General features: G+C 42.2%; 1 protein-coding gene and 1 pseudogene across 4 annotated transcripts; one reads left to right on the top strand and one right to left on the bottom strand.

Annotated features, from left to right (window-relative positions):
• Nucleotides 1-53,529: 53,529 nt before the first annotated feature.
• NLGN4X (neuroligin 4 X-linked) lies at nucleotides 53,530-217,950 on the bottom strand. 4 transcript variants are annotated; one of them, XM_060273479.2, is made up of 8 exons: nucleotides 217,176-217,665; nucleotides 194,880-194,964; nucleotides 179,969-180,844; nucleotides 142,177-142,236; nucleotides 138,212-138,364; nucleotides 73,369-73,554; nucleotides 69,956-70,745; nucleotides 54,466-56,988 (listed from the first exon to the last, which is right to left on the bottom strand). In XM_060273479.2, exons 3-8 carry the CDS (start codon nucleotides 180,438-180,440, stop codon nucleotides 56,142-56,144), a joined length of 2,508 nt encoding a protein of 835 aa, XP_060129462.1. In that variant the 5' UTR covers nucleotides 180,441-180,844; nucleotides 194,880-194,964; nucleotides 217,176-217,665; the 3' UTR covers nucleotides 54,466-56,141. The 4 variants fall into 4 exon arrangements, with proteins under 4 accessions (XP_088523828.1, XP_060129462.1, XP_088523826.1 ...); XM_088667702.1 differs by lacking the exon at nucleotides 142,177-142,236 and having other exon boundaries at nucleotides 53,530-56,988; nucleotides 217,176-217,950; XM_088667700.1 differs by lacking the exon at nucleotides 194,880-194,964 and having other exon boundaries at nucleotides 217,176-217,647.
• LOC148685896 (transmembrane protein 129 pseudogene) lies at nucleotides 189,813-190,545 on the top strand (annotated as a pseudogene).
• Nucleotides 217,951-288,358: the final 70,408 nt, after the last annotated feature.

Consider the following 288,358-nt stretch of genomic DNA (forward strand, 5'->3'; position numbering starts at 1 on the left):
TATTTAAGGCAATGGATATTGCTGTGTCACTATCAAAGGACTGCTTTTGCCTCTTCTCCTTAATATGGTTGCCCACCATCCCAGTCTCCAAGTTGTGTGAAATTACAGGAGTTCCAGTCACTCACCTAGGGTCCGTGTTTCCTTTTGAAAATGAGGAACAATGGAGACTATGGTGTCTTTATGCTATATGGTTTAAAGGTAAAGGTACCCCTGACAAGGGCGTACCCACCAAGGGGCAAGTTAGGGCAGCTGCCCTACTCTAGAAGCAGGGCTGGTGGGCAGAGGCGGAGCACAGCCCGGCGGAGCGCGAGTTCGCCATTCCCGCCGCGCCGCGCCGCACCCTCCCTCCAGCTCCCCGGCGCGCCCTCAGGCAAGGCTAAGCGCGGCGGGGAACCAGAGAGCGCGGCGCGGCGGGCGGGAACGCTGAACTCGCGCTCCGCTGGGCTGGGCTCCGCCTCCGCCCACCAGCCCTGCTTCTAGGGAGGGGCACAGCCCGGCGGAGCGCGAGTTCGCCGTTCCCGCCCACTTTGTGGCCCCTCCCCTTCCGTGCCTTGGCCCCTCCCCTTGCCCCCCCTAGTTTTGATCCTGGGTACGCCCATGACCCCTGACCATTAAGTCCAGTTGCAGACAACTCTGGGGTTGCAGCGCTCATCTCGCTTTACTGGCTGAGGGAGCCGGTGTACAGCTTCCACGTCATGTGGCCAGCATGACTAAGCCGCTTCTGGCCAACCAGAGCAATGCACGGAAATGCCATTTACCTTCCCTCCAGAACAGTACCTATTTATCTACTTGTACTTTGACGTGCTTTCAAACTGCTAGGTTGGCAGGAGCAGGGACCAAGCAATGGGAGCTCACCCCGTCACGGGGATTTGAACCGCCGACCTTCTGATCGGCAAGCCCTAGGCTCTGTGGTTTAGACCACAACACCACTTGATATACATATATACAACCTGAGCCTGTGTTGGAGGGTTCACCACATTAATGCCTCCAAAGGGTCCTGCTTCTTGCATAGAAGCAGCCTTTGATTCAAAACAGACATCAACCATGGCCTTTACTCTACCTTTCCAGCCTGCAGGTTCTTCCTCTTAGTGACATCACAGCCAACTCTAACCTCAATACTCCTTTTGTCTTACTAGTAATCTAAGAGAGAGAAGAGGGGGCCCACCTATTTGCCCTATGGCACAGAGCCTCTTCTCCATTGCTTTCTTAATGGCTCCTTGCCTTCCCTTTGTTCTCTTAATGGCCCATTATCCAGGCAATTACCTCAAGAGGAAGCTAGCCTGCCTTATATTTTAACCTTTGCTGAAATTCAGGAGGTTTGATTAAGTTTTAACACTTACTAGGTCTAGGAATTTAGGGGGGTCTGGCACCCTCAAACTGGTAACAATATTAAGTTTTGCATGATCTATGGATCATGATCTATGGATCTATGAATCATACAGATTCAGCTGGTAGAGCATAAGACACCTTAATGTCAGACGTAGGTCCAAGATCCATGTTGGATGAAAGATTCCTACCTTCTAGGACCTTTCCTGCAAGATGAACCTTGTGGACCTTTCCAACTCTGCAATTCTATGATTCTACAGACCATCTTAGATGGGAGTCCTGGAAGAAATGCTTCCTGAAACAGGGTGTTCTGATGCTAGAAGAGGATGGGACTGAGCTGGACCAAAATCTACAGGAACCTGAGCCAGTCTGTTAACTATCAGGTCCGGAGCTGATTCTGCCTGAAATGGCCTTTGGTGGCAAGCAAGCAATAGGAAGAATACAATATTCTGTCCTACAGAATCCAGAAACTCCAACATTCTTAGAAGATGAAATATGTGTGTTATAAGCTGCTATTCCTGCAGTTCAAACTGTGCACCTGATTCTTTACTGACTTTGAATTCAGGTGAGCGTATCTCTGAATAACATAATGGATTATATGGGGAACATTTGAAGGCTGCTAGGAATGCTTTATCTGGAAAAGCCTTTAAACTATTGTTGAAGAACATGGATCTACACAAGCACTTTTTCTTCACTATATTTAACCTCTCTAAAGCCAGCACATAATGGAAATCACAAAGCATTTATCTCTGTTTTTAGGCACTTTTAGACTGTGGGCTAGAAGACTGTAGGGCTTGTTCTGACATGCCAATGGATTTCTCTTAACTGCAAACTATCTTGCAGATTTTTCGCTGTTGGAATTTCTCTGTAATTCAGAAGGGCCAAATTGCCAGCCTCAGCATTTAACTTGTCCACCAAAAGATAATGCTAATCAGGTCCTAGCCTCTGGCAGGAGATGCTGCAAGGAAAGTGCTGCTCACAAAATGGAGTAATTTGTGTCTGTATATCTCGGCTAGTTCAAATGCACCATTCTACAGTATCCCAGCACTCAGCACAGAAGGTCACATTGAACTAACAGGCTTGTCTCTCTTCTTTTCATCCAATATAGCTTCAAGAACTAAATAAAGTATTTGTACTCTTCACCCCATTTTTATATATATAGCCACTGTCTCATGGTAAGGCTAATATGACTGTGATTGCTGTTGTTATTTAGGATGGGGAAGAGGTAAATTTGGGAGATGGCTCTAGAAATAGCCAAATGAAATAATTTGCATAAGTTACAAATACACTACTGAATCTTAACAATAATTTAATTACTTCTATCATAATTTTTTCAGTGCTTTCAATAAGGTGTGTGTAATCCTTCTGTGGTAGCTGAGGGTTTTTTTTTATCAAATTCAGCAAAAGTCCCCACTTAAAAGTCTGGGAATCTTGAGGATATTTCATGGGAAGGACTGCATGCCATTTACAATGTACCAGAATGTGAAGGATTAATATTAAAAGGGCATCACAGAATGAGCCAAGCAGACCTAAACCCTAATATATCCACAGATAACCTAAACTATAACTATTCCTATTTTGTTGCCAAAAATAACATCATTCAAAAACCAAAATATTTCACTTATCCATATAAAACGAGAAATGTAAGCATCATGTCATAAACTCCAATACATATAGTCAATTAAGGTCTAGATACATTGTGATATGTACTTATTAGGTATTGCTGGTTATTTTATTTATAAGACGTTTGTGTAAGCAAGAGAGAAAATATAAGCTTGAACTTTGTTAACTATTGGAATTTAAAATCTCAAACAGGCTCATTTTTAATAGAATTTGGTGCACAGCCTTCAAAATCTCTTTTATAATAAGTGAGTTTTGTTGACGTATATCCCACACTATTTTATACCATTGCAAAATGTTAACTGATTGGTCTGATTTCCAAATCATTGTTATAGTGAATCAGGCTGCAATGATCATAGCTGTTGCAGGTTCTAAATCATGGATAGGCAAACTAAGGCCTGAGGGCCGGATCCGGCCCAATCGCCTTCTCAATCCGGCCCATGGACGGTCTGAGAATCAGCATGATTTTACATGAGTAGAATGTGCCCTTTTATTTAAAATGCATCTCTGGGTTATTTGTGGGGCATAGGAATTGGTTCATTATTATTATTTTTCAAAATATAGTCCGGCCCCCCACAAGGGCTGAGGAACAGTGGACCGGCACCCTGCTGAAAAAGTTTGCTGACCCCTGTTAAATTCTCATTTACTCTGCCTGTACCTGGTTTCTAACTGATGCCACAGTTTCAGTGATGCAAAAGCTGAAGAGCCTGCAACATTGGCTTGGCCCGCTGACTCACTTCCATGCAAGGGACTGCTTAAATCCTCTTTCCCAGTGCAAACAGCGACAGAAGCTTTGGCAGAGCCCTTGAATTTATGCACCTCAGCTCTTCCCTACCCTGTGTGTTTCTTTGCTTGTGCATGAGTGCCGCTGAGGTGCAAAATACGACAAGAGCTCTGCTGAAACAACTCTTGCTGCTCAGACTGAAGGGAAAGGATGTTTTAAGAGCAGTTGGACTGTGTCACAGAGCTTTGGAATAAGTGGCTAAGATGCATGATAGTTGAACCAAGTGGTAGCCACCTCGGCTCTTGACAGGCATCTGTCAATGGTGTTACATCGATGACAACAAAATGTCACTCTGTGTTAGCATTTGTACTGCATTTGCTAGAAAATGCATTTTGCAAAGAATAAATTGTACTGGTGAAAAAGAAAACGTATGCAGCAGCTGCGAAGCAGGTGACTCCAATCAAGGTCACATAAATGCTGAATCCTTGCCTTGTTAATTTGTGTTTTTTTTTAAGTGTGTGTCTCTCTTAGAGAGTGGGGGGGGCGGAGTTGGAGATTGGCTGGTTGTTTTGCCATTGTTCTGTTGACAGAGAATATGGGAGGATGAAGACTTCAAGTAGACGCTGTTCGGATGAGTTTGTGAGGGCAAGCAAGCTATTCAACTTATGCACTGCTATGAAGAAGTTTTGAAAGAAAAAAGGACTAAACCCTCTCTTGGGCTCAAGGGAGAGAAATACATTGCATTGGACTTAATACCGCATTGGCCCAAATTGAAGCCACACTTTCCCCCCAAATTCTGACCATGAAAAGTTAAAGTGTGGCTTATATTCGCGACCTTATGGTATGCAGCCAGGAGCGCGGGACAAGGAGCACGGCAAAGCGGCACCTGCCCTGGACGTAGTTCCCTGGGAGAGAGGAGAGAGGAAGGGGAAAGGCCGCCAGCAACACAGTGCACCTCCCCCCCCCAGTATACAGCCAAGAGCAGCAATGAAGGAAGTGGCTTATATTAAGGTTTTTATTCCTCCTCCCCCCTCCAATTTTAAAGGTGCAGCTTATATTCAGGTGTGGCTTATATTCAGGCTAACACGGTATATATGAAGAATACAAATTGCTCAATTGTTGCCATCCTGACAAGTAAAGATTCATCTTCAAGTCTCATGTGTGGCGCCTGCTACATCACTGAAGTTTAGTGTGAAACCACTGCCATCATTCTAAATAACTCAAAAATAGCTAACACTCTGGACATAAAGGTAAAGGTAAAGGGACCCCTGACCGTTAGCTCCAGTCACAGATGACTCTGGGGTTGCGGTGCTAATCTCAGTTTATTGGCCAAGGGAGCTGGCGTAAAGCTTCCAGGTCATGTGGCCAGCATGAATAAGCCGCTTCTAGCAAACCAGCACAGCGCATGGAAATGCCATTTACCTTCCCACCAGAGCGGTACCTATTTATCTACTTGCACTTTGACGTGCTTTCGAACTGCTAGGTTGGCAGGAGACGGGACCGAGCAATGGGAGCTCACCCCGTCATGGGGATTCGAACCGCCAACCTTCTGATCAGCAAGCCCTAGGCTCTGTGGTTTAGACCACAGCACCACCCATATCCCACTCTGGACAGAGGTTGCTATTTACCAATAATCAGTAAATAATCAGACCATTAGTATTGTATAGTCTGACTGGCAGCAGCTCTCTAGGATTTCAGGCAGAAGCTTCTTCCTACCTGTGAGGGACAGGGGATATCGCGAAGTCCCTCCCCTCCTGAGTTCAAGCCCGTCCCCGAGCAAAGGGGAAAGCAGGGAGAGTTCCGATTCCAGTGGGGAAGCAGGAAGTCGTGTCCGAGGCTCAGGCAAGGTAGAGGAGCCAGGGTCCCAGGTGGGACAGGAAGGGGCAAGCAAGGGGGGAAGACCCATCCCCCCAACTCCAGAATTACGCAGGAAGAGGAGGGGCAAGAGGATGGGTCTGCCAAAGCTTTTGTGTTGGAGAAAGACGCGCCAAAAGCCATTAGGAGGTTCTGAAACCGACTGACCACATCACTCCGTGTAAATAGCAATGACTTGAGCACTGTAAATACGCAGCACCAATAAAAGAATAAAATGCAGAGCTGCGTAGCGTCGTTACTCTGAAGTAGTCCACTCCGGCCACCGTGACAGCAACCTCCTAATCATTTTTGGGCTACTTTGGAGTTGCCGGGATGAGCGTGTCAGAGGCGGAGAAGTGGCGGCAGATCGCTGAGCAAGCCCAGCTAGAACTGCAGCAGCTGTCGCTGCAGGCGCAGGGAGAATTGAAGGCAGCTAAAGAGGAGACTAAGAAGGTCCAGGACGACCGGCTACAACTTGCGGAACAGGTGAGAGAGCTTCAGGAAAAAGAGCAGCAATTAAGGGCGGTGGCGGTAGACCTCCAAAACAAGCTGGATGCAGAGAAAAACAAGGCGGGAGGGGCACCCCAAGTCCAAGTGCTGCCAGGAAGGAGAGCTGGGACCCTAGTTAGCAAGTTCAATGGAGACCCGAAGGAATTTCAGGGCTTTGAGACTGAGATTGTGTATGCTCTTGAGCTGCACCACGATGAGTTCCCTGATGATGAGCACAGAGTAGCGTTTATTGTGGAGCACCTTACCGGGGCAGCCAGGGAGTGGCTAAGACCGTTAATTGCAACAACGAATCCTTGCATGAAGAATGTCAAACTATTTCTAGAAGGTTTGAAAACGATGTATTCGTCCGATAGTCATATGGACCAGACTAAGGAGGAACTTCATAATTTACGCCAAGGAAATATGACAGTTCGCGCGTATTGGGCGAAATTCACCATGCTGGTGCACAGATTGGGGTGGGAACTGGGGTCCCCCCCTATGCAAGCGGCGTTCTACTTGGGGTTGCATGAGGAGGTGAAGGATGAGCTCTCGAGAGGTCCAAAGCCCAGTAATATGGATCAGCTGAGCAAAGCGGCTCTGGCGGTGGGGGTGAGACAGGAATCCCGGTGGAGCGACAAGCAAGCAACGCGCGCAAAGCGGGCTTGGTTCCCACGGTCGCAGGAGAAGCCACTCCCCCAACAACCCTTTCAAGCCACGCCTGGGGCCAGTCAGGACCAGGAACCAATGCAGATTGATAGCGCGCGCGCGCGGGCTTTTCAAACCCCAGCGGCGCCAAGACGCAAGGAGGGAAGGGGTGGGAATTGCTTTCTCTGCAACTCCCCCCAGCATCTCGTCAGAGACTGCCCACATCGCAGGGAGTGGCAAGGAAAGGCGGGAACGGTTGTGCCCTCCCCCACTGACGCAGCACCACAGCAGGGAAACGGGAAAGCCTGGCTGCAGGAGACAAGGGGCAGCAGCCAGGCACAGTCAGCAGACAACAGCCCCAGCCCACCCACCCGCACAGAGAGGAGCAGAGCCAGCCCACCCCTCCCAGAGCAGGAGTGGTTCTAGAAGTGACGCTCACGCTTCCAAATGGCTATCCCCTTACAGTCCTCGCCCTAATTGACAGTGGGGCGTCAGCGAACTTCTTCTCGAGAAACTTTGCAGAAGAGCACCAGATCCAGCTTCTGCAGCTGGATTTTCCTCTGCACGTGGCAACCATTGACGGCAGAGAGCTGCTGGGAGGGGCCATCACTCATCAAACCCCCCCCATGAGAATGACGGTTGGAAGGCACTCGGAGACACTGGCATTCAACGTCACCACCATCTCAGACCCCCCCATAGTTTTGGGCATGAGCTGGCTGGCGCGCCACGACCCCTCCATAAGTTGGCATCAGAGATGCATCACATTTGGATCGGACTTTTGCCTAGAACATTGCATGCAGCACCAACCAGGGGAGGGGCCTCCGATAGCCACGGTGGCCACCATGCACGTCAAAGGGGGTGAAGCGATACCCAAACCGTACTGGGACCTGCAGGAGGTCTTCAGCGAAGCGGAGTCCGACCACCTGCCCCCACACAGGCCTTTTGACTGCCAGATCAACCTGGTGCCAGGGGCAACTATACCCCCAGCCAAGCTGTACGCCATGTCAGACCAGGAACTGGAGGATCTGCGCGCTTTCATCGACAAGAACCTCAAGCGGGGGTTCATCAGAGAAAGCAAGGCAGCAGGGGGCAGCCCGGTCTTCTGGGTGGACAAGAAAGACACGCAACAGCGCCGCCTGGTGGTGGATTTTAGACGGCTGAATTCGGTGACAGAACCAGTGGCTTTCCCCATGCCCAGAGTGGATGATCTCCTGACAGCGGCACGCAGGGGCAAGATTTTCACCAAGCTAGACCTGAGGGGGGCGTACAACTTGATCAGAATCCGGGAGGGCGATGAGTGGAAGACCACGATGTTCACGCCGCTGGGCTCTTTTGAATATCTGGTGATGCCCTTCGGGTTGCAAGGGGGCTCAGCATGCTTCCAGGCCTTCATGCACCACGTCCTGGGGTCCCTCCTCTTCAGGAAATGCTTGGTCTTTCTGGATGACATCCTTATTTACTCCAACGACCCAGTGCAGCACGTGAAGGACGTCAGGGAGGTGTTACAGCGCCTGAAGGAGAACCACCTGTATGTGAAGCTGGAGAAGTGCAAGTTTCACACCAAGGAGGTGGACTTCCTGGGCTACAAGCTGTCAGACAAGGGGCTAGCGATGGACAAGGACAAGGTGCAGGCCATCCTGGACTGGCACAGCCCCAGGACGCGCAAAGATGCCCAACGCCTACTAGGCTTCGCCAACTTCTACAGGAAGTTCATCAAGAACTTCTCTCGAGTTACGGCTCCCATCACTGACTGCCTGAGAGGCAAGCAGAAGTTCCGGTGGACACCAGAGGCGCAAGCAGCGTTCGAAAGCCTCAAGAGGGTGTTCGCCTCAGACCAGAACCTGTTCCACGTGGTTCAGGACGCGCCCCTACGCATTGAGACAGATGCCTCTGACAAAGCTGTGGGCGCCATTTTGTTGCAACTGGACACCAACAGAGAGTGGAGACCCTGTGCCTTCTTCTCCAGGAAGTTGACCCAGCCAGAGCGGAACTACACAGTTTTTGATCGGGAACTTCTGGCGATCCACGCGGCGTTCCAGCACTGGAGACACTTCCTGGTGGGCGCCAAGCACCCCATCCAGGTGTGCACAGACCACAAGAACCTGGAGTTCTGGAGAACTGCCAGGGTGCTCAACCAGCGGCAGATACGGTGGGCAGAGTTCTTCTCGAACTTCAACTTCTCCATACACTACATCCCGGGAGAGCAGAACGTCAGGGCGGATGCCCTCTCCCGCAAGCCAGAGTACATGGAGGAGGAGGCGCCACCAGCCCCAAGGCACATTTTCCCCCCGTCGGCATGGTCCTGCGGAGCAGCAGTGGTGAGCGAGGCAGAACTCACAGCACTGACGGCAGCGGATGAATTTGCCAACCGCATCTTCAGAGAACTGAGAGGGGGGAGGGAGCAGGCAAAAGACTTTGCAGACCGCAGAGGGCTGCTTTTCTACAAGGGTGCACTGTACCTGCCCACCACCCAGCTCAGACGTACGGTCCTCAAACAGATGCACGACAACCCAACGGCGGGGCATTTTGGAAGGGACAAGACCACTCACCTAGTCATGAGACACTTCTGGTGGCCAGGGGTGAGGGAAGATGTTCGAGACTATGTACGGGGCTGTGACACCTGCCAGCGGGCAAAGGTGGTCAGAGCAGCGCCACCAGGGTTGCTGGAGCCCTTAGCCACGCCACACAGGCCGTGGGAAGTAGTGTCCATGGACTTCATCACAGACCTGCCGTCGTCCAGGGGCAAGACCGCAGTGTTGGTGGTGGTGGACCTCATGTCCAAAATGTGCCACTTTATACCGTGTGCCAGGGCAGTCTCTGCAGAAGAGACAGCCAAACTGTTTGTTGATCACGTTTTCAGACTGCATGGATTACCTTTAAGGGTTATTTCGGATCGTGGCCGCCAATTTGTTTCCAGGTTCTGGCGGCGGCTCATGAACCTCCTGCAGGTGGAGGTCAGCTTGTCGACGGCTAGACACCCGCAGACCAACGGACAAGCGGAGAGGGTCAACGCCATTCTGCAGCAGTACCTGAGATGCTACGTCAGCCAGAGGCAAACGGACTGGGTGGATCGCCTGCCACTAGCAGAATTTGCCTACAACAATGCAGTGCACGTCTCCACAGGGGTGTCGCCCTTTAAGGCCAATTACGGGCGCGACCTCAGATCTTTCCCAGAGAGGGAGGGGGAGGAGGAGGAGGAGGGCCCACAGGCTGAGGATTGGGCAGAGGAACTGGAGACGGTGCACCAGCAGCTCAGAGAACACTTGGAGAGGGCCAAGGAAGCGTACAAAAAGGGGGCAGATCGCCACAGGCGACAAGGGGAGGTCATCAGGGTGGGGGACAAGGTGTGGTTGTCCTCGGAGGGCCTTCCCACCAGAGGGAGGTGCAAAAAGCTGGCACCCAAAAGGCTGGGCCCCTTCACGGTCACGCAACAGGTCAACCCGGTGGCATACAGGCTGGCACTGCCAGAGGACATGAGGGTGCATCCAGTGTTTCATAGATCGCTGCTGTCGCCATACAGGGAAAGCAGCAGGCTCCGAGACAGCGAACAAACCCCCGAGGGAGGGGGGGAGAGGGAAGGCAGGGAGCAACTCAATGAGGCCACGGCCATCCTGGATTCAAGGTGGGGGGTGGGGGGACTGGAGTACCTCATGGCATGGGAGGATGCTCCACCGTCCCAAAATGAATGGGTCCCAGCCACTCAGATACAGGAGGAATTCTTGGTGGAAGAATTTCACGCCCTCTTTCCCCACAGACCCAAGCCCTGGCACATGGAAAGGGAGGGGGAGGAGGAGGAGGCACGGGAGAGCAGCTCACCATGGCGCTGGGAAGCGGAGTTTGAGGAACCAGAGGATGAGGTATGGGTGTCACCGAGATCCACCCAGTCAGAGGAAGGAGCAGATTGGCAGAACGTTTTTACCCCCACCAGCTCTGAAGCCACGGACTTTTTGGGATTCCCGTCCTCCCAGGCGGAAGGGGGGGGCTCGCAGGACTGGGGGGAGGTGTTCACACCAACGGGCTCGGAGAGCACTGAGTTCTTAGGCTTCCAGTCGTCACCGACACATGGGGGGGGCCTGGGGAGGGGTGAAGGAGAGCTTGGGAGGGGGGTGGATGTGAGGGACAGGGGATATCGCGAAGTCCCTCCCCTCCTGAGTTCAAGCCCGTCCCCGAGCAAAGGGGAAAGCAGGGAGAGTTCCGATTCCAGTGGGGAAGCAGGAAGTCGTGTCCGAGGCTCAGGCAAGGTAGAGGAGCCAGGGTCCCAGGTGGGACAGGAAGGGGCAAGCAAGGGGGGAAGACCCATCCCCCCAACTCCAGAATTACGCAGGAAGAGGAGGGGCAAGAGGATGGGTCTGCCAAAGCTTTTGTGTTGGAGAAAGACGCGCCAAAAGCCATTAGGAGGTTCTGAAACCGACTGACCACATCACTCCGTGTAAATAGCAATGACTTGAGCACTGTAAATACGCAGCACCAATAAAAGAATAAAATGCAGAGCTGCGTAGCGTCGTTACTCTGAAGTAGTCCACTCCGGCCACCGTGACACTACCCTACCTAGAGAAGCCAGGAATTGAACTTGAGACCTTTTGCATACTTTACTACTGAGCCATAGCCCTCTGCAGCTTGTGAGGTTGAAGGTGGCAGCTGCTGGCAGGTGGCAACCAAGAGAAGCCTATAAAAAGTCATCCAGCTTCTAATAACAGCAGACTAATGCTATTCGTTTATTTTAATACACACCTCTATAATCAAGCAGCCATTTATCCAGAACAGAAATAACAACCAGGATCCCCCACTCCCCACTTCTGCCTCTGGGTGGCCCTCCCTACAGCTATTAACTCTTTGCATTCTCCCTACTTTTGCTGGGGTTGCAGCGCTCATCTCGCTCTATAGGCCGAGGGAGCCGGCGTTTGTCCGCAGACAGCTTCCGGGTCATGTGGCCAGCAGTTCACCACAAAGAACTGCTAGTACCAAGAACATTGCTGCTGCCAGTATCTGTTGCACTACAAGAAGAACATTATATAAAAAGGGGGGGGGAATCAACACTGTCCATAATTGGGGGGGGGGCAGGAGCACAATTTTTTGGGAACAAATGTTGCTCACCTCCCACAATCATTGAAATGCCCCTCCCCAAATATACAACATGTATCAGGTCTGGGAGAGCCACATTTGCTCAGCTCTAAATGTGTGCATGAATGTGGCATCCATGGGATACAGAGTTATAAAAGGGAAAGACAGAAATATTTGGGGTGCTGTGTTTGGCTCTCAGATCCCCAGTCCCTTGTCCTTAATATACAGTCAATATTGCTTGTGGAGCAGTACATTAAAATGGCTTTTCTACTTATTTCATCTTGATTCCAAGAGCAGTATTTTGTTCTTGTGCATCTGCTGTGAATTCCAGAAGCAACGTAGCTGCTGGCTGCCTTCAGTGCTCTAACGTCACATTACATAATGTGCTTTATTTAGCTGACAGTTGGCTGAGCTGATAAAAATATCTGCACTGATTTGGAAGCATTTGCCTAACAGAAATCAGAAAGAATTGTATTGGCACTTCTGCATAGCAAGCACCATAGAAAAGCCTCATTTTATAGTACCAGAGAAGGGGATTCACCACCATTCTCACCTTGACTTAATGGATTCATGATAACTATCCTACTCAACCATTATTGTCTTATCTGCACATCTCACAATGATTTGTAAGGTCCTCCTGCTTCTTCCAAAGCATGACTACATGGAGGAAGAAAGAGGACAGCCATAGGCTGAGGATAGGCTACATGGCAAGTAGTCAATGTGGTGTTGTCTAAATGTTGATGGACTCCTTCTCGCATCTGCCCCCCAAAACATGGCAAACATGGATGTCCAACAACATCTGATGGGGACTATACTCTTTGCTTCTGGATTACACATTATAAGAGCCATGGATTTCCACCAGAAACAGCAATCTGAATCATGTCCTTCACTTTCCTCCACTAACAACTAATGAAGTAGAATCTGTGATGTGATGCCTTTATGCCCCAAGATCCTTTGCACTTACTCCGGGCAATGAAATAGAGCATGAACGGGAAAAACTAAAGTTTGCTGGTACTTCAAATGTATAGTGTTTATGCAGCAAATGTTTACCATTCACCCAAAGCTTTATCTTTTTGTTTAAAATATCAGCTTATAGAGCTCTCTCCACATACATTTCTTAGAAACACACAGCAAACACAAGTATTTGTATATGCATATGCAAATATGTGCATATGTGACTGCTGTTGTTGTTTTTTTTAAAAAATAAATAGTCCTCAACTGCCTTGAAAAAAACTAGCTTTTGGCTCATCTGTAGTGCTGTCCTAGGATGCCCTTGAAAAAAGATTAAGGGATTTTCTGTACAAGATATGAATATAAACACACACATACACACACACAGAGGGAAGCGTTTCTGAAAAGCAAGTGGGAATTTGTTCTGAATGAAATATGGATAGAACGTCTCTATATGGATCTTTAAAAGTAACATAAATAGCTCAGGAAGAGATGAAAAGCTTAACCTTTATTGTGATGTGATAAGGATCAGAAGGGAAAATCAGCCTGAATAGTGTTCATAACATTTGTGTCTTGCCCCTTGCTTTGCTTTGTTTCATTGAAGGGGGGGGGGAGTAGATTTCTGCCTTGGGAAAATGCTTTTCTTGTCTGTGCATGAAGTCAAGGTATCAAATTTAAAAGCAGAAACAACAAAAGCTCTGTTCATTCAGATAACTGAGATTTTCTTCTTCTGAGGCTTTAGAACGAAGCAGTAGCAGACATTATTGCCAGGGACTGAATTTTATCTGATGTACATACTCTGAAAGAAATGAAACTTTCCCCAGTCGAAGCTTCACCAAGAGGACAGCCCAGAGGGGGTGGAAGACAGAAAGGGAAACTGCTCTGTGTTTTTAACACTCATTTTTGCCTCTGAGGCAGTTCTCGATATGATTAACAAACAGGAGCCACAGGCATCTGGACTTGATATTATCAGGGAATGAAAAGAAAGCAGAAAAGCCACTGCAGGAGTGAAATAAGGCCTTTTGGAATCAGGGTTTTTTTCTCTACCTGCCGTAATGTTTGTGATCTCTGTAGACACTTTGTGATCTAATATGTGGCATGTCCAATTGTTTCCTTCCTGCATATGTTTATCCCTTTTATTATCTTAAAATTTTACATGCGACGTAACAATTTATTGCTAGCAGGATTAATTAAAAAAAAGGAAATCAGAAGCCTGCTTCAGTCTGCTTGAACTGGGGATGGACAAATTTGTCAATTCTGCTTTCCCTCAGTTTCCATTCCCGCCTGCCCCCCCCATCTTAAATTCATCTCACCACATTTCTACATCATAGCATATGGCTATGCTGGTTGCAAGAGAGTCCAACATCTGAAAGGCCATCACATCCCTGATCCTGCAGTATTCCTACTTAATACTAGGACTTGTTTACTGGTCCCCATTACTTGTGAGTCTCTGCTGCTCTCTGACTCACATTACAGTCCTTTCCACTTGAGAATCCTAATACAGATTACCCTTCCCCACTTCCATAACTTCCCTTAATAGTCCCCCATCCATGATTCCGCAACATAACTCTGCCTGGTCCTTTGCATAGCTCTCTGGCACACAGGGGAGCCTCCTGAATCCCAAACCTAGGGATGGTCAACCTCTTTGCCAACTTTGACTGTTGGCCAAAGAAAGAAAATGCAGGAAGACCAACAAGACCAGAAAGGCAGGCTATAACAACAACAACAACAACAACAACAACAACAACAACAACAACAACAACAACAACCAAAGAATCAGGTGATACTCCCTCCCTGGCCCCTATGTAGACTATTAGTTTAGGTTTCCATGCTAGATTGAACACCTTCAGGCATCCTCTACTGATAGTTATTGAAACACCTTTTGTGCTTTTCCTTTTTTGTTTGTTCATGTCTGAGGAAACAAGCACAGAAGTGGAATGTTTTAATGCAGCATTAACACAGATAAGAGGATCAGAGTAAAATATATTATGCTAATTTGCATTAGGTACAGATAATGGGTTCCTGGAGAAAGGGGCATTTTAGTGAAGACGTGTAAAGGTTTTCATGCTGAGAGAATCCATCTATGTTCTGTCTTGAAAGAGGGACATATTATCAGAAGTAAGCCTATTAGTGTCCCCAGAAACTCTTGGCACCTATTCATATGCATGTTTAGTGCTGTGATGTTTGGTTTGAGGTTATCCTGGAAACAAATTTCAATGTGCTTTATGAGGTACACTTCCAAGAAAGACTGCACAGTTTGCACCTGGAATATAACGGAAACCAGCTCTGGGTTGGAAGATCTAGGAACAGCACTTCCCTTCCCTGCTCTTCACAGTGAAAATGCCAGGCTTGTGTCTCACTGAAGCAAGACCTAAGCAGTGCACAGACTTTCTGTTGACCCACTGAAGAAGGCTGAACATTACTGTTTTAGGGTTGCAGTCAAAGCCAAAGCCCTTGAGGATCAAGCCAAGTGCAGGAAAGCAGAAGGGTTAGCTGTTGTCAGACAACCTTGGGAATAGTTCCAAACTATTTCCAGCCTTCTCCCTTGACCTATATTTCTCTGCTCATGCTGCCTCTTTGAAAGAAACTGAGTCATTTTAAAATTTCCTTCAGGGAAATTCTTGCCCTTATCAGATTCAAAGACAAATCTTGACTATGTGGCATAGTAAATACCCTTGGCATAATGACTCTCCGGTTAAACTGTATGCTTTGAAATACACCGAGTATTTTTAAAAAATTAAAATTAATTTATTATTTATACCCCACCCATCTGGCTGGATTTCCCCAGCCACTCTGGGCGGCTTCCAACAAAATATTAAAATACAACAATTAATCAAATTTTTAAAGCTACCCTAAACAGGGCCGCCTTCAGATGTCTTCTAAAAGTCAGATAGTTATTTATTTCTTTGACATCTTATGGGAGGGTATTCCACAGGGCAGGCGCCACTACTGAGTAAAGAGAGATATTTCCCAAACATATTAAAGCAAACGAACCATACCTTCTTCCCTTTGCCAGTTGATCTACCAGGCATCTGACAATATCTGTCCATCACTCCTTGCCCCAGTGCTACACCATTTGACTATAGGTCAAGCCAAGAAAGCTGGAGTGATGATTAGAGTTACATATTTTAAACTGTGGGACTCTTGAATGGTCTATGGAGCCTTCTTCCTCTGGGAGATCTGGTTAATATTTTCCTTAATTATGTTTAGGTGCCAAGTAAAAACAGTTTTATTCCATCATCCTTAAGCTATAATAATACAGTGGTACCTCAGGTTACAGACACTTCATGTTACAGACAGTTCATGTTACAGACTCCGCTAACCCAAAAATAGTACCTCGGGTTAAGAACTTTGCTTCAGGATGAGAACAGAAATCATGCTCCGGCGGCGTGGCAGCAGCGGGAGGCCCCATTAGCTAAAGTGGTACATCAGGTTAAGAACAGTTTCAGGTTAAGAAGGGACCTCCACAATGAATTAAGTTCTTAACCTGAGGTACCACTGTATATTATTATTAACAATAATTATAATCCTACTTGCCTTTTGTAAATCCATCTTACTTGCTTTAGCACTGCTGTCCCCCCCCCAAAAAAATATGGATTATTGTTTTACATTGTAGAATGTATGCAGCACTAGTCTTATTCAGTTCATTAATCTCAATGGATCTACTCTGAGTAAGATTAACACCAGCTACAACTTTTACCTTTTATCTTCCAAAAGCCAGAGTATGATAAAGAAAACTATGTTTTATAGATTTTATCTTATGTAACAAATATTGATTCAAGATAAATTATCTCAAGGACCGCCGCTCCCCATGCTATCTCATTTCACTTGTTTTCTTGTTTTGGATTCCCTGCAATGTCTGAGAAACACATGATTGAAAGAGTTCCAGATATAATCTAGTCTGATATCCTTTCCAAAGGCAAGATCTTGCATGCATTGACTGAACTACGTCCATGTTTTATATCAATCCCCTACAAAGTAATCTAGCTCATCCGTATTGTAATGTGCCAAGGAGAGATCAGGAATGAGCAAGCTGCCCCATGCCAGTGATGCCTGTTTGATTTGCTACCACCAATTCAGAATATCAGATGATGCTTTCCCGTGTCTGAAATGCATCCAGCGGAGGGCTACTGCCAAGCCAATTTCATTAACCGCTTAGCTAACATGTGCCAAAAGAGCAGTCAGGCTATGGTAAGATACAGGCTAGGTTTCCAGATTGTTGCTTATCTGGAACCCATTTTGTCAAGGGAAAGTATGAGGAATTTACCCAAAGGTCTTTTTATGTGGAATACTAGGGAATATTGGTGGGATAGATACATGGCATTTCCTGTTCATTATCTGCATCTCACAATAATTAATGGAGCAAAGCTGCCCAGCAAGAAAATGCAGAAGTAGTTCTGAATGCAGCAATACAAATACCTAGTGGAAGATTTCGCTCACATTTGGTGTTTTGCAAGTTACTTGAACTGCATATAAGAAAGACCTGTGGTGTTTGAAAGCTCAGCATTCCTGCTCCACAGTTCTGGTAAATAATAATAATAATAATAATAATAATAATAATAATAATAATAATAATTTATTATTTATACCCCACCCATCTGGCCGGGTTCCCCCAGCCACTCTGGGCGGCTTCCAAAAAAACAGAAATTCTAAAATACAGAAGTGTTTGGATTCCACCCAGTTCTAGATTTTATTGAATTGAGCATATATGAAGCTGCTTTATAATAAACCAGTTCATTGGTCCATCAATGCACTTCAGTGGTGCAGACAGGCAATTTTAGACTCTGTGCTTAAAGGTATTATGGGGAGAGAGAGGCCCTTTATATAGTAAAGGTAAAGGGACCTTTGACTATTAGGTCCAGTCGTGAACAACTCTGGGGTTGTGGCGCTCATCTCGTGTTATTGGCCGAGGGAGCCAGCATACAGCTTCCAGGTCATGTGGCCAGCATGACAAAGCCGCTTCTGGCGAACCAGAACAGCACACGGAAACGCCGTTTACCTTCCTGCTGTAGCAGTACCTATTTATCTACTTGCACTTTGACATGCTTTCGAACTGCTAGGATGGCAGGAGCTGGGACCGGGCAACGGGAGCTCACCCCATTGCAGGGATTCGAACCGCCAACCTTCTGATTGGCAAGCCCTTGGCTCTGTGGTTTAACCCACAGCACCACCCGCTATATACTACTTTATATAGTAATGTGTGGTAAATCCTGCTGTATCTGAAGGCCCTCCTGTTTTGCTGAATGGGCATGGGCCCTGTCTTAAAGGCTAGCCCATACCTATCACTGACCAGGTTATTGCCTACTTAGACTTGTCACAGCTCTCTGTGGGACCAGGCATCTTTCTCAGACCACCAACCCAAGGGGCTTTAATGAAAGACGCCAATAATCAAAGTTGAATCTTTCTGCAGGTAAATCACGCCATCTACTACTGATCTACAGCTTCACCCCATTTGCTGCCTCATCTCCACCACTTTCACCTTACATCAGGTCGTGAAACATGCCCAGCATTACTGAAATGTTGGCATGTGAAATATCTATTTATCTCCTGCTCAGTATTTTTTCTGCATTAGGTACACACATGGTTTGTATCCAACAACATAATAAAGAAGCCGAGGCTCACTGCAATAGAAATTGTTCTGGAACAGATCTCAATGGATGGTTAAACTGCTGTGATGGTATATATAAAAAACCCCTGATGTGCTATAACCTTAAAAAGTTATTTCATAGTTCACTTGATCCAGTGCAAACACAGCTACAAACTCCACTGTAAATTAACTTGATACAATTGGTTCCAGTAGCATAAATATTACCTTTTTAATTAAAGAACATGAATACACATTGGTTGCATTAAAGGTGCTCCTGTATGTTTTAACAATATCAGGACAAAAGTATCAGTGACAGATAGGGATGGCGGAAGAAATCAAATTCACTTCACATTGAACGTTGGAACTACCTTTCTTGCACTTTCCAAAACAATACACAAACCAGTGATGTGTGGTGAGTGGACCAGGGGGACTAAGCTAGTCCCCTAAATGTTCCCCTGGTCTCTCCTTCCCAAAACCCAGGAAGCTTCGGGGGGGGGACCAAAGGTTTTCCCCACCTGTCCTAATGCCTTCCATTTCTGGGAGTCTTAAACTCGATGCTTAAACTCAAGATGAAATAAAAACTAAAAAGCTTCTGAGTGCTTCAAGTTTATGAATGGATATTGTGCCATCATTCACATATCTAATGACAGATCTGCTAACAGTCTTCCTCTTTTGTGATGATTGGATTTTCTTCCCTGTGATTTTTACAGTGCTGCATGAACTATAGTTGAACTCAACTAAAGTACTATTGTGTGGGCATCAAGTAAGCAGACATAATGAAAATGTAGCCCCTGCTGCCTTACTATATGTCTGTAATGTCGTATTTCACCACCAAATCAAATAATGTTTCCTTTGAGCTCATGCCATCCCCCTTTAGGAAATCCCCCCATGAAGCTAGTGATTTGTAGTATTTTTTTGCTGAATTTACTTTGCTACATAGTTGCTAGATTTCCCAGATTACTAATCTTGGTTCTGTTTCACCAGCCTTCTACACTGTGATGCTCTGTTTTCCTACAAGTGTTTGATATGCTACTTTTTATGCTCACACCCAAATACATTTTACTAAACTGCTAATAAACTTAACCATACCTCATATTTACCATGATGTTTCCCTGGGGATGGGGTCATAGCTGACTGATTGAGCATCTCCATTGCATGCAAAAGTATCCCCAGGTATGGCTGGGAGATAACTTGGTCTGAAATCCTGCCAAGCCACTGCCAGTTAGCATAGAGAACACTGAACTAGATGGACCAGTATACAAGGACTTGGTATAAGGCAGATTTCAATAGCTGAGGTTCAGTTAAGTTTTACTCAGAGTAGATTCACTGAAATAAATAAACCTAAGTTGGGTCCATCAATTTAAGTGGGTCTACTCTCAATTATGGTGGGTTGAATTATGGTGCTGGAGGAGACTCTTGAGAGTCCCATGGACTGCAAGAGGATCAAACCTATCCATTCTTAAGGAAATCAGCCCTGAGTGCTCCCTGGAAGGACAGATCGTGAAGCTGAGGCTCCAATACTTTGGCCACCTCATGAGAAGAGAAGAATCCTTGGAAAAGACCCTGATGTTGGGAAAGATTGAGGGCACTAGGAGAAGGGGGCGACAGAGGATGAGATGGTTGGACAGTGTTCTCGAAGCTACGAACATGAGTCTGACCAAACTGCGGGGGGCAGTGGAAGACAGGAGTGCCTGGCGTGCTATGGTCCATGGGGTCACGAAAAGTCGGACACGACTAAACGACTAAACAACAACAACAACTCTCAATACAATTTAGAATGGTAAAGTAGTATTCAACTATGCCACAAGGAGGGCAAAGTCAAACCATTTTGATAGAACATTATCCTGTTCTTTAAATAGACAAAAATGATACCGTAGATAGGCTTTAAAAAAAAAACCAAACAAAACGCCCTAATACACCTATCCATTTCAATCTTCATTTTAACTGCAGCAAAATTACTTAATTTGCTTTTTGCTATGCATGAAAAGAAAATGTTAGCATTAGGAGGGCTAGGAAGATGCATGTTTTGTTATATGAGATCAATTATTATTAATGCAAAAAGGTTCCATTTATCGATCAATGCTTGCTTGCTTTGATTAAAATAATAAATCTACCCAATAATGCAACATTCAAATGTCAGAGCTCAGAAAACATGAAAGGGGTTGCTGGTAGAAACAGCTTTTTAAATACACAAAGATCGTCCCTTAAATACATTTGACTATACGAAGTTTTGACGTCTTGGGCATGCATAGTTTTTCCTTAAATTGGTCAATAATGCTAATATGAAATCTGCATCTGTAGGAATGATTGCACATATTATTTCTTTTCCAAACTCTGAATTGTCTTTTTTGTTAGCCCTGTTCAAGTCATTTGGTGCCTATTCATCACTAATGACTGACTCCAATTTTGTGTGTAATATTCAAGCCTTTGAATGGAAGAACTAATGTAATGTCCTTCAATAATCAAAGCATTGACTGTGGTCATTTGCATCAAATAGTGCTGTCTAATATTTCTTCTTCATTTTCCCCTCTTGCCATTACCCATCAGTTAACACAAAAAGAAATCGCATGAATTTCTGAGAAGAGACAATGTCTGTGAAGTTCTTATGAGTGGGTGTAAAGGGGATTTTTGTGTGGGGGTCTGCTTACCTTCTTTAAGAGGTGGCTAAAAGTCTGCAAGTACATCTTCTTTTTACAAATCACCCTTCATTTTACAGCCTTCCCTTGTTTCCTTCTGAACTTCTCTTCAAGCTTGGGAAGCACAGGCTCATTTGCTACATTCCTAGCAGCTGTAAATTGGCATTCAAAAATAGTGAAGTCTTCTTTTACTTTTAAAGAAGTAAATGCAGAAAAATATACTTTTCCTAGAAGTTAAAAGGGAGAAATTTCCTTAAAAGCAAAACCAGTGGGCACACAGATCTCAGGCACTTGGTAACCAGCTTCTTTAAATTAAGAGAAGATATCAGTAGGCGAGTCCTCTCGTGGGGCTTTTTATTAGATCAGGAAGTGCAACCACCTGAGGAGACTGCAGCATGTTGTAAAAATGCTGAAACAAAAGAAAAGTGTTGTAAAAATGCTTCATAACACTCTGCCACACTACAATGCTAAGGTTAGCTTAACCCTGCACACATCAAAATCATAAAGAAGTTCTAAAGGGCCCTGGAAGTGATGCAGAACAACAAAATCCTGTCTTGTAGGGAGCAATTTAAAAAAAAATGTAGAAAAGATTTCAGCAGAAGCATCATATGCTGCTATAAGGTCCAGCAGAGTCACAACAAGCAAATCTTTCTTCTTTCTATTCATTTTTTTTTAAAAAAATATATATTTAGGTCACCTTAGACTATTTAGGTCCAGGACATAGTCCTCTCAACACAGCTTACAACAAATATGAAACACAACATAACAATTTCAATAATGAACCATGACTTAAAATCATTTTTCAAAATGCCAAACAACTGACTGTACCTACAGCAATTTTTTTTAAAGAAAACAGTTCAAGCCAAGAGAATTAGAAGTCTAAAAGGCAATAATCCAGTATCCTAATGGTTAAGACATGGGTCAGCAAACTAAGGCCTGTGGGCCGGATCAAGCCCAATTGCCCTCTAGATCCAGCATGCAGATAGTTCTAGAATTGCCGCTTGAATCGGCGTGATCGTCCGGGCTGCGCCTTTTTTTCCTGCAATTTTTTTGGGGCACCATTCCCCCCACACACACACCACGGCAGCATCTCCTCCCTCCTCCTGGTGTTAGCCAGTCCAAAGCCTCATGGCCCAGACTCGCCACCTGCCCGCCAGCCTCTCCATCCATGGCCGTGCTGTGGGCATCGTGATGGGCGCATTGCAGGGCTTCGGCTGGAGCTTGGCGCATCTGCTGGCCCTGTGCCTGGCACCCAGGAAGCTGGCCTGGAAAGGAGAGGCGCCGCCACTGCCGCTGGCTCCCAACCGCAGGCAAAGAGGTGGAGGAGGTAGGAAAGCAGGGGAAGGAGAGGGCCTGGAGGAAAGAGGGAGAAGCCCCCCTCTGCCGTGTGTGTGTGTGCAGTCCGGCCCACCACAAGGTCTGAGGGGCAGTGAACCAGCCCTCTCCTAAAAAAGTTTGCTGACCTGTGGCTTAAGGTGATTCAGTTGAATGATATTCAAAAGAGATTTGTCTTGAACACTCTTTTGAAGTCCAAAATGGATGGGATCAACTGTGCACCCCTTGGAAGGGATTTCCACAGATTAGGAGCAAGCAGTGAGAAGACCCTGTCTGTAGTGTCTCCTGGTCTTGGAGAACTTCATTGCCAAATGAGTGAGAAAGGTCCTTGATGCTGATCTCAGGGCTTGGGAAAATTCATATGGGTGTAGTCAAGGAGAAGGTAAACCTTTTCAGTTAAGAGCCGCATTGCCTTGGAACTAATCTCTAAGGGGCTACATGTTGCTGGTGGGTGGAGCCAAAAGTGACAAGAGCCACCCCTTCTGTCTCTCGCTCTGTCTTTCTGCCACCCCTTTTCCTTTCCCCTTCTGGAATGCTGGTAAAAGGACAGATTTCTCTTGTCAGAGGTCTTATCATTAGCGAAGTGTCAGGCATTACTGTGCCAGCTTCCATTAGCCATGCTTAGCAATAAGCCAAACTACATTCAACCCCCCCCCCCGAAAGAATCACTTATTTTCAAGCCCATCCAAGTTCATCCCCTTGAGCCCACACTGCCTCCTACCCACTTAACAAGTACACTTCCCTTACATCTCACTTACTGGGCTAAGTGGTAAGCAAGCAAGCTAGCCAAAGGGAGAACAAAGGAAGGAATGTTTTTTCCTAATGTATGACATGCTGCAGTTTTCCTAAGGCCTTCAGAGAAGGGGACGGGGCGACTTATATTTGTCTGCTCAGTTGCTCCAATTGATTATGTAATAATATATTATTTATTTGAAGCGATCCTTGAGCCTGTCTTCTGTTTTGTAAATCGTTTTGCATAGATTGAAATGGTTCACTTTTAGGTTTTATGATTTTCTTCAACATTGATTCCCCCCTAAAATAAATAAATAACCCTTTTAGATTCGTACCACTGAATGTGTGTGGTCTTGATTAGGCCACTAGTTACAATACTATAGGTGGTACCTCTTAAGGAAGCAGAATATGAATGTGTACCTTTGTCAACAGCATCACTGAATTTATCCAGTTAATGCAGTCCTAAACTGGAACCACTTCAGTTAACTGAGAATGCACAGAATGTTGTCAATGCTGTATTAAAACCCAATTGATGCTTATGTAAAATTAAACTGATATTATGGTGCTTTGTTGTATAGGGACTGTATTGGCTCAATGAATATAAAAAGGAGGTGAATCATATCTAGCTCTCAGCACAGATCATCTATAAAAGAAAACGGCTTTTAGACTATTGAATTATGCAAATATAAATCATTTTCCACACAGCTGATTTTCAAGCTTATCACCAGAAGAGCAATTTATTTATCAGCATTAGTATCCAGGATGGGACAAAAGTGACACCTTCCTATCTATAACTCACCATTAGCACCTTCTGAAACAGCTTCCTGTTTTGCAGTGAAACTACTGATTCGAGCAACATGGCACAATGGCCCACTCACTTAAAGCAAAGAGCACTTCTAATTTCAGAAGTGATGATCATGAGTAGCAGAGTGCCATTATCTTATCTAAATCTGAAGAGTTTGAGACAAGGCGTGAAGTTTGAATTATTCATATATTTCATGGGCTGCTGCAAATTTCAAGACATTGATTATTCAAATTATTTGGGGATGCTTTGCACTTCACTAATTATGATTATTCTAATCATTTGCTATAAAAGAAAGGATTGTAGAAAGGTTAATAAATTATATCTTTTGGAGTCGTATTTGTACAGTCCTTGGGGTGGGAGAGGGAAATGCATTGATGCAAACTGTAGCATTTTAAAGTCTATTGACTAGAATGAGTATGGTCAGTGCAGTACTCTCCAGATCTTGCTGGACTCCAACTCCCATCAGCCCCAGACAGGAAAGCCATTGGTCTGTGGTGATGGGAACTGTATTACAGCAATAACTGGTGGAAACAAAGTAAAGAAAACAGGTAGGACAACTGTTGGCACCAGTCAAAACCTACACGATCTATGGCAAAATTAACATATCCTTGATTAGAAACCCTGAACAGAGAGGATCAGATTTTAGGAAGGGGAGAGGAAAGGTAACAATGAATGAAGACTTCTCTCTGTATTAGCTGAACGGCACTGATCAGAGACTCTCACTGCGGCTGCATGAGAAACGCCTTGGCTGGTAGATTCCATTACGGAGTAGTACAGCTACTATCACCCCCCAGCTGGATTGGAATAAATGTGTCAATTATGATGAATAGTCTTTAGAATATGAAAGATTAAAGCACAGAATGTAAATGTCAACTCTAAGAAATCGTCCAAAATATAGCTAAACAGGTGCGCTGAAAAATGGCTGTAAATCTCTGTAATTTTCAGGTGTTGGCAATGTAGAAAGGAACAGTAGGAGGAGGTCGTTCTCGAGAGGTTATCCTTGCTTTATAGAAGATCTAGTACAATAGTTATAAAAGCTTCCCTTTCTAGGCAATTCTTTCACAGTTTTACCTGGGATAAAGTCAGGGAAGTTCTATAGACTGTGAACAGGAATTGCTTACATAATTTAACAGAGAAGGATACCTATTCTATAGAAAGAAGCTTAGAGCCATCCTGAGGACTTTAACAATGAAGAGATTACACAGAACGTTCACCATTACATTTGGTAAGAATTTCCTGAAAGTTTCCCCAGAAGAAATACTATCTTCCATACAAGCCAGCGTTGCATAAAGGGTTGTCAATACTCTTCTTTTAAAAAAAACAACAACCCACAAATCAGTCCCCTGCCCATAAATCAAAAAATGACAGAAAATGAATACATAGAGCACACTTACAGCACTATCCATGCATACTAATAAGTAAATCCCAGTAGGGTTTATTCCCTAGTATGTAGGAATAATATTGCAGATTCATAAACACACTTATCAGAGAATTAAACCCTATTTAAATCAGTATGACTAGGACTTCTAAGTGGACATGGATTGCACTGTTGATGTCCCTGTTTCTGGACCACAGATTCTTATTTTTAAAAAAAAACAAACAAACAAACCTAGGATTAATTTGTCACAATTTCAGTACAAATCCATAATCTGAAGTATTAAGGATTACAGTGGTACCTCAGTTTTTGAACGTAATCTGTTCCGGAAGACCGTTCGAGTTTCGAAACATTCGAAAACTGAGGCACAAAGGGTGGTATGCAAATTTAATAGAGAAAATTGAGGGAAATAATCTAGACGCTCAGCAGAAGCCGATCGACTTTTAAGGCATATTTGAAAATGGAAGCATTTACTTCCGGGTTTACGGCTTTCGATGGAGATGTTTGAAAACCAAGGTACCACTGTATTTAACCCTGTTCCCTGCATTCATTGCCTGCCCTATGAGAAAGGACATAAATTTGTGATCAGATCTTCTACCTCTTCACAGAGGTAGATCAGATCTTATACCTCTTCACATTTTAAGAAGTAACTGCCACGGGGGACCCCTGATTCAGGTCAGGATAATGGCATTTCCCCCAATAAAAATCGTGCCCCTCCTGAAAGCTGGTATTTGCCTCATTACGGGAAAATTGCACAGGAGGCATGCAATTATCTAACTTTTCATTTGCAGAGAAAATAGAAGGGCAAGCCAGTCCTCAGTGGGAAAAAATTGTGATGGGGAAAGGGGGTCAACCCTTTCACTCCTAGCGATCTGAATCTGTCCGCCTTAGAACTGAACCAAAACAGCCTCCCCATTTTGTTTTCCAAGATTAGGCAAAGCTCTGGAGGAAGAAGGGATGTCCTATCATTAGAGCTAGGTAGACACATCAGGGAGTAAACACTGGGGGAGGTGAGAATAGTTGCACCAGCCCCTCCTTCTACAACACCACACTGACCCACAGCCATTCTTATTACCCTAAGTCACTGCACATCTGTAGTGCTGCTTCTTGATGACCTGTGCTGGTGAGTTGGGTGGCCAGCTCTCTTATCTAGCTGCCTGCTCTCCCAATGCGGCATCATAGCATCACTGGGAAAGGACCTTCGCCAAGCAAAGCATTCCAGCAGACATAATCACAGTAGGCATAGGCTGGATCTATACAGATTTTAAAAACGCTATAGCAGGCGTTGTCAACGTGGTCTCTACCACCCACTAGTGGGCATTTCAGGATTCTAGGTGGGCGGTAGGGGTTTCTACGGCATAAGCTGAATCCTCCTTCCATCAAACACTGGTGGGCGGTAAGGAAATTTTACCATCAAGAAAGATGCATTAGTGGGCGGTAGGTATAAAAAGGTTGGCTACCCCTGCACTATAGAAAAAAGATGCTCTTAATGGGAAAAGCCCATTGGCTCTACATGTTTATAACACAGTTATAACAATATAATTGACGAGTGTAGCTGAGGCCATAGTTTATGTATATGCCCCCATCTTTCTACAAATACATTTCTGCACAAAGCTTGGTGTCTGTGTTGCTGTGCTCCCATAACAAAGCAGCTACAGTTTCAGCAGACTTGCTACTTAGTGGTGTGGTGGAGAAGAAGGTCTTCCATCGGCTTCTGTACATAGAAGGGAGTGGAGGCCACCTCATCCTTTGCCTCAGGCAGCAAAATGTCTTGGGCCAGCTTTGGTTGCCGCAATGGGCCCCACTTTATTCTTGCACACAGTTAACACAGCCTGAATTGGGATGAAAATATCCACAAAGAATACTGTAGCATTTAGGTAGACTTTCACAGCCGTATTGGGACAGAGTCATGTGTACAGCACCTCAGAAAATCCAAACATTGACATTTCCCATGTGCCATACTTCCAGGGAAAACAAAATGTGTCAAGTAGTTCTTCAAGCATAGTAAAGACTTTACTTGCTGACAGAGAGACACCCCCCTCTAAACTGGAGTGGGGGGATGTGTGGCCCTCCAGAGGTCGTTAGACTCCTAGTCCCATTAGCCCCAATCAGTATGACAAGCAGTCAAGGATGATGAGAGTTGAAGTCCAAGAAATTACGGAGGGCTACAGGTCCCCACTTCACTGCCCTAAACACTCAGAGATGGTATAATCGTGGCTCATGATATCTACATTTATGAGCGAGAGCTATTCTTACTTTAATTGGCTGGTGGAGGGCAGAGAAGGAATTGCGTAGACCACCCTACCTTTTTGAAAGGCATGTGTCTGCTTTTTTTGGCAGTATATTGTTATCCGGTTCTGCATCAAGAAACTCTACTTCAGTATTTGCCACTAGGTTTCAGACCTCCTTATTTCCACAGCCGTAACACTGTCAAAGCTTGTCTGCGTGGAAATGTTGATTGACACCTGGGATCTGATGCTTTCACATCCAGAACTACCCACTCACCCGTATCCTTTGATATTACACAAGAAGCACCAGCCTGCTATTTTTGAAAGGCTGTTCTTTGCTTATCTCAAGGAAGGCTGTTCTGCTCAGGAATTAATGACAGTCATAGGGAATAATTGCAAGACTCCCCACCACCACCTTCCATAATGACTTTGTTGCATATGCTTTGATGCTTCCAGGTAAATAGGAACACAAATACACACACACACACACACACACACACACACACACACACACACAATCTCTTGACTAAAAATGACCGGCGGGGAGCAGGGAGGCAGGGAAGTATTATTCATCTTTCCAATAATTTGGGTTTTCTTTAATCTTTAAAGCAGATAAAAATACTTTTCGCAATAAACCAGACATTTTTTTTAAAAAAATCTAACCTTTCCCTTTATTAGTTACTGCTATTTAAGGATGTGCTATTGGTTTTGTGTGTTTATTTGGAAAATAAGTCAATCACTATGACTTTAACTCTATGTTACATTGGTACATTATTACACAATAGATGAAGCATGTACGGACAGTTTTTCAAAAATAGACGAGGTGGTGGACTAGGCCCCGGGATTAAAAACCCATGGGGTGGACCAGAGTGAAGCTTGCCAGCTCAGTCTGATCTACCCCGGGGGAGGGGAGCAGTGCCACAGTCCACCTGCCATTGGCCAAATAGGCAGGCAAGCTGTGATCTACTTGCTGGCTATAGGGAAAGTCAAAAAGTGTTAACCCCAGACACTGAGGTCCAGCCTCAAGGGAACCAGGCAGAGGGCCTTCTCGGTAGTGGTGTCTGCCCTGTGGAACTCCCTCCACAAGATGTCAAGGAAATAAACAACTATCTGACTTTTAGAAGACACCTGAAGGCAGCCCTGTTTAAGGCAGAATTGAGACGAATGGCTCCCCGTCAGAGCAGGGGGAGGCGCTTCGGTGTTCCTAGGCTGTTATGTTGGGTGCAAAACAGAAAGCAGCCATTGCGAGATCCTGACTCAGACTGAGGCAGACATGATTTATGGACACTTTGCACTGTAAATAATATGCACCAATAAAAACATCTGAAAGACAAGCAGATGAGGAGGGTCGATACTCAAGAGTAGCCACAACAACCCCTGATACCAGAGATTCCAGCCATGGAATAATTTTTCATGCCTTTGCTGAGACCCCCCAAATTCAGATGTCCACACCTAGCTCAGGGACACAGGAATGGGTGAATCTGTAGAGTTAAGTGATTTAAGGGTCAGGCCCAGTTGCCTTTTCTGTGCATGGAGATCCCTTCACATGGATAGCACATGAAGTGGTCTTTATTATAAGCAAGGACCAGACTGCAAGTGAGGCACAGAAGCACATGTAGTGCTTCTTCCTCTTTTGGCTGAAAAAGCTGCTTGAAATGCTGGATGAGAGGAAACCTCATTGCTTTGGCAGCCATTGCAGACATACACTTGAAACACTGTGAAGTGAAATCTGTTTCAGAGGGGATTTTGATCCCCTCTTGGCTCTTTTTAGCTCTCTTGAATGGTGTACACAATTTAAATAAGACAAGTCCAACATTTCTGGGTGGACCGGTGGGGATATTTAGCAATTCCAAAAACTGATTGCGTGAAACATATCTAGCTGCTTCAAGATGACTTTCAGAGTGTTCAGCACGGCATCTCTCTTTCAAAATCTTGGTCACAGTGATTTTGGATTTACCATATTTAATCAGCATGACTCCACGCTTTCAGACCAATTCCAAGCTCATAGTTTTACATTTCACACTGTGTAAACAAGCAAAGCAACATGATCCACTCTTTCCTCTCTTTTTTTCTATTGATCTCCAAGGATGATCACAACTCCCAACTATAGTTGTTTTTATTATATACGCCCTAAGCATCCCTTTGATCTCCATGTCAAACAAAAGTGGGTCTTCCATAGTTCAGTATTTACAATATGTGTCATTTGTAGTTAACATATTCTTATGAGTTTGGGGTGGGGGTAAGCTGTATGCCAGACCCCTTCCAACTCCTGGATCCAGCAGGTGTTAAGCCAGGCTGACTTCCTAGTGAGGAGATCTCCTGGGTGATGGGCCATTAAAGGGAACAAAGGATGTAGGTCTGTGTGAGATTGCAAATGTGCAGGGCCCCCTCCCCCAACTTGTGGATAGTTACGTAGAAAGGCAAAGCCAGAATTGAGAGCAGGGAGTGTGAAGTGATGTGAGTGACAAGCAAAGCAGGAAACTGGGAACTGAGAGAGACAGAGCAATGATTGATTTCGGTCTGGATCCAAGGCTGTGGCTATGGGGGAAGCAAGGCCCTCTTGGGGAGTTAATGCTGTGAACCCCTCCATCATAGGCTAAGGTTGCATATATATCTGTAAACAAACCATATATCATAAAGATACCACTGTGCCTCATTCTGAAGGAACAAAATGAACCCCAGGCAAGGCTGGAACCCCTGAAATATCACACATAGATTGGCTCATAGATTGGGGTGGCATGCAACAATATCTTATAATCTCAACCTTCTGCCTTGCCCTTGTGGGCTTGCAGCCTGGGAGCCCAGTTCTTTCCTTCATGATGAAGGTAATTTCAGAAGACCTGGAGCACTTCGGAAGAGCCTACACTGTGGCTCATTCCTACACCAGCTTTATCCTGCCTAGAAACTGAAGCAATGTTGGTATGATACACATGCCCCTTGAGCTTCCTACTTTTCAGCATGGGAAGGAACCCTTAGCTTACAAATGATGTGGACAACCTTCAATGTCAGCCTAATTAGAGATACTCCAACAGCGACAATGCCTCCCCTAGATCTAGCAGTTGTGCTGGAAGTGAGAAGTGAGTTAATAATAATAATAATAATAATAATAATAATAATAATAATAATAATAATATATTACTTATACCCCACTCTGGGCAGCTTCCAACAGGATATTAAAAACACAATAAAACATCAAACATTAAGAACTTCCCTAAACAAGTTCTGCAAGTTGATGGATTTGGATTTATTAAACACCATTTATTAAACACAGCGGCTGCTAGAACAAAGGATTAAGATCGGAATTGTGGAACTTGGATTAATTAAGAAAATTGAGAGATGAAATGGGCATGAAAAAGGCAATGAAATAACAGCATAATAAAGTCATTATGAAAATTGTTAACTGGCAATATTGAGATGATATAATATGCAGTACATAGCAGCATCTACAGTAGTTCATTGTGGCAAATGGCCAGTAAATAAATGCAATGGCATGAAAACAGATTAAATTAAATAATTTAGAGAATTAAAGAAATGGAAACAAGCAAAAAAAGTAACTGGGGGTGTATAATTATTAGTGTTATTTTCTTGTACACACAGGGCTCATTATCCAAGCACAATGCGAATGCTGGAAATCATTTGTTATACAAGTGTCCATATAACGAGTCAATGATTTCCATTGACTCCTATGGGGAAATTTCTAATTTGTTCCCAACTACATAATTTTGACACCCCCCCCCCCAAAAAAAATGACCAAAAGCCCTGGGGAAACCCTCTGGGACCTTGCAAAAGGACAAACAAGGAAGGGGAAAAAAAGCTCTCTTATTTTTCCAATCTCTCTTGCCTCCTTCCACCAGTTTCTGATAAAATGGCTGTCGTGGACCAGCAAAAAAGTAAGGCTCTTTACAGGCTGCTTATCTGTTTACAGTACCACATGCAGGTCCATCCAGCTGTTTGAATGTCTTTTACTATTATTATTTATTAAATTTCTATACCACCGAAGGATCACATGGCAGTTTACAATATAAAAACACAAAAATACATACCAATCTAACAAAAAAAAAACACACACAACCAACAATACCCCATTCCAGTTTAAAAGGCCGTATATTGTTAAATTAGCCAAAGTCCTGGGAGAAGAGGAGTGTTTTGCCTAGTGTCCAAAGATATGTATTGAAGGCGCCAGGCAGGCTTCCCTGGGAAGAGCATTTCTCAAGTGAGGAGCCTCCACAGAAAAGGCCTGTGCTTGTGTTGCTGCCCTCCAGACATCTTGAAGTGGAGGCACATTAAGAAGGACCTCAGATGGTGATTGCAGGGTCTATGGAGAGAGGTGTTCCTTTAAGTCTTATGGTCCTGGGCCGTTTATGGCTTTATAGCACTTTGAATTGGGCCTGGAAACTAACTGGTAGCCAGTATAGTCAATATGAATGTAATGTGCATATTGTAATGTTCAGGTACTGATTCTTCATGATTGGATATAAAAAAAGGATGTCATATAGAGGAGGGTGAAAGATTGTTTTCTGCTGCTCCAGAGAAACGGACACGGAGCAATGGATTCAAACTACAAGAAAGAAGATTCCACCTAAACATTAGGAAGAACTTCCTGACAGTAAGAGCTGTTTGACAGTGGAATTTGCTGCCAAGAAGTGTGGTGAAGTCTCCTTCTTTGGAGGTCTTTAAGCAGAGGCATGACAGCCATATGTCAAGAATGCTTTGATGGTGTCTCCTGCTTGGCAGGGGGTTGGACTGGATGGCCCTTGTGGTCTCTTCCAACTCTATGATTATATGATTATATGATTCTATGGATAGTGGGACCTGAGTGTATTGTTATTCATAGTATGAGATGTCAGGGGTGAAACTTGGCTGGAACTTAGCACCTTGGTCCTGGAAGGAGGCCCATATCCCTTATCACAGATAAGTAGAGAGGAGCTGTGGATGCTTTGTCAGAGATAAAAGGCACTCTGCACAATCTCCAAAATACTTCATTATTTCTTGCCATGTTCCAGAAACAAGCAATACATCCCAAGGCCAATCTCCCTTCTGCTCTTCGGCTCAAATTAGTCTCTGGAGCTCCAGCACAATAAACCTTAGGGATGATCTAGCCTATTTCTTTATTCCTTTTAAGCCATGGAAGTTATTAGAAAACATGAGTCATGTTGAAATGGGAAGCAGTCCAAGCAATTCATTCATTGGAAGAGAGAGGGAAAGGGAGAGGGAGGGCGAGAGAAAGACGCTGTGAAATTTTTATGACAACATTTTGAAAAAAGGCAGTTTTGTTGCACTAAGAAGTGGGCCTTGCTTTTGTGTGATGCTGCGGAAAGGTCATAAACGTAATTACTGAAAAAGCCATACACAGGAAGGGGGAAAATATATTTACATTTAGCCAAGTGCTGCTTAATTTTCTAGTCTCCCCCTCCTGAAACCCCTAGGATTACAAAGGCCTGTCCTTTGGAACCCGTCAGCTAATATTTACATAAGCCTCTCTCTTTTTTGCATAGCGTCTGCTCACAGGCTGGTTTGAATGTATGTTTGCATCTTTCCATGTGATCTTGGAAAGTGGGTAAAATTGGAAAAGATTGAGAGATCCAACATTAACATAAAATCAATAAATTCCAGAAGTAAATTAAATGGGAGAATGGCAATAATGAAAGGAAATTATAACTTTGGCCAAAGTACCACCAGATTTGGCTGGAAAAAACCCTCTTTAATATAATTCACCACTTACTGCTATACAACTGAGCCATGCCCTTTGCAATGTGGAGAAACCCTGTGCTGAACTACACAACTACAATGGCCCATACCATAAAAAATAAGAGCACAACCTAGCTAAAATAATAGAGGAAGAAGAAGAAACTAATTGAACCTGATACATCTCGGAAATTCAGCCTTGACTTTTTGGCCTAGTAAAGACCTAAGGTTTCTGTCATTCTAAACACAGTTAGAGTTGATACTGGTACAGATAGGATGTTGTATGATGGTTTCACCAAAAAGAGGAGCAGGAGAGCATTTGCACTTGAGAGGAGAAGGGGGAGAAAGATATAGCCAGAAATAGCCTTATTCTTCCAGAGAAGCTTGTCGGCACCCTCTCTACAATCTTTTCAGCATCAGGCAAATATATTTCTCCAACTTTTTAAATACATTTTAGCAGTTTCAATACTTTTAACAATGGTACCATTGGGTGTTAGAGTCAACATCTTCTTCCTGCGGAGGATTTTTAATGTTGTTTGTTGTGGTTACTATTTCACTTATTTTGGACAGGGAAACTTTTTATATATAGTTTTGTATAATAGAAAGGTGGGTTAGTGGTGTTCCTCTGTGATAGTATTTATTGAATTTCAACTGGATTCTTTTATTTTGGATGTCGGATGTTGACTAGAAATCTTGATATAGGTAACCCACATGAAGAAGAAGAAGGAGGAGGAGGAGGAGGAGGAGGAGGAGGAGGAGGAGGAGGAGGAGGAGGAGGAGGAGGAAATTCCTCCAGATTTGCACACAATAAACTTGGAAAAATCTATATGTAAAGTAACTATTAGATAGAATGAAGCAACCACCTCAGGTGGCAGATTTTGGGTGAGGTGGCAACAGCCCTACGACCATTACCTGCTATTGTACAATGTGCCATGCCACTAGTCTTGTACCCCCTACACTAGCCTGCTGCCTTCAGATGTGCTGGAGTATACCATGAGAACATTAGAAGAACCCTACTGGATCAACCCCAAAGTCCATCCAGCCAAGCATCCCATTTCCACAGTGACCAAACACTGTGTGATAAGACTAGCAGATTCTCATCCAGGAGTCACTCATAGTTCATGAGCTACAACCCGGCCACTCTTCCTGTAAAACTACAAACTCAAAGTGAATCCATCAATCTTATAAAAGAAGAACAACAATAAAAAGGCTAATTGATTCAGTATTTTGAAAAACACAGTATGAAAAGCATACCCTGTTTATCTCAAGAGCACTATAGAGTCTTGTAAAGTTTATTTCATAATAAAGGCCAATTGAAGAAACCTGGTAAATGAATGCCTCTTGGGAAATTGGCATTTTGAAGCAATTTGGGGGGGGGGTCCTGCTGGAACTAATGCATCAGGAGATTTATGTGCTTTCCACATAGCTTCAGTAGTAGACAATATTCTATTTATTTGTGTTTATTGCTCTAGTAAGGAACCAATTCGCCCATTTATGTTGACATCAATCTTGGCATGCATCTTCATGCCATTGGCTGCATTTTACACCATCATATCTATTAATTAAAAGTATATGACATGGCAGAAATTACTTACAAAATAGGAATGAAACACAGGTATAACGTAAAGAACCAAGTCTTGTTGGTTCTCTTAAAGTTTTGACAGATTTATTGTGGAATACATTTTCATGGACTAAAGCCACTTCATAGAATCATGGAATTTTAGAGTTAGCAGGGACCACAAGGATCAACTAGTTCAATTCCTTGCAATTCAGAAATCTTTCACCCAACATGGGGTTTGAACCTGAGATTAAGAGTCTTATTCTGTGGCACCTGAGCAATCCCTCGGGGGTTCCTTGGTCTGATACATGGAGATTTATCCTCATTCGGCAGATAAACACACACACACACACACACACAATATAGGTGAATTCACCTTAGTCATTAGAGCATTGGGCTCTAAAACCTAAACTGCCTCCCTCAAGTCTGCAAAATATTGCTCTTCTTGCAAACCCAATTGTGAGAAGTTGCTATTTGATTAGCAACTGTTAACTGAAACAATATTAGCAAACCAACAATGATTTGAAACTGACTTGTCTCGAGTTTTTGTACATGGGGGTTACATTCCAAGGCACTGCATGTGTCAGTGAAATTGTGTCTAATTGAAACCCATTTAAAAGCCTGCTGTCAGACTCGGGGAATGCTATCCCTCACTCGGTGGCAGTGCGAAGCAGGAAAAAACAAAGAGAGTTCTTATTAATGAGTTTATTCAAACATCATGGTGAGAGACAAAGAAATCCAGTTAGACTCCCATAATTGTGCTGTTCCACCTGAGCTCCTCCCTCCTCCCTTTTTAGCAACAGCCCTCCCCCTTATGGTGGCTGCCAGGGCCTAATTGTCTCTGAGTCCTTTGCTCTTGCACCCTCAATGAACGACGAGTTCTAGGAGAAGGGGTGTCAGAAATACTCTCTCTCTCCCCTCTCTTCTCCCAACTTTTCTGTTCATCTGTCTCTGCGCTTTGAGCTTCCTCAAACCACTGCTGATCTCCACCATTCCTCCTCCCCTTCAACCCAGTCCCTGCCACCTGCAAACACCCCGTTCCGCCCTTTTAGTGACATTAATGTCATTTCTTTATGACATTTCTGGGTCACTTCTGGGTTCTGAGTGATGCATGTATACACATATTGAACATGCATAAACCTGGGGGGGGGGGGAGGTTATTTTGCTCACTGTGATAATTTATTGTGATAACTGGTGCGGTGGTGAGCAGGACTGGGGACTAGGAAAGGAAAGACCAGGGTTAAAATCCCAGCTCAAGCCATCATGGACGTACTCAGCGAGGGACGGGGGGGGCAGCTCCCCCCCCCAAAAAAAGTTACCGGATTTTACGAACCATAACCCACACTTTTTCCGTCCAAAAACTGAAGGGGAAACGTCACTGCAGGTTATGGAAATTGGGCTGTTTCCGCCCCCTCCTCGGCTGCAGCCAGCGACAGGAACGTGGGAGGGGAGGAGGAGGAGCCTGAGCTGGGGGGGGGGGGTTGGACGGGAGCTCCATCCTTCCTTCCTTCCTTCCTTCCTTCCTTCCTTCCTTCCATCCATCCATCCATCCATCCTTCCTTCCCCCCTCTATCTTCTTCCATTTTCTCCCTTCCTCCCTCCCTCCCTCCCTTCTCTCTCTCTCTCTCACCCACCCCTTCCTTCCTTCCTTCCTTCCTTCCTTCCTTCCTTCTCTTCCCTCCCTCCCTCATTCCTTCCCTTTCTCTCCCCCTCTCTTGCCCCCCCCCCCGTTTTGATCCTTGGTACGCCCCTGCAAGCCATGGAGCTCACTGGATAACCTCAGCCCAATCTAGTTAGATTGTTGTCAGGATAAAAGAGAAAAGTTGGTCTGGGGCAGCTTGTCATCCAGCGACAAGAATATTCCTCTTCTATTAAAGGACATTGGAGGTGCCAAAGATTGGGCAGATACAAAGGAAAACAGAGTTTCTTTCCTTTGGTTGCGTAGGAAGTGGGAATTTTTTTAGAAGACTTTTATCCCAATGCCTCTGTGAAGTTATGAAGAGAAAAGGCTTGAAAGAAAGCAAGAAAAACAGAAAGAATGTGCAACCTGTAATTTGTTATACAGATTAGATTAAACATCTGACAAGGTTCTTCCCCCAAGGTACGAAATGGGTGCTGCTATGCTTATGAATAGCCTCCAAAGAGCCATGCAGAGTAGTTCTTCTTTTGTCAAACTAAGATGCTGATAGATAGCTATGATTTCAGAGTGTATTAGATGAAAAGACACTGCCTTTAGGGAGCTGTCGCACATTAGCAGTACACAAAGCTGGAACTAAAGTACATAAATACATGAGTTACCTCTTTCTTTTAATGCATCTCATAACAGCCCAACAAACAATTGGGTATTAAAAGATTTTCAATACTTCTGAGCTCTAATCTTCAGATATCTTCAGATGGAATTTTAAAAGGTTAAAGACCGCTCACTATGTATGAGCTTCTCTGTAATAGCAAATTAACTACTTAAGCAATTAAGCAAGCTGCTCAAAATTTGCACTGTTTTTTTCCTTCTCCTTTTTCCCTCCCCTTTGAAGTGTTCACGGGACTAAATTACTGAAATCCAGGAAAGAAATTAAGAGATGTGCAATGTTAATTAGAAGCAGAATGGAAAAGAAAGTGTGTGTGTGTGTGTGTGTGTGTGTGTGTGTGTGTGTGTTTTGGAGGGGGGGATTTGGGAGATAAACAATAGAAAATAAATATTGCCACTGAGAACAAATTAAAATATATATAATTTGATCTTCCAGGAACAATGTGGTGAAAAGAGTAACTGATTCTCCTTCCTAGAATTTACAAAGATGACTCTGTGGATAAGTCAACACTGCCATTTAGCTGCTGCTCCACCAATCATTGCCCTGATTGGTAGAATTTTAATTTACCGTAATTTCAAAAAGTTTTAGACTCATGAAGTCCTATCCATTGGCTCGGTGGACTACTTTCCAGAAGAGGGCATACAAGGAATCAGAACTCATTGTCCATTCAACAGTTGTGGTAACTGCTGTATGTGCAACATCCAGAGTAGGCATGTCCAAAGTCTGGCCTGGGGGCTAATCCGGTCCGCTGGTGGGCTTAATCTGGCCCCTGTGGCAGTTTACTTCCTGAGGTAAAATCCTAAAAAAAGCTTACCAACTTCAACCCTAAAAAGGTAAACAACTTTGGGGGGAACTCCAAAAAAAGGATCAACAACCTCAATCCTCATTTCATCAAATCTGGCCCTCTTTGAAAAAAGTTTGGACAACCCTGATCAAGAGTGTGATGGCTGACAGTCAGTGCTGAAAACTTTATGAAGGTAAAGTAATGAGAGAGAAGGAGAGAGAGGGAGGGAGGAAGAGACTGAGAGACTTTGAAAGGGAACTGCATTTATATTATTATTATTATTATTATTATTATTATTATTATTTACTGCCGTGTACTCACTGGATGCAGGTGGCACTGTGGTCTAAACCACTGAGCCTCTTAGGCTTGCCAATCAGAAGGTTGGCGGTTCAAATCCCCGCAACGGGGTGAGCTCCCGTTGTTTGGTCCCAGCTCCTGCCAACCTATCAGTTTGAAGGCACGTCAAAGTACAAGTAGATAAATAGGTACCACTCTGGTGGGAAGGTAAATGGCATTTCTGTGCGCTGCTCTGGTTTTGCCAGAAGCAGTTTGGTCATGCTGGCCACATGACCTGGAAGTTGTCTGCGGACAAATGCCGGCTCCCTTGGTCAGTAAAGCGAGATGAGCACCGCAACCCCAGAGTCGTCTGCAACTGGACTTAACAGTCAGGGGTCACTTTACCTTTACCTTTACTCATTGGTAGGTTTACAAACTACATTCTACTTCTCCTATAATATGAAATGAGGCTCTATATAGAGAAGTGAAGTCTGATTTTCTGGAAGTCAGCATTCAAGCATTCATAAATTCTGCACCTGAAGGTGATGGTCAGGGGAGCATGACTCCCTCACCATAACCTTCCTACTTCAAACATGATTACTATCTTATCATGAGCAGGAACCCGGAGCATGGGGAAGACTGTGGTTTCAGCCAAACACACAGTTTCCCTTCAGACCTTCTCAGGGTTAAAAGGACAGAACCACAAACAGATCAGTCTGTCCCAGTATTCCCCTTTGGTACAAGCACGTTGCACTGACTTTGAGGACCCATCACATAAGTCCCAGAGTCTTTTCTGCTCCACTGAAGTAAAAGAAAGCAGGAGTGGTCTGGGACTCCTTTCAGTCAAAGTGGAGGTTACAATTGGGTTAGAACTGCTGTTCCTACATAAGGCTCAGTCTAAACCTGAGTGTTTATGGAGAAATGCCAGATCTCTGCTGTCTTATTGTCAGTAGTGGCTGTCAGGGCTATGTCATTGAGCTGGCTTCCCAGTGCTATATGTGACTGCTGGTTGCTGAGAGGGGAAGACGTGGCAATGAGGAGCTCGACACGGTACAGGTGCAGGAGCGCCAGCATTTGACTGACTCTGCCACTGCTCATGCATCATGCTCAGCTCCCTGATGCCTCTCATAACCAGCAGTGTTGCATGGTGGTCTGAAGTCAGCCCCACCTGCAGTGGCCTGCCAATCACTACTGATTATAGCACAGCCAGAGCCTTTCATATGGTATGGCCAGTGCTTTCACCCCGGGGGGGGATGAAGGGGTACGCACACCCCAAAACATTTTGTGAATCTTTGTACTTTGGTCCATTTATTGTATTTATTTTTCCCAATTTGAACTATAAAAACTGTGATTTTCTTGAGTCAAAAGGAGACTAACCCTAAGCATTACTTTAAGGGGAAAAAAACACTGAGTATGGTCTAGCCTTCTACCTAAGCCCCACACAAGGCCTGGCATTGCGTCATAACAGGCACACCACCTGGGATCATAGACATATGGATGCTGAGATATACATGACTATGTCCAATACTTTTTGGTTTCCACCCTCAAATGGCAGTATCCACAAGCGCCACTCCAAATGGTTCTCACAAACCACAGCTTTTGACCCTGAGCCTGGAAATAAACCTCTTTCTACAGAGGTCACCAACCATTATTTGCAACATTTACACACCAAAGAAACTTTTGCGGGTACCACACACAACACAACACAACACAACACAACACAAGTAACCACAGATTGTAAACTATGGTGCTGGCTACAATAGACTGCTTCTTTCAGGCTTAATTTCAGGAGGAGGAGAGCAGCTAGTAGTTACATGTGTCTGCAGGAAAACACACATTGTCACCTCTTGAATTATTATACAAACTGAGGCTGCAGCTATAAATTCACACTTATCGGGGAGCAGGCCCCATTGAACACAGCTGGACTTACTCCTGAGCAAACATCACGATGAGGACTGATGAAAATATTGACATTCCTCCTATTTCTTATTTATTTATTTTTTATTTGAGTTCTTAACAGCGCATTCCACAGGGCAAGAAAGACAGGGCTATTTCAACCAGCGTGTGTGTGTGTGTGTGTGTGTGTGTGTGTGTGTGTGTGTGTATTCAGTGACTGACATTGCACTAATACCTCAAATGACTAGGATAGATCCTTGATGATTTTCAGCATATTATATACAGTAGCTTCATCCATTATTCAAAGGTGTTTTTTTAAAAAAAGAAAAAAAGAAAAGATTAGCCAATTACAAAAGAAACCTTGCTGTATTTTTTTAAAATCATACACTGTCTATAATATTGTGTGTGTGTGTGTTCATTATCCAAGCTGCCAGAATAAACAGCCTTCTTTGGAATGATAGTACTTAATACCAAGTAAAATTCATAAGGTATTTTACATAAACGGACAATATAGGTAAAAAGAGAAATGAGGTCCTACTGAGCCTCTCCAATGATCATTAATTCAGGGAAGCTTCTCTCTCCCTCCCTTTCTCCAATGCACTTTAATTCTAATTCTGCATGGCCAGTTACAGACGGTTATAGGATCTTGTCATGCCGTATATCTCTCTTTAGCTGGAGATGCATAAGTATGAGATAAATCTTCCTATATTTCACTTTTCAAATCACAGTTTCTTTTTTTAGCCAGCTGTCACTGGAGCAATCAATCTCCTGCTTAGGGCTCAATTTAGATGTATAGCACTTGTCTGTAGATCAGTAATATCATTGCACTCTTCACAGTGGCTCCCAGTATAGCCTCTTACAATTCTGCTTTGACCTTTCAGCGGTACTGGAAATATGATTTCTCTCCCTCCCTCCCTCCCCCCCTCTCTCTCTCCAGGACTGATCAGCTACTTTGTTCTTAGAAATAAAATGAAATTATCATAACAATGAGACGTGTGAACGCCTAATGAAATAAAATATTGCTGATGGCTTTGCTGGCTAAAAAAGAAGAGAAGTGAAAATCCATTAAACATTTATTTACACCCACCCACTCATTCCCTAGCTCCATGAGAATGCCAAGTGTGCTTTCCTCTGCAGATCTGTAGCCTTTCACAGTTTGAGTCTTCCTTCAGCTCTGAGAACATCAGCCATTTCGCCTCATCACCTACTTGGCATTATTCCTGAACCAAAGCGCTCTCAGGCCTTGCCTCCCAAACAACAGCAAATTAATAATATACCATGGGCTCAACCCCATGCTTAGAAAGACTTCAGAACAGCACTGACAAAATCATCATCATCATCATCATCATCATCATCATCATCATCATCATCTAACAACTCTTTATCACAGGGGTGTTGACTCAAAGGTTTGGAATCCAAACACAATTCTCCAGACCTCACCATTTGGCCTTCAGGACTCTGCTTGGCTACTCTTTCTCTCCAGACCACACACTCCTGCAAGTCTATGGGAAATAACATAAAGTTTCAGGAAACTTTCCATGTTCAGCATTAAATTACGCATTTATCACACATTTGCCCTCAGATTGGAAACTTGATATGTGGGTAGAGAGACTGTAGTCTGGAAGCTTCACAGCTTCTCTTTCAATTAGAAATTAGCTCAGTAATCTCAAAAGGTATCAAAGTGATCTTTCTACATGGTTCATGGCAACTTAATAAAATGGTATGGAATATCAGAATTACTGTGGGCTCTATTCAAACTATGGTAAGTTTTACTCAGACTAAGTCCACTGAAATTGAGTACGCCATAGCTAAATACCACCCTGTGTTTTTATGTTGTGATGAATAATGGGTTGAGTTAGGAATATAAGACAATGATTCTTTTCACCAAGGAAATTATGAAGACTTTACCACCAGAATTGTTTTCGCTTCCCTTCATCTGAATAATAATTTCAAAATCCACTTGGATTTTCACATTAAGTGAAATTAGCTTCATTCTATGGATAAGAGGACCACCACTCTTGAGTAATATCACTATCTTTTAAAGCTCCCACCACAATTCCTAATTTTGTGTGTGAGAGAGACAGAAACCTACAAGCCTGCTTTGCATTTTGCTGTAGATGGAAATGGCAACTGTTCATCTTTTCGAAGTCTCAAAACTATTTTTCCCCCTATTATGCAATTTGCTTGCATAAACTGGCCTATATATTACTTTGAACCTGTGATAAACCAATGTTTCAAGGCTAAACAAAATTTCTCTTGGCAAATCCTAAACATTTGACAGCAACAGAAACTTCCAAATGCAGCATGGTAGGATACAAATTTCTACCTTCCAGATTTGTATGTGTACAAATGCATTTTAGCAAACAGATATTTTGTTGAGTGTTTATCTTCCTGCCCTCCTCCTCTACCATGGAGGGCTGAATCCAGAATCTAGAATAAAAGCATGACCAGGGATCTGCTTGTGCCACAGGTTCCAACTCCCTGGGGCCCTGGGTGCCTGAGACCCCACAAAATTCTCCACGAATGGGTCAGGCGCCCACAATTTTGGGTGCCAGGGCCATGCATGCTGCATGGCGCACACAGCCCTGGGCACCCACAGTCACAGAGCTAAGTTGGCATTCCTGGCTTGTACAACAAGCTTTCTTGCTTCCCACTGAAAAGTCACTCCTGAGGCTTGGGGAGCAGGTGTGTGTGTGTGTGTGTGTGTGTGTCCGTGTCCGTGTCCGTGTCCTCCAGACTAGTATAGGATGTTGCACAAGGGGAAGAGAATCAGTGGAAACTGGAAAGGAAAACTTTGTGCAAGTGGAATCTCCTTCTCCTCATACAACAAGGGAACCTTCTGGATTCCAGCCACAATCCTAGGAGACCACCTACATTGGTGGTTTTGTTTGTTTTTTAAGGAAAATTTGGGAATGGCATAACCAACATATAGCTGATGGAGGCTCTGTCCTCCTACTAAAGATTCACCCTTTATAGAATTTCAAAACCCACCAGTCTCCTTGTTCTGACTGGCTGCCCTTTAAATGAAAGTTCTCTTGATGCAGAGGCACTAAAGATTTCATGCTATACATTTCCTCAGAGAGGACACCATAATTTGAACTTTACAGCTCTTTCTATGGCTAGAGCTTAGAGGAGGTGAAACAAAAATGCCAGCTCCTTTGCCTAATTACTAACAAAAGAAGGAAAAGAAGGGGGATGGAGAAGAAGCAGGGAATAGGTTTTCTAGGTCACTGAGGGGGGAATCAATCTGTGTTAGAACCTGTGTGCCATTTCTTGCCTTTGAACAACTCTCTCTATGTCACTGTGCTGGAGGTCTGACATTTAAGTCGGCACACTTTAATACATCTGATCAAAGAGTGTAACTACTGGTATTTCCAAGGAAGACCAAGATAGCACTACTTTCTTATGCTATCCTGATTTGTGGTACTTCTGGCTGTACTATACAGTACTACAACTGTGTGACTGATGTCGACTATCCACTATGTACAGTACACACCTTACCTTTTCAAATTGAATACGAGTTTGGAAGCAACTCACCTGTTTTAGTGGGGGGGGGGCGGAGAGAAGAAAGCCAATGTATCTTGTCAGGTTTTGTACCATGTCCTGGTAGTTCTCTTTGGGGAAAGTTTGTTCTGTCTATTTTTCTTCTTTGGCAAAGGGAAGAGAAGTTGTATACAAAGGGGCTTGCTTGGACTTACTAAGGTTCTCCCTCTTCTCTCTGAAGAACATCAGTTCACCTAAACTCTTCCTTGCTATGGAAAACAGGAAGAGAACTCTCCTAATGGTTAGGGAAGGTTTCCTCCTGTGGGGAAGGGAATGTAATAACTTCAAATAGCTGATAATATTGTTGCCCATCACCCCAATCTCCATGCGGTATGAGATTCCAGAGGTTTGAGATGTTTACCCAGGGTTTGGTTTCCTTGGAATGAAGGACAGTAGAGACTATGGTGGCTTTCTAATATATGGTTTATCTACACATATATACAACCTGAGCCTATGATGTGGGAGCTCTCAGCATTAACACCCCAGAAGGCCTTGCTATTCCCAGAGTCATAGCCTTGAATTCAAGCAGAAATCTATCCTGACTATCACTCTCAGGCTTCTGCTTGCTTCTAAGCCCAGCTCTCTAACACACTATTGTCCTTCTTACTACCAGCCAAGTGAGGGAGGGGGTCCAACCATTTCCCTTCTGGTACACAGCAACTTCCTTTCTTATACAACAACCCATACTTGGTCCATTATGGTCCATTATGGCCCTGGCCCAGCTACTTCAACAAAGAGATTTCCATTAGATTCCAACACACACACACACCTATCCAATCCAACTAACAACGATATAATTTGTCCCCCTCCAGAAGACAGAACATAATAAAATAAAAAAAGTCTGCTGGGTCAGGCCAATGGCCCAGAATCCTCTTCCCACAATAGACAAACAGATATCTATGGCAAGCATGACCTGAGCACAAAACCAGTATCACTTCACCTGTTGCTCCAGAGTAAAGAGCTGAAAGCATTCAAGTCTTCCCTTTGCCATCTTGTGTCTTTCTTCTCACCTAAACACTGCCTTATATTGAGTCAGGTGATCCACCTGGCCCAGTACTGCTGCCTACTCCAATCAGCTGTAACATTGCAATTGGAGCTGCATTTTTTGAGAGCCATTTTAATATACCAAGCATCAAACCAAGTGCTTTGGCATTTAACCATGTTCCCTCCCCGCAGCAATAAATGCAGACTGAAGGCCAGGAAGGTGATGAGTCTACTCCATTGCTCTTGGAAGTCAAACCCTCAATAGTGCAAGCAAAAACATCCATCTCAAATGCAACTGAGGTTCGAATGATGGATTTAAAAATCAAACGGTCAAAAATTTCCATTGGCCACATTCTATAATTTCACATACACCAGATATGCCTCTGCACAGTCCTCAAACTTCTGATTTAATTGGGATGGAGGAAAATACAAGTGCATCTTCACGTTTGATTGAGGTACATTTCATTTTTTCCTGTCCTTGCTGGATCACATCCATGATATGGAAATGAATTTTCTCTCTCTATAGAAATCACTTTGATTTACTACAATATCATTGTCTCCGCCCCCACCCCTCACCCCCACCCTGGTCAGGATTATCCAGCTTCAGGAGATACTTCAGCATCTATATTCTGTCTGGTTTATGTAACAATTAGCTGTTAAAACAGCAAACGTTTAAACCGTTTGCATCACTTGTTTCTAAAAGTAACTCAAGGTGGCTCGTGCTATGTATATGAAAGCAAAACCACCAAAACAACAGCAGAAAATATAAGAAAAGAACACAGTAGCAGAGTGAATCAACAACAACAGCACAATGTAGGTTCTTCCCTCCACCTATTGAAAAACCAGATGATTCCACATTTAACAGGACTGGTGCACAATACCTACATAAATACAAGTAAATATATTTCTATAAATTTCCCCACACATGGTTTATAATTTAGACTCAACGTCTCACCACCAAAATGGGATCATAACTTGGTCTCCCTCCCACCTCAGATATCCAGATATATGTCTTTTCTACTGTTTGGGCCCTGCTTTTTTATATCGATAGGATTATCTCCCCTTTTAAAAGGTAAGAGGGATTTTGTTTTGAAAGTGGAGAAACTCACAAGCAGGGGTGCCAACTTGAGTAAAATATGGGGGGGTCAAGTCCCACACTGCATAATCAATCACATGGCATGGCACACACACACCATTTGAATGACAGTGCCCATCAACTTTGGGGGGCCCAGCACCAGGGCCGTCTTAAGCATAACTGGCGCCCTGGCACAGTGGTGCAAAGATCCCTCCGGCGCCCCCCCCACCCTGTTTCACAGCACAGCTGTCTGGTGGGCGCTGCATGCAGTGTGGCAGCCCCATAGCAGCCCAGTGGCCTGGCACATTGCGCCACCCAGCCGTGCCTTAGGGCTGACCCTTCCCAGCACTCACAAATATTTTAGGTGGGGCGAAGGGACCTCGACCCCCAGGAGACGGCTCCTATGCTCACAGGTTGTGAGAAAGGTCCTGCAAAATATGCATATGGGTTTTTAGAAATCTTCTGTCAAACATTTATAATTCTCCTCTCTGAGGTTTTCCAAGTATTCAGCGGGAATGAAAAAGACTGTCAAGGACAAATGAAGGGTTGATCACACAACAACACTCAGTAGTGCATTTTAACTTAAGACAACCTCCGTTCCTAATGACAACAGAAGGTCACAGCTTGAGACACCAGACTGACACAGAAGTTATTCTACAGGATCCTTAACTCTTAAGTGCTTATACAGCAGTTTGCAGTGGTACGCCACACACACGTTTCTTCTGTATGTAGATGTTTTTGATTTATTATTTCTTTGATCTAGAATTGCCATGGACATGTGTCTTGAAGCAAAATTTGTAATGAATGTAGAGATTCCTCTTCAGGTGGAAAGATCATAGAAATATCAAGGAAGCCTATTAACATATTGATAAGGTGTGGACTTTATCAGAAGTCAAGGTGGGAAAGGCATTCTGTACACTCCTACGTTTTCACTTCCATGGATGCAAAGATGGTTGCTCTGCTCAGGCAAATCATGAAGAGAAGTTCAAGGTAGGATGAATGAATTTTGATAAGTCATGCAAAATTATCTCAGGCGTTCCTCATACCTACCTTTTTGGAACCTCCAAATTCTTATCCTTCCACAAGCATTTATATCAGAACTCCCATATAAATCTGTTGAGAGTGTCACTGGTTGTCCCCAAAGTAGGTGAGGCTCATTTGATGTTGACACAAAACCAGGGCCAACCCATTTTGTCACCTGAAATGAACCAAAAAACAATGGCCTTCCCATATTTTTCAAATGCCCACAACATTCAGCAGAGACATTTGAATTTGACCACATGACCACTACATATCACCATAATGAGGGTGGTGGCAATACCACCCAAAAATCAGCCTACACATAGCCTACACCCTAAACACAGACATTTCTGATATAGAAACTTAAGGTTTAGAAGCTGAACAATATTACCTTCTTCAGGAGTTGCACTGGCACTATCATGACTACCGGTATTAAGCAATTGATTTCCACCAATACTATCTAGGACAAATGGGCGTCCAGTTCACCTTGTGTTGATGAGCAGCATCGGTGGTACCAGCTCTTGTTTTATCCAGGACTGAATCCGCTAAATATTGCTGACATTCAGCAAGAAGTAACATAGATCAAATGGTCAAGAGCATAAGATAAGGAGCTAAGGTTCAGTAGGCTTGATACTAGGGAATGTATAGGGGCACCTGGGGTTTAAATACACCTTCACTCATCAAAGACAGCAAACACTGAATGGGGCAGAGATTATAGCTAATAAGTTTTGGTAGTTGGCAGGATAAAAGGGGGAAAGTCAGGTAGATCAATGCCTGTCACTGCTGCCCTTGGGGAGAAAAAGATAAAGGGCAAAAATAGTATATCCACTGTATGGCAGACCGCAGTCACTCAAAACCTGTCATGCTGAGAGACTAGACAGAGCCAAGGAATGCAGCAGAAGTTGAAAAATGTACTCATTGACTAGGAGTGATTACTTTGACTTTCCAGATTCCAGCTCTGGAGAAGAGGAATGCATTTCAGCATCTTCTGTGCCATTAGTCTGGGCCCTAATTTCTGCTCGTCTGGCTGTAGTACCGTAAGAACAGAGAAAAAGAGTAGCAGGAGAGAATAAAGACCAAATAACTCTTGGAACACTCATCTGTGGACACAAAACCTTCTGAACATCTTCCTTAAAAGCATAGTTTCCACCTCTGGGAGATGGTAGCATTACTATGACTACCCAGGCATCTGCACAGTTTGTCTGAGGCCAGCGTTGGGAGTCTTGTTATGATAAAGTTCTTGTCATGACCATTTAAGTCCAACAGGCCCCTGGCAGGGCACCCCAGCCAACTGGGCCCGCTGAAGCCTGGGGCAAGTGTGTCTGGCTGTCCTCCGCTCTGCATGGGGCTATACCCTTTGCATTAAACCCTTCCATCTTGTGTCCCTCCCCTCTCCCTCCCTTATTCAAATTTCTGATACTCTCTGCTTGAGGTCACTGTGACTGAATTAGGCCAAATTCTTCTACCACACACTATAAATCAGTAGAGTCTTGTGGATGTGCCATGATCATTGTCGGTGGTAGGTGACAAGCAATAATCCCAGATCAAGTGAGAAAAGCAAAATGTAGAACCTTTGCAGGGCTAAATGTGGCAAACAGGATTCCATTAGAGATACCAGAGAACTCCAGCTAATAAAATAATGTGAGTCAACTAACCTAGTTACATCCCACACAGCAATCAGAATGTCTTTGCACATGGACAGTAAACATCATGGAGTATGACATGCTCAAGATAATTGGTGAAAAGTAGCAAGGTATGATGCATTTACTTTTTATATGGGAAACAACTTTGAAAGGTGTAATTTTAGTTCTTTTTAAAGAAAGCTCTCTCCTTCTTCAAAGAGGATTGATTAGATCCTGAGCATGAGAATTAATTCACAGAGCTGTCGCCAATAACATTTTACCTTCATGCTACCAATCATACCAACCTTGAATAAGTCTCTCTCTCTCTCTCTCTCTCTCTCTCTCTCTCTCTCTCTCTCTCTCTCTCTCTCTCTCTCTCTCTCTCTCTCTCTCTCTCTCTAATTGAAGCAAGCACTTCTTGATCTAAATGTACCCAAACTGAAGCTTCCAGAATTGTAAGATGTCCTCTATAATGTTATCCAGTTCATACACACTCTTTCTGTAAATGTTTTTGATTATGAGTTACATATACTTTGTCAAAAATAATTTGCTATGTACAATACTCGATGGCATAAAACAAAAAAAAAACACAAGTGGCACTTAGCACTTTAGGTACATTTTGTTAAAACACTGTTAGCAGCAAAAGTTTGAACTCAGTCTGATAATTTCTGAAAAGAACAGAATGCTTAAAAATGTTTGTAGCATGGGGGCCCTGTGTGCTTTATTCTAACAGACCAAAAATAGCTACCTATTTAGAGCCACAATGGTCAGTTAAAAATATAAAAGGGAGATGACACATATCTCTATTCTACAGAGCAGCATAATTCAGACCTTGTAACATTACTTGAAGCTTGCATAAGGAGTTAAAAACATTTTGTTTGTGGTTGGCTTTTTAGAAAGGAACCCATGCCTGGCAGGTGGACTTCTGGGTGATATTCAAAATACCGTTGCTGCAGTGTTCCCATGTACTTGCCTCTACTGTCTTATTTAATCTGCATGAACAGCGAGATATTCACTTTGTATACAGAAAAATATATATGGATGACTACACATTAACTAGCTGACTACAAATATAATTAGCTGCAATTCCCTTGATGTTACAAGCTAAGCAAAATGCTGTCACACAATTAGACACACTGTGGCTGACTGTATCCACGATGTACCAGTTAACAGTAGTCTTTCACACATTAGTGCATAATTAGAGAAGTATAAGGTGACTGGGGAAATCTTAATATAGAACTAGGCCCCAGAACTTTACCATCTCTACTCCCATAACTGGTTTCTGCTAAAACCCCTGCCGATTGAGCTGTGTTCCTCAAAGCTACAATATGAACTCTGCCACCTGACTGACTATTCAGTCGGCTGATTCCAAAGATGTAAGTTCCCCTCACAGACCAGATACTTCAGTTTGGATGTGGACATTTTCTGAAGTTGTGTGAGAGACTTGACTCAAACTGAATCTGAGAACTATATGCAAGATTTTGATTGGAGTAGGAGGGATGGACACATATTATTAGAGTGGAAGTAGCGATATCTCTGTTTCATGACCAGTTTGCATGCACTTAATGATACTGTAGGTCGTTTCTCTTCTATACTCTTCTGTAGATTTTTTAAAAACGTGAAAAATTCACATTTCAACTATACACTTTTTCCTCTAATGCATACTTGATACACATTATTCCTTTAAAATGCAAATTTTGTATAGTTTTCAATGCATACCCCAAATGCATTTCCCTCATGAAATACACATTCTTGTGTGCTCCCCCCCCTAATTGAAACAGGTATACTGTATCATGGATTGTGTGGCAGGGAGGAAGTTGGGAGAGCAAGGAGTCAGCAAAAGCAATTGTGTCCTCATTCACCAATGGAAGCTTTCTGTTGAATCAAAAGCCTTCTGTGGATAGAAGCCATCTTACCACATTCTACCTCCACTCTCAGAGGGAACATACCTCTGAATGTAAGTTGCTGGGAATCACAATTGGGGGGAACAGCATTGTTGCGCTAAGGTCCTGCTTGTGGGTTTCATGTAAGCATCTGGTTGGCCACTGTGAGAACAAGATGCTGGAGTAGGGGGGCCCATTGGCCTGATCCAGCTGGGCTTTCCCTACATTCTTTCATTCGCAAAAGTTGAAGTAAGGATCGAAATCCAGTATGTAAATTGCACTGAAACCAAATTTGATGAAGGGCGGTACAAAGGTATTTTAAGTAAATGCATAAATGTTCAAAATAATTTCAAATATTAAGTGGTTTAAATAAAAAAAGCCATATTTGTAAAATGAAAATCACACACATCTTGAGCCTTGAGGGAGAAGGGCACAATACATTAAAATAAATCAACTGGAACTTACTTACCCAGAGAGACAAGCTTCTCCCGTTTTATCTTTTCTCTCAGCCTGAACCACTATCTTTCGAGCGTTTGTTGTAGTGAATAGATTCCCAGGTTTTGCATTTGGCTTGCATGATTGCTTCCCTGCACTTGAAATCTATACTTGACGGTTCTAACTGTAGGCCAAAAAACGGTGATCTAAGTATTTGTTCTCAACATGTTTGTTGGGACTGGACACACTTCCTGGTCACACCAAGAAGGCTGCAATTCTTAGGGCTGTATTCAAGGTTTCCATATGCTGTAAAAAGGTAAAGGGACCCCTGACAGTTAAATCCAGTCGCAAATGACTCTGGGGTTACGGCTCTCCTCTTGCTTTACTGGGTGAGGGAGCAAGCGTACAGCTTCTGGTTCATAAGGCCTGCATGACTAAGCTGCTTCTAGCAAAACCAGAGCAGCACATGGAAACGCCGTTTACCTTCCTGCCGGAGTGGTACTTATTTATCTACTTGCACTTTGATGTGCTTTCAAACTGCTAGGTTGGCAGGAGCAGGGACCGAGCAACGGGAGCTCACCCCATTGTTGGGATTCGAACTGCCAACCTTCTGGTTGGCAAGCCTTGGGCTCTGTGGTTTAGACCACAGTGCCACCCGCATCCCATTCCATATGCTGTAGTTATCAATAATAGCTGTTTCAATATTTTTAGAGAAATACTGAGCTTTAATTGAAAGTCTAGCCTTTTAGCCTAGTAGTACAGGCGACAGCCAGCTAATTCCTGATCTGCAAGAAGGCATGGTCTAATATAACATTTTCTCTTTATCTCTGTTTCTCATCTTTCCTGTATTAAATTCAGTTATCCATATTTTCATAGCAGTTTGTGATCCCCTTTGGATTAAAGTCTTCATGAAAATGTCTCCTAATGCATACATTTTTTGTATGCATTTTTTGCCTAATATGCACATATCCCCTAATATAATGCAGTTTGTAAGCTATTTTCACTGATACATGTCATTAGATGCACTTTGTGCTAGAACATGACTTTAAAAACAAACACACGGAGCTTGCTTAGAAAGCTGCAAAATTCAGAGAAATGTGAATTTTGAAGGGAGGCTGTGTTTCAGTTTCTGTATGGTTTTGAAAAGATCTAATTAGCTAAGATTGCCTTAACACCTGAACTGAATTGAATTTATCCCACATCCCTATCCGCAGGACACCCAGTTTGAGTCTCACCAAAGCCCATGAAGATGTTCCCAGGTTCCATTTGTGGCATTTCCATATAGGGCCGGGGCAGTGGCAGTCTGTATGGTGGCATAGGTGGGGCACCACTGCACTCCTAGCTTCTGAACACAGCATTTCACTGGTGCTTACCAGTAGGAGATGGGGCAGGGCAAGGTGCAGGGACTTCAGTGCTGTGTGGGACAGTGGAGCCAATGTGAAGCTCTTGACATTATGAACCTGCACAGCACCCAACTCCCCACCTCTTGCCACCCCCCTCAGGTAAGGACAAATGGTGTGGTCTGTTTGGAACGTCCCAGTGGCACTGTCATATGGGCTGCTAATGGGCTAGGAAAGATTCCAGCCAGAAACTTTGGAGATGCTATTGAGATGTAGTTTAAATGATATTGAGCTAGATAGGTAAAGGTAAAGGTAAAGGGACCCCTGACCATTAGGTCCAGTCATGACCGACTCTGGGGTTGCACGCTCATCTCGCATTATTGGCCGAGGGAGCCACATTCCAGGTCATGTGGCCAGCATGACAAAGACACTTCTGGTGAACCAGAGCAGTACACGGAAACACCGTTTACCTTCCCGCTGTAGCGGTTCCTATTTATCTACTCGCATTTTGACGTGCTTTCAAACTGCTAGGTTGGCAGGAGCTGAGACCGAGCAATGGGAGCTCACCCCGTCACAGGGATTCGAACCGCTGACCTTCTGATCAGCAAGCCCTAGGCTCAGTGGTTTAACCCACAGTGCCACAGTCTAATACAATATAAGGTAGCTTCATATGTTCTATAATAATAATAATAATAATAATAATAATAATAATAATAATAATAATAATAATAATAATAACAATAATTTATTTATACCCCGCCCATCTGGCTGAGGTTCCCCAGCCACTCTGGGCGGCTCCCAATCGAGTGTTAAAAACAATACAGCATTAAATATTAAAAACTTCCCTAAACAAGGCTGACTTCAGATGTCTTTTAAAAATAGGATAGCTGCTTATTTCCTTGACATCTGATGGGAGGGCATTCCACAGGGCGGGTGCCACTACCGAGGAGGCTCTCTGTCTGGTTCCCTGTAACCTCACTTCTCGCAATGAGGAAACCGCCAGAAGGCCCTCGGTGCTGGATCTCAGTGTCCAGGCTGAATGATGGGGGTGGAGACGCTCCTTCAGGTATACAGGACCGAGGCCATTTAGGGCTTTAAAATTCAGCACCAACACTTTGAATTGTGCTTGGAATTTGAGTTGCAGACTGTACGGGTCAACTTCAGAAGCAAAACTAGACAGACATCACTCCGACCTCATTGGACTGGATTGCAAATTATGAAAATTTGGGCACATGTTGTTGTTCAAGCATTTCATTTTCATTTGGCACAAACAACAGCTTCAGAAAAGTGATGGGATTCATATGCAATAACTAATGGTACTTGCTGTTTGGTAGTTCAGCATCAGGCATGGATTTCCCTTGGCAATAGGCTTAGAGCAATGCTAATTATAATATGAACCCAAATCCAACCTGCCAGTTGAACCCACTGCCATACATGACAAGCCTCTATGGAGACCCGAGAGCTTAATGACAGGTGTCAGGTTTTCAAAATGATTGTTTTCTTTACAAAAAGGATAAACACATAATTCTTTGCACAAAGCATTAGAAAATACTGTGATATTTTATTATTAAAAATGCTGCTGAAAAGTTTATACATATGTGTCCAGCCATATATATCTTCTATCCTTACTTAAGGCAGAACCAAAAGAGAAAAGAAAAATGCAGAAACAATAATAAAAAGAAACCCTGCGTGCCTCTTAAGGTCAAGAAGAAAAGCCTGGGAAAGTTCTTTTTTCTTTCCTTTTATAGTTTTTTTCCTCAAAGTATACTTTGTTGTTATTATTATAGAATCCTATGAAGAGCCTAAAAATTTCCATTTATAAATCATACATCTGTCCAGACGTATTGGATTATTAAAGTGACGTCATTGTCATTGTTTTTAAAAGCTAAAATCATTCACTTACAGAAACGGTTTTACCCAAATGTCACAAGCCTGACACAGTACTGTACATGTTGCTAGCAGAAGACAACTGGAAATACTAAACAAATACCATAATTCACATAACAAACATACCCAACTAAGATGCCATCACATCCCTTTTTCTTTAATCCCACAAGTCGTGAAGAACTGTTGTGTCTTTATGGAGGCAATGCGTCGATTGTGAGAATGGCATAGAATAGGCCCGGCTTTAATTAAGATTACAGTAAAGATCGTGGAAGGCAATTGCTTTTTTCCTTCTTCCCCGTTTAATATTGGGTGACAAACCGAGCTCTAAGCTCATGTAAACCCTCACCAAGAAGCAGAAGGAAAGCATATACAAGTTTTCAATTTCCAACAAGACTTCAGTATGGGCCACATTAGTCAATTTGCTGGGTCGCCAACCCACTTTTTACCATTCTCAATGTCAGGACCTGCTTTCTTTGCCAGAAACAGTATGGAGCTGCGCCTATAACACAGCCAGATGAGAAGATGTCAACGTAGCTGTAAGTTAGAATGTTGCAAGCTGTCTAGTCTAAAGGCAGAAGGCATCTTGTGTCAGATATGATTATCTGGGGATGATAATACAGCGTTGTGCCCTTTTTAACACAGGGAAATAAAAAATACAATATACATCCTGGGAAAGATATGATCATGTGCAGAGCAACTCTGTTCAAATATCTTTGGTTACCAACTTTAACTTCAGTTTTCTAAAGACAAAATATAAACCATTCTTCACTTATTAATAACTCAATTCTACCTTTATAACAGTTGATATTTTTTAATAAACTTTATACAGAGGTGCCAAGTATCTTGTTGGGACAGCTGCCTTTCATACCAAACTCCCCTGTTAACGGGAATAGAGTGAGGAATTAAGAAAAAGGTTTGATGCTTTTGCGCAGTAAAATGATCCAGCTTCTTCAAGGCAACTCACCTATTGTACATTTGATATGGTTTTCTTCTAGCTCTCCAGGGCATCCATCCTTTCTGTGGTGCAACAAAAGACTGTGGGCTTGATTACAAATTGCTACTGGGGCAAAAGCTCTTTATAGACTGTTCCGTCTAGATCTTTATTAAATGAACAGTAAATAGAAGCTATTTCTTCCCCATCTTCCACTTCATGTGTTTCCCTTGTTCAAAAGAGCAGAGCAGTTGCTTCTCAGATCAACCTCTTCTGCAGACTGCTGGTGCAGGCAGAACTAATCTTCCTCAGAAAAAAGACTGGCCAAAGAGGCAGACCTTCTTAATACACATCAGGACACTCACAATTTGGAAAGCAACGTTTCATGGCATAGCGGATACCCAAAACAAATTAAAACAAAAAAGAAATGGACTCATAGCTCAATTTTAACAAGCTTTTTGTAATTCTTCAAATCTGTTTCTCTGTGTTGCAGTATATGGAAGCTAACACAAAAATAGGAAAGGAAAAGAAAAAGGATTTATATATTCATATATTTATATATTTTAGGAAAACAAACCCAACTGTTTCCTATCTATGAACGCCTTAACATGCATGTGTGTAACCTGTAAAAGAACATCTGGCAGGCCACACAGTCGTCTGTATCCTCGGCATGACATCATGTTCTCCTAGAAATGAAACATTAGGGAGAAAAAAAGAAACCCTCATGTGTTGGTTTACCACTAGTAATTAAGAAGAAAATCCTCCTTTTGGTCTGGGAGGAAACAGAGGTGGTATGATTAATGTTTATACACATAGATCACAACTGAAAGCACAATCTTTCTAAAAGCTCTTTTCAAACTGAAAACACCAATAAAAGCTTCTTCTTTTTAAAACTCACAGCTATGTACATTTTTTTTTACAAAGTTTCTTAAATATAGTTCAGGCTGGCAAGTCATCTCTTTGCACAGAACTATACGTATTTACTGCATAGTCAGTCCTATTTTTTTAATAATAAAATCTTATTTCCCCATTCTGGATTACAGCTTCTTATGATGGGTAAAAGCCCATGGCGATGTCTTTTGTATAACAAGGGCCATTCATGGTATGGCACATATAGAACATTTTTTTAAAATTTTATTTATTAAAAAACTGTACAGTCACTGGCTCTGTGTTTCCAGAAGTTTCTGCTTCTGTTTGTTACACTCAATACATATCCTTTCTAAGTGATTCTCTTCAGGCCTCAACTCTTAACTTTCAATCAGAGTGGTTGAGATATTAAAGCAGTATCCTAATAGCAATGTACACATTTCACATTTCACAGGGTTTGAGAAGGTGATGGTTTGTTTGTTTTTTAATAGAATATCAGAGTTCCTATGAAAAGGATCTGTAAGAAAAAATGTGTCTGCCTTTCTCTCTTTCTCTATCTCTTTTTTGTTTTGTTTTGACAAGTTGCTTGATGGAGAGTATGATTTATTTTCTTTGCTTCCCCCCCCCTTTTTTTCTTATTTTTAATCTTCCGGGTGGCATGGTGTGGGGCGAATAACAGAGCTATACCCTAGTGGTGGAATGTCCATGGGGCAAATTAGTACTGTTTTGTCCTCCGCTGAAAGTGTTGAAAGTATGCAAAGGCTGCATTCCTGTTAATGTGTTTGGAATCATGGTTATGGTGTTGGGCGTCATGAGTGGAATGTCATCCGGAGATCTTCTAAGAGTGAGGGTATAATCAGGGGGACAGGTGAGTCTCAGGGTGTCGTGTGCCTGTAGTGACTCGCACTCGTGGTCGTGCTCCAGCTGCTTCATCTGCAATGACATTATCTCTTCGTTCTGTATGTGGGCGATATCGTTGGTGGTGTTCCGCTGTGGACTGGGGCGTCTGTGCGTCTCATGGCGTCGCTTGTCTTTTTTGTAGTACAACGCGGCAAATGCTAATATGTTGAGGAATAATAAAGATGCCCCTACGGCAATGGTAACACTCAGCTCTGTGGAATAATCTCTCTTGTTTTCTATCAGAACGCTCGCATCGTCTGGAGATGTTTTCTGTGTGTCTTTCGAATGCTTCGGGTTGTTGCTCGGTGTCATCAATGGGCGCTTGGTGGTGAACTTCCCGCCAGGAGAACGCCTGGTGACGTAAGGGAATGATGTCATATCAGGAGGCGGCACCTTCGTTGTTGTGGAGACGTACTGGAATATTTCGTTCAGGTTGTGCAAATGTGGAACAAGTTCTAGCCAGAAAGCAACTTTCGTCGCTCGGTAGTGATCCCGGACTCTGGGTTTCAAGCCAATGTGTAAATAAAGTTGGTCTTTTGGATTATATTTAGACCAGGCTACTTCTTCAAAACGATTGGGTTTCGTATGGATAAACTTTGTATCCTGGGGAACGGGCTGGTTTGGATCCCTGTAAATATGCAAACAAAACAATATTACAAAGCAGCCCCAAACCTGGAAAATAATTACACACTCAGATATACTACTACAAGCTTAAACAAGGATATTGATGCCATGTTTGGGTTCTTCAAGTTCATATATATAACCAGAGCTAGTTTTCTATACAGTGGAACCTCGGTTTATGAACACCTCGGTTTATGAATTTTCGGTTTATGAACGCCGCGGACCCATCTGGAACAGATTAATTCATTTTCCATTACTTTCAATGGGAAAGTTCGCTTCAGTTTATGAACGCTTCAGTTTATGAACAGACTTCCGGAACCAATTACACCCATGCTTCAGTTTATGAACGCTTCAGTTTAAGTACTCTGCGGACCCATCTGGAACGGATTAATCCACTTTCCTTTACTTTCAATGGGAAAGTTCGCTTCAGTTTATGAACGCTTCAGTTTAAGTACTCCACGAACTGTCTGGAACAGATTAATCCGCTTTCCATTACTTTCAATGGGAAAGTTCGCTTCAGTTTATGAACGCTTCAGTTTATGAACAGACTTCTGGAACCAATTGTGTTCATAAACCGAGGTACCACTGTATTATGTTTAGACCAGACTGTTTCTTCAAAAGGCGTGATTTGGACAAACACTATAAACTGGCAAATTGGCTTATATGGGTGCTCTTTTGATTTCACTTCCCACAAACGGGATAGCAAAATTGTGATCTAATTTGTTTTACTCCTAAGCCTTTGTACTGAATCCCCTTCCCAATGCACGTCTAACTAGAGCTATGCAGAAAGTACTGCCCCCGCCAACCTGAACAGGTTCCTCCTTTTCAAATCAGATCGAACCCCATGCTTCTGTTGCTCCCTTATCCTCCAAAAGCACTACCACCTCCCACAAGTAATAGGTGTTACCATGGGAAAATGTGCAGAGGGTGAAGCATCAGAGATCACTCCCTTCAAATGCATTGTCAGCTGAAAATGAATCATGAAACTTGACTAAGAATTTCAGAAGGAAAACTACCTTCTGTGAGGCATGTGCAACCAAGGAGAGACCCCATGAAGATTTTTCTTTCCACAATATAAGAAGCTGCCTTATTGTAAGCCAGACCATGTGGCTCATATTGCAAATACTGGCTACCGCTGGCTCCCTGGGATTTTCAGCAGGAGTTTTTCTCATCCCTACCTGGAGATATCAGGGATTAAACCTAGGGCCTGAGCTACACCATTTCCTCCAAAGGAGACCTCTGCCATTTTTAACTCCCTACATAACTACCTAGTAAGAGGAGAAGGTGGCATGGAGGGCAAGCGAGTGGCAGGAAATTGTGGTTTTGGGGTGTTCAAGTTAAAAAGTCCCTACAGCTTTGTTGTTGTTGTTGTTAAATATTCAGTGTGGACACTACAAAAGTCTGAATAATGTTCCGGATGAGTTGGAAGGGACTCATCCATAGCCATGAGCAAACAGCATTAAATAAATGTGGGTAATTGAAATCATACAGAAAATCTAAGGGCACATTTATTTATTTATTTATTTATTTATTTACTTACTTACTTACTGCATTCATATTGCACTTTTTTCTCTCTAAGAAGCTCAAGGCAGTATACATTTAATTCCCACAACATCCCTGTGAGGTAGGTTACACTGAGACGCTGTAGCCGGCACAAGGTCACCCATTGAGCTTCATGACAGAGTGGGGATTTGAACCCTGGTCTGCCAGGTCTTAGCCTCTTGGGTTCTTGCAAGTTCTACTAACAGCCTAATCAGTGGCAAAGGCAGCTGGGAGAACGCAGCAGGTTCCCAGTGTTTTGCTGCTGCACATGCCCAGTGCATTTCAAGGAAGGCATGACGCAGGAAGGCATGAGGCAGTGAGCAAGCTCTGTTTCACCCAGCTAGCCATTGCTGTCAGCTTTGATCACCAGTTGCACCAGGAGGAAGGGAAAGCACTGCCTGCTCACCCATGGGCAATCAAGTAGCCTTTTTATGCCAGTAGCATTTTTATGCATGCAGAAGGAAAGGTCCATGGGTGGAAACCTGTTTCCACACCAAGAGATCGTCTTGTTGCATCAGAGTGATTATTATCATTACTTTGATTATTAGGCATCCTTATTGGGCACTGCAACAAACGACTCACATTGCTTTCAAAACAGAAATGGTGGGGGATAAGATTTATGAGATACGGAGCCTGGCTACATGCTTCAACAGCAGTTATGTATTCTTTCCCCGAAATAAGACAAATATGTGAATATCTTTGTTGCACTGCAATGGCTGAGCTCAGCATTCTGTCTTTTGTTACAAGCTACGTTTTTTTCCTCAGGTTCTTTCTGTTTGACGAATTAGTGCTTTTTCAATATTGCTCCAGAGTGTAGAATGCATTACACCAAGGTTTCTCATTTTTATTTCCAAACATGTTACATTCATTTATTTTAGAAACTAGCATTACAGTATTGCTTTTCGCAGAATGCTACAACTTTTCAAAATATATTCAAAATATCCATAAGCACAATTAAATGCTCCAGAGGTTCCTTCATTGTTCAAACAGAGCTGCTGGTTATTACAGCAGGCAAAAGTATTATTTAAGCTTAATAATATCCTTCTGTTCCTTTGACAGAATTAGCCTTTCATTATTACTATTTTTAACGAAAGGGAAATTCTCTTGGCATTCAATGCAGCATTAAAACTTCTGAATAGCCCAATGTGGGGAGAACATTAGCTTATATAATTTATGAATTTTGCATATTGTGTGTTTAGTTCTAAGGAAATAATTTGATACTGCATTATTATTTTTAATATTATTAGCAAATATTATGTCGCAATATCCATGTTTAAAACACTATTGTTGCCATTCTGCAGGACTTCAACATCTTTGGCAAAACCTATTAATTTTGTTTGTAAAGAATGCCACAGTATTAGGTGTTTTAGAAATAGGTAAGGTAAGATCTGGTAAATCCTGAAGAGTTAGCAGTGGGATAATATGTTCCCAATTCAGCTAAGGTAGACTTCACTTCACTTCAAAGTAGACTTGCTAGAACAGGAGCTGCACAGAACCAGGTGTACACCTAAATAACTATGATTTCGACAATATGGTACTTGACAAGGAACTCAGAATGTCAAAACATGAGATGCCAATATCCACTAGAGTCCAAAAATGATGCCGGCAACACATTTTGCATCTTGAAAGGTATGCTGGTTGCTTAAACCATTAATCTATGTACTACAATACCAATCCCACCTCTCAAATGATAATACTGTCAAAACCTGTTTTAATTCATTTTATGCTCATATTTCCATTTCTGCAGAAGCTAAGACCTAAGAAGCTGGAGTTTGCTGAATCTTTTTCCACCTGAAATTTGAAATGAAATGGAGAGATAAAATGTGCTCCTAAAGTACAGGATGGGGCGAAGTGCCATCCTCAAGTACCATCCTCAATTGCCATCCTCAATTTTTACTTTTTCTGACAGGTATATCCCCACATGAGGGATGCCATCTTAAGAAATGCATCAAATTAAATATCTTGCAGTGTATTTCTGGTGGTTTTAGTTCAGTATCATCCATGTGGGGAAATATTCAAGCAATCTTGGGAGAGTAACAGGAAAATGTAGCCTTCTGGTAAGGAGGAGGGGAAAACATGTTTCTAAAATATATAGAAACATTACAAAAGTTTGATATAACTTAGCTCAGAAAGTGAGCTTTTGCAGCTAGTAATCCTTGGCAGCATTAGAAGTCAAATGCTATTTCCCCCCAAAGTTCTTCTCTGGTTCAGAATGTCAGCAAGATTCGGTACATGTACAAAATTTCTTTAAAATTAACTGCCTTGCTCCCATTACAGCTTTTGTTGATTGCCATGGAACTGTGCATTAGTATGCAAAGGCTTCCTGTAATGTTTAATCCCTGTTTTTGCAGAATGCTGTGAAGTTTATACTACATGACCTGCTGCACACTGGAAGCTGCCCTTTACTACCAGGCTAAGTTTGTTAATCTAGCACAGTACTGTCCACACTAAACTTGAAGCAGCTCTCCAGCACCATGGACAGGGGCTTTTCCAACTCTAACCATGTACAAAGCCACCTGAGATTTAGTGATGAGGGTAGCGCAGCAAAGCGTATGCCGCAAACATTTATTTATACAGTGCCTTCTCTGCTCACTTAATGGCATTTTAAACAGTGCTGTTTGGAGGGGGATTGCACACAAGCATTTCAGTCTCATTTCTGTGAGCACACTGAAGAATAAAGCTGGCGAAACTGGAAATACCACATCAGTAAATAGCTGCTTTTTGATTCCTAATGTTCTCCTGCTTTCATCAGCTACTGCCCTTTGTCACATTTCATATGCTAGCTCCAGTTACAGGCTGGAACACAAAAGGCCTTTTGCTGTCGTGTCTTTTGATACTTAGTGGTTTTGCAACATTGCCCTCAGAATCTAGTTCTTGTAGTGGGCCCATCAAATGGTGTGCAGTTTGTAAGCATAGGAGGTCGGTGCCAATTAGAAGAATAGTGCAGAACCTCCATATGATACACTGAGTATTAATTGTACAGTAAGATTCTGGACGTTGCTTATTTAAGAATTGAAAACATGTCAGACTGTGTGTGCGTGTGTGGCATGAGGGGCTAGGTATTCCTGATCTTAGGTTTTACTGGGAGGCTAGTCAGCTACATCAGTTATTTCTTACACACACAAACAGTACACACATATATATATATTGGGTCCCCATGGAATACCTGCTTAAACATTCCAGGTTGCAAGCTCATTAAGTTTTCTAGACTCTGCTTGAGAGAAAGTGGCCATATTTCAGTCTCATGGCAGACAATGTCCGCTATGTTAGAGACAGCAAACCAGAGAAAGCTAATTATACTTTAGGGGGGGGGCAACAGGGACTATGACGAGGAAGGAATCCTTTCATTACCAGTAGCACAACTTCCAGTACAGCTAAAGAGACACATATACAGGAACAGACTTCTGCACACATATTCTGCATATGGAAATATGCACTCGATTCAACCAGTATGCTGTTCTTATCTGACACCCCTGCAAGGGCTGTACCAGCAGTAGCGATGGTCAATGTCTCACTTTTTTCTCCCCCACAAAAGTTGATTGGTGCTATCACTCATTATCTGACCCTCAGAAATGCAAGCACAGGTCCCTCCACTTGGTGTGCAGTCAGATCAATGCTTGCTATGAACTTCCTCCTTCAGGGAGAGTGTGACCTCATCCTGGGCACACAACATACTGACTTCTGAGATCCAGGAAGCACTCACCCACAGACCCGCTACGATTCAGACAGTTGATTAGCCCTCATCTAGCCCATTACTGCATTCAGACACTGATCCAGACCCATTCACAATTCAGATGTTACAGAGAAATTGAGTTGGGTATCATCAGCTGGCAGGACTTGCTGGTGTGTGTGGCTGAGGCCATGGGGCTGGAGGCTGATCCAGGGGAAAGGAAGAGTGATATATGGAGTTTTGTGCCTCCTGTGAAGCTGGAGCCAGGGCTGTAGGAAGGAGAAGAGTCTGTGCAGTTGGATATGAGGGAGGAGGTGCAGGATGTGGGGCAAGAGCTGGGACCAGAGGAAGGGCAGAATGAACTAAGAGCAGAGGAAGAAGCAGAGGAAGAGACAGTGTCTGAGAGCAGGGCAGTAAAATCTGCTCAATTACCTTCCTCGTTGTACTCCAGAACCAGGATGGGCTTGGAGAAACAGGCACAGTGACACAAGAAATTGCAGGTTGTTTGTGCGCCCGCATCAAATGAGGGTGGAAGCATGGCCATGCTATTGCTCCAGTAGTCCAGCCGAGAGCACAAGCCTGGGGAAGGGATGCCATCTACTTAGTCATGTTCATGTTCTGAGCTACCATAAAGTGTGGGGTTTCTCAATAAAGAATCTAAACTATCAACCATTTGTCCCCTTTGGGTTGGGTGTGCTCAGGTCATCAGCAAACTTATGACATCTGGCTCCAAAACTCCTAATAATGATTCCCAACAACATAATCTAGATGTTAAATTAGGTGTGAAAACAATATAGTGCCCTGCAGCAACCAATAGCTGAAGTGTTTCAGGGGGTCAAGAAGCACTTATCCAATGCTACCTTCTGGAACCATTCCTGGAGAGAAGACCGGAACCACTGCAGAATAGTGCCCCAAATACTTATCTCCTGTAGAGGGGTCTAAGAGTATGGTATTAAAAGCTGGTGATGAGTTATAGTAAGGCCAACAGTTTTGCATTCACACACCCCCTCTCTTGATAGAGGTGACTATGGCAGTTTCAGTCCCCAATTATGAACCCAGACTGGAACGGGTCTAGATCTGTGTTTCCCGAACTTGGGTCTCCAGCTGCTTTTTGGACTACAATGCCCATCATCCCTGACCCCTAGCTAGGGATGATGGGAGTTTTAGTCCAAAACAGCTGGAGACCCCAGTTTGGTCTCCACTCCACTAAACACTGGTCTAGATATTCAGTCTCCTCTAGGAGTGCCTGCAGTGGTGTTGCCACTTGTATCTGCCTCTCATGTACCTTGTCCCCAAAGAGAGTATTTGTGACAAGGCAGTAGTTGTTAATTACCATGGGGTATAGGTTGGGCTTTTTCAGAAGTGGCACACTATCCCCTCCTTCAATTCTACATTTGGTGTTATCTGTGCAGGGTGCTGCATTACTCTTTATAAAACTCCAGTTTAACCTCTATTGCTTTGCCAAAGATGTTGAAACATGGCAAGCATTCACCAAAGCTCTTGCATTCCTCACAGTCTGAAAAATCTGAAGGCCAAGAGGTTGGGAAAATCTCTTTTAAGGAACTGGACTGCAGTGTTTTCAGCACAAGTTTAACTGGACTTTTGCCTATCTTCATCTTTGCTTGTGAACGGTGTAGAACTGTGACCATCATTTTTGTAAGAAAATGTATTTTTTTAAATACAGATAGTTTGGTTTTTAGTCAAAAAGAAGAACACAAAATATACAGTGCAATTACAGAACACCATCTTTAGATTCTATTCATTCTCTCTTATTGATTCCATATTTTGTGATTTTCTCCAATGAACTCTGCTATTATTATGAGTATTAAAAGGTTAGCAAAACTGAAAATACTTCACTTTTCAACAGAACAGGTGGGGTTTCAAGGTCACACAGTTCCAAATGCTTATTGTTAATTTAGAGCAAATCCAAATAGGGAATATTTGTTATAGTCAGTCTCATTTCGACCTGGTAATCATATTAACAGTTGGGTGCATGGTAAAATGATTAATGGCCCTTCCTAAAGATTTTTGCTGTCTTTAGGAAGTATGGTATAAATTCAGACCCAGGAGAGTGTACAATTTCATGTACACCCTGCTGAAATTAGCTCTTGAGCAGGCCGCCTGTGCAAAACTGCTTGAAATTATGAGTAATACTGACAGATGGGATCATGAGGGAGCTTTTGTAATCCTTAGATAAATGCTGAAGCCTAACTTGTTAACACTCTGCAGGGATAATAATAACAGTAATATAAATAATAAGCAGATGCAGAAGGTTGTGACATCCTGGGAATTGTTCTCCATATATTTTAAACACCTACATGTTTGATTCTACAAGCACTGTTTATTAACAATAATACATCATTACCGTTGGGAAGAGAGGAACCCAGTTTAAGCAATATCTGTTAAAAAACTAAATATGAGAGGTGATTGGGCAGCCTCTAAAGAGCTGCTAACAGAAGTGGAAGATCAATTAAAATTGAAAAAGTTTGAAGACATCAGAGAGCTATTAACAGACTGGTTACAGTATAATAAATTAAATGATGTCTTCAAATCGGATAAACAGAAGGGTTTTGGTAAAGAGATATCAAGGTTTGAAAAAGATCTGTTGTAAAATAATGTGAAATTACTTTCAAAAATGTATCAATTAGTTTTAGAATGGTTTACTAAAGATGAAGAAGTTAAATCTGTAATGATACACTGGGCAAGAAATTTTGGTTATAACACACAGTTTTCATCATGGGAAAAGCTATGGAAAGAGGATTTGAAATTTAGAGCTTGCTGTTCACTGAAAGAAAATTATATGAAAATGATGTGCTGTTGGTATTTGACACCTAGTAAAATAGTGAAAATGTATAGAAGCAGTTCAAATGTGTGCTGGAAATGTAAAAGGAAAGAAGGTACCCTTTATTATATGTGGTGGGCATGTGGGATGTTAACAATATTCTGGAAAATGATATATAATGAATTGAAAAAAAAAATGTTTAAAATAATCTTTGTTTTAAAAAACCCAAAAAAACCAGAGGCTTTTATGTTAGGAATTATAGGTGCGGAACTACCAAAAGAAAAGACTGTTTATGTATGCAATGACAGCAGCAAAGATGCTCTTAGCCCAGAGATGGAAAGAAGAAAAAGTATCGACCAGAGACGAGTGGTAGCCCAAGCTGATGAAATATGACAAAATGGCAAGATCAGAAAGCAGGAAGACCAAATATTAGCGTAAGACTGGAATAACTTTTTCACTTATCTGAAAGACCACTGTAAACAGTTGAAATCATTGGCAGGAATACAATGGCAATGTAAAATAACATAAACTTTGGATACTATGGATATAGGTAAAGGTAAAGGGACCCCTGACCATTAGGTCCAGTCGTGGCCGACTCTGGGGTTGCGCGCTCATCTCGCATTATTGGCCGAGGGATCCGGCGTATAGCTTCCAGGTCATGCGGCCAGCATGACAAAGCCACTTCTGGCGAACCAGAGCAGCACACGGAAACGCCGTTTACCTTCCCGCTGGAGTGGTACCTATTTATCTACTTGCATTTTGACATGCTTTAGAACTGCTAGGTTGGCAGGAGCTGGGACCAAGCAACGGGAGCTCACCCCATCACAGGGATTCGAACCGCTGACCTTCTGATCAGCAAGCCCTAGGCTCAGTGGTTTAACTCACAGTGCCACCTGGGTCTATAATAGATAGATTACAGCAAAAGTTGCAGGAATAAAATTTAGAAACGGAACCTATGGAAGGAGGGAAGGAGGTCAGAAGGTTTGAGAGAACCCTTATATATATATAAAATAAATAAATTGTTATGTTTGTTGTGTACAATCTCTATTTAAAATTAATTAAGAAAAAAACCCAAAAAAAACAAGAACACTCAAGTCTCTTGTCTCCTGACCTGTTTAGCCTTTCCGGCGCAGAGACATTTCCCACTTTCAAAGAAACCTTTAAGTTTAATTCCTCCAAGCAATTCCGTGGGGATGGCCCCATTGGAGTGAACAGATATGTGCAAAACTTGGGTGAGATCCAATTGTGGCATGAACAGGCATTGGCTCACACAACAAGGCTTCCCCCGCTCCCCTCTGAAGCAGGTGTGTGTGTGTGTGTGCGTGTGTGTATGGAGTGAGAAGAGGAGAAACCAAAAGTCCTGATGCACAAATGTTCATCATTGGATGAACAGTTCACTCATTCCCAACTTGATCTCACTGCCATAATGTACATGAGTGACATACAACAATGCTTATCTGCAGTCAAAGTTATGAGCAGTGATTTCATTACACTCTAATCTTCAGAGAGGATGATGTCATCGCACCAAGTGTCGACCATGGCAAATATCAATTGGAAAGGAAATATGAAAAAGTGCTGTTTGCCCCATTCAGACTTTGACACCACACTCCCTTTATGCAGGTGTGTGTGGCTTGTTGCAAATCCCATTCAAAAGCCTTCATTGAGAAGACCTCTTCTGGGTTGGACAGGTTTGGTCTCTCCCTGTGTGGCCTCCAGAGGGGGTGTTCTTATCAGGGCTTTAAAGAGGTGACAATTTTGTTTAGGATTTGGGGCTCACCTATGCAATTCCAGAGAAAGCAGTGGTAGTCCACTCACAATTCAGAGAAGCATGTGTTTACTTCCAGTTTCTTTGATTTATACAATTAATTGCTTAGGGGGTTGGGGGTTGGGGAGTGACTGCAGAAAATACATCACACAATGTGATCCTGGCTTCCTTAAAAGATCTGCTTACTCCTGAAATGTGTCAGGAGGATGCGACACATTTCTTTGAATTCTCCAATATTGCTGCATACTCTTCTCTGCACTGCAGTGGAGTTGCAGTTCTAAAAGCCCAGTTCTGCCATTAAACGTTCATTGGAAAGATTTATGGGCCTTTGGCGTGCCACAAGGACATTTATTTTAATTCAATACTGAGGCAAGAAAAAAGAGGGGGGGAAGCAAATTTCAAAAGCAAAAATCAGAATAACAAACTCCACTTGCTTTTTGGAGGGGAAAACGTTGCAACATTCCTTAAGAAATGGTACTTCCTCAGCTTTATTAATGAGCATCTTATGTCCACTTTCACTGTTATGTTTCCTTATTTGCCTTTGCAAAACATATACAAGAAGTTTATTTGTCTTAAGGGGCTACACATTAATACAATTCATTGGATGAGGAAAGGAAACACTGTTCTTTCGAGAGATCTCTTTCCCCCATGTTCCCTTGATATCTTTTGAAAGGCAACTAGGTAATTCTGTGGAGGAGGCACAATGGTCTTGTTTGATCTATACCATACTTTCCTTTTCCTTCAGTGTATTTTATAACCTTAACCTGAGGACTATGGCTTTCAAGAACATTCATGCCTTAATAACTGCACTGTTTTTATGTGAAACTGCAATGCATCATTTTTCACACCAGGTAGTGTGAGAACGCAATGGAGAGAAAGAAATGTTTCCAATAGAAAAAAAAGGGGGGGTTTAGGAAACTAAACAATCATTACTTATGAAGCAAAGGTGGATTATCTAGGAGGCTTTGCACAGTACAGAGTTTGTACTGGGGGCACTGGTGGAGTGCCTGAGGGAAGCAATGTGCCCAGCGTTCCTATGGTGCCTGTGAAATGTCTCAGCAAGTATCCTGCAAAAAGTCACAATGCATAAGAGCTTGTTTGCCCTTTCTGCTCTGTTCATGGCTTAGAATCATAGAATCATAGAGTTGGAAGAGACCACAAGGGCCATCCAGTCCAACCCCCTGCCAAGCAGGGAGGCTTGGCCTCTCCTATACTGAACACATCCTTTTAAACATGCCCACATTTCATTTCATTTCATTTCATTTCATTTCATTTCATTTCATTGCATTGCATTGCATTGCATTGCATTGCATTGCATTGCATTGCATTGCATTGCATTGCATGCCAGGATTGGACACCCATCCTCCTTTCTGAATAGAGAAGAGGTGCAAAGAGTGAGAGATGTGGTATTGGATAATGTGGGTGACCTTTCTCTCTTGCTTGAGGGGAAAGGCATGCCCACACCATTTTGGGTTCCTGTCTTTTTCTGTTCTTTTAGATGTAACAGCTACTTTGTGGTATGACACACATCCCCACAAAAAAGCTGTTTTGTGCTATGCCATGCTCCACAGCGGTTATTTTGTGTTATGCCACATCCCCACAACACTTTCTGAAAATTCCAAATATGCCCATTGGCTCAAAAGAGAAGCACATATCTACACTACACACACACACACACACACACACACACACACTTGTGCTTTGTTTACTCACAACAGAATTACTGAGAATCCACTTTAAAACTTTACCATTTCCCTGCCAAAGAGCTATAGTTTTCCGACAGCTTCCTTAAAATGAATGATGATTAAAGCTGTTTATAGCCTTTTATATCAGCAAGTGTCTCTGTATGGTGTATGACTCTGTCTTTCTGAATCTCATTTATAATTCTGCACAGTAAATAAAGAAGACTTCTTTTCTCACAAGACAGGGAGATAGTGGCAGGCCTGGAGTTGGTACATGTCATGGCCAGGAATTTGCCAGGGCATTGAAAGGCCAGCCATGACATTCCTTTATTTTATTTTTTTAAAAAACTAGAACCTGACACTAAGAAGAAAAGTGCTGAGTCAAGTGACTAAAAACACTGTCATCCTCATTACCTAATTGCCCTTGGGACTAGTTTACAGAGTGTACCAAACTGGATCACAGAGTTATTTGGGGGAATTGATTGTGGTGGCTGCACTTGCCTGGCCTGGCACTTCTCTCTCAGCACTTGACAGAAGGACTACCAGGCTACCAGAGCTGGGCTACTGATCATTTCCATGCTGCAGCTGATCCATGATAAGGTTTCTTTGGGGTGCATAGCTTGCTCAGGGTCCCTTCCAACCTGGCACTGGGCAAGTTCTTACTACTGGCAAAAACCATCTGCTCAGTGCAATAAAAAATGTACAAGAATGGAGAGTTTTCAGGATCAGAGAAGAATGTCTGTATGGCTAGGGTGGCTGTGTGTCCTACTTTGCAGAAGACTGTCCTCTATTTGCAGGTGTCCCTTATGTGAAGGGCTGTCCAATCCAAATCCACTTTGATTATAATGGGAGAGTAGGGGCCTTGAAGTTGCCCATCAACAGATAGCACCCGGACAGTATAGAATGAACAAACACACAGGTCAGCCACACTTTGGTGAGATGTACTGTCATAAAATCATAGAATCATAGAGTTGGAAGAGACCACAAGGGCCATCCAGTCCAACCCCCTACCAAGCAGGAAACACCATCAAAGCATTCTTGGCATATGCCTGTCAAGCCTCTGCTTAAAGACCTCCAAAGAAGGAGACTCCACCACTGTATTTCTATTTAAATTATAGTAATTAGTTGTTGTTGTTGTTGTTGTTATTTATTAAATTTATATGCCACCATCATTTGAAGTTCACAGGACATTTTACAGTATAATAGTTCTAAATTCGCATTTTCCCATATAAAATCAGAATACCCTAATTATATGCAAATGTTTGTTTCTTGAACTCTTCTTTTCTGCACTGCCTAAAAGACCACCCCACTTTCTCCCTGTGCTTTTGTGATTGCACAGGCAACACCTCCAAAGCCCTTTAATTTAGCCTTGCCTGCCAGCATTCTGAAAACATTGCCTTAATTCTCTTGCAAAGAAGCACTCTGTGAAAGAGCGGCTTCCAAAAGCTGCAGCACTTAATTAGACCTCAAACTCATTGCTAGAATTTGGGAAAGACAGCAGAGGGGAAAAGCCAGGAAGTGGCAAAAACCTACCCAGTTTTGGCGAAGTTTGTCCAGTACGTCATCACTACCGCACTGAGCATGACATCATTCTTTGAAAAGTTGCAGTTGAACAGTTCTGTAGGGCCAATCATCGGAATGCCAAAGACATAAGGGACTTCATCGCCGTGTGCTGAGTCAGCCCAGCTGGGTTTCATTTCACTCTGGCAGTGGTGATAAAATGCATAGAAGTACGTTGGGGAGCCATATTGGGCATGCAGGTCAGCTGTGGCGACAGCTGGAGCAACCCACTGGTGGTCGGTAAACAAAGCCACTAGGGTCTTTCTTCGCGTTTCGGGATTCTCCTTATCTGCCCAGTCTGTGTACATGAACTTAATGGTCTCTCGTAGCGTGTCTTTCCCTTCCGGATAGCCGTACAGATTGTCCACAAAATTGGATACAGAGAAATCAAAATCATTTGGAGAGACGCCCTCTTCGTTATCTACAATTCCATCTACAAATTTCAAGCCTTCCCCTTGGTTTACGCCTAGCATTATGTCATAGTTGAGAAATTCTCCCTGCTCCATCAGGATCTGAGGATCATCTGGAATTACATCCCCATCAATCACAGGCCCAAAGGCAATGTGGTACGTAGCTGGTGTGATCGTTTGCTGAATGAGTTCTTTGTAGTTCTTATTCCGAAAGCATTCAACTAAGTCTGTAGTGTCCAGCGTGTTGCAGCCTACTTTTTCTGCCAAAATTGCAGTGTACTTGGCAGGCTGGTAGTTCACTGCCCAGCTGGACAGGGCTGTTCCACTTTGTATGATTGCCTTTTGGAACAGACCTGCAGGTGCAGAAGTTAAAAATTAAAATACATGAACAAGCAGCATTGACCACCAAGCAAAAGAACCTTTTGTGCATCACTTACAGGAAGTACATTCTAGTGAAGAGCAATTTTCATTCCATTTCCATTCCATGAAGGGGGAAAAAAACCCACAAGGAATTATTGCTCTTAATTTAGCTCTTCCCCTTCCGTCACTAATCTACGGCTAGCTAAATTATTCCTAGTACTTAATATTCATACATATGAGTACAATGAATCCAGTGCGAATGTCTAGGGATGAAATGCTTCACAAATATTCATAAATATTCAGTACATTGTAGTAAACATACACATATTTTCATATGGATGAGAGGCACAATATGGAGAATAGCCTGCATCATATCCATGTATCCAAATGTTGGGTCCTTACAGTTTGCCCCTTTCACTGTACATGTCTCTCAGTGCATACAGAAGTACAAAGAACATACCAAAAAGCAAATTAAAATGTAAACTAGTTTGGTGGCTGTGTGTGATTTTTTTAAAAAAGTCTCTCTTACAGGAATGGGGAAAAATAGTTCTGTGATGATGAGGAGGAGAAGAACAGCATCAGCTTGGGGCATTTCTAGTATAGTGACATGCTACTATAATATCAAATGTAGAAAGCCTAAACTAATAATTTAAAATAGTGGGGAATGAATACTAATTATTCTGTGTATTGTCTAAAATTATATCAATAGATATGACATCAAAGTTGTCATTAAGGTTCCTAGCTGATTGCCATTGCCAATTTCAACTTGTTCCTAAGTGACTGGGTCATAGCCTCAATATGTTGCATATTTTCCAGCAAAAGCCTTGGATGGGGGGGGGGGGCAAGAAATCCACTGGCCATGCTCAGTTCGGCTATCTTCAATGATGCTGAATTTCCAATCCTACTTGAAGACCAGTTGTTCCAGCTTCGCCTTTCCCAGTCCTACTCTTGTATTTTACATTCTCCCAACTCTGACTGTCAAATGACTTCTTTGGGGCTGCTAAGAAAATCTCTTCCGGACCTGCAAAGCATCTGAGGTAAAGCCTGCTAGAACTGCTAGGGTGTGGTTGTCTACCCTCTGCAGAGTGTCCTTAGGGCAAGGTGTTCTTCTGCAGGGGCAAGATTCCACCCCACCCCTAATTGCAGGTACAGTCTGTTTGCAATCCTGATTAAATTTAACAGTTACATATCCATCCATTGGATGACACAGAGGCATAAGGAGCCGCATCCATGAAAACCTCTGTTGCAGTTGAATCCTCCCCACAGACAACCTTCTTCTCCCAAGAATCTGGGAGACTGAAGCCCATGAGCACAGTTCCAGTAAGGTGCCACCAAACTTGCCTTCACAGAGGCGATGTACCGATGCAGGCAGCATTCTTGCTACATATTGCTGGAGAGGTGATAGACTGCTGGGTTCCAGGCAAGAGGCCTGATCTTTTTAAGGCATTTCACTTGTCAATGAGGAAGCAGGGTTGTGGATGTGAATACATGCAAGATTTCATCCTGGTGCCAGTAGTTGTTAACTATGATGTCTAATTCCTACTCTGTCCTGTTGGCTCCTTCTTTTGAGTCAGGTCATTTTGTTAGGTTTGTGTAGATTGGAGAGGGCCCAGTGCCTATGTGAGGCATCTCATTCTGTATGTGGCACATGGTGCCTAAAGGGATAAGCCAGGAGTCCTGCTGCTGCCTCTCTTTGAGAGCTCATATCTGTCTGGGCCTGAACCTGTGCCTATGAGAGCTTCGCTGGAATCTCTATGTAGCAGTTACTTCCCTGAACTGAATGGTGCCCAAGGACTTTTCGGGAATGACAGCAGCCAGCAATCATTTCCATTTTCTGTGAATGACTTGCACAAATAACTGCTTCACCAGCAGAAAGGTCAGAGGAAAATCATACGTTTTCTTCTGTCTCACAGAAGCTATACATCATGTAATTTGAAGAAGAAGAAGAAGAAATGTGAGGCTAAAATCAATGTAATAGGTATGAACTCCAAGAGTTTAATTCTGAAAACATAATCCTCATTTTTTGAATGGACATCTCTTCATTTAAACATTGGCCAGATCAATAAATTAAAATGTATCTGCACCTCCCCCCCTCAAAAAAAAAGATTGGGAATTTAAGGTCAGATTCAATGGCCCAGTGTGACTTTTTTTTTTTTTTGCTATGCTCCAGTGATGTGAAGCAACTTGAAGCTGGCCTAAAGCTGCTCTGCTTCGCTTGAACATAGCCTAGCAGCTGGATATAAAAAGTCTATCCCAGGTGAATTTCAGGTGAGAAAACTATATGCTCTATAAAAAACAAAACAAAAAACAATACAGGCACAATGCCTTGTTTTGAGAATGCTCCAGAAATAATTGCTCCAGAAAAAATATCAGAATGTGATCAATCTGTTTTTAAAACAACAACGACCCATCAAATTGTAGCATAATTAGCAATTAATTCTGTTTGACTGTGACCCACAAATTATGTATTGACTTCTCAAATAAGGGGGAAAGCTAGCTAGTTTCATAGCAAAGTAGATCTTACTGGGATATTATATGAGGCTCCAAATGACCTTTGCAACTCACATTAAATCATCCCTTTTAAAATTTCTGGTATTTAGCTTGGTGAATTGTTACCTTCTGAATAGTGAGACAATGTCAACAGACTGACGCAGGAGGCTCCTGCCCCAGATCCAAAAATAGTAACTCTTTTTGGGTCTCCTCCAAACGATCCAATATTTTCTTCAATCCATCGTAAAGCTTGGATTTGGTCAAGCAATCCATAATTGCCTTTTGCAGCTTGGTCTCCAGTGCTTAGAAAACCTATAAGGCAAAAAAAGAGGGGGGGGTGTAATTTTAGCTCACCAGTCACAGAATTTGCTATAGGCCATGCACATATTCACAACACATATTTCCTTCTTTCTTCCAGTTTTTGAAAGGCCACAGATGTAGTTAAATATATTTAACACAAGCTTTGAGAACACAGTGATCCCCTCCCAGTTGCAGAGGATTGCATAGATATGGGAATAATCATCTCTTCTTTTTCATAACCTCCAATAGTAATAATAAAAAGTAATACAGATTTTTTCCCCTTTTAGTCTTAGAAATCTGCTAAATCTGATTAAAGGTCAGTAACATTTTAAAATGCCCCATAGAAGCCTGGAAGTCAAGATAATAATGGGATTTCTTGCTGCCCCTGGATTGTACAGGGTGGGGGATGAGGTAATCAAAATTACTTTTATGTCAATATAAAAAATGTATTTCTGCTAGTTTGTGCATTGCATTTTATTAGGTGTACTCATGGTTTTCAGTGCATACTTAACATGTAGTGTGTGAAGGAGGTGAGGCTACCAAATGTTTGTGAATAGTGAGTGTATCATAAAGGTAAAGGGACCACTGACCATTAGGTCCAGTCGTGACCGACTCTGGGGTTGCGGCGCTCATCTCGCTTTATTGGCCGAGGGAGCCGGCGTACAGCTTCCAGGTCATGTGGCCAGCATGACAAAGCCGCTTCCAGAGCAGCACACAGAAATGCCATTTACCTTCCCGCTGGAGCGGTACCTATTTTTCTACTTGCACTTTGATGTGCTTTCGAACTGCTAGGATGGCAGGAGCTGGGACGGAGCAACAGGAGCTCACCCCGTTGCAGGAATTTGAACCGCCGGCCTTCTGATCGGCAAGCCCTAGGCTCTGTGGTTTAACCCACAGCGCCACCCGCATCCTGAGTGTATCACACTTGTGTGTTAATCTATATGCCATGACTGGCCGCAGGTCACTGTAGAGTATTACCGTAAGTAAATGTGGCTGCAAATCCAAATTTGTTGCCACATATGTGCAGAAAGACACTTATAATGAGAACAAATAAATTGTCAATTGACAAAGCAAGCATAATGGCAGTAATGCATGACAACAATAAGAATTCATATACATAATTATGAAATAATGCGCAAAATGCAATATAGTACAACAGGTTTTATGAGAAAAGTGAATATTAGCTATTTTGCTGTTGGCATCAAGATAAGTACAAAATGCTATACTGCTTCCTCCCTCTCCTCTCCTCCATGGCCTCTTTTATCTGGTTATCAGATTTTAGAAATGAAATGTGCTATGTTTGCAGGTGGTCTTGCAACTCAGAATGCCATCAATTACCTGAGTGTGTACGATTTGCTTTGTTCCGCTGAAATCAGCACACCTGAAACATTACATTAGTTCACATTGACTGGAGCAATTTGGATTCTACACAGCTCACTATGTCCAAATTTGCCATTTTGAGTCTCCCATCTTCAAGCTTGATTTTAACTGCACAGCAAATTATTTAAGAATGTTGCACTTGTACGAAAATCCATAATATATCAAACTCCCACTTGAAAGATTTATAAGCATAGAATAGTTCTACAGTACATTGAAAGGGGGTTTGCCTTTAGCATTTGCAAATGGTCAGCAAGGCAAGTGCAGAACACATTGTCTGCCAAAAGCTGCGTACAGTACATAGCTGCCAAGTTATCCCCTTTTTTAAGGGAAATTCCCTTATGTTGAATAGGCTTCCTCGCGAGAAAGGGGAAAACTTGGCAGCTATGGTACAGTATAGGGATTTGGGGGCTAGTGAGGAAATATTCCTGTTTCTCGGGATACTGGAAAGCAAAGCTGCTTGCATTTGGAATCATGATCAAGGACCCCAAAACCATGGGATTTACTTAAAATCCTAATTTATTTGTTTTGTAAGAATCTATGTATGCCAATTATTTTGAAGATTATCTCTTAGTAATCTCATTCTAGTCATTAACAGCAATATTAATAAAAGAGGCAGGCCTCTGTAATGAGATTCAAAGCTTTAATATATATATTTTTAATAAAACGTAGCAGAGAAATACAATCTCCAGATTCCTACAAGCAGTGTCATTAATCTAATGTCATATGGTATTAACCTAGCAACAATTGTCACCCCTGCTAATTCTGCTGACATTTTGTTTGAGCTGGTCTGTTACAAAGAGTGCCTCCTCTTTACATCGAGCCACCGGAAGCAGGGTGCTTCAATCTGAAGAAAGGCAGGGCCAGACTTGTCTGCTGTCATTATTCTATAACGCACCATCTACAGTACCTACTGCCTCCAATGTGTCATTTGCCCATAGGATGGCCAATTGCACAGTGCCAAAAAAGAGAGAAAAGCATCGCAAAACAAGAGGACAAAAGAGGACGCAGATTTGCAAAAATAAAAATAAAAATCTGCAAATGGTTATATATAGATGTAAACTAGGGGAGGGCATCTCACTACAGTGGCAAAGAGTATGGTCAGGCGAGCTGTGTGCCTGCTTATTCTGCTGTGGATGGGTAAATTGAGGGTCCCTGCTTTTCCTTCTTATGACGCATTATCTTTAAACTGAATTTGGACCAGGCAGCCTTTCAAATAGAGGGCAGCTTCAAACAGAAGATCGTCCTCTGTAAGACTACCCTACTTGCCCAACATTCCCACTGCTCAAGCCCAACCAGAAAAAAGAGAAGAAAAGAGCTCTCCCCATTCTTTCAGCATTAAATATATTAAAACTGAGGTATACTAGCTCTAAAATAACAAACAACAAACAACATCATCATCAACAGCAACAACAGCAACAAAGTATCAAGACTTTATCAGTTGCTTTTCTTAAGTAACACATTCAATACTTTCACATACTGAAGCACAAAGAAATAGCTGAATTATGGACATTGTCCTGGTAATTAATACAGACTTAATAAGATTGATCCACAAGCACAATTTAAATGATGAAAGTGTAAAATATCTAATGAGAACCTTCTGCACATGTATAGTGAGGTTGTCAGGTAGCTTACAACTTTTGTAGGTGAGTTATAAAGCAGGCAAGTGAGCATTAAACGGTAAAAGGTAAAGGGACCCCTGACCATTAGGTCCAGTCGTGACCGACTCTGGGGTTGCGCGCTCATCTTGCATTATTGGCTGAGGGAGCCAGCGTATAGCTTCCAGGTCATGTGGCCAGCATGACAAAGCCGCTTCTGGCAAACCAGAGCAGCACATGGAAACGCCGTTTACCTTCCCGCTGTAGCGGATCCTATTTATCTACTTGCATTTTGACATGCTTTCGAACTGCTAGGTTGGCAGGAGCTGGGACCAAGCAACGGGAGCTCACCCCGTCACAGGGATTCGAACCGCTGACCTTCTGATCAGCAAGCCCTAGGCTCAGTGGTTTAACCACAGTGCCACCTGAGTGAGAATTATTTCCCCTCTAAAGCAACCATTTCTCCTTCTCCCCCCACAATAAATATGTCAAAATGAGCTGTACCAACTAAAAGCTGTTTTTCCTAACTTTCTTGGTAATAACCTTAAGTGACTGCACTCAGTACTCAAATGTTTTAATAAACAGAAACACAAAACCTCGATAAGTTGAAATACCATTAAAATATGGTAGCGAGAAAACTGGCACTGGCCACAAACATAAATGCACTTAAGTCTATTTTTTTATTTGCTGGACTTTGACCACGATCTTTTTCTTTTGGGGGGGGGGGAGAGAATATATATCTAAACACATGCAAAGGCCTTGAGATTTCCAGTATGTGTGCTATGATGGATAGTCTTTTCTCATCAGAGAATGGATTCACTCTGTTCCATTTCATATAAGATAAGATAAGACAAGATAAGATATCTTTATTGTCATTGTCCCCTTGCGGGAACAACGAAATTACTCGGTTGCTACATCCACTCAGATAAAGCATTCCGCATAATCCAAAAATACAAAACCTAATTAAAAACAGTAAATATAATACAAAATAACAAGTAAAATAAGATGACTTGAAATGAGCACTTCCCCCTCCCATTGTTGCATACTGCCTTCACATCCTGCAGGTGTGTGCATGCAGAGAAAACGGACAGGAAACAACTGCAAGGATGATATTGAAACCAGGGCTTTGTGCATTTTATTTTTAAATTTATTTATACAACCCAAACCTATTATTAACAGATCAGATGAATCCAACCTTTATTAATTCAAAAAAAGAAAGGTTATTTGTATAAAGGAGCTTTTCTTTGTTACATGAATCCATTTCCAGTAAAGGAGGAGGTGATACAATCTGGCTGCCGAATCTGTTACAACAATGTATTCTGAGAACCCAGAAACCATGTGAGAGATGGGAACAATGTCTGCACTGGGAGAGATTGACCCAAGATAACTTTAGCATAGTGTTATAATTAGCAGTGGGAGCAGGGACACGTTTCCATCCCTGAATTTTTAATCTTGTGATTTTCAGTTCCTATCAAATACACTGAAAGGTGACAGAGATCGCCATCAATGACTATCTCATGTTTAAGAAATTAAGGTTTCTCTTTTTCGTCTTCCATAGTTCTCTGCTGATCCTCATTAACTGCAAGAGCAAGTTTTCTTAATTTAAAAACTAATCATCAAGGCAAAAGCAGTCAGTCTCATCTGACACCAAATGAATGAACAAATATTTCTCCTCTTGATGAGAATATGTATCCTTTCATACTTTGAATGTTAGATGATAATATTGGCCAAAAGCCATTTTAGAGTCACAACAAGGATGATCTTTTCAAACTTAAACATACAGAATGGGAAGGCTTCCTATTTATATTAAGAATTGTGAAGATTGTTAAATACTTAGATCTGCAACATATTCTGGATGATTTTTCTTTTTTAAAAAGAAAACTGTTCTGTTGGACAATGTTTTATTTGCTATTTCATCATATCTTTTAAGCATTCATTAAGAAATAAGTGGGACCTACAGCCAAATATTGCAGTGCATGCTCACTTCCTAACAGAAATGCTTTTGTTCAGCGTTCATGTCAAACCCTGAATACAGCCCCTTCTTTTCTAACAGACACTCAACTTTCTGTAGCCACAGAATGTGTTTCATCTTCATTGGTCTGATTTGAGCGTGCCTTTCCCCTTTATGTTTCTGTTTTAAAACATTTGTATTTAAATAATAATAATTTCTGCAACCCCAGGGTTTCCCCCAGCACTCACCATCTCAGTTTTCTTTTAGAGGGGTTGGGTTGTACGTCTGCAAACTAAGCTATCAAGTTAATATTTACTGTGGTCTCGAAATAGCACAGGTTTCGAAATAACTGTATTGCGGGGCTCACCAACTTAGGGTGTGCCAGTCCGCATCTGCCTCTAAAAGCTTTCCCTGGCACTCACAGTGTCCCCTTCCCCTACTGAATGAGAAATTCAGTTGAAGCTACAGTAGTATGATAGGTTGTGGTGTGCATTTCTCGGGGTCACAAATGACCCCATGGGCCCCAAAGGGTTAAGTACTCCTACCTACCGTACAGGGCCATTAGGTTTGATGAGTCCCTAAGCTACTGAAGGTAATGGGCCCTTTGTATGTCCAGCTGTCCTTTGTCAACAACAAATTGTTGCTGTTTTTTGTGTTGAATATATGCTATATGGTAATTTATGGACCTAAAGCCATTTGCACATGCAGAATGTAGGCACCCTATATATAGAAATGAGCAAATCAGTGATATTTTAGGGAGCAGGCTAGCGGGGGGGGGGTATTGCTTACATCATAGGAGCCTACACAACACAAAACACTGTATGTAGGTTTTATTTTATATGTTTTTTATCTTATACTAGTGGTACCCAGCCACGCATTGCTGTGGATCATTCCTGTGAGTCCCCCCACCCTGTCCTGATCCATGACCCACCCTGACCCCATCCTCCTCCCCCCCAGGCTGACGAGCCCCCACCTCCATTCAGGTTAGTCTGCAGTTTCGCTCTTGTCTAGCAGGGGTTTCCTGCAAACCCGAGCTGAGCTGCTTTGGAGAGGGAAGCTTTGGTAGATGTAGTACCAGTGGAGTCACCGCTAGAGGGCGAAGTTTTGCAACCTTTCCTGTTCCTGTTTTTCTGGTTTTTCCACAAAAGTATGTTTTTACCTGTGATAGGTGTGGCATTTGTATAATCTAAGTTTATAACAACACTCCCATAGTGGACCACAACATTGTGTCAAAATTTCAAGTCAAGCGGTCAAGCGGTTTTGGAGCAAGCTGAGCACACACAACCTGGCATTTTACATTTTTATTTATATAGATCAGGAGTCAGCAAACTTTTTCAGCAGGGGGCCGGTCCACTGTCCCTCAGACCTTGTGGGGGGCCGGACTATATTTTGAAAAAAATATATGAATGAATTTCTATGCCCCAGAGATGCATTTTAAATAAAAGGACACATTCTACTCATGTAAAAACACCAGACAGGCCCCACAAATAACCCAGAGATGCATTTTAAATAGAAGATCACATTCTACTCATGTAAAAACATGCTGATTCCCGGACTGTCTGCGGGCCAGATTTAGAAGGCAATTGGGCCGCATCCGGCACCCGGGCCTTAGTTTGGGGCCCCTGATATAGATTTTGGAAATGTACATCCAGTTTTTTTCTTTAATTTTTTTTTGGGTGCCCCAAGAGAGTGGGGCCCTAAGCTATAGCTTGTTTAGCTTATACATAAATTCAGCACTGCTACCGTACCATAGAAGACCATATAACATCCCCCTGCCACAGTCTGACTTGATACAGGTGACCTCAAGTTCAAAGGCATTACATGCAACAGTAAATACTAGGTCCCCTTGAACTTCTGGGATACCGCTCCCTCTTTGCTCTAAAATACATAAATGGCCCTCCCCAATTTTACTTTGTGCTAACAGAACAGTGAATTCGAGGCTCGGGCCATTTTTGTTCAGCCCTGCTTTCAACTATGTGTTCTGCATTGGGCAGGAAGAAGAGCTATGGATGAGGGAATTTGATGTAATTCTCTTGCTATGGATAGTTCATTACCTGTTTAAAGCTGGACTCAGAATTCTGTAGAGACCTATTAAATTGGTATATGCAATCTGATGGCTCCAGATTGCTTTCTAATGAGCTTTCTTTACTGAGACTAGTGGTTCTGATGGTGTTTGCAGTCAGGTGATGAATCCAAACACAAGTTTGCAGCTGTTCTTTCTTTATTAGTGCAGCCCAGTTGGCACCGCAGTTTACCGCTGAACTATTTGTGATGAAATGGCTAGGGTGATTGTCAGTGCAGAAAATCTCAAACATGGGCTAGAGCCCATCTTAGAACGTATTCTGAGGCACTGTTAATGGCAAATAAGTCTTATGCCTTGTCACCATCAAATCTCTGCAGTGTCATCCAGATAAGCCTTTCCAAAAGGTGAGGGGACTTGTATAGTTTAGCCCTCGAGGGGAGTTAGAAGAAGGCCAGTGTGATCAGTCTGCAAAAGGTTTTGTGGATAAAATCAATTATATTTATTCTGATTTGAACTACTTGTATACAGAGTCAGTGCTGGATGTATCTACAACTCCCTCTTAGCAGGTTTCCATGGATACCTTTCAGTTTGTGAAGCCTGAGGATATGGAGAGAAATCTTGGAAATGTGAGACCTATCATTTGCATATTCAACCTTTGCTCCTTCTGGCTCATTTGAACAGTCAGATGGAGGCTAGTCTGTTGGGCAGTCAAAGTAATTAATGCTTCACCGAGGGAGGATATTTTTATAACTGTATTGAAGTAGGCTAGAGTTTGTCTCTTAGTAAAGCAATTTTTGTTTGAACCCTCCAATTTAAACAACTCTCGGCCCATTTTGAATATTCTATTCATGGGTAAGGAGTTTGAGCATGCAATAAAACCTCAGGCCCAGCATTTCTTGATTAAATTAGTTCAATTTCTGTCTCATGTCCAATCTGGTGTTAAAACTGAAACCACTTTTGCTTGCTCAAGTCACTGGATGACGTGCTTCAAGAGATATATGGCTGTATACAACAATCTTGGTTCTCCTGGACATTTCCTGACATTTAGCTTTCAGAAGGTGGTTGGGGCTTAAAGAGTGCTTCAGGGTTCCATCTGCTTTAAACGCTTTTTAACATATACATGAAGCCACCAAATCAAGTCATTCAAATGTTTGAATGGTAACATCAGTATGCTGGTGGCACCCAGCTTTAGCTCTCTTATTCTTTATATCCTATGAAGGCAGTGGAAATTCTAGATCAGTGTCTGGAGTCAGCAATGGATTGAATTGGATGGAAATACAACCTTGTGATCCATTCAGCCTGGGCTGGGGTTGAAATACCTTTTAACAATCAGACTGAGTATATATCCTAGGCCCAATGATACTCTCTAGCACCCATCTAAATAATCATGTGGCAACTGTGCCAGCTTCTTCTTATATAATAATTTATAATAATAATTTATTATTTATACCCCGCCCATCTGACCGGGCTTCCCCTGCCACTCTGGGTGGCTTCCAACAAACATTAAAATAGATCAAATATCACAGATTAAAAACTTCCCTAAACAGGGCTGCCTTTAGGTATTTTCTAAATGTCAGGTATTTGTTTATTTCTCTGACCTCTGATGGGATGGTGTTCCACAGGGCGGGTGCCACTACTGAGAAGGCCCTCTTCCTGGTTCCCTATAGCTTTGCTTCTCGCAGTGAGGGAACCGCCAGAAGGCCCTCGGCGCTGGACCTCAGTATCCGGGCAGAACGATGGGGGTGGAGACGCTCCTTCAGGTATACTGGACCGAGGCCGTTTAGGGCTTTAAAGGTCAGCACCAACACTTTGAATTGTGCTCAGAAACGTACTGGGAGCCAATGTAGGTCTTTCAAGACCGGTGTTATGTGGTCTTGGCGGCCGCTCCCAGTCACCAGTCTAGCTGCCGCATTCTGGATTAATTGCAGTTTCCGGGTCACCTTCAAAGGTAGCCCCAGGTAGAGCGCATTGCAGTAATCCAAATGAGAGATAACCAGAGCATGCACCACTCTAGTGAGACAGTCCGGTGGCAGATAGGGTCTCAGCCTGCGTACCAGATGGAGCTGATAGACAGCTGCCCTGGACACAGAATTGACCTGCGCCTCCATGGACAGCTGTGAGTCCAAAATGACTCCCAAGCTGCGCACCTGGTCTTTCAGGGGCACAGTTACCCTGTTTAGGATCAGGGAGTCCTCCACACCTGCCCGCCTCCTGTCCCCCACAAACAGATTCAGTCTCAATCTGTTAGCCACCATCCATCCTCCAACCGCCTCCAGGCACTCACACAGGACCTTCACCAACTTCACTGGTTCTGATTTGAAAGAGAGGTAGAGCTGGGTATCATCCGCATACTGATGAACACCCAGCCCAAACCCCCTGATGATCTCTCCCAGCGGCCGCATATAGGTGTTAAAAAGCATGGGGGAGAGGACAGAACCCTGAGGCACCCCACAAGTGAGAGCCCAGGGGTCTGAACACTCATCCCCCACCCTCCTCCTCCTCCTCCTCCTCCTCCTCCTCCTCCTCCTTCTTCTTCTTCCTGTATCCAATTCCTGGATAGGGCAGATCTTACCATTGTACTTTGTAACAGCCAGATTAAACTACTCTGCACTTTACCAACTTGGGACTCCCTTTGAAGAGCATTGAGAAACTTCCATTAGCCCCAAATACGGCTGCCAGAACTTTGACTTGAGTCAGATGGAGCAAACATATAGCTCTATATTTGCACTGGCTGCCAATTAATTGTAATGATCATTCAGGCATTGTAGACAATCACAATAGGGAATGCAGAACTGCCTTGCGGTTATCTGCAGAGCAGCAGAGAGGGAGGCCAGCAGTGGTGTTAGTAACTGTGAACCCTCAACAGCTGCCTGTCAATAGGCCTGCTGTCTCACTGTGCAAGCAATAAATTATCAAATCTATAGTTTTATTTTATCTCACTTAGTAATGCAAACTCCAGTTCATGGTATAATCTGTGAAAATTCCTGGAAAAAGGTAACTAAAGGCTGTTGACAGGGTAGCCTTTGTCTAAGAAGAAAACATATCTTTTGAAAGTTGAAACCTATAATTCTGGAACATTTTTTGCATGTATTTTAATCCTCATTCTTTTAAAATGATTTATTTCAGGAACAAAGAACCGTAACAATCCCCACTATCTTTTTTTCCAAAACAAAATAATCTAGAATTACATCACGGCGGAAGAACCTATTGTTTTTCTTCACACTATAGCTCAAGTGCTGACTCCGTATCAAATCCATTTTCGGTCTGGCAGAAATTCAGTTGCAGATATCACTCTTATGCTTCTGCTTTTTGAGTACGAATTGTGTGTGTGTTTTCTCTTTCATTTCCGCCAAACAAATTATGTACCCCAAACTACATAGTAGCTGAAGGCTACTTGGTGTCCCAAGTTCACTCTTTTTTATTACTAATACCAAATAGTTCAAATGTCAGCAGTGCCTTCTGAAAATGTACCGTAACACCACAAGAATTGGAACAGCGATAAATGTATTAAACAGAAGTTTCTGAAAAATCGTAAACTAGTGTTGCTGTTTAGATTTCAGAACCATTACAAAGAAAACAGTGTACTCTTAAGGCATCACAGTCACCCCACGTGCACACAAGCACATGAATAGCATGATGTAGGGAACAGCTAGGATGAGTGAGTTAAGCTCTCCTCCATCACTTGGAGCTTCTGAAGGTGGGAACTTTGTGTACTGGAGTTCTATGTCACACAGGAACTTTCCTAAGTACAGGTGACTCCCCATTTTGGATGGGATGGAGCTTAGCAAATTCACCCTTGCAATTTCCCATGTTCTAAGGATTCCCCAACTCCCTGCCCTTGCCCACTTGAAAATTGCTGAGGGTCTTGCAGAGCACTTAATGGTGTTGTTCCCCCCCCCCACCCCTGCCTGCTGTAGCAATGGTAACATGCTATGCTAGGTGCTGTATGGTATTTAATTATATTTTGATTGCTTCTTTTATTTCTCACATTGTATTTTATTAGATTTGCATTTGGAATACCACAGAATTCTGTAAAATTCAAATTGCATGTGCTCTATTTGTGGAACAACCATACGATGCTCACCAACCATTGGAGGTCCATGGACCACAGTTTGGGAAGCCTTGATCTAGGGCTAAATGTGCTACAAGGATGAGAGGACAGGGCAGCTCCCAGCAATCAGTGCCCAGCTGATGCTGGTGTGACTATCTCCTGACAAAGGGTGCTTTGCCCTTGGAGTGGGATGGAATCACCACTGAGACTGTGGATGCAGCTATTTACCTACGCTTTTCTCTCATCCAAGGGCAGGAATGTGTCCTTTATCAGTCATCCTCTCTCTGTGATAAATGGCTCAGTTCACTTTCTTGGGCTATCTGTCGCAATCTTCTCTACAGCACAGAACACCTTGTTTGGTCTAGTTCTCTACTTGTAATTACTACAATGTGTTTTGAATGGTGTGCGTGAGAGTCAGGAAACTGATCCTTCTGTGGAGCACAGGTCTAAGCATAATGACTTCTGATTTCTCCCAAGCCTGTGAGATGGCTCCTGAAAAGATTCTATGCTCCAATTCAACAGAAAAAAACACCTCTGATCCACCAACATGAATGCTGAGTAAGTGAAGAGAACAAAAGTGATAGGTTCTAATAAGATAGTCTCAGATGGCTCAAGGAAACAAGCTGAAATGCCGACTAAAGTCAAATAAGGAAAATAAAATCATTCGGTCCAAATGATGGGGGGGGGGACTTCTTGGCCTCAATTTCGTTCTTTCTTTTAATGTTAACTATATTAACTTTTATTAAACATGCATGTCAAGAACATGAGTAATGCAAGGGAAAACAAACAAACCAATTGACTGAAAGCAAACGACAACTCAGGGAGATAACCCAGGGTATAGGCATGCATCCACAAGAAAAATAGTGGTGAACATCACTAGAGAAATGTCTCCTCAATTCCTTCCTCATTCTGCTATTACATTACTTAATTTTGTGGTGAAATGGCCATTGAAATTATGGAAGTGTTCCAATAAATGATCGGTATAGCTTCAAACATACTTTCTAGATAAGAAGTAGCTAAATATATTGTTGGACTGCAACTCCCATCACCCCGATTATTGGCCAAGCCATCTGGGAGTGGTGGGAGCCAAAGTCCAACAACGTATTAGAGATAGCGGTACCTTTGGCTAGAACTTGGGGGAATGTTGTCCATTTTGTTCCCATGTTACAACCTATTGAGAGGCCTGTAATAAAATCCTATGTTCTCAATGCAATATGTTTGCTATCACAAGCAATAAGGGCAAGGTATACATTCTGATACCTTCACTTCAGTTTCTGAGGCAAAATAAAAATCAAAAGCAAAAAGTTAACATTGAAAAGTAGGGCATGGCAGGAAGTGGGGAAGAACAAGCATCTTTGTATGCAGTTGTGCCTAGCAATTTTCCATATTTACAATTCCCCCCTAATATTATGCATTTTTATGTTATCTTCTCCAATATATGTGTTTTTATGCACACTCTTTCCTAATATATCCATTTTGTACACATCATTTGTTTGGAGACCTGCATCTGAAAATTCAGAGAAGTATGAATTTAGAGGAAGAGATGCGTTTCAGTTTGGAATTGCAAATCAGGTAGCTTCTAAAGTGTTAATCAAACCTAATATCTCTCCCTCCCTCCTCCACCCCTACTTGGTTGTTGTTCTGTTGTTCTGGATTCACTTCAGCTCCCCTGACAACATGGCCAATGTTCAGGGATGATGGAAGTTTTACATCCCCAAGACAACAGGTTGGGAAAGACTGCCCTAAAAATTATATCTTGCCAGAAAGAGGACTACAGTATTACTTTACCCTCTTTAAAGTAGCCCTAAGGAATTAGACCTTGAAATAAATATAGCATCAAATAAGAACCATACTGTCAAAAAATGGTGAGGTTGCTGATCTAATCAAAAGTAAACAGATCAACCATACTTAGAGGTATTTCTTTAAATACTGAAAACAAAACAAAAAGCCCTGCCTTATGGTTTTCTAATAATACAAGTATTTTATGAGGGTGACGTCAGGGACGTGCATCTTACAAAAGGGTGATACTCAATAGTGCACATCAAAGACATAAGGCATCCTGGTGTGAAATCTATCAGCAGCAAACACCAGGAGGAAGGAAAGAGGTTAATGTTCTTTAGTCTATATCCGCCTTCCTTTTATTTCACTGCTATATTTGTTTCAGTTTTGTATTAGTTCTATGTCTCTTCACACCTGCTGCCCGGACCTGCCTAAATCTGTTGCAATCTGTTAAACATTTCTTCCTCCTCACTGAACAAAAGTCTCACAAAAAGAGACTTAGTATATTTAAGACCTGAGGAGAAAAATGACAGAGAAACATGAAGAAAGTGAGGATTCTAATGCACCTGAGGCCTGAATCAACTCTTTTTATACCCTAAATTACAAGGCAAATAAGGGTCATTTGAGGAAGGTTCTCATGAGTTGGTCTGTGCTGCTAGGAAGGCATCCTGAGGTAGATAAGGGAGTCCCTAAGCTACTGAGATGCTCTGTGGTCTTAACTGTCCAAACAATGCACAACTGTTTCTCCCCCTCGATAAACAAAACCAAGCTGACTGGGAAAACACCAAGTGCTTGAGAGAAGCAATACATTTAGGGGAGAGCAGGGGGAAGTCGAAACTCAACCCACCAATGATCCTTTCCCTCATCAGTGTCCCACAAAGGATCCTTGTTGGGCGGGTGACATTTTCCCAACTCCAGTCTTTCCTGGGGATCATGCTCTTTCCCCCCACTATTACCACTTGCCCTCTTACAAGTCCTATTGCGCACACCCAAAATGATAAATTCTGACCTTGTGGGAGCTACTAAATCAGCTATCAGCACACATCCACACATACATTTCCTTGTGAGTTGGAATGGGGAAACAATTCAATTTACACTTTCTGGAGCAATATACAAACCAAAACACAGCTATCCTTTGAATTTTATACTTGTTCAAATTTAGCGATGTTGGTCTCCATTCAAAAAGTGCAAATAAAAAAAAACACGATACATTAATAGAAAGTGTGTACCAAAAATCCTTATAGTGAAATTAATGTACAAAATGTGGTATCTTGGATAAAATTGAACGCAAAATGTGCATATTAGGTGCATACAAATTTTTGATGTTAACTATTTTGAAAATTGTGAAAACAGGGAGAACTGAACACAATAATGAGGGGGGAAATGGAAGGAACCCCCAAAAATGACTGTTTTGTCTATCCATACATTGGGATTTATTTTTATTTTTTGTAAATAACTTTCAAAGTCCCCTTTCAGAAGATACTTAGTTGATTCCACTATTGTACTTAGCAAATATCATACCCTACAAAAAGTGACTGGGAGGGGTATGTGTTTGCAGGAGATCATAAAAAATGGGAATGGGTCTATAAAAGTTCTACAAAATGCCGTGGTAGCTCAGAGTCCCCACCTCAAATCGTCTGACTGCATCTGGCTTACAAGGAAAATGACATTTATTTTTCACAATTCCTTGCATTCACAGCTTGCAGTCAGATACCAGTTTTAGTTCTCAGTGGAGAAGTTAGCAAAAATTGTTGGTATTGAAAAGCAGACAAATTAGACATAGCAGGTGTTGGTTTTTAACTTTCCTACAGAGCCAGACCCACACTGTGACAAACTGACAAAATATTTCGCCTTCCAGTGCTGAAAGACAACCAGAGTTGTCTTCTTACTTGCGTTATGCTTATTAAAATAGTCATAGAAAAGGAAAAGTGTAGAAAAGGAAAATTATATTGCTGTACTTATCAAAACGTCTTATGTAAAGTGGACAGAGTATGCCAAAACACAGGCTTGGGTACCTCTTGATCTTTTATTTACATTATTTATAGGCTGTCCTCTTATGAAAAGAAGTTTGCAGGGTGGCTCAGTTATTGAACTGGTGTAGTTGAAAAGGGTTTCAACAAAGCCTAATGGTGTTTTAATACTTTATGCTACAAATACCACTTATATAGCTAATGCCATCTTTCCACTTGGCACCACTCATTTAAAAAATCTCGTCCTGTATGTCCATTTCCTGTCTTTGCTTCTCTGCCTTCAATTCTCATCTTCACCCCTTCTTTCTATTTTCTCCACCCATGCCCTTGCCCTCTTCCATCGTATCTTTCTGACACACAGGTTGCATTTGCTTTCCTACAGGAATGGGAACTTTTTTCAGCCAGAAGTCCATTTTCCCTTCTGGGTATATTCATGCCAGTGGTGAGTGAGCTCAGAAGCAAGTCACCTTTAAACCTTCCCAGCGACAGGGGGACAGAGTGGGGAGTTAATGCAGCAACGGAGAAACTGTAGCTCTCCAGAGCTTGTTGGACTTCAATTCCCATAAGACCCAGTCATCATGGCCAATAGATTGACTTTTCATGCCTGGAGAGCAGATCTGTTTTTGAATGAAGATTATTATCTTGGGGACTACTGGATTTGCATTGGAATGCTTTTTCCAAATACCAGTCTGCACCATTTTGAATTTTCCCATTTTTATTCTTTGGATAATGGCCACCCAGTTTCATTAGCTTCAGTCTCATTCACTCTAGCAGGAAGAAAAGGGAATTAAAAGGTGTCCCTGGAAGGAGCATCTTAGGTGATTAATTAGATTTCTCAAGTGTATTATAATGAACTGTTTGTAAATACTCAATTCACTTTTTAAAAAAATCAAAATGAATGTTCAGGAAGATAGCGTATTAGCCACAAGGAGCAAGGCCTGCAAATGCTAGGAGAGACTGGATATTTTAACTTTTATTATGATAGTGTTGCCAAACTTCAAAAAGTAAAAACCAGGACACCCCGAAAGCCTTTTTTAAACAAACCCCAAAGTTGTTGAAAATATGGCATAGGGGTAACGCTCTCTCTCCCTCCCTCCCTCCCTCCCTCCCTCCCTCCCTCCCTCCCTCCCTCTCCCTCTCTCTCTCTCCCTCCCTCTCTCTCTCTCTCTCTCTCTCTCTCTCTCTCTCTCTCTCTCTCTCTCTCTCATGAGTTAGCATGCCCAGGTAAGAAAAGGGATACTTATGCATAGCTGTCAACCCTCCCCCCTTTTTTGCGGGAAATTTCCTTATTCCAGCGCCGTTTCCCACTGCTATCCTGGATTGTTAGATATACTGTAGACTGTCCCTGGGACAGGTGAGGCTGCTGATCCCTTATTTTCAAATCCAAAAGTTGACAGCTATGTTATGTATTCTTTGCACAATCCCCAGAACCACCTTAACACATCCAAGCCTTGATCTGGGTCCCTTCTGTGCAAAAACCTTTGCCCGTGGACTAGGAACACCTTCCCTGCCACCTTCTCAAAGTCTGTCTGATTTTGAGAAGGTGCCGTAAGGGCTTTTGCATGTTTCCGCAGCCTTGACATGGCGTTCCCAAAGCGAGACTTGCCTGACACCAGCAGGTTACTGGTTATTGGTACCAGACGAATGTATTTATTTGACAAAGCCTTTAAGATCTAGTTTCATGTGCAATTCAATTCATCCATATGTTTTTACTTCTGCATCTTGTTAAATGTTAGTTTTATTGGGGTTGTTCAGATTTAAATTTGTTTGTTTAGACTTTGGTAGCTGTTTTGGGAAGTAATCATCTAAAGAAGCGGCGTAAATCCTTTGAATAAAGAAAGGACTGTATCCCCTGCTAACAAAACAGCAACAAAAACAACAGGATGGTGTTCTGCTCTGATTTCTTACCTCTGTAGTGAGGAATTTTCTGGGATATCCTCGGCACTGAATACTGAGCTAGCAGGGGGAAATCAGAGAAGCTGCCTGAAGGGCTTGCTCTGTGTTTCTGGGGAAAGTGAGGCAGGTCCCTTCTCTGTTCCTGGTGAGGTGAGGTGAGGTGCAGCCCCTGCCCCTCGCCACCCTTCCCTCACTCACCCATGCTGGGCAGGAAAGGTGCAAACTGCCAGCCAAGGGGCTTTAGTCGGGTGGAGGAGGAGTAGCAATTCTCCTCAGCTGAAATGATTGGGGGTCAGCACGTCAATCTTGCAAGAAGAAGAGTTTGGATTTGATATCCCGCTTTATCACTACCCAAAGGAGTCTCAAAGCGGCTAGTACAGTATTCTCCTTTCCCTTCCTCCCCCACAACAAACACTCTGTGAGGTGAGTGGGGCTGAGAGACTTCAGAGAAGTGTGACCAGCCCAAGGTCACCCAGCAGCTGCATGTGGAGGAGCGGGGGGACGCGAACCTGGTTCCCCAGATTACGAGTCCACCGCTCTTAACCACTACACCACACTGGCAGTGATGGAGCTTTGAGTCCTCCTTCCATGCCCTTCCTAACTACACTACTGCAGGGAAGACCCCCCACCCCCACCCCCTCTGCAGCAGCCCTCACAGCATTGGCAGCGGAAGAGATCCAGCCTGCACTTCCCTCACCGTGAAGCAGGCGTCAGGGTTCAAGGAGCTTCCTGGCACAGGGGAGCTTGCCATTATGCACCTGGAGAGGCAGTGCGGGGCAAGGGACCAAGGGGACTGGGGCGGGCACACACCCTACCTCTCTCTAAGTGCTCCACTGCATGCGCACACACACACACACCATGACCCCACCCCCTGCCATCTCTCACCCTGCATGTGATTGGCTAGCAACGGCCTCACTCTCCAGCAGGAAAGGAAGCAACACTTCCGCTTCCAGAGTACAGCTTTTTGTGATCCCAGAATAGCAGTTGTCATGTGCACATGCTCTCTTCACCCCAAACAAAAAACCTCCGGACATTTTGCCGTTTTTGTTTTTTGTTTTAAAAAAACATGGACACCATTTTTGTCCTTTGAATCCCATACATGTCCAGGAAAATCCAGATTATGGAAACCCTACTTATGAGATGGGATATTTTGAATTAACGAATTATGTAAATTTAATCATATTACCAAATCACAGGTTTCATTTTGAGAAAAGCACCTTAGGCAACGCTATCACTTATAACTGCCAACTGACAGCACTGATTTCTTAAAATGAACAATAAAGCGGGGGATATCAGGACCTTCTATCAGCTATTTTTATTGCAGTGACGTTATCAGAAATCAACTTCTATTATTCAGTTCCACTTTTAAAAACAACCAACCAACCAACACCCTCTAAATAATGTTTTTACATCTAAAGGTAACATCAATCTCTAGCTATTGAATAATAGTCCTGAATTGTTATCAATAAAAAAATCTCTTTCTGCAAAGCTGCAAGAAGAGACTTCGTTCACTGGCAGAGAACATATTCTTTTTAGTTTAAAGGCCCTGGGCTCAATCACTGGTATCCCTAACTTGAGGGATGTGGGTGGTGCTGTGGTCTAAACCTCTGAGCCTCTTGGGCTTGCCAATCAGAAGGTCAATGGTTTGAATCCCCGCGACAGGGTGAGCTCCCATTGCTGTGTCCCAGCTCCTGCCAACCTAACAGTTTGAAAGCACATCAAAGTGCAAGTAGATATAGGTACCACTACAGCGGGAAGGTAAATGGCATTTCCGTGCACTCTGGTTTCTGTCACAGTGTCCTGTTGCGCCAGAAGTGGTTTAGTCCTGCTGGCCACATGACCCGGAAAGCTGTCTGTGGAAAAACACCAGCTCCCTCGGCTTGAAAGCGAGATGAGCACTGGAACCCCATACTCACCTTTGACTGGACTTAACCATCCAGGGGTCCTTTACCTTTTACCCCAACTTGGGAAAGACTCTGTCTGAAACCCTGGACAACTGCTATGGCAGAGCTAGACTGACTAATGATGTGACTAGGAATGAACCAGCTTTCTATGTTCCTAAGAATTATGGTTCTTGTTCCTCTGAAATTCAAGACCTACAAATCTTTGAGATTCTGCTCAGGGAGCCCAAGAATAAAACAGACATATCAATTTTTGAAATTCTGATTTTTCATACTTTGTTTCCATGAATAAACACAGTCCTGCTTTTGCTGAAAGTCCAATGACAGTTTGAAAGAATTTGAAGGAACTCTGTTTGCTGCTACAAAGAAGAAATTCCAATAAAGTGATGCTGAGTGCTCTTTTGCTGTACTCCCATGGGTTCTACCCAGTAACTAACAGTTACAACAGCGCAAATATAACATCCTCTCTGTAGATGGTACATAACTTCCAGTTATTGTTTATTATTTATTTGATTTTTGTATACTGCTATCCATAAAATTTCATAGAGGTATACAAGATAAAACAATAAAAAAAAACAACGCCCAATAAAACAGACAGATGAACTCAATAAACTGTCTCGACAAAGCAGCAGAACTTGCACAATAAAAAAAAAAACAAGGTAAGGCTATCTAAAAAAGAATAGTTTCCTGCTATCCCTGAAAAGATAACAGGGAGAAGGTTAAAGGAACATGAGGAAAGAGTTCTGAGGCAATGAGGCTACCACAGAGAAGGCCCTCTTTTTTAGTATACCGGTAGTATAATCTAGAAAGATTTAAAACTAGAGCGTTTCCTTAGAAGATCTTAATGTTGCTTCTAAATGGGAAGTAAAATGAAATATCTGATTGGGGGGGGGGAGAGAATAATATTGCCTGCATCAACTTATTGTAGGTTTGAGACCAAGTTTATATCTGTAGTACTTAGGCATACGAATGTAGCTCAAGGCTGTGCATAAAACATACATTTAAAGCAAGCACACCTTCAGAAACTGTTAAGGGTGCTGGAAATTGTAGGTTCTGTGAGGAGTAAGCTACAGTTCCCAGAATTATTTGGGGGAGGTGTGCTTTGAATGTTTAGTGTGTATTCAGTGATATTCAGTGTGATTTAGTGTCAGGTTTAAAGGAGCAGTCCATACTAATACATTTGTATTTTTCATTGCATTGTACATTCGAAAGTTTTGTGTTCCACACTGGCTATAATTGATAAGTTCTCAATATTCTATTATGGCCTCCCAAGAGGAAAAGTATGGTGTGAAGATTACTACTTCCAGTGCTCACACACTTATTATTTCTCCTAAAGGAAAGGAGTCAAACAAATAGAGAACAATCTCACAAGGAACATGAAAAAGAAAACAATCTCACAAGCTTATTTCCCCCTGTAAACTGGCTGTTTTGTTTATCCCTGTGGTTTATCTGCAAGGCTGCTATGGACGTTCTTCCAGTCGGCAAAAAAGATAACAAAGCAGTATATGGAGGGATATGGCTGCTCACATCACTTCAGCAAGACGTTCCTTTGCAACTATGTCTGAAGCCCCACAGCCACAACCCTGACTTTGCTGCAGTAGCAGAATAGTGAACAACTGGGCTGTAAACTTGTAACCACATAAAATTGAGCATCTAATTTGACACTACTGCTTACAAAATCATATAGAACATGGGCTAACCAATGCTGGAGTTCCCTGAGATGCACTATTTCTCTTGAAGTATTAACAGCACAAATATTTTAATTACAAAATATGTGAGAAAACAATATCTTACCTAGTTCTACAGCTTGAACAAATCTCTAGTGCCTATTGCGCCTGTTCCCTCATTGCTACCACCATAACCACAGAATAAGATATAAGGTGGATTATTAACTGTGTTCAGTCAAACAATCCTGAGATTTCTGCCTCTTGACTTTAGGCATTAAACTAGCTGCCTTATTGCCTTCAGCTCCTCTGCATACCAAGGTGCTGAAGTGGCTTTGTGGTTAGTCTGAGGTTGTTTGGGAGGAATTGTATCTATGACCTGAGTAATGCTCTCATTCAAAGTGAACCAGGCCCTTGAAGGAAGGGCCTCAGGAAGACACTCCAGAGACTTCAAAAATCCATCTGGATTCATCTGTTCCCTGTGGTATATGGCCAAAACAATCAGTTCACTATCACTGCAGAGACTTTGAAACTCCACACAAATATCACAGCAGAGATAAAATACATATAAATTAGTTAAATTTGTTGTTGCTTAGTCGTTTAGTCGTGCCCGACTCTTTGTGACGCCAGGCACTCTTGTCTTCCACTGCCTCCCGCAGTTTGGTCAGACTCATGTTAGTAGTTAAATATTAAAACTTTAAGAATATGAAACTCTATTTTTATCAGAGTTCCAGATTTCATCTATGGAAATGTGTGTGACAGTACATCAAAGTTCAGCCTTTTCTGTCTGTCTCTTGGCATTATGGTCATTTCCATGAGCTGTACATTAAGTTTATCAGGTCTATTGTGAGTACCTGACTGAATTGCTTAATTCAAAAGGTACTATCCTAAACATTTGCCTCCTTGACAAGGAGCTATCTGAGCCTAGTCATCAGCACCATCTTAGCCTGACATTGACTGATCGCTAGCTTTAACAATGACTTTGATGAAAATCCCAGCAGCCAAAAATAAACCTTAAAAGAGACCCTGTTACTAGCGCTCTCTTCCCCCCCCCATTGCATACTCCGGGGACTTCTTGTGATGATGATTAATAGGAATTGCATGCAAGCCCCTCTGAGAAGTTACTACATAAATGGCTTCCAATTAAAGTAAATGGTTCACAGACTTGCTCTTTAACACCTCCCCTTCTTTTCTAATTCTGGGTGCTCTGTTAAAAATATTTTTGACAGATGTAGCATATAAAATATATAACCATTTAAGATCCTTCCTCAGCTTTTATGAACGTGGCACTTCATTAAAGAATACCTTAAAAGTATACCATTCTTTATGCGAGCATGAAGACAAGGTAAATGATTCATAGCCCACAGGTTTATATGTTATATATTGAAATAGTCCATGTTTAACACTGCATATATTTAAAGCACCATTGTAGCATGATCAGTCCTTACTTTTACGCCCCGTCCTTTGCTGTCAGAAACAGAAGATGGCCACCTTGTAGGAACATAGGAAATTCCTCTGTGTTTAATAATAGCATTGGTCGATCCAGCATTGGTCAGTGAGAGCACTGGTCATTCTAGTTATTATCAACTTTATTACTCATAAATTTACTACCCAAAAACTACAGGGAAGGCCTGTACCTCAGTGAATGTTACGACAATCTAATACTCAACATTTAGAATGGTTTAAACCAATTCAAGTCACAGGAATAGTTGCCCTATACCAAGCATAGGCAACCTTGGCTCTCCAGATGTTTTGGAACTACAACTCCCATGATCCCTAGCTAACAGGGTGAGGGGTCAGGGATCATGGGAGTTGTAGTTCCAAAACATCTGGAGAGCCAAGGTTGCCTATGCCAGCCCTATACCTAACAAGAGCATTGGTCACTAGTGATTGCTATCCAGGCTTTCAGACAACAATTTCTTGCTACCCTACCTGCAGGTGACAGGTATCATATCAAAATCTATTTACAGTGATGTACATTACCCTGACTGAAAGGGGAATCATTTTGAGCTTAATGCTTTCTGTGGAAAAGCCAAATAATATCTTGCCTTTAAATCTCCGCCCAATCTTATGTTGCTCTGTGTGAGCTGTTTTATACTTTTGAAACCTGTGTTACAAGCTACAGAAGGATTTGAATTATTCTAAATATTGCTCAATAGAGGAGTGAGGAACTGGTTTGAAAACTGGCGAGTACTTGAAAATAAAATTAAATAAGCAAAATGCAGTTTTTCCAGGGTTCTTAATCATACAGGGAGCACCCAAACATACAAAAGAACATGCATTCATGCTTTATGCAGCCATGTTAAGACAGTTGTAAGAATCCAGTCTCTTTGGGGAATTCACAGAATCATAGAATTGTAGTTCAAACGGACCCATGTTCATCTAGTCTAACTCCCTGCAATGCAGGAATCACACACACACACACACACAAAAATCCCTGACAGATGGCCATCAAACCTGTTTACGAACTAACAAAATTTTTCACCACAGTCCAAGGTAGTCTGTTCCATCAACTCTCACCATAAGAAAGTTCTTCCTAATGTTTAGACAGATTCTTCTTTCTTGCCTTACCTCCTCAAGCAGCAGAAGACAAACTTGCCCCATCATCCATCTGACTGCCCTTCAGACATTTCAAGATAGTTATCACCCATTCTTTTTCAAATGATCATAATAATGTAGAAGAAGTAAACAGGGCAATGCCTGCTGCCCCCCCCCACACACATGGAGAAGTCTGAAGAGAGACAGCTGCTCTACACACTTAGATTCCCCCTGGACTACAAGCTGCAGAAGCAGCGGATGGGTTTTTGTTTAAAAGGGGGTACTCAAGGGTACGCAGTACCGGCACCTTTTTGTTGTTGTTAAAAAGTGTGGCAGTTACTTTACTGCAACAACTTCATGGTGTTTTTCGAGGGGGGAAAGCACTTGCAGAGGTATTTAAATTATTCTGAATATTGCTCAATAAAGAAATGAGGAGAATCGATGATGATCGGGGCTGTATTGTAAATCATGGGGTGGAGTGGGGAGTAGGCTATCCTCGTCAGACCTTGCCCCCGAATGCAGGAATGCTGAAAGGGGGGGGGGGAAATGGGCATTGCCCCACTCTTTTCATCTACCTGATTATAACACCTGAAGGGGGCTTTTGCCTATGTGTATTCCTATCTGATTTCTACACATATCAGAATCCTACTTAATCCGGGTTACAGATCATGAAAAGATCTATACATGGATAACTGCGCATTAGGCAGTAGTAACCGATAACTCCATTGCAGTTTTATGTAACCTGGCAAGGTGGTGAATTCACCCAAAAAGATGCCTTGACATTCTGAGGAGGATGCTTGTTGTTGTTGTTGTTGTTGTTGTGCGTGAGTGAGTGACATTCTGATGAAGAGTGGAAGATTTGAGGAAGGAAAAAGGCTGCAGAGACCACAGGGCGAGTGAATAAAAAGCACCGTCCAGGGAAGACAGTGGAGTCTTTTGTCCTCACTCAGTATTCACCCAGAGGCAGCTCCGCAAAGTCACAGAGTCTGAGATGCCTAAAGCTGCCTCACAGCCTAGGACCACAGTCAGCTCAGCAACAATTTAATTGCTCACTGTTGGAAAATTGTTTAATTGGATTCCACTCCCTCTTGTTTTTAGTTTTTATCTGATTAGAGATTTAATTACATTGAATACAGTGGTTATCTGAATTATTCCTATTGCTTCTTCCCTCTTTCTCCCTCCTTATTTAATAAAACCTTGTCAACATTTCTCCCACCCAAACCCTAACATCATTTAATCACATAGGCAAGGGCTTAAGTGATTTGGGGCACACAACTATTCTAGAATTCATGGATTTAATTCAAGAATTTATATCCCACCTTTCATTATGATCCCAGGTTGGGTTCAAAAATTAAAACATCACATACATCCAAAAAATGGTTTAAAAATACAATTCAATAAAATTGAACCGTCAGCCCACATAAAATGACACCTTAAAACATCAAGCAGGCTCAGAAAGCCTGCAGGAAGATAAATTTTATTTTATTTTATGAAGCTAATGATGAATGCTAGATAATGACTGTGCCAGTCAAGCCTCTGTCGAGAGAGTATTCCACAAATGGGACTCCCACCAGTTTAAAAGGGTATGCTTGAAATTCAAGATTAGCTTGGGAAATGTAGGGCACCGGAATAACCGAAACCTCTGAGTTATGTTCCAGATTGCTGCAATAGCTTTTTGAAAGCAATGTACTCTAACCTTCCAAATAACCTAGGATGCATGCCTGTCTCTGTGCTTGTGTGAAAAAGCCTAGCATAGCCTGTGGAGTTTTGGGACTGTGTTGGCTCTTGTCTTTCAAACTATTTCCACGCCAAATATTAAAACCCACTAAAATCAGCAGGTGTCTAGTCTAGAAATTAAGCTACTCCAACTGCAACCTGAAAATTCAGCTCAAGTTCCACGTGGAGTAGAATTCAATATCATTCACAGCTGCAACAATTAGACTTGCAGATTTTTATGTGCTTTTAAAAGTAGCTATTTTTCTCTCTTTTACCTTTTAATGGGGAGAAACCTTTCATTGCACTATTTTTTTTGGGGGGGGGGAACCCCTATCATTTTGCATTCCTTGCTGCACATTGCCTGTAGAAGATATTAGGACGGGTTTCCTGACATTTGGTTTGTACATCACAAATCCCCTATGAATAATAATAGGGTCATAGCTGTCAAGTTCTCCCTTTTTTTAAAGGGAAATTCCCTTATGCTGAATAGGCTTCCTCAAGAGAAAAGGGAAAACTTGACAGCTATGAATAGAGTATAAATATTGTGCTTCAGTTTTCATTTCTGCAAGACTCTCCACTTAATCCGTTTGTCTTCCTGGAATATTTTGAATGACTATTTCTAATTATTTTTTAAAGGACTGTCAAATTACCTTCGCCAACCACTATCATTTGTTCTAAAAGTATAATAAACTTCATACTAATAAGTATTGGGGATAAGTTCAGATCATAATTACACGAGGCAGTACTGTAGCATCCGGTTAGATTGAAGACTACTAACTGATTTGTCTGATCAATTGCTATTGAAATGAGTGAGTTGTGCAGATAATTTTTGTGTTGAAGCCACTTGAGATCAGATGTTTAGATTTGGATTGCAGATTTGAACTGGAATACTCAAGCAGCTTACAGTAAAATAAAGAGTTCCATTGAAAAGAACATACACCTTAAAAAAATAATTTCAAAAGCCTGATCACGGGGAGAACATTTAGTTCTTTTGAAAATGTAGGACAGAATTGGAAAGGGCCTCCATGATCATTCCCTGAACACAGAGGTGTAGTTTAGGGTTGTGTTGAGAGACACATTTCCTGAGCAAGAATGGTTAAAAAAAAAAAGTCTAAAGGTATGGAGTCCTGTTTGGCTTCATAATTCCTTGTAAAGCAGGATTATCTGATCTATGTAGGTAATGGTACATTTTGTTTCTTTCCAATAAAAAGAGAGATTTCATGTGCTCATTGGAGAGCTTCCTGTACTTTCCCACAGAAAGCAGTTCTGATGCAGAACATTTCTGTTGTAAGAGTATAATGTATTTATGTTAAGTACATCCAGATGGTGAAACTCTTTATCTGATTATTCCAGTACACAAAGTTTGTGAGTTAGAATGGGTACTAATCACTAGGTATTAATTGCCTTAATTATGGTTTTCCCTGAGAGTTTTAAGAATTCTCATCAAGTAATCACTGCACATTTTCCAACACTATTTTCAGCATAGTGAATACAGTCCTCAGTATATTGTAATTAATAAACTTAATCAGTGGCAATCCAAGGTGCTTGTAAAGCCACTTCTCGACACTGGCTTTCTGCAGCAGCTACAGTGTATCTGCTGGTAGCTGGCATGAGGAAATATTGGCATGCTAAACACCTGCAAGCTAGGTAGCAAGTTTGAATCTGATGAATATAAATCAAAATGGGTTCAGATTCACACAAAAAAGGGTTTGAAATACCCACCCTAGGATATTATGATAAAGTCGAATCAATTTCTTATGTCCTGTTGTTGACTATATCCCATGATTCCTGCTATTTTTTACCTATGTTATTTTAAACTGTATTAAGGATGTATTCTTAGTTTTAGATTTTGATTTATGTCGAAATTGTTTTCTATTCGGTTGTGTATTTTTTGATGTGGTTTATGTATTGTTTGTGACTTTTGTAATTGTGCTATTGCTGTATTGTTTTGAAATTCGATTGGAAGCCGCCCAGAGTGGCTGGGGAGACTCAACCAGATGGGCGGGGTACAAATAAAATATTATTATTATTATTATTATTATTATTATTATTATTATTATTATTTGTTAATACACTGCAGTTTTTACTTATGGAAAAAACTAGGTATTAAAGAAATATCCCCCATTTGTTCCATTGTTCCAAATATGAGCAAAGTTGAGATTCCCTCCTTCAGTCTTAAGAGTTCACTGGCAGGTTTTTGTTTTTAAACATATGTGAGAACATACATCATTTTATTTGTATGCCACCTTTCCATAGTTAAATTCATGCTCAAGGATTGGCTTACAATAGCAAACAAAAAAACAAAACAAAAATAGTCATTAAAAAAAATAAAACACCAAAAAGTACACAAACAAGCTGAACAATTTCCACATAAATCACAAAATAATGATAAGACATTATACCAATGACAGCAACAACCCCCCCCCAAACAACTGCCCCCTAAAGAACAAGGCCAAGAGTCTGTTCAGCAGCCTCAGCTTTTGTAGCTGGAGTCAGTCAGTACCCCACCCTCCCAGATCAGGTGGGAAAAGGCCAGCAGGAGCAGGTTTTCCAGAAACCACAACCAAGATGGTCTCTGGCCTCTTCAGCAGCCTCAGCTTTTGTAGCTGGAGTCAGATTTCTATGCTCAATATATGAGCATGTGGGTGCGGTGAGGATTGTGATATCTGAAAGTAAAGCAGATGCTTTACACTGAGCAAAGGCCCAATCTATTATACAGTGGTACCTCGCAAGACGAATGCCCTGCAAGACAAATTTTTTGCAAGGCGAATTCGTCTTGCGATCTGATGGTGACTCGCAAGACGAATTTGTTTTGCGAAAAATCCGTCTTGCGAATCGCGGTTTCCCATAGGAATGCATTGAAATTTAATTAATGCGTTCCTATGGGCAAAAAAAGAAATTCCAATGCATTCCTATGGGGAACCGCGATTTGCAAGACAAATTTTTCGCAAAAATGAATCGACTCGCGGAACGAATTAAATCCGTCTTGTCAAGATACACCACTGTATCTTGAAACCAAGTAGCAGGTATATGTTCAGGCATCAGAAGCCGGGAAACCGTCATAAGGATTTTGGGATAATTATTACTACATTTCCTGATTCAAACAATAAAAATTTTCATTTGCTACTAGACTACCTCTCCTATAAAGGAAACTATGGTACATTTCTCTCCTTCCACCCACAACTTGAGTTTAGTTACTCAAGCAAGACATGTCTGTTTAAGCAATTCTTTATAGTTGAAAATGTCTTTGCAAAATTTGCTTCTTCCAGTAGAGATCAAACTGCATCACAATAACAAAGCAGGCATTTTTTTGAGATTTTCCCTGCCTCTGGGCTTCTCAAATCATTGAAAGTTTTTGTTGGTGTTTTTTAAAGATAACATTAGGAAAATGAGCCCGAGGATTTGGATTTGCAGAGCTAGCTATGCTAGTAAAATCATGCAGGTTCCACTTTCTGCCATTTAGCAATTATGTAGTTTTTGCAAAAACAACATATATGAGCAAAATAAAGCAGTCTCCAACAGATGCTGGTGTGTTTTTTATCAGCTATGTTTCAGGGTGAAACAGCATATTGTACTGAAACTGAAAAGAACAGTGGCTTCGGCTGACAGTGTTGATTATGTTCTGAAGTCATTATGGGATCTCAGAGATCTATGATGTTTCAGAAAGGCCATTAGCAGGAAGTTCAGAACTCTTGACAAAAATAAAATTATTACTACTATAGAATTCACCAACATACTCCATCACATCGGGAGATAAGAAATAGTCTGGACTCATTAAGGCTGACATTTGTTGTAATGTTACCAGAGGCTGCATTTTTGTAGAGGCATAGGTAGAATTAGAAAACAACAACACACATTCAATCTCATAATATGTATTTAAAGGAACTAAAAATATGAAGTGGCAACTGTCTGGATAGCTTAAAAAAATCATCTGCTATACATAATTTTAGAAAATTTGTGAAGATAAGGTAGATTGAACATGTTCCTTCCATCTCCGTCCCTGCATACATTGAAATCTGGGAGCTTTGATTCTTCACAATGGAGAGGCTTTTAAATGGTGCTCAGGTGAAAGAGAGGAGACCGCATCTGCTGCTATAGATAGCATGAGAAATGTACTGGAGAGAGCCATGTTTCAGCCCTGCTCGGGTAAATTCCACTGGGTGACCTCTAGCCAGTTTAACCTACTTTCCAAAGTTGTCATGAACACATTACATGGTTCCACTAATCCCTGGCAATTACTGATTGGATCAAACCTGGAAATGGATCAACCACATCCTGTTGGGGACTCTCAGACTGGGAAAATGTTTCAAGGAACTGGGAAAAAGAAAGCCCCCTGCCCCCACTTTTTACTTTCCCACCCCTCTGGAAGCTGACTGTTTATTTTTAGAGAGCAAGAGAGGGACAATAGGCTTCTAGAGAGTTGGCAAATGAAAAAAAATGTCCTTTTTCATTTCATCCCCCATGAATTCCATATAGCACGGGGATGGGAGGCTGTTAACCTAATGATGCAACCAATCCAACCTTAATCCTCTCCTCCAAGGATACTACTCAAGCAGCCTAATTTCTTTCCCCTTCCCTTTATTTCCAACTGACACCCTCAACTTTCAGTGTTTTAATGGCTGTCAGTATCCAATAGCTCCTGGAAGCTCACAGACCACAAGTCCCTATCAGTCTATGTTATTTCAAAGAATCATAGAGTTGTAGAGTTGGAAAGTACCCTGAGAATGATCTAGTCCAGGCATGGCCAAACTTGGCCCTCCAGATGTTCTGGGACTACAACTCCCATCATTCCTAGCTAACAGGACCAGTGGTCAGGGGTGATGGGAATTGTAGTCTCAAAACATCTGGAGGACCAAGTTTGGCTATGCCTGATCTATTCCAATCCATATGCAGTTGTCCCATACAGGGATTGAACCTGCAACCTTAGCATTATCAGCTCCATGCTCTAACCAACGGAACTATCCAGGATAACAGAGCTACCCAAGATTTTTATTTATATTTTTACAAAAGTCTTGCAAACCTATCTATTTCTGTATGCGGAAACTACTACCTTTTTTGAGGGGGGGAGCCTCCTAAAAGCGAAGCTTTTAATGTTTGACAAACTATTGTATTTTAATATTTTGTTGGAAGCCACCCAGAGTGGCTGGGGAAGCCGAACCAGATGGGTGGGGTATTATTATTATTATTATTATTATTATTATTATTATTATTATTATTCTAATTAATTCATTGCCAAACATCCCATTTTTGTATTAGAGGGAATCATGACAGCCCTGTGTATGATGTTCTTAGCTCATTGTGGAGAGAGCAGGATGGAATTGTAATAAATAATATGCTGCATTTTATCAGAATGAAGGCGTGTCCTGCACTAGCTTATGTTTCTGAGTGTTTAAGATTAACTCTAAATAAAAGGTATTACAAAAAATGTAGCCCATCAGTTACACAATGTGAATAACTACAATGAGAAATGCAAGAATAAAAAAATCCATCTTCAGCAACTGCCTATTTTTTCTTTGAGATAAGCACGTTTCTTATTTTTATTTCCTTTGTAAAACAGTAAAAAAATGCAGAAGCAATATGAAACCAACATTAAGAGATAATGCACCTTACAATGTCAATAGTCTAGATAATTTATGAAAATAATAATTTAGTTAATTAGTTTGCCCGAAAATATGTGTGCCACATACAGAGACATGTCATCTGTACACATACTACTATCACATCATAGATATGAATCACAACAAGTTACTTTTTGTCCATGACAATTACTCTTTTTGTACCAATATGCATATTGAGAAATTCTGGGGTCTCAACAGATGCAGGATTTTATGGGCTTTCCTTTACTCTCATGCCATTTCAGGACTAGTTACCAAATATTTTTGTAATTGGGTTATTGAGTCCATTCAATGATTATTTTTATTTTTGCAAGCGGAGTTGAGTAAAGAGATCCTTTTGCCATTTTGATTAAATTTACCCAATTTGGTTTGGATCAAATGTTGAAAGCTCCTTGAACCTAGGAGTTGGCTCCAGAGTTCAAGGTGCCCAAAGCATGTTTGGGGTGTCCTTCCTTTCATTCTTCAAATAACCCTTCTCATAATCTGTACCTTTCTTGAGTGTCAGCATTTCCTTAAAAACTCATGACATTCTCATCTGGGCTTTTTGGAATTGCAGTTGTCTTTTTTTATTTTTAACATAATAGGAACTCAGGTCTGACAGGGTCTTCACTAGATGTTGGCCTGCTGTGTCACTGGTCACAAGCTGTGGAACATTCTTTTAGAAGAGATTTGACAGGCATCCTCCCTTTTGACTACGGGCATCTCTTGAAGATCTTTTTTATGTAGACAGGCCTTTACAGATGTTTAATTGATTAACCGGTCACTTTAATGGCTATCTGTATTGATTCTAATGGTGTTTTGTGTTTTTTTTACAGATGCACACCATCCTGATATTTTATGATAGGGTGGTGCAGAAACACTTTTATAAAAGAAGATACAAAGTAATTAGTGCATTAAAAAAAAGCTAAAGTGGGGCTGGTTTTGAAAACGAAATAGTATATCATAATCTCAAGTGTTTGGTTGGCTGCCCCTCCCCTGGTTTCCTATGCTTCAGTTAAAAGCTATCATGATGAAGCAACTTCTCACATGGGTCTTTTCCAGATCAGAAAGCGCAGGCAGTTGGGAGGACTGCAGAACACTAGAAGATTTGACATAGAAATATTTTTTTAAAAAACCCAGTGATAAAGTAAGCTCAACCCCAATGACATTCCAAAGTGCCCTGAGAAATAGCATATATTTTGGAAGAGGAATCAAAGGACAGAAATAGCATATGTTTTGGACGAGGAATCAAAGGACAGGTTTGGGTACAGCACTCATTTTTAGTTATTCCTGGTGACAGACTTGAGCAGCCCAATCTACCTTCCACTTTTCCCTGCAACCCCTTCCCCTTTCCTCAAAAATCTCTTTCTTATAGGGAGGAGGAAACCGAAGGCAGCAGAAAGGTTCCCATTGTTTTCTGCTGAGGTTTCACTTGATGACGCCCCACAAGTCCTGGTTGCAAATGTTGCTTCATGGGATCTCCATGACTTCGTGGCGTGTCATTTCCATTTTAGTCCAGATATCAAAACGCTTCTTTCCCTTGTGGCAGGCAGTAAGCAAAAGTAAATACCGTGTTTCCCCTTTTTTAAGACACCGTCTTATAACTTTTTTTCCTCAAAAAAACACAAGGTGTCTTATTTTCAGGGGATGTCTTAATTTTTTATTACCATTTTTATTATGGACCCACCCTGGGGAGCAACTTCCTTTAAAAAGAGACAAGGAAAAAAGAGCAAAGGCAGCGGTGAGGGAGACACTTTGTGCATGCTCAGAGACCACCCCATCCCCAGCTATAAACCCACCCCGGTTTTCCAAGACGCCTTTTCCCCGGCACTGGACTGGCGGGGGGATGTGAAGGGGGTGGCTCTCTGTGCATGCTCAGAGGCAGCCTCGTCCCGGGCGCCGCTATGGGAGTGGAGGGCACTCACCTAACCATGACCCAGATCCCGGCCACGACGAGGCGCCGTGTGCCGGCAGCGGACTGAGCCGGAGCCCCTGGTGCAGGCCAGCGTTGAGCTCACTACCGGCCCCGCCGAGCACAGCCACGGGCCCATCGCCCAGCCCGCCCGCCTGCCTGCCTCCCGCTTCCCTGCCCACAAAATTCCGGCGGCGGGCCATGCAGCCCATGCCGCTCCAGCAGAGCGGAAGGGGCCAGCAGCGCTTCCGCCGCCGTCCGCACCCCGGCGCCACAGAAGGACCCGCGAGCCTCCCGCCACCGCTCTGCCTTGGGCCATGCGGCCCACAACATTCCGGCGGCGCGGATGGGGCCAGCAGGGCTCCCGCCGCCGCCCGTCACCCTGGCAGGGCCGGCGGGGCTCCTGCCGCCGCTCTGCCTTGGGCCATGCGGCCCACAACGTTCCGGCGGCGCGGATGGGGCCAGCAGGGCTCCCGCCGCCGCCCGTCACCCTGGCAGGGCCAGCGGGGCTCCTGCCGCCGCTCTGCCTTGGGCCATGCGGCCCACAACGTTCTGGCGGCGCGGATGGGGCCAGCAGGGCTCCCGCCGCCGCCCGTCACTCTGGCAGGGCTAGCGGGGCTCCCGCCGCCGCTCTGCCTCGGGCCATGCGGCCCACAACGTTCCGGTGGTGCAGAAGGTCCAACGGGCCTCCGGCCGCCGCTCTGCCTCGCCGCTCTGGCTGGGCACTCCGCCCGGTGCTGCTGGACGTTCCGAGCGCTCGGCGCTGCGGAGCGCTCCACTCTGCAGCCGCCTGTTCCGGCGGCGGGGCGGCAGGCCTCCTCGGCCGGGCCAGGAAGAGGCCAGGCCGCTGGCTGGGCGCTCCACCCGGCGCTGCTGGGCGCTCTGAGCGCTCGGCGCTGCAGAGCGCTCCACTCTGCAGCCGCCTGTTTCGGCAGGTGGCTCGCCGCTGCAGCAGCTGGTTCCAGGCCCCGCTGGCTGGCTGGGGCGCTTGGCGGTCTCGCTGTATATGGTATGAGAGGTATGTCTTATTTTCGGGGGGTGTCTTAGATATAGCAACTCCTAAAAAATGCTGCCATGGCTTACTTTATGGCTACGTATTAAAAAAGGGGAAACACGGTACATGAAACACAAATAGCACAAATTTGGATCTTTGGATTGCACAGCGTCCATCTGGAGCAAAAGCTCCACAGTCCCTGGCTTCAAATCTTCCTGACAAGCCCCCATTCAACCGCATCCTTGCTCCATCTGGGCACTTAGTGCAATACAAACATCTGGATATGTCTACCTTCATGTCATTTGTGTCTCATGTATTTACTTTAGCATACCAAACTCATCACAAGGGAAATAAGCATATTTAAAATAATGAACCATTAGCCTCTGCAATATTATTGATAAATTACTGACCACCAGAACCGAATTCTCCAATTCTGTACAAACCTACCAGTACTTGTGAGTTGAACTCAATAAAATTAATAGAACTCACACTTGTAAAGAACTGAGGACAGCAATCTTGTTATGCTGCAAAAGCCCATGCCCGTTCAAATTATGAATGAAATCTTGAATAAGAACAAACATTCCAAACCTGAACCTCAATGAGAATTTGAAGCTAAGCCAACAACAGAAGAAGCATAGAAGAAGTATAAAACAGGCCTGCTAACCAATGATCACAAAATACATTTGCCTTTTCAAGCATCATTTACAGGAGGAACAGCAACAAAAAAGGTGCAAGGTAGGACCAGACTACATGCTACATTAATGGTGCTTTAAAAAAGAAAGAAAGAAAATGAAAATGTGCTCAATGCAGCTAATTTCATTTAGAAGGAATAGCTGCCAGGAGACCTTGAGCTGATGTGGCTCTACACTTCCAATATAGATCAGGGCCCAATGACTGTTTCCCACTGACAAAACTCATCCTTCCCCAGCTGCTATTTGCCTCAGAAGGTGCTTTTTACTACAACCTTGTAGGGAAAATACCAGCCATATTTTCAGCACATGTCCCTAATATGGACCAGGATCAGAGTGCTGGATCTTTCAAAATGAATGTGGCTTGTAGTTTTACCCATACTTTAAGGGCAAAGGCATCCAATCCTTTCAGAGCCTACCATGAATAATCTCAGTACTTATGTCCCCTGCCCTTCTCCACTGCAGACAGAGGTAAATTGGGTCGTCCCTTAAAGAGGGCACGTGTTGTGGTGAGACCTGGCAACCAAACCCTGCATTGTGGGTGGTCCCTCGATGCAGGGTTTAATCAGGCCAATGGGACACAAGCTAAATGGATCGAGGGACCTATATATACCTATGCATGTGACCCAGAGCTTCCTCTTTCGGTACGTGCATCAGAACACCCACCCACCTCTCCCTACTTTTAGGGCTTTTGCACTTGAGCTTGTTATGTCATTGTGTGTCATCTGTCCTTGGGAAAGGGGCATGGCAGGAATTCCCCCCACTTGGCTGATTGGCTGGTGCCATTTGGGTTTTGCCTGCCACATAGCAAATTGTCACAACTTGTAAGGTTGCAGATAGGCTCTGGTTCAGGTGATAAGGATGGGGGACTCAATGGTTTGGTCAACCCTGTGAGGGGGTTGTGCCCATACCTGACTCCAGGGGGACATCTGGGTGGTAGACATAGCCTGTTCCCGACTTTTTGCCTATCCAGGTGTTCACCCTAAGCTGACCTATGCTGGTGCCCTTGGTCAGCGCTACCTGCAAGGGTGCAGGGAGCTAGTCGAACCAGAGCCTATGCAACCACTCACTTGCTGTAATAAATAAAGCTGTGGCCTAAATTCTGCCAAAAACCAAACCAAAATTTGAGTCTTGTCTGAATTTCAATTCAGTAACCTTTATTAGGCATAAAAGACCCAACAATTTCAGAACAGACATTATAAATAAAATATATACATTATAAACTCAATGAGGTAAAATGCATGTTAATTAAAACAATATATCAATTCCACATTACTTTTAATTAAGACCCCCTAAGCCTCTTTATAGTGGCTTAGTCTTTCTGCATGGACTGAGCATAAAAACTCAGCCACTATTAAAGTGATTTTGTCGTTACTGTCTGATAATAATATTTGAATAGTTGGTAATGTAGAGGTTGATGTATCCATTTGTAAAGCATTTAACAATCGCCTTCTAGCATTAGTGCCGTGATTACAGAAAAGAAGATATGGTCCAATGTATCCAGCAGGCCCGTCCTAGCCATAGAGGCTAGTGGCCCGGAGAACCACGGCGCCGGGTGCTGGAGGGCGCTGGAAGGGCGCCAAGTGAGCGCTGGGTTCCGCCGATCTGGCCAGGACTGTGCTCCACGAGCTGAGAGGCTGCGCTGCGTCTCTCTCCTTCTCTGAGGACTCCGCGCTGCGCCTCCTTCTCGTTTCCCCAGCGCTGGGTTCCGCTCAGTTGAGCTTCGCCACCAGCACGCGCACAGCGCCCAAGCAACTCTTGCTGGTCCCGCAGTGCGCACGCTGGTGGCGAAGCTTGACTGAGTGGAACCCAGCGCTGGGGAAACGAGAAGGAGGCGCAGCACGGAGTCCTCGGAGGTGGCCTCCCGCTGCTGCCACGGTCCGCTTGCCACTCCCGGGTCCTTGGAGGGGCTCTGGAGGGGGGCGCTGGAGGGACCTTAGCGCCAGGGCGCTGGATGGGCTTAAGACGGCCCTGGTCAAGTTCATTCTTACTACATTTACAGAAACGTTCAGATTTTGGAAGAGCTAAATTCCTTCCTTTTACCATCATAGAGGGAAACATATTAAATCTCGCTAACATAAACAATCGACAGGATTCATGATTCTTAAGATTTGTAATATATCCTTTCTGAAAATCTCTGCATAAAGGGAGGTTTTAAAAAGGGGGAGAGCAAATACTGTGCTTAGCAACTTCAAGGATGGAGAGAACACTGTTTTCTTAAAACTTCTTCCGAATAACTGCCCAAATATATTTAGGGCTAGAATTTTTTGTCTGGATTTATTTAAGGGTGAAGTTAAAAGGTCTGAACACGCAATTGTGAAGCCAGCAAGTGATACTTCGTTCCTCTCCCTAGCACTTAAAGTTGTTTTGAAACTATACAACCTCTATGTAAATGTATCCTATTATTATCTTCCTCTCTCACAGAAGAACATAGATTTACTGACATACCTGCTCAGATAGTAAGTATTATAATAAACAGATATTTATTTGCCCATATGTACTATGTGCAGAAAGTCTGCATACTTAATTGAGAGTCAGCCCTGCTAAATCTAATAGTGATTACTCAGAAATTAAGATTCATAAGATTACAGACTTAAATGGACAACAAAAAGAGAAAACATATTTCAAAAAGTTCAATGTTCCATCCATCTCTGAACCTAAATCTGACCAGTATCCAATGAAAGACTGAGTGGGAATCCCAAACTTTGCCCCCCCCCAAAAAAAAACCATTGCAATTTTGGCAAAACTCATGTAGCTTCAACTAGCTATTTTTATGTGCTAAATTAGGTTTCGGTGTTCTGTGGAGATGGTATGTTTTTTTAAAAAAGTAAAAGTGTGTTTTTCCTTTTTTAAGAGTTAAAGTGCTGTGGATTTGAGGAGGGCAGCAGCCTTGTGCAGTTAACCTTTAGCCACTATTATCTATTCTTTTTTAAACCTTAAATGATGCCCAAGAGTGCTTCTGCACTCACAATTTGTAGGGGTATAGTTGCTTTTTTCCTTATTGTTTGTCATACTGTCACATTATGTCATCGGTATTTAGCTAGTGTTTTGGAGTATTATACTTTTTTTCTTCTACTGCAAATAATTTTAAAAAATCCAACTGTTGTGAAAGATCCAGAATGGATCCTCAATATTTTCATTTGTCTAGCATGTGTACAAGCATCATTTCGGCTTCTGTGTGGAGGGGTGGGGCATGTTGGGAGCAGTGTGGGGGACATTGTCTTGAGCCATTTCTCTCTGTCCAGTGCAAGCTGTCTGTAAGCAAGCTCGCTTCAGAGGATAGGTATGGCAGATGAGAATTGTGGTACTGAGTCAAAGTACTGTCAATGACATTAGCTGCTGAAAATTTTTCACCACAATAAGTAGGTTTGGCATAGCTCAGGCAGACACATTTTCCCTCTTATATGCTCCTGTATTCCCACAATACATGAATCTCATTTGGGGGGAGGTATCCCTATGCTCAAGTTTCCAGCGTTTACTGGCTAGAGGAACATGACATCTGTGACTGCAGATAAAGAACTTTTCTCAGTTTGGGCACAACTTGAATTTTGTGGGGAAAGGAAAACACTACACTCAGTCTCTGTTGTTGTTTAGTCATTCAGTTGTCCGACTCTTCGTGACCCCATGGACCATAGCACGCCAGGCACTCCTGTCTTCCACTGCCTCCTGCAGTTTGGCCAGACTCATGTTGGTAGCTTTGAGAACACTGTCCAACCATCCCGTCCTCTGTTGTCCCCTTCTCCTTGTGCCCTCCATCTTTCCCAACATCAGGGTCTTTTCCAGGGAGTCTGCTCTTCTCATGAGGTGGCCAAAGTATTGGAGCCTCAGCTTCATGATCTGTCCTTCCAGTGAGCACTCAGGGCTGATTTCCTTGAGAATGGATAGGTTGGATCTTCTTGCAGTCCATGGGACTCTCAAGAGTCTCCTCCAGCACCATAATTCAAAAGCATCAATTCTTCAGCGATCAGCCTTCTTTATGGTCCAGCTCTCACTTCCATACATCACTACTGGAAAAACCATAGCTTTAACTCAGTCTCTACATGTGACCAAACCTGCAGACAATGAGCTACACATTCACTCTTAAAAACACTGGCTAAAACAGCAACTGTACCACTACGGATGTGTGGAAAGTGTTGGATTTAAGCTTTAGTTTCTATTTCAAAATAATTTAGCTTGGCCAAACATCACCATTGTTTTTGTGTGCTAGGCATAGTTTTATGTAATGATATACTAAGAACACAATTTGGTTCTATTGATAAAACTAAGAAAAAAATATAGCATCAAGAATGGTTGAGTCATAAGCAAAAGTAGGGGACATAAAATCATTTATAGGAACATGGATTAAAGGCAAGATCTTACTGCATGAAAATTAATGCCTTTGGGAGAAAATCTGATATTATGCAGTAACAATGTGTTACAGAATGGATACTAGCATGCAGTCTCAAGATAAACTGACAGTGAGATCATTTTAATCGCTTCTCCTCTCTTACAGTCACACATTGCCCTTGTTTCTCCTGTCTGGCTTTCTATATTACTTTATATATTTTTAACCAAATACAGTTGGAAAATGTCCTTTAATTTTTAGCAGGGTAGATCCCCCCCCCAATCCCGCATAGAGTATAGGCTCATTGGAGAAAATTGTAACTCAGTGTAATTGTATGAATTACCTCCTATGAAAGTAAACTGAATTAAACTGAGACAAACCATTATTAAACTGTATAAAATGAAATTTAAGATCTGGAATTAAATTTAGCCGATCCCCAGTGCAGCTTTTCTCCATTCTCACGGAATGTGCTGAAACTAGCTTTCTGCTACTTGCCCCATTGCCTGTCTTATTCAATCACATTGTGACTTAGAGTTAAGAATGTAGCAGTGTTATTCCTAAATTCTCCTGTGAATGCCTCTTGAGAGTTCATGCTTGCAATTTGCTAACATAAATCAGTACATGGACTCCCAGCTGTCCATGGAAGCGCAGGTCAGTTATGTGTCCAAGGCAGCTGTCTACCAGCTCCATCTGGTACACAGGATGAGACCCTTCCTGCCTGCAGACTGTCTCACCAGAGTGCTGCATGCTCTAGGTATCTCCGGCTTGGATTACTGCAATGCGCTCTATGTGGGGCTACCTTTGAAGGTGACCCAGAAACTAAAACTAATCTAGAATGCGGCTGCCAGACTGGTGACTGGGAGTGGCCACCGAGACCATATAACACCTGTCCTGAATGACCTACATTGGCTCCCAGTACGTTTCTGAGCACAATTCAAAGTGTTGGTGCTGACCTAAAGCCCTAAAAAGCCTTGGCCCAGTATACCTGACGGAGCGTCTCCACACCCATCATTCAGCTCGGACACTGAGGTCCAGTGCCAAGGGCCTTCTGGTGGTTCCCTCCCTGCAAGGTTACAGGGAACCAGGCAGAGGGCCCTGCAAGGTTACAGGGAACCAGGCAGAGGGCCTTCTCAGTAGTGGCTCCCACCCTGTGAAATGCCCTCCCATCAGATTTCAAGGAAATAAACAACTATCTGACTTTTAGAAGACATCTGAAGGCAGCCCTTCAGTTTTTAATGTTTGAAGTCAAAAGAAAGGAAGTAAAAATATTGCATGCCTACAGAGGAGCTGTAGAGCTTTTAGAGGCCTACAACTGCAGTCAGGTCTCTCCCTACATATTTTTGCAGCAATGTGCTGTTATCTGCTCCCTATCCTGATAAAGTGGTAGTAAAACCACTCTAAGGCACTGAGAACTACAGTGCACGACAGTAGTGCTGCTAATACTTTGGACATGATATAGTTCATATATCAAAAAGGTTGCTCACCAGAACAATTGGTGGCAATTAATTTTGTGTTGGGCATGTGGGGAGAAACCAATCAAGATTAATCTCTCCCTTGCCGCCTTGCAGCGTACTTTTGGAGGTAATGACTCTTTCTTCCCATCCTTGCATACAATGGCACTTGGAAACTGAGTAACAATACAAGTGAGCTTCATGCTCCAAGACAAGAGATGCAACAGTCTAACCCAAATCCTTCTGCAAAAGCCACAGGGGGGGGGGGCATCAGATAAGAAACCCAATTAAAGTACTTAGAGATATGTGTAGGTGCTATTATGTATTGTAAGGAGAAAAGTAGGTCAATTCAAATTAATTTGATGGTGTCGATAAAAGAAACTACAGTATTAACAAAAGCCTATGTTTTTTTTAAATAAATAAAGGGATATATTGCAAGTTAAATGCAGGGGGCTGTTTAAAAGTATGTCAGGAGAGCCAGGCACATAGCAAAGTTTTTACTTATGACATTGCTGGCATCATTTGCTTCCTCTAACTTCAATAATTCATTAAACAAAAGCTGGGTGTGATGCTGCTGCCGTAGTCAATCGTTTAAAACATTTTAAAGATGGAGTATAGGAGATAAGCAGACGTAACTGGATTAGCCACACTAATTACAAAACAGATTGCAGGATGCACTCAGCGCTTCCAGGACAAATATATTCCTACACCCTTTTAAATCTAGTAATTATTACTTGGGACTGTCTCCAACCCTGATTGTCCCCTGGGCAACTCAGAACAGATGTAAAGAGAAACATAGTAATCTACATATTAGCAAAACTGGAGTTTAATTTTAGATAAAACAAATGAAATAGGTTTCTTGCTCCAGAAATGTTATTTGTCCATCTTCAAATTCAGCCAGTAGATTAATAGACTTGGGCTGCAGCTCTAGTTCAGAAGATGTTATTATGTTTAAAACTGTGAAATTTCATGTCTAGGCAAGAGGTTCTGCAAGATGATATTTGAGTATTTGCTAGACTATTAAATGATATCACCATCATTAATTTAAATACATCCATGTGGTTAATGTAATCCAACAAATATAAATTTCTTGTAATCTGATCTTGCAGTCCAATGCACCATTAATTGGCATATAAGCAGAATTGGATATAGGGAGAATAGCTTCAAAGAAAATATGTATAGGATCAAATTGTAAAATATACAAAAATAAAATAAAATAAAGTTCAATGAAAGCACATCTCACAAAAGGTAGAGTTGGACTCAAAAACTGTATTGGGCAGGCAATATTGAGTCAATCTGAATTTATAAATATATACCGTGTTTCCCCCTTTTTAAGGCGTAGCCATAAAGTAAGCCATGGCAGGATTTTTAAACATTTGCTAAACATAAGACATACCCCGAAAATAAGACATACCTCCATGCCATGTGGAGAGAGACCGCCGAGCGCCCCAACCAGCCAGCGGGACTCAGAACGCTGGCTGCAGCAGCAGCAGGAGGAAGCCTGCCGGCTCGGTGCCTGGAGCCAGCTGCTGCAGCGACGAGTGCGCAGAGCACCCGAGCCAGCGGTCTTGCCTCCGCCTGGCCCGACCGAGGAGACCTGCCTCCCCGCCTCCCAGAACCAGTGGCTGCAGCATGGAGCGCGTCGAGCGCTCCGCAGGACCAAACGCTTGCAGTGCTCTGTCGGGCCGGGCGGAGCGCCTGAGCCAGCGGCCTCCGCCTGGCCCGGCCAAGGAGACCTGCCTCCCCACCATCCAGATCCGGCGGCTGCAGCGTGGAGCGCATCGAGCGCTCTGCAAGACCGAGCGCTTGGAGCGCTCTGTCGGGCCGGGCGGAGCGCCTGAGCCAGCGCCTCCGCCTGGCCCGGCCAAGGAGACCTGCCTCCCCACCGCCCAGATCCGGTGGCTGCAGCGTGGAGCGCATTGAGCGCTCTGCAAGACCGAGCACTTGGAGCGCTCTGTCGGGCCGGGCGGAGCGCCTGAGCCAGTGGCCTCCGCCTGGCCGGCCGAGGAGACCTCCCTCCCCACCGCCCAGATCCGGCGGCTGCAGCGTCGGGCGCTCCGCAGGACCGAGCGCTTGGAGCGCTCTGTCGCGCCGGGCGGAGCGCCTGAGCCAGCGGCCTCCGCCTGGCCCGGCCGTGGAGACCTGACTCCCTGCCGCCCAGATACGGCGGCTGCAGCGTGGAGTGCATTGAGCGCTCTGCAAGACCGAGCGCTTGGAGCGCTCTGTCGGGCCGGGCGGAGCGCCTGAGCCAGTGGCCTCCGTCTGGCCGGCCGAGGAGACCTCCCTCCCCACCGCCCAGATCCGGCGGCTGCAGCGTCGGGCGCTCCGCAGGACCGAGCGCTTGGAGCGCTCTGTCGCGTCGGGCGGAGCGCCTGAGCCAGCGGCCTCCGCCTGGCCCAGCCGTGGAGACCTGACTCCCTGCCGCCCAGATACGGCGGCTGCAGCGTGGAGCGCGTCGAGCGCTCCGCAAGACCAAGCGCTTGGAGCGCTCTGTCGGCCGGTCGGAGTGCCCGAGCCAGCGGTCTCCGCCTGACCCAGCCGAGGAGACCTGCCTCCCCGCCGCCCAGAACCGGCGCAGCGCCAAGCGCTTGGAGCGCCCTGCCGGGCCGGGCGGACCACCTAAGCCAGTTTTTCTTCTTTTTTTCTTCCCTTTTTGTAATGTACAGAAATGCATAGTTTATCATCATCATTAATTAATGTACAGAAATGTAATGTACAGAAATGCAAACTATATCTTATCATCATCAGGTAATTAAAAAAAAAGACACCCCACCGAAAATAAGACACCCTGTGTTTTTTTGAGAAAAAAAAGTTGTAAGACGGTGTCTTAAAAAAGGGGAAACACGGTATTACAGTGCCTATGTACAAAACAGTTGGGATGAAGGAATGGAAACACACAGTATAGGAAAGCAAATTCAGAACCAGATCACAAGCTGAATGATTTCCACTTAAATCATTTTCCTATATGAGGTATAATTTCTGAGTTGAAATTTGGAAAATGTTAAACCCCGATGAAACATTTTTGAAACCATATGCAAGTGCCTAAAAAAAAAAAAGCTTTGATAGAATGTAGAGTGTGATCTGTCAGTGGGTGAAAAAAGCTGCAGTTGACAGAATGAGGCCATTTCATTATAGAAAGAAGAGATGGGATACCAATGATATGGGATAAATTCCATGCAACTTATTTGTCTCATTTACATTTCTTGTTACTACTATCTGACCCAACAAATCAGCATGCTATGGCATTATAAAGGATAAAGGGAAGGATAAAAACTTGACTTCCTATGATGAGAGATTTTGGAAAATCCCGTCTTTTATCAAGTTTCATTATGCAAAACAAACCGAAACCGCTTTTGAAAAACAATTTTGCTGTGCAGTTGTAAACCACTATAAAACGACTGTAAAGCTATTACAATACATGAAATAAATGACAGGAAATTAACTGATAAATGTGGAATGTAAGGAAGATTTTTTTCCCCTTAAAAACATTTTAAATTTGGAATTAATGTTTTAAAAAGAAAACACCCTTAAAGCTTTCAAGTGAAATGGTGTAGAAAAGTCACATGTTGCATTCCCCCTCCAATTGGGGGGGGGGTTGGATTCCAAGGTAGACAGGGGAAAGAAATGTCAAAGCACCAAAAAAACTGGAAATTGTAGGATATTGAGTGACAATGATTTCCCCCATTCAAATATATAGGTCGGAATCTAATCAAGTCATACACAGAGTGGCCACTTACCCCTCTTCTGGGTGAGTGGCAGCTGCAGTCCCTTACATTCAGCTGCCCTCTCTGGCAGCCAGGGCCCACAAGTCTGGCTGGGCATTGATAATTCCCCCGGCCAGCCGGGCCACAGACTAGACTTGCCCGCCAAAAGTTAAAATCATTAAAATCAAATGACAACCCCCCCCCCGGTGGTCAGCAAAGCAGAGAGAAACAAAATCTGCCTGGACTTAACTCCTGCGGTTGGTAGAAGAGCAATCCCTTGCTTATCATCAACTTCTTCTTTTTTTACATTCTATATCAATTCCTTATTGTGTATTTTAAATGTAATTTGCTTTCTAGGCTGCTGGCTTAACTGTGCTTTATTCCATAGGTTTTCTTCTGTTCAACCATGTTTTGATTCCTTGCATTTCCCAACCTTGCTATGGTTACCAGTGGTTACTATATTCAGAGCCGGGAAGGAATTTGCCTGTACAGTTGTACCTTGGTTCTCCTGAACGCCTTGGTACTCGTACGTTTTGGCTCCCGAATGCCGAAAACCCGGAAGTAAGTGTTCCGGTTTTCAAAACTTTTTCAGAAGCCGGATGTCCAATGTGGCTTCCACTTGAGTGCAGGAAGCTCCTACAGCCAATTGGAAGCTGTGCCTTGGTTTTTGAATGGTTTCGGGAGTCGAATGGACTTCCGGAATGGATTACGTTCGAGAACCAAGCTACAAATGTATACAAATTGGCCTGTCTGGAGCTTTTGCCTTCACCATAGCAAAATGCCACAACTTTGGATGGTTAAGGAATTGAGTACAATGGTGACCATTAAACCTTTCGGTGAAGTTGTGCATCACCCTGTCTAGAACCAGTGGCATATTCAGGTACTCGGTTAGTGGTGGAAGTATCTGTCCAGAAGCAAAGCATGGGGCAGATGGGCCATAGAACTTCCAGCAGTGGCCTTATGACAACACCCAAGTTGATCAGTGTCTTGTGAAGGCCATAATCCTTGGCACGACCCGGAAAAAGCTTCAGCCCCAGCAGCAGGCTAGAATGGATATGCACCCAATGCCTGAGCCAAAATTCCACCATCTGTAATCAATAAAGTTGTGACTATTTTTAATCCAGATTGTTGTCTGCTTGGATTTATTTTATCACACCTTACTTTAGCCACTGCCTAGGAAAGGATGGATGTGTGACCGGGACCACAATAGACCCACTGGGTGATATCCAGTTGTGACATCCTACTTGTGCTTTAGATGTCCACTTGTATGAATGGTATTTACCTTTGCTCTCCTCTCCCTCCACCCCCCCATCTGCTGTGGAGGGTTCGATGGGATTCTGTGGAACAGACGGTGTTGGGGGGGGGGGCTGTAGGGTATTCCCCACTAGTATGATGCTGGAGCTCATCCATTGATACTCATGTATTTAGGTTAGTCATGACTAAGTCCACTGGTTTTAATGGATCTACTTCAAGTATAACTTACTCAGGTATAGCCTATTTAAATTTATTCATTTCTCTTTTCCTAATAACAATGAGAAGTTTCATCTATTTATTTTTCTTTAAAGCCACAGAAAATACCCCTTTGGGAAGTGGGATTGAGCAAACACAGTGTCATATTGTGAAAGTCACCAGAGGAAGAAAATGGACTAAATAAAGAGTTCCCAAAAAAACTTCCTACCGATTGCGCAATTTGGAGGTGGAGGTTCATGGAATGATGTATATTTCATATCTCTGTGGTAGAATATGTCTGATTGCTTGAAAGCCACAAATCTATCATGTTTCCTGTGCTGAAACAGCAAGCCTAATTCCAAATGCTCTTATCACTGATGGCTGGTTTCAAGATAGTTCGGCTATAGCTTCCATACATTTCTTACACTCCCTCTACCCAGCCCCATCCTCTTGAGAATATGAACAATTAAATAGTAGAAATTCATTTAGCAAGAATGATTTCCTGTGGAAGTGCAACTTATTCCCTTATCTCTAAACATTTACAAGCAATATGATATTTCTTATTCAGCAGTTGAGAAATATCTCTTAGTATAGTTACCTTTCTCCATTAGTTTTGGAGGAGGGTACCACTTACTCTTTTAGCAAAGGCTACTCATGCACTTGGGTTTGTTATAGTAGGTTTAGTGTCTTTCATAATCACAGAGATTGATCTTTGTTAAAGGTCAAAAGCCTGTCACTGAGGCAGTATCTTCCACTCTCAAGCCGATTAGTGTTGTCAGGTCTCCTCCTTGTGCTTGAGTTTGAAGTACAGCTCCTGTAATGGGCTGTATAAATTGTTCCCTCTGGGTTTGATGTCAACTTTTTCCTTGTCTTGCAAAGCTTGCACTGTAACACATGCTCTCTGGTATGCATATAAACCAACTCTAAAGTTGTGTTGGGGCGTTTCACCTTCAATGCTTTGTTGTTTAGTCGTTTAGTTGTGTCCGACTCTTCGTGACCCCATGGACCATAGCATGGACCTTTAATGCTATTGTGCATAAATTTGACCTATAGAACTATTGAGTTCTAGAAGAATATGCAAGTAGCAAGTGAAATTATACCAGATTTACACATTGATGATCAAAATACTTTTATGGCTTGAGGAAACTTTTCATATCATTTGTAACCAGGTCTGAAGGAGATTAGTCAATTCTACACTGATGGAGAAAAATAAGTTTCTAGCTCTCCTATTAAGAAAGTTAAGAAGCAAAATGTGCAGGTAACCTTCTAAGCAATTAGTAAGCCTGGTTGCTGCCACCTGTAAGTGGTTTTTTTAGGGAAGTGAGAGTTGTAGTTGATAAATGAGTTGTTTGGACATCAAGCAATAGGAATCCTTTGGATACTAAAGGCATGCTGTTTCCTCTCCCCTTCAGTGCACTTTTTCTGATTCTGTCTCATTTTCTAGTAGTCCTTGAAGTTTCCATTGTTTGCCCCCCCCCCACCCAGTAACCAGGATGCATATTTCCTGTGGTGGGTTTGTTTACTCCCAATAAGTTATTTTCTACAAATATGCGGATGGAAAATCCTGCATATAGTAAAGTAGTGGGACCAACTTATTCTGCACCAACTGTAATTAGAATCATAGAATCATAGAGTTGGAAGAGACCACAAGGGCCATCCAGTCCAACCCCCTGCCAAGCAAAGAATTAGAATTTCATTTGTTGGCCTTTATTATCCAAAACTTAATTTACAAAATTATTTTGGTTTAACCACCCAGATTTTTCCAGAAGGTTTGAAATGGTTATTTGCTTCATTTTGCAACCATTTTGTTATTACTCTTTTCTCTGTCTTCAAGATAATAGTGATGTCTAATTATTTAAAAACCTCTTAAAAGGTTTAATTAAAAAAACTTTATCATTAGCAATCAGGTAGAAATGGATTAATTTACTAGAAAACAAAGACTTGGGTTACTGGTGAGAAACTACAATGGCAAGTGTTTCTGTTTAGCAATGAGAGGCACCAAGTCCCTTCTATCCTCTCTTTTGTTCACCTGCTCCTACCAGTAGCTGGCTGAAAGTGAAAGCACGTACCATACCCCGTACTGTATACTATTCTGGACATATTGCCAGCAAACTTTCCTCCTTCTTGCAGCCAATTATGGAGATATTCCCCAGAGTTAAAGGGATTGTTCATCTGCTCTAAGGTAACAGACAAATGATAGGTCAATTTGTAGCCCATGAAACTCCAGTTTCTAACAATACATTTTACATGAAAGAACAACATGATATGCGGTCCTCTCCTGGTGTGTGTGTGTGTGTGTGTGTGTGTGTGTGTGTGTGTGTGTTGGGTGCACACTGCCCCACTGGTAGTTATTTGCAGAAGGCTACTGTGATTGGTAATAAGATTTGGTATTGAATTTTACAAAATTATTCTTACTGAGTGTGGGCGATTGTAAAATGCACATTATACAAAGATTTAATGAGACAATTCTCTGCGTCAATTAACTATTTATTGAATGAAAAAAGCACGTTTCGGGTTCAGTACATTCAAATACAATTATTTTTCATTTGACCAAAACAAGATTAAAAATCAAATGCTTCTAACTCTCAAAGTCTGCTAAAGAACTGATTGCCAAACTTCAACCAAAGAGCAGACAGTTAAGATGCAGGAAGGAGAGCTAAATATTCCAGCTGTTTTAGGATTTAGGTATGAAATTTACAGATATGCAATTTCTGCCCTCAATTATTTGGTGTGGCAATCCTTAAGGTAGTGGATTGTTCTAAAACAGCAATACCAGGCTCTTCTGTTTGGTGGGCCACTTTGTCCATCACAACTCTAGCTTATTTTTAACTCCAGTTAAGTGGTCTTTTCTGTGCCACCTCAGTGTCAGGCCACATTTATTCACAAATGATCAACTCTTAAAATTGTAGTATTTAGCTACCCACAGGGCAGGTGAAATAAAAGGCAGACAGAAACAAAGCAGGCATGCTGTACTTAGCTACAGTGCTTACTCAAGCATTACTAAATTGAAACAAGGTGCTGCTGCATGAAACATTGTGTTAACTTTAAATTAATGTGTCAGTAATTAAATAAGTAAATAGTTCTATAGTTCTTGTGAAATAAAGCACTGTGGGCAGTAGTTAAAGTTTGTCATGCTCAACAGTAGATCCATTGAAATCAGTTTATTTAAGTTTCTTAAGTCCATTGATTTCAATGGGTCTACTTGGATAATAAATAATAATAAATTTTTTTTATTTGTACCCCGCCCTCCCCGGCCGGAGCCGGTCTCAGAGCTGCTAACATCATATAAATAATACAACACACATAAAAACAAGCAAAGAATCAATTAAAATGCAGCCCCAAATTAATTAAAATTAAAATTAAAACTGGACAAATGACAATCCTCAGGTTAAAATTGAAAGCACTTAATACTCGCCAGGACCAACTGTTTCCACTGATATTATAAGGATGTGTGAGAGGGCTGGGAAACCTCCTTCATGCTTGTTCTTATACAAAGAGAACATGAGTCAGACTGAACCCTGACCAAAGGCCTGGCGGAAGGATGTCAAATTTCGCAGGGCCCTAGTATCTTGTGAGAGAATCTTCCACCAGGCTGGGGCCATGACCAAAAAGGCCCTGGCTCTGGTCGAGGCCGGTGGCGGACGGAGACTTTCCGCATCCTGGGGTGGCTCCGAGGGCATGCACCCAGGGGCGGGGCGTCGCCCCATGAAGCACGCATGCGCGGCGTTGCCGCACACGACACGTGCACTGTGTGCAGCGGCTCCACACATGCGTGCTATGCAGCGGAGCTGCTAGCAAACCTCAGCGCTGTATGGGGATGCTGCTGCCCGGGACCCTCTGTTTGCTGCTGCAGCGGCTTCATCCCTGCATGGCACTGGGTGGGGATGTTTGCCGGCAGCTCCAGGGCCTCTCCACAATGGTGGTCATGCTGCAGTAGCGGCGGCTGTTGTCAGTGGAGGTGGGGAGGGGGCGCTGCCCCCCCAAAGTGGAGCCCAGGGTGCCCCACCCCTATCGTTTCCCTCTTGCTATGCCCCTGGTCAAGGCCAGTCTGATCTCCCTGGGGCCCGGAATCTTCAGAGTGTTGTTATTTGCAGACCATAAGGTCCTCCGTGGGACATACCAGGAGAGGCGGTCCCGTAGGTACAAGGGTCCTAGGCCATAGAGGGCTTTAAAGGTTAAAACCAGCACCTTAAACCTGATCCTGTACTCCACCGGGAGCCAGTGCAGCTGGTATAGCACTGGGTGAATGTGATCCCACGGCAAAGACCCCGTAAGGAGTCTCGCCGCAGCATTTTGTACCCGCTGGAGTTTCTGGGTCAGTTTCAAGGGCAGCCCCACGTAGAGTGAGTTACAATAATCAAGACTGGAAGTGACCGTCTCATGGATCACAGTGGTGAGGTCAGGGCGAGAGAGGTAAGGGACCAAATGCTTAGCTTGGCGGAGTTGAAAAAATGCCGCCTTTGTGGTAGCTATAACCTGCGCCTCCATAGAAAGGGAAGAGTTGAAGATTACACTCAAACTCCTGACAGAAGGCGCTGGCACTAGTTGCACCCCTGCAAGGGATGGAAGTTGGCCCCCCAACCCCATATAGTTTCAACCAAGCCAAAGGACCCAGCCAAAGGATACCACCCTAAATGGAAATTCAAACAAAATCAAGCCATGATTTATTATCATCAGGAGACTACTAAAACCCTGGGTTTTGTTTTTCTGCCTGTCCTTCCTTTCACCTGTTCTTTGGATATTTTTTCCAGCAGCAAAAGTCACATTTGCTTCCTTTTCTATGCTCACTCCCCTGCTGTCATAAGCAATTACACTGGTATAATTTTATTGGGGTATCATGCATATCCAGCCATGTCAGAGTGGTGCTCAAGGAATGGCTGGTGCCTGTGCATACAATGTTCATTACTAAATGCCCCAACATACAGTGATGCAAATTCAATAAAGTATTATGGCTGGGAGAAGTCCCGGGGCTTGGAGAATATACTTTCAGACAGCCCTGAGATAACCACAACTGCCATATCGCATCACACACCAAATGCTGGACAATCGTTTGTTTCTTCATTCACTTTTGAGCCCCTCAAAATTTGTGCCCTGCCCCACCCTGCCCCTGGAAAACCCAGAAAAATCTGAAACCGAGGAGAGGCTATCCTAAAATAAAGCAAAACTGAAGCAGCTGTCATGGACTGGTTGAAGAAAGAGGAATGGTAGGAGGAACCAGCTGGGGAACCAGCAAGGGAAGAAGGCTCAGAGCCAGGGGATTGGTGGTGGGGTGACATTGTGTGGTCAGAGGGAGAAGACTGGGGAAATGTGTCAGAATCTGAAGACGTGAGAAGGCTTAGTGAGTGGGAGGAGTCTGTGGCAGAGAGCAGCCCAGAACCAGAGCGAGAAGCTGCAGCAGGAGAGTAGGATGAAGGAGGCCAAGAAGCAGAGATGAACCAAGATGGTGAAGAGGCATGGGTGTCTCCCTCTCCTGCTGTGACAAGCTCCCTTCCCCCCCAGTCTCCCATAACCGGGAAAAGCACAAAAAGGATGGAGCAATGACAGGCATTCAGGCACATTCTCAGATTGTTTGAGGAAAACCCTGGAGAGGAGGGGACTTAGGCAGCTGTGAGAAGACAGGGACCTTCAGTCTCCACAACTGCTTCATAGGGCCAAGACCTACTGAAGAAGAGTTGCTTTAATGCTATGCTCATTAGGCATGGCACTCCTGTGCCCCCCCTCCTCTAATAAAGAGATAACTTCACGTACTTCATGTGATTTACTGCTGGCTTGTTCCTGACAGCAGCCAATTAAAGAAAACAAATACTTCACAAACTGATGTGTCTAAAAATTATTTGACAGTGCTTCTATGTATTGACAAACCCTACTGGGAGAAAATGCATAGCAGATTGATGCTTTGCAAAGATTCAAATCAGGTTTGAATATGTTTTTCTTGGGAGGGGGAATCAGGTTCAATAAATAGCAATGCTAATGTGAAAACTGTTAACATTACAGTTTGTGTTATGCATTTTTAGGGGTGGGAGGGACTGCCACTCTGCTAGTGTCCTAAAATTACCTTCATTGAAGTATTATTATTTGGTTGATGCTGTCCAGTAATAGAATATTCAGTCGTACCTTGATTAGTGAAGAATATCAGATCATCAAACACGTGCATTTCACTCCCATCTGGAGGCTCCTGTTCACACACTGATATCTAACGCATACAAGGAGCTGTCCATGATGAGGGGCTTCACTGCCTTCTTTAACACCAGGTTAGTGTTCCAAATATGAAGCAAAGAAAACAACCCACACTGACGAGACAGAAGGCACGGAAAGCTAAATGCATAGTTACACCATGTAAATTTCTGTAAATTTACTTGAAAGAGAATCACCTTATCTATTCCATAAATAGCATTCGGATGGTGCTCTCCACAAAAAAACAATAATGGCCCAATGTAATTTACGGTAGTGCTAATGCAGTAACAAGGCTTTTTCAGAATGTATTTATTCCCTGATTTTAAACCCACATGCATCCAGAACTACAATTCTCATTCTGCAGTAAAAAAAAAACCCACTCATGACCTTCTCCACCTATGTGGTTACAAAATTCACATACATGTTCCTATTCACAGTTCCTATTCACGGTGCTGAAGTGGCTGTCACGATCTTGGGCATCCATAGGAAGTAAGCTGCCTATCCAGTTATCTCCTTTTTCACATGGATTATGCAATGGACATGAACTTGGATCCAGAGATTTTTTGCATGTTCATCCAAGGCAGCCTCATAGTTTTCCTATCCTGGATCACCTATCATCTCCCAGTGCCCTATCACATAATGTTCTAGAGAATCCCCCATCCCTTAAGAGCAGTTTTGTGGAGGCACAGGTGATGTAGTGGGGTGGTATAGGAATATAGGAAGCTGCCCTATGCTGAGCCTGACTGTTGGTCCATCAACTTCATTGCTGTTTTCACTGAGTGACAGCAGCTCTCCAGGGTTAGAGGAAAGGTACGCTGAGAACTGAACCTGGAGCTTCCTGCATACACAGCAGATGGAAGGACCCAGAGCACAAGTGCTAATCTGCCTCTGGATCCAAATCAGGATTTATTTAACAAAATGGTAGGGGGCAGTATCACAGCAAGAGAATTGCAGCAACTAGCACCTTGAATAGGTCCACTCCACGCCCATTTAAGGTGCTACACATTTAAAGCAGTAGTGTACCACTTCAAACAGTCATAGCTTCCCCTCAAGAAACTTGGAAACCTTTGAATACTCCTTATTCCCCTTACAAGCTAAAACTCCCAGAGTTCCATGGGAGAAGAAAATTATTGTTAAACCACACTGGGAATTGTAGCTCGTAGCCTTGGTTGAACTGACTTAACAACATACCACAGGTTCATGCTCCTCACACACAGATATTAGTCATGGGGTTCCAGCCTATGCAACCATATTTGAAACATTTATGGGATTACATGGTTTAAAAAATAAAATAAAAATAAAACCTGGCAATATCAACATGTGCTAGCTAAGCAAGGGCACTTAAGTAATTTCCTTTTACCAGCAACATTTGCAAATGCGAGAAGATGAGAAGTGCTTTCACGCAGTCTCACCTTTCATTTGTTTTGAACAGTTGTGGTAAATTGTCCTGATCTAATGTCGTCTAACATCTAACATTTCAATTGTCTCATTTGGCTTGTTTGGAAATATTGATTCCGTTAATCCTGTTTGTCACATCTTTACTTTCAGGGGAACAAAGAAGCTATATACCGGTAATTGTCTCTTGGGAGAATATATTGAGGGGACATTATAGGTGGTAGGGATCAATAGCAGTTGGTTTTGAGAATCAGCAAGAGATAGTTAATCAGGTGTTTGGCTTGGACGTAAAAGAAACAAAATGCCCATTTTTACATTCTGCTATGTTTTAAATAACTATGGATTATCAATAACAATGATTACCATATCTTGCATTTTCTATTGTGGTCTTCTAAGCATCCAGCTTATACTTGAAAGAAAGTGTATCAAGCAAGAGGGATAGATGCAGACTCAGTCTAAGGTGAATTGGAATGCTTAGTCAATGTAAGATAGAGAAGACCCATTAAAACTAAAGGATATAACTAATTTAGGCATATTAATTTCAATGAGTCTACAGTGAGTAGAATTTACTTGATTGTAGATAAGTGTAGCAATTCTTAACAATTTGGAACTCCATATAACATTAGCTGATCTCATACGAAAACTTTTGGGAGAATGCTTTTACAAAATAGAGTGTAGAAACACCAAGACTACCATGTATCTTTGTCCACGTGTTTGAAATATGCCCAGGAGAAACAATTTATAGACTTGTACCATACATGTCTTAAAAAGAACATATACAAAGTCTTTACTGAAGATATGTTGAAATAAATTTGCTTTATTTACTCCAGGTTCTATGGGTGATATCCAATTAAGTCAAAAATTAACTCAAATTAACTCAATTAACTCAAAAAGGCCCACATTGAAAAAAAACTAGACTTATATAAATGGATTTCACTGGATCCATTCTGAATATTCAATAAACTATAATTTGACTAAATATATATTTTGTAAAATTATGAAGAGCTATTTTGGTATTAAATAGCTTTCTGTATGATGCAAATCATTTTTAAAGTAATTTTATGGCGCAGAAGGAAAAAGCAGAAGAATAGAAAATCCTGTAGTAGTAGATTAAATAGCGCAAAAGATTGTGAATGACTCATGATGACCAGTTGTGCCAGAATGTGAATCAAAATACATATTATATTGAAAGCAATGCAATAAAGACAGACAGCAGTCATATACATATGTGAATTCAAATGCACTTTCAACACCGGTCTTGAAAGATCTACATTGGCTCCCAGTACGTTTCCGAGCACAATTCAAAGTGTTGGTGCTGCCCTTTAAAGCCCTAAATGGCCTCGGTCCAGTATACCTGAAGGAGCGTCTCCACCTCCATCATTCTGCCCGGACACTGAGGTCCAGCACCGAGGGCCTTCTGGCGGTTCCCTCGTTGCGAGAAGCCAAGTTGCAGGGAACTAGGCAGAGGGCCTTCTCGGTGGTGGCGCCTGCCCTGTGGAAGGCCCTCCCAACAGATGTCAAAGAGGAAAACAACTACCAGACTTTTAGAAGACATCTGAAGGCAGCCCTGTTCAGGGAGGCTTTTAATGTTTAATAGATTACTGTGTTTTATTTTTCTGTTGGAAGCCGCCCAGAGTGGCTGGGGAAACCCAGCCAGATGGGCGGGGTATAAATAAATTATTATTATTATTATTATTATTATTATTATTATTATTATTACTACTACTACTACTACTACTACTTTGGAACGTATATTCAATTTGCAGCTGTGGTTGCTGACCCATCAAGTGATAAACACAAGAGAGAGAAAACTTCTGATTGTGGATTTCCTTAGCCTTAGCAGATCTGGAAAAATATAATTTACAAGGATGCCCCCCCCCCCTCATTTTAATAGCAGAAAGGTCATCACTATATGTTCACTGAATCAAGGGGAAATTGCTTAATATACAGAATATCATACATTCGTCAGGGCATCATTGCTTGAATATCTCTGTAGCAGAAGCTGACCTTGCAATTTCGTCTGGAGAGAAAACTCACTTGAGAAAACTACAACTTGCCAACCAGAAGGCTGATTAGATCTTAAATTTGGCGATTATACCCAGGAGCATAGTAACTTCCTGCTGAGCCTGCCTGTTTGAATTACACTGTTTTATCAATGGCACATGCCACTAATAAATAGAATTAATCAAGCCTTCTCTCAGTAGAGTCGTTCTCCTTATGCCTTAATGTCTGTTGATGTTAGAACCACAGAACAGCTTTCACTTTACCCCCTACAAGAGCATGATCAAGGGCAGAGGGGGAAACAAAACAAGTAGGTCTAAACTGTTTTAACTTTATCAGGTAAGATTTTAGAGGTGATTGCTTTGACGCATACAACTTCCATAAACTATGCTAGATCTTTAGCCCTCTGTCACATTTGACTCACATACCAACACCATTTAACATTGAGTTTCATTTAAATGTTGTATGCACACTGATTGGTTCCCGATTATATGATCCACACGACCTGAATGGCCAAACTACACACTTCATTAATCACATTTTCTAAAAGTGTGCTTAATGCTGCCACTTTTATTTTGAAGGGAAAGCAGCCAGCAGGGCTCCAATCAAGCCCTTTTTTATTGCAAGTTTCAGGTCCAGGGGACTGATAACAACTGGAGGGATGGGTGGATGATGGGTGGAAACTGGTGCAAGTCAGGATTGGATCATGGCACCGGAATGGAGTCCCACCAGCTGCTTTTCCCTCAAAAGGAAAATGGTAGCATTAAGCACAGCTTTTGAAAACATGAAATATGGAGTTTGTGTTGTTGTTGTTGCTGTTGTTGTTGTTGTTGTTGTTTGTTGTTATAATTAAAACTTGAATTCTCCCCTCCATCCGTAGATCTCTGGGCAGTTCACAGCATAAAAATACCAGATTAAAAAACACAAAATACAAGCTTTGCTCCAGAACAGAACAATCTGATCCACGCTTTGGGTTCCCATTCTTTGACCTTGTCACTGATAAGAGCATTTGCAGCTGACATCTGGCACAAACATACTGTTATACAAACTCGTAGCCTTCAAGGAGGATTGATTAATTGATTGATTGGTTATGGCATTTATACCCTGTTTTCCTTCCAGTTAATGCCCCCCCTTCCATTTTTAACCCTATCACACCCCTGTAGACCGACACATAATTGGTCCAGAGTCACTCAGTGAGCTTCATGGCTGATTGTAGATTTGAACCCTGGTTTCTTCAGCATTAGGCCAGCACTCTAACCATTACACTGGCTCTGACTGTCAGAACATGTTAGGCAAATTCACTATATATAACTGGCCAACAAATCAGTAGAGCGTGTACCATGCCATGCACGCAGTGGGATTCAGGAATCACCCCTGAACAAATCTCATACTGGTAAAGATGCAGGCAAAAATGCTAAAATGGCAGCATCCTCAAACCATATGCAAACCTTATGGAGGTTGCCATACTATGAAGCCAGGAAAATCACTGAGGAAGCTTGGCTCCAGACTTTTGAGCATTTAGGCTTTTCTTCAGCTACTCATACACAAAAATGATTTTAGAAATCATACAACAAAACAGTGACAATGTATAAAAGCAGCACATGGAAATTCAGAAGTATTTGGGGGGGGGATGGTGGTGTGGAGGAAGGCCTTTTGCTCAGTACCAAGGTAACATCAGATTAGGTGACAGGGGAGTCTCCTTGGAGAAAGCAGGACACCGCTACAAAGATGGTTGCAGTGATTTCAATAAAAATTGCACAGAAAATTTAGCTGGTTTTCATATTTCTCTGCCAGGCTTTTGTCATGGAAATGATTTTTTTTCTTTAAACCTTTCCACGTCCTTTGACAGTTGAATGAAATCAAGTGTGAATCCAACAGTTTCAATCAAATCTTATTATGCAAGCATTCAGGCTGTATTATGCTTTTGATGGTGTCACTGGGAGCATGATAGGGCTCAAACTTCATAATCGGCACAGAAATAATACCATTTATTTTCTGAGTGTGAATTTTTTTTTTGGGGGGGCGGGTTCCAGGAGTGAGGGATAAATCATTTTAAATGAGCCTATTCCAAACTGAGAATTGGGAAGGCTTTGCCCATTGACAGCTATAAGCCCCAGTTTATGAGCAGAATATGCGTAATACATTGTGGTGAACTGGGCTTTTATGCCACAATGCGGCTAAGTGAAAATTCCCACCATCCCCCCAGCAACATCTGATTAAAATAAAAACTTTAATAAGAAACTGACAGCTGCCACATAGGCTTTAAAAACTGTAGCTGGAAATATGCTTACATGAAATTTTCTATGAGCTACTTGTCACTTCCAACAAGCAATCTACTTTATATGCCTCGTGGCATGCACCATATTTTTGTACTCTGTCTTGCCTTCCAAATCCTGCTAGAACAACCCGCCCCCCTGAATTATAAATGTATACTTTAATCAGGTATTACATCTTCTACCAAAAAGAAAAGGACAGTAACATAAAGCAAGAAGAAAAGACATATACAGAGAGCAATATGGTCAATAAGTTCTAAGTGCCTGCCACACAGCTACCTTCTGGTCATCTCAAGCTTAGATAACTGTGAAAGGAAAACTGACAACTGGATAATTTATAAAGTCGTTCTTTTCTGCAAGATTACATTTTTGAAAGATACTGAAAAGCAGACCAGAATATTCTTGGAAGCAGGAGCAAGTCCACTTTCACTTCCAAGCCAGAAATGTCCTCTTGCGCTTATAAAAACTGCATGCATTGCTCTAATTTTAAATCCATCTCCCAGAAGGAATCATAGAGTTGGAAGAGACCATAAGGGCCATCCAGTCCAACCCCCTGCCAAGCAGGAAACACCATCAAAGCATTCTTGACATATGCCTGTCAAGCCTCTGCTTAAAGACCTCCAAAGAAGGAGACTCCACCACACTCCTTGGTAGCAAATTCCACTGCCGAACAGCTCTCACTGTCAGGAAGTTCTTCCTAATGTTTAGGTTGAATCTTCTTTCTTGTAGTTTGAATCCATTGCTCAGTGTCTGCTTCTCTGGAGCAGCAGAAAACAATCTTTCTCCCTCCTCCATATGACATCCTTTTATATATTTGAACATGGCTATCATATCACCCCTTAACCTTCTCTTCTCCAGGCTAAAAATACCCAGCTCCCTAAGCTGTTCCTCACAAGGCATCGTTTCCAGGCCTTTGACCATTTTGGTTGCCCTCTTCTGGACACGTTCCAGCTTGTCAGTATCCTTCTTAAACTGTGGTGCCCAGAACTGGACACAGTACTCCAGGTGAGGTCTGACCAGAGCAGAATACAGTGGTACTATTACTTCCCTAGATCTAGATGCTATGCTCCTATTGATGCAGCCCAGAATTGCATTGGCTTTTTGAGCTGCTGCATCACACTGCTGACTCATGTCAAGTTTGTGTTCTACCAAGACTCCTAGATCCTTTTCACATGTACTGCTCTCAAGCCAGGTGTCACCCATCCTGTATTTGTGCCTTTCATTTTTTTTTTTTTTTTTTTTTTGCCCAAGTGTAGTGCCTTACATTTCTCCTTGTTAAAATTCATCTTTTTTTGCTTTGGCCCAGTTGTCTAATCTGGGGAGATATGAAATGCACATTTCCCCTGTTTTTTAAGGTTAGATACCCTACAGTTGAATACCGTATACTCTTGTTTGCTTTGTTGTTACTATTTTATTATCATCACCTTGGGGGAGAGTGTGTAGCAGCCAGCGAAGAGATCCCAACAAAGAGTTCTGGGTGTTGCAGCATAATTGCTGGCAGAGGTGAGGCCTTGTCAGCACATAACACCTCTGCACCAGTTGCCAATCTGTTTCCGCACCAAGTTCAAGGTGTTACCATTGTTAGTGGAATTACAAAATAAGATCCTGGCGTACTGAGCATGCCCAAAGAATTTGGTAAAGGTGACCAATCGCATGACACTCCTTTTGTGTGGTATTGGCCAATCACACGATGCTCACTCTTCAAGATGATAGTACACATGCTCACACTGTTTGTAATTTGGACCAATCATGGAAATGGCTTGAGGGAAACTCAGTATTTGGATTGGATAGGAATTGGAATAGGAAATTGTAACTTATGGAATGTGTGGAATTTGTGCCAAATGTATAAAACCCTTTGGAATGCTTTGTCCAGTGGCCAGTTGATTTGGGACAAAGAAAGCCCTGCTGGTCCTTTCCACACAGAAAAGAAATAAATACTCTGGACTGCTTTTTCATTTGCTGTCTTGTGGGCTGTCCGTGAGACAGAGCAAGTTCTTGCTTACAACGCTATTAGGATATAAAACCCTAACAGCTCGAGACCAGTTTACTTACAAGAGCATCTTACTCCACATGTGCCCAACCAGCTACAATGATCAGTGGATTTGGCACTACTACAGGTGCTACATAATACATGCTCTGCATTTGTAAGAACTCAGTTGTTTAATGTGGCAGCGCCTTCACTTTGGAACTCCCTGTCCATTGAGATCAAGCAGGTGCATTCCCTGTACTCTTTTCAGCTCCTGCTTAAAACGTTCCTGTTTAGACAAGCCTATCCAGATGCACAGAAAGTTGAGGCGACACTATAATCTAACACTTACAATCAGATTAAAATATACAGTATGTTAGCTGTACATGTCTGGTTAAGTTTACCAAAGTAGACACTGATTTTCATCAGACACTGAAAAGAATACATTGAAGACACCTGCCTAATGTCAATGGGTGAAGCATTCCAGGCGCAGCCAAGCTACAAGAGCAATGCCTTAGAGGTGCAGAACGAACACTTGAAGGAGCACTGCCAATGTGCCAGTTCCACAGATTGAAGTGGTACAAAGGAACACTCAGCTCGAGGTAGCCAGATTGCAACCAGTTAGACCAGCCTGACTTCTCTCAGCCTTGTCTGCATTGAGCCCATATCCAACAGACTGATCTGTACCTTGCCAAGAAAGAGGAACCAATTTGTGCCAAGAAAGTCTATGCACATCACTCAGAAACATGGATGCATGAAGTTCAGAAGGTGTGAGCCAGATTTTTTTCTCCAAGTGCCCACCTTTGGAGACTTTGATTATCTGCACATATCCACACATGGCTATGGTCCCCACTCCAGTCACCACTTGAGCTGTCCATAATTAGCTTCTGGAATAGAATCCAAGCTGTTTGGGTGTACTTCTGGTTGCTTTTCAGGTCTAAATATATATATAAGTTTTTCAACATTTAATCCATTGCCTTTTGGGAGGTGATAAGTACAGCTGCTTTGAGCAGCATTTCATACTAAATTGCTGATATTCTTTATCAGGCTTATTGGCACTTTAAAGAAGGTTTATCTGAGAAGACTTTAATAATCAGTTGTATATATAATCCTTTCACTTGCAGCTGCAATTTGGGGGCAGGGGAGGAGGAGGAAGAACCAATCTCTCCCAACCTTTCAAAGAAACCATTTGTATCAAAATACCTTTTTATCTGAGCTTTCTCTGCTAGTCCCTAGTTAATCCATTCCTCTGCCCATGAAAGTGCCGCATTTTTTCCTAAGGAGAAAATTTAACTAGCAAATTTTATTATCAAAATCCAAGAGAGTAATAAATTAAATGGGACTGTGTAGTGCATGCCACAATAGGTAGTATAACTTGAATTGGGTATTAGCAGCTTGTGCCTAAGGTACATCCTGAAAATATGCTTATATTTCTCTTAAATTTTGCATGTGACTCTGCCTAATACACATGTTTTTTGCAAGCAGTTCCCTCTAATATAATGATTCTTTGTATGTTGCATGCATATGCACTTTTTTATCCCCAACACATGCATTTTTAGTTGGAGATACACCACAAAAAGTGTGCATTTCTCAAGATAGCTGTGCTTCAAGTTTAAGTGTTGTTTCAGGAAGTGCAAATTAGGCAGGTTTGCATTAAAATGTGAATCAAACCTCATTTTTCTTCCATCCCTCATTTCAAGTCCACCTCTACAACTACACACAGCCTCATTCTGGTGCATGCTTTGTTATTTGTGAAAGTACAGAAACTGGCTAGTGGTGATTGTTTTATTCGTAGAATAGAAGAAAAGAAAGGCCCTCAATTCAGTCTTTGCCTTCTTCAGTACTTCTCTATATCTGAACAAAGCATTACAAACAGTCTGGGTATCAGTTATAGATGCATGTCACTCTAGTGTAGTTCATTGTATGACTCAGCCGATATACTCAACAGATCCTTATACAGTACAGCCCTCTTGGGGTGCATTTAAGGCTCCATAGTTATATCAGAATTTCAGATCTACAGAAAGGCTCAGTGTGCAAGTGAAATGTTGCAAAATCTTGAGACTGGCTTAGTTAGCTTTCTCTGAGAACAAAGGCATATATGAGGCATCCTTTCTCGCTGAGTTTTATTAATCACTTGAAAAGGGATCCAATGAACAGATATAATTAAATAAGCTCTAGACTAAGAGGAGGGTGGAGTCTTGCTGGACAGAGATGGATATGGCATTTTAAACGTCACAGGCAGGTGGGGATAGGGAAAATCATTCCTGAACACAAAAAAACACAAAAAAACCCCTACAAAACAGCCTAATGTGTTGCTTTTAAAAACAATTTTGTTTTCAGTTAGCAGGTTGCTTTTAACAGAAATAACATGTTTTCAGACTTTTAATGTAAATGAATAATAATTGCTGTATTTTAGTGACGTGTTTGCATGTGATTCCCCCCCTCCCCTGTTTTTGCCTGATGGCTTTAGAGCAGGCATCCCCAAACTTTGGCCCTCCAGATGTTTTGGCCTACAACTCCCATGATCCCTAGCTAACAGGACCAGTGGTCAGGGAAGATGGGAATTGTAGTCCAAAACATCTGGAGGGCCGAAGTTTGGTGATGCCTGCTTTAGAGAAAAACTTCAATTGTTATAGTTCACATGCTTCATTATTGATATTAAATGGTATAAGTGAAGAAGAAGAAATCTTAAAATAAGCAACTGTTAAATTTGTAAATATTTGTGTATTGTACAATTAGATACTAAAATGTATTATTGGGACTAGTAATATAATATTAGATTGCACAATTACATTTTGTGTGAGAAGTAAACCCTTTTGAATATGTGCATTTAGGACTGAAGCCATAAAGTAGGGTTGCCATATATCCAGGGAAAATTTGGGAAATCGGCAAAAAGCTCACCAACTTTGAGTTTCTGCCCCATGCTTTAGAATAACTACAGAAATCTAGGAACAGCAGGTATAAACTGGAAGACCATCTGAAGGTACATTCAAATATGGATGCTATGCACTGCTTTTAACAAAATGCACATTTGGAAACAGGTGGTCTCCTTTGCATTCAATAAAAATTTATATATGTATTCTCCACTATTCAATCCCTGGCTAGCTTGGACAGATGTCTGCACATCTATCTCCCCAACAATTCGTCCTGCAAAGAAAATGATAAAATTGAACTGAAGGCAGAGTCTAGGATAATTGTTTGCACTATAATTGTGTAATGACTACCCACGCTAGAAACTGAAACTACAAGTTACTCTGACACCCCTGATTGATGGTATTAAAGGAAACACATTTTTTATTATTTGGTAAGAAATTAGCATATTGCTTCCCACATCTGAAGAAGTGCTCAAGGCAGCTAGCATTAACAGCAACATTGTAAAACAAGAATGTTCCAACCAAAAGGTATTTTGAATGTCCAACATGCACAGGAGGTGCCAGTTTATTAATCAGGAACATGAGCAGGAAACGGGCAAGAAGCCAACATTTTGTCATGCCTCTGAGTGGGGGCGGGGACAGGGACAGACTAGGTAGCAGAAGGATATTTTGCATGGAGGTGGGTCGTGGCATTTAAAATTGCTGTGATGTGTCACCCGTCACTTCCAAGAAGTGGAGGCAGGTAGAGGCAATGATGAGTGGCCTCCCTCAATGATGCACTTAACTGATTCATATGCTTGGATATGTCAGCAGGTGCAGAGGAGGGGAATGGAGGAGGCACATACAGGTGCCAGGCAGCCAGGGAGCCAAAAGGGAGAGATTGACCAAAATGTGTAATTGTGGTACAGCCAGATTGCAGACAAGTACTGATAATCCTGAACTGCCCAGGCATTCTCATCTGGTCAGGCTAAGCTGCAAGTGTCAAGAGAGATCATCATCACTGCCAGTCTAGCCCATCAGACACTGCTCAAGAACTAGCCACATGCTACCAAACAAAGTGCAGAAGTGGGACTTTTGAGCATGGCTCACAGATGCCAGTTTGTTTTTGCTTTGTATAGCCTTCAACATCAATGCATCAGCTGAACCATTTTTTTCTTATTCTTTTTTTATTTTAATCACAATATCATATGAGAGAACCAGCACATCAAGGCCATGATCCTAACCCCTAAGTATTGGATAGGGGGTGAAATATATTTAATGTATTTAATTTTATTTTTGTAAAAAACTTGTATCCCACTCAAAGCTGCTTTTTTAAAAATACAATATTTCATAACATATGCAACACTGCTAAAACCACAACTGCAATCACAATGAACCAACATTAATGTAACAGACTAGAGAAATGATAAAAAATCATTTGTAAAAAGTAAGGATCAAAGTGGGAACGCAATTCAATGAAGTAAACCAAAAGGGCACTTAGCGAAACACTTTAATAAATAGCCACGTTTCAACTAACTTTGTAAAACATTAAGGTGTTGGAGTAATTCCATAATTACTCCAACACCTTAATGTTTTACAAAGTTAGTTGAAATGTGGCTATTTATTATTATTTGAATTATGGTGCTGGAGGAGACTCTTGAGAGTCCCATGGACTGCAAGAAGATCAAACCTATCCATTCTTAAGGAAATCAGCCCTGAGTGCTCCCTGGAAGGACAGATCGTGAAGCTGAGGCTCCAATACTTTGGCCACCTCATGAGAAGAGAAGACTCCCTGGAAAAGACCCTGATGTTGGGAAAGATTGAGGGCACAAGGAGAAGGGGATGACAGAGGATGAGATGGTTGGACAGTGTTCTCGAAGCTACGGACATGAGTTTGACCAAACTGCGGGAGGCAGTGCAAGACAGGAGTGCCTGCCGTGCTATGGTCCATGGGGTCACGAAGAGTCGCACACGACTAAACGACTAAACAACAAAGGTGTTGGAGTATGATGAATCTCAGGTGGATATTCTGCAAAGTGGGTGCCACAACAGAAAAGGCTCTAATACTAGTATCTACCCACCATCCTTGATAGGATCAAGGGTTCTGGAGCAATGGCTCAGATGTGAGGAAAGTACAGTGGTCCTTAAAATAACCAGGTCCCAAGCCATGTAGGGCTTAAAGGTTAAAACCAGCACATTGAACTGAGCCTGAAAACAAACTCTCAAGCAGTGCATGCCAAACAATACAGGCCTAATGCTTTTGAATGCTTAGCTCTTGTCAGCAATTTGGCCACAGCCTCTTGCTCCATTTGCATTCCTGAATGCTTTCATGGCCAGCCCCATGTTGAGTGCCTTATTTATTGATAGACAAAATCACATTGCTTTTAGTAATGGTTCATTTAAGGAAATGAAGATGCACTACAGAAAGCTAAAAAAGCACTCATGCTTGATGGTTTTGTTGTTGTTGTTTTTGCAAAAGCAGGGGAATAAAAATGTATTATTGAGACAAAAATTTGTGTGTTTTTTTTTAAATAAAAAACATATCTATTTTATTAGCTAAGTAATATAAGGCAAACTAATTTTCTGGTCTATGTTTCACCACATTTTAACAACCAGAAGCCTTTAACTTTCATGAGGAAGCTTAAAAGCAGGCATAATTCAGTCAAGTGCCAGTGAGAAAATAATGGCTACCTTCAGGTGACTCATTCTTCACATAGCATGAGATTTTGAAACAAATAGTAGCCACAGTTTGCATTCCCCACCACCCAACAAATCATTACAAAACAAAATCCACATGTGTCTGCTAATATGTTGGCAAATTAAATATTTTATATTCAAATGTAGTTTCATTGTTTGTTGTTACCAGCTCATTATTGGCAAGGAAGGTTGCTATAAGAGCGTGTTTGTAAGAGTTTTCAGCCCAAGGCAAGGAAGTCACAAAGAAAACTTATCTTGGCTGCCTTGAATTCATACCATCATGAGCCAGCCAGTGATTTAGGCAACAGCAGAAGTGGTTTCATTCAAGAAGAAAACATCGCCTACCAATATAATACAGTTTGTCCAATCTAATATACATTATCTGAAAAACCGCACGCAGCAACACAAGCAATAACCAATGTGGCAAGAGTTGACTAAAAGGAAATCGAATTGATTATACAAAGCTTTGCCTCACTGCTCTTTCCCAGAAGATGGAAGAGTCTAATAGGCACAGTTCATTATAAAATGCATCCATCAAATTAGAACCAGAGATTCTGAAAGCACAGCATGGAGGAGAGTATCTTTCCATTACACCCATTGGGATTTTCCAGCATCAACCAATATAGAGAATGTATCAACCATTAAATGGTTTAAGAGAAAGAAATCAGCTGTGGCTCTGAAGATCTGTTATCACTCATTGATTTAAGAAAGAAAAAAGGGGGGAACTTACCTAGAACCCCTAGCCTGTAGTTGATGGTTACAACAATGACATTTCCGTAGCTGGCCAGTATGCTGCCGTCAACAATATTCCCTGTGCCTTCCATATATGATCCACCATGGATGTAGACCATCACTGGCTTCTTGCTGTTCTGATCATGTATGTCTGAAAAGAACACAAGTAAGGAAAACACAAGAAAGTAATACAAGTATTAAAAGAAAACTGTTGCCTATTCCCCCCCCCAAAAAAGTGCTAATAATTTTTGCATATTTTCTCATGCCATCTATTTTTATTATCTACTAGTCTGCTTATCTTTAGTTAGGACCAGAATAAAATAGGGCTTGTAGATAAGCTAGGAAAGGGCCAAAAGTACCAAAGGTGACAGCATCTTTTATCGCACAAGTGGAATGTTGGAGGGGGTGGAGAACTATATCTGCTGAGTCTCACCTGGATCACAACTTGAAACGGAGCTGTGTTGCTTTTGGGATATGTATCACACAATACTAGGGCTCAAGTTAATGTAGGAATCTCACATGCAAAATACATAAGTTGAAGTAAGTAATGTACATAAAGTGTCATTATGAGGTGGTTTATAACATAAACATTATTTTAAAACAGCAAAGTTTTAATAGATTTATTAACATAAATAGCAGCACTGTCCCATGTCTTTCTGTCTTCCTCAATTTCCGAAACTGATAATGTTGCAGTTCTTGAGGCATATTCAACAAACTATCACCACCAAAAATTATCATTCACAGTAAGACGTGAAGTGGGTGGGGAAAATCTTCGGGCAAAATATATTGACAGATATTAGGGAGACGAAAAGAGTTTCATATCTACATTCTGCTTTGTCTAAACTAATTAAATTCAATCAACGGAGGACTGCTATGAATGACATTTGCGATTTGCCATCCCATTGCTTGCTTCAAAAATACTTTAAAAGACCAAAATGTTTCACAGAAAAAGGAGGAGAAAGATGCAAAAATAAGTAACCTTTCCCTCCCATTATTGTATGAAGCCTCCCTGCCACTGAAACAACTTTTAGAGGCATTTGTGGGGCTGAACTGTGATTTCCAAAACGGAAGCAAAATGGCTTTCCCCGATTTGTCAGCTGGAAAAAAACAGGGTAGTATATTGGGAGCAGCCAATTTTGCTCACCCATTAGAAGATTCTCCCATTTAGCAAACCAAAGGTATGTATAAAAGTGGTGGATATAGCTATAAGTGACTTTATTTGGGGTTTGGGCGTAGGCCGATAGTACCTTTCATCCACCCTTCAGAATAGCTCTCCTAAACTAGTTGGTGCGCATGATTGCATATTCTATTTAATAAATTGCCGGGCAATTAATAGTTCTATGTTAATATAACATAACAATCTACCTCTCATTATGAAACCAATATGTGGTGTTTTATACTCCCACATTTTCGTGATTTGAATCCAGAGGTTGATGGGGGAAAATATTGACTCGCCAATGTATCTGTATTGGTTCTAGAAAACATGGTAGGCAGAGGTGGATTTAGGGCAGTGTTTGTGGTGTGGTTGCACCAGGTGTGCAGCCAAGGAGGGCTCTAGGAACCTGTCAGAGCCTCACACCTCTTTCTCAAAGCCCAGCTCAAGCCAGCGCTGTGAGGGCTGTGGGGATGGTATCAAATAGCCTCACACAGGGCAGCATATTACGAAGGTCTGCCCCTATGGTAGGTATTCACTAGCTAACAACCAACAGACTTGCAACTAAGAAAGAAGTATATTTTCACATATCCTTGGCAAGATAAATAATACATATATTTTCTGCTAAGAATCACATTTGTAGTGCTGTTCAAGATACCAATATGGAATATAATACCTTCTTTTACCTAGCATAAATGGAAGATATAGACACTAGGAGGGCAGCAACTGGCAGCCCTCTTTCAGATCTGCCCCCATAAGAGGAACAGAAAATGTTACTTACTATATTAAGTGACAGAAATCAAATAATCAAACTTAGGGAGGGAGGGAGGGTAGACATATTTTACAGAAAAACTACTTTCTGAGCTGAGCCCTTGCATGACAGAATCTATTTGCTGTGTGTGAACTAAATGTCTAATTACTTTATTTGGAAAGGCATTATTACAGCAGCAGAGCAGTGGAAAAGAAGGTGAACAGTCGCAATAACAAGGGAGCAGAGATCTCAGCAGCTGTACTTGAAAATGTCAGAAAAGCCACCATAATTCTAAAGCCTCGAGAAAGGAGGAGATTAAGAGGTGACCACACCATAACTATAAAGATTTCTGAAGGGAACAGAAAGGGCAAATGTTACCATGCTAGTTGAAATAGTGTCAAATTTCAAAACACAGAAAAGAAGTGAAATAAGGTTAAGAAAAGACCAGACACCAAGGATGTGAGGTTGAAATCCAGAATTCATGAAAGTGGCAGACTCAGATAATTCAACAGTTTATGCAAACCTTTGTCAGGATGTCTAACATTAAGAAACAAGCTAAGTGTAATTTTTGTCTGAAAAGGGTTCAAATCCTAGTGGTGTGTTATTACAGCTGTTATTGAATGTGGAACAATAAAGAGGTTTAGGAGTGAATTAAGATTTTCTCTGAAATTTGTGTTTAATCTGAATATAACCAAATGCTGAAAGTGTATTCTTATAGTATAAAGGTAAAGCGACCCCTGACCATTAGGTCCAGTCGTGACCGACTCTGGGGTTGCGGCGCTCATCTCACATTATTGGCCGAGGGAGCCGGTGTACAGCTTCCAGGTCATGTGGCCAGCATGACAAAGTCGCTTCTGGCGAACCAGAGCAGCACACGGAAACGCCGTTTACCTTCCCACTGTAGCGGTACCTATTTATCTACTTGCACTTTGACGTGCTTTCAAACTGCTAGGTTGGCAGGAGCTGGGACCAAGCAACGGGAGCTCACCCCATCGCAGGGATTTGAACCGCCGACCTTCTGATCGGCAAGCTCTAGGCTCTGTGGTTTAACCCACAGCGCCACTGTGTCCCATATTCTTATAGTATATGTGCTTATTATTAAACAAAGAAAGAGAAACATTGTTGTGTCATATTAAGGTACTTGCCTCCATCCTTATGGGGAAAGTTCTAAAAATCTTGCATTGCATAACAAGCACCCAATAATCCACAGGAGTTTAAATGAATCCTGCATTCCCCCCCCCCCCAATAAAAGTCCCCACCACAGTTAGTCTTCCTTTACACCTACCAGAATAATGCGGTTGCTACAACCTAAGTAGTTGTATCCATGACACTTCACAGATTTTATATATTAAAAATATATAAAACATATACCCACATGATTATGCTTCCGTGCATGTTTACAATAACATGGAAGTGATGGGCATCCCAAAAGGATGGGCATCACTAGTGTGCTATATATCATATATAAACACACAAACCATATTCCTGGGAGCAATATGGGAGTAAATGGTAGTGTTAACGTTGCCCCGGATACATGCAAAGGAAGAAAGCTTTAAAGAATAAAATAAATTAAACAGTTTCCTTTGAAATATCAGGGGAGCGGGGACTGAAACAGGAGACAAAGTAATTGCATCCACTATATGGGGAAGAGGAAGAGGGAGATAAGGTGAAGGTGAATTTACAAAATGTACTAAAAAGGATAAAGGAAAAGATACACATGCAAGGTTTCAAGTCCATATTTTTTCCCCTTTTCCTAGGCAAAAATTCAGACTGGGAATAAGGAAGCATTTTTGGTTGTAAATAATATTTATGTTACTCACTTCACACATATTTACAGATAACCTGTACACTTATCTCAAAGGGGAATTGCAGTCATCTAAATGCTAATTTGTGTCTTATTTTTGGAAGAAGAAAAAAAGAGGTGGAAAGGAAAGTTGATTCCAGATAAGAAGAAAATAAAGCAGCACACTGAAATGTGTGTGATTAAATAAAGGAGGGGGGAAGTTAATGTTCATGCATATCACGTTTCAGTTTTTGGGAAAACAAAAACAAAAAATACCTTCGTCTTCCCCACGATCATTACTGGTTATATCATCTGCGCTTTTCTTTGTGTTGGCTCCTGGGATCAGAGTGAGCAGGAGAATAAAGGGAAAAAAGAGAATTCAAAAACAGCAGGTTCCCAAAAATTTAAAGGAAAAAAAAACTATCCAAAAAGTGGAAAAAAGGAAAAAAAGGTAACACAAAAAGTCAAAATTTGAATCTGAAAAAAGGATGCAAATTGCACACTAACATAAATGCTAAAGACAACAAATCAGGAAAAAAACTGGTAGGAAAAAATCAAATGCTGTGATAATGCAATTAATTTTATTTAAAATGATTGCTTATTTTGCATTCAAAATTTATAAGAAAAAAACACATTCTGTATACATGAATTCTTTGTAATTCAGTTGACAGTCCAATTTTCAGTGCACTATCATAGTACAATATTCATCAAATAGACATTTTAATTAGCAAAGATTTTAAAAGATTGGGGATAAGTGGTGAAAAATGAATATGAAATTCTGTTTCAGATGCCTGCCTAAGTTGTGCCATTGTCTCTGTTCCCAAGTCATTATGGTTTGAATCCAAAGAACTACACAACTATTTTGAACACCAAGGAGAGGTATACACTTTTGTGACATGGCAAATTGAAATTTGGGTCTGTTGCTGTTCAGAGTGGAAAAGTCAAAAATCCTACTGGGCATACCCAACATCTTGGACATGCCAAACGTAGCTCTTTGGATCCTGTCTTCTGACAAAAATCACTGTAGTATTTGAAATGAATTTAATGTAATTATTATTAATACAAAAAAATAATTAACACAGATAACACACATGGAAAATATTACGCAATACAGAGAAGTCAGGATATTTGTTTCGCTGAATACACATTTCCACCATCATCAACAATGAACTTAAAACATCTAATTTCAAACTGAGAATCATCTGCGTGTGAAAGATTCAGGTCTATGTGTGGATTACGCATTCAGTTCCAAGCACATTATACCTGTCATAGTTATACACAACATTTTACTTACCATGAGAGCAAAAACAGAAGTAAGAAACAGTAATACTCTTATTTAGAATCAAGAATTCCCCATAGATCTGGCTACACTGAGACATAACATGCAGGAACTCTTGTAGGGCTAAGATCTTTGGGGGGAAACCATTTCCAGTCTTGAGTGACTATGAGGGGAGCCACAGGGGAAGAGAGTAGTAGTTCAGTATGTGCAATCCCTCACACAGATGGTGTTCTGTGCATGTGGGAAAATTGATTCATATAAGCTTGGTGTGACATTTCTCTAAAGTATGAGTGACATTATTCATTCTTTATAAGGCTCCCCCTTCTGTTGCTTATAATTTTGCCATGTTGAGTTTTCTCATTTAGTGGGATACGCAGAGAGAGAGAGAGAGAGAGAGAGAGAGAGAGAGAGAGAGAGAGAGAGAGAGAGAGAGAGAGAGATTTCTAGAAAAAGAAGAGCTGGAGCTCACCATGAACTTCCCCCTTGTTTTCTTAGAATGTCAACCTGAGCTCCAGTGACCTCCTGCTGAAAATCCCTCCCTCCCTCCCTCCTTCCCTCCCCCCTCCTTCCCTCTCTCTCTCTCTCTCTCTCTCTCTGTCATTGTGAGAGTAGAACTCTGTTCAAGCAGCCTTGAAGAAAACAGCCAAAAAAGTTGTCTTGACATGGGTTGAACCAGATGGTGCTGTTAAACCTAATGAGGTAAAAAATCAAGGCCACAAATCCAAAGGATGTTCAGTTTACCATACATTAGGAGCAGGAAATATAGGAAGGGGTCATCCTCCCAACTGGACAATTTTCTAGGAGCCATAAGCCAATGGCATATGGAGGCCAGAAACAAAAAACGGGCGATGAATGCAGTTTTTACCTTTATACACTAAGCTAGTTTCTAGACATGCTCTCATATACCTCTCTACATCCAAGCAACCAAGAGACATTATCAGAGTACAAGGACACATTCCAGCCGAACATAAACACTTGGGGCACAAAGCAGAGCTGGGAAGGCATGTCACCTGGGGAAAGTCCCAAGGGCCACAAAGAGAGTCCTAGAAGGTTGCATTTGACCCTGAGACCTGTCTGCTTTTCTGACTGTGGAAGGATGTTCCCTGGTAAATCACACCAACAAAGGCAATAAATAAATGTTAAATAGATTATTTTATTTCATTTTTCTGTTGGAAGCTGCCCAGAGTGGCTGGGGAAACCCAGCCAGATGGGTGGGGTATAAATAATAAATTATTATTATATTATTATTATAAATGTAGATGAAGAGAGTAGGTGTCACTTCATCTGACTTTTAACACAACATGGTTCTCCCTGTGCAGCTTATATACACACCACAATAAACATTTCCAGTCTCTTTGTTGCATTTCTTTTGCAGTATGATGATATGTATTCATATGAAGACTTTTATCCATATCCAGGGATACTGCTCATGGTTAATGCCAACTTGCAAGTAGGTAGCAATGCCACAACCAGCCCCTGGTGTCCATTCATAGAATGTGAATGGCTAAAATAGGGTGAAGCCTTCACATGTTCAGCCTTGTATGTCATCTGGACACCTGGGATTCCAGGTTGTGTGGAAGGCTGCACATTCCCAAGCTGCTCCCTGCTTTTCAGATGTTTCCATTCTATGCACAGATACCACAGGCAAAGGCTACTTTGTGCAGTTCTACTTCCCATTTGTGGTTTGGTGTTAACTCAGATTACTGAAGGAACCATCTCGACCCCTGTATCCCTGTCTGGCAACTGTGCTGCTCAGATGGGGCTGTTGAGAATACCGCATGCCCTAGAGCAGGGATCCCCAAACTAAGGCCTGGGGGCCGGATCCGGACCAATCTCCTTCTAAATCTGGCCCGCGGACAGTCCGGGAATCAGCGTCCTTTTACATGAGTAGAAAGTGTCCTTTCATGGGTTATTTGTGGGACCTGCCTGGTATTTTTACATGAGTAGAATGTGTCCTTTTATTTAAAATACATCTCTGGGTTATTTGTGGGTTATTTGGAGTTCTAGCAGGGGAGCGCAGCTATCGTATACCCTTGACCAAAGAACGGTACACTCCTTCTATCTGGGATGGTCGTTCTCTTCCACCGAGCGTGCAGCTTCGGGAGGGACTCACATGGAACGGTGAGGGAGGAAGGGAACACCTGCCTAGCCAGCCAGATCAGCCGAATCAAGCCTGGTGATCAATGGGGTGACAGATGTCGCAGCCAGATCGCCCTCACATCCATTTGTGGGGCATAGGAATTTGTTCATTTTTCTTTTCTTTTCAAAATATAGTCCAGCCCCCCACAAGGTCTGAGGGACAGTGGACCAGCCCCCTGCTGAAAAAAGTTTGCTGACCCCTGCCCCTAGAGGTATGCTCAGTTTGTACCAGAAACCAGACTTTTGCTGCTGCAGCTCCAGCCCTTTGGGCTCCATTACCAGCTGAAATTATACAGATGGCTAACATCAATATGGCATAGCAGCCAAGTCTCCCGTTGAAAAATGCGGGCTCAGCAGCAGCGCGGCACCGGAAGTCTCTTCTACGCATGTCTGGACATGTGTAGAAGCAACTTCCGGTGCCGCTCTGCCCGATTTCCGGTGCCCAGGCATGGGCAGAGCGGCACCCGAAATGGAGCCTCCCTGGCAGGTGGGAAATCTGCGGGATTTCCGGGATTTTTTTTTCTATTCGGGATAACAGTGGGAAACGGATTAAAATCTGGGGGTTCCCCGTGAAAAACAGGAGACTTGGCAGCTATGCATTATGGTATGGAACCTACTGAATATATTTTTTGTTTCAAAATGCATTCCTGGCTGGTACATAGTAGTGAGGATTGGGTCCTACTGAAATGGCAGAATGTGTGCAAAATACTGGCCAGCCCTTGAAGCCCATCACAACTGAGCTTTTGTCATTTTTTTTTCCTGGATTCCATACAGTATTGATGGACAAAGTTGCTGTCTTTGTGTTCCCACTTAAGTGTACTTTGATACACCACCCCAAGCTACATACATTTACTTTTCTGTACGCAAAAATCTGCAATATGATCAAAATATAATTTGACTTTCTTCTTCATAAACACCACCCCATTTTTAGTCCCTCAAAATTTGATGTGGCCTCTAATATGAACTGATCTGATGCATACCTTCTGGAAAAATATGCTGAGCAGAATTCTAGCTGTATTCCTAACCCTACTCCCGTGGGTATAAACCCCGCTGATTTTAGCAGGACTTACTTCTAAGTAGACATGGTTCAGATAGCACTGTTGGCTTCCGCAAATCATGAATCTTGATGTAAGTCTCCTCCAGAAAGCTATCAAAATACATTTCAAAATGCATGTTTTGAGCGAAATATATGTTAGGAAATATGATTTGAATGTGAATTTTCATGTGGCTTTATTAAAACTACAGATTAATAGAGAAAGAAGACAGAACAGACTTATGAGTGCACATGTCCGAAAGAGTTCCATTGACCTGGAAAGGCAGACTTGTCTATCCCTAACTAACTGCTAGTTAAATAAAAAAAATTCCTTCAGTAGCACCTTAAAGACCAACTAAGTTTATATTTTGGTATGAGCTTTCGTGTGCATGCACACTTCTTCAGATACACCATCTGTATCTGAAGAAGTGTGCATGCACACGAAAGCTCATACCAAAATATAAACTTAGTTGGTCTTTAAGGTGCTACTGAAGGAATTTTTTTATTTTGCTTCGACTCAGACCAACACGGCTACCTACCTGTAACTGCTAGTTGTCAGCCACTATTCATTTCCCTATCCTATATAATAATGTCCATGTTGTCCCTGCGTCCAGATGTCCCGTGTGTCCCTGGGTCACTGCGCATGTGCCCCAGGGATACAGGGATTGGACAGCAGAGACTGCGCGCGCGCACTCTCCCCCCCCTCTGCCTCCTCCAACCGCCGCTCCCGCCGGACACTGCCTCACTGCAGGGCACGTCAGGGAAGCGAGGGTGGAGGCCGGCGAAGGCCTCCTCACAACCCTCCCTGGCCCGTGAGAGGAGCGGCGGTTGGAGGTGGGGGGGGAGAGAGTGCACGCGTCCTTCCTGTCGGCGGCTGGGGGAGAGGAAGGAAGGAGGAGAAAGCGCTCCTCCGTTCCTGTCCCCCTGCCGCCGACAGCAAGGACAGGTCCCAGGGTTCGGAGAAGCGCTGCGCAAGCGCTTCTCCGAACCCTGGGAGGTCTCCTTGCTGTCGGCGGCTGCGGGAGAGGAACGGAGGAGGAGAAAGCAGCGCTTTCTCCTCCTCCGTTCCTGTCCCCCTGCCGCCGACAGCAAGGACAGGTCCCAGGGTTCGGAGAAGCGCTGCGCAAGCGCTTCTCCGAACCCTGGGAGGTCTCCTTGCTGTCGGCGGCTGCGGGAGAGGAACGGAGGAGGAGAAAGCAGCGCTTTCTCCTCCTCCGTTCCTGTCCCCCTGCCGCCGACAGCAATGACAGGTCCCAGGGTTCGGAGAAGCGCTGCGCAAGCGCTTCTCCGAACCCTGGGAGGTCTCCTTGCTGTCGGCGGCTGCGGGAGAGGAACGGAGGAGGAGAAAGCAGCGCTTTCTCCTCCTCCGTTCCTGTCCCCCTGCCGCCGACAGCAATGACAGGTCCCAGGGTTCGGAGAAGCGCTGCGCAAGCGCTTCTCCGAACCCTGGGAGGTCTCCTTGCTGTCGGCGGCTGCGGGAGAGGAACGGAGGAGGAGAAAGCAGCGCTTTCTCCTCCTCCGTTCCTGTCCCCCTGCCGCCAACAGCAATGACAGGTCCCAGGGTTCGGAGAAGCGCTGCGCAAGCGCTTCTCCGAACCCCAGAATTTTCTAGAGCCCGTTATTGAACGGGCTGAAATACACTAGTTCTCCCATAATTTAATACATATCTCACTCCTTTGGTTTTTTATCTCCTTTTTTCTCACTACACTTCAGCAAAGTTCAGAATGGTTCTTTGTTCTTATGTGATTCGCTTAACTTTCTTCCTGCCTTTGTTTCCAGGTTCTTTTGAGAGTCTTATTTTCATTACCTCAACCTCCTCCTCTTTAATATTTTCACTTACATCACCCCAGGCTTTTCCACCTTGTGTCAGGATCCCCTGTGGTCCACAGTAATCTCCTATTGATGAGTCTAGCAGTAACTACTTTAGCACTTTTTTTCCAATGGCTTTGCTCATGAACATGACTGATGGATTTGGCAGGGTACATTGTATAAAACTGGGGCTGTGCCGACTGGGACTAGTGAGGAGTTGTAGTTTAAAACATTTGGAGGGCACCAAGCTGCTTAAAGACTAGTTCATAATAATATTAATCTGTGCAATCCTTTGTAAAGCAAGGTCTAGAAATGGGAAGTATTAAAAAATTGCACCACAAAATTTCATAGTAATGTGTCTTTTTAGACCACAAAGAAAGAAAATCTTCCATTTACTTATACCCGGGGGTAATTAATTTTCATCAGTTTGAAAATCTTCAGTATTCCCTCTTTGCTCAGGCTCCTAGGTTTACACTTTCACTGTTGTGCTCAGTTCATTATGCTCAACATCCAGTCTACAAGCCAATATTGCAGGTTTCTCCTTTACTATTTAAAACACATTCTTCTGCCCATAATCCTCTTGTCATGATCTGATTAGTTTTTATGTTAACTGCTGCAATTTCTCCCTGTGGATTCCACTTATCTTATTTTGAGTCTCTCTTCCACAAACACAATCTGCAGTGAAAAATCATTCTAGACACAGCATGGAGAATATTTAAACGGGCCATAGCAGGAAGACAGAAAAACTGTATAATGCAGAATAAACAAGAAGGGCAAAAGTAGCGCAGCTAAGAGCTTCCGGGTTCAGCGCCAGCGTCGATCGGCGGGGTTTCGTCTCGTCTCCGAGACGGCCCGTCTCTGCTAGGAGTGGGGAGGGCAGCGAGAGCAACGCTGCGCCCCTTAGAACCTCGGGAAGGGCGTCCCGAGGGCAATTTGCTCGGCACAGACCCAATCCGGACTCCCCAACTCTTCGGTTAGCTCTAATAAGAGCTCCGGAGCGAGGAGGGTAGAAGTCGCGGGGGCCATTTTGAGCGGCAACGTTATTCTAGCAGGGAGAAGCTTCAAGCCGAAGGCGGAGAGCGCTGGATTCTTCCGAAAATAAAACGATTGGAAAAGACTGTAAGTAACCTCACGATTTGGATTATAAAACAATTTGGTCTGGGAGAGAGGGGAGAAAAGAGGAAGCCACCCCCCCCCCACGGCAACAAAGAGACAGTAAATAGAAACCCGAAGCCATAAACAGAAGATTTGTAATTCAAAAGGATCCCTCAAAGGCATCAAAGAGAATATCCCCTTTGATGCAGGGTGAAAAGGGGAGAGAGACTGTGGTTTATGACTGCCCTGCAGCAATGAGGTAAAGCCTAAGAAAAACCTTTCTTTCCCTCGGGAGCTGGCAGCCCAGGCAATCCAGTGAGTTGATCAGGATTTATAAGTCAATTTTTACTTCACTTTGTATTTCTGGACTTTGTGGAATTTCTTTTTTGGCTTAAGTGCTTGTGAAATGTGAGTTCGAACTTTATTGTTAACAAGACTTGAAGAATGCAGCCAGCTTGTTAAAATGGAGTCGAGAAAATAAACTGTGATCATATTCCACCCCACGTGATAAGTTTTGACCTTGGCAGGACTGAAATATGTCAACAAAAAAGTGTTCCCCTGAGTTCCAGCGGTCTGTTTTGACCTTAATGTGGGAAACAAGAATAGAGTTATGTCAAGAGGAGACACGACGACAGGAGTTACAGCAGAAATTTCAGGAGGTGATGGCGGAATATGATTTTCTAGGAGATGAAGCTTTTGACACTGAAAAAGAGCAATGTGAGAATGACAATGATGGGGAAGGAAAAGATGAAGATGAGGACTGTGATGATTCAACACAAAATGAAACACACCATGAAAAAAATGATGACTCTACTCTACAAAAAGTTGGATGGAGTGCCCTGCCTTTGAGGGGGGCACGATTGGTATTATTGGAACTCCAGAACGCCCACAGGGAAGAAGGAAAAAATATGCAGAGAAGAGAAGAAATTCAGGGGTCCTGTATGGTGGCCTGGATGGCAAGAGACTGTAAACAGGGGGTGGGGTGAAGGGAAAGTGATGTTGTGATTATAAGGATGGATTAACAGGTTTATAACTGGTCTGCTGATTTTGGAATTTGCTGGATTGGGGGGGGTGGAGCCGGTAATCGGGGATGTAAGGTTAAATTGAGAATAGTTATAGTTTTAAAAGTGAATGGATTTTGGAAAATGTGAAAATATGGAGGCTTATAGAGGGAGAAAAAAAAATTAGGCACGGGAAGAGAAAATGGGAGTTTGAATTTTCAGTGATTTGAATATTAGATGAAAATGTTAACAATTGATTTATAAGTTGTATAAGATACAAAGGTGTATTTTTATAAAGTAAGAAACTGTTGCAGATGATAAAAAAGGGATGAAAACCGGGGAAGGGGGGGAGGGGAAGCCCATAAAATATGGTTTTTCAACTATGAATGCAAGAAAAATTTTTCTGTTTTGTATTGTTTTTTTCTTTTTCTTTTTTTTTTTCGCCCTTTCTTTTTCCCCTTTTTTTCCTATTTCTATTTTTCTCTTTTTTTGGTATAACAATAGATGGTTGGATGGATGTCCTCCTGCGTACTGCCCTGGTTTGCTGGAGCTCCCTGGTGGCAGGGGGGGGCTTTGGGGTCAGGGGAGGGGGAGGAGGACAGAAATCCAAGCATAAAATGGACCATTTCTGACTGTTCACAAACATGGGATACTTCTGTGGCAGGGGAGGACCCATGTGGGTGGGTAGGAAGGAGGTGGAAAAGGGGTTTAAGTATGTACCGTTTTTTTTTGTTTTTTTGTATTTTGTAAAATTAATAAAAAGTATGTTAAAAAAAAAAAAAGTAGCGCAGCTAAAAGTCTACTCCAAGAGGCTACTCCAAAGTTAATTAAGAAATGAAATACCTTATCTAAGCGAGTTCAGGCCACTTTTAATACATCAGAATAGACATACCAAGGATCAAAAGGATGAGATGTGTCACTTCCAGTCTGATCTCATACATAGCAGTCCTATGGGGTTCAATGCATGGAGGGAGCATAGAATAACATGCTTAGGGTACTTTTTCACCACCAAGTTGCAACCACTTACATTTAACTGCATGGTGAATAATTTAAACCACATTAGGATATAAACCTGCCACAATCCAACACCCTACTGCAAGCCTGGGCCATTTCTAAAGAATAGTTGCCATTATCCAGACCAGAGTATGCTACAAGCAGGTATCAGTTTAATGCAGGATACCACAATTTTTGCCCTTTTGGTCAGCTAACCATTAGGAAACACGTAGAAGTCAGGATCATTAAAACTTGTCACAATTTTGTATTTTTCCTGCACTTCACTGTTTATTATTCCTTTAATGACACAATCAAATAATGCATATATTTTAAAAGATGATCATTAAGGTCAAAAAGACAGGACAGAAGGAAATTCCCCAAGCTAAATTTTAAATATGAAACATTGCTGTTTCTTTAAATCTCCAATGTATCACGACGCTTACATCATGCTGCGTTGGGTTACATCATGTCATGACCAGTGATGTAACCCGTCGCAATGCAATGCACACATCGCAGTTTGTCAGTGAGTTAAAGGAATAGCATACTTAGGTTGTTGTCAACATGTCCAGTTGGTCATTCTGAGAACATAGTTTAATTACATTCTTACTGAATCTCAAATTGCAAATTGCTGTGTTACTGAGAAGAATAGATGTACAAAAACACTCCTTTACCAAAAATTTATGCTGTTAGTTGTAGAGTTTTAACAAGACTGCAGCTGTGGTTCACTGGAAGATCATCCGATATACATGCAGATGGGACTTGGTATCTCCAAGTTGGGCTGGGAGAGACTACTACCTGAAACATTGAAGAGTCACTGCCAATCAATGTAAGCAATAGTGAGATGAATGGGCCAATGCTCTGAATATTTGTTTGTATGTTTATTTAACTTGTACCCTGTTCTTCCTCCCAAAGGAGCTCATGGCGGCAAGCAGCAAGTGATAATACAAAAATGATGTATTGAAAACCTATCAAAAATCATTCCACTGCAGATACAGACTGGGAAAGATCTCAACTTAAAAGGCTTATTGGATGACAACTCTTCAGCAGGCACCAAAAAGACCACAGAGACAACTCCTGTCTAATATTAAAGAGGAGGAAACTCCAAAGGGTAGGTGCCACACAAAATGCCCAATTCCTACTTTGTGTGGAACAGACCTCCTGATAAGCTGGTATCCATAGAAGGCTCTCGTCTACAGTGATCAGTTGGGTCCCCAAACCAGCACCTTAAACTTAGCAATGGCGTAACATTTTTGCAATATCCCACTCCAATGAGCAGTTTAGTCGTTGCATTTTATACCAGCTACAGCTTCCAGACCAATCTCAAGGGCAGCCCTAGAGAGCACATAGAGCCTGAAGGTTACCAAACACATGGGCAACAGTGGTCACACTATCGTGGTCCAGAGATGGCTGTAGCTGTCTTAGCAGCCCAAGCTGGTAGAAGTTACTCCTACCCATTGAGGTCACCTGGGCTTCTAATGATAACGATGAACCCAGGAGCCCCCAGACTACAAACCTCTTCTTTTGCCCCATCCAAATCAGGCAATTCACCAATTATCTGGTTTTGTAAAATGTTCAGCCACAGTCATTTCATGTTGCCAGGATTCAGAGTTGGTTTATTGGCTCTCATCCAGCCCACCACAGAGTCCAACCACTGGGCAAGGGTTTGCGTGGCCTCACCTGATTCAGAGGTTACAGAAGTAGAGCTGGATACCATCATTGCACAAAGGACACCATGCCACAGATATGATGATGAATGCTCCCATTACTTCCTACAGATGTTGAACAGCACTGGGGTACACTGTGGCACTCCACAGCACAGCTTTTAGCCAGGTGACTAAAACACAATCACCCAGTGCTATTATGTGAAATGACCCTGGAGATAGGATCAGAGCCATTGTGATATCCTGAACCCACTAAGTCAGCTCAGAAGGATATCACCACTTTCTCAGCAACACTGGGTAACCTGGGGCTACTCTCAGCCTAACCTACATCACAAGATTGCTATGAGTTTAAAAATATGGAATCATATACACCAAGTTCCTTGGAAGATAGAGGGAGGGAAATGAAATTAAATAAAGGAATAAAAATATTTTGGAACCACCACTTTAAGGGTATTTTAAGGGTATTTCCCCCCCAATTTGAATTGACTTTATCATTGAGCTGATCATTATGTATGATTCCAATGATGTAACTTGTTCAAGTATGTCTAAATTGTGGAGGATCCCATTTTCAGGAGTGATAGCTTTCCCAGACCCACTTGAAGATGTCCAGTAAGCCCTAGCCCTTTCCCCACTGTGTAGGGCATACCATACTTTTTATAAGATGAAAAGGTGTGTAGACGTGCCTTCTAAAAATATGGATATGTACTCAGCCTAGGCCAATATAACAATTAGGAATAAACTAAAAGGGGGGGATTCTATATTATAAAGGTCTAAATTGGAAAGAAGCATCAAATACATTGGTAGGATCAAATAATGGCCAGTCAGGCAGTAAGAGTGTGTTGTTCATATCAAAGAAGGAATCCCACAAATCCTACAGAAATTCACTTTCTGTGTCTTGCAATCAGTTCGACACAACCCTTGCAAATAAGGTGTTGCATTAGGCAAGGTTTCCATATGCAGTCTTTTACCATATGTACCAGCTGATTATTACTAATGCCAAGAATGGGCTCTGAGACACATCTTTTTCCAAAGTACCCCGATGGAGTCAAAAACAGATGCAACTACCCAAGGAAAGAAAGCAAATTCAGCGAGGTCACAATAGCTGACAGTTTCCTACTAAAGATTCTCAGAAGTACGAGGAGCTACCAGGGGGATTGCAGGTTTGTGTGAACTGCCGCCATGCTGTGGAGACTCTCTGTAGAGCCCATTGCTAATTGCTTGGGCATGGCACCTTGGAAAAGTTCTACTACAATCTGTTGTGATGTTTTGAACATTAAAACGAAGGTATTTATTCAGAAGTATTGAAGTGCACCTTAAAAATAGCATGAGCACCAGAGGGATTCATTATTGCAAATGGCTACTTGTGTATTTATATACACCACCACTCCAATATTGCATATTCATTTGTTATAGTCACAGAATGGCATAAAGCAATTTCACTGGAAAAAAGGAATAATGAACGTTCCCTAGGGAATTCATTCTTGAATCAAGTCCCCACCAACTCTTTTCATAGTTCTGTTTATCTCAGTGGAACTACTAGTAGAAAATAAGCAGAAAATGGCAGATTTTAAAGTTGTTGTTTTTTTGTTTTTTTTATGTCATTAGAATGAATTAAATAATCAATGGGTAAGCCATCAATCGAAATAAATACACACTCATTAAGTACCAAAAGGACATTTTGTCTTAATCAAATGTCTAGCAGTTTTGTAAGAAACCAATGCAGTTGTAGTGAATCATATTGAAAATATGGGAAGCAGGTACTCCATTACTTTCCTTCGTCTGTCTTACATGAATATCCCTTCCCTTCCCTTTTCATTTTTAACTATGGTCAGCATGCCCACTAATATTCTATTCATGATTAGCTTTAAATCATAAGATGGGACAAACATTAGAAGATGGTTCACAAAATTTTGCTGCAGAAGGGAATGCATGAGGGAAGGGAATGCAAGCCTGTAGAGCAATTGCAGGGCCCTGACATTAAAATTACTTGCAGAAAGTTTCATTCTTTACCCCTCAAAATGTGCGCTGATGAATCTAGAAAAGCAGGAGCCTATTGGCTGGCCTGTGCCAAATGTTAGGAAACCAGCTATGCAAAATGCATGGTGTACCCTGACTTCATAATCATCTCCATCAGCCAAATAGATGGTTTAGAATTCCAGCATGCTTGGACTGTATACATCAGACATGCTGCATAAATTGTGCCTGAACCCTGACATAAGCACTGCTGAGATGTGCATAGTATTTTATTCTAGCCACACCTCTCTTCAGCTGAACAGATATATAACTAAACCCTATTTCAGAAGTGCCTCAGAATGAAGAACCATTTTTTCTGTCTCCTTGACATCGCCTTCAACTTAAGCAGACTCTCAAAGGTGGCCATCATTGCTCAGGTAATTGAGAGTAATTCAACTGTATGTGACATAATAAGATGCTACCAATATTATTTTTAACAGAGAACATAGCCACTCTAGATGACCATGAAATGTTCTATGCACTGAACTAGGTAACTTAAAAGACAAGTGAAATCAGGAATTCATGCTTTTGACACAGTAGAGATGGGGTTTTGCAAGAAGGAATAATAGAGAGAGGAGTTATGAAGTTAAGTAGAAATGTGTAATCATAAGAAAATGAGAAGCACTGCAAACTGTTTGGAGGAAAATGGGTATCTTTTTAAAGCCAACTCATTGATTTACTGTATTTATCCCACCTTTTCTGCACCATGCAAATTAATACTATCAGCCTGCAATAAAAATATCTGTACCATCATGGCTGTAAAACTAAACACATTCTTTTGGTTTTATGTTCCATCAATATTTGTATAATCAGTCTAAGCTGCAAGTGCTCTCCATTCCATTTTTTTTCTTCCACTGGTGTGAAAATATTAATTTATATCCACTTGTTAAAATTCTGGAAGTGCTTGCCTGCTTGCTTGCTTGCACTGCATGTGGTATAAATGGGGCTTGCATTTAAAGGAAAGGCAGCTAGGATCAGAAGAAAAGAAATATACCCGAGCTATCAATAATTCCTTGCTCCGTGCAAATGCCTTACATCAAAGTGCATTTTTTCTTTTTCTTCTTCCTTCTTTCTCAGCTGTCATTTCTCCATCTCCCTATAGCAGTCTCACAGGGCTCAGTCTTTGGTCTTCTACTCTGTTGTCTCTACACACTCCTTCCTATGTGATCACATTTGTTCTCACAGCTCCACTGCCATTTTTGTGCGGAGGCCTCTCCCAATATACATTTTCTAACCCTAATCTGAGATCCGCTGCCTTTCTGATACCTTATCCTGGATATCAGCATCTCAAGTTGGGCATAGCAAAATTTATGTATAGCATTTATGCTGTGCCTTTGGGCTCCATCATGGGACCCCCAAGAAAGCTTATAACATCAGCAAAGAATAGTATACAATCAAAACAAAGCCAATAAAATATTTTTTGTTATTCTAATCCAAGTACTCTCCATATTTCTCATTTGGTGCCCAGCATACTCCATCTTTGCCATACCCTGTGCCAGAGGCACTGTTTATACATTTTGTTACATTTATTATCTTGCCTTTCTTCCACCATAGAATACAAGATGATATAGATGTAGTTCCCAGGTGGTTTCTCAACCAGGCACTGACCAGACCCTCATCTGCTTAGCTTCAGCAAGGTGGTGGCCTCCTGTGCCTTCGGACTATACATTGGGACAACTATGGGACTCTTTTTACATGGTAGCCACAGCTGGGATACGAAGGATGACTAAATCATCGTTATGTTTTTGTATGGTTAGTATAACACTGAAAAAAGAAATTGCATTGGATGTGTGTGCAAAACCCAGCTTGCCTATCTTTCCCACACAAGCTGCTTTGTGGAAATTAAATACGAAACATGATCCACTCATGTTTCTCCATCTGCACCCGAGTTGTATCTGAAAACTTCCCAATAACATCCATTGTTCCTTCTTGATTTCTCCCTATCTGTTTCCCCGCCATGACTATTGTTTCTTCCATTTACATTTCCAAGACCTTCTTTCTCTTATCTGTACTATCTGCCAATGTGGCGGCCTCATATCAGATAACCTCTCCATTTGAAAGTATATCCAAGTGTACTTTCAATGGAAAAGCAGTGCATCTTGGATATATGGGGGGGGGAGAGAGATTTCTAGAAAAAGAGGAGCTGGAGCTCACCATGAACTTCCCCCTTGTTTTCTTAGAATGTCAACCTGAGCTCCAGTGGCCTCCTGCTGAAAATCTCCCCCCCCTCTCTCTCTCTCTCTGTGTGTGTCATTGTGAGAGTTGAACTCTGTTCAAGCAGCCTTGAAGGCAACTCAGAGCATCCGTACTTCAATGTCTATTTAGAGGCCATGGTTTTTGATCAAGGAAGCAATATGAAAGTAGTAGGCTATCCCTGCATGGATGATTTCTTCCTTTTCCTTTTCTTGTTATTTCATGTAAAAAATAAAAACATACAGAAGGAAGCCATCTGTGTAGTAGCTGCACAAGGGAATGGAAGTCAAGAGATGCAGGATGTGTAGCTAACCCTGCTGTCCATTCAGCATGAGACTGTAAAATTGTTAGACTCACTTAACCTCCCTTTCTTGATTTATTTCCCCATGGGCAAAATAGGCACAGTGTTGATAACACTTGCCATATAATGTTTTATATTGAATTCTGTGACTCCTAAATAAAAACTAACTTCTAATGTGCAGTAAATTAAGAGCCAACAGGTTTTTCCAATGAAAATCCACTGCAAACTATTGGTAAAAAATGGTGAATGTGTGTGCATATATCTCACTAAAACCTCAGTTGTGTATCGCCTGCCAATGTTCCTCCCCAGTCCCTAGCAGAATTGCATTGCTATGAAATGGAAATCAAGGCTCAAGCTATTGAGCAGAAAGTATTAATCCATACAGTGTTGACAAACAGTTTGTTATCTGTCAGGTATTTAAGAGATGATTACTGTGCCAAATATTCACCAGTGAATGTTTTCAGCATTAAATTAGCACTGGGGACAGGATGGGGGAAGCTGAAAGAAGAAGAAGAGTTTGGATTTGATATCCCGCTTTAACACTACCCAAAGGAGTCTCAAAGTGGCTAACATTCTCCTTTTCCCTTCCTCCCCCACAACAAACACTCTGTGAGGTGAGTGGGGCTGAGAAGAAGAAGAAGAAGAAGAAGAAGAAGAAGAAGAAGAAGAAGAAGAAGAAGAAGAAGAAGAAGAAGAAGAAGAAGAAGAGGAGGAGAAGGAGGAGGAGGAGGAGGAGGAGGAGTTTGGATTTGATATCCCGCTTTATCACTACCCTAAAGAGTCTACCACTCTTAACCACTACACCACACTGACTCCCATAATCTATCTCTCTCTCTCTCTCTCTCTCTCTCTCTCTCTCTCTCTCTCTCTCACACACACACACACACACACACACACACACACACACATTTTGCTGAAGTTCACAGCTTATTCAACTGCTTCAGTGCCATTTAAACAACAGCACCCAGGTTTCTCCTACCTCTCCTTCCTAACTATAGTCATTCAGTGGCATTATCACATCACAAAGCCAATCATACATCACAAAGCCAATTCAGTATGGTGTAGTGGTTAAGTGCAGTGGACTCGTAATCTGGGGAACCAGGTTCGCGTCCCCGCTCCTCCACATGCTGCAGCTGGGTGACCTTGGGCTAGTCACACTTCTCTGAAGTCTCTCAGCCTCACTCACCTCACAGAGTGTCTGTTGTGGGGGAGGAAGGGAATGGAGAATGTTAGCTGCTTTGAGACTCCTTCGGGTAGTGATAAAGCGGGATATCAAATCCATCTCTTCTTCTTCAGAGTAAAGGGAGCATTGCCCTCAATCTTGATGGGACAGCAATGATTTCAGAGTTTGAGTTCCCACTCCAACTTGCAATCAGGCACTTTTTCAAGCTGCTGAAACTATTTGGGCTAAGACTTACTAGAGAAAAGGACTGTTTTATTGAAAAGGGGGCAGTGACAAGGTGAATGAGAACCGGGAAGAGGAGTGAAAAGAACAGATATTGGAAGAAGATTAAGAGACAGGGCAGTTTCAGGGTTAAAGCTCAAATCCCCTGTGGCAAGGATCTACAGAAAGGGCAGACATATGAAGGAAAGTGAGAGTGAGGAGTGAGTTTCAGAAATGAGTCAAAGAAAAACAGGAACCACAGAATAAAAAGAACTCACAAGGTCAATAGAAACAGAAAAGTATGTGATCTATTAAGGGAAGGGGAGTGGAAGGAAAACTTTTTTTAAAAAAAATATCTAATGAGAAAATGGAAAGTAGAATTGTATTTTATATCTTTTGGGCACGCTTTATAATTTTTTCATGCTAATTCCCCTGAGCCAGCTACAGAGGGAGGTAAAGAAATCCAAATAACTAATGGATTCATCAATTGTGGTTATATGTGAGGAATGCTAGGGGCTACTCTTTTTTGTTTTGTCTTTTTGTTCTTCCGGTGAAGCTAAATTTAGACAATCAATTTACATTGCTATATTTTTAAAAGCATTACACATAAATTGTTAATCAAACAGAACATAGTGCTGAAATAATGAAGGGAATATTCATACCCCAATATCTTACAAAGTGAAGAGACTGTGGAAATGACAAGCCAAGAATATTGCCTTTTGTGTGTGTTAATGTTCCCCATCTCAAATTAGCAAAAGAAAGTCTTAACAGGTTCCTTAATTCTCATATGACACAGTGGCTGCTATGGTAACTGCTCCTCTGATTTAAAACGCTTTAAGTGCATTTAGAACTCATTAAAACATGTCACACTGACAGCTCTTTTGACGGAAGTATTTAGTTTAATCTACCATACAAGCTAAGGCAATGCAAAGAGTTCTCATTTTTAGCTACACATTTCTGCCCAAACCTAGAGGCAAAGTCCTTTATTTTTACTAACATGAACTCTGATATTAATGTAGGCCATGGACGGAACTCTTCTTACAACCATCACAACTACCAGTGTTCTTTTCAATTCCCTTATTTAAGTGTAAAAGTACAAGTGTTAACCAGTATTAAAAGCTTTTTCCAATAAACAATTGGCTCTTTTGTGACTGAAAAAATGCAGCTGGAACTGATTACATGTCCAAGTACAAATATATTCCTGCTAACAAAGGTGTCGTGGACTTTCGAACTCAGGACGCAAGGGAGAAACGTGCTAAGAGGAAGGCACACTTGGCAAATCCACACTGTGATCAGCTCCCACCCGGAAACCAACGTCCCCACTGTGGAAGGACGTGTGGATCCAAAATTGGCCTCCACAGTCACTTACGGACTCATTGTTAAAACCGTGTTTATGGAAGACAATCTTACTCGACTACAAGTGATCTCCAAAGAAGAAGAATATTCTTGCTGTAGGAGGCTGGGAGAGATGGTGGCCAGTCTTTTTAAAGGGGGCTCCTCCCCCACCCTGAGATCAAGCTAGATCACATAAAAGGAAGGGGCCCCTGAGATCTCATGGGAGGCTTGTTCATCCTTCTTGGCCAAGGTAGCTGCCACACCACACCACAAATCAGCCAAGGGCTTTGATGGGCTCATCAGGCTGTGAATAAATGAAAGGCACTTCTCAGAACTGTTGACACATGAGCCACTTGGAATACAAAACATTTATAACAGGTAAAGGACCCCAGGATGGTTAAGTCCAGTCAATTTGACTATGAGGTGCAGCACTCATCTCAACTTTCAGGTCGAGGGAGCTGGCGTTTGTCCACGGACAGCATGTGGCCAGAATGACTAAACCGCTTCTGATGCAACAGGACACTGTGACAGAAGCCAGAGCGCACAGAAATGCCATTTACCTTCCTGCTGCAGCGATACCTGTTTCTCTACTCGCACTGGTATGCTTTGGAATTGCTAGGTTCGCAGGAGCTGGGACAGAGCAACAGGAGCTCACCCCATTACGTGGATTCGAACTGCCGACACTGTGATTGGCAAGCCCAGGAGGCTCAGTGGTTTAGACCAAGGTGATAAGATATCAGATGAAGAGGAAACAAATAACAATGGTGCCAAAGTGAAAGAGGCAATATAGTTGCAGTAAAGATGCCTTAGTGCAGGGGTCTGCAACCTGCGGCTCCGGAGCCGCATGTGGCTCTTTTACACCTTTGCTGCGGCTCCGGAGCGGATACGAGGGGAGGAGGCGTTCGAGCCATGTGCCACCTGAGCCATGCGGCGGCGCCCGCCACGGCCGCCAGACACTCGTGCGGTGCCCACCACCCGCCGGAGTCCACAACTCCGCTGTGCGCGTGCGCTGTGCAAAAAGGATGCAAGGTGACATTAGCAGCCTGGGGAGCGTGGTCGGCCCCCTCCCTGCATCAGCCCCTCCCCGCCGCATTTCTGCAGCCAATAGGCTCACAGGGGGGCGGGGGTGGAGTTATTTATTTTTTAAAATGGGCACGCTTCTTCCCGCCCAGCAGCAGAAAAGGCTTGCGGGCTCGGAGCACGTGTTTGCTGCTGCTGCTCCTGCCTGCGGCCTGCCTGTGGCCTCTTGCCGGCCTGGTCAGGAGATTGAGGTAGATGTATTAATCAATGGGTTGATTCAATATGAGGAAATTTTATAAGTTCACTTGATGGGAGCAACACACATGAAACCCATAGCTGCCAAGTTTTCCCTTTTCTCGTGAGGAAGCCTATTCAGTATAAGGGAAAGTCCCTTTAAAAAAGGGATAACTTGGCAGCTATGATGAAACCATACAGGTGTCCTAATAAGGGAGTCAGAGTTTTGCCCATTCCCAGTAATCAAGGCAGCCCAAACTCATAAGGCAGTGGTTGCTGGTGCCCATTCCCAGTACTGTAATCAAGGCAGCCCAAACTCATAAGGCAGTGGTTGCTGGTGCCCATTCCCAGTAATCAAGGAAGCCCAAACTCAAAGTTATTTTTATAATGACGAGGATGACATTGGGCCCTCATTATTAATTATTATTTACATCAGGCACTGATTATGATTTATGGTACACTGGGGCCCTGATTAATTTTCTATGGCATTTTGGGGCATTGATTATTGGGCATAGCAAATTTTGCTATGGGGCCCTCTGATTTCTAATTACGTCCCTGTTTTGCGGCTCCCAGTTTGTTTGTTTTCTTCGGAAACGGGTCCAAGTGGCTCTTTTTGTCTTAAAGGTTGCAGACCCCTGCCTTAGTGGCTACTAAAGAATTGGAACAAAAGCAAGCAATCAGGCTCAAGCAGGATAAGAGGCTAACAGTAGGGAGATATTACAGGAGAGGAGATCAAGAGTCACTGACCCAGAGTTTGCCTTTTGTTTGAGCAAGAGCTAGAATGTGATCTAGAAGTATTTATAGGTAGCCAGGATCAGCAGAAGCCAGCATGTGGAGATAATCAAGCTTAACAGCAAGTGGATAGGAAATGAACAAAAAGTTCAAGGGCATAAGACGATGCAGAATTCCCAGAACAGCACTACTGCAGAATGCAGGTCAGAAATGACATGGTTGAATGTCAAGTATAGCATCTCCTGTCCCAGCATTATTTGCCTATGTGCTTTAGACTGTTACTTAGTATTTACAAAAAAGACAATCATACAACAATCCTAAACACAGTTACCTGGGAGCAAGCTCCACTGAACTCAATGGGGCTGATTTCTGAATAGGTCTATGTATAGGGTTGCACTGTCGGTAAATTAAAGATATGCAAAAAAGATGTATGTCCTGAAAAGTACTAAGAATATGAGGAATAAATGAAGTTATTTCATTTATTTATTAGATTTATAAAGGAATAGCAATAGTAATTTTAAGAAATAGTAAGAGAGAGCAAGCAAGAAGAATAGTTGATCTGGAAATCGATGTTTTACAAATTTATATTCACAGTCTATCAGGCAGTTTTTATATTTCTGGAGCAGGAAATAAAACAAACAAACATATAATCATATAATAGACTGTTTTAACCAAGACAATACAGTTGCTTTTGCCTTTTAAATATGGAAGAGAAACAACAAAATTTTATGAATGTGCAATAAAGCTTAAGTGTTCATGCAATAAAGATGTCAGGGCTGAAGTTTAATCTGTAATGTTGTCAAAAGTATTTGATTTGAGTAATTTCCCAGATGGTGATAATCAAGTAATATGAAAACATATCTGAGTTGACTGCTCCTTTTTTTTCCTGAGGCCTATAAACTAGTAATATGCATGCAAATTTAAAACTTGCTATCTTAAAGGATAGTTAGTAAATCCAAATATAGAAATTCAGTCAACAGAAGCAGAAGCGTATTCATCCAAAGAATTTGCTACATGGTAAAGATTAAATTGGGATATGATAATTTAAATGGGTGCACACATTTTGTTTATCATACAAACAAGCAAGCTTCAGGATCAAAACACCTTCTGGCTACAAATGCTATATCCTTATTTGTAGAATACGTAGGTATCTGTGGCAATAGATAGAAAAACAGGAATCCAATGTTTCTAGCAACCAGGTGATGATTCCTAATGGGAGCTGTCGTCCAAAATAAAAATAAAAATCTGGAATAAAAATCTGGAGCTCGTGAGTTTGCAAAGGCTGCTGAATCCTCATAAAACAGCTACCACCTACCATGGAGACGCAACCTGTTTCTGACAAGAGTGGAGAACCTAGCTCTGCTATGAACAAATGAGAAGCCCAGTAGCTACTTTCCAGGTCTTCTGTCATCTCCTAACATTGCAGATTCCTAATTCAGAATAATTCATGAATTTTCTGATATTTCCCTGACAAACTTATTATGTATGTATTACTTGCACTTACAAGTCCACTGGGATATATGGTGTATTAGGGGAGGGGGATACATCATGCTCCTTCTGGGGTGCTTTGTCCACCTTTGGTCCATGCCCTGCACTCGGCTCTCACCTGCGGCTCCTAGAAGCTGTCTGCATATGACATTGGCCACACCCCAAGAAACAGCTTCAACTGGCCAGCTAAGCCAGCTGAGGGTATCTGATAGGTCTCAAACCCTCTGTGAGTTAGGGAGTTCGCCTACATGTGAAGACACGCTCCAGCAAATTGAGTGGATGACACCAAAAGTGGGCCCAACAATCAAGAAGGTAGTTTCTTCATGGGCTGGAAAGGGAAGTAAAGGGTAGATGGGGCTTGTCAACATGGGAAGGTAGCCCTTCTAGGAAAATTCTGGTGGCTTGCGGAACAGTTTTGGGAGAAGAAATGGCTAAGGAGTAAACCCTATGCAAATCCGGAGTGGGGTTCCTAAGACGGTTGGATGGTGCATTGCATGCCTCCTTCCGACAACTTCTGCAAACAAGTTTTGCATTGCTCTGCTTTCCTTTGGACCACATCAGCGAGGCCAAGAAGGAGGTCTTTTCGTGTCGACCACCCAGGACCTCCAGGGCTATCCAGGCTTGCACCCCACTAATGCAGAGGTTTGGCTTCACCCCCCAGAGGTGCACAACATTGTCTCTTGAGCCATACAGATGCCAACAACAACAAAATAAAAATAAAATAAAACCACAAAATAGCAGCACAGAACCAGTGCACAAAAATGCACTGACAAAGAATGGTCAGGAAATGTTATGAATAATTGTAGATTTCATTTATGCCTCTGTGTTTTCTTTTTAGAGAAAAATATGCCTCTCATCTGTCTCCATTATAGCAGTGTGTATGTGGGGGGGGGGATCCAGGTGTGTTTGTTTGTTTGTATAGCAAGAAGTGGCCCACCAGTCAGATCATCTTCAGCATTATTGCTGAATGCTTTCTGTGTGGAACTGTGACTTCTAAATCTTTTGACACAAAGGACCAAGGAATATTCACATAAAGGTCAAACTCACTGGTAGTTAGAAAATGGCCAGAGTTGAAAGAGGAGAGAGTTGGGTTGAGTGGTGGGAGCTAGAAGCTAGAAAGAGGAGGAAAAACTGGAGACTGGGAAGTGAGAGGATCAGATTGATTCCTGATCTCTTTTTTGAATCCAAGGCTGCAGCTATGGAGAAAGCAAGGGCCTCTTGGGGTGCTGCTGCTGTAAACCGCTTCATCATAGGCTCAGGTTGTACAGTAGTACCTCAGGTTAAGAACTTAATTCATTCTGGAGGTCCATTCTTAACCTGAAACTGTTCTTAACCTGAGGTACCACTTTAGCTAATGGGGCCTCCTGCTGCCGCCGCACCGCCACTGCATGATTTCTGTTCTCATCCTGAAGCAAAGTTCTTAACCCGAGGTACTATTTTTGGATTAGTGGAGTCTATAACCTGAAGCATCTGTAACCTGAGGTACCACTGTATATGTGTGTAAATAAACCATATATCATAAAGACACAACATTCTCCAGTGTATGTCACTCCAAAGGAAACACAAACCTGGGTAAGCATCTGGAACATCTGGAATCTTGCACCACTCAGATATTGGGGTGGCATGCAATAATATCAAAGAAGCTGAGCACGTTTGACCAAAGGAAATATGAAGAGGTATTAGAGGAGCTGGGAAAACACTGAAATGCAGTGGCTTAGTTTGACAGCTACATTTGTAATCTCCTTGACACTGATGGCATAAAGATCAAATGTACCAACATTGCATTTCCCCCAAAAGACCATTTCCTGCCCTAACAATTGTGCAAATTATGTAAATCAAGATTATAAATGCAATTAACTAACAAAATAAAACTGTCAGACTTCACACTTAAGCCTACATCAAAAGTAGGATTCACTAAACTGACATAGAAACAGTGACCTTAACACATGTGTGCCAGATTTTAAAATATGACCTGTTCCTTTGCTGCAGGAATAGGGGACTTGTGTTCCTCTAGATGCTGTTGGATTATAACTCTCATCATCCATAACAACGGACCACGCTGCTGTGTCTGATGGGTGTCGGAGTCCAACAGCGTTGGCAGGCCCAATCCCTGCCTTTCTATAAAATGATTTCAACAATTCCACACTTTTGGACCGGAGGTTTCGAGAAGTGCTGCTGTTATGTTAGAGGTGGGAAATGAAGCTGAGAAAGATTATGCAAGAGTGTGGTTATGAGATGTCACTGTTTTTTACATCAGCCTGCATGAAGGGAGAGCAGAGGCAGCGGTGTCGGTGCCCTCCCAGTGGTGCTGCTTCTGCACTCAGCAGGGTGGGGCAGTGGCAAGGTCAGGAAAGGGTTGCCATATTTCAAAAAGTAAAAACCAGGACCCTCAAAAAAAATGGTTGAGCTTTTTTTAAGGCAATCTGGCAGCCCTGGGAAAGCTCCAGGTTTCTAATGGAGCTAATGTGAATCTGCTCAATGTGAAAATGATGGTATCATTAAAAGTATGTGAGACAGAGGCAAATAATGTATGCATAGATATGGGCAAGGAAGAAAAAGTACTTAAATCCAAATGTGAAAGGCAGCTAAGAGGCTCTTAAAATGTATCATTATAAAGACATCTCAGGAAGAGAAAAGGAAATGTCAAGAACATGAATGCATCAGTGCTGCTTTCTACTCAGGGGTAAAGCAGTAGAAGGGAAACAAACCTTGCTGAAAATCAGGGGGAAAGCTGACAGGGAAAAACAAGTCAGCAAAAAAACCCCAGAAAGAACAAAAGCCAAGCTGCTGGTAGCTCACCAAATTAAGGAGGATAAGATATGCTTAAATCAAGCATCATCTATATAAAATGAGCACATGGCACATTTTAAATCGACTTCCTAATAAATGAGAGTTGATTTGCAATGCTTTTTGAGATCCAGTATTACATTAAAGTTTCTGGTGCAGGAGGGAAAGAAAAAAACAGAATGAAAAATAAAACACTAGTAAATCCATTCTCCAAAGCCAAGGTCATGCTGCAGATGAGCAAGACAATGGCATTCTCAGAATCCTATTCACTTTTAAAATATTGAAATCATTTTGCAGCTAGGTACCAGATCAAAATTGATGCTTTTGAATTATGGTGCTGAATTGATGCTTTTGAATTATGGTGCTGGAGGAGACTCTTGAGAGTCCCATGGACTGCAAGAAGATCAAACCTATCCATTCTGAAGGAAATCAGCCCTGAGTGCTCACTGGAAGGACAGATCGTGAAGCTGAGGCTCCAATACTTTGGCCACCTCATGAGAAGAGAAGACTCCCTGGAAAAGACCCTGATGTTGGGAAAGATTGAGGGCACAAGAAGAAGGGGACGGCAGAGGACGAGATGGTTGGACAGTGTTCTCGAAGCTACCAACATGAGTCTGACCAAACTGTGGGAGGCAATGGAAGGCAGGAGTGCCTGGCGTGCTATGGTCCATGGGGTCATGAAGAGTTGGTAAATGACTAAATGACTAAACAACGAAAATGCTTTGATGGTGTTTCCTGCTTGGCAGGGGGTTGGACTGGATGGCCCTTGTGGTCTCTTCCAACTCTATGATTCTATGATTCAATGTGGTGCCCTACAGAGGTTGTTGGACTACAACTCCCATCATCCTTGGCCATTATCTTTGATGTCTGGAGCTGATGGAAGTTGGAGTCCAACATCTGGAGGACACCACATTGGCTACTTGAGACTACACCTCATATCAGTCTCCGCTGCTGGCTGGGGCTGATGGGCATAGTAGTCCCAAAAAATGTGGAATAAACCAGGTTGGTGAAGGCAACATTAACTAAAGTTATATTATTTAACAGGAATCAGAAACTCAGTCTTTTCTTTTGTGTTGTACACACTATCTGCTATTAATATTCTTGGAATGTATGAGAAATTTATGGTCACTGCAAAAGCCAAACTGAAAGTTATGTCAAGTGTATTTACACATTTCTTTGTATTCTAAATAGAAGCTGTATGTGTGAAGGGTGTCCCAACCCACAATGAAACTACAGAATGAGCAGAGTTCAATTCTTTCCCACCATGCTATAGTACAAATAGCTTCAGAGAAAGTGCTTTTCTCTCCAGAATAATAAGCAGGGGAGGATTAAAAAATAACAGTCACCTCTATCAATATCACGGTCCCCATCTGGATCACAGCCTTATGGCTACCATTTTAACAACACATAAATACATGTGCAAAAAGCAAATACACAATCTAGCTTCACTCTCTTGGCTGTCATGACTAACAGGTTCTATTGATTTAAATAGGACTTGAGTCACAAATAACTTTTGCTGGATGGCTCCCTATGTGTTTTATTGATGCGTAATCTAAGTCAAGAGGATACTGGGACCATCGGACTAGTCTTTTCTTCCCCTCTGAAGCAAATGAAGAATTGATTGGAAGCAGTTAAAAATAGACAGGTGCTAATGGAAGCTGTGACCTAGACTTAATCGTTTGGTTTCTTTTCAGTAGTACATTTCTGTGATACCTTTATTGACAAGAGGATGTAAGAATGTGATTGTTCTTAAAATGAAAACGGGATAATAAGGCAAGACTGGATAATGCAGTATTCGGTTCACAGAATTTGGTTGGAACAATCAGACTCTTACATCCTCATTAAGCCCTGCTGGATAAGACTAATTGCTCATCTAGTCAAGCATCCGGCTTTCACAGTGGCCAACCAGATGTCTACGGGAAGCCTCAAAGCAGAACCTGAGCACAATGGCACACCCCTCACCTGTGATACCCAGCACCTGGCATTCAAAAATACATCCTCCAACAGTGGAGGTGAAAACTAGTCATAAGGGCTAGCGATCATTGACAGTCTTCTTCCCCAAATCTATGATTCCACAGTGTAGCGTTTTCGATTTTAGGTGCAAATAAGGCACACAAATAATTGTTTATTCCAGCATGAATTGTAACATGCACAAGTGACTATCTGATGGAGACATGGGCAAAATTATGCAATTCTGGATGAACTGGCAGAAAGGTAGCAAGCTGTACAGCCTCATGTTCTCGTTATGTTTCAGGCACTGTTATTAGCAGGGGCGGATGGTTAAAATAATTTCACATGCACTGTGTTCCTTCACAGATTCTCTCCCATTTGCTTCCTACCTTCTTTGCTGAAGCTAGAATTGAGAGAGCTACTTAGGCACTTTGAACAGTCTGGGTGCACCTCGTGGGATTTGATTTTTTTTTTTAAAAAAGAAAACCCACCAAGAACCCACATCATATTACAGTGGTATCTCGATTTACGAACGACTTGACAACCAAATTTTTCAACTTACAAGTGGGGCGCGCTTACAAATTTCTTGACATCTGAACAGAAACTGTGGCGGTTTTCGATAGGGTTTTTTTTTACTTACAAATTTTTAGATGGGGTTGCTTCGACTTACGAATGTTTCCGTTTCCAATGCGTTCCTATGGGAAATCACGTTTCCAATGGCGCTTTTTGACTTACGAATTTTTCGACCTACGAAGGTGCCTTCGGAACAGATTAAATTCGTAAGTCGAGGCACCACTGTACAAACTTCTGATAAAAGCTTTCACCATTTGAGAACCGCCTAATAGTAGCTAGTGCCCACTGGAACAAGTAAGGTGGAAGGCAAGGAGACCAATAGTAGGTGAACCAGCAACTAACAGGTAGAGCCAACGAATTCTGCTTTTGTCTCCATTCTTTTCCCTCCTGGGTTTTAGAAAGGGCAACTTCTAAAGAGGATAGACAGTGCCACCTGTGGGCAGTTTGTAAGAAAGAAGGCAGGCAGGTGGGCTGACTGAGGGCAGACTGAGGTTTATGGGGCAGGTGGACCAGCCTCCACTGGAGAGAAACAGAGGCAGGTAGCAGGTGACCCCTGCAATCCACAGAGGAATTGTCAGGACAGGTCAGGGAAACTACCCAGAAGCCATCCTGATCTACAGCTCCCAGAGCAGCTCACCTCACACCTATCATGCCATCTTAGCCTCAGCTTTTCCTCAGCTGTGGTGGTTCCAGAACTGGCTAGGAAATAAAGCGTATTGGTAGCACTGCAGGACTAATATAGCTAGCCAGGAAATGCTCAGCAACAATCAATGAGTTGTTCCACAGTTTGTTTTTAAGGCAAAGCAAATAGCTGAAAGCTGATACAGTATTCAAAAACAAAGAAGGGCTATATGATTTTGAAAAAGGAAACTATAATAACATTATTTGTATAGGTCTCTGAGCTTAACATTCGTTTTATTGAGTGATGTTGTTCATTTCTTCACTCAGCAAGCTCACAAAAGACCTGCATTTGAATAGGAATGGCCAATATTAATTTTTAGCTCACAGAGTCCCTCACTTTTAGACTTCTCCTTCAAACCTAATTTCATGGTCTGTCTCCATAACAACATTGCTTATTTCTGCCAGCCAGGAGTCATATGATATAGTGTAATGTATTTAATCTGATTCCACGGACTCTCAAATGCAAAGCAATTTACCTTTGGCATGATTTGGGCGCCACGCTAGTTTAGAGATTTCAAAGTATTGGCCTTTCTATGTTAATCATATTTTTTAGCAGTCCATCCAGGATTTACTGACAAAAGAGAGAGGGTTAGAGTTACTAGTATTAGGATAGCTATGATAAGGGACCTTAATCCACTTTGGAAGTAACTGCCAATTCTGTAGCTCCATATGAAAGGGGTAGGGCTATTATTTTAATGTCTGTGCAATTGGTTTTTATAATTTCTAAATGGTGTAAACCTATTTTGGCATTAAGTAGCACTTAAGAAATTTATTATTATTATTATTATTATTAGGCAGGAATGAACAAAAAAGCAAGAACTGTCTCTTCCATAGTAGCCCCAGTATAAATACCATTTTTTTTTAAAAAAAAATGTAATATCAACGTGGAAAATCCTTTGATGTTATAAAAACTAGAAGAATGGAATGGCTGCTATCCAGATCAGTTTGCCATACCATCCAGATAGGAGAGGTAACCAGAGCTACTTTGCATATGAGATTTATAGGGGCATTAGAAAAAATCTGAAAGAGAGGAGAAGCTATGTTGCTAGGTAGGACGTTGAATCTCTCTCATTTGAAAATCACCAACGTAGGATTAAATTGACTAACTCTCATCCAATCAACATATACCTTGTTCCAGTTCCTTATATGCTCATATTATGAAGTCTCAAGCCCATGCTTGAAATGCACAGTTGGCACATGCCATTTAGTTGTGTACTTTCCATTCATATGGGAACATCTGGGGTGTCCCCATTTGGGCTGCCATCCTTATATTGATAAATGCCTGCATGGTAACACTAGATGCCACTACAGTGCAGCACCTAGTGGAATAATAAAGAATAAAAAGGTAATAATTAGGCATCCAGACCAAAACAGCTTCTCCTTCCATCATTCTCTATGGTAGTGCACATCAAACTATTCCATTTTTTGGCTGCGGAAAACGGACACAAACAACCATGGGGGAAACAGCTATCATGTGAGTGGATCTTCTCAGAAAGAGAACTTCTCCAAACTGGGGGGGGGGGGGAAATCCTCATCTAGATTTCTTTACCAGTATTCAAACATGGAGCACAGACAATGGAAGCATACACTTAGATGCTCAAGAAAACTCACTGACTTCCTGGCTCATCAAGAGATTTCTACTATGTCAGAGTCACTTGAGGAAGAAACCTATCAAGGAATATAACATCCAGTCATTCCAAAACTCTTCACAAAATTATCACAGGTTGTGACAAAATGGAACATTGGTTGGTTTCAGTTGTGCCATGGTTCCTTAACCTGATGAATATTTTTAATATGGTTATAGAAGTTGGGTGCCACCCCCGCCCCCACTCTCTGCTGAGCGGTAGCAAGATTACAGGGGGTTCCAGGCACTCACACAAGGGTTATACTCCTTTGGAGAATTGAGACACGATGGCAACTGCCGTAGCTTTAAGAAATATGAATTGTTCACCTATTTACACCTTCTGTCTGCATGGAGGGAGTCCAGATCTTACAGCATGGTGGGTCTTTTCCCCACAGCATTGCAGCCCTGGAGTCTAAGGCATCTTTCCGAGCCAGTCTTCTGTCAGCCTGCTCAACATGGATCCCAGTCTTTTTTCTCCCAATCCTTCTTCCCAGTACACCTTCCTAAAATACCCTCTTTTTCTGCCACTACAAACCCACACCTTTGGCAACCTCTGTCTGGTCAGGCTCTTAGATGGGCCATCAACACCTTCTTCATATTAATGCCTCTATTCAAAGTTAGGCCCTGGCTTGGAATGAAAGCTTAGTCTGTATTTTCCCACTGGCCTGCAATCTTCCCTTCAATACTCCAAATAATAAAAAATCTACCATTTATTAATTTTTAGCATTTAGGGGGGAATCCCCCTCCCCAATTTAAAGCAACATTATGTTGAGGATTGGGAGTGGGGAAATCGGAATTCTGTATGTGATGATTATGAGCAGATATTTTGTTGGCTGGGAAGCAATTTTGAAATTTGTACCTGATAGGCAGAAGTAATTGAGAAATGTAATTATGTTGTTCTCTATCTATTCCTGATAGCATGAGTCCTACCTGATGAGAATAGGACAGAGTTTTCATGGAGTTACAATCACCTTCCTTTAGCAAAAAATAAAAAAAAATACCCGTAGTTTGTATTATCTGTGCTGATTTTTTTTTAAAAAAAGAAATATTTAATAGTTGTATTATTATGGTGATTTCTTTTTCATTATTAAGATACAAGCAAGTGGGAAAATCCAATACCAAGTCTCACTCCATCGTTTTCACTTTTTCCCTTACATGTTTCAATGAAACACTAATTCTATGTTTAATAACACTGCTTTTTGGATTTTGCTGAGTCTTTCAAAATTATATGTTGCTGCAAAACTAGCCTCTGTTGCCATATCCAGAGTGATTTGTTTCTTACTGAGAGTCCTTTTAAAAAGAAGAAGCAAAAGTGAGTGTAGTTATAAACGAATCTCTTCAATTGCATTGAAAGCATTAATCCTAGAGAGTCTAGGAGCTAAAAAGGAATAAATGGCAAAAGCTCACCTAAGGCAGACTTGTAACTCACATCTCTAAATTCCCCATACAGTGTTTTAACTCCTAAAACCTTATAGTAAAGTAGCTGAACTGAAGCTCATTTTAATTCTTACAGATAAGTTTTGCAATGACCAGGAGGGATAGAGCAGCAGTACTCTTAAGATTCTAGAGGGCTATTGGGTAGAGCATCCAGTTGATAGCTGTGGTATCCCATGATTGACTTAGAACTCTCATCTGTGTTGTCTGGAGGGGAAGAACAGTGTTCTACAAGTGTCAGATCATGGAGAATCAAGGCTATAGCCCTCCCCTCCATCAGCATCTCATCAGTCAGATTGCGGACATGGAAAGGAGGGAGACATTCCATATTTTAAAATGCACTGTGCTGTGTTGTTCAGGGTTTCTGATAGTGCCAAAGTAAGGTAAAAGTCCAGTGCTGCTGGCAGCCAGATTACATGTTATGTGTGGTTCCATGGAACTGTGGTCAGTGCAATGTTGAGCAAGTCAGTGGCTGCTTAACACCTTTCTCCTGAACTGTTTCTCACTCCAAATCAATTCTTCCATGAAGGAAAAGACAGTATAATCTGCAGCTTTGATCCCAAGGAAGAGGTTAAAAATGGCAAGGAGGAGAAAGAGGAAAAAAAATGAGCAGCCCCTTCCCCAGCTGGTGCTGCACTCAAGTTTGCATCCTTGTGCAGCTTTGAGGGTTTTTTTAAAAAAAATGTTGCACAAAACTATATGTATGTATCATTGATCCCTAAGAGAAAGGGATGCATCATAAATATCCATGTGGTAAGAAGAAGTAAAGCATTTCCTCTTTTTATTACAAATTCAGCAAGACAGCTGAATTCTACTCCATCCCTGAGAGGAGGAGGAGGAGGAGTTGGAGGAGGAGGAGGAGGAGGTTCGATTTGATATCCCGCTTTATTTTTGAGACCCTAAGGAGTCTCAAAGTGGCTAACATTCTCCTTTCCCTTCCTCCCCCACAACAAACACTCTGTGAGGTGAATGGGGCCGAGAGACTTCAGAGAAGTGTGACTAGCCCAAGGTCACCCAGCAGTTGCATGTGGAGACGTGGGGAAGCGAACCCAGTTCCCCAGATTATGAGCCTACCACTCTTAACCACTACACCACACTGGCTCTCACATGCCTTCTCACATGCTTCCTCTCTATAATGGCAGGTGCAGGTTTCTATGCTAGTATGGAGCACTATTACCGGGAACCAGGACAGTCTCAAGCAGGTCACGTGCCCTGGCGCTGAGGGGTGGAGATCGCTCCGGTGCCCCCGCCCTCGCAGGGCGCAGCATTGCTTCCATGCGGCTTCGTCGCGCAGTGCCCTGCCTACCGGCCCAGCACCCTGACACCCCGCACCACCGGGACTCTACCTAGAGCCGGCCCTGCTGGGAACTAAATTATATTATATTTTAGTGGAGTCCAATTTGGGACAGGTTCCGAGACTGAGGGAAGAAGCTGTATACAGCAGAGGCGTTCCCATAACACTACAATGAAACGGCCGATACAAGACAAGAGAAAGATGAGAAATATTATGCATGATTTGCTCAATGAATCTTCTTGCATAGATCTTCTTTTCCTTGGCATCTTTGGAGATTCACTCTGGTTTCTTCCTTTGGTTTGGAACTCCCTTTTCTGAAAAGCCAACATTCCTCTTACCTTTATTCTCCCCCCCCCCCAATACGCTGTTTAAAACACTGCATTTTCTTTTATATGCACTTTAAAGATCCTCTAGATTTCGGGACATTGTTGTTGTTCCTGTTTCCTCTGGGGCTTTGTCACCTACTGCCTTAAACTTCCAGTTAAGAGTATAGGAAGCTGCCTTATACTGAGTCAGAGCCTTAGTCCTTCTAGATCAATGAATGCCTATTTTGACTGGCAGCAGGTCTGCAGGGTTTCAGACCTGAGACCGAACCTGGGACCTTCTGCATACAAGGCATACAGTGCTCCACCACTGAGCTATGGCTTTTCCCAAATTGTAGCGACTGAGGTAAGGTTATGAACCTGTGGCCAGGGAATTAGCTTCTAAAATGCTATTGCAGAGCGCCTAGTAAAACAGGAGCCCTCCGAGTAAAATGAAGGTGATTCTCCTGACAATGAAGCAACCATACACGGTGGGTGACTAAAGGTTGAACTTGTTGCATTTTGGGCTTTGGAAGACCTATCAAGTTAAAACAATGGATAAATTTGTTGACTAAACTAACAAAAATGTAAAAAAAAAGCATTCCCTCAGATCTAACTTTGGTCTGTTTAAAAGCAGAATAAAAAGCATCTTACATTTTAAAAAGCATGAAAGCCAGAGCAATGCACATGGTTTCCAATTTGGCTCAAACTAGGTCACAATTCCTCCGCTAACCTTACCTTACATGTGGATTAAATGGGCAGAGGAGCACATCGATCTCCAGCTTAAATTCCTTAGGGAAAGAGCAGGATGAAAATAAAATAATAGCTACTGTTCTCCAGGCCCATGCCACAAGCAGTTGTTTTCACTCATCTGAACACACTGTCGGGTGATCCTGGATGAGTTAATAATTCCTATTATTATTGACCCCCTTCATTCTATGCTTTGCAATTTAGGTTATAGAAATTTCACACTACAGATTGTTAAGTAAGGTTGAGGTCATCGTTAAATAATTCGTCTGAAGACCTGGGCCGGGGCTCAAATGACTAAGCGTTTTGTTGCCAGAGTGCAGTGTACAGAAATACTAAATCCAGAGTCAGCTGAGGTGAAAATGATAAAGCAGATTACATCTGGGAGGGCGGATCTACTCTGCTGTGACATATAGAGGACACCACACTATAAACAGAAGCTCAGGCAACTCTCCAAAGCAAGAAGGCTATTATGGGAAAGAGAGAACTGTCCACCCTGAGGGGGAAAAAGGAGTCTCATAGGGTCAAAAATTCTGGCAGCCAAATCCAAAGTGCAGATGAAAAGGTGACAGGATCCTTCCATGCAGAATAACTGGACAGAAAATACAATAACTATCAATGTGTAGTTGTATTTTCTCAGTTGAAAGAAGCAGATTTCTCATTGGGTCAATATGCCAAACATCCAAGCATGTGGTCTATAGACAGATGCATATTGTGGAGGCAAAATAAGGTCATTGTCTTCTTCAATGGTGTCAATTTGTTCTTAGCTTCCTGATTCACAAAAGTAAGATGGCAGGGTCTTTTTCTATTTTCAATTGACTGTAAAATGCCACAATGTATTTTGCATAACAAGCAAAGAGATGAGGAAGAGAATAGACTGGCATCAGATAAAGGAGAGGTGATCACACCAGTGGTTCTATATTCACTTATGATCTGTCCCAAAGTAGCAGTATTGCCTGATATCACCTGTAATCTACGAGAATGGTATATCGAGCTACTGTTGGGAGTGGAAAAGTTGCACTTGTCCTCTTGTTTCCTCCCCCAGCAGTTCTCTCTCTTCTTCATTTTGTATAACAGCAGGCCAAAGTCCTGACCATAGTCTCATGGTATTTGACCAGAAAGTAGGTAAGACATCTTGGGTGCTTCAACCTATTTTAGGTATCTCTCCACCTATATGCAGTGTTCTACTGATTCCGAATGATCCCTCTCAAGAAGCCACTCCAGCTGAATGATACAGTCATAACTTGTTAATGCACGATACCAATTTTGCCAAATATTGTTTAAAAGATCAGATGGAGAGAGAAAGACCAAGAAGGATGCCGTGCCACACAGAACCCTATTGCCCCTAAATTAAACAGTTTACCGTCTCCTTATTTTATAATCATAAAAAAGGAAAACAAACAAACAACACAGAGATACACAGCTCCAGACCGAGTATGGTGTAAGACAAGAAAATAAACATCAAACTAGGAAATAGAGAAACCTGCAAAGCAGAAAAGTTGTTTCATGTCATATCCCCCTCCTCTCCCACACCTTCAAGGATGATAGGCCACATTACCCATTTGTAAAAGGTAAAGGTTAAAGACCCCTGACAGTTAAGTCCAGCCGCGAGCCACTCTGGGGTTGCGGTGCTCATCTCTTTTTACAGGTCGAAGGAGCCGGCGTTTGTCCGCATACAGTTTTTCCTGGCCATGTGGCCAGCATAACTAAGCCGCTTCTGGCAAAACCAAGGCAGCACACGGAAACGTCGTTTACCTTCCTGCCAGAGCGGTACCTATTTATCTGCTTGCACTTTGATGTGCTTTTGAACTGCTAGGTTGGCAGGAGCTGGGACTGAGCAATGGGAGGCTCACCCTGTCCCAGGGATTCAAATTGCCGACATTTTGATCGGCAAGCCCAAGGCTCAGTGGTTTACACCACAGTGCCACCAGCGTCCCTTTTACCCATTTGTAGTAATTACAATTACTTTTGTCATTGTACAATGAATTCTGTCATTTCCCCACAATTTCTGTCCTTAAAGTTGCTCCTCAAATTGTGCCCTTATTGCATGGTCCCTTCTGCATGCCAAAGAGAGAGAGAATGGGTGATATCCAACTCAGAGTCAACCCATTAAAAGCTATGAACTTGGTTTCAACAAGTCTGAGAATAATTAATGCTAGTTATCACCTGATAAATTAAAGACTAGTCATTAGTTTAAAATATGCCTGAATTAAACATCCAGCAGCCCTACTCTTAATACTTTTGCACACCTCCAATTGCCTACCCCATAATTAACAAAGCGAAAAGTTGTTGCCTGCTACAAAGAAGGAATTCCCAGAACTTGGAAACCAATGATTTGGAAAGCTCTCAAGCTCCCATCACAGATCACCTGTATCTCAAAGTCTTGAAGAGCCCTCTGTTGGTTTCTTGAGTAAGTACAACCTTTCAAAAATTTCAGTGATTGTTCATGGCAAGAGGAAGAAGAAGGTGGGAGAGACAATAATTTCTTCGGGGTCACCTCTTAATTAAAAGTGCATGAAAAAAGCTTTGGAAGGAATATTTTTCCCCCAGGCATACATGTTCAGGAAAAACAACAGCAGCTGGTGTTAAAACGCTTTTGTTACATGCCCAAGCTGTTGTTACTCGAATTAGTTTGCTGCTCTTTAGAACAAAACTGTCAGGCTAATTACTTTACAAAAGGACTTAGCTCAGAGATTTCAAGTTACCAAGAAGGAACTGAATCAATCTGCCATCAGTTTCCTGCAAGGACAACATAGGAAAAGTATATTATCCCTTTTAAAATTTGCATTGAATTCCCCCCCCCCCGCACACAATACTCACACTTTTAAATATTTCCTTCTAGTTACCTACAAACAGGAGGTTTTCAGATTAGTTGTGAGTAAGCATTGTCCTGGATCATATTTTCCAAGATCATATGCCATGAATGATATGAAAGTCTCCCATTCCAAATAATAATAATAATAAATTTGGTCTAAAGCTGTGCACAGAGTTCATAGGGGGGAAGTTTCAGGACTAAGTATCAACCGGGAGTTGCTGTAAAAAGAGTGCTTCTGATGAGTATTCAAACGCATACAGGGAGCTCCACAGGTCACCAGCAATGAACCTTTGGTGCTCCGGATATTATTGGGCTACAACTCCCATCTTCTTTGAACATTGGCTGCGGTTGATGGGAGTAGGAGTCCGGTGTCATCAGTAGAGGACCATAGTTTTCCCATCTCTGCTCCCTAGTACAGTGTAGCACCCTGCATTGCGTACACCATGTCATGGAGCTTTTTTGCATAATGAAGTAAAAGGAGAAACCCTGGCACTTATTTGAATTTCTACATGTCCAAGAACAGCTAAGTGAAATCTCCTTTGTTTTAACACGCAAAAGAAAAGAAAAGAGACAGAAAGGCTATGCTGCAGCCTTATCTCTGAACCAGAAGAACAGAGAAACTGCAGCGAACTCTTCCCTGCTGTTCTCTCACTGAGCTGGCTGCAATTTGGCGAGGCCATTTAAACTAAGGCTGTCTCATACCTTACCTTGGAGCTCCCAGTAACTCATGAAAACCCCAGGATCCTAGATTACTGCCAGCACAAGGGAAATATTGCCGAGCAAGATGACCTGTGGGAGACCAAGGCACTGGCTTTTTCTGAGGTAAAGTGAGAGGAGGATCTCCGTTTGATACACATGTTTTTGCTGTGCTGCAGTGTGACAGAAGAAGCAGGTGGCAGCCTGAAGGACACTATGCTGAAGTCCATTAGAGCTGTAGGATCTCCACCCTTGATGTGGGAGAGAATGATTTGTTGGTGGCTCAAGTGTCCTATTGTTATATTCCATCTACTACACTTTCTACATTTCCACGTCTAAAGTGAAAAATGATTAAGCCAGCAACGATGCTTATACTCAGATCCAAGGAGCAGTCAAAGCAAGAGAATTACAACAATTTGGATACTCAAATACATATGTAAGTGTCTAGCTATTGAAAATGAAGCACTTAATGGCAACCAGTCTTCCATACCTACATTGTCACAGGTTACAAGTTACAAGACTGAGGACAAATCATACAGTTATTAAAATTAGACATCAAAAGATATGGCCTGTTTGGGAGCTGTTAACCAACATTGTTACATAGCACAATTCTCCGTTATTCTGTGAAGTAGAACCAGCAAGTTATTTCTGAAATAAGGCATGGTCTGCAGGCCAGAAATCAATACTTCCAATGGTGTCTTTTTCAAAGTACATTGTTAGTATGTTACAGGAAAAATGTTGTTTAAAAGATTGTTTCTGTTACAGGAAAAGTATGTCATTAAGATTTGCAATAAAAGGTATCAACAGAGAAATTATTAGAGAAGGATGTTTCGGGGGGCGGGGGTGGGGCAGAAATGATGGTGAATCCTCATTGCTGTGCCATAGCTGTTGACTAACCCATTTTTAATTGCCAGCATGAATGATATATGTACAGCATTATTAAAATTGTGAATATTTTAAAAATGATGAGGTCTTTATACTGCAAACACCTTCATCAAACAAGTTTGAAGAAATGTGAAGTATAACTAGTTCCTACATAAACAATGACATTTCAAAAGTCTTCTACAAAATAAAATACATTATACCTATTTTCTGCTCAGGGGACCTATATAGTACACTAATAAGCAAAGCAACTTATTTCCTATTTAAATGGATTTAAAGTTGTTGTTATTATTATTCTTATTAATTGACTTTTCCTCCATGAACAACCATTGTGGTGGAGATTGATATACATCTGAAAATAGAATTGCATTCTGATAGCAAAATATGCACAGCGGATACACACGACAGCATTAATATAAACGAGCTACTATGTTTTATAACGTTTTTGTCTAACAAGAGTCAAGGAGAAAGCTGAAAGGTGACTATAGCGTCTTCTACAGTCAAATACCCTAGTCTCACTTATTTGTAGTAGGCAGGCTAGTTGGTTGGCTTATGGCTGAATAATGTACTTACCATCCTCAGTAGGCACATAAATATTCAGATACAGGCAGTCTTCATTTTGATCTTGAACATACGTCATCACAGTATCCAAGTTGGCAGTAAACCAAACAGGCAGCATGTCGTTGAGCAGCGATCTCTCATCCAGATACTGCGGGCAGACAGCAGCAAATTGTGTGGCATTCCGCGTGCCGGTCCAGGAGGAAGGAGGCTCCGGGGGCTGGAATCGTCTTTCTCCAGTTGGAGGAGAAGCATAAGGGACTCCCAAGTATTGCTCCACAGGACCAAGGATTTCATTGGGCAAAGGTGTTCTTACACCACGTATTTTGCCATAATTCGTGGTAACGACTGGGTATTGTGCTTGTCCATCGATAAGCGTAAACCGTATCGCTAGAGCAGTTATCCAGAAGAGGAAATTAGAATTCAACATGACACAAACAGGAGTAAAGATCAAAGGCAGCCATAAGAGTCCCATTGGCCTTGACATGATTTACATCAACATTCGCAGGCCTCTTCCTTCCACACCCAGATGGAGAATCAAATTCGTCGGGAAAGGACAATAAGTGAGGAGGGAGGGGAGTGCGCAAGTGGGGGAGGGGGAGGGAGGAGTTGACCAAGGAAAATAAAATAAGGGACAAAAAGTAATCTTGCCAAGGCAGAAAGAAGCTCCCCAAATGAGCGTTGTATGTGTCTCAGCAGAATGACCATAGACAGATCCTTGTGGCACAAAAAGCAAGGGAGTTCTTTTGCTTAAAGCCCATCCCTTGGGTCTGCTTCTCTTTCAGTGCTGATATCACAATCCAAGAATCAGAAGTGGCAGGATGTTCAACATCTACTCTACTACACTGGCACAGTGGCTCCTTCCAGTTAACTCCAGCATGATGAATAAACCTGTGCAATAAACAAAGAAGGGAGAGGGAGAATTAACATACACTCTGCTGCTGACAATATTTTAAAATACATCTTCAATTTGTTTCCCTGCCATTTCATCACCTTCATCCTTTTCTGCTAGATTGACATCATGCTGCCATTTAAGGATATAGGAATTCTCCAATGCCCATCGGTCCAGTGGGACATAGAGCTAATGAGAAATGCTTGAGTAGCACACTATTAAACGGTAGCTGCTATCTCCACTGGGCAGTGACACTGCAAATTTCATTTCTCAGCAGCTATATAACTAGCTGCAGAACCATCTGCTGTCTGTGTATGTGGAAAAAAATATATATTTTTTAACTTAAAGAAGATTTCAGCGGCATTGAACAGAGGGGACTAGCTTTGATTACAATTTTGTGCATTGACTGTTTATTTACGTCACTGCTTCTAAGGGGCTCAGAGCAGCATATATCATGTCTCCTCCCCATTTTAACCCAGAAGCATTATGCTGAGTGTAACTAGCACAAATCAGTCAACTATTATCATAGCTAGGGAGGATCTGAATCCAGGATGCTGTAGTCCAACATTTGAAGTCCAATGAGTATCTACTTCAGCACACTGGGTTGTAATTTAGGGTGTTTTGGGGCATTTCCCCCTCTTTGCCTGGCTTGTTTCGAGCAAATGCAGAACTGTTGCTGACTAAAATGTAGGTGTGGTATTCAAAAAAAGTTATGTTATTTCTCATTAACATCATTCACATGCATACAGTAGTAGTTAAAGAGGTCAAAGGTGGTTTTAGTCACGTGTGAAAATGCATTGCACCTCTTGCCCCATGCAGAATCAAGCTCAAATCTGAGTATATTTCAGAACAGTTTGAGATGACTTGTTTATACTTGTTAGGCTTAGTTATTTGCCTAACATTTTAATTGGGACATAGGCAGAAGCAGCCTTATTCTGGTTCATCTTGCTCTGTATAGTCTCCATTGATCAGAAGCAGCTCCCCAGGATTCCAGATAGGGGTCTTTTCCATTGCTAAGCATGTGCTCTACCACTGAGCCACAGACCTTCCTTGATTATTTCTATCCTTGCCTGCTTCTCTGCACGTTTTTATGTATAACCCTACCGTGAGACTTTGGAATGAGAAAGCTGAAAGAAAATCTAATAAAAAATAAATAACTAAAGCAAATGTGAAATGTGTTATTTTTTCCATTGTCAAGGAACATGTTGTCATAGCTACGTTATTTTAGGTATAAAATGTACTCAACACAGAAGCGTCCTTTCAAGTTCCTCATTAAGATGCAATTTTCCACATAAAGTCCAAAATATTCAACAAATCCATGCCAGGATTCTTTAAAGAAGTGAGCACTCAGCACTCTCTATCTAGATAACTCCCTCCCCCACATTTGCCCTGAGGAAGTGGCCTAATTTTAATGTAGGACTTTGCTTACACTGTTAAATGTCAGGACAGTGACAAGAAGTTTCCATAGCATTTAGACTGATAGCAAGCTAACCTAAAGGAAAATGTTGGGTGAATTGGATGAATAGGAATGTTGCATCATGAAATACACAAAAAAAATGCAATATGAGAAAGATTCTCAGCCAAAGGAAAAGAAAATATGAGTGATTCCACTCCACCAGGGAGAGCACCCTGACTCTAGCTTAAACTAAACTGTATCAATCACATTCTCATACAGAAATTCATCAAAACTAAACTAAGGGTTAGATCACTGATCACATTGGAGCAAAATTTCCCATCTTCTGGCAGGTACTTGACTATCTCTAACAGTAAACACGCATGCATGCATGCACACACACACACACAATTATTTGCATTATTTGTTTATATATCTTATGGCTTGCTTTTGTGTGGAAGATTGTGGAGTAGGGTTCTTAGGATTCACGGATACTGTATTATGTCACTGGTCTCTCTAGCTCAGTATTGTCTAAACCTGCAGACAGTGGCTCTATCAGTATGCAAAGGTTTTTATGCTCTCTTTAGAACCATAACCTTTAATGGGGACATCTTGCCTGTCTTGGTGCTCTGCTTTCTAGAGTCGGTCAATAGGGGAGTTGCCACAAGGATGATTTTGCAGCTTTAGGACCAAAATTTGAGGCACAGGTGAGAGAAGCGCATTTACTGTGGTGGTGGGCCGCCTGAAGCACCTGGTAGATATTTTGCTTCATCTTTTTGTTTCCCCCCTCTAGTTTCATATGAGTGAGATATCATATGAATAATGAACCGTTGGAATGCATTGAATACTATGGTTATTATAATAAGAACATTGGCATTGGATATTGCTAACTGACCAACGGGTATGTTTGCCACTGTTTTGAATTAAATGATGGATTTATCATGTTGTATTGCAACGCATTCAAATCACAGTTACGGTATTTCAGTTGTCTATCCTGTAAAATGCTTTGGGCACAGATGTATTTGTAGAAAATGTGGTACGCAAGTACACTGACCCTAATATAGGGATTCAGATTGGAGTCTTTGGCAGCCCTACCTGCATATACCAGTGGTTGAACCTGACATCTTTTGAATGCAAAGCAAGAGCTCTACTGCTCCATGTCTTTCCAACTCAATGATGTGAGCTCTTTCTGCAGCCTGTGTAGTTCATCCCAGGCAGAGTTTCATTACCATCTGTTGTTTTTAGAACAGAGCCTTAGAGTCACCTGTGATAGGTCATGAAAATGTTGACCTTTTGCAATTATGCTAGCAGCTCTGTTGCTTGTATTTACTTAACAGTGAGGGAAAACATTTCTAAGCTACTCCAGAGCTTTTCACAGCCTTGTTTTAAACAATTGTTATACCTTCTGAGTTTGTTCAGGAGAATATGTTTCCCTAGATTACCATGCATAAATGGCAGAATGGCAGCAACAACAATCTTCCTTTCCCAACCTCACCAAAGACTTTGCATGACACACAGATTAGCATTGCTTTGTTTGCATCCTCTAAGGCTGTGTTGGCCAATGGGTGGTCTTACAGAGAGCCAGTGGCTTCCTGTGGATCTGCCTCTCCATTTTCACAGGTTTGGACAAGGAAGGGAAGAAATGGTTGGGAGAAAGCAGGACGCACAACATATGGAATTTGTCCCAGAGTTACTTGTCCTGATTATTGGGGGGATATAGTGCACAACTATAAGAACTGGAGCAGGGATGCTCAATGATGTGAACAGTTGTGCTTTAACTGATATGGGCAGAATCAAGGTAGTAACATCTCACATACAAAAAGGCCCCTGTCTGGATTCTGTCCATGCACACAGTCCTTTGCCAGCTGTAACCTCTCAACTTTCAAAGTCCAAAACAACATTCCCTTTTGAAATAAGGGTAGGGTAGGGGACTTCCACTAAATGCTATAGGCAGGCCCGCTACTCATGAGTCCTGAGTACTGATCAGACAAGGCACAGTCCTCTTCTCATTTAACTCTTCTGCTATAATTTTTCATTTAAGAATGTCTGGTTGGTTGGTTTGTCTTTGCTATTTTCTTTTATTTGCACACACCACGTTTAAAATGTACACATCTCAATTCCCGTTTGATCCATGAGCGTGTGTGTGTGTGTGTGTGTGTGTGTGTTTCATTCCAGTGCCAAGCCAAGTTAATACCACCCTTATTATACATTTGGATACTATACAAAACAGTTTGCCTCCATACAAAACCCCGTGGGATAACGACGCTGACACTGGATTTTGTGTGAGCAAGGGGCTGACTTATTCACTTAACCCCTCTCTCAGACTGCAAATTTTCTGAGATTGCATCCAAGATCTGTGGATTTCCAAGCGCACATAATGATTACTTAGGAAAGTCCGAAGCTCTCAAAAGGGTGAGGTCATTTGTGAATTAGGTGTAGATCTCCTTGATAGCAATGTACTTAAAGCTTAGACTACAGGAGCTGACTGGTAGGAACGAGTTATTATTACTATTCTGTATACCTATATACTTTTCTACAATCAGTCTGAGTAAGAATAGGAAGTTAAATGGACTCATAGTTTTCCCAGTAAGGCTGTTCCCAGGTTACTATTCAAATAGCAAGCAGAGAAAGGAGATTAAGGCATTGTCATTTCAGTGACAGAAGATCCGGTTCTTTATCCTTTTCAATCTAGAATGGATGAAAGACTAAAAATGATCAATTACAGAATGAAATCCAGTATTTCAGAAGTGGTGCCAAAATGAGAATGGGTCTTTTCTGTATGATATATTTCACTACAAAATGGAAAATACAGTAGAAATGCAATTTAATTAGATGAGCAGAGGCTTAGAATCCTGTCTTATTCCCCTACAGGAAAGGAAAACAGATAATAAGGGAAGTAAGACAGAATTTTATTATTCATGGCAAGTCCCTAGTAAGAAAACATGCTGTCTCAGTGCTTTTCTGTAATAACAGAGCTAAACCTGTTAAAATGATTTGCTTGACAGCCCCTCTCATCCAGCCAAACACATAAAATTTAAAAATGTCTTCCCGTGCTTAATTACATTTTTGCACATCAATGAGCTTTCACTCAATTCAGCATCTTTATTCCAGAAGAAGAAGGAGTCAGAAAACAAAAATAATATTCAGGAGGAAAATATTCTCTTTCCCCACAAAAAACACAAGCACACGTGCACATGTGCGCGCGCACACACACACATTTGTTGAAACTTTCAACAAGTGATATCCAGAAGAAACATTGCTACAATAAGGATCATACAGACAGCTTCTGGTAACAGTCCAGTTAACAGAACTTCTGCAGCCAACCATCCTCCTTAGTAATGAAAAGCTGAGGGTCCCAGGCTCAGTCCCAAGTGATTTGGTAAAAGACTTATTTTTGTTAACTGATAATAGTTTTTGTGATTGTAAAGACTTTTACAATAAATACTAATGTTCATAAATACTAATAAAAATATATTTGTTGTGATGGCACAAGGTTAGACGTGGATGAATATTTCCTCGGAGACCAACTGATTATATAAACAAAACACTGAGCATGTTTAGGCATTGTCAGGGGGACTCCCTACAGGGAGCCTCCCCCCATCATCCTGACCAGCACTTCGCCCAGCGACAGCACTAGCAGCGGGTCAGGGAGAAGCGGAATTGAGGAGGGAAGGCTCAGCGAGGCATCGGAGCCCCTGCACTACTCTGACCAACAAGTGGAGGAGGGACGGCTCAGGGAGACGTCAGAGCCTAGGCACTGTCCCAGCCAGCAAGGGGAAGAAGGGGCACAGCTCCTTCTGGTGCCTGAATTGAGGCACGTGCCCGAACGCAGGGGTAAGGGGCAGTGTTTTGGGGTGCCCAGGTTATTATGCTGGCCCCGAAGCAGACGGGTGCCATTGCCGGATTCTGAGAGTGACTAGGAGGTCATGTTTTGCACTGTAAATAGTATGCACAATAAAACCTTTAAAGACACAATGGACTGGAGCGTCTTTACTAGGGAGTAGCCGCAACAACTCCCTGACAGGCATCTTATTTTGTTTTCATGTGTCATCGTTTTTAAGTTTTATTATGCTTCAGGGCCTGATTCAGAAGGAGTCAGTTGGAACAGATGCAGTAGATGTGGCATTTTCTTTCCTAGACAAATCTACTGAATTCTCACTGTCTGAAACCGTTTTGAAATTCACACCTATCTGAATTTTGCAATGCGGTTCTCCAACAAAGTAATGTTTACAAAAATGCATATATTACGGGGAAGTGTGCACCAAAAGAAATATATTAGTGAAAGATAACATACCGATAATGCATTATATCAGGGGGAATTACTTGCAAAAATATGTACTTTAGTCAAAACTGCATACAAATTTGTGTTTATTAGGAGAAATCTGCACTAAAATGCTGGTGAATTTTCATTAGATTTATAAAAATAATCATAATCATAATCCCCAATTGCTGTAGAAATTTGGAGAACTGAATTCACAATTGGGGAAAAAGTAAACAGGGAACTGAAAGTGGCAGGTCCATCCATTCCTAGCCACAACATACACCTGGCAGAATGCATTCACTAGGAAAATCAGAAGCTCTGCAGTCCTGAATTTGGACATTTTAAGTGGTGGATTAAAAAAAGAAAAAGAAATGATCTGGCATCATTTTTCTATACTATTTAGTGCTTTAGGTTTCTGGCCCCTTCCCAGCATCCTTTAGGATTCTTTATAATCTAACAAAGCCTTATAACTTTTTTCTTTCTTGGCATGCCCTGTAACACAGTGCTCTAGGCAATAATATTTATTTTCTTCATTGCTCAGTGTCACTAAATCCAATAGCCCGTAGCAGTTGGCTGAAACTAGGCAGTGGACAAAAATAACACTTACATTAATCTCCAAAGCTGGTACGAACAAAGTACATGACTCATAGGAGCATGAGTGGCACAATATGGCTCTGATACAAAGAGGTCAAGTGTACACACAGAATTCTAATGGGTGCATATTTTCCTATTCTCTTTGTTGTTTAGGGCAGTTATGCTTATGCAATGGAATTTTTGCACATAGGTGCCTATGTGAATGGGTAGTTTATCGTAGAAGCTCTGTGTGCACATTTCTGAATTTTATTCACTTCGGGTGCCTCCAAACCATTCCTATTTTTCGGGAAGGATTCAATGGCATACTGTAACTTTATATATTTTTTCAATTAAAGTAGATTAAGTGGTTGTTACCTAGTGCAACTTTTTGTGGTTTGGAAAGTGATTTAAAAGTGTGAATTTTAAAGTATGAAGAAATAATTAATGGGAAGGCAGGTATACATCCCATAACCAACCAGTATGGGGTGCAGAATGAATATTCATTGACATATAACTGCCCTGTAAACAAATCAGAATGAATGTTTAATAAAGACCAAATTTATTGTGCAAGCAAGTCAGGATGAGTGCTGAACAAACAGTTTGCCTGGAGGACCTCTTCCTCTTTTTAATTCATCATATTTGCATATCACGTTTCCCCTAAGGGGTTTGGAGGGCAAATGATTTGTGTTTGTCCCATATTAAACCTACAACATTCTTATGAAATAGCTTCAACTGAGAGATAATAACTAGCACAAAACAATTCAATACGCATCATGGCTGAGCAGGAACTTGAACCCAGGTTACTATAGTCCCAAGTCTTTCTAGCATCTTTAATTAAAGGCATTTATAAATTGCTTACTATTTCAAAAATTTAAGTGGAGTACATTTATGTTAAAGGTAAAGGGACCCCTGACCATTAGGTCCAGTCGTGACCGACTCTGGGGTTGCGCGCTCATCTCGCATTATTGGCCGAGGGAGCCGGCGTATAGCTTCCAGGTCATGTGGCCAGCATGACAAAGCCGCTTCTGGCGAACCAGAGCAGCACATGGAAATGCCGTTTACCTTCCCGCTGTATCGGTTCCTATTTATCTACTTGCATTTTGATGTGCTTTCGAACTGCTAGGTTGGCAGGAGCTGGGACCAAGCAACGGGAGCTCACGCTGTCACAGAGATTCTAACCGCCGACCTTCTGATCAGCAAGCCCTAGGCTCAGTGGTTGAACCACAGCGCCACCTGGGTCCCATTTATGTTAAGAAGTATCAATAAGAAATGCAGCCTGAAACCAATAAAGCAGCAACATAAAACCATGTAAAATAATAAAACAGGTATTAGGGGATTCACATAAAGCCCCACTTTCCTGTCCACGCCTTTCATTAATCTTTGCGAGCCTACACACCTGGGGATGGGCAATTCCTGGTAGCTCTCCCTTTGAGTCTGAGCTACAGCTGTCAGTCTGCATCTTCTCCTTTGAACTCCCCCCCCTCCCTTCTCCTTGTTCTCGGCACTCAGGCTTCTACTACAAACTGCTGCTCCCCTCTTCCTGCCTAATTACCTCCACCTGTCTCTCCACACTCTTCCCCTCTGTCAGCAATGGAGCACAGCTGACTTGATTGTTACTTTGTGTACGGCAGAGGGAAGGGCATTCCACAGAAGAGGGGCAATAGCAGAAAAGGCCTGTTTTCAGACCAACGCTCTGTGATATTGGGTCCAGTGCCATGAGTAGAATTTTCCCCCAGATGATCTAAGTGATATTAAAGGTCTATGCAGGAATTATTTTAGGGAACCTGGTCCCAAGTTGTTCAGTTTTTATGTTAACAAGAGTACCTGTACTCTAAACAGGGCTAGGTAGCTGATTGACAACCGATTCAGTTCCCTCAGTACAGGTACAATATGTGGACATCCAGGTACCCCACTCAGCAACCTGGCTGAAGCATTCTCCATCAGTTGCAGCTTCCAGATCAATTTCAAGGGAAGCCCCACAGAGCACATTGCAACTGAAAGGTTACCAGTATAAGGATCACAGTGAGCAAGCGATCTTTTGTCCAGCAATGGTTGCAAAGGTCGCATGGGGGGGCTGTGTGGACATAAGTGTTAACCACGTTCCAAGGGGAGGTGTTGTGCTAGGTACCTCTAGCTAAGAACAATTTGTCTGCTTCAGGACAGAAAACAAGGTTGTCCTGCATCACTCAGCTAGAATGCCGATAAGTTATGCAAAGGCAATATAGTCACAGAGATAAGTGATGATCGTTCTGGTTTGTTTTCCCTAAATTATCATACTCTAAATGCCAGGAGAATGCTCTTTTATGGCACAATCAAAACAAATTGGTGGCAGAGAAAGTAATTATACTTGGCATCCCCAGACATCCCCAGCATATTAATCAGTTAGTAAAGGTACATTTGGAAAATAGTGTGGTAGAAGACCCTGCAGCAAATAGCCTCTTGACACTTTGAAGCCTATTTTGGGCAGAGAAATTGGGGCACCATTTCAGCCAATTTCTCCTGAGGTGTGTGGATAAATTCTTCAACAGTTTCTCACAGTAAATAAGGTCAAGATTAACACTGACAGTGGAATGGCTTAGTTGTCCCCCCCACCCTCCATTGTTTGTTTGTTTGGTTTTGGTTTGGTTTTCTGGCTGCTGCAAATGTTTTGGCATGCTGACAATCATTTTCCATAATCCACAATGCCTGGTGTTCTTCTGGGGTATTGGGGTGAGGATGAAATTGTGGCCACCACAAAAAAATGGTGCTGTATGGGATAGTGAGAAAAAGCAAGATATCAGAAACATTCTCAGGAAAAATCACCTCAGAGAAATTTGGGCTTAGCTCCAGGTTGGTTGGTAGGTTTCTGGGCCTTCTAATCATGTGTTTTGTGTTCTTACCCTTTGAGTTTCATTTGGCCTCATCATCATACAGATTCTGCTTCATAACTAACAGACCAGCCAGGATGTGGCATTTGTACAGAATTGCCTGCAATGGGGAGGTGGTGCCCATTTGCCTCCTGCTTCCCTGCCTCCCAGTTGCTATGCTGTCATGTGCTTTGCAGCATTGGGGGGGGGGGGGATTGGTTGTGCGATTTTTAATCAGGTTCCTCAAAGCTTGGAAAGTCTTCTTCTTGTTAGCTGTTATTGCTCCAATAATTTCTGGAATCCCAGCATATTACTGGTCACAAAATGGCCAGTATCTGAATCACCATTTGTTCGGATCATTTCCCTCTATGCTTTCCCATAGTCAAGCTGGAGGGCAGTTATTTCTGCCATCAACACGGAATTCAGGAGAACTGACAAGTTCACTACTGGGGCCCCTAGGAGAGCAACTAATTCCTACAGACATTTGGATCATGAAAGTGACCACATGTGTTTATAGGTTTCCAGCAGCAGGATATCCAACTAACAGTGGTGTTCTTCGGACAGCATGAACTCAAGCCAGGCTCAGATAAGCCTAAAGAGTTTGCCACAATGTGTTTCCAGTGTTAATTAATTCCCCAATGAAATATTCTGATATCCAGTAAAACAGGCCAACTTTTAGGCTTTCCAGACTCTGCACTGCACTTGATGGCATGTGGAGTGGTTTTCCATTGCTATATTCAATGATACATCTCATTACTAGCACTGTATTTCATGGCAGAAACAACCTATATGTGGTATTTGATTTAAATGCATTAAATGGAAATTCAGTAAAGTCTGTTTGCTGTAAGGGATCCTATTGCAATATTTGATAATAAAACCTACACATTCCTATTCCTGATGCTTCTTAGACAAGGGGGAGGAGAATGAAACCATATAATCTCAGGGATAGTACTGTTCTAGGATCCATCTAGAATTTAGCATTTCCCAGAGGAGCTATGGCATACTTCTGGCAATTCATTCACTGATGGTAAAGGCGGGCTGGAGACCAAAGGTTTTTAATCAATATTGTGAAACTGAATAGTGAGTGTGCTTTTCATATAAATAAATATTTTATTGGTGTGTTGCATTTACTTCTTTACAATTATTAAGAGGGTAGAGATATGTATTAGCAGTCTGAAAGCCTGTGAATTGGACATAAATTACAAAAACAGCAACATGAATATCTTTATTAAGAGATAGGTAGTACTGGTCACAATTCCCGTCTTCCTCTCACTACTGCAACCTGTCCATTTGTTTTGGACAAATGAGGCAAAACTGATGAAGCAGAAGTCTTCAAACAGACCAAATATAGACCTTCAGATAACCAGGACCTGAAAATATGCACAACCTATGCAAACTTAGGCAATTTTGATGATGAGAATGAGATGCCAAATTATATGATCTATTTATTTTTTAAAAAAATGTAAATACAAACAGTTTGACTTATATTGCAAGAACACTGTGGAATGTTTTCTGCTGAAAAAGAAACTCTCTACCTTCCTGATTTACCAAACAGCTGTAACATTTTCTTTTAGGGCACCAATTAGCATAATTGAGGTGGATTGCTTACATTTGGCATGGAAATAGACTGATGTCGTTATGTCTCATCAGTTAAAATCATTTTATTGCACTGCTTTGTTCTAGCAGCACTCAAAGTTTGGAGATCAAAAAACATTTTGTCATACATGATGTGACAAATCAATGTTTATGAACTTAAGAAGTAAACTGAACAATTTTAAAATTACTCACATTATCCTCACATTATCCTTCCCACCAAACATCATCATCCCTCAGTGAAGATAAATGAGTTGCGGGTGGGGAAGCTACAGCCTGCAAAGTTTTAATTCTTAATTATTTGTCACAGTTTGATCTGTACCATGAAAACATGGCTATATTCCACATTTCCCCTCCATCCCCGAGTGATTTCCAACAACATTAAGGTCAACTTAGATAACCTGTTTGAGGATATACCTTAATTTAAGCCACCTTCACACCAAAATAACAGTGATCAGTACTTCCAAAGTTACATAAACCATCTGCTATAAATTATTGTGAACACCGGATGGTAGATATAGGTGTTTAACCTTTCTTCTTTCAATGCATAGAACCAAGTCTAGAAAGCCAATCCAGAGCAGAAAGCGAATCCACATATGAAAGGCTGCTTCCCTGCATCAAGGCATTTGCCTTCATGCATTTGCCTTGGAATTCCTTTGGACACTAAAAGAGGCAGCCACATTTATCTAGCCATTGCAGGACTCTATATACACAAACTTAATATTAGCCTGTAGTAGATTCACTGCAACAGTCACCATCACCAACCAGTTTCATAACACTGTCTTTAGTGATTAGAATTTTCGGTCACTATTGCTATGTGCTCCAAGTGCCCACAAATGAAATGGAGCTACTGTAAAGTCTCTGAGAAACAGAGAGACACTAAACTATGGAGATATTAGAAGTCTAGGTGCATAGACCACCAGAGAAATGTGAATTAAATTTCTAGAGTTTAGAGAGGATACTTGGATGGATCCTAAAATCAGTTTTTGCTCATGGAAAGGTAACCCTCCACCCAAAAAAGGGATTTGCTGTTTATGAGAGTGTACTGTTGCTGATGGAAATATCTGTTCCATGAGTGGAAGAGCATGTTTGGCTCCAACCTTCCCCAGCCCATCATCTCCTTAAAAAAACAAGCAAACAAAATTCATTATGTGTAATGTGGGTTTACCTTAGCAGAAAATGTTTTCATTCATTAAAATCACGCCACCATTTTTGCCAATTCCCATATTGAAAAGCTTTTTCTGAGAGTGGGGGGTAGGGTTCCTCTGGAACAGGGATCTGGCAGTGGGAGCCACTGTAGATAGGAGGGGGGGATCCACCAAAAGCAGCTTGTGGAAGTGATTTCCACCAAGGCAATATCACCATAAAGGACAACCCAATATTGTTAAAAACACTGATAAATATTTCAGACTGCATCATATACCAACTGGGGGCACTCCAGATGTTGCCAAACTACAACTTTCATCATCCAGGTACCAGAGCCAATAGTCAAGCATGGTGAGAGCCACAGGTTAGCCACCCTTGACACACAATATTGCTGTAATCTTTGTATAATCACACCATAAAATAGACTAGTCTTATGATCGCCATAGGGTGCAAATGAAAAAGAAAAGAAAAATAATGCCTTGTCTTAAGACCACCTAGTGAGCTTGTGGGTGAGATGAGATTTGACTCACAGATTTCACCATTCATACATTATATCAGCACTCTATAATTCTAGTTTTTATAAGCCAGCCCAGCCTCATCTTTGCCTTGAAAAAGATTATTATCTTACATAGCTTACAAGTAATTCATAAGACCACACACTCTTGATAGAGCAGGTTCTCTTTGGCAGCCGTTAATTTATAATTTAAGGAACCACAACCAAGTATATTCTATGTCTAAGCAACAACATTCAATTAATAGTTGTAATTTGCCCTGATGCCCTCATTTATTATCGCTGCTGCTTCTTTTTTAAAAAAAGTAGTTCACAGTTGTATCCTGGTCTCACTGACCCACTGTAAATTTTTAAATGCACAATTCAGCTTGTTTTGCTCTCTTTTCTGCTTAGATCAGTTCATTTCACGCTCACAGCCTCTGAGCCACTGCATCTATTAATGGAAGCCCTGTCACTAGCAATAATAGCAGCTATGTCTCAGAACAGATCACCCGCATCTGTGTCACCAGTATATAGACCTATCGAAATCAAAAGCTTTACTCACAGCCACCATATATACAGTAATACTGAATGGTCTCATGGACATTATTTTTTGTATGTTTGAGCTTAGCTAAACAAGGAATAGGACTACCCCAATTTGGTTTTATTGCACAGTATCATATCATCAATAAAATGATAACAACAAAACCATTGGAAAAGAGGAGGAGAAAATAAGGGGGGGGACAATATCTTGACCTTTTTCATCCTTTAGATAAAACAACCTAAAAACTTCAGAGCAGGAACTAGTCCACAATGAGATCAAGGCCCTGAATTATATAGTGGTTTAATCTACAACTCCTACACTACTTCAATGGAATGTCCAGTTCAATGATGTTGTATTGCAGCAACTATGACCAGATACTACAGTCATTTAAATACAGTGGTACCTCGGTTTATGAACACAATTGGTTCCGGAAGTCTGTTCATAAACTGAAGTGTTCATAAACTGAAGCGAACTTTCCCATTGAAAGTAATGGAAAGTGAATTAATCCGTTCCAGACGGTCCGCAGAGTAAGCGTTCATAAACTGAAGCAAACTTTCCCATTGAAAGTAATGGAAAGTGGATTAATCCGTTCCAGACGGGTCCGCGGAGTACTTAAACTGAAGCGTTCATAAACTGAAGCATGGGTGTAATTGGTTCCGGAAGTCTGTTCATAAACTGAAGCATTCATAAACTGAAGCAAACTTTCCCATTGAAAGTAATGGAAAATGAATTAATCCGTTCCAGATGGGTCCGTGGCGTTCATAAACCGAAAATTCATAAACCGAGGTGTTCATAAACCGAGGTTCCACTGTAGTGCCTTCCAAAAACCATATGAGAAAGAATCAAAGACACATAATCTCTAATATGAAAAGTACTGAGCCGAGTAGAGGATTTTGAGTAAAGTTTATTTTCTTATATTGCAGAGTAAGTGTAAATAACCAAAGGGAAATGTTGCCAGATATATAGTGTGCGGGATTATTTATACACACACACACACACTCAAAAAATCAGAAATCCCCTTACATCTGTACCATTATCCTGTCATTTTCAGCACCACCCAGAGTTGCTTTTTACCAAATCAAAGAGGTAGAATATTTAGTTATGTCTCACCTGCTTTGACTCCTGAATAAGTGAAAATGATTAAAATGTTAACTGAGTTTTAGGGAGGGCTACTATGAAAATGCTTACCAACAGCGTTGCAGCTTTAGAAGCCTTCAAATCCTATCAGTGTGAGGTAGCATGATGCCATTTTAGATGTTAACACATTTTCCCCCTGTCGGAAACAGAAAGAGGTAGAGATTGCCATTCAGTAAAAGAATTGACAACACACCATCTTAAAATAATATACCCACACTACTTTTTCTCCATTTAAAAAAACTTTCTATGAAGGTCAAGATGCCTCAAAAAGTTATTTATCAAGGACTCAATCATGATCATGCTTTTTAATTTCAATTCACTCTTCCTTTCTCTCAGAATACCGGGACACTTTTAAGGTTTATGGAGAACCTGTAGCGCTCCCACCATTCCTGCCATTGCCCATGCTAGTTGATGCTGATGGGAGTTGAGTCTAACAACAGTGGTAGAGCAGGTTCCCCAGCCTTGTTCTACAGCATTTTGTGGAAGGCACGCATACTATAAGCATGCAGGCATATGGTTTCTAAGCCAAAGTGATTTCCTTGTAATCATACATAATATTCTGTTCCTAACTTCCAGGTTGTTTTTTAATCCTCTGAAGACAGTATGCCTGAAGCTCTTGGTTCTTATATCCTATGTGCTTTAAGGTTCCCAGTGTAGATTATTCAAGATCTATAGACAGTAACAAATTAAACTGTTATATGTAGTTTATAGCTTATGTTTATTCAAGCAATGTTTGTCTGAAGAGACTCATTAGACATGCATAACTTGAGACACTGTGACAACTTATTTTGCCATTGTTTTATATTATTTCTTCTTTTTCTGAACTCTTCTTGATCGTCAGCTTGTAATTTTTAAGCTTTCTGACTTTTATTTAATCTGCACATCCCTACTTAACCAAATTGACCTTTGCTGACCATTTGCAGGACTTATTTAGACTTAATCTGCATGAGTTTCAATTGCTCTCTTCTCAACAATCTCAACATGATAAGCATACATAACTATGCAGAAAGAAAATTTCTAATTCAAGTGACAAAGTGGGGTAGAATTCTCATATTCTAAGAATTGTACAAGATGCTAAAAAGTAGATGAGATTTCATGTCCGTTTTACATTTTTGAAGGAAACCAGTGAAGTTGATTAGCACACTATGCTTAACCAAACCAATGGGCCAGTTCATACATCAATCATAGTTTCATCAATCATGGCTTATTAACACAAGAATCAGGCAAACATACTCTCTTTCACTTGTTCCCCCTTCCCTTTATGTGCCAGCTTCAACTCTGCTGCCTTGCTTTCTTGAAATTACAGTTATATTCAAACCAGGGAACTGTGCTGTAATCTTGGGTTGCCAACTAATAAAGGAAACTAGGGTCTGATTTTACTGAGGGTATAAATATGAAGCGTTTAGTGGCTCACTTATATGTTGAAGACAACAGGCCCCAATCCAAAGCACACAGAGCTGTGTGCACAAGGGGAAACAGACTAGGTTTCCTCCTCAGTTATTAAATTGGGATAAGATTTAAGTAATTTATTTTATGCATTTAGCTGTTAAATAAATAAAATAAATTGCAGGAGCCTTTGACTTAAGCTATCCAAACCTCCACTATGGAAAACTAGCTTGCCATGATGTTATCTTCTTATCTGTACATAGTTATCCCAGTTATCTCTGAGGAATAAAAATCCTATATGATCCAAGTTAACATTTTCTAACCAGCTCCCCACGTCTAAAGATGTTGAGCTAGTTTCTGCAAGTGCCCTTGAGATCTACACAAACAGCCAATCACAACCCAAATATACTAATATGGGGTTGTTGTTTTGTGTTGTTTTGTTTTTAAGACACTAAATATTAGCCTGTTCTTTCAGAGGCCTATTTGAGGAGTCACATGAATGGCAATAAAACAACCTGAAAAATCCCTTCCATGTAGCTAGACTTCACTACTTTGGACAGCTCCCCACCCCACACAATTGATTATATTGTTTTAGCAAGCAATATTAAAACGTAACTAGTATAATACAGCAGATCAATAGTAAAGACAAAATAAAAGGTTACTCAAAACAACAATGATTTAGCAAGAATAAATTAACAACCAAGACACTATTTACCATGCAGATTAATCCAATAACAAGCCATCATCTTCAGTTTTTATAGTTGATGGATATTGAAAGAGATGCAATTAGCCTAATCACAGCAAATGCTAAAATATTACCACTAACTAACACACAAACACACACCAGTATTTGTTGGCTTACAAAAATGTTCAGGCTATCTACGTGAGTTACAAGTCGGAACCAAACAGTTGTAAGTCCTCCTGACTTAAACTTAACTAGAGAAACTAATCATTAGTGCAGGCATCCCCAAACTGCGGCCCTCCAGATGTTTTGGCGTACAACTCCCATGATCCCTAGCTAACAGGACCAGTGGTTGGGGAAGATGGGAATTGTAGTCCAAAACATCTGGAGGGCCGAAGTTTGGGGATGCCTGCATTAGTGGGTCAATTTTGCCATAAAATAAATATATCCCAAAATTTAACTAAATACCACATGTAGTTAGTATGTTACTATACTTTCCTACAGTTAACAAAACAAAAAAAGAGCAACATTCGCTACCTCTACAAGCAAGCATTGTAACATTATTTAATAAAATATCCCCTGGGTTTCTCCTATTCTGGGACAGGTAATATAAAATTATTAAAGTAGCTTTCAAAACTGTTATGGATACCCTTCATTCTTTTAGAAGTTTCTTAGGGAAATCTCCCCCTGTAGGACAGATTTGTGGTGTTGATTGCTCAGTGCTTAACCTGAACCTGGCTTCTGCCACAGTTTCTTCCTTTTTTGATTAATTTGGGAAGGTAGAAACTGAAGTGGCAGAGCCCCAAACTGCAGGTGAATTAAGGAGTATCACCTGTAATAGCTGCACAAGCATCAGAAGCAAGTTGACAGGATTAGCTCATGACTCCTCTCAGCACACGCAATTGTTGTTTCAACAACCTGAAGATCAATCAATACCATTGCAATTCAAAGCAACGGTATACACAACAAAACTAATTTAAGGGAAAGCACCTTAGATTTTTCACATATTTATCTTTCGGATCAATATAGCTTGACTGGCAGATCAAGGACCTTATAAGCCAGATGTATAATGTTGGTTCAGCACAGAGAAACGCACTGCAGATGAATTGTGACTTTGAGATTTAAGATTTGAGATTTAAGCTAGTGTTTAAGATAAAAGCATAGATCTAAGTTGTTCCCCTGTTCGGGGGTGGGTTGAGGGACAATTTCTGCTAACTCCCCCTTCCACCTGCAAGCTTTTGGCAGTGTTTTATTTATTTGAATTCTATGGAATACAAATTGTAATACAGTAAAATGCAATATAAGAAATATAAGAAACATCAACAGTACAATTAAAAGCCACAGTATCTAGCACACTGTATTACAATTGCTACCACAGGGAGAAAAAATAATACATGACCCATCAAGACTATTGGCAATTTTCAAGTGGTTTGAGAACCACTGATTACACAATTGTAAATGGGACATCTACCTTAGCTGGATTAAGAGGTTTGGCAAAGAGAAGGGACAGGGCTATAGGGAATGGGAAAGCAGTTCAAAGAGCATAAACCTTTCCCATACATGTAGTTCCTTAAGAAATCATATAATAATAATAATAATAATAATAATAATAATAATAATAATAAATAATTTATTTATACCCCACCCTCCCCAGTCAAAACTGGGCTCAGGGTGGCTAACACCAATAAAATTACAATAAAACATCAAAAGCAATTAAATAAAATACAATATTAAAATTTAAAATGCAGCCTCATTTTAAGTAGTCCATAAATCCAAATCATGAGGGAGGAAAAACACAGGGGTCAGACTAAGTCCAGCCCGAAGGCCAGGCAGAACAGCTCTGTCTTGCAGGCCCTGCGGAAAGTTGACAAATCCCGCAGGGCCCTGGTCTCCTGTGAAAGAGGAGCTTATATCTACAGTGACCAGCTCCTCATGACAGACAAAATGAAAAAGAAATATAAGGGATGGGAAACTGTGGCAAAAAGATGGAATGTCTCAAGGCCCCAGGAAAGCTGAAGCTCGGTGGCAATGCAGCAGAATACCCGGGGTGGGGGGGCAGAAATTCACTATCTATATAAAAGCCAGAGAAAGCTAGTTTCTCATAGGCATCTGGTTGGCCACTGTGAGAACAGGACCCTGGACTAGATGGGCCACTGACCTAATCCAAAATGGCTCTTCTTGTGTTCTTAATGGGTGAAAAAGATGTTACTGGAGAGAGAGAGAGAGAGAGAGAGAGAGAGAGAGAGAGAGAGAGAGAGAGAGAGAGAGAGAGAGAGATGGGGACATATACCATAGCATGCCGTTAAGCTGGTAGGAACAGGATAATTGTCAGTAGTTCTAAACAAATTTAAGTGGCACCCCAGGGCCCAACAAGAAGGGAAATAAATAGAATTCCTTACGAACCTTAAACTGGTGGGCCAGCCATGAAACTTTGAGGCCCTAGGTCACTAATTAAGTATTTGATAGTGTTGGGACTTTCAGATTGTAACCTTTAAAAATATATAACTCCTGGGAGACCATTATCTAACTTCAGAAAGGATCATCAACTTGAACGATTTACTTTTGTAGTAGAGAGCAGAATGCAAGATTTAAGAGGGAATGGATTCCAAACGCTTCAATTGAAGCAGTAAGTGCAGGTGGAAGCCCAGGTTCACCCAAGCATGGCAGGGTCAGGGCTTTTGCAAAAGGAGCATTCTCAGAGGGAAGAAATTTAGAAGAACAAGAAATGGGTGCACCATCACACATCTCTGGATCCAGAGTCCATAAAGATAAGTGAACACAGCATTGGAGACAGATGCAGATAAATAAAGTGTCCAGCTATAGGTAAGTGTTGCAATGTACACGGAAAATGAAACTGCAGCTAAAGCAGGCTACCAACTAGGGCAAAATCTCCCAAGACAGCACACAGGAAGAATTCTACATCTGTGCCTTGGTATCAACAGACCAGAGAAATAGACAATTCCCTTAGAAACAAATGGGACTGGAGTGCAATACAAGTTGGATACTTGAGCCAAGGCAAATGTGATCTCGGATGTAGTTTCTCAAAATGTACTTCAAGAGAGAGAAAGAAAATGAGAGAAAAACCTGTGAGGGTTATAACCCAAAATGTAAGACTGAGAACTTACAATGAGACAGTAATTCCACACAGAAATATCAGTGAGTTGGAGATGATATGCCAAGATCAGGGGTCATTCCATTTGTGGCAGTATATGGAAACACAGAACCAGTACTGAGGCTATAAACATGCCTTGCTCTGGGACTAATTAGAACACTGCACATGGTGAGCCAAGTGAAAGATATACACAAAACTGATTTTTTTTCCCAGAGATTTTGAGGGTATATGTAAGATGGGCAGTGTATAAAATCCGAATAATAGAGCCAAATAACCCCTTGCAAAGTTCTTTGGCCTTTTAATATGTTGCCTCAAAGAAAGATTACCAGACCAAGGGCTACAGATAGCTCCATAGAGAACCTCAACAATCAAAAGCATGCTTCCTCTCCAAGACAGAATATTAACATTATGGTTTCTAGGCATAGTTGACTTTGTAGGTAGATCAAAATCCAAACTTAAAACACTTAATGAGAAACTGTTTAACAGAAGACTTACAACCACGACGGACTCCTGTGTTGCCACCAAGATAGCTCAGAGTTCTTGTTCATTACTTATTGCTATTCTGAAGGAATAGGGAATAGACAGTAGAAGTGTTAAGCAGAATAGAAAGGCACCTCTGCCTTTACAATGGTGACTTGGACAACCTAAAGGAGGGAGGGTTAATTCATGTCAAGGGCATTCTACAAGGTGAGTTTTGGAAACCCGACCCCAACATCCTTCCCAGGGCAGTACATATATCACTAATTTTTACTTGACACCTAAAAGCAAGCAAGAATGTAGCCAAACTTCCTTCCATCGGAATGCACTTCTATAACTGTGGTGATACTGTTGAGAAAGCCGTTGTATAGCCTGCAGAATAGGATAGAGATTGCTAGTGCTCATGGCAAGCTAGCTATAAACAGGGAACCAGAAAATCTACATCATCCAGGCCCTTTTCCTGTGGCTAGCATGCAATATGTGTCTATGTATGTGAGTGAGTGACCATGTCCTTATAGATAAGGAAACAAATCAAACCTTCTTTGGTGAAGAAGTGTAGATTTGTATCTTTGACTTCAAAAGGGTACAGGAATCCCCAAAGGGACTTCAGTTTGATCCTAAGAATGGCTGCAGAAGCAGATAAATGTCTAAGAAAGGGTGTTCCAACAGATGCACAGGAACTCACACAAAGCATAACACTATACCAGTGTTGCACGGTTATCATGTCAGTAGCCGAAAGATGTGCCAGCGCAATAATTTTGAATCAGAATGCTACCAGAGTTATTTCAACAAATGGCATTCCAGCAATAAGGCTTGCCCATGCATGCCCATGTTCCTTTAACTGCGATACTTAAGGACACCCAGAGGCTTGAACACAGCCAAGTTGGGTTTGAAAAGCTTTCCCCTGCTTTTAACAGCATCGCATCTCAGAAACTACCGTATATATTTTTCAAACTTCTTTTAGTTTCACCAGTGGCTCTGCTGGAAGGTGAAGTTCCAAAGCAGGTTCGTGTTGAAGTCAAATCAAATCTTTATTGTTATGGTCTTTTGTTAGGTGGACCAATGCTGTGTATGTATGGGGTGGAAATTGCATTGGGCAGCAGCAGCTTAGTGAAGGGGGAGATGTTGTGAGGAGCCTGTGGGAAGGATTGGCCCAAGCTTGGCTAGAATCCTCACCCTGGTTGCCTAGTGAGACCTTGCCAGATTGGCTTGCACCACAACAGGGTGCAACACTAGGATACTCCCATCGAATGGGTTTGGCACAATCCAACCCCAGTGGATCCCATTCCACCAGCAAGGGGTGAGTAGAATGATGAACTGCTCCTAGCCCTACTGCCATGCCAAGCCTTACCCTGCCTGCTGCAGTCAATAAAGATTTGTCCTGATTTCTTTCCAACACCTGGGTTAAAAATGCACCTCCCAGATCAAATGCAAATCTGGACCCACACTCGCAGAATGAAAGGTTATGATCAGCACAGCACAATGGCTTATTGGTGAATGACCACATTCCACTGGTAAGTATCTTTATAGGTGATCCAGAAGATCCCACAAAACAAGAACCGTTAAGTGCTTCTCACTCTTGTTTTAATGTTTTGAGGCAAAATGGTGGTGTCCAAAGCAAAACTAGCCAGTAGCTACTCCAGGAAATGCGTTGATTCTTGTGTGTTTAGGTCGCCTCCCCTCCTACCACCAGAAGAATATTTCCTGCAATCTACAAATAAATCTCACCTGAATAATCTTGAGACTGATAGTGGGTCCAATTGTCAAGAGGTTGGTTTCTCTATGTGGGAGAGAGGAAAGTGAGGGGCAGGTGGGGCTCATCAAACTGGGAATGTAGTCCATATAGGAGAAGGAAAACGCTGATCCGAAATGTCCACTGCCTTGCAGGATATCTTTGGAAGAACCCTACACAAATCTGGAGTGGAGTCCCTAAGGCGGTTGGATGGTGCCTTGTACGCCTCCTTCTGAAAACTCCTGCAGCCAAGCTGGTGCCAGATGTATTGTAATGTTTTTCTTTGGACCATATCGGTGAGGCTAAGAGGGGAGTCTGGTCGTCTGGGCAACCCAGGACCTCCACACACACTGCCTAGGCTTGTGCTGCAAGGAGGTCACTTGTGTGCTGCTAACAGCTGTTTAACTTAACCCCCGGAGGCGCACTCCATTGTCTCTTGAGACAGACAAATGTCAGCAACAGCAAAATAAAAATTATAGTGACTATTTAACACCAGCTTTGAACTGAGAATACCACTGCTTGTTATTTCAATATGAGAAATTATAATTGATATTTAGTAGGGTTTTTTGTAGAATATGTGTGACTCTTTGTCCATTTCTATCCTAAGAATTACACTAGAATATTAGAAAAGTGGTGTCTAAAGATCAATATAGGCAAGATGAATTGCAGAATATCTGCACACACTAATATAGTTTAAATAAAAATAAAAAAGTTATGAATCTTCATTGCATAGATCCTCTAATCACTATAAAATGAATACAGCACTTGAGATTTTATAAATATGTATTCCATGATTAGAAAACCCTACTCCCATCTCATCAGTCCATTGTTCAGTTTTGCAACCCATTATTAAAAATGTAGCATTGACACACTTTTAATTAAAATGAAAAAATGGAAGCAGCACAGAATTCCTATGATTCATATAAAAAGTAAAAACGGGTGCTTGAGCCTTAAAGAATGTAATTCATTCTGTTCTCATAAAATATGTAAGTGCATATTTGTCTCAGGTAAATGCATCCACCACCCCATCTATTCAGCGGGGAAAGGGCAGTTCTGAGCTGTACTCTGTGTATTTGAGCCTTGTATCTCCCTGGCCACCCCTGAATAGCCTGGTTCACAGGTTACTTTCTCATACCATCATGGTGCCAGGTGTATATCAGCCCAAGATGGCTATGAGCATCTGGAACAAAACCTGGCAGCAGGAAAATGTTTCTGAAAAGCTGTGGACACACAGGCAGCTAATATTGGTTTGCTGCTGTGACAAAATGGTTCATCATACATTTAAATCATCACGACGATGGCAATGACAATAAAGAGTATGACAAATTGTCACAAAAGTCAAACCTTCAGAAGATGGAGTCATTGTGGGATGGTGGTTCCTGTGTCAGGAAAACTGGCCAACTGCTTGTTCTGAATGGTGTCACACTCTATCTGAATGAACAGGTTTAGGGTATGGGAGGTGCTTGTTCCCAGAGGAACAATCAAGATGGTTTTAAAAGTGGTTTAGACATATTCATGCAGGAGAGGACTACTTATGGCTATGGTCTTCTTCCAAAACTAGAGGCAATAATGCCACTGAATACCACTTGGTATAAATCACAGAAGGGGATGGTGATCTTGTGCTGGAAACCTGCTTCCGGGTTTCCCATGGGAATCTGGTTGGCCAGTGTGAGAACAGGAGGCTGGACTAGATGACCTCTTCTTATATTGAACTTCCAGCACTTACTGAATACTTTTTTCCAGTAGAATTTTTAAATGAATTCTGATATTAACTTATTTTTTAGTCTTAGTGTATTGGGTCTCCTGTACAATACTTAGAGATGACTGTGATTAAGCGATGTGCAGATTGTTGAAATAAATAAAAATAATGTTTCAATGCTGAAAGAAGATGCATTAAAAAGGATATATGAATACATTCAGTGAAATCCTTTGTTTGAATGGGAATGTTTTCATAATATTATCAGGGAGGTGTCTATATTTGAAAATAAAGGTTCGACAGACTTGCTCAGGCAAAATTGAGATATCTCAGGACGCATATTAAGTATTGAATCATAAGTGCCGAAATGGTTGCATCAGTCTGTTTGCTTCTGGATGTCATGCAGCTCCAGCCCAGACAGCAGAATCCATTAGACATTTAAATCTAATCAAGTGTTTGCCTACTATTTGGCATACAAAATATATCGTTAACAGATGGAGAAATTTGATCTCTCAACCCTCAGGCACTCCTGTCAACGTCGTAGCAGAACATATACATTATGGCAATTTCTAATAGACCCCATCCTGACTCTACCAAAGCATTTCCCAACCATTTCACATTAGGCATAACATTTAAACACAGCAAGCTCAGAACAACTGTTTGCAACACACTGCTGTGGCTCAGCCACTTCTGGGTAATCATGAATGTTTATACTTGTCCACATATAGCTGTTTCTGATAAGAAGCACACATGCAGAACTTTGAACTGAACCGAGTAACCATGACTTTGGCTGTGAAATTATTTATTCAGATGCCTCCATAACGCCTTTCACTAAAAATGCTCAACAGAGTGGCTTTTATCAGAATAAGTCAATACAAAACATAATAAACAATGGATAATTCTAATAAAGAGTACAAATACAGCAGGGTCAAATGCAAAGATGCCTTACTGAAAGCCTGACAAAAATGAGGTTTTTAACCTAGTGTCTAAATGAATATGAAGTGGGGGAAAGAATCATCTCAGTGATGTGATGGAGCCACCACTGGAAAAGCTACAGTACACACCTCATTTAATGTAAGGACCAACATGAGAGGCTCATCTGTTGACCTTAATGAGAAGCAAGTTGATATGAGAGAAGGCATCCGCTCATATATGTGGACCCCAGGTCTTCTGGGATTTTGAATGTCAACATTAGCGCCTTGAATTGAACCTGGAAGGTAAGTGGCAACCAATGTAACAGAGAGCAGGAATTATAGGCAACAAGCTCATTGCTCCCATCAACACCCTGGTCACTGCATTTTCCACTAGTTGCAGCCTTAGGAGCATCTTCAAGAGCATAGAGGCTTTTAAAGTAGTCCATCCAGAAAGTTACCAGAACATAAGTAACTGCAGACAGACTATTCCTGCTCAGAAAAGGACATAGATGATGAACCAACCTGAAGTTCAGTGATAGGCACTTCTAGTTGCTGGAGTCACTTGGGCCTCAAGTGGCTGCAATGGTTCTAGGAGCACTATTAAAATATCTTTGCTATTTGGTTTCTTTCTTACAGGCACACACCAAGAGCCAGAATAACATCAGAAATAAATAAATAATAATAATAATAATAATAATAATAATAATAATAATAATAATGGAAGAAAGGTGATGTACAAATGTAAAAATTAGGTATTGAGAAACAGCCTTGACAACTTCCTTTCTGATAATCCTGCCAGTGCTTTTGCACCATGCTGACCTACCCATCACCAGGTCCCTTCCTGTGAGGTGCAGTGACACCAGTTATAAGAGGTCATTTAAGCATCAAGGCCTCACCACACCAACCACTACTGCTTCAAAGTCAGACTAAAATAAACCATGCACAAGCATATTTGGATCTCAGTGGGGCTTATTTCTCAGGAAACACTCTTTGGGTTGCACTAGAAGGGTGCTTTCAAATGCAATCTCAGTCATTCCGTGTGTCCGTATTACATTGCAGTGGTAGAGAAATTCCTATTCCAGTCTGTTTCTTGGCTATCTCCTTTCTAAACAAGAAGCAGAGTTCAGTGCAAAATGCTGCGCTGCATCAGGAGGAAAGGATATTAAAATAATGACAGCCAGTAATAGCTGACTGATACTTTTATGACAGGGGAGATGAGATCTGTATCATCCCCAGAAATGGAATATTAAAAATTCCTAAGCATCTCCCTCCCCCATTGCACTGCTGAGAACAAGAATATAGTAGTCCTGGGAGAAACGAACAATAACGCTAGACATATTCCCGAAAATCTATCAAATGAAACCCTACCAGTTCAGGTGAATATTACATACTCAGCAATCATTCTATATGAAACTTTCTAGAGTGCATAATACATTGTATATGATCATTTGTTTCCCTTGAGTATGCAATAAGATTACATGGAACACTGGTTAGGAAAGCCACAATGAATCATCAACTTTTAAATTTATCTCTTTCAGTAATGGGTCCGATTACAGATATAATTATTTACACAGTAGGTGTTAATTTTATCTCCTGGTTCTTTGGCCCAAGAGCAAGAAAATGATAACTGATACATTTCTGTAGCAAGCAGAAGTAGGAATCTGGAGTAAGAGATAATAGCTTGAATCCCTAGTTTTTGGGAGCCTCTATTCATGAAAGCAGTGTTTTCCATATAGAAGGGGAACCCTAATCCAACCCTCAAAGGCTCCACTCTGATAATCATAGATTCAGTAGGAAGCTTTGAAGTAGGAATTTTCAGAATACTGTAAGTGTAGAACGCTTCCAAAAGACTGGTGTTCTAACTGTGTTCAGCTCATAGCCAGTATTTTTCTTTTGCAGGAAGCCATTTTGACTAATAAGATTTCCTTCCTATGTTTGTTTAAAAACCTTCCAAAAAGAGAAGGCTCAAAATTGGACAACAAAAAGTGATACAGATGAGGTTTCATGCTCAAGACTCAACATTCTGTCTATTGTATAATATTTACTTGTGATACCAGTGGGGTAGGAGAAAGAAAGTGATCAAGCCTGATATACATTTTAAAAGAAATAACAGAGCCCACTGTCTGGTCACCAAATGGCTTTATGTGTAACATCTTTAAAAACACTTCATGGGAGGTGAGCAAGATGCCACCAGAAAACCAGGGCTGCTTACCAACCACAATTTACGATTGGGTTCCAATGACTGCTGATATTGCTAATAAGAAACCCAATGGTGTGGAATCGGTTTGGTGTTACCAGAATACCAACAGTTTTCCACATAAGGAAGAAAGATGGACTGATTCCAAAACTGGTATGATACAGACTGGTTAATACCATACAAGCAACAATGCAAGGATAGAATAAGTGCCAGTTTATTCAGAGATTACTGAACTTCAGAACTGCATAATACCTTCCAATTCCATGCATGCCCTATGAATGTCTACACACACAACACACACAAATTTGGGCTACATACCTACTGCAGAGAGCTTGCACTATCTAATTTACAGTCTCCAGTGCTGCAGCTTGTCTCTCCAGCTGTGCATAATTTACACCATGTTCTACTGATTCAGCACTCCAAAGGATAGTACAAGCTACTTATTTTCCTTTCATCTAAAGGAGACCAGCAGCAAATATTATACCCAAAACCTCATTAGCTGTACAATGTCTACTGAATTGTCCCAGCTATACATAGGTGCACTCCTCGTTCAAAAGCAGTCCGTCACCAAGGAAGCATGTGAGGCCCTGCAGATACAATGTCAGGCAAGCATTGCGAGGCTTCATTTGTTAAATCCCCACTCAGGCCTTGAAGCTCACTGGTTTGCCTTGGGCCAGTCACTGTCTTTCAATGTAACCTACATCACAAGGTTCTTTTGGAGAGTAAATGAGGAAGGGGAGAACCATGTACACCATCCTGAGGTCCTTGGAGGAAAATGTGGGATATAAATACAATAAATTAATAATAATAAATAAATAAATTTTGCAAAATGCCCATGAAAGTTTGGATCACATTAAAAGGTACAGTGGTACCTTGGTAATCAAACGGCTTAGTTCAGGCATCCCTTGGATGTTTTGGAACTACAATTCCCATCATCCCTGACCACTGGTCCTCTTAGCTAGGGATGATGAGAGCTGTAGTCCCAAAACATCTGGAGGGCCGAGTATGGGGATGCCTGGCTTAGTTGACGAACAAATCGGCTCCCAAACGCCACAAACCTTGAAGCAAGTGTTCCAGTTTGCGAAGGTTTTTCGGAAGCCGAATGTCCAACACGGCTTCCGCTTGAGTGCAGGAAGCTCCTGCAACCAATCGGAAGCCACACCTTGGTTTTTGAAGGGTTTCAGGAGTTGAATGGACTCCTAGAATGGATTAAGTTTGAGAACCAAGGTACCACTGTATTGTCTTGAAGATACCATAAAACATGGGACAATAGACAGAGGGTAGAACTCAACTGGTTCCTTGCACTCACAGCAGGGTTTTTGATCCAAAAGATACAAATGCTCACAGAAGAGATGGGGAGGGTGGTTTGGGCAGGTTCCTGCTGTAGCCCCTTAACACCATTTCCCAGGGGGCTCTGGGAATCCATGAGCACAAGGGCACCAATGGGAATCCAATAATGCTACTCTTCTGGAATGGATTTAGTCACCTAAATAAACTGAACCAAAACCATCCCATCACAATGGGTTTCACTTTCATCTGCCTCATCTCAAGGAGTGCATAGCATACTGAAAAGTTAACAACAACAAAATAATTTCTGAATGGCGGAACAAATAAAAGGCAGTGAAAAATCTTTGGAAAAGCAGATATTAGGTCTAATTGTTACATGTAATTCAACACTAATGCAGTACAAGAAAACTTAACTACTGTAGTTAGCTGCATAGCCTGTTATCAAAATCTGACAGAACGTGACATATGAATCTACCTTGAGTCAAGCATTTGGGCCACCCATGTCCAGCTCAATGCTGTTTTGGGGAGAGAGACCTGCAATCTGGGGTCTCAAAATGGGGATATTTTATAGCCCTGCTATACTTAATCCTGTTAACCAGAGATAGCAGGGATGGAACCTTCTTAATGCAATGATCTATGGCTCCTTCCTGAGCATATGTGGAAGTTTTATCCAGGGGCAAACACACTGCTGTTAGTGTGTAGCCCACACTGGATAAGTTATAACAGAATCTGTAATGAACAATTATAAATTTATACTTCACTCAGGCTTTTAATTTAAATAATATATAGATTTATACTTTTCAGGACTTCAATAGTGTCATCACAAATTTCCAATTTTTCCATTTGCTCTGTCAGTCACTCTCAAATATGGTCTTCTAACTCTATTGCATGAATCCAACAAAATAGTCCCATTCTGCCCATGAATAAATTGGTGCCTTAAAAAAAACTTATTTTAATAATGAGTGATAGTGCATTTTTCTCTTCCCTGGGCCGAGTCTTTTAACCAGCTCATTGTGATATTTTCTATCATGTGCTTCTAATAAGAGTTACATTAATTTTCAAAGCCTGGCTCTCTTAAAAGTTTTAACATCTCCATCAAAAAGAAGAAGAGCATTCACAAAGTACTGTGGGAGAGAGGAACCTTGGAAATCTTACCACATTACTCAATGAATCTCACTCCAAGTACATTACAGACAGGGTTGGAATGTGAGCACATTACAGTGAAAGTGCACAGATGTGCTCAGTGTGATGAAGCCATCCTTTACAGATAGTGCAAATATCTGATTCTGTCAGCGCTGTCATGGCCTACAATTATAGGAATAAATGAAAAGAATTTGGAGGTGTCTTTCAGCTCAGTTTAGTCTTTGATGCACATCCTGAATCTGTAAACAAATCAAGAGGTTGAAATGACTTCAGAGGCTGTTATCTTAACAATGAACAGTTAAGGGGAGAACAAAGCATTTAAAAATGAGTTCAATATTATTCAAAGAGGTATCAGGAAGGAAAATGATATAGTTCTGCTTCACTCAGACATCAAGGTCTAACCCAATTCTACTTTTGAGGATGCAATTTGCCAGGATATAAATATTTCTAGGGCAGCATACAGCCATTTGGCTGGCCAATAAGGAATTAGAACTTCCACACCTGCCTACAGCACCCTTGGTCCATCTACTGCCGATGCTGGCATTCTGCTCCTCCTTCCTACCCACCTCTTTTCAGTAGATCATTTGGTTACAAATCTTGGCCTGTCCTACCTATACTTTTCTTCCATTATCAGTGATACAAACCCAGCATTCCAAATGCGGCTGAACCATCAATTTACATAAAGGCATTATACCAGCTGCTTTATTTTCAGGCCATTTCCTAATAATTCAAAACACTTGAGGCATACCAAGCTGACATTTGCAGTGAACAGTCCACCATATCCCATGATCTTTTTAGTCCTGGGTAATCACAGCCAATTCAAATTTCATCAGCAAGTGCATTAACTTAGAATACTTTGCTGCAAGAGCAATGATATCACCTGCTCTTATTTGCAATGAATATCAATTGCCATTTTGTTGCCCTTTCAGCGTTTTGAAGAAATGCTTCTGAAATTCTTCTGCCTGCTTTGGATTTCACCCTCCTGAATAAGTGGGTGGCATGCATAAACTTAATAACCTTATTATTCAGTCTTGACTCCAGATCATTGATTAGTAAGTTAAGCAGCATCAGTTCCTCCCAACAGAAATACTTGGGGAAGTCCATTGCTTATATCCTTCCATTTATTCTCGCCTTCCTGTTCTTTAATCATTTTCTGATCCATACAAAGACAAAGCCACATATCATGTGTATCCAAAGAGGACTTTATCAGAAGCTTTCTGGAGGCTCAAGTATTTACTAAATAGCCCCTATCTCCATATTCATTGACCATCTTGAATCGTTCTTAAAGACTGGTTATTATGCAGATGTTTCTAAGTGTGTGCAACCAAAACATAAGGTCCAAAAAGGACACTGGATAGCAGTCTTACATGTGCAGTCCTTCCATGTCTTCACTTTGAGCCCACATGGGTTCAGGACAATGTTTCAATGGGCTATGGTCTCTGGTCTCAATAAGTACATGTAGTAAAATGTTTCACAGGTTCTGTTTGTGCCAAGGATGAAGAACCTGTGCACCTCTACCACCACTGCCAATATTATTAGACTCCAGTTCCTAATAGTCACAGCGAGCAAGGCCAATGGGCAAGGATGATGGTAGGTGTAGAGCTTGGGGTGGTAGAGGTGACCTAAGGCACAGGAGGTGAATGCAATGCTTCAGGCTTCTCTCTCTCTCTCTCTCTCTCTCTCTCTCTCTCTCTCTCTCTCTCTCTCTCTCTCTCTCTCCATACAGCACACCTCCATGACCCTGCTCCATGACCTCAAGTGCTTTCGCTTGGCTGGAATGTGTCCATTAACAATGATAATGCCTCTTATTTTCCTGGAAAGAGTAATGTGTTTGTAGAAACCTCTGGCTTTTGCATGGCTGGAATGTGGTCTTCTCCACAAAGGTAAACGTCACACCTGTTAATCCATCCACTTCAGCGCTGCCCCACCCACCTGCAGCAGGTCACCCCCAAGGTTACTCATGTAGCAGTGCAGCCCTCAAGCTAAAAAGTTTCTTACCACTATTGTAGTGCAACATTAACCGAGGACCACAGGTCTGCCACCCCCCAGTATATGCTTTTTGTTATGGAACAGGTAGATAAGATAATGTGAAACAGAGCTAATTATCAAGGGCCATAGCCCACACCTCCAAACATTTTGTTTTCCAAATTTGGCCTTTTGGCAAATCTTTCATTCTGAAGATAGCTCTTTTCTTTGTGCTGCCCTGCTGTTCTTTCACTCATCCTCCCCAGAGTCTTGGAATCATAAATTAAATTACTTTTTTAATTTATGTAAATGTGAATTAGGAACAAGAAACTGTCAAACCTGGTTGCAGAGGGGGGAATTTGCATCCCATTCTTACTTTTGAATATTTCTTTTTTTAAAAAAAAAAAGTACCAATTTTCTTTTAGGAAAATTCTCAACTATTTCCCTCACAAATTCACGTGGTCCCCTGAACAAAACATTGAGGTTGAAGGAGAGAGGTATAAGTCATAAAACTCACCATATGGCTTTGGGCAAGTCATGTATTTTAGCCTAAGCTGATGAGTTGTAAAAATAGGATGGAATAAGAACTGTAAAAAAAAAAGAACCACTTAAAAACTGTGAACGTCAAAGATTGTTGTTCCTAATATTCCTAAAGATAAATGGCAACTTGTTATATTTAAGAATTTTCCATTGTGCACACCACAAATTTCATTTTCCACCCCCCACCTTCTGTTTTCCTTCCTCACCTTCGGATCTACTGAGCGGGCTTTCACTACCTATTATTTCCAGGAATAGTGCCAACGAAATCTCATTTCTATCGGACAACAAGCATTTCCCCCTCCCTTGGAATTCATATCAGGAGACTACTAAAGCAAACAGAACGGGGCCCATTAAAAGGTGAGAGAGCTGAATACATAACCCTGTCAGATGTGGGGATCAAAATGGCTCATAACGTAAATGCTTTACAAACATCGCTTCAGTACACCTGAGCTGCATGGTGACAAAGAACAGATGCAGGTTGGACCGAGAGCCCCACGGTGGCTCTGAATGGCTTAGTGCTAGTTTTGTGCATTTGGCCTGGTTTTATAGCATTTCATTTTTCTTTCTTCCTAGGTTTCCAGGTACTTAGGCATATGCATTCCTAATGAACCTTGGGCACACAAAAGCCTCCTGTCACTCTGTTGTTGTTGTTTTTCCCCCCTACACAGAAGGTCATAAAATGGCAGAATGACAGCACCTTCTATGAGGTTTAAACACAGCTGCTGTTCCACACAGTGGGTGATTTGGACTCCTCAGAGAACAGGCTTACCTTTAAAAGACAAGTAGCAGCTGTACTGAGGGCCCATCAAAAACAGCAGTGCACGCTTTCCTGCCTCCATGCAAGAAACGGTTTTTTAAAAAAGCCATTTCCATTTGGAGACGGCAAGCAAGTGCCTCCTCCTCCTTGTGATTCACAGCTTCGTCTCGCTGACTACTGATGAACTTCAGCTTGGCACCCTCGTATTAAGACAGCCATTTTTGACAAACCTTTTATCATTGTTCTTTTGGAGACAAACTGGCTGTTAAAGAACGTGAAGTTCAGTGAACAGATTCAAGAGAGCATTTGTGAAGTGAAGTGGGACACATGGAGTTGGTTTTTGTTTTGTTTTTTACTTCATGATACAGTCAAAATTCAATAATAATAGTTAATTCTGCGGAGATGGCAATAGATACAATGTACAAAAGGACTTTCATTTTGCCTATCATATAGGGCAGTCAGTTTTATTTGCACTAGTTTAATTATTATTCTTATTCGGCAACACATTTCCTATTCACTCTGGAAATGAAATATTCTGACACATGCACCACATAGATTTAAAGGTAACTGTATCTGTAGGGTAATAAACCAGCCATTTTCCTCACATGTCTAGACTATATTAGGGCCTGGAAGTATTACAGAATTAATGAGAAACTACTAGAAAGAAACAGCATGAGAGATCCAATGCAATTATGATCCAAGGAACAAATGAAATTACATTTGCATTTATTCCCCATAGTTATGAAGAAAGAAAAGGCAATTTTTTACTGAATCATTTCAGAATAAATTTTAACATTAAATAACTGCTTTGGTTATTAATTTCATTGGTATACCACCAAAATGCTTATGCTTGTGTAAATTATTGATAGTTAAATTATATACAGCACTTTTATATATGAGGAGTTTTGCATGATTAAAACCAGTAACATACACTCCTATACCAGATCAAGGGCCAGTCTGTCACTGGAAACAATCATCTATAAACCAATAAATTCAAATAGGAAGGAAAGATTTCCATCCAGTGAATAAAACAGAATGATACCATCAACCACATCCTGTTCCCAAAATAGCAAGAAAACCATTTATGTCTCAATATCTCTCTGTATTACGTAAGAAAAATACTTCTGGCCTTCCATAAATCTGAGTTTCAAATTTGCACTAAGCTCCATATTGCAGAGATCCCTAAAAACGATAAGAAAGTAGCAATCCAAGTTATGCCCACATGAAAATGCTGCCAAATTGCTATGCCCTTTTGCCCTTTCCTTTCAAGCCACACTATCTCTATATTGTCCTTTATGCCCCACCTTAAACATACAGATTAAAAAAAAAATTCTCAGCTTAGAGGAAGACCTTTCCCCTCTTCCCTCAGTGGAAGTTACAGCAAGGGTATATACTCTCTCCTTACTACTTTTTCTCCATTAAAAATAAAATAAAATACAATAATGTATCTCAAGAAGAGAAATTGTTTACATCTCAGGGACTGGAATGCTCTTCACAACACACACAAACCAAAGCAAGAACTTGGCAGCAAAATCAAAGACAGCTAGTGTAATGGATTCAATAGTCACATCAAGTCTTTGCCTCTGGTTACTAAATCACCAGACCTGTTACAGTTTAATCCAGAACACTTGATTTATTGAACATAACCAAGAATTGAAGAGAGTTTATTCTATTACATATCTTTTAATACCACTGCTACATCTCATCGCAAACGCAACCAGTTCCTGCCCTTGTTGAAATTCTCATATATATAGATATAACTTTGAGATCTCATTAAACCCTTCTCTTTCCCAAGAAGACACTGTCAACGGAAAGGAGAGTAGGCCCGGCTGAATATATCCCATGATTTGTACAACAATCCTGCTTTTGTCATTTGCAAAACAGACACACAATGAGTCTTTTTAAGATACGGAGAGAAGTGCATGGAAGCAAAGCCATTCAAGCAATTGACCAAACCTCCTTCAAAAAATAAATAAAATACACATCATTAAGAAGTGTCCACACCACCACCTTGTGGAATCTTCTCGCAAGAGCAACACCTGCTTCTTTCTACCAAAAAGAAAGAAAGGCGCAAGAAGAAAAGAAATAAAGTTATATTCTTCTTCTTCTCTTTATCCAGTATGGATAGCAAAAGGACTGATGGAGATGGTTGTCTTGCTGGTTTTCAGAATGGAAACGTTCTACTGAGACAATTAGCTTTGCTTTATTTCTACCACCACCATCTCCTTCCCTTGAAATAACTCACTGTCATTGCTTTGAACTGTAAGGATCATAATTAACCAGTTGCTGAACGCAGCCACTTTCCAATGCATCCCTCTCTGCACTCAAAATGGAAACCAGGAAACCACAACCTGTAAATCTCCACTAACCGGAAAGCTAGCTAGGGTGCATGATGGCCAGACTAGGAAATCCACTTCCCTCCATCCATCTCTTACTGTAGCTACTTACAGGATACTCAAAGCAGAGAATATCCCCCCCCCCAGGTGGGTATTCTTGACCTCTAGGATTTCCTTTCTTGTACCTGGTTCTTGTCAACCCTGAGGCACAGATCCTATCAAACAGGATCACTAACTGTTGCTGCAAGATGGTGGGGGGTTGCCTGCGTGGTTGGTGACTTCACTTTACCCTTGGGGGCTGGCTGCAGCAGTGGCAGCCATGATCACCTGGCAAATGGCTGGAAAACTTGCGGAAGCAACGGGATAGGCAACTTAACCTGAAAAATAAACCCCACAGAATGGGTCTGGCAAATCAGGAGGTGGCAAAGTTGGTCACTGAGAGGATAGCAAGAGGATATCCAAAACTAGCCTGGCATCCCTCATGGTTAGAGAAAATGGATGGGTTAGCCTGACAGGCTGAAAGTGGATGTGTGTGTGTAGCTGAACCCTTTTGGTGCCAAAGAGGGACAGCAGATGGAGGAGACCTGTCTGCATCAGGGACTTGGACGCGTCTGCAGTGGTTTGACAGGGGGTGGGTGGGTGCGGGGAAAGCTCTGCTCCTCTCCCCCTCCCGTCCCCACAACTAGGGTCTTCCTTGCTTGCAATCTTAAACAGGACACAGAGGTCCCACCACGCAGGCTGGGAAAGTGGGGTTGTAGGGTGAGGATAAGGAAACCGCTTTAGCAAGAGGTGGTGGGGGGGGGAGAGGAGAGGGTAACAAGTTAGGCGGCCGCTCTTCTGACCCCCTTCATGGGTGGCTGCAGAAGGGACAGAGCATCATTCACAGCGCCCTGCAGAGTGAAAAGCACGCGCGGGGAGGGGGGGATCGGAAAAATGAAAGCAGCTGCAGTGCAGAGAAGGAGGGGGAGGTAGCAATGAGCACAGGCAGCCCCTGGATTCTGGGCATTTAGGCAGAAGTGGGTGGGGGGGGGAGAGGATCAGTCCTAGGCTTCTTAACTTTCCACTAGAAAGTCAAGAGTTGGCAGCTTTGATAAACCATTCAAGGCAGGAGAGGAGGCAGCGTCCGCTTCTCTCCCCCCTCCCCCCGCCAAGCCAGTTTCCAGGAAGGTGCAGAGATCTCTGGACAGACAAATCCCCTCCCGTCCCTGCAATCCTGCTCTCTTCATTCCCACCCCCCCCCCACCCCTCCCCGGGAGTCCTGCCCCGCTGCTTTGTAGAATAAGCGATTTATTTTACCCTCCTTATCCCCCCCTCCACCATACAAACAAATAACAAGGAGGGCCGATAGAGTCGGGGGGGGGGGAGAGAGAAGAACCCACCCAAATGCCACCCTGGAAATCAATCACGTGGGTTTAAAAAACAACAGGCAGCCTCCGGCAGATGAAGAAAAAGAAAAGGACTTGCCTAATGCCTCCAGAGAGCCTCCAAAATCGTTCCTTCTTAGGAAAAGAGATGGAGGGGGGAGTTTAAATCAAAGCTTAGCGTGCCTCTTTTGCAATTCTCTCAACACCCCCACCCCCGTTGCAAAGAGCAGGGCACCAGGGTGCTGTTTCCTTTCCCAATCTCTGCCTTCCCCCGTTTGCTGAAACTGTAGCAATGCTCTCTCTATCTCTCTCTGTGTACTGCAGATAAGAGCCCCCCCCCCGCCTCCCCGTTCCCTCTCCGCCACACTCTTCTGTTTATTTGCCTGTAAAGGCAGAGCTACTTTGTAAACATCTCACACAGAGCCCCGGATCCTTCCTAAAGAGCTGACTGCAGCAAAGTGCCCCCCATCACTTAAGAGCGGTGGTCCAGGGACATAGGAGGGTGCCTGTGCAAAGAGATATAGAGAATCATTACATACATGAGGCATGGAAATCATCTCCAGTGCTGAGAGATGGGAAGTACCCTCTTTTTCCCAATAAGAGGGTGGCAATGCTTCCCCCCCCCAACCCGGAAAACAGTGCAGAGACGACTGCAGCAAACCAGTCCCCCCCCCCTCTGGAGTACCAGCTGCAAACGAAGAGGGGGGGGGAGTTTGGGAAGGAAAAGGCAAAAAGGACAGAGCTCTGGCTTGTACCTACCTCGGTGGAGGAAGCTGCCTCTGTGTTGTAGGGGTCCTTGGCAGCCTCTGCCTTCCCAGGCGACTTCCAGCAGAATCGCAGCACACAGCAGGCTTCGCCGGGGTCCAGCTTCTTTTCCTCCCCCCCACCTCCTAGCTCGCGTGGTGTGCGTGTGAAATCCAACACGGTTTTGTTTTGAGTTGTTTTTCCCCCCTTAGTCCAGAGGAATGCAACAGCCCCTCGCAAAAAAAGAAGAAGCAGAAAATCTTGGTGGTGGAGAGCGACCAAACCAACCAACCAACCAACAACCCAAAACCGGCAGCAACACAACAGCACTAGGTTTGAAAGAACCCGGCGCTTTCTGTTGTAAATGACCTACATTCAAGCGGCAAATGCATTGCAATCGGCGGCGGCGGCGGCGGCGGCAGCAGCGGAAGAAGAAGAAGAAGAAGGCGCGTTGGGTCTGGGAGTGGGAGCTCCGCTTGCCTATTGCAGGGAGACAAGCGACAGCGAGAGGGAGAGCGAGACTGATCGGCAAGGCAGAGTGAGATTGAAGAGCGAGCGAGCGGTCCAGGCTGTGCCAGGCTGTCTCCTCCCGCGATTGGACCAAACTGAATGGAATTTACAAAGCCGGCAGCCAATAGATCTCCGCAGCCGGCCCCATCGCTACAGGAAGCATCCCCACATCTACAACCGCATGCAAAGAGCATCGAAGCCTAGTGCAAACCAGCTGGAACAGAAGGATCAAGGGTGGCTGTAGTGGTTGAACAGGTGGGCATTTTACACATGTAGGAATAAAAAAGAAAAGGAAAAAGCAGGGTATCTAGAAGGAAAGACTCCTCCTCCTCCTCCTCCTCCTCCTCCTCCTCCTCCTCCTCCTCCTCCTCCTCCTCCTCCTCCTCCTCCTCCTCCTCCTCTCTTGAGTCCCTGCCTTCTTTTTGGTCCAGCTTCTCTTTTACTCAGTGCACTCTCTTAACCCTTTCGTGCCACCATGCCTGCTGAAATGGTGTTTCCACTAACAGTGAATGCCTGCAAACTTGTTCCAATAGTAACAAATAATAGGAAATTGTTGCACCTGATAGGATGATTGAGAAATGCTGTGATGGACACGTGAGTATCACACACACACACACTTCTCATACAAGTTGCAGGTCCCTTTTCTAGTACTGTACAATATAATGGCTCCACGTTTGGTTTGAATTTAAATATCAAACCTACCTATCTCACAGGGTTGTTGTGGAGATTAAAGGGGGCGGGAGAACCATGTGTGCCACCTTGAGTTCTTCGGGTAAAAGGTGGGATATAAATGCTAATACTAATAATGTATCAAAACTAAGACTCGGGTTGTGATAGGACACAATAAGGACTGGGATCAGGATTATTTGAACCCATTTTACTTCAATAGACCATCAAACCACAGATGGGAGGGTTATTCTGAGTAGATGGATTTAAGTCCATTCATTTGTGCCAAATCCTGATATGTCTACTCATCATGACAGCCATCTAGCTCCAACCCAAAGGAGAATCCAAAGGATGCTGTATGTACATACACATACTAAGGGAGCTCTGCCGCCTTCTTGCTACACATAGCATTGACTTTCTCAAATTTACCCTTTCCCACACCATGCAATGACTAAACCCCCTTTTCATTTTCCCAACCCTATTTCTGAAGCCACTTTTCTCTTCTGTTTTGTAACCCCAATTTTCACCTTCACCCTATATCTCCCCTTACTTTTCTGAAACCCTCTCATGCTCATACAACACCCCCATGATAGCATCCCCTTTGTCCTGTCACATATTGCAACTTCTAAACAACACTTTCACCTTCTGCCCAATTATGAAGCCACCATCCCCTCATGTTTTGCAGCCCCTTTTGTACCCCCACTTTTATCTTCACCCCCATTTCCATGGCTCCCTCTTTTGCAGCCCCCTTTGCATGTACGCACCATGATGACATATGGTACTATGTGCAAGAGCAAGTTCAGTTAATGGATGTTGCTCATCAATGAGATAGCTGCTCTAAATAATTACACTGAATCTGGAACTTCATGTTGAAGACCACATATGGTACCAGGAATGAAAGACATTGTGTGAAACTATTTTGGAATATTTTGTGGTTCCACATTCTTTATGTCTCTCATGTGAGGCAGCAGAAGAATGAAATATCAAGAAGTTTGAGTACAGCGAGAAGGGAAGGACCCTGGCATAACCCCTTTCTTTTTTTCCAATGCCCCCTATTGCTCCTCCACAGCACTGCAAATGTCTCCTTGAAACCCATCCACTTCCACCTGTCCCTTCCATAATTTATCCTTTCTGTTCCACTTGTTATCAGAGGACTAAAACTGCCACACAGAGAAGGACCCTTCTTCCCTCCGCCAAGGCCTTCTCTTAAGAGTCATTTCCTTTTTCTTCCTGCACCATCCTTCCACATTGCCACCTTTACCTTTAAAAGCCAATGAAAATAGTGTGATGACAGACTCGTGCAAATATAGTATAAAGAGATACTTCCAAAGAACAGCAGCAATAGATGGTGTCAGCTGACAGGCATAGAATGGTAATCTGGCAAAGGAGGGTGCAGTGGTAACATATTAGAACTTGGCTGGGGAGACCTGGGTTCACATTGTTGATCAGCCATGTAGCATAACTGCAATCCTATGCATAAATCCATGGAATTAAACAAATAAACTCTATTGAACTTGGGGGTGCTTACTTCATAGGTTCAACACATAGATGTTTAACACAAAATCATCAGCCAGCTGAGGTGCCTTTAATTAGAAATGCAAACAATCCAGGAAAGAGTGCTAACATTTAAACTGCTAATGAAGTACCGGTAGGGACTCCATCCAGGGAAAGAATCTTCAGCCTCATTCCTCTGCTTATATTCCTTATTCTTTAACTTTCTCTATGGTAATCTGCCATAGACAGCATCTTAAAAAGCAGAGACATCACCTTGCCTACAAAGGTCCGTATAGTTAAAGCTATGGTTTTCCCAGTAGTGATGTATGGAAGTGAGAGCTGGACCATCAAGAAGGCTGATCACCGAATAATTGATGCTTTTGAATTATGGTGCTGGAGGAGACTCTTGAGAGTCCCATGGACTGCAAGAAGATCAAACCTATCCATTCTGAAGGAAATCAGCCCTGAGTGCTCACTGGAGGGACAGATCGTGAAGCTGAGGCTCCAATACTTTGGCCACCTCATGAGAAGAGAAGAATCCTTGGAAAAGACCTTGATGTTGGGAAAGATGGAGGGCACTAGGAGAAGGGGACGACAGAGGACGAGATGGTTGGACAGTGTTCTCGAAGCTACGAACATGAGTTTGACCAAACTGCGGGAGGCAGTGGAAGACAGGAGTGCCTGGCGTGCTCTGGTCCATGGGGTCACGAAGAGTCGGACACGACTAAACGACTAAACAACAACAATGGTAATCTGCCACAAACAACAATAAATCTTGAAAGCCTCATTATCACCTCATTCACAGGAAGGTCTGTCAACTACTCTGGCCTCTGGCATATGACATTCGCTCCACTAAAATCTTCCACATTTGTTGTTTGCTGTGACATCATGGTTAGCAACCAGGTTGCTTGAGAGGTTGCAGCCAGAAGACCAGAGCAAGCCACATGGGTGCAAGACTTCAGGCGTTCTCTTAACAGTGTTGGAGCAACAATGTTCCACACTGTAACCCAGTCACTTATGGAATATCTGTTTCATATCAGATGGCATTTTTTGTGGTTTGGGGAGGTTTTGTGGTTTGGGGAGTCTGTAGGGATGGTTTTGTTAATTTTTTAGACTTTGTGTTTCATTCTGTTTTCATCTTGTACATCACTTCAAAGGCCTTATGCTGTGAAACAGTCTGTAAAAGCGTTTGACAACAGCAACAATCCAATATGGCAAGCCACTGTTACCATCTCTGTATTGCAGACTGGGGAACCGAGAATGGGGAAGGGTACCTTGCCTAAGGCCACATAATGAGGGCATGGCAGAGACAATGAACCCATGACTTTCTGATCCAGTCTTCTAGACACTGGTTTCTCTCTGATATGTGGCATCTACAACCTTCCAGAGTTAAATGTACAAATGACATTGTGAAGAAAACCTGTTTATTTGAATTAAGGTTTAATGGGTATTGTGTAATGCATTCTGGCATTTGTATTGCAATGTACATAGTAATGTGTTTGATGTGGGAAGTTTTCTGTCTGGTCTGGTGAAAGTTAGTTTGACTGTCACTTGGGGCCTTAACTGGCAGGGTTGGTGTTAGAATTCTCAGCATGCGAAAGAAAGGTAGAAAGATATGCATATTTCTATTGGTGGGTGCAGGTTTGGAATTTTCAGTTGGACAGTGTAATTGGCTACAGCTGGACTACAGGGGCCACTAGAAGTGTAGGCATGATAGTTCTGGGCAGCAGAGAGGGGTGCTGGAGTTAGAGTTCAGATTGTCGGTGCTTGGTGCTCGCTGAGTTGAGAAGGAGAAGGACAGCCAATGACACAGAAATACAGGGAGCTGTCTTACACAGAGCCTGAACACCTAGCTCAGCACTGTCTACACTCATTGGGAGTGGTTCACCAAAGTTTACAGGGAACCAGGCAGAGGGCCTTCTCAGTAGTGGCGCCCATCCTGTGGAACTCCCTCCCATCAGATGTCAAGGAGATAAATGACTATACAACTTTTAGAAGACATCTGAAGGCAGCCTTCTATAGGGAAGTTTTCAATGTTTGATGTTTTGTTATGTTTCTGTATATGCTGGAAACCACCCAGAGTGGCTGGGGCAACCCAGTCAGCTGAGTGGGGTATAATGATGATGATGATGATGATGTCAGGCTTCAGGGAATTGGCTTCCTCCCCCATGGCAGTAAATAAGCAAATCAAATGAAAGGAAAGTCTTACCAGTTAGTTTCTTTAATAAACAGTGAGAGACAAAAGAAACTGTCTCACTAGAATGGTGGTGCTCCCAGTTAAGGCTCAACCCCCTTCATCCCTATTACTGTAATCTACATCACTCCTCTGTCTTGTAGACTGATCTTGTACCCTCTGTGCTTTCTGTTCTAACACTCTCTGAGCTCTCTGTGTCCTTGGGGATGGGGGGGGATGCTGTCCAGAGACTGTGAATCCAGTATTTTCCAGCTTCTGCCTTCTGGATTATGTCCCTCTGCAAACCACTGCTCCAAATCTATACTGCCCTCCTGCTCCTGGGAAGATTCAGGGTCAGGGGAGGGGGCGGCTCCCAACATTCCTCCTCAGTGCAGTCCTCCTCAGCACGGTCCCTGACATATAACAGCCCTACCTGGAAATGCCAGGGGAAGAAGCTGGGACCTTCTGCATGCAAGACAGATGCTCTACCACTGAAGGAAGACCTGAGAGGCAGGCAGGTGGAGTGCCTTGGTGCCCAAAGGCTTGCTGGGGATAGCTGAATCATTTGGCTTAGGCTGAAAAGACAAAGGGAGAACCTGTCTGCAGCGCTGAGGCAAGAAGTGAGAAGCAGTTCGGAAGGTTGGTCTCTGGTGACTTGTAGGAGTACCAGAGGAAAGATTTCCATGACAGTAAAGCAAGACTTCATTATGTCAACATAATTCCATATGGGTGTTAAGAGACCCCCCCCTTTTTTTTTTTACTGCAGCCTTCATTTACTTATGGTACTCTTACATATAGAAATGGTGCTATGGTCTAGTTTTCTACATTTAGGATATTGTTAGGTGGGTATTTTAATTAATTTTTATTTATATTTTATTCAATAAGCTTTGGTGTGTATTTATTTTTCTTAGGTGCTGATGGAATATTCTGTTAAAAACTACACCCAAAATGTTTCAGAAATAGTACCTCGTTAGCCTTTATCTCATGCTGATCTTGGCAACATATGAAATTAGGAACTTTTAGGAGCAGGAAGTCATGTGACATGTTTCTACATAAATGTCATCATTCATGGAGAAGTGGGGAGGATAATGTTATGGACACTTCGGACTTCCTTTTCCATTTGATTTCCCTCATGAGACATCTCCTGCATCAGGCTTCCTGACATTAGGAAGGACAGAGAGAAACAAGTCTCTATCTCAACCACCCCACTTCCATTGAGCCTTGGTTGAAGTCACTCATTTTGTTTGCTCTTTGACATCAGCACTGCTGTTTATTAATCCAACACCAGTGGAAGCCATATTCTGGAAGAAAGGAAAAGCAAACCTTGCCTTGAAGAAGCTGGTTTCTTTGGGAAGCAGGAAGACCTTCCCCCCCCCCCAAAAAAAAAACCTTCATGCTTTTTAGTTTGGGAGGAAACAATATCAGGCAGGCCTGCAAAAGCAAATCAAAGCATATGAAATAGCGAAGCAAAGGTGGAGTACGGCTACATTTCACATCAAAATACCGAAATGTCAATACCCACTTCACTAACAATTATTGAAATCAGAAGTCTTTGTTCCTCTTGCTAGCGTTGATTAAAGGTGTCTTTCAGAAATCTGGGCTCTAACAACTGAATGAGAAGGAGAATGTCACATGCTGAAGCTTTTCCCAATAATTTTATCGATAGAAAAAGCTTCACTCCTTTCTACTTTTAAGGCAGAGAAGGCTAGCCAGAAGTAGTTGTCAGCTTAGGCAGAGATAGTTTCTGAATTTCTGGTTAAATAAAGTAGATAATGACATTTCAATATTTGATGCCAAATGGATCTGGAAATTCACATGGGTCATATGATTTCCCACCACATTGCTGCGAGTCACTCACATGGTCAAAAATTTAGCCACTTTATCTCTTGAGTAATAGCAAACAATATGGAGGATACTTATGACCTGACACATCCCTAGATGCAGTGCAAGTGACCAAGAGACAATTCTTCAGAACATGCCACCTTCAAAAGGTGCTATCATGGTTGCAGAAATCATTGCCAGATAACTACAGCTGTATCCACGGATGAGCCACATCTCACCCTCCCTTCCATCCAAGCAATTGCAATTAGAGACAAAACAGTTTACAATGTGGAGGCAATCTTGGCAATTGTAAATAGGATTCAAAATGATGTTCTAGCATCCGTTTAAAACATATATTTATTGCATTTATGTAGCACCTTTCTCCCAAGGCAGAATAGAATGTTAAAATACTGTATGAAAACACTCATATTTTACATGTAAAGTCATACCTCGGTATAGTATGCTTCGGTCTGAGTATTTACAGTTTAAGTACTCCGCGGACCCGTCTAGAACGGATTAATCCACTTTTCATTACTTTCAATGGGAAAGTTCGCTTCAGGTTAAGTATGCTTCAGTTTAAGTACTCCATGGACCGCCTGGAACAGATTAATCCACTTTCCATTACTTTCAATGGGAAAGTTCGCTTCAGGTTAACACTGCCCAGGCTTCATTGCTGATAATGCAGCAAAAATGAAGGAGGCAGCAGTTACGAGTTACCGGTCCCTGCTGCCACAGCAGCCACTGTGATTCTCCAGCAGCTTAATTTCACCCCCAAAGGCACACTCCATTGTCTCTTGAGACAGATGGATGCCAACAACACACACTGCTGCTGAAGACTGAAATAATCAGAGGTTAATTACACATTCCTACATTGTTTCTCTCTTATATTGGAGATGGATTATTTCCAAGGCAGACACTACTGACTGTGCATAATGCCGTTATCTTTAAACTGGCACAAATGCTCAATATTTGCAAACATTTTAAATATATACATATATCCCGTGATGTGAATGCTAAGGACAGCAGACACAAGGTGTGAAGGTGTTAAAAAAAGATATTGATATGGAAAAATCCTCAAATATCACTTGGTTTGGGGCAAAGAAGAGTGACAGCAATGGAGAGCACTGGAAATCTTCTACTATCTCTTCCCTAACAGCCAATACCCAATTCATAGCTGCCAAGTTATCCCCTTTTTTAAGGGATTTTCCTTTATGCTGAATAGGCTTCCTCGCGAGAAAAGGGAAAACTTGGCAGCTATGACCCAATTGAGAAGGGAAATATTAACATCAGCTTGAGAATAGCCCACTACCACTTTTATCGAAACCTTCAGTCTGAGAGGGGATGTTTATTGGCAATTTTATAGAGAGTACGGAATCCAGTGATAAAATGTATTCCATTTATCTCCTCAGCTATTAAAGAGGATCTCACTTTGAATATGTTACAAGGCTGAGTGTAGCTTTTGCACCTTTTCCTACCAGGACAGATACCAAAGAACTGTTTCGTCAACCCAGTCAGGTGGACAGGGTACAAATATTATTATTACCGGTATTATTATTATTATTATTATTATTATTATTATTATTATTATTATTATTATCATCATCATCATCCATATAGGCTCAAGTGGACTTACATTATGACTGTTAAAATGTGGTCTACTTTGGAAAACATTTCACTAATTGTAAATTTCTTACAGGGTTTTAACCTTCATTTCAGCTGAGGGTATGTTTGTTTAAGTTGTTTAGTTTTTATTGAAAGCCTTTCAACATGAACCCTTTGTTGACACAATAATCAAACATAGCTTTTAAACCTTAACATTTTGTAGCTGTTGCTGTTGCCAGAATCCCAAATGAGCAGCTCATGGTAGGATATCATACATTCCAGGTGTTACCCAGGACTTATCTGAATCAATCCCAAATCAATTTGTTTAACATATCACCATTTCAAATCAGCCTGAAGGAAGCTCATCCATCACTAATTCTATGTTCTAGTTCTGACAGTTCTAGTTTCTGGTAGGTAGCCATGTTGGTCTGCCATAGTCGAAACAAAAATAAAAAAATTCCTCCTAGTAGCATCTTAGAGACCAACTAAGTTTGCCATTGGTATGAGCTGTGAGAGCTGTGGCAAAAAGAACAAATTAAAAGCCAAAATCATCAGCAGTTATTAGGATTATGATGCCTTAAAAAACTTGATAAATACTTGATAAATCCCCCCTCCAAATCAGTGGCCTTGTTTCCTCCTTGTATTGATACTGTTGTATTGAACCATTGCAGAACCACTGCTTCATTCATCTCTCTTTTCAGATGATATGCAGTTGGCTCTCCCACACTAGTTTTGCAACTTGCGGCTTTTGGTTGCTTGTACAGGAGGGACTCAGGAGTGCATCCCTAAGCTCCCTCAGGACACACTGAACAGTTGCTCATTCCAACTTTGCCCTGTCCCTCAGCTAAGCAAAAATCAACATGGCCGAGAGCCAATATCCTAACCTCCTAAACAGTTAACTTTTCTTCTGTGCAACCATTGTCTCTTCCACCTCATTCCCTCTCATTTTCCCAGCGACTGTCATTCTCAACACTCTCCACCTGCCACTCACTCTAACTCTGTCCCACATCCCACCACATTTAATCTCCTTTCACTCTTTTGTTATTGTTGAACTGCAAGAAGTGGGGACCATGAGCAAAGTGGAACAGTTAGATGGAGGGAGAATTGTGGGTAGACATAGTTACTTGAGGAATCTCTCTGTGGAGCACTCCAGATCTGCCCTATAGTCATTCAACCTGTACTATGCAGTAATATTCACTATGCCCTTGGGGGAAAACCAATACATACATTTTTTATATATAATAAAAAAACTGCAACATCTCACTCTGTGCATTACAATGTCCTAAATAAGCTCAGGCCTTGAGCTGGCTCTCTGTGCACTAGTCAACAAGGCAGCCCCGCTAAATTAAATTCTTATTTAGCGTCAATCCCATAAAAAAACATCATTTGTCAATCGTCAAAAACCATAAAATTTGCTGCTTGTGATGACAGCACTAGAAATGAGAAAGTCTCTCTTGCACCTGCTGCGTTTCTGAGATAACTTACCCAAACACAGTTGAAAAGCAGGAGGCACAATGTTTCAGGCAGGATTATTTATTGATACATTCCAATTTATAATCAACAAACTCATTCAATCCTAGGCGAAGCAGACTTTCCTCGGGGTTGCTAGCTGTTTTGATTTTTAGGACATTTTAAAAAAAGAAAAAGAGGGTGATTATGCTTCATATCCAAAAACAACATTTCAGAACAAGGAAAGAGGCAGGTAGGTTTTAAAAGAAGTTCAATAATAATAATAATAATAATAATAATAATAATAATAATAATAATGATGCTATGTAGTGAGCCAGCAGCCAAGCCATTTAGATTTTCTAGAATCCTTAATGCCCCAATTTAGGAGACAATAGAATGAATCCCTCTATTCTTTTCCCTTTTTACAATATTTATTTATTAATGAACTTATATGCTGCTTTATATTTCAAGAATCTCGTAAGAGGTTTACATCTCAACAAAACTCAATACAAATTACATAAAGATGCAATAACTGTGCCCAGTGCTCTAAGGATGCTCTGCTTTGATTAAAAGAAAAATTCTGATACCATCCTGGGCAGAGGGAGATGCAATTAGATGATCTGCTGGTGCCTTGCCATGGTTTTCGCCACCTTAGGCTGCCAAGTGCATCTCTCTCTCTGGAGAAGACTAACACAACCAAAGGAATTCATGCTTTCGAATTCCAGACAGAATTAGTGCATTGCTGTCAATATTGGATTGGTTTTGGAAACTGCTTTGGAACTTCATCTGGTTCAGACTGCTGATGAAGGGTAAACATATTGGCCCAACCCTATACCATCTGTTGTTGTTGTTTAGTCGTGTCTGACTCTTCATGACCCCATGGACCAGAGCACGCCAGCCACTCCTTTTTTTTTTTAGTATAAATATTTATTAATTTTCCACAAAGAAAAACAAAAAAGAAAAAAGAAAAAGTATAAACCAATACATCTTATCTTCATCACAGTGTAAATTGGGACCTCCTCGGGTTCCCGTCCCGTCCCTGTGGTTCTTATACACATTTCCAATCAGAAGCCACGCCTTGGTTTTTGAACATTTCGGAAGTCAAACAGACTTCTGGAATAGATTACGTTCAAGGACCAAGGTACCACTGTACTGCATAGGATTTCCTTTTGCTTCTAAATAAACATGAAAGTTGTTGTTGTTGTTTAGTCGTTTAGTCGTGTCCGACTCTTTGTGACCCCATGGACCAGAGCACACCAGCCACTCCTGTCTTGTACTGCCTCCTGCAGTTTGGTCAGACTCATGTTTGTAGCTTTGAGAACACTGTCCAACCATCTCGTCCTCTGCCGTCCCCTTCTCCTTGTGCCCTCCATCTTTCCCAACTTTAGGGTCTTTTCCAGGGAGCCTTCTCTTCTCATGAGGTGGCCAAAGTATTGGAGCCTCAGCTTCAGGGTCTGTCCTTCCAGTGAGCACTCAGGGCTGATTTCCTTCAGAATGGATAGGTTTGATCTTCTTGCAGTCCATGGGACTCTCAAGAGTCGCCTCCAGCACCATAATTCAAAAGCATCAATTCTTCGGCGATCAGCCTTCTTTATACTGGTCATGAAATTGTGTCTGGGCCCTTTACAAGCAACTGAACCTGACTTTTAAAAGCACTAAATGGTGTGGGATTGGGATTGGAATATATGTGACTATCAGAACACTTAAATCAACATCAAAGGTCTTAGTGCATCCCTCTTGATATCAAAAGTGCAGTGTGGGCAGAGGAGGGCCGAGATCGACCCAGAAGTAGTGCAGTGATCACTACTGCCTCTGCAGCTCCAAAGCTGGGGAGAAGGTGCTTGTGTTATCTCAAAATTAGCACTCTCACTCAGGCTTTTCTGTCCTGGAGAAGGAAATGTGGAAGGGAAATGCTGGACACTGCAATTATTGTTATTAAATCTGTATACAGCGCTTCATCCATAGATCTTAGGGCTGTGCACGGAATAAAAATACAAGATGAAAACACAAAATATATAATAAAAACCAGAACAACAAAAACAAACCCTACAACCCAACCCCACCTCTGCCACAAACACATATGGACAAATTGTTAAAACCATGTTTATGGAAGACAGTCTTACTCGGCTATGACTGATCACCAAAGAAGAAAGAAGAAGACTACTACTTGAAGGTGCTTTGAGCATCATCATCATCAATCAATGGTGCAACTCTCTTCACTGGACCTTCCTTTGAGAAAGACCACTGTGTATCTGTGGGCTGGAGACATTGACACTGCTGCTTGAAGATGCTTAGTTGCCTTCAATCAAAAGTACCCAACCCACCACATTTCCGTCGGACATTGACTGCGGAACGTGGTAGTGATTGGTCGTGCCATGCAGGCAGGGTGGCACTGTTCACTGGACTTCCCAATGCTGAGTGTCGCTGCCAGTTTCTGAGAGTGGGAGGGGGGAGGCCCAGGGAGGTCACCCTGGCATGGGTGCAGTGGCGGAGCCAACCCAGTGCTTCTGCCATTGAATCCATGCTGCATGGAGCTCCCCGCACTGCACCCCTCCTCCTCTCAGGAACTGGAAGTGATGTTCATCACTGAGAAGGCAGGTGAAGAACACCACCCTGCTTGAGCCACCTAACTAACCACTACCATAGGAGAGCAAGTGGAACGGGGCATCTATGGCATAGTTCTGAGTATCTCCTGCTTAATTTGGCTTTGTGGTACTCTTGCTGCTTTATGATCTGTGATATGTTTCTTCTTTGCATATGATACTCAGGTTAGCATGAGCCTGATTCCCAGAGTGTCAGCCATGCCTTGGGTGTTCAGAGATTTATTTCTAATGTTATGTGATTAAGATGTTTTAGACAGACAAGCGGAGTAAATGCTTCAAATAACTCAAAGTGTGCTTGCTTACTCTGGGCTTGTCGCTCCCATTGGTAGCATGATTTATTTTATAAAAGTACTAGCAGCGTTTTTCAGGAATTTTCAGGAATTCAGGAATTATAAGGGGAAATGTTTAGATCACTTTGAATAAGGTGGCAAAGAAGAGGAGGAGGAGGAGGAGTTTGGATTTGATACCCCGCTTTATTACTACCCTAAAGAGTCTCAAAGCGGCTAACATTCTCCTTTCCCTTCCTCCCCCACAACAAACACTCTGTGAGGTGAGTGAGGCTGAGAGACTTCAGAGAAGTGTGACTAGCCCAAGATCACCCAGCAGCTGCATGTGGAGGAGCGGAGACGCGAACCCGGTTCCCCAGATTACAAGTCTACCGCTCTTAACCACTACACCACACTGGCTCTCATGAATTCTTTGGCGATCAGCCTTCATGTTGTTTTGAAATGTGTAGATAAAACAAGTGCAGTTTTGAAAGATTAAGCCTTGCATCTTGAGTCAAAATGGCATCCAATTGTATCCAAACATACCACAAAAACCTGCTCTGTTATCTCAGGATATCTTAAGAGCTATCCAAATCCAAACAAAACAAAACAAAACAAAACAAAAAACAGACAGGCAAACAGACTTTCCAAAATATAGAGCAGATTTATTTACTTTCTATGAGTATGGCTTTTTATACATAACAAATATTATGATAATGTACAATAAAATGATTAAGGCATCACAAAATTATAAATTTCTAAAATACAGAACAAATGATCCACACTGAAACTAATGAAAACACTTGGCATAACAGGAATGTTTTCAAGTGGTAGCAAAATATCAAAATTGTAAGTGTCTGTATGGTTTCAATAGGAACCACATAGAAAGGATTCAAATCTATTCTTTCCCATTTTATCTGAAGTTAAAGGCATTTCAATGGCTACAGACACAGAGAAACGTTTTAGAATGTTCAAATTTACAAACAATCCTTTGGCCTGTATTCAGGAAACTTCTCTTTTATCACATCCATAATGTGCATAATGGGATTTCTGTCATAAATACAGCAAATAAACAGGTGTCATTCATAATCATGTTTGTCTGTGTACTTTCATTCCTTTGTAAGGACAATTTAGGCTGGAAGGAGTTTTTGTTTATAAGCTTTGTAGCATCCACATTAAAAAGGACGTATTGTGTGAGCAGCTGAAAAGGCCACAAATGCCAATCTGATTTCAAACAGGCTATTTGGGGCTTTAGTCACTTGGGGAGGTGCAATAATGACAACTTCTACAACATATGTTGGAATGTGTTTTGTCTTCCTGTCTGTTCTCTTTACATTTGGACGCTTCCGGAGATACCACCACCCAATTTGGTATGATGATTTCTGAGGTATAGGAACCATTTTTTTGTTTATGTTTGGACATGGTTGGACACCAGTTTGAATCAAGATGGCAGGCCCAAACATTCTAAACTGCACCGATTTGGGTGCCTTTGGATGTATAGTTTTCCATGTAACAATGAGTGGGGGCAATGAGGATAGGGGAGATCGCTCTGTCTTACAAGCAAGAATGTTTGTGCTGATGGAATAACCGTATTCGCATAAGAAAACTCTACTAGATCAGGCCATGGCCCATCTCTTCCCATATCCTGTTCTCACAGTGGCCACTAAGATGCCTATGGGAAGACAGCAAGCAAGCCATCAGCTCAAAAGAACTCTCCCTTCCAGTTGGTTTCTAGCAACTGCTATTCAGAAGCATTTACAGTCTTCGGCCACCAAGGCAGAGCAAAACCAACATGGCTTAATAGCCGTACTATGGCTAGTATCCATATCAGTGCAATTTTGAATTCTACCCTGTGTCTTACACTGCCAGTCCTTGTCTTCTATCCTATAAGAGAAAAAGGAAATTATGGAAGGATGATTGGTCCCAGCAGTAGCTGTGATATTAGGTGTTGTCTAAACTACAAAAGAAATATAGGAATTCAGTATAAAAGGATGGATATGATTCAGCTTTTTGATTTCAATGGAAGAGCTTTATTGCCCGATTCTATGAATATTTACTCTCTTTTACTTCAATGGGGGCTTCCTCCCATACCATATAAGTGGTGAGGATTGCAGCATTCCTTACACAGTGAAAATTAGTGGGACTAAATAATTCTTATCTTTGTCTTGATTGTGTCTGGACTTCATAGCTCTTATGAGATAGACTAGGCTTGATGGAAAGAAATATAGCTACCCTTATGGTTAGGATTTTGAAAGGCATTATGTACTTTTGGGCTGAGCCTGATCCTGCTAAACTGATACAGTAGTACCTCGGTTTATGAACACAATTGGCTCCGGAAGTCTGTTCATAAACTGAAGCGTTCATAAACTGAAGCGAACTTTCCCATTGAAAGTAATGGAAAGTGGATTAATCTGTTCCAGACAGTCTGCGGAGTACTTAAACTGAAGTGTTCATAAACTGAAACAAACTTTCCCATTGAAAGTAATGGAAAGTGGATTAATCTGTTCCAGACAGTCCGCGGAGTACTCAACCTGAAGCGTACTTAACCCGAAGCATGGGTGTAATTGGTTCCGGAAGTCTGTTCATAAACTGAAGCGTTCATAAACTGAAGCGAACTTTCGCATTGAAAGTAATGGAAAATGAATTAATCCGTTCCAGATGGGTCCGCGGCGTTCATAAACCGAAAATTCATAAACCGAGGTGTTCATAAACCGAGGTTCCACTGTACACTGAAGTCTCCAACTGAAATTAGCAGGACTTCTAAGTGTGCGCCTAATTCACGCCCGTTAAAACAAATAGGACTCAAAAGTGCTTGCTTCACCCATGCAGGTTCATGCCCTTGAATAACATTTGGTATTAGTTGATGGAATTGTTTTTATTTGTGTTATTTCACTCTGCTTCACTTAAAACCCTTCCATTAACATAAAGCATGAGAATCTCCAGTAGTGTAATTATGTTCCCCTTCTCTACCCCAGAGATAGTTACTGTAAATATTTTCTATCAAGCAAACTGCAGGTGCTGCATTTTTCATGTGATTTGCAAAGTGCTGTACATCAGTGCGTCCAAAGATACACAAATTGCAATTTGCACCTTTTTTCCAATTAAACCGGGGTTAATCTAGCATATGGAAAAGAGAGGGAGGGAGTGGGAAGAGAGAGAGAGGGAGAGAAAGAATTATGTGGCATTTTGTTTAAAGACGAAAAGAGCAGTCACCTGACTTTTCTTACGTATTTTAAATAATTCAGCAGCACAGGATTTACATATAAAGAAAATATCAATTTTACTGTGTGGCCATGTTCTTTTTCAGGATGATAAACTATGCAAGTAATTGAATCTCCATTATCTTCCTCAAAGTAACGTCACAACTTTGATACACAGGAAGGCTCAGAAATAACCATAATGCCAAAGATTTAGAAGTATATAATCATTTCATGAAAGTAAGGAATTGTATTTTATGATAGGGAAGTGCTGGGCTCCTAGTAGAGTCACCTATTACTCCAGTGTATGCTCTGTTGTGATCTCAGTGCAGTGATCTTTAAGGTGTCTATGGGCCCAGATAAAAGAAAAGCACAAGGGAGCTTAGGCATAGTGGTACCCTGAAGATATTTGGGGGTATGAAGTGAGGTGTGATTTGATGATAAGGTCACATAAGAAAGAACCACCATTTCTAATCCAATTTTTAGATCACTTTGAATAAGGTGGCATAGAAGAAGAAGAGGAGGAGGAGGAGGAGGAGAGGAGGAGTTTGGATTTATTACTACCCGAAGGAGTCTCAAAGCAGCTAACATTCTCCTTTCCCTTCCTCCCCCACAACAAACACTCTGTGAGGTGAGTGGGGCTGAGAGACTTCAGAGAAGTGTGACTAGCCCAAGGTCACCCAGCAGCTGCATGTGGAGGAGCGGAGACGCGAACCCGGTTCCCCAGATTACGATTCTACCGCTCTTAACTATTACACCACACTGGCTCTCATATATAAGGTGGATCACTTTGAATAAGGTGTATACCATCAACTACCTATTCCTCAAGGAGAGGGCAGTGCACTGTTAGGAGATGGTGAACTAAAGGTTTCCCCCATTGCTTGGAAAAGGATAGTAAAAACATTCCATTCAGATGTGACTGGGTTGTCTCAAAGTATGCGTGGATGGCAGCTACTCCCCCTCCACACTCACTTGGTCAAGCAACTCTCAACAGAGGAGCCTGGCAACAGCTAGGTCTGGTGGGTCAAAACGTGGTACCTAGGGACAGTGTTAGCTGGTGCCCATTGGCACCGATAGGGCAGAAGGCAGGGATAACAACAGCCAATGGAGGCAGAAGCCATGAAAGGCAGAGCCAACTAATTCTATTTTTGTCCCTGTACTCTTCCTTCCTGAGTTCTACAGGGATGACACTGACACTAAGGAAGCAGAAGCTGACTTGAAATGACACCCCCTGGATTGTCTGCAAGTCAGAATACAAGCAGGTGGAGCTGTGAGGTTGGTGAGGCAATGCCTGAAAGACCTAGTGGACCAGCTTTCACTGCCCAGGGATACACTCTCTTCTAGAAATGGGCAACTGTTTCTTATCAATACAACCTCACCTTCTGCAGGTGAAATGAGATGACTAGACAGGATAGCAGAAGTGGGGAATGCATTGGCAATGTACACTGAAAAGAAGGTAGCTGTCCAGTCATCAGCTAGTTACCTAACAAGACCACTGATGGCACACAAGGTTCCTTCATTTGTTCTTCTGCCACAGTCTGGTGGCCCCAAAGCACAGGTGTTCTTGCAACTCTCCAGCACAATTTGCAGAGACAGGCAGTGTGTGAATGCTGCAAATCATATTTGTGCTCCTACACTAACACCAGCATTGGCAGACTTTGGGATCTCAAATTTCAGCGGTGCTAGGTGCAATGCTAAAATTCAGCCCCCACCCTGCCTCTTGTGCCTCTTGCACTATAGCACTGTTGTAGTTCCCCCTGCAACCGAACTGGTTGCCCTTCCCTAAAACTGCCTCTGACACCAGATTCTCATAACATTTATTTACAGCCACTCTTGAGAGCAGAAATATATTAAAAACCAATCCATGCTAATAATTGTAGGTGGAGATTGCCCTCAAGGTGGCAGGGAGTGCACTGTTGAAATAAATGAAGGGCCTTCATTGCCTTCTATACCACAGACAACTGAAGACAATCTTTGGAAGCCAATTCAAAGGCTGCCCCTCCTGGATTTCTAGTCAAATTTTATTGGGGCAATTTAGATCTCACAGCTGAAGCAGTCTCATAACTCAGTGTTTGTGATGGCCTGGGACTCGGGCTTCGACTCGGAGCCGGAGGAATCACAGCCTGTACTGTTTGGACCCTCTGCCTGGGACATTTGCTGAACCTTGTCTGGGGCCTGTTCCTGAAGAACCCCAGTCTGCTCAGGTTCCCCTGCAACCAACTGGGCCGAGTCAGGGGCCTGAGCCTGTCCTGGCTCCAGGTGCTAAGAATACCTTATTGCCAACAGCTGGTCCACTACCGGCTGGGTCAGGAGAGGCTGAGGAGGCTCCTGGGTCCAGTAACCCTCCAGCGTCTCCCGAGCTGCAGAGACTCAGGGCTGAGAGGAGGAGAGACCTGAGTACTTGCAGGAGGAGCGCTCGTCTTCAGGCGAGGCAGGGTGGTGAGTCATCGGGGGATCGGGACTGGCCATTACCTCATCAGAGATAAAAGGCAGTCAGACCCCGCCCCAGGTTGCGGGAGCAACTTTGCTGCTTGCCAGATCCTGCTTCTGCCCTCGCCTAGTTTCCTGCCCTGCACCCTGCCTCAGCTTCATCAGACTGACCCCTTGTTGATTCCTTAGACTTCGGACCGGCCCTGGACCTCACCTCTCGGATTACCCTTCAACCAGCAGAGTGTTTCTTTTTGTAGAAGCCCACATTTGCATCCAAATTTAGTCATGCTTAGAGTACACCTACTGAAATCAATGGGTCTGTAATCCTAAATCCACATGCCCAAGAATAAGTCCCATTGAATTCAATAGTAGACATGGTTATGATTGCTCTGTACGTCATGACTGACTTAACTCCCATTGATTTCAAATGTTCTGCTGTGAGCATGACTAAGTCTGGATCCAACAGATGTAAACTGTTGCTTCTGCCATTAGCTCCATGGGTCCAAAATGTAGCTTTCAGGTCACAGCCCTATGAATAGATAGAGGTGATGCAATAAGGCTACATCTGTTTGTGAAATCAAATGTTAATAAGGATTATATCTAGGGGGGACATGTTCTGCTAATCTAGCGTTTTACCATTTTGGGGTAGTATGTGATCAGGTATGATAGTTTTCTGATTGCTTGAAATCTTGGAGCTATGGTTGATGGACACATAGCTTTAAGAGGTACTGGGAGTGATAAATACTACGTGGAAATCTGCAATGCTTCCCTTGTTAATGTATAGTAAGAGGCAGCGATGCAGCAATGGGCAGTCAGCTAGAAAATGTTAGATTTCCAGGCAATAAGGACACTGCTGTTCATAGGTCATGCCTCAGAATACCCATAGAGCCTGAACAGTTTTTTAAAAACTGCTACAACAAATTGCTAAACATATAGCCTCATTAGATAAAAGGTCAATTATTATTACAAAGAACCAAGGAGAGGAAAGCAAGATCCCTTTGGAGATCTGTTGCTCATTGACTGGCTGTGAATCCTATGTCCTTATTGTAATTCAATTTTAACGTGTTCACCTCATTTTAAGGTTTTATTATTAAAGTAGTTCATTATGTTTCACTTTCAGTAAGGTAAGAATGTTGGGAGGGAAAGCAGAGGACTTCTGAAACCCTGCTATTAACATTGGTTCAATCAGTAAAGTTATATTATGCATAAACACCTGTGAAATTGCTTTTGATATAACAATGCCAAACAGAACTCGTTTAATAAGAAATGGCCCTATTAAAATTAAAATTAGAATGTATCTGAAAAAAAACATGTTGATAACACAGAACAGAAGGAATGCATATCTTATGATTAATTTTGGAAGGCCCTTCTCTTTTAAGAATGGCTGCTTTCAATGACCTCATTCAAATCCCACTGAAACTGAAATCTGAGAGACAGCCTCAGGTTAACAAGATACTAAGTCCAGCATTTGGTATGTTAGGAGCAATAATGAAATGGTGCCTCCATGTCTTACAAACACACCACTACTGCCATCATTTCTCTTTTGCCATAGGACTCAGCTTATGGGAATCCATGCATCAACAAGTTAGAAGGATGATGTTGAAACACTGGGATCTCTATTTTACTTGTTTCTGGGAGCTACTGTAGCTTCTGCTGGAATTCTGTTTAGATGGTTGCTTGGTTGTTGTTTTTAACTTAAGATGTTTTATATCAATATAATGTGATCCAAATTTCCAGTGTCGCAGTGCATATTCCAAAACAGAATAAACAGAATAAATTATAGTAAGAGCTGTTCAGCAGTGGAATTTGCTACCAAACAGTGTGGTGGAGTCTCCTTCTTTGGAGGTCTTTAAGCAGAGGCTTGACAGGCAAATGTCAAGAATGCTTTGATGGTGTTTCCTGCTCGGCAGGGGGTTGGACTGGATGGCCCTTGTGGTCTCTTCCAACTCTATGATTCTATAGCCTTCACTGGAAAAGGAATAGCTATCGTTTGTCCATTTCTGGACAACTTACCTCCTGCTCCATCTCTAAAAGGATTCCATTCAAGAGCACTTTTGTGAAGGAACCAGAAGACTGGAAATAAGCCACTTCCAGTTTGCAAAGGATGCTAGGATCAAGACACAGGAGAAGCAGGCAGAGAATACAGAAGGACTTCCTGCTGGCTTCCTCCTCCTCCTTCACAAGATATGGCAGTGTAAATAGAACAGGTCACCATAGTTGGGGCTGAGAATGATTATTTTCTTCTCTTGTTTTGTTTGGCTGGCAGGGGAAATTTTTGTTCACCTGCTCCATACCGTACTGCTGGAAAGGAGCAATGAGTGGTGGGTGGTGGGTGATGAGACCAATTTGATTGGCTTGATTGGTTTTGATCACTTGGCAGGTGTGTGCAGGCAAGGGAAGATGCTAACAGAAATTCTAATTACCCAGAGGCACTTTTCAGCTGAATTAAAATTCCAGAAATTTGCTTTGAGGGCATATGGATCACAATTGAGGTTAACCCCTGTCAGCCACCTAAGAGAGTGGGGCTTTGAGTGGGTAAGACCATCTTTCTCCTCTTAATGAATATCGGGGGAGCAAGCTGGAGTTAGAACCAGCTAACTTCCCTTGCCCAGTCATGATAGGCTTAGGAGCCTGAGGAAGGATTTGCATATTTCCCACAGTTGTTGTTGTTGTTTTATTTATTTATTTATTTATTTATTTATTTATTTATTTATTTATACCCTGCCCATCTGGTTGGGTTCCCCCGCCACTCTGGGCGGCTTCCAACAAATACCAAAATACATTAAAATATCACAGATTAAAAACTTCCCTAAACAGGGCTGCCTTTAGGTGTTTTCTAAATGTCAGGTAGTTGTTTATCTCCTTGACCTCTGATGGGAGGGCGTTCCATAAGTTGGTCTCATTCCCCTACTAAGTTTATAAGTTGGTAAGTTCTTGAATTTTGAGGTTCTTAAGTGGAAGTGAGAGCTGGACCATAAAGAAGGCTGATCGCCGAAGAATTGATGCTTTTGAATTATGGTGCTGGAGGAGACTCTTGAGAGTCCCATGGACTGCAAGAAGATCAAACCTATCCATTCTGAAGGAAATCAGCCCTGAGTGCACCCTGGAAGGACAGATCGTGAAGCTGAGGCTCCAATACTTTGGCCACCTCATGAGAAGAGAAGAATCCTTGGAAAAGACACTGATGTTGGGAAAGATTGAGGGCACTAGGAGAAGGGGACGACAGAGGACAAGATGGTTGGACAGTGTTCTCGAAGCTACGAACATGAGTTTGACCAAACTGCGGGAGGCAGTGCAAGACAGGAGTGCCTGGCGTGCTATGGTCCATGGGGTCACGAAGAGTCGGACACGACTAAACGACTAAACAACAACAAACAACAAGTAGTAGCTGGGACACAGCTGGGACACTATGGTCTAAACCACTGAGCCTCTTGGGCTTGCCCGTCAGAAGGTCGGCGGTTCGAATACCCCGTTGCTCTGTCCCAGCTTCTGCCAACCTAGCAGTTGGAAAGCACGCCAGTGGAAGTAGATAAATATGTACCGCTGTGATGGGAAGGTAAATGGCGCTTCCGTGCGCTCTGGCTTTCATCACGGTGTTCCGTTGCGCCAGAAGTGGTTTAGTCATGTTGGCCTCATGACCTGGAAAGCTGTCTGTAGACAAAGGCTGGCTCCCTCAGCCTGAAAGGGAGATGAGTGTCACAACCCCATAGTCACCTTTGACTGGACGTAACTGTCCAGGGTTCCTTTACCTTTTTTTTTTTACTCAAGTAGTAGCTAGTGGCCTTGTTTAATTCCATACTTTTTGTCCTGCCTCTTTTATTTCCAGTCTGACAATTACAAATGGAACCTCCTTCCTTTTTGTCCAGTGTTGAAAGTCTAATGTTTTCAACTACAGGTGGAGATGACAATTTCAGTCATTGAACTAAGACAATGTTAGATGTGTCTTGAGCATTCATAAGACATACCTTATGCAACCTGGTCAGAATTAGTGCTGTGCTAATATTTTTGCCTGTTTCCCCACCCTTAACCTTTCATGTGGGGAAAATGTCTGAAAAAAAAAATCCTGTGTAAAGGTCATCAGGAGACTATCAAAGATACATCTGTATATGGGGATTGGCTTGCTGTTAAAAAGTAAAGGTAAAGGGACCCCTGACCATTAGGTCCAGTCGTGACCGACTCTGGGGTTGCGCGCTCATCTCGCATTATTGGCCGAGGGAGCCAGCGTACAGCTTCCAGGTCATGTGGCAAGAATGACAAAGCCGCTTCTGGCAAACCAGAGCAGCACATGGAAACGCCGTTTACTTTCCCGCTGTAGCGGTTCCTATTTATCTACTTGCATTTTGACGTGCTTTCGAACTGCTAGGTTGGCAGGAGCTGGGACCGAACAACGGGAGCTCACCCCGTCACAGGGATTCAAACCGCTGACCTTCTGATCAGCAAGCCCTAGGCTCAGTGGTTTAACCACAGCGCCACCTGGATTGTTCCTTGTTTGCTGTTATTCCTACCCCCCAAAAAAAGCATTATGGAGTTTCTGGGTGGCGTCTCTGCTTTTAGCCATTTTTTACAGTCACTTTCAGCTCCTTCTTTCAAAGAACGCCTGCTTAGAGAAGGCTACTCCAAAATTTCCTTCATGAGGTTTTCCAGAAACCTGAATGGCTGACCAGAAACCTGAATAGTTCTGAGAAATCTCCCCACCCGCTCAAATTAAATGACAGCAGCAGAGGATTTCCCTCCCCAGTGTTTTACATAAGTTAAATGAAACTTTCAATTTTTAAAAACATTCTCAACTACTCTCTTTTATTTTATTTTTTATTTTTATTTTAAAAAAATAACTCCCAGAGCTCTTCAGTGCTCAGCAGGCAGCTTTCTGGTCAGTCATATGATGGTATCTGTGCGAGAGTATGAAAAGTCCCTGTCCAGTGTTTTTTTCTGGATATTTGGAGAAATTAAAAGCAGAGCAAGAAGGGTGATTGCCATCCCTTGGGATCTGTCCACCATCTAGTAGTCAGAATTTTTCTGCCTCTGGATAAAAAATCCCTTTCACCATCATTTCCCCATTTTTCTGGTTGTCTTAATGTCTTGAAGAAGAAAGAATTCATAAATTGCATTTATCATCTGTTTGCATAGTATATCAGTGTGGATGTTTATTCTCTTACATCTGCTTTGGCTCTTAGCATCCTAATCTTAAGCATAAAATAGGACACATTTATAGAGATAAATCAGTCATTACTGCTACTAGAATTCTACTAACAGTTTCCATGTTTTCAACGGTCACTGCCAAAATATCCTCCATCGAGAAATTAGGAAATGCTGAATGGCTGTTCATGACATCCTCTGCTAAATGTTTCTGGAACTCAGGGTACACAAACATCTTTCATTGGCTATTCTTAGTCCTGAAGCAAAGATGACTGACCTTTTATTCATTGAGGATTTGTTATATTTTGATCTGTGTGATAGCTTTGGCATTCCTAACAAAAGCACCGTGCATTTTTCTGAAACTCAAAGAAGAAGCCAAATAAAAGTTTGCTCATTCTGTGACAAAGTTCATGTAATAATGTCATTCTCTGGTTTTTTGCACACATAATACAGGATTCTGCAGCCTGACACTTTTTACCAAAACACATTTAACTGAAAACTCCCACGCCTTACATTTGATACAACACTCTATTGATGGCATTGTACCTTACTGCCTTTCTATAATATATAATATATGAGGTTGTTGTTAATGGTTTAAATGTGCAGAAATCACAAGGAAATAGAAGATACAGTTGGCCTGCCTCTTCGTCAGAAATAAGATGTTGATTTTCCAATTTGCAAAGTGGATTAGTACATCCGTAAATGGTTTCTAATGCCTAATCCTGAGTTCTTATCCCAGAGCCACCAGCAACAACAATCTTGACAGTATGGAGTGCTCACAGGTACATTAACATAAGCTCAGCAATACCTGCTCATGAAGTGAAGTAACTTCTGCAAAAGGTCATGCATCTCAAACAAATACTGTCATGGCATCCAAATAATTAGACTTTTGCACTTGGCAATTCTAGGTAACAACTTCTGTATTGGGGGGAAATGTTTACATTGCATGATGCCTGTTTAATAAGAAGTTAAAGGTAAAGGGGTAAAGGGACCCCTGACCATTAGGTCCAGTCATGACCGACTCTGGGGTTGCGCGCTCATCTCGCATTATTGGCCGAGGGAGCCGGCGTACAACTTCCAGGTCATGTGGCCAGCATGACAAAGCCGCTTCTGGCGAACCAGTGTAGAACACGGAAACACTGTTTACCTTCCCGCTGTAGCGGTCCTTATTTATCTACTTGCACTTTAACGTGCTTTCGAACTGCTAGGTTGGCAGGAGCTGGGACCGAGCAACGGGAGCTCACCCCATCACGGGGATTCGAACCACCGACCTTCTGATCAGCAAGCCCTAGGCTCAGTGGTTTAACCCACAGCACCACCTGTGTCCCCCAATAAGGAGTTATGGAATACCTAAAGTCCAGTGGTTAATATACTGCTATAGCAAAAGGGATTAGACACATTCATAATGACTACCAACCCTGGTCCTTTAAGTTCTACCTCCACTGTTGGAAGCATAGAGAGGAGGATTTTTAAGGTAAGTCTCCAGATCCTATGGTGTGCTTGTTTTTATAAGGTATGAAGACAAGGCTGTTCTTGCCAATTGGTTTGCTGTGAAGGAAAATGTAGCATACAGGCAATATTCTAGCAATCAAAGTGTGATGCAGCCTAAGGAGTTTAACTATTGGGACCACCAATTTTTCCTCACAAGCCACGGCCTCCACTAACAAAGGAGACATAATTAGAAACTACAAACATCAGGAGTAAATGGCTTGGGCATGCACGGAGTGCATCTGCCTTACCAATGAGAAACCTCTGCTTGTATTTAGTAAGATGATTCCACAACAGGTATCCCCCTTGGACTACTGCAATGCGCTCTATGTGGGGCTACCTTTGAAGGTGACCCAGAAACTGCAATTAATCCAGAATGCGGCAGCTAAACTGGTGACTGGGAGCGGCCGCTGAGACCACATAACACCGGTCCTAAGAGACCTACATTGGCTCCCAGTACATTTCCAAGCATAATTCAAAGTGTTGGGGCTGACCTTTAAAGCCCTAAACCGCCTCGGTCCTATATACCTGAAAGAGCGTCTCCACCCCCATTGTTCAGCCCGGACACTGAGATCCACCGCCGAGGGCCTTCTGGAGGTTCCCTCACTGCGAGAAGCAAAGCTGCAGGGAACCAGGCAGAGGGCCTTCTCGGTAATGGCGCCTGCCTTGTGGAACGCCCTTCCATCGGAGGTCAAGGAAATAAACAACTACCTGACATTTAGAAAATACCTAAAGGCAGCCCTGTTTAGGGAAGTTTTTAATCTGTGATATTTTAATGTATTTTGGTATTTGTTGGAAGCCGCCAGATGGGTGGAGTATAAATTAATTAATAAATAAATAATAATAATAATAATAATAATAATAATAATATCCTTGTATAGAAAGCACATGCTGTAATCACCAAAGGTAGAATATTCTGCTGAATCAAAACAAAGACTCACTTAGTCCAACATCCTGTTCTTACAGCAGCCAAAAACACACACAAACTCACACACAGCATTGTTTAAATCTAAAGGAAAACAGGAATGCAAAACCTCAATACTTCTCTCAAATCTAGGAACGCACACACAAACTCTAAAGTTCCAATAACATACAAATATGGAAAGTTGTAACACACAGAAGCCACCCCTCATTTCTTCTCCCAACCCTCCTTCCTGATTCACAAAAATAACTGCAAACTGCTATGATCTTTAGGAAAAAATTTAAAAGTGTTATTTGCATTTGGGAGAGATTTGCAGTGGGAGATTTACCCCCCAAAGCTAGTACTAGCTTCAGAAGAGGATCTGAAGGATCATAGCACAAGATTAAAGGGTTAACTTACTACTTCCACATCTAACATGATTATCTTGTCTGTTGGTCAATGATCTTTGAAACCTGTGGTTTTCAAAAAAATTAAATGCAAATATGCATTTAATGTCAGGTATAATTTGGCGTAGATACATCTGCAGGCAAAAAAACATCAGTTGTCAGTCTGAAGCTTGATCAGTTTTGAACAAAAAGGCAGATGACTCTCTTAATACTTCTTAAGTTATGATCTGAAGTTTATAAGCATGTTCCCCAAATAATAAGTTGTGATGGCAATAGCAAATGTCTGAGTTTAGGGGGTTTAATGTGAAATAGCTGCGTGAAATTGCTTTTTGACAAGAACCCACTTTTTGAGGAGAACTATATTTTAAAAGTTGATTGAAGTCAATCTAAAATCACATTTTGGTCCACCATCTAGATCCAGAATGGTGTCTGGCAATGAAACATTGAAGTAGACTCCATCTCAGGAATCTTTGTGCCAAGTTTGGCAGCAATATCTTCAGAGATGGCCAAAACTATGCCAAAATCCAGACATAGCAAAGTCACATGAAAGCCATGTTTCAGTTTGCCACCTTTGTTAAAAATGGTATCCGTTGTCCAAACACTCCCACCTCAAGAACTCTCATGAAATATTTAGGAACATTATCTCAAGAGGCAGCCAAACCTATGCCAAAAAATGAGCAAAGTCTCGTTTTGGTTCACCATTTTTATTCAAAATTGTGTCTGAATGTCAATGAAAGATTCACACCATGTTTGTCAATGATGTCTTGAGAGATGTCCGAATGTATAGAGAACAAAGGAAAAAATGGACAGGCTAAAGCACTTTTCAAAATATTTAGCCGATTAGTAGTTTTCCTCCAATGTCATTATCGAGAAACCTTAAAATAATAATCACATATCACAGTTATCCTTGCAACCAACTCTGTATATAATTCACAAAGTTTTTACAAAGGTCGGGTGACAAAGCTATAAATTATGGAAAGCTTAGATAAAGATTGCCCAAACTCTGAACTAAGTTATTCTTAGGGAGCAATGCCAACAGAAAGCAGGAGGTAATTCATAGCATTGTGAACCTTTGTTGCAATGATTGCTGCAATGTTATTGAATTATACAATGAGTAGAATTCTGCAATTTGATTTCCTCAGTTTTCTCTGTAGTATAACTAGAAGTTACCCAATACCTCCTAGTGGCTCCCTCACTTCATTACCTTCAAGTTACTTAAAAGGATCAGGAAGATGCAATTACCAGAGAAACACGTTAAATCAAATCATATACAAATGAAAGTAGATTTGTGTATATGATAGGTGATAAACACCTACTCAAAACACCAGAATTAGCTTTTGTCATTTTAAGTAAAAAGATAACAGCACTTGAATATGACAAAACAGATGTATCTTACAAACGTATCAACAGACGGCAAGTGTCCTGGTCAAGGGAAGTAACAGTCCCATTGTATTCTGCCTTGGTCAAACCACACCTGGAGTACTGTGTCCAGGTCTGGGTACCACAATTGAAGAAGGATATTGACAAGCTGGAACATGTGTAGAAGAGGCAGCCTTGTATCGGGAAGTGTTTTTTTTTTAAAAAAAAGTTTGATGTTTTGCTTTGTTTTTATATGTTTTGGAAGCCACCCAAAGTGATTGGGGAACCCAGCCAGATGGGCGAGGTTTAAATAATGAAATAATAAAATTATAGTGAGTCAGATCATTGGTTTATCTGTAGTCTGCAAAGACTAGCAGCAGCTGTCCAGGAGATACTGGGGATTGAGACTGTCTAGATCCACAACTGTGACTCTGCTCCGTAAACTATGACCCCCTCCCCAGAAGCATGATATGCTGAACTCACTTTAATTATGTTAGTTCACTTTCCATGCAACTACAGAATATTTTAAACTTCCTGAAATCTGCCACCTCCACCCTGCCTCAAATGCGCAGGTCTGACGTTTGAGGGCACGCTCAGATACAAGCTCTTTATACAACCTGGAAATAGTTGAAAGGGGAATGAGATGACAGAAAAATGTCTAACCACATAATGCACCTGAAAGTCTTTTACGTCAGCAGACACTTCTCTCTCCCCCCCCCAAACTCCTTTTGGTATTAACTCTTTTCTTTTCCCAAGGTATCATTATTGTCATGGTCCGAGTGTTTTCCCCACCCCCACCTCCCAAAAATGTAAGTAGGCTATTGATTTTTGAAGTGAAAAGATTGATTTTTCCAGTCCTTTATTACAAAGCCCAAGGCTTTTAATAAATGAATTGTGGCCTTTATGTGAACTAATGGAGGTTCCTCTGATGGAGCTGCTATTAAGATATCATCTAGATATATTAGCAGTCTTATTCCTAAGGCCCTTTGAATTGACCCTACAGGTCTTAATAACATTGTAAATGATCCTGGGGCCAGATAGAGCCTCAACCATCACTCTCTGAGGAGGCAAGATTGTGCCCTGGTGCATTTTATGCATCTCCCATGTTACTGACATTTTGGGGCTCCTTCAAAGCCTTTTTATTATTAGAGGGTACTGGAAGAGCAGATTGGCATATTGATTTAACATTTTTTTTTAATTCATGTATAATTGAAAACAGCACAGAGCAAGGGCACCTTGGCCATTATCTTAATTGGGCTATCCTCTCAGTAGGGCAAATGGTTTCAGGCCACTTGTTCTCCAGGCTCTTATCTGGAGGAATACAAGTACTATCATTTAGTGTGTGCATGATGTAAATGGCTGCTGTTCAGTTTTTCTTATGAGTGCACGAGGCCAGAAGACTATCAGGGTGTGAAGTAATTTCTTCCTCCCAAACTAGATAACAGGAGATCCATTTGTGTGTGTGTGTGTGTGTGTGTGTGTGTGTGTGTGTGTGTTTGTATGCACACTACACATTCAAATAGATACAGATGCCAGAATATATCCCATTATTCTACCCACCCCACTTCAACTACAGTACAAGTATCACACTCGCTATTTGTTAATAGGACCTCCTAGCTCACAATTCATAGCCTTACCTCCTACACACAATATTCATGACTCCCGCTTAAAAGTGATGCACCAAGGGTTTCCATTAAACTACAGTGGTACCTCGGTTTATGAACACAATTGGTTCTGGAAGTCTGTTCATAAACTGAGGCGTTCATAAACTGAAGCGAACTTTCCCTTTGAAAGTAATGGAAAGTGGATTAATCTGTTCCAGACGGTCCGCAGAGTACTTAAACAGAAGCGTTCATAAACTGAAGCAAACTTTCCCATTGAAAGTAATGGAAAGTGGATTAATCCGTTCCAGACGGGTCCGCAGAGTACTCAACCTGAAGCGTACTTAACCCGAAGCATGGGTGTAATTGGTTCCAGAAGTCTGTTCATAAACTGAAGCGTTCATAAACTGAAGCGAACTTTCCCATTGAAAGTAATGGAAAGTGAATTAATCTGTTCCAGATGGGTCCGCGGCGTTCGTAAACTGAAAATTTGTAAACCGAGGTGTTCATAAACTGAGGTTCCACTGTAGTTAGCAGGCATGAAAGTGGGAATTTTCCCTGGGACTCTTGAACAACACCTGAATCCAATGTAGAGTGCAATCCAAGAATAATTCTCCAGGGATTAGTGGGCCCTGTAGAGTGCTACAGTGGCACCTCTGTTACGAACTTAATTTGTTCCGGAGGTCTGTTCTTAAGTTGAAACCGTTCTTATCCTAAGGTGTGCTTTTGCTAATGGCGCCTCCGGTGCGCAACTTCCGCCCGCATCCTAGGGCAAAGTTCGCAACTGGGAGCAACTACTTCCGGGTTAGCAGAGCTTGTAACCCGAAGCGTGCGTAACCAGAAGCGCTCGTAACCAGAGCTACCACTGTATTTTATTGCAGGTGTATTCTGCAACATGTTCTTGAAACAATAATAGTGTGTAAGTGGTGGGTTTATCTGCTTTTGTTTGTTCTGCAATGCTTCCCCAATGCTACCACACCATCAATGTCTGGAGGAGCTAGAGTGCAACAAAAATAACCCAGAACATTTGTGGTATAAAAAGTTACAGGATTTTAGCAAGAAATCATGGGACTACTGTGCCTTCAGCAGTTGAAATACATGCAGAAATCCAACTGTGGTATGCAAAAGGGAAGACTTATGTGTTCTGCTGATGTAAGTGCTGAAGGCACAGGCGATGACTGGAGGAAGAAAACCTAGCAGTTGCTTTAGAGATTTAGGGGAAGGCAAGGGGTGGTGGAAATAATTATGAGGAAGTGCTAGGGGTGAAATATTGTTCTGAGATCAATAACATAGAGCAGGAATGGATAGTTTCAGGCTCAGGAGCTGGATGCAGCCCTTCAGGACTTTCTGTCCAGCCCCTGGGACTCTCCCCAGACCACACACCTTGGCAGCCTGCTGCACACTCTCCTCCATTGCTTTTCTTGGGCTTCAATTGTCCTTAAACAGTTATAATGCCAGAGAGGTGGAATTGATTCTTAAACTGCTCTGGGAATGGTAGCTCTGGGAAGGGAATGGGAGTCTCCTAACAACTCTCAGCTCCCTGACCCAAACTGCAGCTTCCAGTATTATTGGGGGGAAGTCATGACAGTTTAAAGTGGTAACATAGCGCTTTGTGGTACAAATGTAGTCTCAGTTTACAACAGAGGCAACATTGGGGGGACTGAGAGACCCCCAAAATTTCCAAGGAGAAGGCCGCCCCTCTCAATATTCTGTGGCCTGCGTTGGGCCCCATTGGACCTTCCCGCATCTAGCAAAAGGTTGCACTGCCCTGTGCAGCATTGGGAGACGTGTGTGATGTCACACGTCACACATATGACATCACAAGCATGAGCTGGGGCCCCTCAATCTTAGGTCAACCCAGCACCTGTGGTTTGCATTTAAAGACGAATCTACCAATTTTGCAATTTCTGAAATACTATGCAATCCAAAGCAACAGTCAGCCTTTGAAATTCACACTTCTTTGAATTTTTAAGGCAGTCAGTACTCCAGTCAAGCAACATGTACAAAAATTCACCTGCTAGCTAGATAAAGTGTGCATCAGAAAATATATATGCATGCAAAAATATGTATATCAGGAGAAGTACACAATAGAATTGTGGTGGCTCTCCCCCCCCCCCCAAGGACTGCTTTATCTAATGTAAAATGATATGGAAATGTGGAAGATTGACAGTTGGAAAAATATGAAATGGAGATAAGCCCATCCATACCTACCACAGGAATGCACCCCCATCCCCAAATCTGGAAGGTTGGCCTCAAAAGAATTAGGCTCTTTGGTTCTTCTCCCCTAATATGGAGTGATGAGAGAGTGTGCTGCTCCCAAATTGATTGATTCAACCGCAGCAAACCAACTGAATTGCTGCCTTTGTCAAAACTCCTGCTGTCTTTGCCCACATCCCCATAGCTTTAATGCAGTTCTAGGCGTTCTTTGCTGCCAGCATTTGTGGACATAAAAGAGGCTCCCCCTGATGAAGAATGGATAGCTTTGATAGAATAAATCCATCTAAGTCAGAAAGTGGCTTATTTGAAACCACTGCTTAAGTATAATTCTTCCAGGAGAACAGCAAGCAGTGACTATGATCCGTGGCAATAATATGCCTGCTGTAAAGGGAGTCCAGGATTTAAAATAAGGCAAAACACATAGGTTGCCAATAGCAAACCAGGGAAGCTAATTGAATGCTGTTTGTTACACTAGCAAGGGCAGGACCTTGGGTGTCTTAGCTCTTGATTTGCATCCCCCGACTTCACCAATGAAGAGTTTATGGGCCATTGATATAGAGACCCTCTATCACAGCCATAGTGTTCTGCTACAAAAGGGAGAGTCGGTTGATTTCTGCACTGTGTTTTCTTGCAGCCAGTAAATATAAGGGGGAAGGACTGGAGAAATTAGACTAACAGAAAATCGAAATAAAAATGAATCATCTCCATGTAGGACAACAGGAGGCCTGAGCCACAAGAGCCACAGGGGACAAAACCCCTTAAGCGCAGGGGACGCACTAGGACCAGACTGCAGGCCAAATGGGACCCTCCAAGCATCTCAGTCTTGCCCCAGGACTCTGTCCAGGCCATGTCTCCTTCCCAGACTGAAGTCCTCACTGGACACTTTCTTCACTGTCTTCTAGTGATTTTACCTGGCTGCAATATATCCTTGATGCTATCTCGCAGATAGTAGCCACATCTACTTCTGCCGCATCATCCACCAGTGGAAAGCACCCCCTGAGAAAGTTGCCCACTAGGCAACTTGTCCATCCCTCTGCCTGCTTCCCACTGCCACCTGATATGCCCAGGGTGATGACCCAATGGGAAGGGCCTGTCATGGAGGGGGTCACTTTCTGAGTCCCCCCTCCAAGCTACTAATCACTCACACGCAGGCACCGAACGGGTTATCAGGATTTAATCGTTTCTTCTCTGGCACCAGCTACAGAACATCAAACAGCTGTCTCATCCACGGCGTGTTCTCAGCAGGTTAACTCTAAGATTTATAGGAGCTGGGGAATGTGGGCAGCCAGCCAGTCCCATCACCTTCTCCCACTCTGGGGACTAATTGTTACCACCTGTCTGAGGGGCCTCACCCAGTGATACTTGCTTACAGAATCACTACTTCATGACAGGGCTCCCCTTCTTAGTTGAATGGCCACACTGTGCAGCAAAGTGCTTCCTGTCGAGACTCTGCCTACTTCCTGGTAAGTTGGTGGGGAGAGAGCAGAGAAACTGGGATAACAGCAGGACACCCAGGGGAAAGAAAGCGAGGCAGCAGTGGTGGAACAATCAGGGTGGTGCAGCAACCCAGGTTGAGTCCTCTGCACAGGGCATCTTGCACAGGGCCCCCTTCAAGCCTGGCATTGTCATGGCTGAAGCCTTGCCTCCTTCCTCACCTCTATTAGGCCCTCTGCAGATCCACACAGTCTGGCAGAGAGCAGCTGGACTTTGTTGGCCAAGCAAATGGCTGCAATGGGCAAGCATATTGCCAAGCCACACAGCTGAGAGAATGGCAAGTGAACCCCCAAGATGGTGAAGAGTTAAGGCTATTTCATACATTGCACAGCGAGTGTTCCTCTAGTATAGGCATGTTTGCAAATATCTGTTTATCCCATCCATGCTTTGCATTTTTTTTGTCGTACACTTAAATGCCTCTGTAGCTTTTCTTCTAAGCACTGGCATCCAATGCCTTTTGTTTCCCCTCTGTCACCAGAGTAGAAGGATATGCTGTTCTTTGCAGCAAGATTAGATTTCCATGTACATTTAAAAAAAAATTTAAATGAAAACAATTTCTAATAAATGGATGATAAAGTGCATAATTCCTGACATGCAGCACATATGATTCATTGTTTAGAAGTGAAGATCAAGTGAATTGTGTAATGCATTTAGCTTGTGGATATCTTCCTTGGATAAGCGTGAATTATGCATACTTTTATGCACATCTCTCTTTCATGTGTTCATTTCTGACAATAAAAACCCTTTCTCTCTAGACGATCTCCTGTGCTATCCAGAGCATTTGTTTGCACAGTTTCCATTTTCCTGCCAAACAACCCAGGAACAGAAGATAATTGTCAAGGTGTTGTTCAGAATCCCTTCTCTCCTGACCTTTAGGTAACTGTGGAATCTGGTTGGTGACGGGGCAGGAGAAGGAAATTCTGACTTGGGTTGCTTGTTTTTCATCTCCAAGCACATTTTGTGGAACAATTGAATCAGAGCCCCACAGTGGCTGGCAAGGCAGGATGCGATGAGATAGGGTGTGGTGGTGTCATGCCCATAGCTGCCAAGTTATCCCTTTTTTAAAGGGATTTTCCCTTATGCTGAATAGGCTTCCTCGCGAGAAAAGGGAAAACTTGGCAGCTATGGTCATGCCATGCATTGCTATGTGTTACATGCTACAAGGAAGTAAAAGGAAACAAACTTAAAGCAACAGCCTCTCCCCGCCTCTTAAAGTATCCAGCTTGTCCCCAAACTACAGGATATGAAACTGGAGGAATTCTGAGTCATCCCATCCCTAGACTAGCAATCCTTAATGGCAGCCACAAGGTTTGTTTTGATAATATATTTTTTCTATCCATATATGCTCCTTTCCCCTCTAGCCATGGAGAAGTTCCATTACTAATGCATTTCAAGAAATTAGGATTGTTGCAGATATGATGGCAGTTCAGTGAAAATAACTTATAAAAATGAGAAGAGAGAAATAGATGGGGCCCAGGTGGCAGAAGAGTAGGAACATTTATCTAGTAAGTCGTATGCCAATTTTCTCATAACCAGCACTTCCCATATTGTGTGTCATTGATGGAGTTTCTGTGCTTTTCCAATTTCTCATAATGACACATCTGAGAAGAGAGGGTCATGGTGCTGGGTCATGATCAATAGTTTAAGAAGTATCAAAATAAGAGATAATAGCCTCAAATTATTCTACAGAACAAAGCTCATGGTTAGAATACAAACATATCAAACATTGGGATTGGGATGGTGAAAGAGAAATAGAACGGAAAGGGAAAGGGAAAGGGAAAGGAAACAAAGGAGAAAGTGAAACCATTAATTGCTACAGCTCCTCTGAAGGTGATTGATTTCACCCTGGGGGCTTCAGGCCAGGAAGTGAACCTCTCAATCTGTGCACATATCCTGTGTGTCCCCAACAAAAGGCAACACCATTTCGAACAAGCACCTGCTGCTTAATGTATTGTGGAGGGAACAATTCTAATGCCACCCAAAGTCCGCCTAAAGGGTCACTGGAAGTGGTGCAAGGCTCACTCTGTCACTGGAGTGGGAGGTCCACCAGCAGGACAACACCCATGTCATCCTTCCCAGTGTGCCCATGGAAAGTCCTGTGGGTGTAGATGTCCCAGAGGTAATAGGCATGCTGGCGGCAGCTGAAATGGCACATCCTCTAATGGGTCCCAAACTACTCCATTCCTGGCACAAGTAATTCCCATTGGCTGCAATGGGAGAGAGGAAATAAAATAACTTCCAGAGCGGGGTGGGGTGTGGGGTGGGGAGGCAGAGGCCTCTTGCAATCACTACAGCAAGACTATGGCTGTTGTGGTTGCTTCCCACCATCATAGCATGGTTCTGCCTCTGGTCTCCAGCCAGACTTTTAGGAATGTTCCATACCCATCCTCAAAAAGATAAAATTCACTTATCTGCATGAGGATTTTAGCTTACCTACAAATACGTTAGAAGTATTCCAAGCATTTGAGGTCATCAGGAGCACTGCAGTGGACTGTAAACAAATAATCAATGTTGGTGGCACTGATATTGTCCATGGAAGAACAGAATCACACGTTGCAGAGGCAACATGAAAAGGGGGCAAGACCTTGGAGAAGGCCTCCTCAAGCCATCCAAATGGATACAAACTTTCCCAAACTCCAACATGGTGGTTCTGAACTGGATGGCTCTGTGTCACTGGCCAAGAAGTGTAGTGATGGCTATAATGGGTATTGTGCCACGTTTTGCAGTAGTAGAACTACTGCAAGCTTTGGAAAATAGCACAGAGGTGTACAGCCAATGCAACAATTATTTGCAGCATGATTGTTACCATTTGGTCTATGAGATATTTTTTTCTTATATTCACAGTACATAAAATGCTTCCTACCAAGTGATTCCTTAAAGATCAGCTGTTCTATCCCCTTGGATGAAGGGTAAAGTTATGTGCATGTAAAAGGATAGGAAGTCAATGACAATGTTCCTCCTGGCAGTAGAGCTCTGTTTGTGCATCAGAGCACATTTGGAGCTTTGATTAAACAACTGTATATTTACTTCAGAACCTGTGCGTGCAACATATCAGGTGGCATATTAGCATTTCCAAGCCAACACTTTTGTCAATGTTCAAGACTGCAGGCTGCAATGTATTTCTTTTTATTAGCATTCCTGCCCTTGGGTGAGTGGAATAAAGGGAGGTAGCATTCACAAGTGATCCTCAGAAAGGTTGAGTCTCTAAGGTTGACTTAAGCAAAACATTACCTTACCTACCAAAAACACTGATTTCTTCAATCCAAACTACTATAGCACTGTTCAGAGCTTTTTTCTAAATTTGTTACATCACACTGAACAACATTGCAATGGGAGATTATATTCCCTGCTGCTGAAAGAAGCAACAAATGTGAAATACACAGGAACACCAACTACATCAGAGATAGCCGACATAGTCTTGTTGGATTACAACTCCCATCAATCCCAGTTTGTATGGCCAGTGGTCAGAGATAACAGCAACTTCTAGTGGGTACCATGTTAATCACCCCTGAACTATCTTGATGTTGAAAATGTAGGCATCTTTTAAAATGCTCTTCCCAAAAGTGCTCTTGAAAATACTTTTGTTAAACAATGATCAATCTGATATATTTAAAACCCTAAAGATTTTCATTAGGGGACTGTGAAACAACAAACATTTGTTTCAAAATATAAAACATTTCACTACAATTCAGCCAAAGTTAAACTTTCCTATGCCATATTGGTTTCAGTGACAAATTGGACCCTTGAAATCATCATTACAATCAATTGCCTATTGAACTTTGGTGAAAACACGTCCAAACTTTAACCATGAGAGGTATGCTTGTTTTTGTGGCTATAGGTCATTGAATTAGAAATACATGGCCTATGCATTAAAAAAGGAAGCAAATAGTATGTGCTGCATGCAATTGTAGCCCTCTTCCCCGTTAACCTCCTTGGAACTGGGAGGAGATAATCAGAAGTCAGAAATGGTCATGGATGTGGTTAGTTCAGTCATTCTCCATTCAAATAATCTCATTGAAGTAAGTCTTCTCTTCCCTAAAGGGTTTTAGAGCAACATTTTATGAGGGACTTGTGGGCAAGACGACCCATGACAGACCAACAACATCATCAACATCAACAACAACAACAACAACAACACAGTTTTGTCCTTTGGTAAAGTCAGAAAGGACTGCATCTCAGCCTAAGTAAAATTAATAATTGAATTAGCAGACACTTTGCCCATAACACCAGCTACTATTCTCCTTTTTGAGGCCTAAAAACAAACACCAACCAAAGACTTCTTTGTGGATTGATGTTCCCAATTTTAAAACTCTTGGCATCATTGGCTTGAGCTGAATTACAAGTATACAGTTTACAAACAGCATGGAAGCTGGTCTCTGTAATGTGGTTTCTACCATACTATTGCCATTCTATTCATACAGGCTTGCGCTCAATGCTAGTTTGGTTTAAGCGATACCAGAATCCCACTTGAGCACTTTGCTAGCTAATAGCAGGTGCATTTTCAAAGCACTCTGAAGGGCTTTAGCAGTTACACAGTGAAAAGTTACCTCCAGATGTTCACTGTTATGATTTCCACACTGCATCCATAGATAGATTCTGATGTAATCTCATCCCACCGGCCTTTGTATCCTGATGGCACAACAGGGAGCGTAAAAGGCCTTGGAAAACATGCATTTTCCTTGTTGTTTATTAATGACAGTGTTGTTCTTCTTAATATTCTGTCCATGTTCCGGTTCACAGGAAGGATGAATGATGTAGACTGTTCTGGGAGGCTTTGCCTTGATGATTTTTTTTGCTTCCTCTATTCACATCAAGAGGAGATACAATAAATGCTTATTTGAGTGTTGATAGTAATGTTGCATGGAATTGACTCCTGTTTCTATCTTTCAACCAATATTTTTTCTTTACTTTTTGAAAAAAGATCTTGTGATTAAATTTAGCTTTTCATTCAATATGAGATACCTGCACAAGTCACATTTGTGCACGTAAGCTAACAGTCACACTCAGCTTTTCACTTCGTATTTTCACATTGGACACTCGAGTTTTATGTTTCTCCTCTATCTGGTCCCTAATTATGCTCACATTTTTACTTCCATTTCTTATTTTTTTATATGCAGATTTTGGCAACTTTTAATCGATTTAGGCTTGGATCTAGACTTGCTTTCTTTTGATCTTTCTTTCCATTTGTACAAAGTTCATTGAGCTAGTGGAGCAAGAAGGGGAGTGGAATTTTTGCCAGTTCCTCCTTCCCTCTGATGTCCCCCATGCCACCTTTCATGATGGTCCAGAAGAAGTAGATTCAGAGTGCAGGAACCTGCAGGGGAAAACAAGAAGCAGAAATAATAGTCTTACCCCTTCTGCAGCATGATATGAACAGTGTTCTGCCACAGATTCGTTGGATCCAGGCCCCATGTTCTGTTTCTCATGAATCCAATATTTGAAGCACGCACATGGCTTTCTCTAATGGGTACACAGTATAGCTCTACTTTGCGTTCCAGTCAAAAACATTGCACATGAAACTTCTACCAATCTGGGAACCAAGACTGAGGAAGGGGGAACTAGGCCATTTACACATCTGGGGAAATAAATCTGACACACCCTATCAAATAAAGGATTTCTCCTTTTATTTTATTAAGAGAACGAAGTGAAAACAGATATAACACTGCATGGCAATCTCTAGAATGTTTCTCAGACTTTCTGCTTAATATCAGGCATTGTTTACCATCCGCGGGTCTACAGTGCCATTGATGCTGTATATATGCCACCATTGCATATTGTTTGCATGGGTTTACATCAGATAACAGGCTGTCAGATAAATCCTGTTGATGAAGAATTCTGGGGAAAGAATGAGAACACAAGGGCCTTCACAGTAACTGTATTTGAAGGTGCTTTGCAACCTATGCAGTGGGTTAAAGATTATATTCTAGTTTACTGTTTTGGTTTCATATGATGGACCAAGAGCACTTTAGCTATTTGAAGATGGTTATTTCCTCTCAGTCCCCTTTTATCCAGGTCAAACATACCAAATTCCCTCAACCATTCCTTATAAGGCTTGCTTTCCAGTCCCTTGTTCATCTTGCTTGCCCTCCTCTGCACATGATCTAGTTTGTCAATATCCGTCTTAAATTGTGGTGTGCAGAACTGGGCACAATACTTTAGGTGTGGTCTGACCGAGGCAGAACAGAATGGTACTATGACTTCCCTTGAGCAGGACAATATATCTGCAAATTGTTAACAAAAGAGAAATGTTAGCAATTACAGGATGAATAATAAAAGTGATTTCTCACCCCCATAAGTCAATAGCATCCCCCCCCCAAAAAAATGGGCTTGCTGCTCCTGACTGTATTTTGAGGTTATTATCAAAACATACAGTTTTTTGTTTTGTTTTGTTTTTTTCATTTTTGGCAATGTGTTGAAAATGGGCATATATTTAAGCACTGGCAAGTTTTATCTTGCAACATGCAGAGCTCTTCATAGGCATAACAATTAACATGAGTTTAAATTAAATCTCTCTGTGCAAACACAAATTTGGGATTGAACAACTGGGAATTGTCTCCTTTGGGACTGTAAACCAATAAAGCAATTAAGCTATGGCAGGGACCCCCAGATAAGCTCAATGGGGTACACCAATGATTTCAAGACATTACCAAATGAATGCAAGTCTTCTGGCTTCAAATAGAATTACAAAAAGAAAGGAAGTGCAGATGAAGCTTTTCTAATATCCTGAAGAAAAAGTCATTAGAATTATTATTTTTCTAAAAGTGAGGACATGGGGAACATGGAGTGGAGAGAGATATGAAACCATTATGTGCTGCCATTTCCTGAGGTCCTTTTAAAAATAAAATTCCCTCAGGGACAAGCTTACTAAACTTGGAATATGTGGAAGCACTGGAAACCTGGAGGAAAGAACAAGAAGAAATATCCACAAATGCTCCCATGAATGCTTTTGTGAAGATTTCAGATTGGAAAACCCGCTTGTAGAATATTTCTGAATTAAATAAAATTGAACCGCTGGTTGTGACGAAGGAAAATGCTAAATCAATCATAACATATTGTTCATGCCATTTCCTTTCCTCTGTATTTTTATCTGTATGAAGCGAGTCGCTTCCGCTTCACAGCAGGGGCGTGTTGAGCTCTGGCCTCTCGAGCACACCTCCTCCCACCTTGGCATAGGCGGGACAATGTCCCACATCACGGCGAGGTGTCCCAGCCATGTCACAGCACTGAGCACCCAATCAGGAGGCTTGAGGGCGTCGCCCGGACGATTTAAACCCCGCCGCAATGCCATTTTGTTCCCTTTTGCCGGAATAGCTGTGTGCTGGGGAGGGGAGGTGTGGCCATCACCTGCCCCTCCATGATCTAGGTTATTCAGTTAATGGAATCCGGGGGTCTGGATCTTGTCTGAAGGCTGCGGAGGGGCTAGGACCATGCCATGACCTCAGGGAACCCAGGAGATGTTCGAGTTGGTTCACGTTGGCAGGGTTCCCCCTTTGGGGTTTACTCTTAGCAGACTTCCAGCAAAGCGGGCCACAAGTTAGATATAGTCTTGTTTGCCAATGCCTAAGCCAATACCGCTCACATTCTGTAATCAATAAAGTTGTGGCCTAAATTACGCCCATTAACATTAACCTTAATTACTGTGTCATCTTGCCTTTATTCTGGGGAGTGGGTTTGGGGGGCCTTGAGGCGCAACTATTTGAAATCACTGGCCAAAGCTGCATGCCTTGGGGGACAGCAGCTGAGGGAAAGGGATGGAGTGACCCTCACACCAATTCCACACTTCCCAGAATGCCTTGGAAGTGAGGCTTTGCAATGAAATGTGGCCTTGTTCCCAAGAAATTATGGAACCTACATCTGACGGGAAGCTGCAGAGAAAGCCACATAGTGCTTTTCAAAACGTGTTTCTACTTTTGCTGCAAATGTACATTTCCCTCTACCCTTTCCCATTCTACAAATATGACTCAGGAAAAGGGCTCCTGGAGGGAAGGTGAGGGAAGGCCTTGTGCACATCACTTTGTTGCACCCTCCCTCTCTCCTGATATGTGGCGTGGGTTCTTGCTAGTCACCTATCCCAATGAGCTGAGTAGGACTTTTTTCAAAGGAGTTCTTGGTTGGTTCTAAAATCCCTGCTTTTTCACCTACTTCACAGCGCTGCAAAGCATACAGCAAATTCCAGTGTGCAGGCAATATATGAAGGGGAAAAAACTTGGGGGATTTTTAAGGATTAAAATACAGGGACAATGGCAGTAGACTGAAGAAATGTTGGCAACTGAATAGATATGAGTCATTTATTTCTCTTCTTGCTATCTAAAATATTAGTGCACAAGAGCTGCAGAGAATCAGAGGTGTTCCTGAGCTAAACAACTATTCCTGGAAGTCATATACTTAAGTCTAGTAAAAGAAGAATTGATTAAAGATATATCTATAAATGGAACTTTACAACTAACACAATGTATAACTTGTGCGATAAAGACATTTGCACTGTTTATGAACTACTGGAGCTAGTATTTTGCATTTGTCAAAGCTTTCCTAAGAAAATTACCTTCTTCCTAGTAAAAAAAATATTTTTGTGACGTTTCATTTCTATTCATTCCCATTTCCGTGCATAGCATTTAAACTTGACAAAGTTGTTTTATTGTGTGCACCCAAGGAGGTGGGTGAAGAAATGTTACTCTTTCCCTCCAGCCTTGGCTTACTGCAGGCTGCCTCTAGCCGTAATCATTTTGCTGAAGCTCCTGTGGCAACACATAGGTGTTTTCTCCGGGAAATGTATAAATCATGAATGAGAAACATGTTTTTTCAAGCATGCAGTTAGTGTCCCAAGTATCTGAAGGAATGCATCTCCGCCTGACACTTTCCTAATGCCCCCTTTGGACTATACATTTTAAGCAGCATCATACGTCTTTAAGCAGTCATGGCTTCCCCCAAATAATCCTGGGAAGTATAGTCTTTTAGTCTTTTAAGAGCCCAGAGACATGTTAAGTGGCCCCTCTATCCCTCACAGAGTTACATTCCCTGAGCTCCCTAGGAAAAGAGAATGATTGTTAAGTCACTTTGAGCACTGTAGGTTGGTTAGGTGAATGGGGGTCACCAAACAACCCTTTGGTAACAGAAAAGAGGAAAAGAAGTAGCATGAAATGAAACATGATGTTTATATAGATCCAACTCCCAAGAGATCTGCCCCCAAGGGACATCCAGCTCCCAAGAGACTGTGATCAACTCCCGGGGGGGGAAACATTTCTGGGGGGGACGGACCCAAAGTTGTTGAGCTTTTTTTTAGGGGGGGCAGCCAAAACAAACAATAAACCACACAGCAGCAGCAACAACAACAACAGGGAAGGAAGCAATTGTGTAAGCACCAGTGAGCAGGTAGACATTTTGGTTTGGACTTGATTTTACTGGTTAGCTAAACGGGAATGTTTCTATTGTTAATTCTGTTTTAAGTCATTTTAGCCTGCTTTTATTATGCACGTTTATGATTCCGTTTTATAACACTAATGAAGTAGATTGATTTTTGTGTACTCCCTCGAGCTACTGGAGTGGGGTTATAAAAATACAGAAAAGAGAGAAAAGAATGGATGGATGGATAGATGGATGGATGGATGGATGAATACAAACAATATCCAATGCGAACAATCTACCCAGACCTCACAATCACAATTAAGCAGTGCTTTTTTTCTAACAAAAATGTTTAGGGGTACTCTCCTTTTCCTACTCATATTGAAATACTGCCCCTCAATGAGGCCAAACTTAGATTCACAAAATGTTTAGGGGTATGTGTACCCCTGCATCCCCCCAGAAAAAAAGCACTGCTAAGTGATTGGGGTTTTTTGGGGGGGGGATCACTCGTTACAATATAGCAGTGTATGGGGACCTGTGGCCCTCCAGATGTTGCTGGACTACAGATCTCATCTTTCCTGACCTTTGGCCACGCTGGCCGAGGCTCATAGGTGGAGTCTAGAGGACCAGCATCTAGAGCACCACATCTGCATTCCAGCAGTACTGCATGGTACCTCTGAAGAAAGACAAGCTGCCTATGAGCTTGATCAAGCCACAAAGCCTACTTTGTGTAGGCCCCTCAATGCCTGGTGCCCACCTTTCACACATTGGTGGGTCTTGGTTTGCCTATTGTTTCAAAAAGTGTGGATTTACGATATTCAGCTTGAAACGCACACAGAATTAAATCTCTCCTCCATACCTGTGAAGTACCTGACCGTGGTGTAGCAACAAACCTGGGTTGACCAAAGCATGCTAGCCCTTTTCAGGCCCCTTTTCAGGGTGACAGGAATGGTGACAGGTGCAGAGCCAGCAAACTCATCCCCACTGCCCACCATCACCTGTTTACTTTATTTTGATGCATAAAACCTGAAGAGCACTACCAGTCATTCATTCTTTGAGGAAAATGGGAAATAATTTTCATTGCTCCTTTAAAAAAAAGGAGAGAAAACAATATTCAATTAGAAGTTTGTTTCTCCCTCTCAAATCCCCCATTAGTTTATTTATAGCTCCATAGAAATTGGCATCCAATTTGAGGCAAACCTTTATTTTCAAAAAAGGAAGGACATGTTCCAGTCAGCTCTATTATCATTTAGATGAGCACACTTAATGGTGCTTTGTTTTCTAAATCTTTGCTTGATGATTTTTTGCCCTTAGAAGCGAAATACTAAATCATGTTCATTTGCTTACAGAAAGACTGTGCATCACTGTGTTTATGGCAAAAATGATGGAAGAACGCTATCAAATTTCTAATTCGTAGTATATTCTTTGTGTGGCAAATGGCTAGCAATCATCAAATGAAGATTTTCAACAGAAAATGTAGCTCCATAACTGAAAAACAAAAGCTCCAGATGTGGCATTTTATAGAGAAGGTTCCGAGAGTCCAATGTACTCCAATAGACAAGAAAGGTTATGACTTGGTCCTGACCAACCAAGGTTCAGATACAATCTCTCCCATAGATTAGTTTTGAGGACTTTGTCAAGTCGCTAGGAGTGAATAGATGACTTGCAGCCTCCTTTGCGGCTTCTGAAATAACACCCTCTCTTAATGAGGCATTAATGACCTTTTAACAGCCAATGGACAAGTCCCACTTTAGATATTCCAATCAGCTTGAAAAGGCACCCATATGGTGTGCCCAAGCCAGCACATGAATTGGAGGAAAAAGCAAAGTTTAATGGCAGCCAGGCTTTGCTAGTAAATAATAATTCAGCCCCCAACGAATTTGCAAACTAAAGATATAGCAGAAATAGGAATACTGTAGCTATATGTCATTTAAACATCAAAAAGCTCTATATACAAAAAAAAAATTCTATTATGCTTACAGGATTGGATCTGTAATTATAAAGATTATTGAATTAACATAAAATTGATATTTATGCAGCATATAAGTTGACATTTATTTTATTTTTCCATGGATGGCTCACTAAGCAGCTCTCACCAGTCAATGACCACTCCAAACTCATTTGATATTTTAAAGGTTGTTTATTGCCTTATAAATGATTTATTGACGCTTCTGAAAGTAATTTATTGTAAAAGCTCCTAACACTTGAAGCAAAGTAAATGTTTCACAGCAGTTAGTTGAACATGCTTTGGTGACCTGTTTATGTTTTACTAGTAACCATAAACAGAAGAAATCATTAAAAACTAATAATAAAAAATAAGAAAATATATTGAAATTTGCTACTGTGTCAAGTGAAACTAGCTTTCATTGACTTGAAGGTTGAGTAGCACAAATGCTATTACAAAAAATCTATGCAAAGACAGAAAAGAAAACAGTCAGGAAGCTAAAAATATAGGTTAGGTTTTTGTTTTGTCTGAATGATCAACAGTCTCCAACTGAAAAGGTGTGGTGAGGCATTGGAAGGACAGAGATAAATCATATATCTAACAAAAAGCCCCACCAACAGACATGACCAACAACTCTGACATTATCTTTGTAGATTTTACCTTGGTCCTCAAGAGATGGTGGTATTAAATAAAGTAAGTAAATAAGTAAGTATTTTAAAAATATCACTATACCACAATTTCATTTTTAAAAATAGGAAAGCAGTTTACAACAATTATAATGCAATGAAAACCACACAACATGATCAATCTGGCTTTTAAAAGTCTCCGCTGGTGTCAACTGAAGGTTTTCAATGTCTTAAGTCAGGCACCCCCAAACTTTGGCCCTCCAGATGTTTTGATCTACAATTCCCATCATCCCTGACCACAGGTCCTCTTAGCTAGGGATAATGGGAGTTGTAGGCCAAAACATCTGGAGGGCCGCAGTTTGGGGATGCCTGGTCTAAGTGCTGCATGACAACCCTTGTTTTTGACTCTGAGAGCTATACTTTCTCATGAGAAACTTTTTGCCTGGAAAGTCAATTGCCAGAGATACTGCAGTTGTGTACATTGTGCGTTTCAGACTCTGGATTGAGCAATAGGTTGGACAATATGAGCTCTTAAGTATCTTCACACTCTATGGTTTTCGAGCTGGTTAACTAATTCAATTTTAACTCCTGTTATAGCTGCCCATTTTAAAATTCACAAATATTTCTGCAGATAACCAAGTTCTGGTCTTATTGGTCAAGTGCTGGAACTAAAAGCCAGTGTAGGTTTATTTGTTTTCTGTATTAATCCTATACAGCCCAAATCTGTAGAAGCCACAGGAAGCACCCTGCCTAATAATTTAAGAACCATGCCTTGGAGATTCCTGTTTTCCAGTGTTAAAACTCCTCTCTTCTCTTCACAGCTTCCGAAGGAATGATGAATTAGCGTCAAATTTTATTTTCTGACTGCCAACATGATGAATGCAACTTAAGGCTGGGGGGAATGGGTTGTGTTTTCCCCCAACTTTTTTGCTTTTTTATATAATCTGGAACAGCTGAAGAACAATAAAAAGGTTTTACAATCACAATGGTCAACCACAATTTCAACAGCTAGAAAAGGGACAGTAAAGTACAGCTCCGTCTTCAAGGATCTGTGTTGCTACTTCATACAGTATATCCAAAGTTATATGGGGTTGGAAGTTTCTTAAAACCTTGATGTCAAGCTTATCCACAGATTTTTTTTCTAATTCCCATTTTCCTCCTTATTTTCAATGAGAAGCAAGTTTTTCCTGAATTTCTGTTAAAAATACAAACAATTCATGGATAATATATGCCAGGCATCCCCAAACTTCAGCCCTCCAGATGTTTTGGACTACAATTCCCATCATCCCTGACCACTGGTCCTCTTAGCTAAGGATCATGGGAGTTGTAGGCCAAAACATCTGGAGGGCCACAGTTTGGGGATGCCTGATATATGCATTTCTTATATGCACTCATATATATCTTATATTTGCACCAGTTCTAGGCTGCATTAACAGAAATATTAAGGGAAGTAATAGTACCACTCTGTTTTACTTTGTCAGACCTTACCTAGAGTATTGTGTCCAGTTCTAGACACCATAGTTTAATAAGGATATTGTCAAGCTGGAACATTTACCAGGGGCCAGCAAACTTTTTCAGCAGGGGGCTGGTCCACTGTCCCTCAGACCTTGTTGGGGGGCAGAATACACACACACACACACACACACACACACACACACACACACGGGGTGAACAAATTCCTATGCCCCGCAAATATCCCAGAGATGCATTTTAAATAAAAGCACACATTCTACTCATGTAAAAACATGATGATTCCTGGACCGTCTGTGGGCCAGATTTAGAAGGAGATTGGGCCTTAGATCTGCCTACCCATGATTTAGGGCATTGGGTATATTTAACCTAGAAAAGAGGAGACTGAGAAATGATAGGATAGCCATACAGTGGAACCTCGGTTTATGAACACCTTGGTTTACGAATTTTCGGTTTACGAACGCCGCGGACCCATCTGGAACGGATTAATTCACTTTCCATTACTTTCAATGGGAAAGTTCGCTTCAGTTTATGAACGCTTCAGTTTATGAACAGACTTCCAGAACCAATTACACCCATGCTTCGGGTTAAGTACGCTTCAGGTTGAGTACTCAGTGGACCCGTCTGGAACGGATTAATCCACTTTCCATTACTTTCAACGGGAAAGTTCGCTTCAGTTTATGAACGCTTAAGTTTATGAACGCTTTAGTTTAAGTACTCCGCGGACCATCTGGAACAGATTAATCCACTTTCCATTACTTTCAATGGGAAAGTTCGCTTCAGTTTATGAACGCTTCAGTTTATTAACAGACTTCCGGAACCAATTGTGTTCATAAACCGAGGTACCACTGTATTCGAATATCGGAAGGGTTGTCACAAGGAAGATGAACAAACTTGTTTTCTGCTACTCCAGAGGGTAGCGCCAATGGATTCAAATGACAAGAAAGGAGATTCCAACCAAACATTAGGAAGAACTTTCTGATGGTAAGAGCTGTTTGATACTGGAATGGACTCCTTCAGGAAGTGGTGGGCTCCCCTTCACTGGAGTTTTTTAGACAGAGATTGAGTGGTCATCTGTCAGGGATTCTTTAGCTCTGATTCCTGAATTTCAAGGGATTGGACTATATGACCCTCGGGTCCCCTCCCACTCTACAATTACTGTATTCTTCCATGTATAAGACTAGGTTTTTCCCTTAAAAATAATGTCAATAATTATGGGGCGCCTTATATATGGATAGTGACTCCCCCCATTTTCTTAAATCTTAGTTCCCAAAAATAGGGGGCGTCTTATACATGGGGGGTGTCTTATAGATGGAAAAATACCGTACATGGTTTTATGAATATAAGCTATTAGGGTAAACAACAAGGATCTGTACCTCTTAATTAAGAATAATTTTCTGGTCTCCAGTGGGATGAAAGCGATCCCCCTGGAAGAGCTGGATCGTCTGTATGCATTCATACACTTGCCTCATCATTGAAGGCTATGCTCAGGAAGCCGTAAAGAGTATTTAATCTACCCAACCGTAGGAATCACTTGCCACAATATGACCTGCCTAATAGTGATGCAGCACCTCTCCGCGGCATCTGATAAACTGGCTTAAGAGAAATATTGCCGAAAAATTACTCCAACCTAGCATGATTAAAAACAGTCCCCGAGAGAGCTGTAAATGACTCTAAAGTTGCCGTCTTCACTGAAGCCAACTGCTGAGAGTTGGGAAGTAGTAATGTACAATGCGCTGCATACTAAAGAGTTCTTAGGTCTGTTTGTGTACAGTTAAAGACAGCAAGTTGAGAAGGAAACAATTCACTCCCAGGAGTGGTTTTTAATGCTTGGATTTATGGATACAGAGTAGTCATAGAGTGCTCACCTAAACACAGGTGTTTAAGTGTTTTTAAAAATAGCTTCCTCCTTACTTTGCTGCACTAGAGAGAGTTCTTGTGGGTTTTCTGGAGTCCTGTTTAAATTAGGTAAGTGTTTATAACATGGCTCGCAATGGTTCCTGACTGATAAAGCTGCCGTGTTCGTCTTGAGTGTCAAGTAAGAACTTATAAATCAAAGCTTTGTATTAAACAGTAGAATTAATTAAACGGTTGTACAAATAGCTTTCTGAAATCCTGGTGGCCCAGCATTAGTAAGGCACTACAAGCTTGTCATGTGATGAACTGACATTATGTACCTATCATTTCCGCTCCAAGAGAAATCATGTTTCCTTCTGAGTCAAGGATATGGCTTTCCGAACTACCTGCTCATCCTTCATGAAAGAGAAGTTTCTATAAATCATTCTTGTATCTGTTGTAGTTATCTTTAGGTTTTTCTCAGAAACTCTTTACTGGAAAACTGTTGTGCATGCACTGGGAGGGGAAAAAAATCCCCTCTGGGCCTCCCTTGGCATTCTATGTTGTGATAAAACATACGTAGCAGACGTCTTTAAAAAGGTAAGAATAGCCAACACTTTGGACACTGATACTTAGCCATCCTATCTATAAGGCTTCCATATGAAATACCTGCATATTAGTCGTCTTCAGACATCACAAATACTGCAAAATAAACAGATGACGGGGACAATGGGAAAAGACACGATAGCTTCCCCTCCCCACCCTCTGGTCTGGTCTTATTTTCTGGTGCCTTCCAGCTTCTAGAAGACAACTATCTGAAGCAGAGAGCTTTCTGCACTTGTTTTGGAACCCTGAGAAATCAGGGTTCTAAAATGTATGGAAAAGTTCTATGAGTACAGGAGGCTCCCAAGTTCAGACAGTCACCACCTGTGAGTAAGAAGAGGGCTACTGTGTTGTGCAGATGCTTTATGCATGAAAATTGAAACACTAGGTCAATTACATGCAAGCACTTACTACTTTTCACAGGACAGTCCCTATGCATAGAAACCTGGAAGGAAATCCCACTCTACTCAATGGAGTTTAGTCCTTATCAAATCTATTTAGGCCTGGATTCAACTAACTTAGCACGATAGCAAAAAGTAGCAGAAGGGCTCCCGCTAGTGCAATGTGGTGCCCCTCTCTCTTCCCCCCCTCTGTCTTTTGTGCCAACTAGGGTCTGAAGACCAGGCAAAGCAGGCAAAGGAGGTCAGAACCTTTGCCATATTTTTTCCAAAACACTGACACTCTCCTCCCCATGCCTGCCCAAATCCACTGGGGAAAGGTGCTTTAGGAGAAGCCTCAGAATACTGAATGAGGACAGGAAAGGGAAAGTCATTTCATCTGGCAAGCAGAAATGCTTGTGCTGGTGGAATGATCAGAAGCATGTGGCACTGAAATCCTCTCTTGGCTGTAAGTCCTGAAAGACCTGCTTCCTTCCTTGTAGGACTTTTTCAACCTGCTAGGAGGAAGGGGCCTTGACTGACTCCAGCTGCAAAAGCTGAGGCTGATGAACAGACATTTGGGCTGGGATATAGTTTTGGGGGGTAGGCTTGTTGGAGAGGATGTTGCTGCTCTTGATATTATTATTATTATTATTATTATTATTATTATTGATGTTTTATTTATCTACCTTTGTTTTGTTTGTAATTATGTATTTTTGCATGTTGTAAGCCACCTTTAGAATGTTTTTAACTATGGAAAGCTGGAATACAAATAAAATTTTGTGTGTGTGTGTGTGTGTGTGTGTGTGTGTATGAATAAGTAGGACTGGATGGTTGGTATTTTTTTATTTATTTTTTAAAGGAAAGTAGTCTCGTTGACTTGAACCAGAAGATAAACACTTGCATAGTCATTATTTTAAAGAATGTAAAAGAATTAATTTTCCAGTTCCACCAATGTCCATTGTTGCCCTCCTGAAAGATAGAATTTCTGCCTTTGAAGAATTTCTAACATAACATGTTATCTTCAAAATATGCAGTCCTTCCCACAGAACCACTTTTGGCTATTTCAGAAATATTATTTATGCAGCTTCTGTTAAGGAGTCAGGCTGATAACTCTGTAAAAAGCAGAATAAGCAATTAGAGTGTACTTCTAATTACTCAGGAGAGCAGTGATGCCGTGCATATTACAATCCAAACTGATGCATTGCTCCGGTGATAGTGGGAGGATCTGTACTTTGCTACTGGCTGAACTGACCCCATTCCCATCAAAACTATTTTATCGCATGGCATTTTGCACAAGCACCAAATCAGAATGTCCTGATGTTTTCACAACAGCTTGGGGGCAAGGAAATCTATTTTCACCAAGGAATAAGGTTCATGCTTTGCATTCATAGATAATTTGAATACCCTGAAGCAACATGATAATATCAAAGGCATGGGCTTAATTATTTTCATCTGCACTCTCTCTTCAGCTAGGCTCATGGTAATTTTTGTATACACAAAAACATGGCAGTCTATGCACTTAACAACATTATGTGAAGAGGTCTGTGGTGATGGTTCCCAGATCTTTTATTAACAGGTTTTTAATAACTACACAGGATGCGCTAATTTAGCCCAACCAACCTTTTCAAGCCACAGGGATGTCATGCTGACCTCACAGTGATCACCTAGTACTTTGTTTTGTTGATCAAATCAGTGCAAAAGGAAGATGTGGAAAACGTGGGGAAGTTTGGACTCCCCACTCCAGTAACACTCCATACGCTTGCCAGGGAATATTGGAAGTAGCATGATTAATTCTGCATCTTGTGTTTCATAGGGATAGTAAGGAACTGAAATATGTGTTAAATTGTCCTAGTAATTCAAATAAGCACATTTACTTGGGGAAAAAATCCCGATGGTGTTTACTTCTGATTAGACCTGTGTAGGATTGCACTGTTAATCTCTGATAGGCCAACAAACAACAACAGCACAGCATGAGATAACTTATAAACTATATAAATCTTGGGGACTGATTTCATATAAAGCATCTTTGGTGTTTGCTTTTCAAAAAAAATAAAAAATCTTATTTTATAGGGAGGGGAGGGAGAAATCTCAGTGCAAAGATGTTTTAAAAGGCAGGGTGCCTGGAATGACACACTGTGGCTTTGTGTTTTTTACAAGCCGATTTCAATCACTGCCACTTCTTTTTGAGAAATTGGGATTTTTAAAATGAAAGAATAACAAAATAGCAATTAAATTATTAAGCACTGGTTTCCCACAAGTGGAGGGAGAAGAAGTTGAAGGGGTTGAGGCACGGTTGCACAATAAAATACAGGGAGGGAGGGATGGGACATTTTTACAGTAAAGCTGAGAATGGAAGCAAAGGGTTTAACCAGGAAAAGCCTCGGGATCCTTTCCAACTCTACAATTCTATAAATTATTTCAAGAGAAAGGGGACTCTTACCAGTCCTTGATTCTGTTCTTTCTGAGTCCTGGGACGCAAGTCCAGGGAGGCAAGGATGAACATTCAGCTGGGAGCATGGGACCATTCTGACAGTATATTGGAACAGCCCAGTTGGAAACATGTGAACTACAATCAAAATGATTGTTCTCATTTTGAGTCCGCTAAGAAAAGGGACCCCTGGTAGTGATAGACTGGAGACATTGGGAACATGTAAGTAGAAGCGGGTGAGGATTCTACAAGATGGTGAGCTGTGCTCTCTTTTTATTCTCCATCCAGACAAGCAAGAGGCATCCATCAGAATTCAATGACACATTCCAGCCAGGCAAAAGCACTCAAGAGGAAGGCAAAACAGGGCTAGTGAGAGGTGTGGTCGAGAGAGACTTCTAAGGGGCCTCATTTGGATCCTGGTCCTGAGGTCTCCCACTCTTGACTTAGACGTTCTAGCTGACAAGGTTTGTGAAATATACTTGGAGTCCTGCAGTGATTTCATGCTCTTTATTGCAGCTTGTAAAACAGTGATTGATTTCCCCCCCAAACCTCAGGATTTTATATACATTCTTTACACAATGAGTCCTGTCTGATTGGCTGATTCTGCTTCCCTCCTGGAGCCTGATTGGGCTGCAGGCCAATCAGTTGTTGCATTCTATGATCCTACCAGTCTAATAGGCTGATTAGCTTCCTCCTGCGGTCTGATTGGGCTGCTGCAGCAAGCCAATCAGTTATCCTATTATTCTAGGATCCAAGCTTAGTACACAACAGTTTGATATGTTTATCTAATGACAACACTATTCTTCAGAGTAAAAAGTATAACATTGGGATGAACACTAGGTAGAGATGTGAGGAGAGGCTATTGCTCAGCGACAGAAGCACTGACTTTGCCTCCAGATGGTCCCATATATGGCATCTTCAGTAAAAAGCATCAAATTGTTGTTGTTGTTATTATTATTAATTACTTATACCCTATCCCAGGGGTCAGCAAACTTTTTCAGCAGGGGGCCGGTCCATTGTCCCTCAGACCTTGTGGGGGGCCGGACTATATTTTGAAATATATATATATGAACGAATTCCTATGTCCCAAAAATAACCCAGAGATGCATTTTAAATAAAAGGACACATTATACTCATGTAAAAACACCAGGCAGGCCCCACAAATAACCCAGAGATGCACTTTAAATAAAAGGACACATTCTACTCATGTAAAAACATGCTGATTCCCGGACCGTCCGCGGGCCGGATTTAGAAGGCGATTGGGCCGCATCCGGCCCCCAGGCCTTAGTTTGGGAACCCCTGCCCTATCCATCTGGCCGGGCCTCCCCAGCCACTCTGGGCAGTTTCCAACAGGATATTAAAAACACAATAAAACATCAAACATTAAAAACTTCCCTAAACAGGGCTGCCTTCAGGTGTCTTCTAAAAGTCAGATAGTTGATTATTTCCTTGACATCTGGTGGGAGGCATTGCAAAGGGTGGGTGCCACTACCAAGAAGCAGTGACATTGTAATAGGGGGCGGGGGCGCACCACCCTGGGTAGCAGGCTGGGCGGGGGGCAGCAGGCTGGGCGGGGCTGACCCCCTCCAACGGTCACCACTGCGCGACACGGCCGCTGCCATGGAGGAGAAGCCCCAACGTAAGCGAGACTGCCTCACTCTGCAGCTTGCTTGTGGGGTTTGCTGTGGCATCGCATCGCATGCCTCCTGTGCACGCATGTGCCATGACACATGCATCATGACGCACAACGCATGCGCGTGACAGACACCCTGCCCACCGCGGCGGGGTGCCTTCGCGTTTGCCGCCCCAGGCAGCCAGGTGGCTAGCTACACTGCTGCCGAGAAGGCCCTCTGCCTGGTTCCTTGTAACCTCACTTCACGCAGTGAGGAAACTGCCAGAAGGCCCTCAGAGCTGGACCGCAGTGTCCAGGCTGAATGATGGGAGTGGAGATGCTCCTTCAGGTATACTGGGCCGAGGCCATCCAGGGCTTTAAAGGTCAGCACCAACACTTTGAATTGTGCTGGGAGCTAATGTAGGTCTTTCAGGACTGGTGTTATATGGTCTCGCCAGCCACTCCCAGTCACCAGTCTAGCTGATACATTCTGGATTTGTTCTAATTTCCGAGTCACCTTAAAAGGTAGTCCCACGTAGAGCACATTGCAGTAGTTGAAGCGGGAGATAACCAGAGCATTCACCACTCTGGCAAGACAGTCCACGGGCAGGTAGGGTCTCAGCTTGCGTACCAGATGCAGCTAGTAGACAGCTGCCCTGGACACAGAATTGGTCTGCACCTCCATGGACAGTTGTGATTGGAAAGTAGTAGGTGATTGGAAAGACCTCACCTAGAGACCATGAAGTTCTGCTGTCAGTCAGAGCAAACAATCAACCCAGTATGAGATGATTTCCTTTATCCTTATGTTCACATGCAGCCATAACCAACTCTAGCTGGAGGGACCTGAGCTTAAGTTGGACCCTGAAGTACATCTGAGCAGGTGGCTGGGCAAAGGCTTCATAGTCCCTTCTAGTCATGTGGAAGGTAATGTCCCTTCTTGCCTGGAGAGGGTTGCCCAGAAAGTTTACAGTAGTTCATCAGGCTAGTCCCAGCCCCCGAGGCACCTGATTCAGGCTTTGGAGACACACACAAAAACAGAAAAATATGCAACACTGAGCAATTCCTTCTTTCAACAGTCAGCACATTTTTGTGCCATGAGAGCAGTTCAGAGCATCCATGCCTTCGATTTCTTCCCACTGTGTTTTCAGAATCTTCAGTCAACTGTGATTTCACTCCTGTTGATGAGGGGGCTGGTCCCACAACAGTAGCATTTCCCTCAGAAGTAGTAAAATAAAAAAAATTCCTTCAGTAGCACCTTAAAGACCAACTAAGTTTTTATTTTGGTATGAGCTTTCGTGTGCATGCACACTTCTTCAGATACAGTGAAATGGAAGTTTCCAGGCACTTATGTAGAGAAGGGGTGGGGAGGGGTGGGGATGGGGAGGGGGGATCACTCAGAAGGGTGGTGGAAATGGGTGATTGACTGACTGATAGCTGTTGATGACCGCAAACGACTGCAAATGGTTTTGCATGAAAAAGCAAGGGTTGAGATGGCTGAAGATCGCTTATCATGTATAATGAGATAAGAACCCGATATCTCTGTTCAAACCAGGTCCCTCCATGGTTTTGAGCTTGGTGATAAGTTGCAATTCAGCAACTTCTCTTTCCAGTCTATTTCTGAAATTCTTTTGTAGTAAGACAGCTACTTTGAGATCTTGTATAGAATGTCCTGGGAGATTGAAGTGTTCTCCTACTGGTTTTTCTGTCTTCTGGTTCCTGATGTCAGATTTATGTCCATTTATCCTTTGGCGTAGGGTTTGGCCTGTTTGTCCAATATAGAGAGCTGAAGGGCACTGTTGGCATTTGATGGCATACACAATGTTAGAGGATGAGCAATTAAATAGTCCTGAGATGGTATGTTGGATGTTGTTGGGGCCAGTAATGGTGTTGTCTGGGTGTATGTGGCAGCAAAGTTGGCATCTGGGTTTATTGCAGGCTCTGGTACCAGTGTCCATGTTAAGTCTGGTGGTTGTATTATTGTGGGTGAGGAGTTGTTTAAGATTGGGTGGCTGTCTGTAGGCAATGAAAGGTCTTCCTCCCAGAGCTTGAGAAAGGGAGCGGTCATTGTCCAGGAGAGGCTGTAGATCTCTGATGATGCGTTGTACTGTTTTAGCTTGGGAGCTGTATGTGATGACTAGTGGTGTTCTGTTATTTTCTTTTTTGGGTCTGTCTTGCAGCAGGTTCTCTCTAGGTATCTGTCTGGCTCTGTTGATCTGTTGTTTAACTTCATCAGGTGGATATTTTAGTTCTAAAAAGGTTTGCTGTAGATCTCTTAGGTGAGATTCTCTGTCTGTAGAGTTGGAACAGATGCGGTTGTAACGTAAGGCCTGGCTGTATACGATGGATTGTTTGGTATGTTTGGGATGGTAGCTAGAAGCATGTAGATATGTTTGTCGGTCAGTTGGTTTTCTGTATAAGGTGGTGTCTATACGTCCATCCTGTATTTTTATAGTAGTGTCCAAAAAATGTATTTCTTGCATAGATTGGTTCATTGTTAGGTTGATGGTGGGGTGAAAGTCATTGAATGTCTGGTGGAAGGTTTCCAGGGTTTGTTGTCCATGTGTCCAGATAATAAAAATATCGTCAATGTATCGCAGGTACAGGAGAGGTTTGAGTGGGTAGGAGTTAAGGAAACGTTGTTCTAAATCTGCCATGAAGATGTTGGCATACTGTGGGGCCATGCGGGTGCCCATGGCTGTGCCGCTGATCTGGAGGAACAGGTCATCACCAAATTTGAAGTGGTCGTGGGTAAGGACAAAGTGGCAGAGTTTGGTAGCAAAGTCCGCTGTGGTTTTATCTGAAATGGTGTTCCTTATGGCTTGTAAACCATCATTGTGTGGGATGTTGGTATATAGAGATTCCACATCCATAGTGGCTAGTATAGTATTGTTAGGAAGATTGTTCAAATATTGTATTTTCCTCAGAAAATCTGTGGTGTCACGTACGTAGCTGGGAGCACTGATAGCATATGGTTTCAGAACAGAGTCCATATAGCCGGAAACACCCACTGTAATGGTGCCAATACCTGAGATGATGGGGCGTCCTGGGTTTCCTGGTTTGTGTATTTTGGGTAGAAGATAGAAAGTTCCTGGCCGAGGTTCCGCTGGTGTGTTTGTGAGGATCTGTTCTTGGATGTGTAGGGGTAGCTCCTTAATAATCTTGTTCAGTTCTTTTTTGTATGCTTGTGTGGGGTCTGAGTCCAATTTCATGTAAAAGGCAGTATTGGAAAGTTGTCTGTGGGCCTCTTGGATGTAATCAGTTTTGTTCATGATGACGACAGCTCCACCCTTGTCTGCCTCTTTAATTATAATGTCTGGGTTGTTCCTGAGATTTTCTATGGCTCTCCTTTCAGCATGGTTTAGATTTTGTTGTAAGCGATGGTGTTTTCTGGTCACATCCTCAGAAGTAGGTATGTGTTGAATCTGGGTTGTGAAGTGGGTAAGTTAGAAGTATCTAGTTACAGGTATTCCTGCAAAAAAACCCAAAAAACCCTGTTTCTTATTAATCAACATTTCTATGAGGAATGAGTACCATCTGCTCCAGAAAATTTACTCGTTTCCCTTGGGCATGGCAAGGATTAGTTACGGTTTACCCAGCGCTTTGTAAATTTAAAGCCCTTCTGAATGTGCACTGTTAGTCTTCAAGATTCAACAGAAATTTGACCTTGAGAAGGGGAAAAGATTAGTCCATTTCCTGCAGGGAAAATGTGCAATCCAAAGAAGTCCGTAGTAATGTTATGGCAGTAAAGAGCCAAAGAAACAAAACAAAACAAATGCTGCCTGAAAAGAAAAATACAACAGAGACTTCCACTATAAGTGGTTCTAAAGCTCTACCAGTGTGGGAATAGCATCACCGACAAGGAAGGTGCTCCGGCACACAGGAATAGAGATGGACAGTTGCTATTAGTGGTCTAGTGAAGTTTCATTAGGTTCTAAATTCAGTAAGAAAATAGGGTTCTAACAAAGCAAAATGTACACCCAATTTTTCCCTCCTCCTCTGAAACACACAAACATAGTGCATGTATTTGTTGCTTGATAGAGATGGTCACTTTTAATTGCATGTTTGACAACAAAACCACATCCGTTGTGGTAAAGCTATCTGCTCCACTGACATAATAGGATGGTCCAGCTGTATGCCTCATATTGGATATCTGATTGTTTAAAAACTAAATATACAAGATGATGATTATATTATTACACTCTTACTAAGCATTGTTTTTTTAGAAGAAGAAGAAGAAGAAGAAGAAGAAGAAGAAGAAGAAGAAGAAGAAGAAGAAGAAGAAGAAGAAGAAGAAGAAGAGGAAAACCCTCCAAAGTCTATTTGAAAATTGCATGCATGTACAAGGTTTTGAATAGCTAGAGCAATGTGAAAACAAGTCCATGTAAGTTGATTGTTTAAACTGACATCAATTTTAAAGGTCAACTGGGGAAAGTCAGACACTACTATTAAAAAATGGGGGGGAAACACACAACAACAACAACAACAACAACAACAACAACAACAACAACAACTGACAACTACAGCCTTTCTACTCTAGGGAAGGCATGAAACCCTACAGATGCTTTACAAAATTCACGGCAAGCTTATTCTAGATTTTTTTTAAAAAAAGCCTGCAAACCATTGTACACTGTAGTTATTTACAGAGGAGCGGCTGCAAGGTTCTCTAGAGAATTCAACACTTTGGTAGAGAGCCATCGGTTCCCAGATGAACAAAAGGAGAAGGATAGATGGGTTATATGCCAGATGACTTAAAGAGCTGGAGAAAATCAAAGCACGACTACAGAAAAGCCTCTTGGGAGAAAGCGGCAGAGGAGCCAAAGTTGAAGGACGTCCAATCCTAAAAGCTAGGACAGCTAAAGGCAAAGATGGGAAGAAAGGAATAATGAATGCATTCAAAGGTTAGCCCTCCAGAGAGTAATCATTAATTACTGGACATGTTTAATGAATCAAAATATCCGCTGGCAAATACAATTTCCTCTGACTTCCATAATTGCAAGGCCAAACATTTTAGTTTTCTGAATGAATAAAGGAAAAGATTTATCAGAATAAATAAAAGGTAGCCCTCTCCCCATCTTCCACAAAATTAACCAAATAAAAGATGCACTTCAGTTACTAGAGCACACGACTCTTAATCTCAGGGTCGTGGGTTTGAGCCCCACATTGGGCAAAGGATTCCTGCATTGCAGGGGGTTGGACTAGATGACCCGTGGGGTCCCTTCCAACTGCACAATTCTGAGATTCTATTATTCATTGTCAGTATTATTTTCCCCCAAACATCTCATTACCCTCTACCATTATATTCAAGCAAATTGGTTTGTTTATTTTAGTAGAATTGCTTTAATGGTACAAACCAGCATCTTTTCTCGCTTGCACTAGCAATGATGATAATAGAGAAAGGATGAGTTCTAAAAGTATAATTCTCTAGGGGACTAATGACACCTAACATTTGGAGAAAAATAAGAATATTTGAATATAAACTCCTTAATATTAATCGTGTGCTTATGTAATGTCTTTCCTCCAGCACTGGAGACTCAACATCAATAACAAGAACCCACATAAGGTTTTCTTTTCATTTTTATAAGCTTGTTTGATGCCGGGACTATGTTTGCATAGCAGAAAAGGCCAAAATGCAACTTTTGAAGGTGGGCAGACATTCTAGAAAAATTAGAGAGAAGATGATATTCAGTCCTTAGTGAGAATATTAGCAATGCTGCTGTTCATAAATTCCTGAGTTGAACAAATTGATGACCATAAGTCAATATGGTGTCCTCCTTATTTTACCGACCATGTAGGCTGATGGGTTATATGATGTGGTCCAACATTTTTGGAGCAATACATTAGATGTCCCTTTCAAAAGCAAAAAAGAAAGGAAGAAGAAGCACCTATAAGGTCCCACTTAACCCAATGAAATGAGCTATATAATAGAGGGTGAGTCCTTTAAAATAGTCCTTTAAGGGACCCAGGTGGCGCTGTGGGTTAAACCACTGAGCCTAGGGCTTGCTGATCAGAAGGTCAGCAGTTCGAATCCCTGTGACGGGGTGAGCTCCCGTTGCTTGGTCCCAGCTCCTGCCAACCTAGCAGTTCGAAAGCACATCAAAATGCAAGTAGATAAATAGGGACTGCTACAGCGGGAAGGTAAACGGCGTTTCCATGTGCTGCTCTGGTTTGCCAGAAGCGGCTTTGTCATGCTGGCCACATGATCTGGAAGCTATACGCCGGCTCCCTCAGCCAATAATGCGAGATGAGCATATGATTGCATTCATACGTGATGGTGACTGGTGAATTCTCTGAGTAAAACTCAGAGGGGAAATTTGGCAAATTATTTCTCCTTTCCAGCTTCAAGTCACAAATATCTGTGGGAAAACATGTCTGTTATCAGAGTGCTGGTACCTGGGAAAGAAGTGAATCAAAGTAACTGCCCTTCTTTTCTTTCAAATGCCTAATGTGTACACAGTGCAGACCCCAGGGTAAAGTTGTGCATTAAAATGTATATTTTAGTGCATTGCTATCTTTCTAGAAAAAGAGGTGCTAGAACTCACCATGAACACCTTCCTTGTTCTCTTATAATAGCAATGGCGCCCACCTGAGAGGTGCCAGAACTTAATCCCTGTGAGTTCCAGCTTTTAAAAAGCCCTGTTTTAGTTAAAACAGCATATAGAAATGCATTAGGGGAAATTTCCGTTCTAGAAATCTGCGCATTAGGAGAAATTCCTACTAAAATGTTGACCATTTTCATGATGACCTTGTGGAAATGTGGAGAGCTGAATTTCAGACTGGAAAAATGAGAAACTGATAGAAACCAAAGTTGACCTATATGCCTGTCTCTGCATCCCAGAGAAGGTCCTTTCACACGTCACCACACTATGAACTTCACCTGGTGAGAAGACAACAAGGAAAGCTTCCTCCATGGCCAGGATGGTATTGGGAGAGACATTTCTTCAGGTATCAGATAATGATTTTATCTGCCATTTCATAAAGCTCCCCCCCCCAGCAGCACGCTGAGGAAGCCATAGGGTTGAAGCTATGAGTTCTGCCATAATGATTCATGCACTATCCACTTAGGTCCAGGACCTAAGCCATATTTTGTGTGTGTGTGGCAAAAAGCCCTATCGATCTCAAGAAGACTTGCCTTCCTATGCATTTTTACTCAGAAGCAAGCTCCACTGAGGTCAATGGGACTTACACCCACACAAAGGTGCTGAGGATCAGGGTGTGTGTTTGAGTGTGGGTGTGTACATATATACACACATACCACCCCCAGTATTAGGTTTTCAGAATTACACTTAAGTTGAAGGATGCAGTCATTTCTCCCGCAGCACAGTCATAACACAATCCTGTAAATCTACTACAGAGTTTTACTGCTAGCATGACACATTAGCAAGCCTAAGAGAAATTCAGCAGAAATTAAATCAGCGTGTGTTTCGCTGGCAGATTGTTCTGATTGAAATGTTATTAAAATGTTAATTATGTCAACACAATGAAATAGAAATATAATGCAATGTTGTAAGCCATATGTGCTATTGGGTATTAGAAAATAAATAGCCTTAAGTACATTATTATTTAAACTCAGAACTCCCAAATCACTTACGAGGAGTGATACACACTAGAGAAAGATGGTGACCGAAAGGTAGAAAACAAAGATGCTATTGATACCTCAGTAAGCAAAGCAACCAGAAATTATCAAGGAGATACCTGGACTGGTCACAAAAATTGCTGTCCAGTAAGAAACTCAGGAGAAATTTTAGTATGGCTCTTCATTTTCCTCCCTGATGGTCCAAGACAGAGAGAGGTGAGACAATTAAATGATTTAATGTGGAGCTAATATTGATATCTATGTACAGAGTTACAGGTATTGTCAAATAAGAAAGTCATCCAACCACTATGCAAGCATGACAAGAATGGTGGATGAGTCCAAGTAAATATTTGTCCAAGTGGGATACCTGAATGGGACTGGCTTCATTAACTTTACAGGAGTCAGCTGTTCTCTCCATGTGTTAAGATGCTTTATCATTGACGCTGTGAACTGAATGCTATTTTCTTGCTATGTTGTGTACTGTATATAAAAAACTTAATGTGAGGGCAGTACATCCATACTGCTAAGGAACCAAGAGCATGAAAGGCATTTCTACCTGCAATGGGGAGTGGGAGGGAAATAAGAAGAGTGTGGCTGCCACCGATGACATCAACAAAAATAAATAAATTAAAGGCAGGGCAATAAGAGAAAGCACAACATCAGCTGTAGCGGCCCTTGTAGTTCTGTAAGATTGGCTGCTACTGAGCAACTGATATTACACAGTCAAAATCCAGATGTGCAGTCCATTATTCTACTACACAATTACAATCAGATTATGAGTGGTCCGGAATGCAGTGCTCAATAGTCATCTTTCCCTATCTTTTCAGCATACATGTGTCAATAGTTCCTTCTAGGGCTGATCTTGGCCAGGTGGAGATACTTTTCAGACTGCTACTCGCCTACTAGACTGTAAGTGACAAAAGCGAGCAGGCAGTAAATCACACCACTCAAGTTGGAGGTAGCACCGCACAGAATTGGAATGTCAGGTGTAATGAGCCCAGAAGCTTATTCTCTGTAGGTCTTCCGCCTGTGGATGCTTTGCCAAGACTGAAAGTCCCCACCTCTCCAGGGTTTCCCCAAAGCAAATGGAGTCTGTGCCTGTGTGATGCCAACCCAGGGGAAGGGGAGATTGTCGCAGGAGGACTCTTCACCAGCCTGACTCATCTCTCCCTCCTGGCTTCCTTTACCCCACTCTCTTGCTTCAGCTTTTGCCACTGATTCTGGACTGATCTCTGCCACAGACTCTCCCAGCTCACAAAGCCCAGTTACCTCTTCAGCTTCTGAAACCTCCTCCTCCTCCTCTTCTCCCTCATGGTCATCTCACCACCATTCTCTGACTCTTTGCTTGGTGGTTCCTCAGTTGGTTCTTCCCACCATTTTTCTACATCCCACCAGTCCATGGCAGAATGTCCCATTAAATGACATGGCAAAACAGGCTTTTGAGTAAACAAGCATAGCAAGTTTCTTTCCAATGGAACTCTACAGCTATCTACTGAGAAATCCCACTGCACTGAATGGGGACTTACTCTTGGGTAAGAAGGTACAGCACTCCGGGTCCTATTGTTCTCTTTCTTATTGATTCTGGCTATTCAAAAGGATATTTGGAATTCAGCCCTGGTATTTAACTTCTGAATGTCCCCTCCCCCCTCCATTTGCATAACAGCCTGTTTTCCAGGTTAAATTTCTGTTTGTTACCTTCTAGGTCTTCTTATATTAATAGCATTATTTGTCTTTAGTGGTGTTTTGCGGTAAACTAATTTATTATGGTCTCCAACTGCTGTTGATGTGCTGCTTACACTTTCTTCCAGTTCATTAATAAAGATGTTAAATGCAACTGAGCCTGACACTGATCTCTGCAGTACAATAGTGCATTTCTTTTAGCTGTGAAAGGATTAATGCAGGATTACAGAAGCAGAAAAGGAGATCCTTAGATTAAGGGAATATAAAATTCTGAACTACTGCATTAAGTCGCAATATTCGTAGTAAAGGTTTTAACACATTGCTGGCCACATTGTATCAGCTCATGTAAAAGTAGCAGTCAGGCATCTGCGGGAACATATAAATTCAAAGAGCAGATTTAAGTTGGAACCACTCCCCTAATTGGGTTTTGACAATATTTTTAGTTTAGGAGGGAAAGCGAGAAAGAAAGGTGGAGGTGGGTACTGGATGCGCAGAAAGTGGATATCTCTCATTATACTAGACAGGCACATCCAACAGGTAGATCATGATCTACCGGTAGGTCACTGGATGTTTGTTGTAGATCACTGGTTCCAAAGAAGCTCAAGAAGTTTGGCTCCCCTAAAAAATGCTCAACAACATTGACCTGAACCCCCCCCCAAAAGGGGGTAGATCACTGCCAGTCTTTATCTCCGTGAGTAGTTCACAGTCTCTTGGGAGTTGGTTACCCCTGATTTGGGACTGGCAAAATGAAGTATTTAATAACAAAGTGTATTTGTTGCTAGAGGATTTGGTGATGGTCCTTCACACATTACTTACATGAATAGAGTGGGTCCACTGTTACGGGCTGCAGGACCATGCACTTAACACTGCCGCCACATTCAGGCACTGATCACTTTTAGGGTTCTACAGGGTGTGGGGAGCTACAGAAGTTATGCTGATCATGGTGCAAGGGTGCGCAAATCTGTCACTTTCGGATTCTTCCCGTTTCTTATTTTCCCATTGCTAGGTTCAGTGTAGTTCTCCACGTTTCCACATCAGTTTGTGCATTTGAGGAACATTAAGCAAACAATAAACTTGTGAGAATTCAGCAGCATTTTATTTTGAATTTCTCCTTTATACACATTTTTGCAAAGCTCACTGCCCCCATCAAATGCATTTTGAATGCCATTTTCATCAATATGTGTATTTGTATGCAGAGTTAATGGGACGCGGGTGGCGCTGTGGGTTAAACCACAGAGCCTAGGGCTTGCTGATCAGAAGGTTGGCGGTTTGAATCCCTGTGACGGGGTGAGTTCCCGCTGCTCGGTCCCTGCTCCTGACAACCTAGCAGTTTGAAAGCACATCAAAGTGCAAGTAGATAAATAGGTACCGCTACAGCGGGAAGGTAAGCGGCATTTCTGTGCACTGCTCTGGTTCGCCAGAAGCAGCTTAGTCATGCTGGCCACATGACCTGGAAGCTGTACGCCGGCTCCCTCGGCCAGTAAAGTGATATGAGCGCCGCAACCCCAGAGTCGTCCGTGACTGGACCTAATGGTCAGGGGTCCCTTTACCTTTATGCACAGTTACCACAGAAAACAACAGCAGGAAAACCCTGTTGCTTTTTATAAAGTTTATACCCTGTATATGGACTTCTGAGAGGTATCCAGGAAGCAAAATAGGATGCTGGATTACATACATATACAGTGGTACCTCGGGTTAAGAACTTAATTCGTTCCAGAGGTCCGTTCTTAACCTGAAACTGTTCTTAACCTGAGGTACCACTTTAGCTAATGGGGCCTCCTGCTGCTGCCACACTGCCGGAGCATGATTTCTGTTCTCATCCTGAAGCAAAGTTCTTAACCTGAGGTACTATTTCTGGGTTAGCAGAGTCTGTAACCTGAAGCGTCTGTAACCTGGGGTACCACTGTCCCATGGTTTATAAGAATGTTTGAACAAGGGGACCCACCTATGGGAATTTAATTTTCTTCAGGGAAAATATACAGGGAAAACATGCAAGTACAGTGGTGCCTCAACTTACGAATTTTATCCGTTCCGAAGGCACCTTCGTACATCGAAAAATCCGTAAGTCAAAAAATGCCATTGGAAACGTGATTTCCCATAGGAATGCATTGGAAATGGAAAAATTCGTAAGTCGAAGCAACCCTATGTAAAAATTCGTAAGTCGAAAAATCCCTATCTAAAACCTCCTTTTGGATGTCCTTTTGCATGTCGAGACATTTGTAAGCGCGTGGCCATTACCCCCCATTCGTAAGTTGAAAAATTCAGTTGTCGAGTCGTTCGTAAGTCGAGGTACCATTGTATGTAATTGTCCCTTTACCAGTGCAAAAAAATTGTTCAAGTTAGACTAAAATCCTGTGGCTTTTTGCAGAGGTATTGAGGCTTTCCAGTTATGATCACATGATTATTTGCCTTTATTTAGACCTGTATTTTTAGGGCATATCACTTTTGCCTCTGTTTTTTAAAGAGAATTTCTATGTAATCACTGAGGACAGGAAACCTAGAAAAAGATAGGTAACTTTTGTACACGAAAACATGTCGGGTTATTGAACAAAACCTCACAGAACATTATACCTTGCCCTACAAGCTTTATATAATCCATGCATTCCACGGGGTTCCATTCGTAACTGCTCAGTGCTTGGTACGCCTTTCCCCAAAGTGTCATTAGTAATACATTACTGCAAGGCGTACAACAGTTTCTCCACTTCTCCCTCATGAATAAGGAATGCAATATGCTCAGAAGTTGATCTCACTGCCAGAATGCTTCAAATATGGAGGACTGAACTGTCAAGTGCCTCCAGCCTAGAAGCAGTTACACATTTGGCAGCCACATAAGTCTCAGAAGCCTTTTTGTTGGGTGAATTTGTACTCTGTGATGTTAAGAGCCCATCCATCTCCCTGCATAGTCAGATCTTTAGTTTAGGGGCTGCCCCTCCTGTTCCAGGAAATGGATAACTTCTTCCAAATTGGTTGCACCCATCACAGATTGCTGAACTCATGTTACAGGATATGCTCCCCCAAGTAAACCACATTCACTTTAATGGGTCCACCTGTTCAAAATTAGAAACCGCTGGACCCAAGGGAAGGCTTCTTCACTGAAGCAAGTTAAATAGATATCTATGCCCCAGAGGTATTCCCAAACATCCTGAGGGGCAAAGGTAATGTGACCACAACTGCTTTTGGAAACCCTTTCTAGCCACAACTGTGGCCTTCATAAAGATGTAACCACAGGGCAAAACCTCTTGAGTGTGCCTGCTTGGAAAAATTATTGCGCTTACTATTCTTTCCATACTGTTAAATGCCTACTGCAAAGCTTCCGACTTGAACATACATGGGTTCTCAAGTGTATGTCATCTCTTGTGCAAACCTAGCACCATTAAGTTTATTCAGCTGCAATGACTTCCGGAAACGACATCAAATTCTAAATTATTTGAAGTTTTCAAATACGTCGGCATTATCTGCAGAATTGCTCTAGTTTCTGAAATGAATAAATGGTTTTGCACCAGATTTGCATCAAGGCACCAGTGGTTCATGGAAGAAATAGATTATCTTTACCCATTTCCTTCTGGGTTTAGATGTTGTTTTGGGACTGAGATAGCATTAGTCCTCTTGGTAGGCAATCTACACTGGGAAATAAATTCCACCCCTAAATTACATTTACAGCCAGTTTGAATTGCGTTTACAATAATGTACATGATCATTTCCTGCACAATAGCGATCAGGAAACCACTTGAAAATCTGGGCCCATGGCTAGTTGTGCATCAACTGCTGCAATGTACAGCAGAGGTGGAGAAACTCTGCCCCAGATGTTGCAGGACTGCAACTATCATAACTACAACCACTGTCCATGCTGCCTGGGGTTGATGGGAGATGGAGTCTAACAATATATAGAGGACCAAAGGTGCCAGCCTTTGGAGTCCAGAATTAATCCTTTAGCATGTGTTTTTAAGTGATCAGAAACTGCATTGTTTGGCTCAATAAGCTGTTGGTTTTGTGTACCTTTTACACAGCAAAGCACCAAATCAAACTCTTAGATTTGAGAGATAGTGGCAAAACAAAAACATTAAATACATAATTGGTGTATGCTCACTGTGTGCAGTTTGAAACCCATTAAATAGGCTGGCATCACTAAGGCGCTTGCTGTGCTCATCATGGTTCAAAGACTGAGGTCCTAGTTGTTGTTGTTGTTTAAAAAAAGGAAGGTTCAAAATGCAGTCAAATGTGTGATTAGGTTGTCAGTTTTCCATCTAGACGCATGGATGGCATCAGCCACATAGTTAGCTAAAATATTGCTCCTGGCACCTAAGAGATGTGGATTTTAAAAAGAAGAAGAAGAAGAAGCAGAAGCAGTGATGACTTTTAAAAAAACAAAAACACCAATTTTTAGTCTTACCTGATTGGCCGTGGCTTCAAGCAATAAACAGCGTTTCCTCTTGAGAACCTCAAATGCCAGACATGACATGCAAAGGTAATGTTCTTTCTGACTCATTAGCTATGTCATGCAAAGTCTTAAATGGCTGGTAAATAAAGCTGAGAAAAACATCTCTCCCTCAAATATCCTTCAATCTTACTAATAAACCCAGCTCTTTCATGAATAGAATATGTGGGAATTAACATAGACGTTATAAGTAAGAAGTACAGGCATTCACAATTCGCATAGATAAAGGAAACATGTTAATTTCTTCTTCTTCTAGCTCATAACATATTAAGGCAGTAGTTTTCAACCAGTGTGCCATGGCACCCTGGGGTGCCTTGAATAATGCTCAGGGGTGCCTCAGGAAACACTGGGCTTTGTTCCTCTTCCTTTCCTTCCTTCACTCCGCTCTTGCCTTCTCAGGTCTCTGCCTCCCAAAGGCTTGTGCAGCTGTTTGTTGCAGCAGCCCTGGGTACAAGATCCCCAGACAAATGGTGCCTCTGGGGCTGGCCAGGGGGAACTGAGGTGACCTCGGAGTACACAAGCAAGTGGGTGAAGGAGCCCAGCCAGCTGATCTGTCAGCCCTTGCTCTTGGGAATGGACAGACAAGTGGGAGGCCAGGCAAGCAGGCTGGTGCTGCACTGACCTTTCTTGTGCTTGCTGTGTGCAATATGAAAAAAATACTGGAAATTCTGTTTGTTCATTGTGCAACACACCAACACAATTAAAACAAAAAGAAAACTGTTTAAATTGGTTGAACTGGACCTTTGCCTTAGATGTGAATGTACGGCAGGTCTCTGGGTTTGATGTTGTGGGACTGAAAACCAAAAGAATGAATCTTGTTCCGAGCTAAAGATACTTGATCAATATCAATAAATCTGATAGGATTATGAGGACGAGAAGTGAAAGAATGCCAAGTCTGTATAAGTTCAAGTGAACCTTCTGTGATGAGAGATTAGTTTTGTTATATCTTCGTAGGACCTTTATTCAACATGAAAGAGACACTCCTCTCTTTAATAAACGAGCCAGGAATCAATTAAGGATCTAAAAGACTCACAAACAATTTAACAAAGTTTCAGATCGTTTAATTGCTTGTGCTGCTTCTTTGTAATCACTTTGTAGCATAGTTTCTCTTCTTTCAAGTGTCTGAGCCTTCTATAAACTCTCCTGGGAAATCTAAAGCCAAATTAATGTTTCAATTATATATACAAACATCTGTGTCAGTAATATTTAAATTACGTGGCAATGAAAAGACTGAGGATTTTTTGTTGTTGTTAAAGGCTGGTTTCTTTGGAAAAGCCAACTCTCTTTTTTTAACTCCCAATTCAGGTATCTTTGCAATGATATGGGCCATAATCAACATACTTTGCATAATAAAATCACATTCTGAGATATTTTAACTGTGCCGTATACTGAAAATGGCATCACTATTAATCCAGAACCTTTGTTGAATCCACTCCTTTGAGGAGATGTAGAATTTGGCTTTCCCCCCAAATCCCATAGCTCAGTCCACTACTAGGGATAACATCTCAACCACAAAACATATTTTGTGTTTGAAAGCCATTAAAACTAGAAGAGGAAGGCACCCACAGAATGATTTTGGGCTAATGCAGTTGTAGGTAACTTCTGACCCTCTGGTGTTGCTGAACAATAACTCCCATCAAGGCCCAACAATCATGATCAACAGCCAGGGATGAAGGGAATTTTAGTTCACCAACATCTGAAGGGCCAAAGGTTCCTCACACCATGCAGTGATTAAAACATAGCCAACACTTCCTTTCAGGATTTGAAGTAATGACATCACTTCAAATTAGTAACTGTGACATATAATCATAGAGTCTTCTCTGCTTAGTTGTTAACTGCAAGCTACCCTAGTCTCCTTATTATCTAATCTAATATTACAGTGGTACCTCGAGTTACAAACGCTTCAGGTTACAAACTCCGCTAGCCCAGAAATAGTATCTCAGGTTAAGAACTTTGCTTCAGGATGAGAACAGAAATCACACGCTGGCAGCGCGGTGGCAGCAGGAGGCCCCATTAGCTAAAGTGGTGCTTCAGGTTAAGAACAGTTTCAGGTTAAGAACAGACCTCCGGAACGAATTAAGTTCTTAACCAGAGGTACCACTGTATCCTATTTTTGATAAGCAGTTCAAAGAAAGACTTTCCAAGGGAGAGGCAGTTTCCAAAGCTTTCTTCCCATCTGGCAACAAAGCTGGATGGTAGAATCATTCCCTTCTCTCTGACTTGGTGACATGGGAGAGGTGCCCCAGAACTTTGCCACTGGCTCCTGCCCTCTGCCCCTTGGAGAAATCTGGGTGGTGGAACTCTGTGCCGTTCTGCCACTGCCTTAGCCTCCTTTACCTATGTTGGTTCTGTGGTGGCAGTGGGGCGGGGGGTCGCGAGAGTGCTGCCAGTTCCATTCCCACCACCTGAGGCAGCTGCTTCAACCAGTGTCATGGGTGGGCTGGGTCTGGTAGAGACAATACTGAGTTAGATGGAACAATAACAATACCTAACTCAGCATAAGGGACGTGGAAGGCGCTGTGGGTTAAACCACGGAGCCTAGGGCTTGCCGATCAGAAGGTCAGTGGTTTGAATCCCCACAACGGGGTGAGCTCCCGTTGCTCGGTCCCTGCTCCTGCCAACCTAGCAGTTCGAAAGCATGTCAAAGTGCAAGTAGATAAATAGGCACCGCTACAGCTGGAAGGTAAACGGTGTTTCTGTGTGCTGCTCTGGTTCGCCAGAAGCGGCTTTGTCATGCTGTCCACATGACCTGGAAGCTGGCTCCCTCGACCAATAATGCGAGATGAGTGCCACAACTCCAGAATCGGTCACAACTGGACCTAATGGTCAGGGGCTCCTTTACCTTTAACTCAGCAAAAGGCACCTTCCTGTATTCCTATATAAGGCATCTTTTAAAAGTCAGAAATAAAGGCACTTCAGATATAGACACTTTTGGTGAGACTTGGATTCCATTCTTTTCCTTTATAAACGAGACAGAAGATACTTTTATTCCACCCACAACACAATAATCTCTGTGGAGAGGATACTTGAATTGACAGTGCATAAATAAGCATATTGCTTCTGTATTGTGTACTGCATATGAAACTTAATAAGAATGTACTACTGAACAAGTTACTGTAGTTATATGTTGTTGTTCTATTTATATGAAAAACAATAAAATTATTATTATCATTATTATTAATTTTATTATTTATACGCTGCCCATCTGGCTGTAAAAGTCAGTACATATATAAGATGCCAAAGCTGGCCATCTTAAAGTTGGAGAGGCACACTGGAGGAAATAATGTTACTTGTAGCTGGTAATACCACTTCAGATAACTAAACTGTATTGAAAGGATTACCACAGTATGGAGTCTTGCAATTTATTACACAGTTTATAAATACAGAATCTCCACTCAGCCTAGATAGGGGACGTATGTTACCTTTTTGTTCTTATTATGAGTTTGAACTGTTATAACCTTGCCTAGAGCTATACTTAGTCAATGGAGTATGATGCTCTCCAAGTCATATCACCCTTTCTTTGGCTTAATTTATTTGGATGGTGCAAAATGTTTCAAAATGCAAAATACCCAAACATATTGCAGCACCACTCAAAACACAACACTCATAAATAGGAGCTGGTAATGGACTATAACTGGGGCAGGGAGACTTCCGGTGTCCACATGCCATTGGTGGGTGGAACAATATATGAAATGGTTACCTTTACACAATAGGCTATTTTGTTACATGTAATCACGTGCTCCATTCTATTCCCCATTAAGGCAAGCAAGATGCATTATCAGAATTCAAGGACACATTATTTCCAGGCAAAAGCATTCCAGGTGTGAGGCTGGGCCCCTGAGGGATGCAGCCTAAGAAGAGGATGTGGTGTAAAAAGATTTAGAGGGCTGCATTTGGTCCCCTGGCTGCAAGTCCCTAAGCCTTGCACTGGATCATAGGGTCCATTAGAAGTGGCATGCATTTTAGTCAACAAAAATTCCACATATTATTAAAATGATACCATCTCTAATGTCTCTAATTAAAATATCACTTGGTAACTAAAATACTACAGTTCTGCATAATATACAACGGCAAGAAGGCATACGCAATTAATTCACGACATACTTCTATTTTGGCGGCAGTGGCAGCAACAACCACCTCTTGATGGATTTCAATATATGGCAAGTATTAAAGCTTAGATTTATGTGCCAGACAGCTGCTAACATGCACTGACTGAAGTATTGCTACACCTCGACAGCAGAAGAGCCCAATATTTAGTAGGATTTGGCTTGCGTGAGGTTTATGTCTGGTCTATACTTTCAAGAACATCTAGGCATAAAGGGAATGGTGATTGTGCTTATCTGAATGCATGAAACGCTTTGTTATGGTGCCTTGCTACACCTGTCCAATCTGCTCTGACCAGATGAGAAAACTGTCAAGAAGTTGCCACAAGCAACAGATTCAAGTGGAGAACACCA

Source organism: Zootoca vivipara, chromosome 4, assembly GCF_965207765.1.
Source record: "Zootoca vivipara chromosome 4, rZooViv2.hap1.1, whole genome shotgun sequence".
In the NCBI taxonomy this organism is placed as follows: Eukaryota; Metazoa; Chordata; class Lepidosauria; order Squamata; family Lacertidae; genus Zootoca; species Zootoca vivipara.

Bases quoted from the DNA above. Each gene is read 5' to 3' on its own strand.
- NLGN4X (XM_060273479.2), bottom strand. From the start codon at position 180,440: ATGTCAAGGCCAATGGGACTCTTATGGCTGCCTTTGATCTTTACTCCT. The intron at 70,746-73,368 runs GTAACAATTCAC...CTGCACCTGCAG, and splicing joins ATTGTCTCACTATTCAGAAG to GTCTGTTCCAAAAGGCAATC. The intron at 56,989-69,955 runs GTAGGTTTTTGC...GCATATTTACAG, and splicing joins ACAAACTTCGCCAAAACTGG to GGATCCAAACCAGCCCGTTC.